Source organism: Neopelma chrysocephalum, unplaced genomic scaffold (assembly GCF_003984885.1).
Source record: "Neopelma chrysocephalum unplaced genomic scaffold, ASM398488v2 Primary Assembly neopelma1_72, whole genome shotgun sequence".
In the NCBI taxonomy this organism is placed as follows: Eukaryota; Metazoa; Chordata; class Aves; order Passeriformes; family Pipridae; genus Neopelma; species Neopelma chrysocephalum.
The window spans coordinates 273,421-488,999 of record NW_020897732.1 but is presented as its reverse complement, the minus strand read 5'-3'; the positions used below and the strand labels follow the sequence as shown (position 1 = coordinate 488,999).

Sequence of the window (215,579 nt, the reverse complement as noted above, 5' to 3'; positions counted from 1 at the left end):
CCTTCGGCAAACATCGGCTGCGTCCGCCGAGCCCGACGCCCCTCAGTCCCTCCCTTCGGCAAACATCGGCTCCTTCCGTAACGCTCGTCCCTCCCTCCCCCGCCCGCCTCGGGCCCTCTCTCCCGAGCGCTACCTGTCTTCGGAAAACATCGGGTGTTTCCGGAGACGCGCTTCCGCGCGGCTGGTCAGGGCGGTGCCGCGCTCGGAAGCGCTCGGGTATTTCCGTGACCCCTCGCGGGCCGGCGCGGCCGTTGGCGGGCGCGCGGGGCCGGGCGGCCGCGAGGGACCGGGCCCGCGGCGGCAGAGCCGCCACCTCGGTGGGGAGGAATCGCGATCCTGCCAGGCAGGTGGGAGCAACAGTGGGGAGTTGCGGGGGGAGGTAGGCACGGGAAGGTCTCCTCTTACCTACCCCCTCCTCCTCTTCCGCCCGGGGGCTCGGTGCGCAGGCAGGAGCCATTTTGTGCGCGGCGCGTGTTCGGTGGGGTCGCGCTGGGCAGCGAGGAGGGTGTTAAGATGTCCCTGGGGCCGCGCAGGTCGGGCACCGAGGCTGAGGGTGTCCCTGGGGGCGGCGGGTGAAGGGCTCGCCCTGGCCCAGCATTCTGGGTCACCCTGGTGTGTTCGGGGGTCCCCGGGCCCTCTGTTGTGCCGGGGTGGTTCCCCGCTGTTGGCGGTGCTCGCAGAGCCCCTCCCGGGACGAGGTGGTGCCCGGCGACAGGACGAGGAGCGATGGCCATAAATTAAAACATAAGTTTCTTATCAATATGAGGAACTTCTTAACGTTGAGGGTGGCAAAGCACTGGGACAGGCTGACCACGGAAGGCATGGAGTGTCCCTCTCTGGTGACGTTCTAAACCCACCCGAACGTATTCCTGTGTCACCTGCTCCAGGTGACCCTACCTTGGCAGGGCGATTGGACTGGGTGATCTCCAGAGGTCCCTTATAACCCTAACAGTTCTGTGATTCTTGGTCATTTCTGACCACACCCTCGAAGTCTGTGGTACAAAGCATCATCTATTCAGAATCGTATTAAGATATTATAGGAGCCAAAAATTTTCAGTAAAGGTATAAGTGCAGATGCCAAATTTTGTCCTGTTCCCTTGTTGAAAAGGGAAGAGATGTGGCACATCTCAGAAGGAGCATGTTAACCTTAAACAGAGCATCTTGCCCCATGGCTCTGAGCAGTTGCAGCATTATTTATGGTAACACTCTGAGATATTTATTTTTTTTTCTGTTTTTGTTGTATTTTTCCTATTAGAGTGCAGAAGGCCGTTGCCGAGCAGGGACTTCAGGGAGCAGTGGCAGAGCTCAGGGAGGGAGTGCAGGATGACTCAGCAGGGAGCTGTTCTTCAGGGTTACAATAATGAACTAGTGAAATGCATTGAAGACTTATGTATGCAAAGAGAAGAGCTGAATAAACAAATCCAGCAAGCAGAAGAGGAAAGGAATAAACTCCAGCATGAAATTCAAGTCCTGAGTGAACAGCTGGAGCGTGTATGTGAAAACCTGGCCCAGAAGGTGGCTTCACGGAATGAGCTTGATAAAATTCTTGCTGAAACAGAAGCTGCTTACATGAAGATTTTGGATAGTTCTAGAACTTTACTTAATGTCCTGAAGAAGGAAGTGGGAAGCTTAAGGCATTCACCAGATCTGAAATCCAATGTAACGTGAAACAGTCAAATGTTTGGACTCTGCAGTGCTAAAATTCCACCGGGTGAGAAATGTGGTTAGCCACGGAACCTTACAGCAACAGTATAAGTGGAAAGGGATTTTCTTCCAACCTTTCTGTATGTTTTATTACTATTACTTTTAAATGCACTAGAAAATAGATTAAATAAAGTTGCTGTTTTGCTTTAAAAAATCTAGTTACTTAAACACTACAAAATTATATTTCAAAGAGGTAGTTGAGGCAGATGAGAGACTGTCAGTTTTGACATGGTAGTGCTTCAAGACTTCCGAAGACAGCAAAAAAAAAAAGTCATGTTTTATTAGTTGGCTTCAGATGGCTGCTGGTAGATTCCTGTTAGAAAACTAGTGGATGCAAGTAGATCAGATACTACTTCTTTTTACTTTACTAATGGTTAGGCTTTACTGTTGAACTAAGTAGAAATTAACTATTTAGCTTTCTCTAGGAGCTTGGAGTTCTGTCTGATGCATGCACAAAGACAGCCCCTGTTTACTGTCATCTCCTATCTGGAATAATGGAGGGACAAGGTGAGGAAACATGACTGATGCAGAGCATGGAGGCTTAAACTGTAAGACTGTATGTGATTCATGCATCTTCTGAAGCTGCTCTCAAAAACTTTGTTTAGGAAGTAGACGTGCTGTGGTGGAAGACAGGTTTGGTGCAAGTGCACGTGCCTCCAAATGCAGGGCACAGCAACAGAGGCAGCTACACCATAGAAACCTGGACCAATAACTCATGAGTAAGGAAAAGGTGACTGTTTCAATAGTGACTAGAAGTCCTGAAAAAGTTACCGGAGTTCAATTAAAAATACAGAGATAAATACAAGGCCAAAGAAGACAATCCTGGCTAAAAGCTAGTAATAGAATTTCTGGAAACCCTTTTAGTGCCTTTTAGCTCTATACTGATCTATTAAATAATTGTAATAAGGTTGTAAAGAATAGTGAACGTCCTGGAATGGTGAGAAATAAATACAAATGAAAGATGAAAATAAGAAGTGGTTTGCATCTTGTCAGGCATTCTTACAGATGACATTAAAGTAGAACTTGGTTTAGAGATCAGGGAGGACATCAAGGCAGAAATCTTGATTTAATCCTGTTTCCTATTTCTGGTGAACCTCTCTGTAGTTATGTGCTTGTACATACACATGCATTTTGTCCTGCACATTTTCTGTTATAGCAGTAACTTTTTAAGTTGTATTTTGTAGTCAAATCTTCATTCAGTACCAGTTAACTAAATTGAAAGAAGTGCAGTTGTGATCTCCTTGCTTGATAATAGTGTGTCTCTCAGATGCAAATATAGAAGACAGTGTAGGTGTGAATAGTTCAATAACTCTTCACAAATCACAGGAAACAAATTTTATGTTCTTCTGATTGCCATGCTACATCAGGGATTAGTGTACCAAGCTAATCACAGTTTACTTGTATGGCATTTCCACTGGCTTTCCTCGGGTAATGCTGAGGTGATAAAATTAGGTAATCTCAGGGCTACTGCTGCTGTTGTAGTACCACAGCATTCAAGATCCCCTTGTTTGTGTTACACAAAATTTTTGCTATGGTTAATAGCAAAAAAGTGATTCATTTGACTGGCTGTTTTATGACATTGTCTTCCCTTAGAATGGGAGTAGTAACTGATTTACAACAAAGTAGGACGACTCAGGAAAAAGTATTAACTAAAGAGCAGAAACTGTCAGTTGCATATGTAAAGTGCTGCTTCTTACTATTTGCACGGTAACTCAAAATTGTCTGTGAAAAAGAATTTTTGTCATGGAAAACTCATTTATAGAGAATAGCACAGCTAATTTCTTGTATTAGTCTCACACAATAATTTCAGGTTTCTTTGCCTTAGAATAATCACAAATAATGCCTCTTGTTCTACTGAGGCTGTTAAAACTAAAGTTTTTAGAGAAGCCTTTTAAATCTTTAAAGAAGTCTACTCACAGCCATTTTTACATGTAATTGTAGCTATTACAATGTCAAAACTAAAATACTGGAGATGCTTGAATTTTTTGTTACAAAGCAAGGGGAAAATGTAACTGCTGGCTAGTAATGTAACTGCTGGGGCCTCCCAACATTCAAATAAAATGTTGAAATATTGTTAGAATTCCATTCAGTGATCCCTATCTGTAAAATTTCATTTAAAATCAAACTTAAAAATGAGAAGAAATAACATATATCTCTAGGGCTTGCCAATTTGTAGAATAACTACAGTGTTATGTGACAGTCATTGCACACATGCAGAGCTGTTACTCAAAAATAGAACTTACCATTATATTCTGTATTGACCCAAATGAACTTACTGTATCCTTTTATTGAACTGGTAAACCTTTTTCACTGCTTTTTCAGGTAGTATAAGTCTTGACAGAAATAGCTTTTGTTAAACAGCTTCAATTTGTTCAGAACAGGAGACCCGTAAACTCAATTGGTACATAGTATTGCTAGAAGAGAAATGATAATGTGCAGCTTGCAGCAGCTCTGTAGGGCTGGCCTGCAACAGAAAGTTTACCTGAAATAAGGTAGGTTGTAAGCTTAAAAGCATCATACTTATTCCTGACTTAAGTTTTGTATTGAATTTATGTGACTCTCTGAGTTAGATTTGATGCTTTACTTGAGTGTTTACAGTCTAGGAGCCTTGATGACAAAAGCTGGCTTCCGAAATTGAAGTGCCTAATCTGAAGGGCTGTGTTGGGTGTCTTCTATCTTACAGGATATGTGAGGAGATGCAGTTTCTGAAGCTCCTGCCTGTGCTTCATTCAAAGATCTAGTGAAATGCACCTAGAGCACCGTTCTAAAGCCCTGCATTTATGTAGAGGCACCTCTGCCTGGTTTCCAAGTAACAACATAACTGGATGAGATATGGTGATTCCCAGCTTTTATACCAATGCTTCTTAAATATGTACCCAGCACTTAATGACTGTAGTGATCAACAGGTTTTTCAAAATATTTGACTGTTGCCTCCTTCCAAGTAAACTAAGTTTATCCTGTATGATAGAGTTTGGTTATCAAAGAAACTGCTTGTGGGTGGTATGTTGAAGTAATTTTGTGTGTGGAAGTGATTATAGGAGCCACTGGGTGAAATGCTCCAGCAGCCATTCAATAACTGTCCAATCCATAACTCTCTTTTTATTGGTGCTTGCCCTGCAGTTCAGGTACCTGCCCACATGCAGTTTCTGCTAATCACCTTACAGAAATGGAGGTGAATGGACTGGAGTTGGCCCTAATTTTTACGGAAGAGAAGAAAAAGAAAGTATGGATATGGAGTTGTGGTTTGGAAAGACTGGAGCATGAGGGGGTGTAATAAAAAGACAGGTGGAGTTTCTCTTAATTTCTGTCTGCTTTAAGTGTGTTTGTACTGAGCTACTGCCTACAGTTTTTGCTACCCAATGAATCAAACTTTAGAAATCATCTGAAGTTCATCTGAAATCCGGCCTTCCCCCCTTCCTTTTAGCCCACTGACAAGTCAGCAACAGAGGCAGCCTACGTTTTGCTTTCTCTTTCTACCTTTTACTTCTTTCTGGCCACACCAACTTGCATGCCTAGCTGCACAGTGGCCAGTTCCAGCAGGAAGCTGTGGAATCTGAGCCTCCCGTTTCTGGGTAAGTGTACTGCCAGGCTCACACAGGATACAGTGCTATTGTTTCCTGCCCTGGTTGCTCTGCTATGAGCAGTCATCATTGAGCTACTTGGGTTTTGTAAAGAACCCTAAGTCCTGTCTGTATTAGATGTACTCTATGTGTGTGTGAGATTGATCTTAGAGAATTTTGTTACAGGGATGGCAGTTTTTTGGCTCTTAACTTACTGAATGCAAGAGATTAATTTCCTTGGACTGTGAATTCTTCAGACTAGGAAGACTAGGCATCTTTGAATACCCAAAGTTGTCTATTCAAACAATGAATCTTTACTCAGATGACTGGGTGTTGGTTTGCTGTTTCAGAACGGAGTATCTCAATTCCATCTAGCTTGTGTGGTGTGTGTCCCACTCCAAATGGATTAAGTGGATTAAGCTGTATTGGAGCAAGATACTTGTAATTCTGGAACAGGAACATTCAGAAGATTGTTAGCAAAAGCATGAAATGTGTACAGTTAGCTCATATAGATGAGTCTTATGCAGAAGACCAATATCTGTTACTCCTTTGATTTTGCTTGTTAGGAGAAATTTGAATGAGAAGGTGTAGCTTGTGTCAGTTGCCTTAAATCTGAGTAGATCCCAGGCTCCTGCTTTTTATGCAAGTAGACAAAACAGTTCATTTATTTATTTTCCTTCTATTCACTAGTGAGTGAAGTATCAATAGATGCTTTAATATTGACTTGTTTGTGTGTGTATTGGTGGGGGGTTTTGATGTGTGGATAAGCAAGTTTTTCTAAAATCAGAGTGCTTTTTTAGCTTTATTTTTAATGTATGTGTGTGTTTTTAAATACAGATGTGAATATTTTCTTTTTTTCTCTTGGGGGAAGGACAGATTAGCCTTTGGTTTAGTTTGTGCACCAATTGCTTTGTCCGTGTCTGTTATATTAGTGGCGGGGAGTCAGGTAGCGTGGCTGCTTCTTGGGTGTCTGTTCCATGTCTTTTTTTAAACTGGGAGTGGTTTTTTTTCGTTCTTTGTCCCTTAACTGCTTGTAAATCTCTCTTTAATTTGTTGCCCTGGAGTAGTCCTTGATTGTTGTCTGCCTCAGTTGGCTTGCAGATGAAGTTTTGTTCACTGTTCAGCTGTAAAACCCATCTACTTGCATGTTTCTAATAAAACATGGAGAGATTCAGGCTTGTAGAAAAGGGAGCTATATCTTATTTGGTCATTCATGGCTTTAGCCTGTGGGATTTATGTGAAAAGTGGTTCAGTGCTGTAGTTTGATTATACAAAAGTATGGTGTTAGTAGAAGTGAGACTAGAAGAACACTTCTATTTTGTAATGATTTCAAAAGTAGTTTCACGAGATCTTGTGGGGTGGAACAATCTGTTTGGTTTTTCTGTCTATTAATGCAGGCCTATGGATATGCTGCAGTAACTACTACAGAAAATTAGTAAATTTTATTACAAACTTGGATATCTTAGCAGCAGCATTGAAAATAATGGTGTAAAATCTTAGCATTTTGATTGTAGGAAGCCTGTTTGCTACATGATTCGAAGCTGGTAATATTTGTAAGTATGCTTAATTTGAACATCATAAATGGGAAAATCTAACTTTTGGAATAGGATTCATCTGAATTAGATAACACCTGTAGACAGAGATCATGTTCAAGAAAAGGCATTTGAAAAAAGTCCTGTCAGTCTTCCCTTCACGGTGAGATTGATCATGATTCCCCTGATTGTGATGGGAGCTTCAGGTTCTCTCACACCTCACTTCAGGGCCTGTGAAGTTCCATGGAATGGCTTCTCCTCTCTGCTCACCACCACTCGTGTGTAGAGTACATGTTCTTGGCCCTGAAGGACTTAGAACAGGGTTGAGTGTTCTCGTTTATTATCTTTTATGACATGGACACACAGCTTCCTGGCCAGCCCAAATAAAGACCACAGGACTGTTAGGTAGAGACTATAAAACAAAGTAAGAAAGAGGGTGAACAAGATTTAACACTTGGAAAAATGTTTAAGATTATGATACCTAATAGACTGGTCACAGAGCATTTTAAAGTTAAATCTTCATAGGTGTTATTTTTTTGAGTTTCAAAGGCATAGGTTCTCTTGCTTCGGTGAGAGCTCCTGTAATGCACTTGAGGTTTTCCATTGATTTCTAGTATATGGGAACACTTCTAGAAAATTATTTACATCATAGTCCATGACAGATCCGTAACTTAAATTTTTTTTAAAACCACTTCATATAGTTGATTTAGTTGAACTTAGTAAAAAAAAACATATTTCTTTCCTAAAGGCTTTCAAAACTCCCTACCTTCATTCAGAAATAGATCAAAGTATTATCTGTAGTATTCTTTTTTGTTGTTATGGTTATTAACAAGTCGATACAACTTGGAAACCCATTCTGATTGGGCATGTCTGTCAGTTGCAGACACAAAATCCTTTTCATATTCTGCAAGCTTAAATATTTTTAAAGCCTCTTTTTCCGTATACAGTAAGAACACTTTGAGTTGAAATCAGCATGATTTCAACTGCATCGTCATGCAGTTAATGGTTTTTTAATATAGTTAGTATTCAGGGCTGAATTATACTCTGTCAGGTGTTTGAAAACAAAAAAAACTAACAGTAATTCTTCATATGCTTATGCAACTGTTCAGTAACAAATCCTGTTAGACATTTGTGTTGCTCGTTGCCTGATAGTAAATGGAATTAATTGCTGTAACTGATGAACCCAGGGTACTTTTTATTAAATAGTGGTCCTTCTTCAAGTATTGTTGCTAGCATGAAGGCAATGGATACTTCCTCCCAGGGGGGTGTGGGGCAAAAGAGGAGCTGCCTTTTTAGTAGAGGCCACCCATCTGTGGAAAGAGAGGAGCATCTTTGTTAGCCTGGTTCGTGGTCAAGTGATGTGAGACGATTCAAACAAACTGCTTAGAAAGGTCATAGTTTACTGTTGCAAGGTGCACTGAAGCAAGCTGGAAGAAAGAAAAGCCAGTCCATGCTGTCAGTCACAAGGAATGAGATACCTGATCACAACCAGGTTATCTTTAAATGCAGGAGCTCAGGAACAGCTGGAAGCAGTGTAGCTGCTGCAGTCCTGGGCTCAGCGAGGGATGTTTTGCCCTGCCCAAAAGCAGTTGACCATGTGGGACACACAAAATCTGTGTGTACACTCCGGAGTCACTGGACTTGTTAGAAAAGTGTAACCTCTTCCTGTTATTGAACTCAGGGAATTCTGTGTTTTAGTGACATGCAATATGAGATGTGACTCCATGAGAAGGATATTTATTTAAAATCCTGTTCCCTTTAGTGGTTTTTCTCCAAAGCCAAAAGTGTTGCTTTAGATTCAAGTTGTTCAAATACCTATGACCAAAAATACAGATGCCCAAGTTCCACTGAATCCCACAAACCTGTAAATGGTTCGTATTCACCATGTAGTACACCAAGATGCTGGTCAAATGCAGTCTAATCCTTCAGTCAAGTTGCAAATTTGGTGGCTCCCCTTAGTAGTTGAAGTGATTTGCAAGAAGTGTTGCTTGCTCAGTTTGGAATGTACTTTCGGTTTTTTGTTTGTTTGTTTTTTAATGAAGTATTCCATTGAGGCCTCCCCTGACACTCTACCATACACATTCATGTTGTGCATGTGAATATGTTTTCTTTGGGAATGTCAGAAGGAAACTACCTGTACAGCAGCAATTTAACTGAAATGGGATTTGGTTTTATGCCATTATTTTGTTTCTAACAATGTTTTAAAATGATGCGTATATAAATATATATATTGGATATAAACAAATGCTTCCCATGAACAGATCACAGAGTACCCTACAGAGAATGTTAATATCTTTATCCCCCTTGATAGACAGTGACAAGCAGTAGTAATCTGCCCCAAATCAGGGACAGATCTGGGAATGGAGGCTTTGCTTTTTCAGCCTCAGCTGAATGCTCTGACTTGGACTGCTTCCCAGGGATTCATGTCCTGATTGGTGTTTTGTCATAAACCAATGGGATTATGCATTCCCAACCTGTGTGTTGGGGGAAGAGATGGCTATAACTGATTAGATGAATACTTTTTTGCTACTACTCACTCCACATTGCATGCAGCATCATGATACTGTTTAGAAGTGTTACTCCTTTCTCCATGGGTGCACCCTGCATGACAGAGTATCCCAGCTCCAGAGTGGCCATCTCACTTTCCAGATCTGCTCTCTCCAAGCCCCTTCTCAGAGGTGTTTGGGACCTGAGTGTAGGAGGTGGGTCAGAAGAACAGAAAGAACTTTTAATGATAGTTGTTAATTAATTACATTTCACCAGCCTAACTTTTTTCAGATAGCCTGTCTTTATAGACCCTTCTGTTTTATTAGGCTTCTTATTACCTTATGTAAGACCACCAGGTTTTCTAAGACGTGGAGACTCCTTAGTGTCTAAATATAGTGGGATGTCTGAATTCTAGTCCATCTATAACAGCAACAGGGTGTCAGGCAACCATATACCACCACAGCTGGTTTTGGGTTAATGGAATTGAAGTAGCATGGCAAGTGAGGAACTCCAGTTATCTGGATGGATGGGGCTCTCCTATAGTGAAAAGAAGCTGGCTGTATGAATTCAGATTAAAAACTACTTTAATCTGGGAGAGGTGACACCTGACAGCAGTATTTTATTTCACGTATCACAATAAAACATATTTAGATTAAAATGAGTACATAAATATACTAAGCATTTTAGTAAGTATAGAGAGTTCTTGGTAAAAAGCTGCCTAATATTTCAGTACTGCCTGCCATTAGAAAAGAGAATTTAAATAGGCTGGACATTACCAATTTGCATAAGATTGTGTACCCTCTGCTTTCAGTAGCCTCCACAGTCTTGCAACTACATAAGTCATCATTTGTAGCCCCATCCTCATCTTCCTCCTGCAACTATTTGCCTCTGTTTCCTAGCCCCTTACTTACTATGGTTTTAGTTATCCCAACCTGCTGACCAGAAACACAGTGCTCTTCCGACATGTGGTACGTCAGAAACACTTTCAGGATCTTCATATTGTCCAGACATGTTCTGCCACACTTGGGGAAGTTGTTTGCAAAGATAAAACAGCTTTCATTCAGCTTGAAAGTGCCCCAAAAGTTATGTTTGGACTGTGTGAGAAGACTATATTGTAGAGAAACAACAGACACCTGATCTGAGGCGAGTTTCATCCTATGAAAAACCCATCCGAAAAAGACTTGTACGTTGAAACTAAAGAAGAGAGGTTTATTTTGTTTGTCAATGAGAATATTTTTGTTCCAGGGAACGCAGACTTTGCTTATAGTCTTATGCAGATAAGGAAGGTCTATATGGGATACTGTTCAGAGTGACGTGAGTTTGTTCCAGAAATGTTCCCTCTGTATTTCAGAGGAGATTATAATTTGAAACTAAAAAGTGGAAAAGGAATATGGTGCTGGACATTGCAGATAATGATCTCATTGAGAAAGCCATTATAGGTCAGCTATGTCATCTTCAAAGCTCTGAGTTTGACCTATATTGCAAAATAATAAACATGTGCTGAGACAGTAGAGTGTGCTCACAGTAAGGCTGCTTTTAAAGTTATGTCAAGACATCGTATGGATTCAGCAATGTACTCCGCAATCCTGCTCTATTTTATGAACCAAGGTGCTCTAGAGATAAACATTGCAGATGCCTTCAAGTGCAGAGATGAAGGAGAGGCAATTAAAAGTCTGCATGCTGTGAAATCTCTGGGTACCAACAGTGTCTGCACAGACCTTTGAAACGTTTTAAGGAACAATTGGTTTTCCTACTGTCTGAGATGACTGAATGCAAACGGTTTTTGAAAGAGGACAGTAGCTCAGTTATTTTCACGCTGGCTAAAGTCCTGCTGGTTTGCATAAAGGTTTCTGTTTTTATTTTCTGATAGCAAAGTCTTGGTGACAAACTGGCTCCTCCATATCAGACAAATTCTGTTTTCTTTTATTAGAGTGCATTGTTTCGTCTCTGATAAAGACCAGACTTCTGATAATGTAGTCAAACAATCCTGAGCAGGCAGTACTGGCCTCCATCAAAGAGGAGGAAAAGCACAAAAGGACAAAATTGCTGGCAGTGGTCTGAATCGAGTGGGGTTGCTTGCAAGAGTAGCAAGTGGAAAGGGGTTTGTTTTTTTTTTTTTGAGTCATTCCCTCCTACATCATTACTGGGCTGAGTAGGAAGAGAATTTTCCTCCTATTTAAAGGTATGAAGAATAATAAATGGGATAATTTGTGCAAGAAAAGCCAATTCTGCATGGGTGCTTATTTTTTCCTCCAGAAAAGTTTTCATAATGCAAATTCTAAAAGCTAGGAGCCATTGAAGGGAAAGGAGAAACAACAAAATACTGTGTTTGCTTGTTGTTGCAGACCAGTCTTTCAGTAACTTCACTCCTATGTGCAGTTTCTTGGTTGGAAGTACTGCTTGTCAAAAACATGGATTTTTAGTCTCAGATCTGTTAGTCCAAAATTCTTTCTTTTTTTTTTTTAATTTTAGATAGGCTTAGTAAAGTAGTACAAATTGTTGCTTATATAGGTATGAAATTTGTCTATAACTGTTAGTTAAAAGACCTTTTCACTGGCTTGGTTTGCCATGTATTATTACACTACCTGTTATCCCACTGGTGTAGCTAGAGTGAAGCTTGGTTCTCAGACATTAAGATGACCTTTTAACTTAGATTAACTGATATGTATTTTATAGTTTCAGGTGTTGGCAAAGTCAGAAGCAATCAAACACAGAGAAGTGTCACTTTTGTGGACTTAAACTTCCCATATTGCCTTACATGAACATTTTTCTTTTAAATAACTTCTGCATTTGGTTCTTTGGTGGGACAGCACAGCCAAATGTTTTAAAGAGGTAGCAAAAACCATAGAATCATTTAGGTTGGAAAGAACCTCCAAGATTATTGTGCCCAACCATTAACCTAGCACTGCCAAGTCCACCCCTAAACCATGTCCCCAGGAGCCACATCTACACATCTTTTAAATACCTGTAGGGTTGGTGACGTAACCACTTCCCTGGGCAGGCCATTCTAATGCCTGACCACCCTTTGAGTGAAGAAATTTTTTGTAATACCTAACCTAAACTTCTTCTGGCACAACTTGAGGCTGTTGCTTCTTTCCCTGACATTTGTCACTTGGGAGAAAAGACTGACCCCCACCTTGCTACACCCTCCTGTAAGACTTTGTAGAGAGCAATTAGGTCTCTCCTGAGCCTCCTTTTCTCCAGGCTAAGTGCCCCCGTCTCTTTCAGCTGCTCCTCATCAGACTTGTGCTCCAGACCCTTCACCATCTTTGCTGCCCTTCTCTGTTCACACTCCAGCACCTCAATGTCTTTCTTGTAGAGAGGAGACAAGAACTGAACAGAGGATTCAAGGGCATTTGCCTTGGCTAACAGTACATTTCCTGAATAATCTCATCCAGGAGAGATTTTAAGTGTGGTACCGGTTTAGAGCCTGGATGCTCAGAGCACAGCCCAGCCTCCATTTCTCAAGCCCGTCATTCCCACGGAACAGTTGGTTTTGCAAGGACCATGGAACAAGGATGCATCTTGTGAGTGCTGGGAGATAGCAGGTGATGAAATAAATGAAGATAATGTCCACCATACCAAAATGCTCCAGGTAGGGTCATGTTGAAGCACTCAGGAGGATTGGGGTGACTCTTCTCTGTTTCTACTCTGTGTGAAACATAAATGAAGTAAATATACGTGTGTGGGTGGGTGTGCTGCTCGAGCAACTTGATGTTACACTGGGATTGTTCCATCAGGAAGTTATGATGTAATTTGTAGTTAAAATAATCTCATTAGCAAGAGCACAAAGTCCCTAAAACAAAGCACAGTAGTGCAGTATTACTGGTCTTTTAAGTGTAACCTTCAGCTGTGGCCTTTATGGGAGCAAAAAAAGTAACAAAACTAACTTTAAAATTCTGGAATGAGTTTTGAGATAATACTAAGAATTAGTAAGTGTCCATGGATTTTATACTACAAGGCTCACTGAAAGTTTGTGGGTCTTGTACTCTGCTTGCTGTTGCTCTGGATTTTAATATTCACAATTCTTGGTGCGTTTCTCAATAGCCTGGCTCCTGAAGTCAAGGCATTTTCTTTATCCTCCTTCCCCCTCCTTCCTTCTGTTTCTTGTAAGGAAAAGGCTGAAAGCACAAAAGCAAGTAAAAAGGCTCAGAAATGCAAATATAAATAATTCTAGATCTTTTTCATGACTTAACAACAGTCTCACACTTTGTGCCTGCCCTCACGTATGTCTTTTTCAATGCCAGAAGCTGGTCATACTGAAAATTTCACACCATGTTACACTTCAGTCAAGTCAGGTGCAATTATGATGGCTTTAAGAAAGGCACTTGTAATCCATGGCTGTAGATGCTGTAGGATAGAACTTGCTTTCTCTATGTGTATATTTAAATTCCTCTCTTGCTGTCTACCAGCTTCACCCAGCTTTCTGTAATCACCATGTGTTAGTCAGAACTGTCAGGGAAGCTCCTTCTAGTCCAGTGCCAGCATGATCTGCAGGGGTCATGGAGCAAGGTCTGGTTTGGAGACTGAGTTCTGGAGCTTCCAGCAGAAGCTAGAAGCCCCATGGGATGGCAGGGGAGGGAGGGCTGCCAGCTCCTGGGAGAGAGTGCATGCAGCAGCAGTACATGGCTTGTCTTTGCCAGGAGGAGTATCAGCCTGGCGTGATGCTTCCCAGAATCAGGAACAGTCGAGGAGCAAGCAGTTTCAGGGCTGAAAGAGGGTCTAGGGGATCTTCTAACATCACAATATATTTACCTCCCACAAATTAATACAGGAAAGGTGAATGGGAAGATGACTGAACCAGAAGGGTTTTGTAGTACTGGCAGAGCTTTGGAGTCTGAAGGACCAAAACTGTGATCACACCATCTAGCTGGAGACTGAAGATGGGATTTAGAAACAGAACAATTTATCAGACTGAAGCTAAAGATAGAAGTAAGTATGCTGTATAAAGGGCAGGGTGAAGACATTTTAGTAAAACTAAGGAGAGAGGATAAGCAGCTGACAACATCCAGAGGAATTTTCCTGAGAGGAAAATGTCACAACTGCCAGAATTGTCTTAATTTTTCAAATTTTTTCTGTTAAAACATACAGATTTAGTATCTAACATCGAAGAATAATTTATCACAATAGAAATAATTAAATTCTCAGCAAAATGAAGATGAATTTTGATGCCATTCCACAATTATTTTTGACAAACGCTTTTAATTTGGCCCAAACAATAGCAAGGAGGCTTTGTGGGTATCATAATATGCAATCTAGACTTGAATTATTTGTTTCAGTCATCACAGAGAGAGGACAATAAGAGGAAACATGACAGAAATATAGAAAACAATGGGTAGGGCTGCACATAATTTTGGCTGTCGTATTTTTATCATAAATCTCCTAGCAGTTTGTGGTTTGCTTAAAGCTTCAGCTCCCATATTCATGTAGTAAATAATCTCAGAGTTCATTACACAAAAACAAGTTTCTAATTTTTGCAGTTGCAACCCCAAAACTATACAAAGCAAGAAGAGGAACCAAAATACATCTTTTAAGAGACAAATTTGTAAAGTTTTAACTCAGAAAGTAAAATCTACCTTTAGGCTAAAACAAAAATCCGAAGGCATAAAGATTTGATGCTGCTGTTAAAGCTCAGGTCAGTATTTATAGTGCGTTGGCTGCTCAGATACACATTGCAAAGCGTGTATCCCATATCCTTAGCAGCATTCTCTCAGAGCCTGGAAAACAACATGCCTCTGCCCTGTTTTACTTGCTTTTTCTTTCAGCGGGTGCTGCGAGCCCAGCGTCTGATTTCAGTTCTGATCTGGAATAACTCCAGGGGCATGCACGAAGCCATCCCTCTTCTTCCCTCCTAAAGGGGTGGTGGCAGGGAGGAGAGTCAAGACTATTGTTCTCCCTCCCTGTGTCCCTCCCACAGCAGCAGCCAACATTGTTCCTTTTTATTTACTTCCCCCTCTCTGTAAACCAGCAGGGCTTGCAGCAGCGGGATGCAGCTCTCCTCATTAGAATAATTAGGCTGATTTATGAGAGAACAGCCCAGTGAAGGAGAGCTCTCCTAATACAGTGTTCCCCTCTGGAGGCTGGGCACCCACCCAGCTGCTGGCAGCACAGTGCTGGGCCTCCCTGCTGGCTCACGTGCTCCCCCGCAGCTACCAGGCAGGGTGGAGGGCCCCCAGCTCTTCAACCTTTCATACCGGTGAACATGAGCAGGAATATGCAATAAACACTTTCTCCCTTCATGTGGTATTCTTCACAAGTTGTATGTTCTGAGTTAATATTGAAAGTATATCTAAAGTAATAGAGGAAAGGGAAAAATCCCATGTTGGACCCTTCCTTAGTGTTAACTAAGTGAAAGTTTTGGTTTATAAAATGCTCCTCAAGCAGGTTTGCTGTGCCACTGAAACAGCGAGAGCTGGTACTGCTTTGTTCCTCTCCTGCTCTGTGGAAGTTTTGCATTACTTTTATGAAAGGCTTGTGTATGAGGAGTTATGAAATTTCCTTCTTCTGGGGAAAATGTTACGAATATCCTTTGTTTATCACATCTCCTTAGTATCTTCATGGCAAAATACATGCCATACGTACTTCCTGGGAAGGCCTTTCCTGCTGCAGTCTGGAAGACCCATTTAAAATGCATATAGACATATTGAAAAACACAGCTTTTAAAAATGTCTTATACAAGCAAACAAAAAAAATAAAATACCATTGATATTTCAGTTGTGTTTCTGCCAGGCACCAGAATCAAACACCAAACTTGCAGAAGTTGCCAGCAGCCTGCACTTCCCAGTGTGATGTTTGTGGTCACCTTTATGAAAAAAACGTAAAAAACAAAACCAACATTTGTCTTTGCTAAGAGGATGACATTTGTAGTTCCTGAAGGACAATTAAATCTTTTTGTAATTACCACTGAAATCTATAAGACTACTTTCTGTTTGGGAGCAGATTGATGCCAGAGTTTGAAGAGCAGTTACTCATGTTCAATAGCCCTTCACCTTGCAATGTCCGTGAAAATCCTCAATGAACCCAAGGAGCTGCCAGCAGAACCAAGCCAGAGACTTGAAAGCAATAAAAGAATGAAGTGTATGTTACCAACTGACATGGAAAACCTTACTGCAATTGTAATTGCCTGTAACAAAGTGCCTCATATCACCCATAGGAAAAAGCACATCGGCATCCAACATTTTTTGCCACCTTCAAAGTGTCTCAAATGCTCCTGATACACTCTCAGATGGACACATTTGCCTCTGTCTTTTGCATACACAGAAAAGCAGTGCCAGCCCCAGTTTCATCCATCCCATTCCCTCATGCAAAGCCTCAGTGTATTTTTGGCTTATCAGACTGGCAATTCTGACTGGCACAAAGTTGATCCATGTGGCAATATACCCTCCTTTTACAGACTTGCATTCCAGAAACTGAGCAAGAACATTCCTCTTCATTTTGTAAGGCAGGAGAGGCATGGAGAGGGCAACCCCTGAGACCTGGTGCTGCACTTTGGAGCCAGAAAAAAAGCTTTGGTGCTTATTGATAGCTTATTACTCTGTGTTCGCCAGGAAACAGAGTCTAAAAAGCTATCCAAACCACAGCTTTATTGTTCAGAGGACACTATTTTGATAGGTAAATAACCTAATTTTTTGTGCCACCAGACACAGTGATTTCTCTGATGGACCTGGGGCATTCCCATGAGAGGAGCTCAGTGTTGCTCTGTGCAAGGGCAATCCATGGGGAAGAGACACAACTATGGAGAAATGGTTAATACACTGTGCAGCGTGCCTCTCTCCTAAACAATCATACTGTACTTGCTTTACTTCTCAAAATTGCTGCCTTAGGGAGGTAAAGAATTACCATTGCCATAAACCGTAATCAAAATCAGATGCGCAAAGGGAAAGGCCTTGCTCAAATATCAAAGGGGTTTTAAACTGCCAAAACAGAGCAAGAGAGAAAAATCCTGAGGGAATCAGAGATGTAATTTATGACTGACCTTCATTTTAACTGGAAAATGTGTGCTCTTGAATGGCAATGCTCCTGTGAATGCATGTTTTGTTTTGTTTCAGCTTATTGGGAATCTTTGCTGCAGCAGTATTGATCTAAGCTCCTAAGCAATGAGCCAGGGACAAGGAATCAAATATGCATTCCAGAAACATTTTTCTGCACTGAACTTGTCTCAGCAGTGACAGTGCCCAGCTTTGTCATCCCCTCTTCCATGGCACTGCCTTCCGAGGCTCACTTCTTTGTGTTGCATCATTGCTTGCCCAAATGACTCCACATTTTCTGCATTCTTGTAACTCAGTTGTCCAGGGAAAAAAACAAAATAACAACTCTTCAAGGGGATTTTTTGCTGCCACAGGAGCAGTTGATGTCTGGATGAGCTCTAAAGTTGTTCAAAGTCCAAGCAGTACAAATAAAAACAGACATTTGCAGTCAAATATAAAACAACGGCACCGTGGTGCCTCAGCCTTCCATGTGCTGCTTCCCTTTTTGAATTTCACAGAGTAACATTTGGGGACCTGCTATGCTTCAAAAAAGGTAGGTTAAAATCTAGTTCCAAACTTATCTTTGTAATGAACCCAAACTACACACTGAACTTTGGGGAAATTCAGATCCACATTTCCAGCTGTATTTCATGGCTCAATTCCGGACATGGTTTAAAACAAAGATGCTTAGCTGCTGTCAGCTGAAGTACAATACTGGATTCCCTTGGCTTCCCATCAAATACTCTGTAATAAAGCAAATTCTCATTTTCATCATCTCAGATGATGAATTCTTTTTAAATTCCAGTTAAACACTTTGATGAAAAAGCTTATTTTCTAAATTCTGCCTTACATTGAACATGAACTAGGAGGAATGGGAGTGCTTAACAGGGACGATGAAAAGAACAGGCTGTGAGGAAAGCCTGGAGAGTTGTCCATTCTGAAGAAACCTCTCACCAAGGTGTTAGCTGTTTGTAAATTACACTTCTTGTCTGATAATCAGAAAAAGATAATCTGTCATAAATGTCGCAACTACTTCACAGTTTCCCCTCTCAGCTTCGTCTGTGAACAGCTGTCGATGTGTGTATGAAACTAACTTAAAACCTCCAGCAGATAGGCTTGATGGCTGATTTAAACAAAAAGTGATCTTTAAATGGAGCTTTTTCAGGTAAAACCCCCTTTGGAGTTAATTGGATGGGAGTTATTCGGGTTATTTTTCATCATTGCAACATGTTGTTCTGCCACACAAAATATGTCCATTTTCAGTAAATAAAGAGATATCTGCAACAAATTAACTTCAGAATTTTGGAAACACAGATGGTATTTCTTGCACTTTCCCAAAGGGCTACATTTGCTCTAGAAAAAGCAGAGATTTTAGCTATTCTGTTATTTTTAGGAGTTTGTTCATCCCCATAATTTCCACTTCACTAAGAAGAGATAAAATCTGATTTACCGTTTATCTGCTACCAAGCAGGGAGATTAAACAATTCATTTTGTCACTCGCGCTGTTTCTGCCGCCTCGGGCATTTCATTTTAAAACCCAGTACGTTTGTAAGAGGAGCCATGGAGATTCTGTGCTCGACAGGGAAGGCTCAGCCTTCGGTACATCTCGGGAAGGCAGGAACCCTCTCGGAGCTGTGCCGGGATAGCTCCGTCTCTGCCCCGGACCCAGACCTGCCGGCTCGCCCAAGCCGCCAGGAGGGGGCGGTCCTGGATTTGGGAAAATAAGCGTGAAGCATTTCATAGCAGCCTTTGCTGGAGTGTTTGTGAGTGCCTTTAATATTTTTGGAATATTCACCCCCGTCATGTTGCAAGACATTTAATTTAGGACACTCCCGGGAGGGCAGAGTTCCTGCGTCCTTTAAACAGAACGGGCAGCAGGGCCTGCATCCGTCCCACCTAATCACAGGCATCCAAGGGAGAGAGCTGACTTACAAGCCAGCTTGTCTTTGCTTCCCTCTAGAGTCGATGGATAGACCCGCACTTCCGAGGAGCCATTCAGGACACACAGCTGCCGAAAGCCCCACGCGGTTTATTGCCCCCCACTACCCTGGGAAAAAAAGAAGATTCAGACCTTGCAGGCAATTAAATGCAACATGCTTTCTGTATATCCTTAATTGTGATACTTAAGTCATTCAAAGCAACCACTGTGAAGTAAATCACTACTCTTTAACTTTTCATGTTAAAACACACACAAGATGGCTTAAAGATGTAACTTGCCAGTTACAGAGCACCTGTAACTGTGGGAAGTGAGAGAAACATTCTTGTGGCAGAACTGTCATTGATGGACTGGCAAAACCTGCAAATGAATCCAGGAATTCAGAAACCTCTTGAGTGACAAATTCTCGCTGAAAGTAGACCAAGTTCTTCTCTCCTGAGTTACACATTTGATTTAGCAATGTTTATAATAAGCAAATGGTGACTTTGAGGCAAATATGAGGGCAGAGCAGCAAACTGTTCCTTCTTGGCAGAGCAGCAGCACTCCCCTCTGCACCCTGCAGATTCCTTTGCTGTCTGGGATTCCTCTGGGCTTCCTGATTTGACACTTTCCTTGCTGTTTCTGGGATCAGAGAAAACACATTTTAAATGTTAATCTTTTACAACTCAGTACCTGTAGTACTGCCTATGGCTTTAGAATCACTCATGGCTGTAATCATAAAGGTGTTTGGCAGCTCAATGAAATTGGTCTCTACTGCACAGGAACATTTAAAGTCCTGATGGATGCCTATGTGCATGTGCAGGCACCTAAAATCCTTTCACAGTCTGGTCCTTGGTTCAGTCACTAGCTGATTCATTCCTTCAGCTGAATGATGACAGTGAAAAAGCAGGATTCAAATCAGGTTTTAGACCTGCAGACAGCCTGATTGCAGTATCTTGTGTGTATTGCTCAAAGGATGATTTTCTTCCACAGTTCCAGCATTTTTTTCATTTGACATTTTTCTAGCTATTATATTTTGTCTTTTTTGTTATTTCTCCATTGAACAAATAAAGAGAACATCTCAGCTAACTTAGAGTCATCTTCAGTGATGTGTTCTCTGGCTTCCTCGAGGAGCTGCGTGGCATCCCTCGGATCCTTATCAACAACAAGTCACGGGATGCAATGGAGTAATCTGCATCTATAGGAGAGACAACGGGCTGTCAGCAGAGCTGGTCCCATGAGCCAGCAGCATCTCCCACTTCCTCCCCTGATGTGGCAGCAGCTGAGAATGGCTGCAGGAACACAACCTGCTGCTTTCAGTCAGCAAGAATGGGCAGATCATCAGAAGGTAAACACAGCACTAGACAGGTTCAGAAATATTTTATTAGTAGAGCCTACACTGCAAATTTGGCTACAAGGACCATTGGGGGATCACAGCAGAGGAGAGGAACTTGTGGGCAAAGGGCCACTGCACAGACCCAGTCAGTCTGGACTCACATGCAAGTCCCAGCATGCCTAGAGTATGCCAGACTTGCTTTATCTGTCCTCGGCACAGCCTCTGGCTACCAGGATGGTGCGTTCAGCCACTTCCACGTGGTTGCTCTCAAAGCCTTGGGAGGGTTTGCACAGCAGCCTTCTTGCAGGTTTGGACTTTCTTCCTACTGGCAGCACAGCTGTAGGGGAAAGGGGGGATTCCAAAATGTTCTGGTGCAAGCCTTGATTCCTTAGTGACATGACTTGTTTCAAGTGATTGATGGTCATGCAAAACTGAGCACTGCTGTCCTTGGTGGAGATGTAAATTGCAAAACATTGTTCACTTGACAGAGAGCTCTTCCTTCATAATGCATGTTACCCACAGTAGCGCTTAAAAAAACGAACATTCTTCCCAAGGCAACTGGCAAGCAGTGCTATGTCCTAATCCTGTCGTCACAGACCTGTCCAGTTGTATCCCATGCTTGTGAAATACCCCTTTTACAGACGTTTGCAGTTAAGCCACAAACTTCCACCCCTGCTGTATCTCTCTTGCAAAGCTGGTAGATCTTCTGATGTGTTGATCAGCAGCATGTGGTGTATCAGGTAACAGAGCAGGAAGGGGCTGTGTACACTTTGACCCCCAGGTAGCTCACATACCTCCCAGCTGTACCATATGGATCCCCTGCCATGGGACCAAAGGCCTCATCTCTTGTGGCATCAGGTCTCATTGTGTCACACTGCAGAATAAACCTGAAGCACTGGTGGTATAGATGTAAGCCTTGAGGTGGGGCAGTTTCCTGTATGAGATTTATCTTGTGGTTAAGGTAAGTGTGTGTTTGCCACCAGAAGGATTCATGAGAAAAGGAAAGCAGCACTTGGGCAAAATGACAACAGGAATTCAAAGAGGAAGCAGTCAGTATTTGCTTGTAACATTTGCAGAGCTTATTTTCTCTTTGTTTCCTAAATCAGGAAAATCTATTACGGTAGTTAGGAAAGGGAAATATTTCTTTCTGTTTCTAAGCATGTGAATCAGACTCCCCGCTGGCAAAAGCTGCCCAGCACATTGTGTTCAGTGATGTGTAGAGCCTGCAACTGTACATTGCACCAGGAGCAAAATGCGTGGCAGTACAGGAACCTGGGAAAGGGCCTTTGTTAGCTGAGTCCCAGCTAGCTCCTGCTTTATGTATGCTTTCTTTTCTTAAAAGAAAAAAAGGTAAATTCCACCAGTATTTCATTTCCTTTTTTACCAGTGAGAAATTTGGTGTTTTGAGGATGTGGCCAACTTCTGATGAATGATGTTTTGATGATGAGTGCAACCATTAGGGAACTAACAGAGATAGACAGAAACAGGGAGATGTGTCTTCCAGTGGCAGGTATGGTGTCATGTCCTGAGCCTTGCCAGGGAAGCAGGCTGAACACTCATCAAAAATTGGCTTCAGTGACCTGCCAGGACTACATATCTTTTCTGGCTGATTAAGAAGGCTTTTGCAGCTCAGTGCATAGCCACACTGGAACAGCATTTGATGGAGCTCCAGCCTGTTCATTACGAATGAGCTCAAGACAAATGGCAGCTCGTGACAACTATGAGTCTTTAATTTACTTCTTAGCTTTGAAGTTAGTGGAAAAGACCTTCAAGGGATATTGGCAATTACTAAATTTATGTTAAAAGTGTTTTACTTCTACAGCAGCATCTCTAAAGAAGCACTAATTGAAAGGAAGAGGGTTTTGTTGTTTTTTTTTTCTCATCTCCTGGTCATTTCTGTGCAATGATAATGTTCTTTCTATTTCCATTGTTTCCACCTTATTTTTTCTTTTTTTGTCCTTGTGGGATGAATCTGTGACAGTAAGTATAGAACATATCTTGGGGAATCTGAGGACACAGGGAATGCCAAATGAATTTTGTATTTCACACTGAAGTCCTCCTTTAGGTCTTCCTTGCAAATGTTTAACAACTGTAAACCTGCTAGTCCCCACACCACAACAGTCTCATCATATACCCCTAAGAATACTTTTGCCTACTGACCATAAGATAAAACCTTCCTTGCATGAAGCTTGATATACATTGCCACAGGTCTAAAAAGGATAAGAAACTTCACAAATTCTTATTTGAAAATTCCTTTTCTTGCTTGTCTGCAAAGATCGAAGACACAAAGGCATGAGAGCCCAACCTCCAGCATTTAGAGGATCCAAGGAAGTTTTTGATACCAGAAATCCCATACCAAGCTGGAGCTACTACCTTTGCAATTACTTTCCATTCCCTTAAGGATACTTTCAGGTTTGTCCTTTCAGGAACAAAAAGCCTCTCTGGCTCCTTCTTCCTAGAGATTCTTCCAGGCAGAATGAATTTTTACATCTGTTGCTGAAAAGTCTTCAAATCTGGTGGTGGGAAATGTGGAAAGAGCTGCTACCAGCACCACTTTCATCAGGTGGTCACACCAGACCAGGCATCTGGCCTTGAGCTTTGGCATGCAGTAGAGGACACCAGAAGAAAGTTGTTACAGCTGAGGCCAGAACTACCCAGTTCTGTTTCTGGTGGCAGAGAGAACTGTCAGTCTCACTACTTGGTAGGCAGGACAACCTCAGTGGGAGAGGTCCAAGAAAAAGCTCTACATGCCTAAAGCAAACCATGTGAGAAATTGTGATGCCTCAGCCTGAGACCAATCACAAGAAGCCTGTTTATGTGCCTGAGTTTATGGGCACATGAGCATCATTTGTATCCGAATTTCTATTCCCAGCCTTGTCCAGAAATGCAGCCACCTTGCCGAACTGAGCAGCTCCATGCCTCCTTCCCACCTAAGAGAGCAGCAACCGTGGCCACTTTCACTTCAAAATGCACGGGGTTGAGTAACAGCCCAGAGGTTGGGGCTCTTGCTCTGGAAATAAGCCACCACTTTAATTCCCTTCTCAGCTGAAAAAAAAATTAAATCAACAGTTTCAATGAGCATAAGTCATTAGGCCACAAACGTAGGTGGGAAGGGAACAAAGTCCATCTCTCTTCTTGAATCTAGGTCAGTGCAAGTCCAAGAGTGACAAGGCTAGGAGGAGAAGAAATGTAATGGAGCCAGTCTGTAGTCCATAAGTTAGGCACTTAGATGGCAGTGTAATCTGAAGGCAAAAGAGGCATGGGAACTATTCCCATAAGAATAAACAAGGTCTTTGGTGACCAGAGTTCACAAACCCCTGACCTAAAAGTTCATTTTTCACCAACCGTGTCCCCCTCTTGTTCCTTGTGGGCTCTGCAGTTGCAGTGCTGCAGCACGTCAAGTCCTTGCAGCCCATTGTAACTCAGTTTCAGAACTGTGAATCGGAATTTTCAGGTTACTAAAAACAAAGGCTGACGCCAGATGTAAAATAAGCAAATAGATTTTTTAGGTCACACTGATCTTCATTTGCAACTCTCAAATCTTAAAAATAAAATGCCTGAGAATTTAACTCCAAAAAGGCTGCAATTATGGATGAGAAATCTAAATGGCTTGTTGTGGGAAAAATACTTAAAACCTTCATGCAGCACTGTTGTACCTCTATAATTTGAATGGCATATTTCTTGCAAAAAAAGATTTACTTTCTCAATGAGAAATCCTCTCCCAAACTGTACCTTCATGGCAGCAGCATTCTTGAGCCACTTCATTAGTTCTCAATCATGTGCTACTGATGAGTATGGAAAAGAGAAAAGGAGGGCACAACAGACTTTCATCTTTTTTAGTCCCTGCCTGACTTCATAAAACTATGAGCTCTGTCAGACCTTATCCTTCCTGGGAGCCTCAGGGCAATTCGGAAAGACTTTACAATCCTGTCTTTGAACGTCTGCAATCATCTATGCTTTGTTTTCTTTTAAAAACAGCAAGTGGGAAATGAGTTGTCCTGTTCTGGTTTCCTCCTGCCTGTTGTTTCTGAGGGAGGAGGCCCCTTTTCAGAGGGGTGCAGAGTGTGTGCTCCAAAATTCCCATTGCCTCTAATGGAGTAGAAGGACTGAGATCCAGGGGACCCTTTGAACACGCAGGATGCTCTCTGTGGGGGTATATAATGCAACATTCAGTACCTCTACTGCTCAGAACAGCAGGCCTGCTTTTTAAACAGAGGCTTCTGAAGTATGAGGTTTACAGGTAGTGCAGTAGTAACACTGCCTGCCTGTTTGCTCTGAAATTCTCAATTGCAGTTAGCATGTGTCTTGAAAAATTCATTCTAGCTGAGACTGGGATGTCAGATAAGGAGTCAGAGGCTCTTTTATTCTTTTTCTGTGGCAGAAGAAGCACATACAATGAAAGCTGTATCTATGACAGCTCCTGTATTGAAATGCCAGGTTTATTGTACTGCCTGTAAAGTCATAGGAAAGAAACTCTCCAGGTTTCTTTTTCTCTCTTTCTTTTTTTTAAAGTACAGACATGTTTGAACCAAGGCATTCCTGCTTCTCATAGCTGCCAGCTCCTGAGCTCAAGATTCAATGTTTTTCTTGTACTTGCTATGAAATGCTTAATCAAAGCCTTCCCTGCTCTGGTATAGCTGTTTCATTATTTATTATTGTAAAAGTATGAATTACTGAACTTCAGCCTTGGCAGATAAGTGAAATGGGAATGAACTTTCAGCTCTTTGGTTTTAGAAGGTGAGTAAATCTCTGGTGGAGTTTGCACACATGGTTGGAATAGTTCCCCTCGTTTACCCTGGCACAGCTCCACCGACTGCTGCTGCACTGCCCCGATTCACACGTCCAGCAGCAGGGAGTTAGAAACTCAGGGGCCTAAGACAGCTGTAACTTTTTCATATTACTTGTCCAGCTTACCTTTTAAAACAGAAAATTTAAAATCATATGTGAAGAAAATAGTTATTTTTCTCCCCTGGGTTATTAAGGGGGACTTAACCAGAGAGACAGAGGAAGAAGATGTAAGTGCTGAACTGAGGCTGACCCTAGAAGAAGAAATTAAATAAACAGTATAAATATCCTTTGCCTCTTGAACCAAGTCACACATAGCATTTCTCATCTCTTTTACATAATGCTCTGCAATAAGGAGTTCCTTTTAACCTGGTTTCCCTAGGAAATGTAATGTGTATGTTCACACTGTCTGCCTGTCACGTCTCCTCTCCAGCCTTCCTCCTGCCACCCACCATTTGTCACACTGGTGTGTGACAGAGCAAGTCCAAAAGTGAAACCTGGCAGCTGTGTCCAGGAGAGATGAACGCCTGGCCACCCCAGCAAATGGAATGGCACCTACTGGAGAGGGGCCTTCAGCCAGCACGGCTGCACCAGGTCCTCTGCTCTTCCAGAGAGGACCCCCAGGACCTGGGGATGCCGCAGGAAGGAGCGATGGCACCGGGATGCAGGAAGGAACTGGGAGGGTAAGCAGGACGTGGGAGCGAAATCCGTAGGAAACTGGCCTCTTTGAGCTTCGCTGCACACAGCAGTGCAGCCTGACACCAGACAGGCACTAAAGAAAACCCCTTAAATAAGCAGATGTGCTCTTTCCAAAGTATCCACTGGTAAAATAAATGAAGCCAGTTAAATTAAGCTCCCATGTTAACATCCAGCAGTACAGCTCACCCTGAACTACCAATCTGATTAACAGCAGTCAGCAGTGTAAAGCTAGCATTTTATAATTTAGGATGGTTGATTTTAGTGTCATTTGACTTACTGTACACTGATCTCCACTTTTAAAAACCAGGGAACACAAAGGTGTCTGCTCCCCTTTGGAAAAGGAAATAAATATTAACTTATCTGCACAATGTGTGAGCGGATCTAGCCCTGTTGCAGGAAACTCATTAATCTCACATGGAAAATAAATAAACCAGGAGAGAAAAGGATGGGTGGGATTTTAACTTCCTCCACTTCCGCAAATCGTTATTTTATATGAACAAGTGCACGCCAAAGGTTTTAAAGAGGAACATTACTGCGAAGGACAAATAAGTTCATTGACTCTTTTAAAAGCTTTTCAGTGGAGGGATATTTTAGAGTGGTGTTGGGAAAACCCACCTGTTAAATGCTGCCTGATAATTCCCACTATTAGAGCACATTTTCCATTGCTGATGCCACTGTCAGTCTTGAGCCACCAGGACTCACATTTTCCATGGCAGGTGTCTGCCTAAGGCTGGATACATGTGATGCATGTGTATTGTATCAAGAATTGTCTTAGACTGTGCATAAAAATTTCAGCCAAAGTGGTTTTGCTCTTCAACAAGTATAAGAAAAAATGTACTGTTTCCCTTACATTAAAAAGAATGGCAACCTCATGTTTAGGCAGTCTCAAAGGCTCCATACTTTGGAGTATGAAAAGCATGAAAAGCATGAAATCTGGCACAAGGAGTGCTTTAGCCACTCTGGAAATCCACCTCAGGCTGGCTAAATTATAAGCCTGAGCAACATCAGTTTGGTCTAGATAGAGCTTCATAGCTTGGTTTCAAAGATCCTGCCTTCAGTGATTCTGGGTTAGTCTGGGGCTGAGGCATTTTTCTTCACTTAGTTTCTCCTCTATTCCTTTGGACTCTGCTGCTGGTTTGGGGAAACCCAGAAGAAATAATCATCCAAGGAAGTAACAGGCTGGAGAGGGAGAGGTGTCTGGACAGAGACTGTGGGACAAGGGAAGAAGGTTGAGGTGAGAAGCCAAAGATGGTGCTATAGCACAGCTGGTGCACGACAAGAATGGAGCAAAAAAGGATGTTAGATGGGAGAAAGGGATGAGAGGATCTGCAGCCACTGTACCCAGAGTCAATGACCAACACGTGTCACAAGATAAGATAGAGGCAGTTTTGTTTGCTGACAGGGAAAATGTAGATGCTCACTGACAGAGCATTCAGAATTACACAGTTTTAAGAGTGGCAGAAAGCACAGCTCAAGCTCATTTTCAGTCACAGATAGGTTGGACTTTCAAGGTATAGCCATATTAAAAAAAAAAAAAGAAAAGAAAAAGAGAATTGGGAAATGGGTGATTGACCCTTTATTTCCATAAAAACATGATTCTGCACCTGAAAACAGCCACTTGGTCAGTGGTGTCCTTGCTCTTCACAGGTGGGAGATACTGTTGCTCAAAAATTGCCTTGAAAATTCAAATACTCACTGAGATGCCTTTATTTAGCTTTAAATTTGGGCCTTTCCCAAAGACAGACATCTATGATGAGGGTAGCCAGCACTTCCACAATCATCCATGTATTAGTCCTTTCCAGCATTCTATATCTGCTCTCACATCATTTGCAAAATTAGAAACTGAAGAAAAACAGAGTGCACACTGAGGGACTACCTGTTCTCTCTCTGAGCCCAGGTTTATTCTCTGATCACTAAAGCAGCTTAAAACTGAGTAATTTGTATGGTGTTCGCCTGCCAAATGCACCTCTTTCTTCGGATTAATCCATATTCTTTGATAATCTGTAATTGTTAATAGTAGCGATTTCTAACAGGAAATTATTGCTATAAATATTCTTCTTTCAGGTTTTATGAGATCCAGACCATTATGTGCTAAGGACCCCAAAAGCCACTCATCACAATCTGGGGTTATATTTCTATAAAGATGTAAAGCTTAGAAAAGCAAGTTTGGAATATTTGAGAAAGAGAGAACTTTTAATTTAAGCTACAAATTAAATTAATGAGAATGCAAATTTAAGGTTATAGGATGGGTGTGTCACTAATTCAGACAAATGTCTTCCTGATAAGAACACGGGCTGGAAAAGCAAATGAAAGCCAAGTGTGAAAGTGACACAGCAATCCTTAGGGGAGTGCAGGCACATCTGCAATCAAATTAAAATAGCAAATAGCATATGACCACAGGACAGCTTTTTACAGTACATATTTGGCAGAGCAGGCAGAGGGTAGTTGAGATGCTGGTTTGGATGGCAAATACACAAAATTCAAATCTGATTCCATCAACTTCCAGCATGTTAGTTGGGAGGCAGGAATGAAATTTCAGGGATGCAGTTTGGGGGACACTGGGACAGCACAAGACAGAAAGGAAAGGAGGGTACACGTCATATTTAATGGTTCATTCCTGCTTTTGTATTAGACAAAGAAATAGCAATGATGATACAACACACTCTACATCAAGGATCTCTACTGTGATTCCCCTATTTTCTATTCACACACAATTCTGATGGAACAGTTTATGATGGTTTGGGTGCTGACAGACATTGCTCACCTGAACAGACTCCCTGACATCTAATAAGAGCTGAGCTCTTGTAGTTTTTTGGTGTGAGGTCACCAATTTTGATTTCTTTCTTCTATCAGCTGCCTGCTTTCACAAAATTGAACCCACCTCTGAGTACACTCAAATATCTTCAGACCTGTGTCAAATCTGACTGAAACTTGGTAACAAATCCAATAATTATTGGAGACACACAGACATCTAAGCCTTGATTCGTTAGAAACTAAGCAAAAAGGGGAAAAAAATAGAAAAAAAAAAGGAAGAGGAGAGAAACTAGAAATTGGAAAAACTTCTGATATTTTGTATGTACTGAGAATCTGAATTGGGTAAACCCAAGCACATCAAAGGCTAAAAGTCATTAGGATACCTTCAGATGTCTCTGCAGAATCCTCCTCCTCTGCACAGCTATTTCAAAAGCTTCAGCACAGAGCAGGTTCTGCAGCTGTGGAGCGCAGTTATCACAAGGAGTCCTGTGCTCCGCATCCGTTACCCGCAGGCTGACGGGAGTGGAACTGCAAGAGGCAGTTTTGAAGGCTGAAGTAATGCAACCAGTGAATCATGGCTGCAATGGATCCTCTCTCTGAAAGCTCTATATCTCAGCAATTTGTAGCTGTTTCTGACACCGGTGGATCATTACTAACTTCTAGTACAATGAAAGCTGACCAACAGTTAGTCTAAGGTCACATGACTAAATTTTGCTAAACTTTGCAAAACGGACTCTTCTCCTTAATGCCTGAATATACAACATGAGCATGTAGTATTATCTGGACGTAGTTTAAATTAAGTGATATGGTTTTATTGTACCAACTATTTTGGGGCAGGGGCAGGGATAAAAAGTGTTACTTACCTAGGAGGTTGGATAAGACTACATTGGAATTAAGTTTTCTGTCTTTAATTTAGATGTTAAGAAATGAACTGAAATGAACTACACTCAAATTTTTGATCTCTATCTCGAGGATCTCTGTGAACAATACATGATAGATGTGCAGTGCTGAGACCCACAACAGAGGAACTGGAACTTTTACTCAGGGGTGCATAACTCTTTGATTCAGGCATAAATGTTTCCTTATTTATTAAAAGTTGGCCAGGGGAAATCAAGAATTCTTGAGAAGAAATTATACATGTTTCTGATCATCTTGAAATATGCCTGAAGAAGAAACTACTATTCCCCAAACAAAAATGGGTAATTAAAAGTTATGCTTTGTGACTCCAGAACTTGAAAAAAAAATCATATGGTGTCTAATTAATGTCTATATGACTACTTTCATGTCTTTTCTCGGGAGTAAGATATTTATAGCCACATACAAAAACAAGAAAAAAGCCTAAGGGAACAAAAACAAAATCCCACCACCCAGGACCTTAACTGCAGCATCTGCAAGCCAGCAGTCATGGAATACTTGATGAAGTGCTTAAGGCTAGGAAGGCTGATAATGAGATTTCTTTTAAGTTCACAGTGCTGCACATTAAAGAAACCTTGCAACATGAATCTGAAAGGAAAAAAACATTACATAGCAAACACAGGCTGGTTTTGTTTTTATAGATGAGTCTTTTTCATCAGCCTTTGCTGGTGTCAAGAAAGACAAACAGGTTTAGTAAGCAGCACACTTGGTCCACAAGTTTTCCCTCAATAATTTTGCGTTTTATTTGTGTACTTAGTATCACTTCAGTTCTGGTACCGTCTGGCAAGTGCCCCAGAGAGAAGAGTGGTTCTGAGCTCCCACTAGATCAGTGCAAAAAGCCGGAGCTCCCAAGGCAGCACCTGATGCAGAACGTGCTAAAGGCCCCCAGCACACAGTGACACTGACTGCACACAAAGTGCTGTCACATGTACAGCATAAGCAACCTGCAACCAGATAGTTCCACCTCTCTCTCGGGTCATTTCAGTGGTAGAAACTGCCACATTACTTGCTGCAAGATTGGATCTGGTATTTGCAGAGTTACACATGAATCATCAAGTTGAAGAAAAGTCTGATCACTTCCTTTGTCTACTTTTCAATCCTTTTTATAAAATGAAATAATAATTTCTGGTGCAGAATCCTTATATAGAATGACTGTAATGTTTCTGATAAAAAGTGTATGTGTAGTCCTATGCTTATCCCAACATAACTGTTTCCAGGAGTTTCTTTGTAAAAATGTCCTTTAACCCGTTCTGTTGGTCTTTCCTATTCTAAATGGAAGTGAAGTGGCAATGACAGCATGTTCCAGCTGCCTCCGTGGACTAGTCCAAATTAACTTTCCTGGTTTTCCTATCTCCTGTAATTTTTTCTCAACACCCCCTGTGACAAGAAAGAATGTGAGCTGACAAACAGGTAGAGCATATAAATGAACCTGTATTGAGAAAAAAAAATACATTCCAACAATTTTAATATTGCACAATCAATCACTAAAACTTGATAAAACTAGTTTTGTAATTCTAACTTCTAGCATAGTTTTTCCTTACAACACTGCATATTTGTTTTTCGGCCCTGGTGTGGGTATGAAATGGTTTCTGAACCAAAAGTATCTGTTGTCTGCCAGACCCTTGTTCCCATTGTTGCTGAAAATGGAAAATGAATAGTGAATGACATAGGTAACTGCATGAAGAAATAGGATTGCTTTACAATTAAGATAGCAGAACTCTGTTGTGGGGGGATTGGAGTCTGCTCTTCTTCTGCTAGAGTGTTCCAGCAAAGGAATTCTTATTTTGTTAGTCCTTAATTTCATAACCCTTGTTTTGGGTGCTGACTTAATAACCTAGATTTGATTTATAGATGCACTGAAGTTAGCTGTAGCTGAGGATGCAGAAACTGTGCTTTGAACATACAAAGTGATATAAAGCATTAGGTACTACCAGGAAAAAGATAACAAAAATCACAAACAGAAATTAGGGGATATGTTTAGTCTAGCTTAATATGCAGGTTTCACAATGTAATGCTGTAATTGCTACGGAAACTGGAAAAGAAATATTATCCCTGTCTGTCCATCTCAATACCTGTCTGATGCTACAGGGCTGGATGCCCACGATATGGCAAAAAGGTACTGAAGACAAAGGTGCCACTTAACAGCACTGCCCAGTGCTCTCCTGAGCTGCAGCTACCAATGCCTAGAGCCAGCTCTTCTGGCAAGACAGGCACCATCCCCGGCAGGCCCTGGTGAGGTCTCATGAGTGACAGTTTGTCAGGTTTCCTGTTGGAACAAAACAGCAACACCATCACAATCGCTATGTAAAAAGATCTGTCAAGAGAATGAGAGACATGTAGCTGACTTAGCTCAGAGTAACCCCTGGTACCATCTGACCAGGGTTAGATCCGTCCACAGATAAGCCTTCAGTCATCCCTCCTCAAAGAGTGTCAACTGAGGTGTTGTTACTCTTTGGTAAACATTTTTGCTGCTCTGTGAGCCACAAACCCACCCTTGGAGCTCCAGGAGAGTGATTCCCACAGTGATCTGTGCAAGCACCAACCTTATTAAACGTATTTGTTCATCACCTACACAACATCACACATAAGAGACTCTTAAATGCTGCTGGAACCCAGTTGATCCTAAGTGACAGTAGACTGGCTTAACCCAAATGGTGACATGTTGCTGCAGTGAGACATGAAGACCAGCATCAGGCATGGCAAAGGCTGTGTGCCTTAACAACCTTCTGCACACAGAAAACCTGGAGACGGTTGGAGTTTTTCATAAACACAATCCAAAGTAAGAGAATCAGCATACCTTGGGCATTCACAGTCATGGCCATATGCCTTGGTCAGAAGAGGAAGATCAGGAACTATTTCCAAGATAAATGCAAGGGTTTACTCAAGAAACCTGCACTAAGTATAATAATTATTATGTGCTACTCATTTAATGACTACTGTGGCCTGTGACACATTTCATCTGCAGCAGATTTCACCATTTTTATCTTGCCATTATTGGTAGATTAAAATCAATAAAAGCCATATTGTTACCCAAGATAGCCAAAACCTCTCCTCCTAATATCTGGCATCAGAATGCAGCCAACAGCCTGACCACCAAGTTGTGGCAAGTGGAGAGCAAGTAAAAATGGCACTAAAAGATCTTGAGGATCCGCCCTGGAAAAGATTCCAACGTAGCAGATGACTTCATTGACCTGCCATGCCTGCACCAATATCACTTCCAGGAAATCCCACAGTCAGCAAACCCTCCCACTGCAGGCTAGAGCCGGTCGAGCAAGGCACAGCAGGGTCCCCTCTGGCAGCAGCCAGTCCAGCATGTGAGTAGTGTGAGGGTGGATCCTGTGTTCAGGCAAGGCAGCTGCTCATGTCCTGGGCTCCCTCTTGTCTTCTCAGAGTGTACATTTACAGGTCTTTGACTATTTTTTGTTTTGTTGCAACTATCGTCTTATTTATTTTGTTCACCAACACTCATTTTAAAAAAACCCTTGTATTCAAACTCCAAGCCAAGCCAAGTCTCCATGTCTCCTTGCCTAGGTAATCTGAACTCATTCCTAACTCTTTGTCCTGGCTCTCTCCCACCTGGGACTGCTCACTCTGTCCACTTGCTAGTGCCACCCACATCCACTGGTTTCTAGGGCCAGTCTCTCTTCTGGTACTGCATTCTCAGAATGCCTCCCCTCATCATCCCAGCTTCTCTATCAGTTTCCTTTTCTTGTGCCTCAGTTTCTTGGGCAGTTTTTCCCCCCATCCTACATTCAGCTCTACCATCTCTTTATCTACAACTCTAATATCCTTTTTCTGGATGTTCAGTCTCTGCCAATTGTCATTTCCTTTGGTGGCCTCAAAACAGTATTCCTGTCCTGCCAATCCTGAGTATCTGCCTTCTCTGCAAGTCCCAGTTTTCACCCTACATGTTCCTACTTCCAATACAGCCTGCTGGTTCTCCACAGAAAGGCCTGAGATCTGGTTCTTGCTTTGTCTGCCTCTGAATCAGACAGCTTCTTCCTTCTCATTGCCTAGATGCCAGCAGAGAGGTCACTGAAAGTGCAGGAAAGTGTCCCTGCTCTCCAGTCCTTGCTTGGCTCCAGCTCAGCATGTGGCAGCTGGAAACAACCATTATTGGGAAATTCTGTCTCCATCGTGTACTCGTGGGCTGCACCATGTGTAGTGGCTTTGTGCAGAGAGTGCATGCCCAGGCTGGGAGCTGAGAGGGGCTGGGGAGCCTTATTTGAACTGTGGGAATGATGCACAAACAGGACTGTAACTATGAGAGACATAAGCTTGCTCTGGGACAGTCTTAACCCTTAAGGAGTAGCAAGTGTCTCCATAAACTGGGATTTAAAATATCTTAAAATTTGGGCGAATGAGAGTAGATTTTCTTTGGTGCAGGGAAAAGCATCTGACAAAGGCCTCCCTTGCTCAATTTCAAAGCAAACTTTCTCCATAAAAAGTTTGGGGTTTCCCTATTGAAAACCAATATACCCTTCCTACATTTAATTTCAGAAATTACTAAACCCTTTGGTTGATATTTTCTCCAGGCAAGAGAAACACACACGTGATGCAGCCAACCAGTATTGACTTTTCCACTCTGGATCAGTGTAGCTGAAAGCTGGGTCCTGCGTCGGAAATGTTAAGCCCTGCGTAACAGGCTGTATGGGCTCTTTAAAAACTCGGCAGAGCTGCTTACTCTACCTTGTGCATGTGTTGGGAATCAGCTGAAGGGCTGATTCCCATCAAGCAGATTTAAATAGGTTTCCAGCTTAGGGAGAGAAATGGCTGTTTGTCTCTTAGGGGAGCTGTTCCTTCCTCCAGCCCCTCCCTTATATGTGCACATACATGCACAACAAAATAATAAAAAAAAAGCAGAATGGGGATAAAAGTACTCTCCAGGCAGAAAAGACCATTCCCCTATAGAGGCAGAACAGCACTTTTGGCAGACCTGAACAGTACTGCAGTTTAAGTGAGTTGAAAATAAAAGACTGATAATGAGATTTTGCGCTAGATTGGCTGGCTTGTGCTGGCAGGCAACAAGCACAGCCAGCCTGCTTACCATTCACCCTAGATGAGATAGCCAAAAATAGAAACCAAAGAGCCACAATCTGTTATCCAATCTAGAGAGGTATAAATGTTGACTTAAAAAGACCACTACTCTCAGACAAAATGACAGATCTGAGTTGCAGTCACTTGCCTTTCTCTCAATCAGGCCCTAATCTTCCCTAATTGCAGAAACAGTAGAGGTCCCAATTCATCCCTCTCTGGAACAGTCAAAAAGGAGTCTGAGGATGGAGGAATATGGCATTCACCAGCTCTGGTCAGACTTATGGCCCCTATTTCTGCTGATTCTGAGCGGCTCATGGTTCTGTTGGGTCTAAATCGCCTTGCACAGGCAGGAACTGTGCCCAAGCACAGAGGAGGAGTTCTAGGAAGTCTGAGAAGCAACACCTGCTTCACCCTGGAAGGAAGAACAGGTTTGCCAGTGGATTATCCAGAAGACACCCGTGATCCACTTCTTCCTGCATGTGAGCTTTGCTGCAGCCTGAGCTCAAAGCATCTCTGTTTCTGCTTAGGAAGAGGTAAATCTCAGACCATCACACTATTGCCTGCAAGGCATTCGGGTGTGCTTGAGTCATCCAGAGACAATGAATGAGCACAGATCTAAGGCATCTGGCACTTATCAGGAAGCTCTAAAGCTTGTGCTGTTGAGGCCATTTGGTAAAGACTAAGAACAGCAGAGCTGGGTGCAATCCTAATAATAAGGGCAGGCTTGACCATACCTTGTTAGGTGTAAAAGGAAGGTGTAAATCTTGCTGGATCTTGGAGGAAAATTTACCTTAAATTCTGGTGTCTTTCCTAGTATCTGGAGGGAATACAATGCTCTCAGTTTTTGTCAGGCAACCATAGTAAAGAGTAGTTTAACAATCTGATAGAGAACAAGTATGCTTAATAAAGACTGGTAATAGCTGGGTTGTATTCAGCATCTCATCAGTAATAGGTGCTCATTTTTCAGTCTAGAAAATCCTCTCTATCACTCACTAAATGCATAAGTGTAGGTGGTACATCTCAGGCACTATGGCTGCTATTACTCTGTTTAATTAGGGAAACATCTATAGGGCTGGTAACTTTGGCCTGTACCATGTCCCCACTTTTGATATTCTCCAGTTTGCAGCCACATACATAACAACATTTGTGAACTGGGAGGGCAAGGTTAGCTCCAAAAGAACCCTCTTTCCTCTGGAATAGACTGTTTGCCAGAGGCACTCAGCATCAGTTACTCCATGAGAGAATTTTAAACTCAAAATATGCCACAAGTGTATGCCAATATGTGAAAAAATACATCTGGCTCCCTCTTCTTTATTATGTGATGTGCTTTTGTGAGATGGTAGTTGTATATTTCCTGTTAATCTTGGTGTACCTGTCTGTACCTGAGCAGTGGCCACTTTTCTAGAGGCATTTCCTAAAGGTTAAACTCAGTACTTCAGCTCTACATGATGATAACTTAGGATAATACTAAAGGGAGATCTGTTTTCTGTTCTATAGCCACGTGCTGCCCAAAGGGAATGAAGCAGTGGGTTGTGCTCCTTGCCTTAGATCTGTTTTGCACAGGTGTTCTGCACTCAGAGAGGATTAGACAGGGCTTAGTGGAGAAAATGTAGGGAAATGAGATCAGGCAATCAGATAGCAAATTAAAATGAAATGATAGGTGCTTATCCAACGAAATTCTAATTTTCTTCATACTTCTGCCTGCCATTCAAAACCACATGTGTAGCTGGTGGATCACACTCCCTAGCCTCTGACTTTGAGCATCAGAGTTCTTCTTAGTTTGTGAGTGAAAGATTAAAATGCACATGCAGGATCACACTCATGGAACAGCACATTCTTGGCTTGCAGCCATATCCAAATTCATTAATAATAGTAGTTTTCTGTACCTGCCAGGAAAGATAAAGAAAGCAATGATATTTTTGCTATCTCATGATGCAAACAGTTCACCCTCCCAGGAGTTCAGCAAAGTAAAGTGGAAGCCTAATTAGAGATGATACATCCTAAACTTTGCATTCATTATGTCTTTAATTCTTTCACAACTCCTCCACAAATCCTGAAGTTGTTTTGTAAGAAACTTTAACATCAGCATTTAACTCATAAATACACCTTTGTTTAGAACTATTGCAAACGCTTATTTTTTGTTCTGAGTTTCAACTGTGTTTTTCTCCTCTCCAAGTACTGTATGAAAATGTAATATGAATACTAAGAAGTATGAAGGGTTTGTCTGCTTTTAGTACAGTGCAATTTGGTGGCAGTAGGTGGCTTAGTTAAGCAAATCCAAACCATTAAACAATATTAAACAAGATGCCAGTAGGTGTGCCAGGGATCAGGAGGTGGCAGCAAAACTCTGAGGAGATGTTTGATTTCTGCATTACAGTAATGGAACTATTTTAGCTGCAAATCAGAACTGATAAATCATTAACATGTGAGATTCTCTTATGAAAAACAAGGGATGGCCAGACATTGATCAAGCAAGGAGGAATTGTATGAAAAACTGTTGAATTATATGAATTGAAAAACAGCCATCATTAAAACCTGAGAGAGCATTAATAATTAATGTAATAATGCAATAAATGTAACTTTTCAGAACAGGAAGACTCCAAGTCAAAGAAGACTCTGACAGAATTTCTCAAGCTGAATGGAGTAGCATCAGTGGATGTTTTGCAAAGCTCAGTAAATTGGATGGTAGCCTGATGACTGGACAAGTTTATAGATAGATACAGATATAGATGATATAGATATAGATCAGGAGCATGAAACTGGATGAAAGAGCATAAAAACTACAGAACAGCTTATCTGATATGGTTTGGAAGCAAGATCCTGAGGAAGACATCCAGGAAAGAATTCAAAGTAAAACAAAATTTGAAATGTCAGTCTAACAGATAAATTGTTGTGAGACAAATTGTTGTATTTATACTCAATCAACTTCATTTAGTTTTTATTTCATAAATGAGAATTTGGTGGTATGAATGGCAGAAGGGATATTAATGTGGTTTGCAGTAAGGAAAACTGTAAGACGGAGCAAGAAGAACAAGACATATCTAGAGAAGGGACAAAATTGAGCTTGGTTATTTATCAAAACTGTATGAATACACAAAATAGGTTATGCACAGCAAAAACATCCATGGCAAGCTCCCTGAGCATGTGGAAGAATAAAAAGGTCATGTCTGAAGATATGTGTATGTTTATGATAGCTGGATCCTGAGGAGAAATTATCATATATCAGAAATCGTAAAGGTGGTCTCACAGAAAAACACTGGGATCTGACTAAATACAGTGAAGGTTAGTACTAAGTTAGTACTGAGACTGTGGAAGAGCAAACTTCAGCTCACTCAGAGCTCAGCTGGGAGGGATTCCATGAGTAGTTTCCATGGAGGATAAAGGAGCTAGTGAGTGCTAGGAGTTTTTCAAGAATGCTGTCCTAGAAGCACAAAAACAGTTCATCCCCTCTAAAGGAAAGTGAAGTAGGTGCAATAAGAGACCCCCTTGGCTTAACTGAGAGCTTCTGCATTTGCTCAAAACCAAAAGAGATGCATACCAGAGATGGAAAAGTGAATGAATACCCACTGAGGACTACAAGAGCATTGCCAGGGTGTGCAGAGATGCAGTTAGAAAAGCAAAAGCTCAGCTCGAATTGAAATTGGCCAGAGATGCCAAAAAACACAGCAAAGGGTTCTTCAGGTATGTAAACAACAAGTAGAAACAGAAGGGAAATATTGGCGAGGAGAGGTGAATTAGACACCAACAATACTGAAAAGGCAGAGGTTCTCCATGTTCTCAGTGGTCTCAGTGCTCCGTCTTTACCAGCACTGTTGGGCCTCAGGCCTTGGGAACAAAACTCCAGGTTGATGAGAACACAGACCCACCACCAGTGAATGAAGAGCTGGTGTGTGAACTATTACCTTGACCCGTACAAATCAGTGGGCCCTGCCAATATCCACCCAAGGGTGTTAAGAGAGCTGGCTGATGTCATTGTGAGGCCACTCTCCATAAGCTTTGAGAAGTTGTGGAGTCTGGGGGCAGCCCAGAAGGCTGGAAGAAGGCTAGTGTCACACCCATCTGTTTGAAGAGCTTAAAGGAGGCTCCAGGAAATTATAGACCCATAAGTCTTACTTCAGTCCCTGAGAAAGTTATGGATGAATCCTTCTGGGTGCTATCAGATGAAGTCAGATGAAGCATGTGGTCGGGAAAAGCCAGCATGGGTTCACCAAGGGCAAATCGTGCTTGACAAACCTGATCACCTTCTACAACAAAGTAACCTGTTCAGATGCTTTTGCCAAGAAAGATTGGACCAGATGATCCTTGAGGTCCCTTCCAACCTGGTATTCTATGACTAAAGACAGGAAAATTTTACAAGGTGAAGGGAAAAAGTCATGTATTTTGAGATTTTTATAAATGTAACGAAAGAGGAAAGTTAAAATTACCTTAAGAGTAGCTAGAAAAAATTCCTAGCCTAAACAACCTAAACCAACAAAAAATAATGTTCAACATATTTAAATATTTATTCATATTAATGTGTTCAAGCTCCATGTGTCCTACACAAACATGACAGATTTCTACTGTATCAGTCAGAAATCTTGACTCTCTAGAGCACTCCTCTAGAGTGCTAGGACTAGGACTTTACTACAGGTTGCATCTGTAATAGGGAGACCAGGCAAATAATGTGTACACATGAATGTGCATGTTCTTTTGATAAAACAATTTGCATAATTCATTTACTATACCTAGATATACTTCAGAGTTTTGCTGAACAAAAAAATTCAGAAGGTTTTTCAATTATAATAGGAAAAAGTGAGAACAAAAATAAATATGCCTTTAATAAATGAATCCATTTTAACATATTTTCCAGTATCCTTGATTCGCAATGCCTGAAACATTATATTTTCCAGTATTCTCAGTTTGCAATGACTGAAACAGATATTTTGCTGGTTCCAGTTCCATTCAGCCAGTCCTTTGTGCTAACCGCAAGCTCATCTGCTGGAATACTCTGAAGATGAAAGAGTAACACAAAAAACCAAGCAAACATTTACAATGCAACAGAAAGAAAAAAAAAGGTGTCTAGGACTATTTATTTCACTTGCACCAAGAATACTGGAATTTGAGACAGAAAAAAAGAGTAATATTGATTATATTTGTATCAGACCAAAATGAAGGAAATAAACTTGGCTGGAGGCAGCTGTCATAAATATTTTTAGAGCCATTCAAATAGATGTGTTTGAAAAAAAACCAACCCTGTTCTCTTGAAAATTTTCTAAATAAGCAAGTCTGGTAAACTCTTCTGTAAATGTAATGGGACACAAACTGTGTGCCAAAATCCAGAGAACACAGCTTGAATGCTCTGAACAGAGTGGGAGACACCTGAGATGGCTCTTTTAAATTATGCAAGAATCTCAGCTATGCACAGCACTCCTGTCAGTGTCAGGAGGTGAAGAACACCAAAGCAGTTTCTAAACACACACAACTAAACATATTTAAAGCAGTAGTTGCCCCATAGGGCTGGACCATTTTGAAGAGAAACTGGCTCAATTTCACTTCCCATTAGTGATCATATAATAACTTTGTGCCAGATACAGCAATTGCCTGCATGGAAAAATAATTTTAGGAACATATTTAATATGTTTTTAACTGCCTTGTAACAACAACTTAGCAGCTGAAGAGAGAGATGCCAACACCTTGTGATGGGCTGGATCTTTAGAGACAACCAGGAAGATTCTGTGGGCGTAGAGTGATCTGCAGACATGGTACCACCTGAGATGTCTTTTTACTGCTGCACCCCCCTGAGAGAGATGTAGGATGCTGCTTTTGCAGATTTCCAACCATGTCAGCAAGACAGAAGAAAATATCCCAGCCATATCAATCATATCTGAAGTGTTTAGGGGACTCGTGTCACAACAACTTCTGAAGTATCTTATTTCTTTCTGCCATTTTCCACCAGAGAAACCTCTGAAAGGAAATGAAAGGAAGCGGGTCATCTAACCTGCCTAAATTTGCCTCCCTAGCCAATTTTTGCTAGTCTGGCTCTTAGACTTTCAGACTCAGACTGATTTAATGACTTTGGGATGCTTAGTTCTTAACCAAAGTCATGTTGAAGAATGTTCTCTGAAGGTGGTTTGGAAAAACCCTTGGGTTTGAAAAAAACACTGACCAGGGTAAAGCTCTTCATTCTCTCCTTAGGTTCATCTTGTTTGCTATTACTGAGTGTTCAGCTTACATGAGTTGCTTTGCTTTGGGCTTCTGGAGAATACACCCTTTTCCAAAACCAATGGAGGGCTCATCTCACTCTTGCCAAACCCTACATATAAAAGGAAAAGAAGGATAATACACAGATGGGTACAATGGCAATTCATCTTTCTGGCTGGAAGCCTTGTTTTGGAGTTTTGTTGCTTAGTGTCTGTCAGCACTTTCATCCTGGGGAATTTAAATTTCTCCTAAAACAGCCTGGCCTCAACTAAAAGTTTGCATATAAATTATCAGAACTCAAAACTGTGGCTTTTTAATTAATTAATTTTCCAAATGAGGTTAAGTCTTAAGACATGAAAAAGTACTTGGGTGGTACTCAGCATAACAAGAAGGAAATTACTAGCTTGGCATTTGTTTCATCTTGTGAAATATTTATTTAAACGGAACGTGAGATGAATATTTAAAATATGATCTCAAAGCCCACAAAAAGTATTCATCCAGAAACTGAGCTACATTTGAGGTGTCTAGCATTTCTAGGCACTGTAATTACTCTACTGGCTTTGAGAATAATGCATTCAAGAACTAACCACGTACGTTCAACCAGTTTCCTTTCAGGAATGCTTCAGCTGCTGATGGATCACAAAAGGAAAGATCATGTCCCATGTTTGAAGATATGGATAAGAAGGAAGTAATTGTTAATTATTTGCTCGTCTAAACAAAAAAATGATTGACAGCATAATGAAATCATGTAATCCTGTAGTGTGCCAAAAAAAGGTAATTTTAAACTGAACAGGAACAAATGTCATAGGGAGCTGAATGAGATTAGTCACATTATACACTACAGAGTTATATGTCTAGTAATAAAAGACATGCCCAAGAAATGAGAGGAAACTGTAAGAACTAATAGTCTGCTACTAGTTAAGCAGCATCTATTAGAAACTAAAAGGAATTGCTTATGTATCTCAATGAATTTTTGGCACAATTAAGCACTTCACTCGAAATGCTACTTGAAGAGAATGCCAAAAAGGCCCACTAAGTGCAGGAGAATTAAAACTGTCCAAAACCACCTGTAATGACACACTTCGAGGAGATTAGCCAAGAACTAGTATCAGTAAAGTGTGGTGTAGACCAGGGTTGCACTTCCCCAGGTTGACAGTCCAGTGCACTAAATGCTGGGTTTTGTGGACATTAGACACCACTGCTGTTACAAACATATATTTATAGTATCAGTGTATTACTTTGCTTGAAAAAGAGTAGAAGTATCCTTGGTGTATTTTATTATATGAAAAACAAACCCATTAAGAATAGATCCAGACACTGGAACAGCACCAGGAGGTCCCACACCTGGGCCAGGAGCACAGCAGAGCACAGGGACCCAGTCCCGGGAGGACTACATGTAATATAAACATTGAGGATTCAGAGTGAAACAAAATAGGATGATCAAATCTCCAGCAGTAGAAGCAAATCAAAATACTGTTTTCCCATTGTACCTTTTAAAGAAATTTTCAATAAACATTAGAGGAATGTTGTCCCATTACCACAAGACATTTGGATTGCAGTGAAACAACATGGTTCACTGGTGGCATGTGCATTGCACGGAAGGCATGGGGTTGAGAAATTAATTAATTAGATTTGCCAGTAGTGATTTCCAGGCTCGGACAAACAGCTGCTGCAGGTTACTGCTGTTCCCCTGTGCGCTGAGCTACCCACTGCTACAAAGGTCCAAACAAAAAGCGAGCTCATACATCCAGCAAACAATTTTTAACAAATTTCTAGAGAGGAGAGGGTGTGCATGCAAGGGTGCTCCAACTCAAAGACTTGAAATACGTTAGCATAATAAGTAAACAGAAGCAGGAGGAAGCCCAACGGCGCAAACGGTAATTGTGCCACGAGCTCTGCCTTCGCTTTCCTGCCAAACCCTAACACATTCGCAGAGGCTCAGCGGCGGACCCCGCGGAGATCCCCGCGGCCCGCCCGCGCCGCGCCGCCCTCACGCCCGACCCCCGCGCCCCGAGTGGGCTCCGCAGCCGCCGGACCCGGACCCGCCGTCACGCGCCCCCGCGGGGCGGGCCCCGCCTCCGCCGCGGGCCAATCACCGCCCCGCCCTTCGCGGCCCCTGCCGCCGCCAGCCAATGGGACGCGGCTCTGGAGTGCGGGGGGGCGGTGGCGCGCGGCCGTTGGGCTCCGGCGGCCCCGCCCCGGGGGGCGGCTCCCGGCGCGCCCGGCCCGGCCCAGGCGGCGGCGGCGGCGATGCGGAGCCGGAGCGAGCGGAGTCGCGGGTAGACGAGCTGAGCCGAGCCGAGTCCAGCCGATCCCGCCCGGGAGGCCCGGCTGCAGGTACGAGCCGCAGCCCCGCAGGGGTCCAGGGGCTGGCGGGGGTCGCGGCGGGGCGCTCCGAGCCGCCCGCGGGGCTGCGATGCGCCGTGCCGGGGGGACTCCTCGCGGGAGGGGTCGGCTGGCGGGCGAGGGGATGCGGCAGGTGCCGGGCTGAGGGCGCTCGGTGCCGGCGCTCCAGGGGGGCGCCGGTTCCAAGATGGCCCCCGCCCCCCGTCCCCGGGAGCCCCCCAGGAGCCGCGGGGGCCACACCCCCGCCCGTGGGGCTCCCCCTGCGGGGGCGGCTCCGTGCGGGGTGCGCTGGGTCCCGGAGCCCCCCCCCCGCCGGCGATCCCGGCCGGGCGTGAGCGGGCGGGGGAGCTCACGGTGGATCTAATCACGGCGAGTGCCTCGGCCGTGCCCGGCTTTTAAAACCTGCCGGGCTGCCGGGATTCGTTGCGCAGAGCTGGCTCTGGCGAGTAATGGATGTGGCTGAGCCATTAAGGGACACCGCGCTGCGCAGCCGGGCTCTGGAGACCTATCAACTGCGATTTATGGGGTATCGAGGCCGGGAGGCGTTTTTATGAATTGGTTGATAACAGCTTAATTCACCTGTGGAGCTAGCTCCTGTTAATGCCTACATTTAATCTGTGTGGAGCAGTAAACAAGTGTTATTAATCTGGCTTGTTGCGTGTGGATGATGATATTTGGTGTAGGAGCTGGGAAGAGCAGCAGGCACCTTTGAATGCTGCTTGTGTGCTTTCACCTCTGAATTCCTAGCTTCGTTTTATTCAATCTGTATTTATAACAAGCTGCCTTTCTGCATTTCCGGAGCTTTTTCATTGATTTGATTTCTTAAACAGCTCACCACATCTCTGCCTTTCCTTCCCTCTAAATAAACTGTAGATAAGTTGCAGGTACAGTAGCTTTCAGTGACCATAGAATCTTCAAGGTTGGAAGAGACCTTTACGATCATCAAGTCAAACCATCAACTCAGCACTACCACTGTAACCTTTAAATCACTAAACCATATCACCCAGCACCGGATTTCTTCCTTTTGAAGAAGACTGAACCATCTGGACAGTGGTGATCAGCATTTTTAGACCTCATGGCAATCTTCAGTAGCTGAATTCAGAATTTATTTTTTACAGTTAGGGTTTTTGTATGTGGTTCAGAGTTCTTATTTTAAGTTTACTTAGATCAAGAGCCCCATTTTAATGAGGCGTGTTGTTTTGTAGGTGTTCATTTTCAAATGCAGTAATTAGAATTTTGGTATGAGGTATTATCATCCTTCAGGTCTCTTTTATGAAGGGATGGTTACATCTTGGACATATTTATAGAAATATTTTACTTAATTTACAACTAGGTCATTCACTTACTAAAAGTATTGCTTGCTCTTAATTGATGTGGATGATCAAATCTATAATCTTACTTGGAATCAACATTGGCATTTTGCTAGATGTTACTGTTTGGATTGAGTAAATTTTTTTTGTATTCAGGGTGTGTGATTGCATGTAGCTTCTAAAAACTGTCTTAAAGCAATAGTTAATTTAGGGTTTGGGATTTAATCTTGTAGAGCTAGGAAATGAGTGAATGAGAATCATCAGTTTCAACTGTGCCTGCTTATTCATCAGTATGGAAAGGAGTAAAGCAGTAATCTAAATGGTGATAAGTTGATTTAAATTATTTCAGACATCAAATAGCTTTGAACTTTATTGTGTATGTGTTTATATTTACATGTGTACACTTAAAAGGAGCAGAGGAAGTCCCAGAGCTGCCAATTGCTGTCAACTGGCAAAGTACATCAAGGAAGGATTGTTTTATGTTTACTCTGTTCCTATTCTCTTCTTTAGCCATCCACTAGCAGTCTTTATTAGAAAGAGGATACTGTGTCAGATGGACCTTGAACCTGAGTTAGTATTGCATTTTTGTGTTTGTAATAAAATGTTTTCTGTGTAGTAACATGCCATTAGGAATTTAAATTGGGCAGGTGTCAGAGCTGTAAGTTTTTAAGAATACAATTTAAAAGTCAATACTAGGTGCGGGGAAAGCAGGCTAACTTATCTGTAATTTTGTTAACATTTTTAGACATCCCAAGTCCCGATAGGAAGTGGTCACATGTATGTTTTCTAAGTGGCAACTTCTAGTCCTTTCCCGAGTGCCCTGTGGGAGCACTGTGCTTCTCATGAAGATGATGTTGTTGAATCTGCTGCAACTCCCGTCTGTTGTTATGATGTTGCAATGTTGCCCTTCTCTGAAACTACAGCCTTAGTTCTGCTTTCCTGCACTGAATCTCCCCTTTTTGTGTTGCAAGCACCTGGGCCACCTGTGAGCCTTTCATTTATCTCTAGCATATGGAAGGGAGCACAGAAGGGACCTATAAAAACTTGTTCAGTCACATCTTCCCTCTAAACTGGTTCTTCTACATTAAGCTTTACTGTGGAACTTGTATGATAATAAGTAAAAGCAGGAAAAAAGTCCAGTCTTGCTGCTAGCAAAGTGTCTGTTAGTTGTCTTCCAGAGTGTCTTTTGGAAAGTTGTTGCAGTGAGTTAAGCACGTTTCATCATCTAGAACTACATGAATTATGTGTAGGAGTCTTGAAAGCTTTCCACGTAGTTGTGCTAATGCACTTTAATTCCAGCCTGTGGTGTATATACTCTTCCTGACCTCATCTCCTGAAAAGTTTTCATCCTGGTTGCTGCTGGGTTTTGTTTATTAAGGAAAAGATGCAGTATACTAAATTGTCCCTTCCTAATTTTTAGTCTTAGAAGTATAATAATATAGCTGAATTTATTTATACCTGCTTTTATTTATTGTGGGCATTTATATCACAAGTGATATTGCACTTATCTAATACAGTGCCTTGCCCTGGATTACAGAAATAGAGAGACATGGAGCAAACATTACTTAATACACTTCAAATAACTTTTACACTGCAGTATCCCTAACATCCCTTGACAGCTCAGATCATTAGCTCTATCCCATGTCATGTTGGCTGTATGGCAGGTCTGAGATCTGATGCCACATTTTTATATTGTACTGAACCGTTTTTGAGCGTTACCATGAAGTATTCTTTAAAATTCTTTGACAAGTGAGTTTCCAAAGACAGCAATAAATGATAGATACATTTACATGCTCTTTATTTTAGCTAGCAGTTTTGCATTTAGGGGAAAACCAGCAGAAAGCAAAAATAAGGCATGTCTGAATATGCACAAAACTTTACTTTGATGTTCTTGAATATCTCAGTTCATTATGCTTAGCTACCAAAGAAGACAACTTGGATTTTCCCCCCACTTTGGTAGGCTGACAGATTCCATGTGTTCTTAAGCAATGGCATTAAACAGACTGGCCTTTGGGACTCCAGGTTTTGTCCTGAAAATGTTTTATCAATCTGCATTATGAATCATGGCTGGAACCAACCTTACCTCCCAATTACAAGTTCTGGAGAAAAGATGAGCTGCTAATATATGAGGGTTTCCAGTATATTTAATCCTTTGCTGAGTGTTGGTGTGCACAGCTAGTAATGGTCTGGACGTTACTGCTGACTTTCAAAGCAGAGTGATTAGCTATCAAGAAGCAAAGAAATGAACATCTTTACTACAAGCATGAAGTCACAAGGTGTTTTTAATATGGACCCATTAAGTGCAGTGGTAGAAGGCTTATACCTAAAATTTTGTACCAGAACTTGCATATTGTTCACATATAAAATGGAATTATATGTCTGAAGTCTTACAGATGTTTGTATGTTAGATAAAACTTACTGGTACTCATTTTGAAATCATTATTTTGCTTAATTATTACTTTAAGAACAAGTTATCTGGGACAGGCCTGGAGGCAGAAGAGATATGAAACTTGAAATCCTCTTTCCCCACAGCTTAAATAAGTCTTTTGGCTTTTCTTCTTTCTGTAGAGCTTCGTAGAGAGGCAGTTGTTGGAAAGTTAGCTATTTTAAACTTATTCTCCCAACATGTAGAATTAAAAAAATGAAAATATGTAGTATTTCCAACACTGCCTAGAACTAATGCCATATTAATATTAGCCTTTCTTTTTTCTTTCAGGCTCCATAGATTCTCAGCTTCGTAATCTGGAAAATGCGTATCTTGAGCCCTTGTTTGAAGTGAAGACAGTCCATCCAGGTAAGATGGACTGGCTACCTTATGATGACTTTTGCTCATTGTTTTCTGATACTGGACTAGGCTGTTGCTTGTTTTCTGCAGTTCTGAACAGTGTGTGGATTTGTATTAAAGACCAAGAATAATTTTAATATCATGCTTATTATCAATAAAAAAGCTGTGAAACAGTGTTGTTCCATTATTTGGTCTAAGTATTGTGTGTTGTCTGATTGTGTTTCTTTATTGTCTTGTAAAGAAAGCCTCTTTTTTGAGTTAAGAATGACTAAATTTTCTTGTTATTTCATCATGTATGATAGTAGAAGTTTTGAAAAACTAGGGAAGTATTGCAAGTACAGCCAATGGTCAGTGACAACCTACTACAAAACATGTTGCATTATAAGTTGTGTGACAAGTTTAGATGTAGAGTACAACTGCTTCAGAGCTACTAATTGTGGCTCAGAACTTGGAAATGTACACATCCATTTATACGAAGAGCACAGAAAACCTTTATTGCATTCATAATGTATTGTTTGATGGATTGAGCTTGGCTTTAGCAAATGAAGCTGTTCCAAGAGGAACAATGTAGTTTCAGATATGAAATGCAGAGCTGCTGTTTCACAGACAATATGCCATGAATGCTATTTAAAGAAACAGACTTGACATTGCTAATTACACATAGGAGAGTGAAGTATATTTATTTCACACATTACATGTGGCCGAATCAGAAGCTTCAACTGGCAGATGGAGAGGGTTTTTTTGTGTTTTTAGAAAACACCTTGCAAGTTCAGCTGATGGAAAGCTTTACTTTTTAATCTCAGTTCAGAAGAGCTGTAAAACCAGAACTGATCTAAGGAAATAATCTTGAATTTCTTCTTAGAGGTTTGACAGATACAGTAATGAAGGCTTTCAGTGGTTTAACAGATACTGAGATAGAGGTTTTCAGTGAATAGCTGTTCATGAGCAGTTAATTATCTCGTAATCTGGGTCATTTGGTAAGCTGTGAACACAGTTAACTTTTGTGTTAGGATTGCATTGTGAGTGAAATGTGTGGAGGGGGGAACGCTGAAGCTGCTTCATCTTGAAACTAGCAAAGCTGGAGGTGATCAAAATCAACTTCTGAATGAGCAGCTTGCTGTCTTGTTAAGGAGAATGAAGGCTAAAGCCTAACGAGGCTATGAAATCTCTGCTCCAACTCATATCTAAAAATCCTTGCTCCTCCCCTAATGCTTTCCCGGCTACCAGCCCAAGGCAGTTACTGCTGCTCCCACCAGGACAAACAGCAGCCCTTTGTTAGCTGCCTTGCCTGGGGCACACCCTATCCTCGCTTTGCTGCTGCTCTCTTGCCATCTGGGGATCCGAGAGACCCTGAAAGGAGCCTTTTGCTGCCTAATCTCCGAGGTTAACTGATTACCTCCAGTACAGGTACAGCTGACCTGTAACTTCAGTCCCGCTTACTGAAGTTGTAACATTTAATTTCCTGTGGGGAAAGGAACATCCAGTCTGTACCACAGAGGTGTTGGAGGCTTCTTATTCTAAGACTGGTTACTTCTCCAAAGATGCAGATCTGTGGCTTTAACAATATCAAAATTATATGTGCTAGAAACTTTGTCTTGGTATTAAGAGGACACTACAAGTACCATAGCACAGCAAGTCTGACAGTGCCCTGGCTAAGCTGCTTCGAAAGCTTGTCAAGTGTTTGAAATATGATACAGACAGTGACTTGGAGCACCTTCCAGCTGCCTTGACCAGTCTGAGCAAGGGTATCGAAATGGCAAATAAACCTCAGAGGATAAAACTGTGAATGGCATGCTTTGAGCCAAGTGCTGAAGGGTGCCTTTGGTCCCTCATCTGACTGCCGTGAGAGTCATGTGTCTGGGTCGTGGGACCTGGAACAGGTCTGCCAGGACACCCTGGGTGCTTCCCAGGGAGGACCGTCCAGCTTCAAGAAATCTTGATAGTTAAAATGGAGAGCAAAAATCATGTGCAGCAGCTGAGTACTGAGGCAAGACAGAAGTCAGTCATCCGGCAAACACATTTTTGGATCAAGTGTAGAAAAGACAGATGTTTTCCTTTGTTTAGAACCATGGCTACAGCTAGCAAATGTTGTAGTTTCCCTCTGTTCATTTGTGCTGGAAGATACTGCTTCTAGTGGATGGTGGGCATGCTGGCGCCCAGATTGGAGGAGAAATTGTCACTGGAAATAGCAGATTTCTGGACTGCTACAGTGGAGGAGAATGTCTTCCTTGACAGTTAAATGTGCAAAGTTCTGCTGTGAGTGCCACAAAGGGAAGGATTCACAAGGCAGCTACTGGAAGACCATATTGACAACTGGGAAAAAGTTGAAAACTTTATTTTGCCAGCTGTAAAGACTTTTGTTTCCCAGAAGCTGCAGAAACTGTTCTCTAACACTATGTACTGTATTGAATATTATTTTACTTCCTGATTTCATGACATATGCATTTTTTGACATACTGACATATTATGCATTTCATGATATATGCAATAAAGATAATCAAGATTCCTTCTCATTAGGGCTTTTTATTGAACTTCTTCACATTGTTACGTGAAGACTGTTAAGTACCTTCATTTCAAAAGGAAGAAATCTTGGAATGGGAGTAGAAGGGTGTTAGAAACCAACACAGAAATTTGTCTAAAAAGAAGAATCTTTAACTGACATGGCTGTGGAGGAAGGGTTTAAATATTTTAGATATAGCTTTTCTTTCCCAATACATGATATAAAAAGTAATGTGCAGACATTAATATAACAAATATTTGAATTTTGGAAATAAACAGACCCACATGTTCCACATAGCACAAGAGTCTTAGCTGATACCTGTAAGGAAAGGTTTGCAAACTCAATAACCTCACCGTAGAACCTGGTTGATCTGCTAATTACATTTAATGAGTCATAGAATACCAAGGAAACTTAAGAAACTTTGCCAAATGCTATTTTTCTTTTCATATTTGGAGCTATGTCGGGTGCGAGTGGTCCAAATCATTACTGGTTGGTTTATCATCACCATAACTGACTGAAAAAAGTACAGAGAAACATAATAACCAACCTCGGTAATGGGAAGATGGGTAATCTCGACCCAGTAACTCTATACCAGTGGTTTGCTTCTGGCTCAACAAACCAAAGGTGGTGTTAGATTTTTCTTATGGTTCAGAATTAAAACATCCCCTAGGGAAGATAGATTTAGGAAAATACTCTCTTTAACTGCTCTATGAATAGAGGCAGACAGCAGTTGTAACACAATGTTTAATTCTGTAGCTTTGTTGTGTAGGTGGACATATGTAATCCATGATGGCTCTTGAATAAATGCCTCTTCATTAATGTTGAATTTCCATTTTGCTCTCCGGACTTTCACCTTTGTCACACTATTTAATGAGTTCTGGCTAGTGGTTTTGACTTGCTGTGGGTGATAGCAAATTTGAAAGAAAATGGCGTATTCTGGTTTCTTTGTTCAAGGACTGAGCGCAGCATTTTAAGTGCTGCTAACTTAAATCAGGGAATTAAATGTCCCACCTTATTAATTCACTTATTCTGTCTTCTCTAAAGCTTTCATCTAGCTTTGATATAGCATTAATATTTAAAATGCATGTATCAGTTCAATAGACACATACATTACTTATCAAGACACTGCAGCTTATTAAAACAAACCTGCTGTCATCACAGGTAAAAGTCTCTAGAATGACACATAGTGCCAGCAGGTGCATGGTACATTTTCACAGGCTGATCAGTGGGGATGATGGAAAAAACAGAAGGTTCTGGATGCCCCATCCCTGGCAGTGTTCAAGGCCAGGCTGGATGAGGCTTTAAACAACCTGGTCTAGTGGGAGGTGTCTGTGCCCATAGCAGTGGGGTTGGAAATAGGTGATCTTTAAAGTCCCTTCCCAAACCATTCTGTGATTCTAACTGTGAAAAAACACCGTCTTGATAATATGAATGGAGTATCTCCAAGTTCCTGAAAAGAAAACATGCATGCACATTAATATGGTCTAAGACTAACAGACCACAGTAACAGGGAAGTGTTAAGTAACTGGACCTTCTGTGGCTGTTTAATTTCCATAAACAGTTTCTAGTATGTCAGAGCAGCTACATGTTTTAATTGAGATTTCTTACATTTGCCGACATTGTGAAGTTCTAAATAATAAGTTTAGTTCAGTTGTCCGAAAGCAAATCTCATCTTATGTGTGATACATTAGATGTTAGACATTTGTTTAGCTGCTAGTTTGCAGCTCATAAGGTCACTCATCAGTGGAATAAAAATAAGAGTGTGTCCTTCTTCCAGTGCCTGCAGAGGAATGGTCGGAGCTGCTGTGGTGTCTGCAGGATTCCAGCACGTGTTGCTCCTGGCTCCCAGGCTACACTGACAGTGTCCTCACTACAGAGGCCAAAAGTCTTCATCCCTGTCTTTGCAGGGCTGCTTCTCACTCACTGGCTGTCCAAATTCAGATGCTGATTTCCCTTATATTTAGGTGTGCACTTGAGAGGACAGTGAGCAAAGAGCTAAACTTTCCCTTTGTGCCCTCTAATTTAGTATGGGCCTTATGACCTATGTGCTGGCCATCATACATAAATGAAAGGCATACTGTTCCCTTCTTCCTCTCTCAAGCAGGGTTTGGTTTTGATTCTGCCTTAACAAATGTTAATGGTTCTCTACTGTTGTTCCTTATATTATCTCCAGAATAATGGAAATTATGTGTATCTTCCTCTGTATATATTTTGCTGCCTTTAGAAAAAAACAGATTTCTCCATACTTCTTGGAATGTTTTCTAGAGACATTAAATGATATATTGTTCTGAATTAGTAAGTAATAATACGACCTTTTCTTCTCGAAAACTCATTCTTGAGTGGTATGCCAAGATGTTATCTCCCCACTTGAATGCTTGACTAGAGATATGAGATTTGATATGGGCGTGTGTGACAGGCACACATAGCCTGCCTCCCCAGCCGAGAAGTGAGAACATGCCACAGCCTGACTGAAGCCTCATGTCTAGTTGTCTTGTGCTGAATGTTGTGGTGTTTTTTACTATGTTACAATGGGAAAGGTAATCCAAAATCTAGTGTTTACATGTTGCAGATCCACTCACAAATCTAGAAACTAGAAGTTACAAACACATGGGAAGCTACAAATTTTCTTTTCTTTGTAGTTAGATTATTTTTTTTCTGGGGTTGGATGTTTTTATGCATGAACTCTTTCTCATATGCACATGTACTATACCTAAAAATTCTTTCATGGCGTATGTACTCAAGTACAAGGCAGCCCTCACTGCAAGGAGACTGAATGTGAGTAGGTGTGTGCATCTGCAGCTGTTACCAAGAGAAACATTTGACCTTGAGTTTCAGATAATTGTTGCAGCAAACCTCTCTCACTAATGAGTCTTCCCACCTCCCTTGGCAGCAAAACTTTTCTCAGGCCGAGGAAAAAAAGCAAAAAGAATGATAAGGTGAAGAAAGGAAGGTGTCAGATGCTTGCCATTCTTTTAGTAGAATCAGCACATTTCAGGAAAAATTCTTCCTGAACTTCTCTTGGAAGTGAACAGAGTAGTAGTATTGTACCCCTGGAAATAGTCATGGCTGGGCTTCGCGAACGAAGATTTGGGAAACGTCTCTACCCGCGTTTGTTGCAGACGCGTTGGTGGCTAAAAAGGCCAATACGAGATAGGCATGTCCGGTTGCAAAAGGCACAGCAGAAAGACTCCTTAGATGGTATATTCTGCAAGGCTCGATTCTTTCTGCGTTGTCTTTTCTCCTCAAGGATGATCCTGTGTGCTTTCTCAAAAGCATCAGCTGCGTTATAGATGGTGTGTCTCCAGGCCTCCCGATTGGAGGCCAGAGTAGACCAGTTATGGTGATCAATATGGCCAAGGCTGAGATGTTGTTTCAGGGAGTCCGTGTATCTTTTCTTTGGGGCTCCTCTCTTGCGGCAGCCAGTGGCAAGTTCACCATAAAGTATTGTACCCCTGGAAATAGTAAAACTACAGGAAAAGCTCATCTAATCCACTGGCTTCTACAGGAATCTTGTAACAAAAGAGGGATGATAAAACTTTGAATAAAAGCCTCTTTCTAAGGAGTCAAGGTATGAGCTATTTGGGTCACCAAGTAAGAAACTGGCTTCAGCCCTGTCATGAACTGATGTAAAGGTACCTCTGTCTTTGTCAGTGATTTCCCAGTCAGTTGCACTGTCACGGGGCACAGTGTTTGTTCTGTTTCCTTTTCTTTGTTAGACAAGACTGAAGAGAGAACAAACAGTATTGTCAGGCTGGCTTGGACTTCTTGTAATAGTTCCTTACGTGATGCTGAGACCTTTCTTCCATGGGGCTCAACCAAGCTGTGTTCTGGCAGTCACGCTGAGGCAGATTTCTTTCTCTGTTGCGAGTGTCTCATCAGAGGGTTCTTGGTCTGACTTTTTTTCATGGCAGTCTTTGGCTTGTGACTTGGCATGGGATTGTACCAGCTCCTAGAATGTCCTATGTAGTTGTATAAATTTGGAATTAAATATAAATGAAGAAAGAAAAACACCTTTGCTAATAAAAACTGCAAGTTTGTGTGACTTTATCAGCCTGAGACTTAGCATAAACAACTACACCTGAGATCCAGATTTTGGACACAAGAATTCCCCCAGTCATATTTCCAAGACAGTATTTCAGAAAGTATTGTTTGAAAATAATATACTTAAAAATGGTTGTGCTACTTGGGACACAGGATTCTTTTGCTGTCATTGCAGTGACATAGCAAAATCATTCAGGCTGGAAACCAACCAGGGGTGAGTGTAGGAGAGTAATCAGAATATCTGACAGGGAATTCTGTAAATTGTCTGTTAGTGCAGCTTGGAAGAAGCATAAGACACAAAGTGAGTGCATTTTGAGATGGGTGCAACTCTTAACAGCTGTGTGTTTTGTGAGTGCTTTAGGTTAGTTTTGTGTAGACACCTTTTCTTTTTGTATGCTTTGCAGTGCTTACAGTTTTTATGAAGAGTTCAATTTGTCTATTTTAATACTTAGCTAAGGTAAAGGCCTTTTGTGATACAAAATATTCTTGCTAACTTTATTCCAGTTTCAGGTAAGTTTGTGCAAAAATTAATTACATTTCAAGCAGTTTTTTGCTTTGTTTACAATTGTTTATGATTTTGTAATATTTAGAGGAATGAAAACCAGATCAAGTAGATTTCATCCTACAATTTATCTACTTTTGTGTCAGACTGCTAAGTATCAAACTTTAATTGTCAGAAGCCATGTATATTATTATATGGTTGTAGTTTTGTATTTTGCTGTCTAATTCTATGGCAAAATGATCAAAATGGTCTATATAAACAGTTAAGATAACTGAAATTTATCTATTAGTATCCAATATATCCCTTTCTGTATGTGATGGAGAGAAATGCAATTAAAGTTGACATGAGTATTCCCACTTTGTGGTATTAGCGAGATCAGCTCGTGGATTACGAGGAAGCTGTACATAGGCCAAGAAGCAGAAATCCATGTGTTACTCCCAGATGAAAAATGATCAAAGACTTGAGGTGGAGTTGCAACAAGGATTTGAAAGTGGTCATTTGAGCTTGGCTAAGGACCAGCTTGCTGAGATTAGTAGGGTAGGTCAAGTAAAACGTGTCCGCTTATTCTCAGCAGGACTAACGGGAAGTCTTTGGTGGTATCTTCTTTCAGCATACCTTTTTTAAACTTGTCTGAATTATGCAGTCATATGTCTGAAATATACTATAAATCAGATCTGCAGGCTCTCATAGAGAATAAAAGTGTATGTTTTTTTTGATGACAAGTTTAAAAAAGGACTGGTATTCTAGTGTAAGCAGATGAACTAAAATGGTAGGAAAATGCTGGGGTGTGATATAAACAAGCTGAAAATGGATTGTAATGCTTGTCTTGCAGCTACCATGCTCTGTGCTTCACTAAGAAAATAAAGCTAAGAAAATACAGATTGAGATTAATTTACATAAACTGTATGGCTCAAACACAAGTTTTATTCCCGTTCTGAAAAACTTTTCCATGGGCTTAACCACAATAGTTTTGCAAGGGATAGTGATAGGAGAAATCAACCAAAAATGGAAATACCTTTGAAATCTAAATTTAAAATGAAACTGTGTGTCGAATAAGGATAAATTATATACTTTAGATCTGCTGATAGGAATATAAGAGCTGTTATACTTTCTTCAGAAATGACCTAGACAGGATATATAGGAAAAGAGAATAACAAGTATCTGTAAAGCAGCCTTTGTTTTGGTGTAGCAGTTTAACTGTTAACAAGAATTGATGTCAAAACTTTTGTGACTGACAGGCTGTGTCTGGACCATTAGTTTTATAGCAGCCAAAGAACCTGTTCTAAGAGTGTGTTTTGCATACTATTTTAATAATTGGATTTTGGCTATTATGGCCTAATCAGGTATTGAATGGAAAAAAAAATATTTCCTGTAGTTTGCTCTTTTGTGCTGGCAGGCAATTTCCTTGAGTGTCCTGAGCTTGTGTGTGACTAGAAGTGAATGGTCCTGTTTGCTTTGCTTTTGATGTACAGCTCCTGATGAGCTCGTACTTTCCCCTCTTTTACGATTCACTCAGTTGTTGCATTTCAAGATGAGCCTTTAGAAGAGAACAACAGTATGTGTGAGAAGCAGATGGAGCCTATAGGCCAAAGACATTTTGCAGTTTGTCTTCAATTTCAGATATGTAGCAATAATAAAGGTGTAAAAATCCCCCCGTAGCCAGGCCTGTACCTGTTTGTGTAAAACAGCCTCCTAGCCTGAAAGACTTGTAGGGGCAGGTAATAGTCTTTATTTAGACCAACTTCTATACTTTGTTCTGTGTATCTTTACATATCAAGCAAGTTGAAAGTCTGGTGTGCCTGAAAGACTGTCTGCACTTTGAACTATAAAAGTTAGTCTAATAGAATGTGTTATTCCTGGGACTGTTTGTGTCTAACCAATTGTCTTAGGCCTTCATGGCTGCTGCAGTTTTTGTGGATAACGATATGAGGGCAGAAGTGGCCATTTGAACCTTTCAATAGCAAAACAGTTGACAGCCGGTATTGAATCCTCCTGCCTGAGATGAACATAGTAAGGATTGTAGCAAATAAAGAGGCTGTTGAGCACACTAGATGTGATATTGTTTTGGGTAAGATGATCTGCTGTGGGTGTGCAGAATGCTAGGGGTAATGAGGGTAGGACTGCCTGGTTGCATGGAGACCAAATAAGCTGATCTCTTTCAGATTTGGGAGCGAGTTCTGCATGAGAGGTGTGCTTTCTGCAGAGGGAGCATGGAATTATGAGAAGTGAGGTTATGGGTCTAAGACATCCTATGAAAAGATACTCTGTGAAGTTTATTCTTGGCAAAGTTTGTCCTGCTGTGGTATTAATATCTGGTTTTGCTATCTGTGGTGTAATTATTCTTGGGTATTGCTTGACAGATGGTTATATCTTAGAGTTGTATCAGAATGATGTTATTTGCTTGACAGTTATTGTTCTCTTAGGAACGTGGGACAGGAAAGGACCTGCCTATTCATCAAGTTTATTTTCATGCTCTTGTAGGCTTTTTGTCATACAGACTTAGACATATGGAGTGCTGTCTTAAAAGCAGCTGAGCCTTTTCTCCTCACTATTTTAATTAGAAGCCTGTTCAAATGCTAAATTGCCCTAAAAGTGAGGAAGCTTCTTACAGTGTTCAACCTAAATTTATTCATCATCGGTTGGTAATAACTTGTTCTTGTGCCAAGAATGTCCTTTTATTTTAAATAGATTTTTCTTATTGTTTTTAATTATCTCGGTGTGTTTATACATATCCCTTGCTTTTCTGCTCAGCTTTATTTTTGCTAGGCTAAGGCCAAGTCCTTGCAGCCTCCCTCAGCTTCTGTTGAAAGTAGAGCAAAATGAAGGTATAGGTAGTTGGAGTCTTTTCAGCTTTCACATAGCAGGTTTTTCCAGTTCACAGAGAAGGGTGTGTCTTATTCTTTGTACTATTGCTGATAAAAAAAAGTGAATAGTAGCTTCCTTGTTATTGCAGTGCACAACAGAAACACAAAGATAGAAAATTTTGTGTTTTAAACTCTGAAATTGTCTTCAAGTAGCAAGGTTGTTCAAACAGCAGAGACTCGTGGTATATTCTCTAATTTAGGAATGCAGGCAATCCTATGAAAGAGGTGTTGAAAAGTAGGCAGATGTTTGATTGCTTCAAGTGCCTGGGTTCTACTTTGTTTTTTTTGTTTTTTTCCTTAGGCTGCTAAATGTTCAGATGAGAATTCTGTGGCTGATCTATGCACAGACAAACTCTTTGTGCATTTCAATGAGTTACTGCTAAGATGTGTGATCAAAGATAAGTCAGACCTGTTACAAAGGAATCAAAACTGGTATTATGTTTAAATATTTTTCTGACTAATATTTATAGACACTTGCTACTTGTAAGACTCAATAAATCAATGTGCTCTTCAAAAACTTATATTCTTAAGATATTAAAGGAAGATGTAAAAGGTGGATACATTTTGCAGAATTTTAGAAAAATTTTAAGAAAATTTGAAGAAAAAATAATTTGAAAAGGCTTGAGTAGGAAGACCTGACCTACTTTCTTCCCATTTAAAATCCCAAAGGCTGTTGTGTTTGAAAAAATAAACCAAACACTGTTTAAAATGCAGTGGAAGGTTTTATGTCCCAGGTTTAAGAAAGAACATAAGCCCTCTAATGTTCATAAAGATTAGGCTCCTGGCTAAGAAAGTATGGAGGCAGGGATCTAAGGACCATGTGATGGCGAGATTCTGATTTCCTGATTGGAATTTGAAATCCGTAATGTGGAGTGCTGGTACAGTGAAGCTGGTTGGTAGGAAACCAGGGTATACCTTAGACATTAGTATAACCCTTATATTAATCAGAAAATAAATTCCATACTCATGTCTGCAGTTTTATCATAGGAAGATGCTTTTGGTACCTATCTTATGTGTACTAGACCAGCAGTTAATTAGCTGGTTAGTCCAAGAAGTAGGAGGGCTTGTTTCTGCGTCCTTCTCAGCCTGAGGGATCTCAAGCCCACATTTTTTTAGGTAAGTGATCTAACCACCAGATTGCAGGTTGAGACTTCTTGCCTACTGTCTCAAATCCATCAACATGCATTTCTGGCTGAATTATGGAATCATTGAATTGCTAAGGTTAGAAAAGATCTCTGTGATCATCGAGTCTGACCATTAACTCAACACCACCGTGTTCCCCACTAACCCATGTCCCCAGGAGCCATGGGCAGTTCCATCAGGAAGGAAGGAGCAGTCCTGGGCAAAGTATCCCTCAGGCTGATGCATCAGATAGTCTCTGGAAACAGGGGTTCAGTTCTTTCTTTTCCAGGAAAGCAAGTTTTGCTACTGGAGAGTAGTAGTAGAATCAACATCTAAACAATCTGTTTTTATTCCAATTTAATGTTGTTAGCAATTGAGTACTATTTTCTACTTAATGTTTGACCAGAAAATTTTTTAACAACTTGAGATACTGTAATAAGAAAATGGAACAGTAATGGCTGTCATTGATCATATCACTTCTGGGCATGAAATTTGTTTCCTTTTTTAAACTCATATTTTTGGGGTTTTTTTTCGAAGTCAGACATTGTGATTTTGAATCTCGATACAAATAACCCTCAAAAATTGGGCTTCTACTGGGGCAAAATTGTAATAGAATGAAATTTAGCCAACTTTGTCTCTTAGCTTGAGTTACTTAGCTTGAAAGTGAGAAAAACTGGGAAAAACTTTCCTCAACGAAAAAATGAAAATAATCATACCAACTGTTGTTTTTTAGCTCAAACCTGCTAGATCTGGGTTTCTCAGTGTGAGAGGATGGTTGCCTTCATGCATGAGTGACTTCTTTAAATATACAATTCCTGGGTGCTATAAAGTAGAATTAATGAAAAACAGGTTGAACACTGGTATGATAGCACACTTCTGGGTTTGGCTGTAAAGCAGAAGGAAAGATGTGTGCACACAAGGCCATTGTGGGATTGTTTTTTGTGTCCTGTATTGTCTGAAATGTGAAGAAAGGGCAGTCTGTACATCTGATCTGCAAGACATCTACCTTAAAGTGGTTTAGTTTTCATAGCTGGCACAGTTCACAGCAAGGAGCACATGTGCAGTGTCTGAGATACCTCAACATGGCAGCTTCTGCCAAATTTCACTCATGTTTCCAAATGTAATATTATGCTTATGTCCTATCCTGTCTCTGGCACTGAATTTAAACAGCACCTGTTAATATTAAGAATAAATGAAGTTACTGTAATGTTGAGGATAAAGAGATTTTGGTGAAAGAAAATTGGATATGAGATTTAGATTTCCTACCTAATTAAATATTTCCAGTGGAGGTGTTCTACTTCAGTTTTATTTAAAAGTCAGAAAGCAATACTACAATGTTAGCACAAACCTTTTTACTTAAGTCTTCTTTCATGAGCTGGTATTTACTGATATTCAATTCAAATGCTTTTAAGGAATAACCTGAAACAACCTGGAGCACCAGTTTTTTTTCCCTGGGAGATAAGTGGGTTTTTTTTGAGAAGCTTGTTATTCCTCTGCATGTTGGCTGATTCTCATTTGCGTTTCAATCAGCTTTAGCAGAGTTGTGTAGCTTATTGGTGTTCCTCTTCAGTCTGACAGCTGAAGAATAGCAGATGTGAGTATGAACATTAGGCTGAGGCTTGCATTACAGCCAACAATAATTTGTTCTGGTACTCTGGAGCAGAAGAGTAAAACACATATTTCTTGCTGCTTCAACCAGTGAACATTGCCAAGTTTGCTGGGTTCAGTTCTGCTTTTGGATAGCATTGGAACTACTAAAAGCAGTACTGTGGATGTTACTGCTACGGGCAAAGAAGGGTAATGTTATTGATGCATAACTGTTTTTCTAACACTGCAGCTGCCTTTTCAGAATATTGCTTCAAAATAATGTGTTTTCTCCAAGATTGAAGAATATCTTATGGGCAAAAAAAATCTGTTCTGGACTTTACAACTGAATTTCTCTGAAGAGTTTTAGATAAAGGACCATGATCATCTAAGCATTGTTCTATTCTGGTGGGAAGAAAGAAGTGGGGGGGTGAAGGAGATGATAGTATCTTTATTAGGATGTAGGCAAGGAGATGACTGGGGAAAAGAATACTCTCTATTGCTGCTCAGAATGTACTGTGTGCGGCTCCTTGGATGGGAAAGGAGGAGCAACTGGTTGTCAAGGACCAAGAGATCCCCAGGAATCTTAAAGAAGTTGGGCATTGTCTCCCTTGCACTGAGAAATGTAAATAATACGACAGATTTTCCAAAAGATTAATTGTGGAAGAAGTTATCTGTGGAGAAGTGAGATGAAGGGGGAGAGCTGGTTGTGTTCCTTGATATGACAATTCAATACTCTCATCTCTTAATATCCATAATGGAAAGCACTTGAAACTATCAGAAAAGGAGGAGGAGAACTAGTGATTTTAGTTGAAGAACATTGATTTAGAAGTTCTTGAGAATGTGCATTTCTTTTATTGGAATTAATGGAGTAGAGGAAACCTGTCTCCCAGATTTTATGTGATGTTTCCTGTCTTCATTGAAAACTAGGCTTCCTTTAGTTTGATATACTTCTGCCTGGGTGTGTCTTGTTCAAATGTCAGTCTTAACTTAGAAGCTACAGAGGCATCCTCCTCAATAAATCATTACTTGAAAGTAACACACCCTAGGATTTTTTTTTTAATTGGAGTGGATCTTTCTTGACAGATATTATTTTAGGAATATTTTGCTGGAAGGTCTTCCTATTTTTTCAGTTGCTCACTCACTGGTGACATTAGAAGATGAAAGTATTGCATTAGTAGGTAATGAATTGTAATTTAAATTGAGGGAAGTAAAAAATCTTGTTTTTTATAGACCATGTTGAACTCAATGAAAAGCTAAAAAAGAGTATTATTAATAATAATATTAAGAATTATTATTATATTTTTGTGCACAAACCTAAGTTAAATTTAGAAAGCCTGAATTATTTGTGCATTGTTTTCCTAAATCAACACTAGCACTTTCACCTTTTTATGTGTTTGGGATGCAGATTGCACAATAATCTGTTCAAGACTGTTTTTTTCTACGTTGCCACCTTCCTTAAGATTCATTATTCTTACATATAGTCACTAGCTAAAACTGATTGCATCAATTACAAAAATATAAATTAAATTTTTCATTGCTTTCAATATCTGAATATGTCCTCATGGCTGGGCTTCACGAACGAACATTTGGGAAGGACTCTACCGACACCTGCTACAAGCGCGCTGGTGGCTAAAGAGGCCAATGCGAGATAGACAAGTCTGGTTGCAAAAGGCACAATGGAAAGACTCCTTAGGTGGTATCGGCAAGACACGGTTCTTTCTACGTTATCTGAATATGTATTGTCAACTTTAAAGAAATAGCAGTGTTAGATTGCACTGGGAAGTATTTTATTAGTATTATTACTGGTTTTCAAGTAAATTATTGGAAACTCTTAACTTGTAATTTTAAAAAGCACATTGCTATCTTGAATAATACAATTCATTCCATAATGTCATTACCATTTCTAAAATTCCTCTTATGTCCTTTCATGATTTTCTGTGAATGATACCATTGTTCTGTCACTCGAGCTCATAAACAGGAAAATATTTTCCAAATTCAGCATCATGTCAAGGCTATATTTAAGTGTTAGTCATTTCAAATCCTGTAATAATATCTGTAGGATATGTTCTTTCTTGGGGATTTAAACACTGAAAACATTTCAGATTGCCTAATCTCTTTTGTCAGGTACCGCAGTATTTGTCTGCCTTGTAATACACAACATCTGGTCCTGCTTCTCTCGGAAACACAATTCTGCTGCAAAGAATTTACAAGGCTGTTGATTGTATCATGTAATAATTTTTTTTTATTCTGCAGGATCTCTCTTTCTTACTGAGTTCTGTACAGGGCACCAGACCTCCCTTTGAAGTCCTTCCCTTGTCTACTCCTGTCCTGCCTGTCATTAACTCACCAGCAATCTGCTGATACACAGGGGTCCACCTCCAACCAGCCCTTAATGACTGCCTTCAAATCTTCAAATCTCATACAAAGAGAGTATTTTAAACCAGAAGGCAAGATGGACTCCAGCTTAAGAGTGATCTTGTCTTCTGCAGTGGCGTGCTGAGAGAAAGATCTCTGTATCTGTTGTGTAGAGCAGCCCCACAATCACGTCATGTAGCTGGGTCATTGTTTTCTGACTGCTCAGAGCACACAGGTACTTTGGATTTCAAGTAACCCGTGCACTGTAATTTTTAGGGTACTTACCTTAATTTCCGAGTTGCAGTTAAAACTCTTCTAGCTTTTTAAAGGTGGGCGGTGCATAGTTTGTTAGCCTTGAATTAGATCTTAATCACAAGTAGAATTTTGAAGGATCTGCCTTGAAAGTGTTGACCGAATGCACAATGTGCCCAGCCCAAATCTTTCATAGTCATGGGATCTGAACTCACAAGCTGCAGTGTTGGCTACAGATGCTAAGGGCTTAAGTGCCTGAATGTTTTCTTACATGGAACATAATTACTTTAGCAATACAAACAATTTCCACATTTAAATTAAACTGCTTTTTTCAAATAGTCAATTTGATCAGGTATGGAGAAAATAAAGACATGATTGTACTAGAAACTATGATTATATAAGGCCCAAGAAACAAAATAAGAACCAAACCCAGGAATTTTATAATTTGTTTCTGAACAGTTATATAAAAAAACCCTGGTTCTTAATTCTTTTTAGTATGTATAAACTCCTACCAATTTATATAGGAATTGGTCATAAATTTAACATAGGTAAGTGTGTAAGACAGATGAAAGAAGATGCATCTAGAGAAAGGCAGAAATAGTCACGTTTCTGTGCCTCTGTAAATATATCGGCAAAGACGAGACGTTCCAGTTCAAAACAGAATAAAAATGGATAGAAGTGCATCTGCAGATTTCTTTTGCGTCATGATGTCTGTGTATTAATGGAATTCAGCGAAAAGAAGGCAAACTTAATTTTCTAATTTCAGTGAATAGCTGTATTCAGCTTCCTATTGAGTAATCGCAGAAGGCATTTTAATGAGCATTCTGAATTCTTTATATCTTGGTTTTATCTGTTTTCTATTAGAAATTTACTGTCTAAAATGTGTTTCTTAGCACTTTTGTCAATATTGTATTTATTTCTAGATCAATTGAGAAGTGGTTGTAATGTGCAACTTGTAATGACTGACTCAAGGAGGTGTTGAATTTGAAGGACTTTATTATGTGATGGAGAGTTGTGGTTTAATGTGTGAACTTACTAAAATCTTCTTTCCTAAAAGGGAAAAATCTACTTTGGCAGAAACATCTTAAAGAAAGTGTCAAATGGTAACTGTAGGGTTTTAAGTTAGATATTATGTGTGTCAGAACTTAGTTTGTTTCAAAATAACAATTTCCTTGTTATGCCATGAATAAAATGTACTCCGGAGAGACAGCTTTTTGTGATAAGTTATCTTGGATGTTGCATTTTAGATTGTTCACAAGTTGCAGGGGGGGAGCTTGCATTTTCTTTGCAATATTCAACAGACGTGTCAGGGAAAATGGACTTACACATCTGTGCTTAAACATAATACTAAAATACTAGGGGTTTTATATGTTTATTTCATATCTGATGACTGATTGTGACAACCTGTGTGTTGTTATTCATAGGACAGTTTTGCTGATTGTGCTTACTTTCATAATAAGTTTAGAGCTACTGTACTTGGCACTGTGATGCCATCTCTCATCCTGCTGTAAATGGTTTTGTTTCACTTTTATCTGGGATAAGCATAGAAAGATATTGAGTATATGCACATCTGAGGCTTTACAAACAATGTTTTCTTTTAACATATATTACTGTGAAAGCATATTTTTGTATTGCATTATGAAGAAAAGGCTTGTTTTTGAGGTTTGGGTGACAGGAAAATGCTTGGCTTAAAAAAACTTAAAAAGACCAGGATAACTGCAGTAGGGTGGTGAGGCTGTGGATTCATTCTTTTTTTCTAATCAGGAAAGACAAAAGAGATGCAGCATCTTGTAATCAGAAATGGAGCATGTGTCCCTGTTCCATCACCCGGTGCAAGTCTCATGATGAGATGGGTGTTGAATTCTGTGACCCAGTTATTGTGTATGGGCAGGTTGGGCCCTGATTCCTACATATGTGCTGAAATGCTGCGATGATCCTGAGCTTCTGTGGAGACAGAAAGGAAATGCAAAGATCTGCAGCCTGTTTCTAAAATCCTGGGCAAAATTATTTCCCCCCAGAATTTTGTGAGTGCTTGAAAATTTGCTTCTTTTTTAGGACTGATGTAATTCTGAATCTTCTGGGATATTTAGCCAGTGTATTGAAAAGAGAAAAATGGGGAACATCATGAAATGGCTTCCCCGTTAAAAAAGAAAAAGAAGTAAATAAACTTACTTTTGTTTGGAATAGAAGTGCTTGAAGGAAGACATGAAAGATAATTATAAATAGTGGGAGGAAACTAATTGGACATTGTTTATTCACTATTTCTGAGAATTTGGGGTACTGAACAGAATGCAAAAAAATGCATTATACTTGATACAAGTTATGGAACTTATTTTCACAACATATTTTGAAGAGTCAAAAAATGGGCTCAACAAGCAGCTTTATGAATCTGTCAGCATTAGTGGTGATGGTCCAGAGTCAGTCTGACCCAAGCAGATGCTGTGCTGCTGGTTGGTGGGGGAGGAAATAATTTTTATTTGTGTTATCTTCAGTGTGTATTAGATACTCTGTGCTGGCTCTCCTGAAGATGGGATTCTGTACTGTATGGAATCTAGCCACTATTTAGTGTGGCTAAGTGTTGAGTAGTTTGGGGTGTTTTCTTAGATACTGTTTTTATCCACTATGTGAAGTTGCCTGAAGAGCAGGAAGGTGGTGTCAAGCCTTTGCCAGCAGTGGAAGAATATGGATTGGTGGGCTTGGCTCATCAAACAGTTTTAGATTATCAATGACTTGCTTTCATGTTGAGGACACACAGCTGACTTTCCAGCTGTGTTCATGTTATTCATAAATGGATCAAAAAGCAGAAAAACAGAGAGAGTAGTGATGGCATTGCAGATGCATTCTGGATTAGTAGAAACCGAAAATAAGTGACTGAAAATAAGTGCTAAATATCTATAATTTTTTACTAAAATAGAAGTCAGTTGCTCTCCTGGGTGTTTTACTTTTCTTTGCTTCCTTTTCCATAAAGTATCAAATCAAAGTAGTCTAAGAAAGTTCAGATCAAACATTTCCACAATGAAATGGAAGAGTCTATTATCCCTGGGTTTCAGTTTGTCCTGGTAGGACCAAAGAGACATCTGTAGAGCATGCAAGCTGGTGACAGGATTTTGCTCAGCCTGCCTACTGTACACACCCTGTGCTGGGAATTAGGACAGGAGAGTTCCCAGGAAAGACCAGTAATCATTGTTTTAATTAGCTGCAGTTCAGACTTGATGGTGGCTAATGAGTGCTACCTAAACAGACTGTGGGTGTCTTACACTCACTAAAACAATATTTTAAGTATTGTTATAAGAAAATTTTCATTCCTACAGGCCAGTTATATCACTGATTTGTGACAAATGAACTTAACCTGAATGACAGCTGAGTCTCTTTGCACAACCAAATAAAACTACACAGATGAAAACATTTAGGAAGTGTGGAGAAGTCTGATGGGTTCATTGAGTGAGGTGTACCTTTTTAAGATCTCAACAGAACATTTTGTCGTGCTTCTATCAACTGCTAAAGCAAACCTGCTTGTATCATTACCAGAATTTCATGAAATACAGAAGATTGGGACAGCTTCTTCTAGGGTACTAAGCAAAATTATAGCCTTCAGAATACTGGAATATGCCTGTGTGTTAAAGGCAAATTGAGCCAAGGAGTATTTCAATGCCTGGTGTAGCAGTGAGAAGAAAGGTGAGACTCCTTTTAAATAATAAATATTTGAATCTATTTTACAAGGGTGATTGTTCAGCATGTAAAATGTGTATTTGTTTTTGAGTGTACTTGAGATTGTCCTACAATACAAACATTGTGTTGACAGAAAATCCAATTGTTCTTACTGAGTAGCCTGTCCTCAATGCAATGCTGGAGTCTCTTACTGCAACTGGATTCTGAACTTCTTGATTCTGCAGAAGGATTGTTGCCTTGGTGGGGAGACACTTGATTCATAATAAAATGACCATCAGTACTGGATTCAGTTCGGTTTGCATTCTGTTGTATCTTCAAAATGAAATAAAAATGCAGTGGAACATATGAATGTCATGGAATGTAGAAGCAAAAGACATACAGTGATTTTGTTCATATTGGATATTTCTGATAACTGGGAAGGGTTATCTTTCTTTTTTTTGGTAAAGTGGTAAGATATTTGTTCTTTTCTATGATGATTTTAGAGAATTATTTTAAACAGGACAAATGCAGTACATGATAATTATTTTAGAAATTGTTTATCTGTGGATTTGTAGACTTCTCTGAGCCATGTTTATATTAGTGGTCTGATCCTATCTTTAGGTTGTAAACTGATCTCTCTACTTATGAAACTGGAATGATGCCTTTTTATTTCTCCCACTGTCAAGTTTGAAAACATTTTCAGAAGGTGGTTGATTTCACTCTTCCCAGAGAGGCTGTGTATTTTTTTTTTACTTAACATCAGTGATTGACTGGAAAACAAAATACTTTCATATACATCTTTGAAGCGAGGAGTGAACAAGTATATTTCCTTCCTTCCACTGTCTGGTATTAAAATATGGAAATTACAGCTTGAATGGCAACTCAGAACAGGTCATGATTTTGTCTCTCTGTCACACTCTGATAATTAAAAAAATTAAAGTATTTCTTGTTTGGATCATGTGAATTTGCTCAACACAATAAGCCATTTTGGTCCTTAGAAGGTGCATGGTAGGGTATTCCAAAAGCGCTTATAACCGGGGGACTTCTTAGTTTTACTTCTTTGAAATTTCTGTTGTGAATGGCCATCCTGTGATGGGAATGGGGACCCCAATAGGGTTCCTCAGGAAGGCTTCGCTTCTCTGTTACATGGTTCCATCTGGTGAATTAAAGAGCTTTTGAAATAATAGCATAGTGCTCTGAAGTACATACGGTTTCTTAACATTTTCCTACATGGTATTTCCTTCTACGTGTAAATCCAGCGTTGCTCCCTCAGGTCATCATTAACTTGTTTGTGTATTTGGAATAACTAACTTGGCAGCCTCCCAGCACCTTCTGCAGATTAATAAGAGCAAGTTTCACCTTGTTTGTTTGGGGTTTTTTTGTCCTTTCGTAACTTTAAATGTGACATTCTTTCTGCTGATTGCCCATGACAATTTTTTTCTGAGTTGGTCTTTTAAAGAAGACATGCAGTTTCTTGAAAATGGGGAAAACATTGTGAGCTAACAAATAAGACAGCACGTTTATTGTGCCTAAACAAACCTGGATATAGATCTTCCTGCCCTTCTGATGTTAGGCTGATTTGTGTATTCTCACTTGGAAATGCGGGAAAAAAAATTTGCATTTTTTCCTTCAGTTTGGAAAGATTTCCTTTCAACTGCAGGAAGAGCTGCGGAGACCATGGGATTTACACCGAAGTTTTGGAATATCTATGTATTGTTTAGGAGTGGGACAGGGAAATTTTGTCTTTTTATGTTTCAGATTAGGAAGAAATTCTTTACAGAAAGGGTAATCAGGCATTGGAATGGTCTGCCCAGGGAAGTGGTGGATTCTCCATCCCTGGAGGTTTTTAAGATGAGACTGGATGTGGCACTTAGTGCCATGGTCTGGTAACCATGGCGATAGTGGATCAAGGGTTGGACTTGATGATCTCGGAGCTCCAATCCAGCTGATTCTATGATTCTATGCCATGTTTTGCACCTTCTGCTAAGCTGGTTTTGTATCCGTGGTCTGCCAAATATCAATGGGCTTAGAAGGCCTTAAGGATATATAGCAGAGCTGGTAATGCCGGTTTTTGTGGGGTCCAAGTGTAGTGCCCTCTTGCTGCTGTCTCTGTGGGTGGTGGCAAATGACTGCTGCTGGTTACTGTAAGCACCGGTGGCAAGGATTTGTACAGGGTTTCAGAAAGCTCCAGTTCATTCAGCTCATGAGTCCATGTGGGTGTTGATTGTTTGTCATGATAATATATATGTGGGCTTTGTATTAAGACTGTAGAAAACTGTTTCTTCACAACCAAATTTGAAAGAATATCACTAGAATAGTTGTCAGGTGCTCTAAAATTGAGCAGTTCTAAAGATTTGCACTTGAAGCTTAATTGAGTTCATTTTGTATAAATGTTTTGATGGTCCTACATGACACAACACGCTCTTGGAACAGATGTCTCAGATTCAGTTGTTATTGAAGTTGTAAGGCTGTGGCAAGGACGGGCTGTCACAGCTATTGCGGAAGGGAAAGGGAAGGTCAGCTGTGGTTGAGGCAGTGGAAACTGGAACAGAGAACTGCATCGTGTTCCTGCCTCTGCAACTGAGTTGTTCTAGTGAGTTTAATCACACCTTAATTAGTGTTTCTAAGTAATTAAAACTTTTTAAAGATACTGCTAAATAGACATACTTGAGTTTGAGTTCCCAGTGCCAGTCTTTGGAAGGTGGCTTCCAAACATTCTCTCTGTCTATTCCGCAGAGGCTTAAGTTCATCACAACTGTGCTGTTGCACATGTAGGTCTTCATAGGTCTTCATTGAAATGCCCTTAAATATTAGACCATCTCAAAACGGCAGTACAAATTAATCAGCACTCCTGACCTAAGCCCATCTGTGCCTTCTCTTTGAACTTGGGGTTAAGTACAGTGATGCTGCCTTGCAGGAATATTTTGGAAACGTATGAAAACTGTAATACTACAGAGAACTTATGTAAATCAAACTGTTTTGTAATAACCAGATTTTACAACAATTTATGTTAGCATTTACTTGAAAATAAATTTCCAGATTCTTATCTTATTTGTCCTGGAATGTTTTGTCTTTTTCTTAAAACATTAATTCCTTTTAATTAATACCACTTTTTTTTCCTCACAGAACTATACAGTGCACTTCCATACATTTTAATTTAAGCCCTTGGAGACCTTAACATGAATTATCTTATTTTTTTGTACTTTTACTGATAAGAATAAAGGGAAACTAGTGAATTTTTAATCTAATAATATTTTTGTTCCTAATTTCTGTGCAAGTAGCCAGTAAGTCACTGTTGAATTGAATATATAAAGAATGTAATAAATAATTTTATATATCAATTAAAATTCAGGTATGCATTCCTATGAGAACACTTATGAGTATATAAGCATATAGTTTCATTTAAAAAAGTGAAATACTAATCCTCATGATAGTTTAGAGGAATACATTGAATTTGCTATCTTTTGAGAAAGTAGAACTAGCAGATCTTGCTTACTTTTTTGTTTGTATACAGGAAAATGAAAACAACCATTCCTATGTTGAAATTTCTGCTGGGTCACTCGGATTTTAGGCTAGTTATTGAATTGAATTAGTTAAATAATTTGAAATGAAGAAAATATTCTCTACCTATGTAAAAGGGCTGTTAGTAATCCAGGGTCATACTTCAGAAAACTCTGTCCATTGGAGCCTATTTTAATTTATTCTGCTGTTAGACTTTGAAATTTAGACAATTATAGTGTATGAATATTTTTATAGATTCTTGCATTTTGTCAGTTTTGACTAGGTACTTAAAAATAACAGGTGTCTTTTTGAAATGCACTTATCTTCAGAATTTTTTTTACAGTGAGGATTAACTTCTGATGTTTCAATATCTTTTGGTATATTGAGCAAGTGGTGTGGAAATGCAGAAAAAGCAAAAAGTGATCCTGTCTTCAGAAATGCATTTGTTTGCAGCAAATAAGGCCAATGTGTAAGAGAGTAAAGACAGATGGAATAACCAGTGAGCATGGATTGTCCTATACAATGAGCGAGATGTGGTGTATTTTGGGGAGTGTGAATACAGGGAGAATGATTACTTATGACTGTAAAATATGGACTTAGGTAACTCAGTGCTAACAGAGAACAACATAGGTTGTTTCAAGGTGTACTTGCTAGATTTTTATCAGAGGAGCCACCTTCCACTTCCAAACCAGCTTTTGTGGTGAGGCTATTAGATATTGCACATCTTTAGCAAAGTTTGGAAGTAAACTTGATAGCAAATTCTCTGGTCATACTTGTTTGCACTTTCTTTTCAGGGATTCTTTCAGCTCTCAGTGAGTGCCAGGACAATTTTTTTCCTCATTAGCCTCATACTCTTCTCCCTTGCAAACATGAAGACTTAATTTTGCAGACTGACCTAAACCCACAGGCCAGGGTGGGTTTATTTGGGGTTGAAAGATAAGACAAAAACAATGAAACGTGTAACTGCTTATCACAGACAGTCCTGCTAAGCCTCTTCCGAGAAGTGGCTGGTCACGGATAGCAGGGTGCCTCCTTTCTGTTGTGTCAGCTACAAGAGAGAGGGATTGGACAGGTCACTGCTGGTGTCTGGGGTTGTCAAACTCCTTGGGTCTCAGAGAGCAAAGGGAGGAAAGTGGTGGCCAGGGTGTGCCTAGCTCAAACTCGACCTGTCTGCTTCTGTACCCAGTGTAGAACAGCACGTTTTGGTACTTTTCATGGTTATGAAGAACTTATTGAGTGCCTAGTTGGAGTATTTTATTCCTTTATTCAGAGTTAAATTGACAACTAGAGGCTTTTTTATTTCTACAGGCACTTTCTCCCCCCTACCTCTTTTTTTTAAGTTCCCCCTCATGCAGCAGCAATATGTTTTTCAAATACTTGTGCATTTGCACATCGGTCACTATTGCACAAGCACCTGTGACATTACTAATAACTGATCTTTGACATACCGTAGATTTTATGGCTTTTGTATTAAAAGCGATAGTGTTATCACAGGCTGTTTAGTGAGTTAGATATTCTGCAAACCCTGTTGTTCTCATTGCCTGTTACTGTGGGGAGGTTAAAGGCTGGGCATGCCCAGTGTGGTTATTCTATATTTTTTTGAGCATAGTAGTACAAAAGAGATTCTTTTTAAATCATCTATCACTACTGTGATTTCTATCACTATTGTGATTTTTGCACTGCTTTCTAACCTAGAACTCATAGTTCTGATTATTTTTTCAGTATGTTTGTAGTTCACGAGGGCCTGAAGAGGTTTTGCATGTGGCCAGAAGAGGAGGGAGTTGAACAACTCTTGTTCATCCTCTTTTGTGACAATATGTAAGATACATATTCATCACAGAAGCACACTCTACTGATCTTCAAAAATGCACTATTTGATTATTTACATGTACTTACTCGTACATTTTAGGTGTGACTAAGCCCTCGGAGGGGGAGTTGTTTGTTTGTTTTGAATTTGGTTATTATCATTTATCTGTTTGGTTTTGTGTAGACTCCCTGCTTGAAGTAGTATGATGTGGGACTTAGAAAAAGAAGCTATTTGGTAAGCTGGGTTTGTATCTAAAAGCTGTGAAGTTATGAGTCTCTCTTATTCCTACTTGTTTTCACACTAGAAAACAGTGTGAAAAGAGTTCTCTTTCTTCTTCTCTCTGTCCCCTTGCTTTCCCAGCTAGGTAGGGGCAGGGCAGAGGCAAGAGTTGTAGAAGAGACTTTGATGACCAGAGGACCTGACCTTGGAGAAGCACAGCCTTGGGCCTCAAGAATGTCTTGACCATCAACATCTTCAAAACAGAGTTTCAAAAGAAAATACTTTTTTTTTGTAAAAAACCCCTATACTTGACATTTAAATGAAAAGGAGTTTCCTTTTGAAAAATTAATTTGAATCTCTAACATTTTGGTCAAATGTCAAGCAGTAAAAACCCTACATCTCTTTTATCTGACCAGTGCTAATCAAACAGTGCTTTGCGTAACAGCAAAGACCACTGGCCACGTGTTGTTGTTCTCTATGTTCAGTTGCTTTTTCCATTGGGCTGTTGGATGCAAGAATTTAGGGCACACTGAAAAACTCTTCCAGAGAGCTTATGAGCTTCTGTACTTCCATTTCTTTTGCACTCCCTGGCTGCTGCTGGCTATATTGCATTCAGTTGAGAGGTGGTATTTTGTTTTGTTTCAAACTGGTGGGCTACATAATGATGAAATATCTTCTGGTATTCACTTAATAACTTCTAGGGAATTAACTTCTAGGTCCTAATGTTTGTTTAAGCTAGTTTATAATGTTATGAGTAACAATTACAATATTTGTGAAAATAAAGTTACATGTCAAAGCCCCCTTAGTATTCTTTAATCATACTGCCATACCTGAAATGAGCTATGACAGTGATACTTTGGCAAATAATATACCATGAAAAATAGAGTTATACTCTAATATTTTCCACAAATCTGAAGCCTACCGATGAGTGAGAGAAGAGTAGTTATGAAACTGCATGAAATTTATACTACATAATTATATTGCTATACTGTAAAAGCTGACAGTGATGTGAAATTTGGCAGCAAATATTACTGCCGCTTTTGCACTGCTTTTGATCTTTATGACTTTTCTTCCTCTCCTCCTTCACCACCCTAGTTGAAGGTCATAGAAGATGCAGTGGGAAAATTCTGAGCAACATTTTTATTATGAGGCCAAATTTCCAGATTTTGTAGAAAATACTATTGCAGTTAGACTGACTTTGTCATTGATGAGTAGATTCTCTGTAAGTCAATTCTGTTTTCAAGCACAGCGCATTAGTTCAAGAATATTCAGGTCGTCAAATTAGGAGTTACTTAGACCAGATGGCTAATTGGTTGCTGGAATATGATGATGCTAGGTTTTATATTTCTGATTAAGCTGAGAGTTGTGTGGGAAATGCTAATACAGTCATCAGTAAGGAGCGGAAGAAATTTCCTTCATTTCCTCTGAAAAGAAACACAGAATGTTGTCTCTTTTACCATATGGAATATGAAACCATATATCAAGGTTGATATATATCAAAGCATTGGTCAGGAAACCTGGAAGGATGAGAATTTTGATCAAAATAGAAGAAAGGGATGTGATTTGGGAAACGAGAGCTTACCTGGAACTCAAACTATAGCAAGAGGGAAATACGTGATTTCCTATATACACCACAAATTGTGTCTTACATTTTAGACATTTTTCCTCTTCAAACTAGCATGTGCTTTCTGGTGAATTTTCACAGATTGGCTTCTTTCAATAGGTATAAATTTGTTGGACATTCTTTACAAGACCATTACCAATAAAGGTAAGGGCTGGCTCAGTCTTGGGGCATTTTAACTGAAAGAGAAGCACAAGTTTTGTCCAGTGTTAAGGTGTGTTAGTTCAACACCAGGAACTCAGGCATTTCACTATGTACATGTAGCTTGAAGAGAAGTGACTTAAAAATTCACCATAGTGAGATGTTTTAAATATCTTATCGATTTTATTCCATGAATTTTCCCTCAACCTAGGAAATGTAACTGGTGTCACAGTGATGAATCTGGTACAATGAATGTGTTCTGATGGAGCACACTATGAAAACTTGTGTTTTGTCCCCTCTGACTTTTTTTGAGTAAATACTGCCTCTATAGTAAGAAACCAGACCACAAAATCTATGAAATACTTGTCATTTATCCTGATTAGAAAAGGAGAAAAATAAGTGCCTTATTAATACTATTCTGGATTGAAATGTTTTAAAAAACACCACTTTTTATAAAAAGATGAATTGACAAAATCCAATTGCAGCAACATTCTACAGTAATAAATTGCAAATATTTGTTTTAGTTGGCACTTCTCCAGTTTCCTAACTTTCTTAAAATTATCAAAATCCAGGTTCTCGTTTCTTGTAATTCTAGACAAGATATGTGTTCAACTTACTTAACTTAAAGATAGGAAGAACACCCCTTGGCTGTTAGGAAATTCAGTGGGTTTTCATACCTAATGTGTTACTGTTTATAGATCACGTAATTTCACTTATTAAACGGTTTGCAGACAATTATTTCAGTAATGTTGTTTATGTAAGGTGAAAATGATAATTTTTACAAGGAGGGGAAATAAAACTAATTTTAACAATTTTTTTAATCAATATCAGTCACATATAAATAGAGCATTATATATTTTAAAGTTCCATGTTGGATTCTTCTGTATATTTGCTCTTTATGCAACCATATATGGACCTGTGTGTGGTGTGAGATGAGAAGAGCTTGTTTTGTTATTACCAAAGACAAGATGAAATCTATGTTGACTTACAAAAAGTGCAGGAGCTCCCTCTCCTGGCTTAGAGTGCTGTAAGTTGGAAGTTTTTGGGGACGTTTTCATTTCATCAAATTAAAAAATCTCTTACTTTGAATGCTTGTAGAAATGCTTGTCTGGTGTCTTTCAAGTCAGGGTAAAATTTGGTTGAGCCCAGAATTTGGTTTTGATGCTCATTTGGATTCTGCTCTGAGTGCAGTATCCATGTTTCTGCTGCCTGGCTCTGTACCTCCACAGGCAGCAGATGTCCTGTCTGTCAGTGTGGTAGTGCTGGAATGGTCACCACAGCGATGGTTGATGTACTGTAAGCTCCAATTCCAGTGTGGTCTTTTCATTTAAGTCCCACCTGTCACACCTGTTAAGAGTAATGTGTGTCCTTGATGGTCACTTAGCACAAAGCCCTATAAATCATCATAAGTTTAGAAAGGAGAAGTTTGAGAGAATTAAAGAAGCTTTACAGTTGATGTATGTATTGTGACTCCTTTCCTCCCCTTCCCACCCATCCATCTGGGGAGTGGTAGGAGAGAGGAGGTTTTCTTGATGTTTGTCGTTATTCAACCTTTCTCCTTTCATAGCTTCATTAATCTTGCAAATCCTCAGAGAAAATGGATGGAGCTGTAGATACTTAAATATGGTAGGGTAGCACCTGAGTGTTTCCAGCTACATCATTCTCAAGGGTAGGAACCTGACTGGGAAAGGTGGCACTGGAGACAGGTTTCTTACCCTAGCTGTTAAAAAAACCCAAACCAACAACCAAAAAACCCAGTGAATTTCTGAATTCTGAGAATGCAAGATGATTAAAAAAGAAGTACTTAACTCACCTCTGTCAGTGTTGTACCTTTAAGTCATCTATCAAAATAGGAGCCAAGAGTGCCATAGCCACTCTTCAGTTCTGTATCTTACCATCTCAAGGATACTAATGTAAGGAGCACACATCATTACGTACTTGAAAAGACCATAACTTTGCAGTGACTACAATTTTTGTGCAATATATCTGTCTCCTGAAGTAGCTCCATTTAGCTGACCTCAGTTACCTTCCATCCATCTATTTTTTTGGACTTCCTAGATATTGTAGCTTTTCAGTTCAGAGGGATACACCCTCTTATAGGAGCGTAAAAGAGTATATGACATGTGTGGGAACAGTGCACATTCCTGTATTAACTTTTCCAGTGCTATTAGGGAATTTTCAGTTACAGCATCTCAAAGAAACATTTTACTGTAGTTTAGTTTTGCACTGCATCATCAAAACTTCTGTATTCACAATATTTTATTTTTCAAAGCATTAGATTTTTAAAAAATGTTTATACACTTTTATTTAGTTACACTTGTTGGCACAGCTAACTGTTTTGTATAGCACCTTTGTCATTTCCTAATAAACTTAAAGATGTGTAAGTTGGAGAGGACCAATGAATAAGAAAAAATGTCAAAGGTTCACTATCAAATTGCTTAGCTCTGATTTATACAGTTTCAGACAAGAAAAAAAGAAAAATACTTTGGTATTTCTAGCAAATGCCAAAATAGAATCAATGCAGTATTGTTCACCTAGTTAAAATTCCAAAATCCAGGAAATGCAAACATTAAGTTTCCAACAGCAACATTAACTTGGACTCTTTGCATATCCTGTGTTTTCCTGGTATACATTAAGACTTAAAGCAATGTATTAAGCTGTGAGTTGAACAAGAAAAACAGAAAAAAATTCTTTATGTACTGCCAAGTTAAGTTCTGTTACCATTTGTGTTTATTGACCTTTTATAATTTTAGATTTTTTTCTTCATAAAGATTGACTATGATTTCTTTGGCCAAATAAAGTGAAACCTGAGAGTTTGTCTTCACTGCAGTGTGAACTTGACATACAGTTTACCCCTTGCCTTAAATCTGACTCTTCTTCATCCATCAGTATCTCAGATTCGAATTAAGTGGCTTTTAAACTTGAAAATATGACTTGAACCTCAGAGGCAGTCTGATTGCTGTGGGAATATAACTTAGGCTACATAGGCTGACCAGACAGAACTTAGAATTAATTCCAATTGGTATCTGTTTTGCTAATTAAATTTGTGCATAACTAAAATGTTCAGAGTGGCTGTACTCAGAGTAAATCAAGTTTAAAGATGGGCTGTGTCTCTTTTGAATGCTAATGGATAATTTTGGAAATGGTATATATGCTTGGTTCCAAAATATTTAGAGAGTATTCCAGATGTTACTGAGTGTTGATTATAAGTAACTCAGAACACAAGAAAGTTCTGCTCTGAGGGTGGTTCCAACCTGGAGATGGTACAGAGCTGCAGGCAGACAAATCTCCCCTTCTGATCTGTTCCTATCTGTGACTGCTTGCACATGCCATACACTTAAGGCTTCTTGCCTGTGTGAGCTCAGCTAATCCATGTCCTAGAAGAAAGGAAAGAGCCTTAAAGGAGATATTTGAAGAGTGGTAAAGCGAGGATTTGCTGGTCAGAAATAGACTTGGAGACTGACTCTAGTTTGGAAAGCAGTGGTGTGAAAAATAGAGAGGGTCATTAGGGCTGGAGCAGTTGTGGGATGGGAGTGGAAATGGAGACAAGAAAGTTAAAGCTGTAAGGGAAGTAAAAGTGAAGTGTTAGGAGATGGGAATATTTGTAAAGAGAGGGGGTAAAAGCAAGGTTGATTAGTGGAGGTTCATGAATTTGTGACAAGAATAGTGAGTACATAGCAGTGTCATCCAGGGGAAAGATAAAATGGTCATAGATATGAAGCAAGAAACTGCAAGGTGGAATTGGGACAGTGGGGTCTGAGAAGGGGAAGCTTCACTCCTGGAAAGAGGGAAATGGAGAAAATGAAGATAATGAAAATAGAAATGGAACGAAGTGTGTGCTGGGTGACAAGTCATACAGTGGCTTTGATGCATTGGTGCTGCCAGAGCTTGCCAGGTAGGAAGAGGAGGAGGGGAGGGTGTGCAGCAGGAAGAGAGCTTTTCGGTGGCATTTGGGAGTTAGTTGGAATTGGAGAGTTCGAGAGTGAAGAATAGGCATGGGGAGCTTTCAGAGAGGAACGGAAGACAGCACAAAGTGTCTGGTATGCTTGATGTACCAGCAGTGCAGAGACACTGGAACGTGTTACTGCCTGGCTATTCACCTTCACCTTTGTTTTCTTCTACAAACTTAGTATCACAAAGAAATTTGTCTTGCAAAGCTTGTAAACTTCTGAAAGTCAGGCACAGACTTCTCTGATTAGTTCTCTGCCCATGTGCGATATTTGGTTTTTGCTGTGCACGTGTACACACAGGGAAGTTTTTTTTTTACTTATGCTCAAGATGCAACTAATAAAGTACCACTTAATAAATCAAAACTTTTTTTCAAAACTGAGCTAAGACATACTTTTTAAAGTGCTCATATTGAATTTTAAAACTTCACATTAAAGAAAGCAGTCCGAAACTTATTAAAATGAAAATTATTGTAGTGAGGGTTTTTTGATAAAAACATATGCTAAGAAAGTAGGGTTTATTTGTTTGTTCTTCTTTTGCTTTCAGAAAAAATACTTGCTTAATTATTCATTCATCTCTTTCCTTCACCCATCTTCTCCTCCACCAAAAAAATAAATCATCACATTTTGACAGAAGTGTATTATGGAAAATTATTCTAAACAAAGGAGAAGTGTTCAGAAGATTAGTTAATCTGAAAGAGGAGGAGCGATCAAAATTTCTGTAATAAAATATGGAAGCATTGTAAACTATCTCTGCCTTATTTCGCTGTAGACGTGTTCAAAATTTTGAATTTGAAAAATAACATTCTGGAATTGGAGGGGATGTTTCTGAGTTTGAAATGATAGTTTGAACATTTATGTCATTCTGAGGATGAGTTTTGGATATGACTGTTTAACAGAGCTGAGAATTGGTGCATACATGTTTTGTTGAGCCACAAGACAATGAAGTAAATAATGCTGTTGACACTAATACATGGCTAAAATATTTAAATCAATTAAATATTTGCTAGTTTATTAAGCATCACCTTAATCCTGGTTCTATTTCTATCACAGATTTTCCATCAACTTTTGTAAATGTGGGATCAAACTGCATTATAATATTATTAAAATATGAAGTATATTTCTAAAATTGGAGTTGCAGAGCCCTTTGGTGCAAAACATTTGTATTTGTCTGTTAGGGAAGGTTGAGGTTATTGGATGAGTCATTGCAGCAGGTTTTTCTGAACTCTCATTTATAGGAAAATTGGCCATTTTTTCAGTATTTTAGGGGTCAGTAAGGTTTATAATTTACTGTAGTTACTTACACTTTTCAAACAGACTATCAGGAAACCATGCCAGAACAAAACTATTTTTGCAGGTAATTAATGGAGAGGCTGAGGTACCTGCTGACAGCTATTTTCCAAGAAAAGGAATGGTTTGCAGCTAGGGGAAAAGTGTTAAAAGTGTGCCCAAACCAGTAACTCAAACTGAAAGAGCAACCTTTGATCTGAGACATAGTTTAGGTCACACTTTAATGAATAGCTTTATTAAACTAGTATATTAAACTAATATTATTCTGTCAGTTGGTACATTTTATTTGCAGAAAATTGGATCTGTCTAAGGGTATCTGACATCGACAACAGTGATGCTGTTTTAAATTAAACTGGTAGCTTTAGTGTATTTATTTAAAGGAATGTTTTCATGCATTTAAAGGAATTCCAACTCTGACATTTAAAATCTGAGTCTGGACAGAGCTCATGTAGGGGGTTTTGTGTTAAAGACAGGAAAGGTGCAGGTTGCAAAAAGTCTTGCCTACAAAAAGTTTTGTAATATTGCTACTTATTGAAAATATTTCACTTGTAGCATGGGGGTGTTTTCAGGCTGCAAAGAACTGTCTAAAATTTTTAAATTGCAAACTATCATATAAATTAATAACTATATTACTATTTTATATCTTTATATATTCTATATTTTATTTTTATTTTTTCTATGTTAGATTGACTCATTGAAAGAATGTACTTCACAATTGTATTTAAAGAAGGTTTAGATAAAGGTGGTGTCTAGATAAGCAGGTTTTATGCTATAGTCTCTCTCTGGGTGAAGGAATATTTATGGGGGAAAACAGTGATACCAGTTTCGGTGTTGTTATTGGAGTTGTTTAGGCAAGTGATATTTTTCCATTGACACAGGATTATGCACTTCAGGAGAAGAAACTTATTTATTGCTGAAGTTGTAAAGGAAGGAAATCATGTGCTGTGCTCTCTTTTCCCTCTCCTGCCTGTCTTCTAAACCCTTTGAACAAACTCAGTCAAACATGACAGTCAAACAAGTGTGGTCAGGTAGTGATTGGAGTTTTGTGTTTTCTGTTAATGATCCAGTGAGGGAAGTGTCTAGTGAGAGCTCATCCTTGAAGAGGAAGAGAATAAAATTATGAAGGTCCAAACATGTAGCCTTGACACCACAATCAGGATAGGCACTCACTGGAAATCAGCCTTACTTTGTTCTAGTGTTGATCAACTGCTGGAAATAACTACCACAGACTGTGATGGGGTATTCATTTCTGTCTTAATGTTTTTCAGCACATGACTTCTTAAATACTCTCTCTTTGTAGTAGTAATTATAGATTTTATCATTTAGATCATATGTTTTCCCCCCTATCTGTAAAAATTTTCCTGTAAGGAGAAATCAGAGATCTCTCTCTTCTGATGCATCAATGCTTCACAGTTAAATTTGAGACATGGAAATACAAGGCACACTACAAGATATAATGAGTTCACAGGTATTTTTTTTCCAAACTGCATATTTGTTAAAGATGTACCCACAAACGTATAAATGAAATGTCAAGCAGTTAATATGTTTTCAGTGTATGCTTAAGGGTGTCTAAATTCACATCTACTATTCTCAAAGCCTCAAAAACAAAGTGAAGTTTTTTCTAACATCCCTGTGGCATAAACTAAGCAAAATGGAGAACAATGATAGAACATTATACAGAAAATATTATGCAGAAGCCTTTAATTATTCTGATGGTTGAAGACTGATATGATGTCAAGACCACAAGAAGGTTAGTGAAGGCAGCTGTTGGCCTTTTCAGTTTTCAGTCCAGGTTTTCTGTGTTTTGGTATATTAGTTAATAACATCTGGTAGTTCCATAGATATTCCTTTTTTTTTCTTTTAATAATTGGACTCTATACACAGAATTTTTTGCCCCTTTTAATTTTTGTTATACACACAGCCGAGTGAGTCAAAAGTAGCTTCTTGCTTCTGCAGCATCTTTGAAGTCCCATCATATTTGTGCACCGTGTCCTCTTCGCAGTGATTCCAGTTCAAGATTTTTGGAAGGTTCCCGTTGCTAGCGTGCCTGTACTACTTGTAAGGGCAGCTGACCAACTTTGGAAGCCTGTCAGGAGCCACAAGCAGATTCCAGTACCCTGTCGGAGACCGTGTGATTGAGGAGGTGAAAACTTCCTCGGAAGAGTGTAAGGATTTGATAGATCCCATTACATTACAACTTCCAAAAGAGTAGAACACCGTTTTCAATTCAGATTTTGTCTACCAAAACAGTCTAGAAAGCCTCCCTTGGCAATTTCCTGTGCTGACTAGGTTTTGGAGACTTGTATACATGTCTGTAGTCATTCAATTACTTGAGGCTCCATAATGAACACAGGACTGAATGGCTGTCAAATTTCCTGTCTCCACATGAAATCTCTATCTTGTAGTTCAAATACCATTTGCAGGCATTCTGGTTTAGTTCTGGAAATCAAGGTTATGGTCATCATAATTGTAGCATCCTTTAGAAAAAAAGGCTGAATGTTTCTTGTATCAAACAACCTGGGTTTATGTGTCCCATCCCCACCCCCTCACTCCTTCCCCAATTTGTAGCATCACTAGGTTCATACTTTTAATGTTTTTATCTGTCATAAATCAGTCAAAAGTCTTCAGCCTGCTTTTCAAATGTGAAGAAAATCAATCCATATTGATTAAAGTGCCAAAAATATTGAGTAACTTGTAAAACACCCTTTCAGAAATAAATATTACAGAATTTATTGAGGTTTGGGTGGGGAGTCAAAGATAGAAGCAAGACTTCATGCAGTCTGTCTCCAAATGCATGGTGCTTGCCCTAAACACAAATTCGAATTAGCTTTCCTACCCCACCTTTTGTAGACAAATGAACTTGACTAAAAGAAAATGTATGCATGACTAATGGAGTCACTTTCATTCAAAAGCAGTAGAGAATGCTAGAAAGAAGCTCTTAAAGCTGCAATTATGTGGAAGGCCATTCATCTTGGCACTCTTCAGCTGCCTCTCACCTACTTGCTTTATCTGACAGCCTCTGTCTATCCTTGCCAGTCAACCAGACAACATGGATGATCGGGAACAAGATTTATCCCCTTATCCCTTGGTGGGCCTGTCTTACCTGTGGGTTATTCAGAAAAATGGTTCCCTCGGAGAGCTCTAATTCTGGAATTCAGCTGTTTTGGAAGGTGCTTCCAGGAGGTTTCTGTCCCGCTCCTGGCCATGTCTAACCAGGGGATGTGTTATGTCACCATAATGAACTCGGTGGTGGAGGTGGCTAGAATTGCGTCTGGCTTGGTGACTGTGCTTGTGTGGGTGTACGGGAGCTGTGAGAAGACGGGGGGGAAGCATTTCTGTACCTTTCACAAGCATCGAGGCTTTTTTTTTTTTTTTTAAATATCTTCCGTTCAACCCGAACGCCCTAGCAACAGAGATGCCTTTCGTTAGGCAAGTAAGCACAGGCAGAAATGATCAAAACCATGCGGTTTATCGTTTCATTTTAATCAGTTATTTACACTTCGGTTTAAACAATCGAGAGCAGAAGCAGGTAGGAAGCAGGAGGCAGAGGCGAGCGGGGCCCGCCGGGAAGCTCCTGCTCCCGGCGTGTGGGGAGGGCGCGCGCGGCGCCCCCCGCGGCCGCCAGGGGTCAGGCGGGAGCCGTGAGGGGCCGTGAGGGGCCGGGCGGGAGGAGCCGTTTCCAGGCGGCGGGTGCCAGCGGAACCCGATCCGGTGCGATCTATAGAAGCAAGGTACAACTGGAATAATGAAATTTCAAAAATAAGCCCTTTTTAAAGGCTGGTTGTAACAGTCCTGCTGGGTATTGTAAATGCCTCAGGTGCACTTGATACTGCTGTTGCGTTCCTGGCCCCGGCTCCTAATTTTTATGGAAAGATGGATTGAACTTCAATTTAGGAATATTCGGTAATCCCTCTCAGGACATACTGTAACAGCTGGTATTTCTGTGTTGCAGCAAATCGATTCCATACAGCAGTCAGCAATGCCTATGGCTGGGCTCCGGCAAAAACTTCCAAAGCATTTTAAATAAAGTGAGCCAAAGAAAATAGCATCATCACTGCAAAAATGTAGCTTAATTTGCACGTTAGGAAAAAAAAATCCCTGTCCCATTCCAGCAAAATATTAAGCATTTTACTGGTAAGGATTTCATCAGCTCATTTATTTTTCATTAATATATATTTAGGATCTGGGGGGAATAACTTTATGTTGTATATAAGTTTCTTAAATAATGAGGAGCTGGTGTTTTTTTTCTGAATGATTTACTGTGAAATAAAGAAAAACAAACTGATGGAGTTTAAATACATTGCATGTATGTAGATCAGCAAGATTTTCCACGTTTTGCAGTGAACTTTAAGGAAATTCTTCTTGAATTTTTGATTAATAGTAATGTGCTTATAATGAGAATGCCTTGTTTGGCGTTTTGGGATTTTTTTTTTAATAGATGAAAGTACTTTAAGCCGCATATAAATCAAAGATGTCCCATTAATAGTCAATAGTTTTGTTTTAATCTGTTTCTTACACATGCAAAAAGTGAAAACGCCTCCATCCTTCGTCCGGCTGCCGTGGTGTGCTCACACTGGGGACTGTCACTGAGCTTGGGGCAGGGCTCTCCTTTACACGTTAAACAGAAAACAAGCAGAATTAATCTAAAATGAATATGTTCCTTCTTAATTGGTACAACGTGTCCTTGGCTATGATGTCTTTTTTTTTTCTTTTAAACTTCACCCTGGCTAGCTTTGCATAAAGACGTCTTACAACTTTGTCGTCATAAGATGAGCTTTCACTCTGAAATACTTAAATTCCTTATCCCTGTTTTAAGTTTTAAGTTAATGGATTTTGTGCTGATTTGATGCATGTCAAAGTATTTTTTTGGAAGCTGATGCTTTTTTACTGAAAACTTACTTTTTTTTCTTCACCACGAACTTTTATAACCTAAAAAACCCCAAACTCTTAAACAGTGTTAGTAGACAGGTTTTCAAGTTCTTATTTGGTTCTTTTCATCATAGAAGAAGTTGGCCAGAGATGTAACTTGTGCTGTATTTGCCGTCTTAAAAAACCCACCCAGATTCACTGGGTAAACAGTTAGGGGACAAAAAAAATGAAACTTAAAAGTTGCCAGACTATTTAAACTATAGACTCATGCCTAGGGATGAGTTAACAACTAGCTTATATCTAATAATTGATTTAAAACTTACTGAACAAAATCTCGTGGATGGCCTTTAATATGTTGCAATACTTTTAGCTACATGGGACTTTTTTTGGCGAAAAACAGAATTTTGAACAGCATACAGTGTTTACAGCACCTGTATATTACTCTTCCACAAGACTGTTGCCAAGTACAAATGTGTCCAAAATATGCACTTTCAGAGCCAAGATGACTTCAAAAGTCATTCTGATTAATATGAATGTGCTTTAAAAAAACCCAACAAAAAACAAACCAGCAATAGCAGCAGCAAAATGCTCTATTTGTTTATTTTCTTTTGCTAAAGCAGAACTATGCTGCTTTCTTTCTTCAAGGATCCTTTTTTTTACTGAGATGTGGAGAAAACCCTTGTTTTTTGTTAGCTTCTACTTCCCCCTTTCCCCTTCTTTACCCTGCAAACACATCAGCCTCTGACCTGCTATTAGTAGACATTTCCAGTCTTAACTCTGACTTTCTTCTCACAAGTTTGTGTTCCAGTTTCATATTTTAACATACTTGAATTTAAATACATTCACTTATATTTAAGATTAGTTTTAACTTTTTTTACATTTGCTCTGAATTTTCTTCAAGAAGTGGTTAAAAGAAAGACCCCACATTTACTATCAGTAGGCCTGTGCAATTATTAAAAAAAAAGTGTTAAAAAAATACTGATTTTGTAGTAATGAATCACAGAAAAATTCCTTACCTGGTAATGAACTCTACAAATCAAACTGCAATTTACCTTAGAGAAGCATTTGCTTCTCTAGTCCTGCTTTTAACAACTCCAGTTAAAAGTCAGATTACATTTCCAGATTACAAATAAAAATTGCATGTCAGATTTTAAATGACCTGAAAACAGTTTAAAGGAGGTTAAATAGAAACACTGAATAAATTATCATGCTAGTAAGCAATTTTATTTTCTTAAGATAAGTAGTAGCAAAATGTGAGTGACTTCAATTATTCACTGTTTTAATAAAATATTCCTAGACTTTATTTCCAAAATGCCTGGCCTGCTGGAATTAAAGAGTATAATTTAAATGAGAGAAATGTGTTAAATTATTTTTAATGCAGAGTAGGATTATAGGCTAGACTGAAGAAAACAAAACTTGTTTTACCTGGGGAAACAAAAGTCTTAACAGTCATAAATAAGTGCAAAGCACTTTGTTTTGAGAGTCTTAAATAAAAGCTTATTTTGTGATAATGATTGGATTTGGTTAGCTGCAGTAATTTACGGTTTGACAATGTTCTTAATTGTAAAATTCTGTTTCTGTTCTTTCTAGGAGAAACTGGGAGATAGCATAAATCTTTGTAGACAACTTGGCTGCAAGCAGTTAAACTGAAATTAACTTCTGCCTTCTGGCTGCGGTGCTGGTTTGAGGTTCCTGCGTGACACTCTGCAGACTAAATCATGCCAGCGTTATCAACTGGATCTGGAAGTGACACAGGTACGCAAGCCAAGGAGGGCTGCACGCTTCCTCCAGAGCTTATTTGTTAAGTCTACAGCCTCTATGTCAAGAAATCGTCAAATAAGATAATTAATTATGTTCTCAACACATGCTTAATTTAAGACTTTAAACATAACCTTTTATCCCTGAAGTTAAGTTAGATCTGTGAAACACCACAGGCAAAGTAAATTAGTTTTAAAACGTCCCACCACCACCTTGTTCCCCTCCATACACAACCCCCAAAACAGAACAACTCCAAACGATATTATATATGGATCTGAAGAATTTGGATTCATCTCTAAGCATGGTTCTTACAATGTTAACTGGAAAAAGGAGGAGGAAAAAAAAAGATGATGATATCATGCATGCCTTAATATGCGCAGCAGTCTAGACTATCCCCTCTGTGAGTTAGAGTTATCAGTGGAGTTATTTCTGAACACAGACTATTCGGTTTTGACAACTCTTTAACAAATTAGGAGAAGAAAAATACTGTCTCAAGTTCTGTTCCTTCCCTTGCCTTCCATGTCAGAGCCCAGTTCCTGTCACTGACTGCAGGCAGTGGGAATGCAGCTATGTAGCTTTCCACAGTTTTCACCTTCTTTGCAATATTAGGTTATATTCAAAGATTAAATCTCATCTTCTTGTTATGCTGACGTTCTCTCTCTCTGACAGTATTTTTGACCCTTTTTTAGGGACAACTAAAGTTAATATTTTTGCTCGAGGGTGTTTGTTAAAAAAGGTGATGCAGCTGAGGTTACAACACAATACAAAGATCCCTGCATTCCACCCCCAGCTTTCCATCCCTGTGCCATGTAGTTTTAAGCCCAAGAAATAATAGCAGAATTTGGAAAATTAAGAGGGAGATTTCAAGTCAGGAATCCAAAAAGTGTTTATATAAGAACTGCATTTGATTCTTATTTTAAATAGACTGTACAGTGCAGTGATTTTTCTCCCCCATACCTCAGGTCCATGTAAAATTTATCTTAGATGAAAATATTAATCTTTAGAATTGATGTGTGTGTTTTTTGTTGCAATGGGTAGGGAGGGTTGTGTTTGTCTTTCTGTCTCCTTATTCCTGTGTTTAAGGGATTTGACTGTCACCTCACCAAATCCTACCTCTGCATACCTTTCTTTTCTCCCTCTTCCCCCATGGAGATAAGCGAGTTGCAGCTGTTCAGTTTGCTAAAGCTGCATTTTGGAAGATGTGTCAGTGTCTACTCTGTATCTTTGCTCTCTTTATCATGTAACCTTTTGTGTCCTTTCAAAACGTGCCTTAATTTTTTTAAAAATTATTATTTATTTGTTGTTTAAAGAATGTTAATATGTCCAAAAGTAATAGTTGTGGACATCATCTCTGAATTAAGAAAGGAAAGGGCTCCAAAAAGTGAAAAAAAAATCCTAATTTTAAAATTGTGTGTGTTAAAATGTCTCTACAAACATGTTTTACTGAGCTATTTAATCAATATGATGCTGCAAATACACCCTTAATAATTAAGATGTATGGTAAAGCTCGGGTATCTCCATCGTCCCGTGAAATCCATCATAAAATATGATGCACACCATTAATATCTTGCTGTTAAATAATACTTGTTAAAACCTTTTTTTTTCTGCTGCAAGTTGTAATTTGTTTCTCTAAATAAAAATTGGCATTTGGAGTGAAAAGAGAGTAATTTCTTTTTTATTCCACTTCCTTTACAATATTTCCTGATGGGGCTGATAGGCATTTAAGTATTTTTGAATGGTTACAGCAAACTGTGCTTTCTAGCCTGGTTATGGTGCAGGTGGTTTCTAATCGAAGCCCTGTTCTCCTGCTGTTCCTCTCACTCTTAGATTAAAAAAAGTGAAACATAAAGATTTCCCTACCTCTGTTGTTTCTTGGTGGATAAGCTGGTTTTCCTCTCTCCCTCCCTGCACAGACTGGTGTTGTGACATGTAATGAGTTGAAACTGCTTTAGTCCATGAGGGGTCTTTTTGGGGCACTGGAGGGTTGGCAAGTCACTTAGTGGGACCTTTAGGTTAGGGACACAACCTTGTTCAGTCTGTTTGCTGAGACTCTCTTATAAATGCGTTCAAATAAAATGCAGCCTAACCTATTTTTCTGTCTGATGGATCCTGAGTGAAATAAAAGTCAACCTAGATTTAAAAACAGATGAAAGAGTTCACTGAGGACTAGTAAATAGAAATGCATCATCTGTGAATATCGAAAGTTGCCCAGTCAGGGACCGTTGGACACTCAGTCACTGGTATGGGAGCATAAGTGATTTTCTTTTTTCTTTTTTTTAGTATAGTCTGAAGAATCAGACCACTGTCAAAAGCAGGAGAGTGTTCATGAGGGGCCATATTTGATCAGACTAAATGTTGACCTGCTTGTGTCAATTTTACATTGCCTTTACTTCATCAACAGCCTTTATTAGAAGTGTCCATGTACTTGCAGCTGCTTCCTTGTATACTTATACTTTCTTTTGTTATACCACGTTTTAAGCTGTATATTCTTCTGAGCACAAACCATGCCTCTTAAATCTGTTTTGAGAGGCATTTACCAGACTTTAAACTATGGTAAATCAAAATCATGGCTACACTATTTGCAATCTTTTGTTTAAAACATTGTTCTACTAGAAAGATTCACACAGAGACTTTTAAATTAATCTTATTCCTTACCACTAACTTTAGGACAGAGGAGAAAGGCTTATGTATAGCGCATGCTTCCTTCTCTTCCACTCTCCATTAGCCATATAAAAAACCTATTTTTATACTACAATAATTTAGAAGAGTTACTCATTGTTTATAACGTGTGTGATCCTCCCTTAAGGTTTATAGTCTTGTCAGTGTCAGGTCAAGATCATCTTAAAGCAACCATCGTGAATGAGGAGGCTGAACTCATGCCTGGGGCTACATCTGATGCTTTCAATAGTTTCTGTGTTGCAGAAGTCTGCTTGACTTCTGTGTGCAAGCCCATCAAATAGAGTTTGAAGGCTGAGCAAGAAGACCTGCATTTTTGCAGGTAAAGCAAGTCTGAGATCTGGCATTCACTTGTCTGGTATATTTAGGAAGATTTAAGATTGCAGTTCTGGCTTCACATTAGTAGATGGCAGCTTTGTTGCTGACTTTGGTGGAGCCAAGATGACATCATTATACTTTAAGTGTTGTTTTAATGTGAAAAACATCGTAAACTTGTTACAGATTTCTTTCCTCTCAACACTGTATCAAGCTTGCTTAACTGACGAATTTAAAAATGCATTTCTGTTTGTCCTCAAAAACTAGTGCACCAATGTGCAAAGCAGACTTTGTGCTTTTGATTCATGTATTGTCAGCAGGAAAACCATATTTATGGGCCAAGTTTAGCCTCCAAATAAAACTGTGTGAGATTGCTTATATACAGTGAAAGTCAGAAGCAGTTCTTGAATTTGATTATTGTAAATTCTAGAAAGAGAAAATGTGCAGGGCTTACATTTGTTTCTTCTTAAGAATGTATAGGAGCAAGCACTGTGCCAGATAGGGGAGTATTTTCAGTATTGCAAACCTATAAAACTAACATGTTAGTTTTTTAATTTAAAAAACCCAACACATTTGTTACTAACCGAATTGTAGTTCACATGGCCTTCCTATTCCAGTTTTTGGTGTTTTCTTCTCTGTTTTGTAATAATACTTAGTAGATGTGTGAGAGCTGTTCTAAATGCTAGGTATTTTTCCAAACTGCATTTTTAGTAGTGTATTCTGTGATTCTTTAAGAATTACCTTGACCTCTGAAGCTGAGTGCTGCTGATGTGGATGTATTGAATGCTGGTGGAAATATTTTGCTGGGATACTACATTGATGTGATAGCTCCATAGTCCATATGGGTTACCTCCCAGTGGCGCTGGACCACTGCAGGCAATGCGAAGTGCAAAGGCGATTTTGCAGTCATCGGAACATAAAAAGACGTTATCCTTGCTTTTATTGTTTTCATACAGTTGTCTTCCCTTTATTTACTACTATATTAATGCATTTTAATCAGCTTGCAAGTTTCAATGTGATCTTTTCTAAGCATGCTTCATAATGAAAAGGATAAAAAGGTGGAGAGAAAGAAAAGAAACACTAATAATATTAAGAAAAAGTTGAGTAGTTGGCTGAGCTGAGAGGGGGAACATCAGAAACATCTATAGGGAAAAAATCCCAAATTAATCTGAAGTGCTAAAATTTCTATTCTAGCCTTTTAAACCAGATTTCAGGATGAGGAGGGAGATAGAAATCAGGGAGTTCTATTTTTACAGCGTGTTTAAAAAATGTAGTAATGTAGAATGGTGGCCAGAGATCTGGGTTCATTATTATGAGATGAAGAGAAAGGTAATTTAGGAGAGCGATGAAGGAAAGATTTCTGGGAGTAGCTCTTCCGTTGGAGGCTGCCAGGGCAAAGGCTTGCAGGGTGATTGAATCCTGCTCCAAACTGCCTTTGCTGCTCCGCTGGTGTGCCGTGGTGGAAACAGAGCGCAGGGAAAGCCTTCGTTCGTCTGCTTCACACTCTTGCTCACGGCTTAGGCATAGGGGTGCTGCAGCAAGTGCAGGATGTAAATGATGCCTTCAGCTGCTTCACCATTTCAAGGCTACTAAAATTTCTCACCACGTTGAAATGCACAGATATGGCTAGATATTCATGAAAATGGATATGCTAGCTGAGACAAAATTTATACTGAATTAATAAATAGAGCCAATATTTTATCCGTACATTCTTGATTTCTCCCCATCTCCATCTGCCAGAGGCATTAAATGGCTTTTCAGCTAATGTTAATATGAAAGATTTGGGAAAGTATGAGGCTAGCTTTAATTGTGATCTGATTTAATTTTTTAAAATATAACTTGCTGGTGTTGGAAAAGGTATTTATTTTGGTATCAGCATATTTATGGTGATTGTTGGAAAACTTGGTCAAAGTGAAATGAAATTTCTCTAAACTGTTAAACTGCTCTGTTTTGTGTTAATATTTTATATTATGCTAGACTGATTCAGCGGTGCGGAATCAGAAAATGTGCGTAATTGTATTTACTGATGGTAAACTCTTTAAAACTGTTACAGTTCTTGGATGCAAATTTAATTCAAATGGTCTGGCAGGTGAAACAACTTTTACTGAGTTTTTTTTATTTTTTTTTGAGCGGTGTGTAGCTTTGTAGTGAATTTGAAAGTACAACAGCCTGTATTGTTTCTAACCAGAGGCTTAAATGTATGGCTCTATTGGTTGGACCAAAAGCTGTAATTACACAAATAGTTGGCAGTTCCAGTGATGCCAGGTGTCCTTTGCTGAGAGCACTCTGCCATGCTGTCCCGCTCCAGTGTAGCTGTGCCAGCATCCAGGTTAACTTGCAGGGCCTACGTGTTGTGTGCATCTAGTGTCAGATGGAAGGTTCTCTGGCTTCTCAGCCCAACATCACATCAAGTCTTGACTGACTTAATAAAACTAAACCTGTCAATCTGAAGGCACTTTAGTGCTACTAAGAGGTAGTGAGAAGCTTCCCAGCGAACTGTTAGTTGCCTGTTGTGGAATACACGGGTTTAAATACGATTTTTTTTTTTAATAACACATTGGTATAAAGAAAAAAAACCAACACAGAAAAGACACCTCAATACAACATATTAATTTTAAGGATAAACTATGAAATAATTATTTCAAATAGTTGAATTTCCTAAACTTACTTTCAAGATAAGATGTTGATGTAGAATCCTAGAATGGTTTGGGCTGGAAGGGACCTTAAAGATCATCTCGTTCCAACCCCCCTGCCACGGCCAGGGACACCTTCCGCTAGACCAGGTTGCTCAATACCCCACCCTACTCAGCCTTGAACACTGCCAAGGATGGGGCATCCACAACTTCTCTGAACAACCCATTCCAGTGCCTCACTACTCTCACAGTAAAGAATTTCTTCCCTATATCTAACTGAAATTTCCCCTCTTTCAGTTTGAACCCATTACTCCTTGTCCTGTCACTACAGTTCCTGATGAAGGATCCCTCTCAAGCTTCCTTGTAGGCCCCCTTCACATACTAGAAGGTTGCTAAGAGGTCTCCAGGCAACCTTCTCTCCAGGAGAACTTTCTCAGCTTGTCAGTGTACTTGACTCTAACTTTTTGTATGTTCCTATGTTCCTTATGAACGTGTATATCAGATGTATTTGTCTGTACATATATGACTGATTGATGTAATGGCATAACTTGTTTTGAGTGTTAAACCTTAAACTCAGTCATACAGTGAATCGCAACACTGAAATAATTTACTAACTTGGTTATGGATGTCAGTACTGCCTGGGATTGTAGGACTTTTTCTTCTACTCTCAAGACACGTACGCAGTATGATATATGTGATTAGCATGTGCCTCAACCACAAAAGGTTGAGATACATGGTAATCAAGTGGTGTTTCCACTAGTTTTAGGCCCAACTGAGTTGAAAATAGTCTTGATTTCCATTGTTATTCAGTCTCTTAATGAGATATTGTGTCTTCCTTTTGCAGATGTAAAATGCCATGTTTAGCGTTCCTTGTTGCCCCTCCCCAGTGCCAAATCTCTTATAACCTTGCAAATTGTGACTAAAGAGTTAAATACAGTGAGTGTGCCCAGTGCCTTCCTAGTGCTGGAATGAGTTCTTTCCTGACTGCCTGCCAGGTGCTTGCTATGGCCTCCTCTAGTGTTGATGAAGATCTAGATAGAAGTACTAAAGACTTGCCAAGCTGATGTCTGTAGAAAGGAGCAGTCAATTAGTCAAGGTTATTCAAGGTGTCATAGTATGCTGGCTTCATTGGAGAAGTCAGGAATTTTTTAAAAAAAAAGAATATGAAAACTTTGTATGAGTTTTCCACAAGCTGCTTGTTAATTTGTGCCTGATGGGTCACTTTAAATCAATTTTATATATGTGTTATTCTTGCAGATAATAGGTGAGTTTTTGAAAACTCATGGAAGTATATTTTATGAACTTTGAAAGTATCCGTGTTGACGCAGTGTCCAGTAACTACAGTTTTGAGGGGTTTCAATTTTGAAGCAGTCTGATGAGCCATACAAGCAAGAACTTTGCAGCAACAGTCTTGCCCCGTATGGATGCAAAGAGGGATCAACTGTTTAACTCACATCAGAATGTTAACAGTATGTGGTGTGTTAAATCTGAAATGCACATGTTGAGACAAATCCTAAAAGACCAATAACTGTTTCAAACAACTGCGGATTCTTTAGCTCCGGGAGCCAAGTTCCAAAACTAAAGACTTTTCCATTTTGAAGGAAATAATATTTTTAAAAGTAGTGAGCTTAAATGACTGCTCATTTTCAACATTTTCTGTCATAACATTGTTTTAAGGTGGGCTAACAACTTTACTGTAGCTTGGAGGAATTAAAAACTAGGTACAACTTTTCATATTACCTTTAGTGAATATGTAATCTTGTTCTTTGAGGACACTTATAGCAAAATTCTTGTTTTCATTAGAAAAAATATACAACACTAATATTTCTATTGCTATGCCATCTGTAAGGATTTCAGCATTTTCATCTTTTTTTGGGGGGAAATAGCAAATAAATCAAAACATATGTTTTTCCCAAGATGCCAATCAGTTGCATGTCATTATTATCTTGTTACTCAGTGTTCTGGAACTTTGAAAATTGTAATTTTTTTTTTTATAAACACTAAACTGCAAAATTAAAAAAATGTACATGCTGAAATGAATTAATCACTCTGCAAAGAAAAATTGTTAGTCTTTAACTTTTTGCAGTGTCAGGAAGCCCATATATTCAGTGAAATTACTTAAGAGAACATAAAAAAAGAACTTTTTATAGCACATAAATTTGAGCACATAGTGGTCTCTTTATAACTGGAGTCTGATAGGACAGTGCAGTGTGTCTATCCAATATGTATGTGTACTGCATATGTTTTTATTTGAACCTATGCATAAATACTGATCTCAAATTTCAGAATTAAATAATTTTTAATATTTGGTGTTAATGACTTATTTTATTGTGTAACAACGAGGATGTCAGAATAAATGTTTCTACTGTGATGCTGTTTTCTTGTGTGTAAGGCAAGTGTTGCCTGAACCTTTGTAGAACTATAAAGCATAGTTCAAATGTGAAAAATGTCAGCTTGTTATAAATGGCAGCAAATCGTGCTGATTATTTTACCTTTGACAAAGTGGAAAATTTAAAGGTTGGTGTGTCACATTTTATTAATACAATAAATTTTTACGGTGTTGTTCTGGGCTTAGATATATGTTCTTTAGTGTTTATTATCCCTCAGTTGCTGTAAAAATTTTTGATTCGAAGTCTGGCATCATTGTTCAAAATGCTAATTCAGGAAATTAATTAGCATATGAAAGCAAATGCACATCCATTTATCTCCATTTCTTTCCTTAAGCTAACCAAAACAAAGTTGGTGTTTTCGTGTAATATGCAGGAGTGATGGAACGCAGAGACCATATTTTTTATCATTTAGCACTAGTTTATAGCTTCCACAGACTTGTCCTAATAATGAAGCTATGAAGGATATGACAAGAATGGTGATATTAAATTTCTCTAGACTAACAGTAAATTTTTCCATTCTGATGTCAAGAATGTAGAGCATCTGGAATCTGCAGTGTGAGTGGTTCAGTACGGGAACAGTTTCATCAATTGCTTAGCCATTTATTCTCCTCCTAGGAACAAGCCGTCTTCTGTAGAATATAACACTACAAAGGAAGCAATTTTCTAAAACTGGAAAAATCCTTTATGTCCCATTGTTTCTGATTTGAAAGTTTTCCACTGCTGCTTACTCTTAAATCCAGTTGCATGTGCAAATCTAGCGTACACATTTTTAAATTGGAATTGCCATTATTCTACATTTTAGTCTTCAGATTGAATAAAACTAAATTGTATTAGTCAAGCTTAGAAAAAGCTCAAGATACTCTGAAGACAGGAAGTGCTTAAGTGTGTTAAAAGAACGAATTGAAATTTATCTTTTGCCTTTTAAGCAGGGACAGTGCTGAGTTTTCAAACATAGCTGGATTTTCAAAATTACTTTAGTTGTAGCTGGCTGAATGCTGCAAACCTTATTCTGCAGCTACTATTTTATCTTACTTGCTGCTGCAACAAGTCCAAAAGCTTTAGAGTAGTTTCTCTTTCCATGACAAACTGTTGTAAATTTTAGTTTTAGATTGTGTATGTGTATTTAGATTATCTACATGTGTGTAGTTTATGTGGACTATTTCTGTAGGCAAGTTATCTAGTCGATGGATTTTAATTCCCTGTGTCCCTGTTCTTAAATGAACTAAATTTTATGAAAAGTGTATTGTACCCCCACTGTTAATTTATTACTTTTAAATTTCTTTATTCTTGAATCAGGTAATCAGGTTTAATAGACTTTGTTAAGTACCTTCAAACAACCCCCTCCCCGTTCCACTCTTACAACAGTTTTATAGTATTCCCTTGTGCAGTGCTTGTCTACTTTTAGTAAGGTTCTCGTGCTATAGGCTTTTACTGAGTTCACAGCACTGTTAGCCACTGTACCTAATTTATGTAACATGAATATAAATAGCAGCATACCAGTATCTAAAACTAGGAGCTTCCTCATTTATCTGGAATTGACTCCTATTACTGCCACTCAATGATGTGACCTTGTTTAATCTGGCAAGGGCCCTTTTTCCTCTTCTGTTTCACTGATTTGGGAATGTCCAGGAATGATTACATTGTGATCTGGTTTGGGCTTTTTTCCCCCCTCCGAGCTGTAGGAATGACCAGACCTACTTCCCCTCTTATAATTGCATAATAGTCTTACATCTCCATGTTTAGACGCAATGTTAATTTTTTTTATGTATTCTCAGGTCTTCTGGGACCTTTGAATACATGATCTGCTTTTAAAAATTGAAGTAAATGAATTTTTCTTGTGTAAGTCATGTTTACTTTACTGAATTTTGACACCAGAAGTATTTTGATACTATTAAATCCCGGTGGATGCATGATTCCTTTTAAATATAGATGCTGGTTAAACATAGGCAAACTAGACTAAAAAAAATTTAAGAACCTAATAGAATAGCAATAGTGTATCATAAAAGCAATTTTTTTCCCCAAGACACAGTGCAGTGTTGCCAACATTAAAAACATTAGGATTTTTTTTGGTTTTCATGATTTTTTTTTTTAAACATCTAGATACTTTTTTAAAAAGCTCATTATTGTGTTTATTTGTGGGCATCTTTCAAAAAATGTGAGGTCCATGCAAGTCATATGACTCAAGGAGGTGGGACTTCAAGATAAACATCAAATTGAGAGGAAGAGCACAACCATGGCCTGGCAGGCAGTGGTAGCATTCAGCACAGAGGTGCTGATACATCTCATTCCATGGCTAATGCAATGAAGGTGTGCTTTTAATTCGCAAAGCAATACCTCTGAATATTAAAGGGTTTTATTATGACCTTTTTGAAAGTTGAATTTTGTTTTTAGAGGTGATCAAAAGTGTTCAATATGGCATCACTTCAGACTTCGTAATTGCTCCTACAATTGAAACAATTTAAAAAAACCTGGTTTTAACAGCCTGGCAGTACCAGCCTTCAGGTGTTGGAAAGATGGATGTGACAATTTATCAGATCTGGTAATTGAAATTAGGCCAGTGTGTAGCTGCCAATGTAGTGGTTTTAACTTCATTATGAGTTTACAGTAACTTGACAAATGATTTTGTCCCTGTCCATGTCAGAAAATACTTTCTTTTATATCCCATTTGCTGGTAAAGTCACATCCAGCCACAATTTTCACTGTTTCTTCACACTGCAAAAAACAACACACTTCGTGTAATTGAGATGCAAATGAAAATAACCTTTTACTTGGAGGTGTGTGTAGAAGAGCCACATACTGGTTTTCTTCATATGTAAAAATCCAAATGCCCATATGAAAAATTTTGATTCTGTGGTACTGTGCACCACAGAAGGAACAAGAAGGAAGAAGAAAAAAGTCAAACCTTCACAAGTGCTACCACCTTCTTCTGCCATTAGCTTTGGTTTGGAAGGAGGCTGTAGCTGAGTCAGCTGATCTGGAATTACACAAATTTAACTTCAGACATGTTCTAGATCTTTGCCTTCTGTTCTCCCCAGGTGAATCCTCTAAGTCATCCTTCTACCTGATTTTCATTTGGTTCCTTGATTGAGTTGTTTTTTTAACTCCTGGCTACGTAGCGCTCAGTTTCTCAAGGAGTCTGAAGAGCAAGAGCCTGGCATTCTCCAGCATTCTTCATTACACAGTCCTTGGGTTCCAGTGCTGCAGATAAAATCCATCAGCACCTGTCTATTGTCTGCCCTTCCCCAGGAGAGTTGCGTGGATCGGGTGCGTTGCTGTCGAGGCTGGAGTAGCACACTAAGGGACACGGACACCCATTTCCCCAGAAGGGTCAATTCAGGGCCGTATGAATAAGTGAAGCCCACAGAAACTTTTGAGCCGGATGTGGAAACCTTTATGTGTGTAAGCACCTGCAGGATTAGTCACTCCTGGAGAGCTGGCAGGAGGGGTTTTTCTCTGGGAGTTTTGTGTGTAAAACCTGAGCTCGTTATGGGCAGATTCAGTCTCTCCCTGTGTCACTAACAGTTAATCCGTCAGGAAACACGAACTTTTGTTTTATTTTTCACTAGGGATTTGATTATCAAAGCTTTAAGGAGCAACTTACAAGGATAGAATAGTTTTATAGTTGTGTATATGTGGAATTCAAGCAGATCTGACAGATGAAGGAAAAGAAAGCTTACTCTGTTATACATCTTTTATTTGAAGGGAGTGGCTGAAGTTACTGTTTTCTTTCTTCTGAATGGTAAACGTGAATTGTCCCTAAGCAGTTATGCCTTAATGCAAGCTTACATTTGACTTCCTCTTCCATTTTCTAACAACCTTCATGTTATTTTAAGGTAAATATATTTACAGTAACAAAAGTGAATGAATGTAAAGAAATTTTTTAATTTTCTAAATGACAGAAAAATAAGACTTTTTGTATTTTCTAAATGAAAATGTTTTTGAAGCATAAACTGTGTGATAAAAATAACCATTTTCTAAGTTCTGAAGTTCTAGTAGTCTGGGAAGTTGAAGCCACAAGTCCCATTCAAACCTCTCTTCTCTGGGTGTCAGCTCAATCTCTGACTGCATCTTCCTAGGCAGAGGTCAATGGTCTGTCTTTCTGTCTGCAAAATATTGTAGTGGTTTGAGTTGTATCCTCTTTTTGCAGTATTTCTGAAGAGGAAACAAGAACATATTTAAATAAAAGCAAGATTCTAAGAGAAATGAATGTGAACCACCAAGAAATGCTTGGACCACAGAAAGAATGTATCTGGAAAGAACTTTTTTTTCCAGAATATTTTACTGAGAGGCAGTAAAAAGATGAAAATGTAAATAATCAGATCCCAAAGGTGTTGTATGTAATGTTGAAAGGGATATGCAGTGTCTGAAAAGGTTGTGAAATTAGGTTTACTAATAAATATTCTGAATCATAAGTTTTGGGGAAATAATAAGCATAATAACAATAGGTGACCTGTAATTTACAACAGTGTTCTTTTACCAGTAGAATATGTTGTAAATCTGTTCTTGTGATGAACAGCAGCACTTACTCAGACTAAAAATAATAACAGGACCGTGTATCTTGGATCCCAGGAGACTATTGGTGTTTTTGTAGACAGCAGACAGAGAAAAAGGCATTTTGTCCTTTTTACCCCAAGTAATCCCACTGGAAAATTAAACATGTGCTATGAATTGATATCAACTCGTGCCAGGTTACCTCCCTAAAGAGGACTGCTGCAAACACTGCTGCTACATTTCTTGGACAGAGCTTTGATGGCCTGTGTGCACGATGGATATTTTATGCCGTACGCTACTGTGGAACAGTGTGCTACTGTCTGCCCCTCGGAGAGCGCTGGTGAGGTGTGCCACAAATAACTGAGAACAGCAACTGCTTTAACCCTACGGAGGATCTCTGATACCTGCAAATTAAAAATGTTACTGAAATATTTCTGTGTGCATGTGTGTCTGGGAAAACTGTGTTGGTTCTGTTTTTAAAGGTTTTATCCTGCAAAACAGAGAAGCTGCTCTTGTACTGCTGTGGATCCCTACTGAACATGGGATTGAAAAAAGTATTAAGCAATATATTAGCAAGAAATATTTAGAGAAACCATGAACCTTTTTTTAATGGACCACCCTATCCAGTTTCTGTTCTTTTAAGGAAGTTTTTCCTATTCATGACTCATTTCACTCTTTGGCTAACATCAAGGGAAATGGAATAACGATTAAGCAAAGGAATTTATGTTTTTTTCTGGGTTTGTCCTTTTTTCAAAACCTTTATGAATTTTCTGCATAACCTTGTGTAAATATATATGGATGTACTGTGACAAGGTAAAAAGTACACTGCTAATACTTGTTTCTTAGTAATTTTTTTTAAATGTTCCTTTTGGTTCTACAAGTCAATGTTATGGTGGATACTCCAGACACCCTATTCAGTTAAAATGACATGCTCCAGGCAGCCAATTACACAGAACTGTTAAGTGAAATTAATGAGATCACCCCTAGATTACACTTTGTGTTTTATTTTCATTTTATAGGTCTGTATGAGCTGCTGGCTGCATTGCCAGCCCAGCTGCAGCCACATGTGGACAGCCAGGAAGACCTGACCTTCCTCTGGGATATGTTTGGTGAAAAAAGCCTTCATTCACTGGTGAAGGTAAACCTCATTTAAGTCAGATTCTCTTTGAGAAGAGCATATGGAAAAATGTTTTGAGCGCCATCTAGTAAACCAGTGACCAAACTGTTGCTCAGTGAAAACAAAACAGCCTTGTTTTAACTCTGTTTCTGTCGGGGTGGAAGTTGTTAAACAAGATTCTACCAAAAATACATAGATGATTTCATTTAAGAGTGATGTTTTGGCAGTGTAATGCTAATGCAGCAAACATATGTTGTTTGCCCTTGTTTAGAAAAAAAAGAGTACGAAATAGTAGTAGGAAATCTGAGACTTCCTTATGGTCAACATTCAAGACCTGGAGTTTAGCTTAAATAAATAAATGTTCACAGCAAAAATTAGAAGGAATATATTTTCTGAGGTCAAGTATGGCAAGAGTTCAGTAGCCACATTAATTTAAAATAATTTCCTTTAACAAAGTCAACTGAAATTCTAGTAAGCTGTTTCTTTTATTGGCTTGCCTCCATTTTATATTGTTTTGCACATAAATATGCTGGCCTAAAGTACAACATAAAATAAGTTTGGGCAAATACTTGAGAAAGTATTGTGCTACAAAAATGATCAGCAACAAGAAATCAAGGCATGCCATGGGAGGACACAGAGCTACCCCAATAATGCTGAAATTGTTTATAGCAGAAAAATGGGACCAATCAGCTGGTTAGAAACATTCCACTCCTACAGAGGGGTAAGGATGTCTTCAGTCCCCAGTGCAGAGCTAATTCAAGCTGGAAGAAAATTCTGAGGTCTCAAATGAGTCAGTAGATGGTAGTAACCTGTGCCATGAATATATCCAGACTCACATATAATTGAGCAGAATTTGTTACCCTTGTCAATTACTGATCTAGAGGAAGCTTAAAATTGGGATTATTTCTAAGTAGGTTTGAAAGAATCACCTTTTTCCATTTCTTTCAGCTATTTTATTCTGGAAAAATATGTAATAATGTTGATACTTGGCCAAGTACTTGTTGATACTTTTCAAAATAGCTGAGAATTTACATATAAAAGTAAACACAAGTACTCTCTGGCAGTTGATACACAAAACCAACAAACAGTGGAACAGTGCTTGACCGTACTTTCTTGCCTAAAGAATTTCATCGAAGTTTCTGAAGTGCCGTGATTCCCAGCCTCCTTGCTGCTTTGCTGCAGCTGTCCATGCAGGTGCCTCAGAAGATCTTTGTAAGACCAGTTGTCTTTCTAATAAAGCTGACAGTGGTGTGCATCTAAGCAAAATGTTAGGTCAGTTACTAAATTAGTTCTGGATTGGGAATTAAAGAAGGCTGCTAGAAAATGAGTGTGGATCTGTGAAACATCGACACTTCAATATTTGCTCTAATTTTCTATTGAGGCAAAACCTAAACCTTTTCAAACTCCTTCACTTACCCCCTTTTGCCCTTTAGTCCAAAAGACAATGATAGAACAGCAGTAACTGGTTTGCTCACTTGGAGTAAGCTCTCAGTTTGGAGCAGTTGCCTGTCCTCCTGGTTGCATGCCCTAGTTACTATGTTGTTTGTTTTTGAAGGGTGGACTGGACTTTCTGACTTAAACAGAAAAGAAAAATGGGAAAGGGGATCAATGAATGGTCACTTTGTTGCAATTACAACAAGAAGACACTGAAATATTCCAACCATCTTTATTATTTATCTTGTACACTGTTAGATCCAAGTATTAAACATATATGTAACTCTGTGGATGGTTCTTTTAATGTCTTATTAAGCCTCACACTATCTTAAAATAGTGTGAAATCTTGAAACTGTCTTTAGTGTTCACTAGTTACCCTTTTTAAATACAGCATATTAATTTAATTTAAAAGACAAAGTTTTTTAATTACAAAAATTGAGACTATTAGGACGATCTGTTCTGACCCACGTGCATGTCACAGATTATGGAACCTCACATTCTCATTTTTGTGTAGTTCAGGTGTGTAAAGTAGGATATGAAGAGCTTTCAAAAGGTTATATAACTGCCTCAAGATGGTCTTAACTGTATGTGAAACTCGTGGTATTTGTTTGACCTTTAATGCATTTTTAGAAGATTTATTCAGTATCCTATCAGGTTTCAGAGATAGTCCATAGCCTTTTTGGAAGAGAGCTGTAAGAGCAGAAGAATGAACCCCATCTGCCATAGTTTTTCCCTATTGCAAGACTTCAGAAGTGCCAAATCTTTCTTTCTGGGTTCTGGTGTCTTATTTGAAAGAGTGTTTTTCCTAGCAGTAACTTCTTAAAGTCAACTGTACTTGCAAAGACAAATGTTTTTCAATTCCTCAGGCAGAGAATGATGACAGATATTTTGTAATTAAAAAAAAAAAAGAGGAAAAAAAAGGAAAAAAATATGCACTAGCTTTGAGCCAAGGATGTTGTGATCCTGGTATGGGTAATTTATGAAAAAATGAGTATGGGTATACTACTAATTAGAAATTAATATTTCTGTATTTTAACATACTGCTTAAGAAAAATTTCTACACTGACCTTCTTAACTTACTGTTTAATAATTTCAGTTATAAAATGGATAAAATGCTCCAAAGTGATTGAAAGGCTTAAGTATAAAATGAACTTTCTACTTTTTTTACAGATATACCAAGTTTTATGGGTCTTTAATTATTATAGTGTTTTCTGTATGGTTGTTTTCTATAGCACGTGGTTTGCTATTCTGGCTCTCTAATTATTAAAAAGATAGAAGAAAAAAAAAAAGCCCCAAACATTGCTTTGGAGTTCTCTTCATTCAGTATTGTTGGACAGAAATATCTTTGAGAACTTGGATCAGCCTGAGCTGTTCTAAGAAGTCAGAAATGGAAAAGTTGTATTAGATCATCCAGTCCATTCCCCTGCAAATACTGGATTGTTCCCTACAGTACATTCCTATTGTAGTAAGTAAAACCAGCAAACACTGATGCAACTGTTCTTGCTGTCCCTTTTCTCAACAAAGGAATCTGTTTATTAGATTTTAGCTTGCAAAGTACAGAGAAGAGGGAAATCACAACTGTTGTTGACAGTTTGGAGGAGAAAACTGGTTCTGAAAAGTGTTTAAAATTTGTCTCTGCTTCGCTCAAATTGTTACTTCCTTGTCTTATTACATGACTCTCTCAAGTCCTACCAAAAATCTTCAGCCATCTCATTACTTTTGATATAGCAGAGATCCCATTAATTCTGTAGAGATTTATGGAATAGAAACATGAAGAGAAAATCCTTCAGGGCAATTATGAGCACTGACATAGCTGGTACCTGAAATAGTGCACATGTGCTCAGCTTGGATGTTTTTTAGAAAGGATAAATAAAGATCTGTTCTAACTACTCTTTTAGATTATTTTTAGAGGAGCTGCAAGAATTTCCATGTGTGTTTGCTTGCTATTAGTGCACCAGACACATGTTTTACTGTTTGTCTGTTTAGTTCCAGGATGAAGCTTCTACTTGCCCTGCCGCCTTAAACATTTCTGGTTGTGGATGTAATGCTCAGGAATTGAGTAAGCTTTTCTGTTGGGCAGCTACTGAAATATTTCATAACCCACTGCAGTTTACTGATTGTTTTTGGCCAACTCAGTACTGTACTTTTCATTACGAAAAAGAAGCCACAGCAAGTGGTGTTGCACTTTCTCTTGATAGGGAAGAGCTTGTACATTCAAAAAGCTGTATGTGGCACTGAAAAAGAAAACTGTCGCCAAAGTAATGAATATTTGGTCAATCCAGTTTGATTTTATTACAACTGCATGGTATTTTGGTAGCTGGCCCTTCAAAACCTTAGTTTGTGCTAATTTTCTGTTAGTTTCACCTGGATGTGACTTGAAGTTCTAAGAAGGTATTTTCTATGCTAGTGTTTGACCATGTCAGTTGCTAAAAACTTATCAAAAAATAAACCAGTTAAGCTTATCCTGGTGAAATTTCTTTGGCATGTAAATTGAATCATATGATTACATAGCCCAAATTTTACAGTCATTGTAGTATAGAAGCAGTGGAAATTTTCGATGTGAATACTCAGATTTTTCAATATGCAAATGTAGATGCTTTCAGTGTACTGTGGTTCCCTTGTTGGCAATGAGAAGAATATAGTATTTATAAAAACTGAGTTATTAGGGCAAAGCAAAAGGGATTGGTTTAACATATTCTTAGTGATAAAATCGACCCCAAAAGGTGCCCGCAGATGATAAGATCATTATCCTTGGTGATTTCAACGCCAGAGTAGGTAAGAACTTTGAAGCCTGGAAAGGAGTATTAGGCAAGCATGGTGTTGGAAACTGCAACGATAATGGTCGACTTCTGCTAGAATTCTGTGCGGAGCAACAGCTCACCATCACTAATACTATCTTTCAGCAGAAAAATAGTCTGAAGACAACCTGGATGCACCCCAGGTCTAAGCATTGGCACCTCATTGATTATGTCTTGGTGCGACGGAGTGATGTCCGCGATGTCCTCCATACCCGCGTGATGCCCAGCGCAGAATGTCAAACAGACCATCGGCTTGTGCGCTGTAAACTCAACTTTTATCTCAAATTCAAACCCAAGAGGGGCAGTATCCCAAGGAGAAGACTCCAAGTTAACGATCTCCAATCAGCCACAGTAAGAGAAAGATTCCAGGCAAACCTTCAAACTAAGCTTGATAACCATTCCACAGATTCTGCAGATTCCTCTCCTGAAACAATTTGGCAGCATATTAAAAGTAGCATCCTGCAATCCTCTGAAGAATCCTTAGGGTTCTCCCTCAAGAAGAACAAGGACTGATTTGATGAAAATAATCAAGAAATCCAGGACTTGTTGAGGAAGAAGAGAACTGCCCACCAAGCACACCTTGCACTGCCATCCTGTCACGCAAGAAAAACAGCCTTTCGTCTTGCATGCAGCAAACTCCAGCAGAAACTCCGTGACATCCAGAACAAGTGGTGGACCGATCTAGCTGCAAAAACTCAACTATGTGCAGATACAGGGGATCACAAAGGATTCTATGAGGCCCTGAAAACAGCATACGGGCCTACATACCAAGTCCAAAGCCCTCTACTCAGTGCAGATGGTCAAACGCTTCTGACAGATAAAACATCCATCCTGAATAGATGGTCTGAACACTTTCAGACTCTCTTCAGTACCAACCGTGTAGTACAAGACTCAGGAATTCAGTCCATCACACAACAACCAGTGAAATACGAATTGGATACTGCCCCCACTTTAGGAGAAACCCTCAAGGCCATACAGCAGGTGAAAATTGGCAAGGCAGCTGGGGTTGATGGAATCCCACCCGAAGTCTGGAAACATGGGGGCCTTGCACTCCATGCTAAATTTCATGAGCTTGTGGTGCGCTGTTGGGAACTAGGTGAACTACCTTCAGACCTTCGTGATGCAGTCATCATCACCTTGTATAAGAAGAAAGGTACTAAATCAGACTGCTCAAATTACCGTGGTATTACTCTGCTCTCCATTGCTGGCAAAATCTTGGCAAGAATACTTCTGAACAGACTAATACCCGCTATAGCAGAAGAAACTCTACCTGAAAGTCAGTGTGGCTTCAGAGCCAACAGGAGCACCACAGACATGATATTTGTTCTCAGACAACTGCAAGAAAAGTGTAGGGAACAGAACAAAGGTCTCTATGTAACCTTTGTCGACCTCACCAAGGCTTTCGATACTGTGAGCAGAAAAGGTCTTTGGCAGATTTTGGAACGTTTAGGTTGTCCCCCCAAGTTCCTTAAAATGATCATCTTGCTTCATGAGGATCAGCACGGCCAAGTCAGATATGGCAACACACTTTCTGACCCCTTTCTAATAAAGAATGGTGTGAAACAAGGCTGTGTTCTCGCTCCTACCCTATTCACAGTCTTTTTCAGTATGATGCTCCAAAGGGCCACGGCAGACCTCGATGATCAGGACGGTATCTACATTCGATATCGTACTGATGGAAGCCTATTCAACCTAAGGCGACTGAAGGCCCATACTAAGACCCTAAACCATTTTGTCCGGGAGCTGCTCTATGCTGATGACGCTGCCCTTGTTGCCCACACAGAAGCAGCTCTGCAGCGTTTAACATCCTGCTTTGCAGATGCTGCTGAGCTCTTTGGGCTGGAAGTCAGCTTAAAGAAGACAGAAGTTCTCCATCAACCTGCACCTCAGGAAGTCTTCCATCATCCCCACATCACCATCGGCCAATCAGAACTCAATTCAGTCCAACAGTTTAATTACCTAGGCAGCCTCATCTCCTCAGATGGTAAGATTGATGGGGAGATAGACAATAGGTTAGCGAAGGCATATAGTGCTTTTGGAAAACTCCATAAACGAGTATGGCGTAATAAACACTTGAAGAAAAGTACCAAGATCAGTGTTTACAGAGCCATAGTGCTGTCTACTCTTTTATATGGTTCCGAATCATGGGTCATCTACCGCCACCACCTGTGTCTCCTAGAACGCTTCCATCAATGCTGCCTCCATACAATCCTTAACATCCACTGGTCAGACTATGTGACCAATACATCTGTTCTCGAACAGGCAGCAATTACGAGTATTGAGGCCATGCTACTGAGAACGCAACTGCGTTGGGCAGGGCACGTCTCCAGGATGAAGGACCACCGCCTCCCTAAGATCCTGCTCTATGGTGAACTTGCCTCTGGCTGCCGCAAGAGAGGAGCGCCGAAGAAAAGATACAAGGACTCCCTGAAGCAACAACTCAGCCTCGGGCATACTGATCACCATAACTGGTCCACTCTGGCCTCTAATCGGGAGGCCGGAGACAAACCATTTATAACGCTGCTGATGCTTTTGAGAAAGCACGCAGATTCACCCTTGAGGAGAAAAGACAACGCAGAAAGAATCGAGCCTTGCAGAATATACCATCTAAGGAGTCTTTCTGCTGTGTCTTTTGCAACCGGACTTGCCTTTCTCGTATTGACCTTTTTAGCCACCAACGCGCTTGCAAGAAAAGTGGGTAGAGCCCTTCCCAAATCTTCGTTCGCGAAGCCTAGCCATGAGTGATAAAATCAACTACCTGCAGATGATGTACTAAATCTTCAGTCTGCAGTAATATACAAGCCTAGTTCAAAGGCAAATTTGTATGTACTTACAGTTTTTACCCAGGGCTTTACACACAAACTCCATGAAAAAGCTGTTACTCTGTAGGATGAAGAGTTTTGCATCTACAATATGAATCAGAGAATCTCAGTAAGGTTTCATGGCTTGTTTTACGTTAGAGAATAGACAACTGATAACTGTCCAAACTTTCACCTGGGAAGAGCTCTGCAGGTTATTTTGGTGTTCCTGAGAGCTCGTATGGTGCAGCTTCCCCTACCCTGTGATGTTCTGTAACCAGCATCCAGGTGTGTGCTGCCCAGATCATGTGCATTCTCCTCCCGTGTCGTGCATCCAAACAGTGAATGCTCCTGCCTGGGCACAAGCTCAGGCATCCACACATTTGGATCTTCTTCCCGTAAGAATGTAGAGGAAATGGGCTTCAGATTATATGAGTTGAGTATGATAACTGATTTTTCTGAACTTATTGTTCTGTACTTTTAATGGGGATGACCCATAGATGGAAGGAATGATGTCTTTGAGTGTGTCAAACCTGGGAGGGTGACGGTGGCTAAGGAGAATGTATTAGGTAGTGTAAGACCTGAGCGTGACAATTGATAAAGAATGAAGGTTGGAGATTGTACTGAGGTGGAGCTGACTTTCAGCATGGAAGCCCAGTAATGTTAATGTTGACTGCTTCTGCTTTTCAAGTTTGAAGCTGATATTGAAATATTTTTTGCTGGACATACAAAAGTTATTTACTTTCTCCTTACTTTGTTTTTCACGTATGCTTTCTCTAGAAATAATATTTATACAATCTTCATTATTTATTATTCAGATTGTCTGTTTTATGCAGGTCTCAAGAACTCTTTTTCTGTTAATTGTTTTACTATGTAGAAGAGGAAGAGAGCAATGTGTGTTTTTGAGGGGATTTTGGTGGCTAATGTATTTACACCTGTTAAGAGAATGGTGAGAGTGGTTTCTGATTTTGGGTCAGACAAAACCAGCCACCTCAGAAGGAGCTTGGAGGAGCTGCGTTACCTAAGAGCAACAAGCCTGGAAAATGCACTAGAAGACAAAGTGGGACTGGGATTTAGTACCTAACCTCAGATCTAACAGATTGAGAGGGTTGTGGTTTTGGGGGAAAGCACTGGATAATTGGAGAGATATATAGACCACCTTGGAGTGGGTGGAATTATTGAAACTGATAACTCATTCACTAAAATGTTGCTTCGATACTTGAAGTCCTTAAGGTTCTGTACTGCTGAGTTCTCAACTGTATTTATTTTAGAAAGCCATGCCTCCCCAGTAGAAGGAAAAGGCTGCATGTCTGTAAATTCATGTGGAGGTCTGAAGTGCTGTTTGCTTTGGAGATAGGCAGAAATGAAGGAAAAGGTGGTGTGACCACCTGGACATCTGGAGGAGGAGGTGTGAGTGTGGTGGTTGGCAGCCACTAACAATTCACGGCCAATGAAAAATAATTGTTCTTCATGCTCTAAAGGAGAATCAAGCAAGGTTGCTTCTTACATTATAGTTTATATCTTTCAGTCAGAGAAAGCGTGCAAAGCCTCCTCATGGCAGAAGGAAAGTGATCACTCTTGTAGTGCAGACTGTCCAAACAGTGCCCAGATGTGGTCCGTTGGGGCTGGTTTGGAAATTTTTGCTATTTCTGGCAAGGGGAAAAGGAATTTACTATAGTTGAAATCATTAGTAATGATGAACTAGATAAAAGGTGGCAGTTATTTGTCACTCTTTAAATCCAGATCAGCAGAGATCAAGGAAAACTTAATTTTTGTAGGGATGTCCTTGTTCAGTGAATGTCTCTTGTTGAAACAGGTTTGGTCCAGTCTTGCCTAAATTCCTATTGGTAAAACACAATACTCGATTCTCAGCCCTACAGAACTACCTGGCAGTAGGTAGTGGACAGTATGTGGGCAGTATTAGGATCCTGAATCTGCAAAGAAATACTAAAGCTGCATGGAAGAAATTTAACACTTTTCATTTTCTCATTGTCTGGAGAGGAAGCTTGATCTCCAGTTCATTTGGGAAGCTTTCTGCTTGGGTTGTATGTACACAGTATATATGGAGGAGTGCTAGAATTTCAGTACTCCTCTCATCCAAACTATTTGTAGGTAATGGTCTAATTCATATACCGAAATATAAACTTGCCACATGCTTTCTGCTTACCTAAAGATGAAAATTATTGGAAAAATAATGTTCTGTAAGAAAGCCTTTTGATGACTGACAGTAGTTTGCATTTGTATTTGGAGTAATTACTGCTGAAGCAATGAGTCGTTTTGCTTCCATCAAAATTATTACATTCAAAAGAACTGTAATGCAAGGTGTTATTCCTTATGAAATGCCACATAAATTTAAAGTGTTACTTTTGAAGCCAAAGTGATTTTTTTGAGACTTGCTCAATTGCCAGCAACTGAAATCTGCAAGTAAAGAGATCACTCCTAGCTGGAGGCAGTCAGCTGCCTTTAAACTTAATTTCCATGGGAACAGTGATCAGATTAATCAAAATAAGGTAATTGAAGTTTTATAGAAAATAGTACAGGATCTTTACTTTATTCAGGCTGATATTATTTCCATGAAAACATTAGGAAAAAAGGTAACTAGCAGCCAGGCATTGAGCAAGTGATTGCTTCTCATGTTGAGATTTGGGGGGGGTTTCTCGTTGCTCTGTGTTTGTTGAACCCTTTGACTTGTTTCTGTTTTTATTGTATAAAAATGCAGTACATCAGGTAATAACTGGGAAAAAATAAGCAAAATAAAAATGGATTCCTGTTTGAAATCATAGCTAAATCCCCCCAACCTTCCACATATTATAACATGTGACAGGTTTACTGTTTCTTCTCTGAGCAAAGACAAAGATTTTTTGCCATATGTGTTCACTCATGCATACCTGTGCTTATTTTTGCCTTAATAAAGTGAAAAAATGCACTTTCAATTTATTTAGGCATAGCTTTGAATGGTGTAACCTTATTTGTAAGAAAATGCAAGTTAGGGCCAAATGGATGGAATAGTGCAGTGGTGAAATATGGTTCCTATGTGATGGTTCAACTAAAAATATTTGTTATAATTGTAGCTAGTAGATAGTTTACTAGGAAACAGACTGCTGGTGGACATAAATAATAATTTTGTCCTTCTCTTTGAAGATTTTTGAATGGATTCTCCTGTGGTAAATACTTTTTCATGTTTTTTTTTAATATGTTTTTATTTTGTACTTTTTGATAGAAGTTTTACTGAATATCTGGTGTTAACTTCTTTGTCAGGAGTTTAGACATTTGGTGTCTCTTGCATCTTGCAGCTTCTACATCAGAGCTGCTAATGTGTTTAGTAATATGCACTTGCAATGTTTCATCTAGATTTTTATGGGGAAGTCCTGTTCCTGTCATCAAGTCCTCCTTCAGACCACTTTGTTAAAAATAATAATAAAAACTCAATTCAAATATCAGTTCCCAAAGTATCAATTAAATTGCCTTGTTGACAGTTTAGTCTCATAAAAGCTGTAGAAGTTGGGTTGATATCAGAAGTCTCTCCAGGTGGGTGTACCAACAAACTTTTGAAATGAAAAATAAAGCAGATAAGCTTATTAAATCAGAGGTGTGAAGTGTTGGTCTGTGAGTATAACTTGGAACTTGTGAATAAATCAGTGCTTTGGAATGTGAAAAAAACTTCGGTTTAGGTTAAAGTCCAGACAGAGGCTTTTTTTTGGATCAGTCGTAATTGATTTAAAGTTTCTGCTGGGAAACCTCCAAAGAGTAGCAGAAATCCAGCCAAAATGTACTGGGCATAAAAGAAGTAAATCAATCCTTCTAAGACAAATAGTTTGTAATTTCATTGTTACCAAGGGGGCAATGTACCAACCTGGTGACCAGACTGGTACAGCAGTTCAAAGAGAAGTTTTAGAACCCAAATCTGTGCTCATTCCCAGATTTTTCTTGTCTTATGAAGCTTGTACAGTATTTATTTAACCAAAGTGATACATTTTTTGTCTATGATACTGAGACTAATCAAAGATCTCATAAGCTTCTCAGTAATAGTCTGATAAATCCAAGACATCCAAGGATAATGTAATTTTAAACTGTTTTTCTACAGTGTTCTTTTCCCTTGAACCAGAAGTTCTGTGGCAGAACATGTGAGGGAGTGTTTAAAACAATTTTTTTTGTTACTGTCTTGGACTATTTTCCTTTTAAGAACAGAAAGTCATAACTTCCCAAACCAGCCTCCGCAGTGCAAAAACATTGTAAGAGTTAAGAAGGATGGGATGTGATAGTTATAAAATCTTCCTGAAGCGTGGAAACTGATACAATAAGATTTAATAAAAATCTTATTTTTAACATTTGGCAAAAATGCCTGCATGTGTTTCCTACCAGCAGGTTTTGTTACTGTTTATGTTAACTTTCCTTCTTTTTTTGGAAATCTTGGTAGTATCCACTGTCCACCTAATCCTTGTGAAGGTCATTTGTAGTGTTCACTAATATGTGTTATATTACACACTCACTGTCTTTCCTCCTTTGTATGAAAAACAGGCGTACACACACAGGTTTTACTCATCTTTTCTTTTCCTCTTCCCCATTTTTTTTCTTTCTTCTGTGTCTCCCTAAGCACTTTAAAAAAAACCTTCAAGCCTTTTTTTCTGTTCTCTCTATTATAACTCTTTTTTTCCTTTTTAAAGCTTGGAAAGAAGAGATCACCATAGTATGCTACATGTGCACTATTCCTTTAGACTTCCACATGGCACTGTTTGTATTGCAGTGTTGTCTTAGCCACAGGTTGTTTTGTTTCTCTAATAACCATTTCTGTGTATCCTCGTAGAACCCACTGCTCACTGTGCAGGTGTGGTGATGTCAGTGAAGTTCACTTCAAACGTAAGTTACATTGAGAGCTGCAGCGTGTAAGGGCTTAACATACCAGTGCTCTCCACCTGGTGCACAGTCACTGCAGAATAACCAATAAGGTGCAGAGCAAATGAGATTTCAAAACAAGCAAAGAATAAGGCTTACTTGTCTGCGCAGATCAAGGATAGTAATTTATTATGGGCAGTTGCTGTAACTTGACTGTGCCTTCAATGCAATAGCAAAACCTAAATGTACAGATTCACTTTGATGTAGGATCTTCAGTATGGTGACATAGGCTGTTTTCATGCTGCAGAGAAAAGGGTTTCATGCTTTCTTGCTCCAGCTGAACCACTCTGAGGTATCTACGGTGTAAAAATTCTTTCCTGTTCCTGTAGTGACATTGAATGGTCTAAAGTTAGAGCTGTCTTGGATTTGTTTTCAAAAAACACTGGTGCCTTAGTGGGCCTGTACTTTGCAGCTGTCTTCCTCCCCACACTCCTGACCAGTTTTTCCCTCAGTGTGTCCTCCCATGTGTGTCTGCAGGGTTCTTCTATTTTTTTATCTAGTAAATAAGGATTGGATTAACTCCTTGCCTCTTAGGAAAATAAAGACAGTAAGTGTATAAAGGGGAAATATTTGTATGCCCTGTTAATGTGGCCATATAAATTCCTAGGGAAAACATTGCTTTCACCTGCTTTGCATGTATTTGCAAAGTTACACTATTTCATTACTTGCAAACTAGATGATATTCCACCAGTGCTGGAATTGAGGATGTTGCAAGATTTACCAAGCGTAGCAAATACCAGGACATGAGGACTCGTCTGTCTTGGCTGCAAAGGTGCAGTCTGGTGAGAGCTGGATGTGGCCACTGCTGAGCACCTGCACCACCAGGCAACTGGCCAGAAAGGCTGCCACAGGGAGAGCAGTGCTTTAGCTTGTGTAAGCACCAAAAAAAAAAAAAAGCAGAGAGCCTGGTCCTGTTTCTCCTCTCCAGCTGATCCAGGCACTGCTGAAAACACACACCTTTTTGCTCTCTACATTTCTAAGCAGATCCGTTTACAGATTCCTCAAATACCAGCATGGGTGTTAAGTCCAACTAAATAGCCATGCGTGAACTCCGGGCCCTTTACCCAGCCACTGGTTAAGACTATAAGTCCTTCCAGATATGGTTTTCCTCTTATTTGCTGGCTACTCCACCTTAAAGGATTCTAGCAAAACAAAAACATGACTGAATTCATTAGGGAAATACAAACACATTGTTTTCATCATTTTCTGGACTTGGATCTCACACACAGAGGCATGTACTCTTCAGTATTATTGATTAATAAAATAAAAATCCATTTTGACTTCTGAATTCCATTGCTTATTTTAATGTCATTATCTGTAATTCACATGCTGTACTAGATGCATCAGTTATACCCCTCTTGATGCTTTTGCTGGTCAGCATTTCAGGACTGTTTGTTTCAGAGAATGTTAATGCCAGATAGGCACTTTGTGCTCTCTCCTTCAATTTTAGATTGTTTTTCCTTTGATTTCTGTCCTGCTGCCTTTCTCCTTCACTCTGTCTCATAGAGCTCTAACAGGATATCATTGCTTCCCAGAGGAGGAGATTTTGAACCTTGGAGCCACTGACTCTTTTCTGCCCCAGTGGCTCAGGTACAGCATAAGCCCTCATGAAGAACATGATATGTACTGAGTGGTGAGCATGGTGGGGGGTAAACAGTCTTATTTTGTCCATTGGAAATAAAATCTGTATTGTCTCTCTATCTCTTTCTAAATTTTCTCATTGACTTTTGCTTGAAATCACAACCTGCACAACGTAATTCCAGTGATCTCAATTATTCACAATCATGACTGCCTCAATTATGATATTTAAGAGTTAAAAAACACTCCAATCCTGCCAGCTATAAATGCTAAAGATTTTGTAAGGGATAGCTTGAGTACTGCTTTACATTTACTATGGATATCATCTTCATAAAGTATTTTCAATTTTAATGTGCTTTACAGATTGGGTTTCATGGAAAAGAGCAGTTTTTGCTGAGATTTAGTGATTAAATAATCCAGTAATGACACTGCAGACATACACAGTTTTAATCAGGATCAAACCATAAATCAGGGTGCAGTTTTGAATTCTGAAGTTTCAAACATTCTAGGAAAAAAATAAACCATGATGTTTCATCATATTAATTGGCATCTGAAAACTAAGCTGATCATATTGAAATTGAGTATGTCATTAAAGGCTAACTACTAATCATACCATAGCACACGCCAAGGAATAAAATATTTGTAATTCTGTGCCTATGCTCTTTCATCTGGAAACATCCACTTTCTACCAATTTCTAACTAATTCTAACTAATAGTCTGACCAAGTTTTATTATTGTCATCTCCCAAAGGGGAAGCAATATTTTCCTTATGTGGTATATCAGGTAACTAGTGAGGAAGACCTATGTATAGTTTGATCAGGTCTTCTGTCCTGCTTCTGCTCTCTCTCTCTCTGTTTTCTGAGTATGTATATTGTTCTTTTAACTTATTAGGACTGGATTATTTTCTATTTATTTTTCTACTGCTAAATGATTTTTTAATGTATGAAAGAGCTTTAATTCCCTTTGTGTTATGTGTGTTTCTTCTCCTTTCATAACCATTCTGTCATGGCTTCTCTGTGGGAATTTCATCCCGGTTTTTGCTTATTTCAGCTTTTCCATTGAATTTCCAAACCTTTAATAATGAAGGCAAGAGTGACCTCTCATACACCTTTGGTCATCCAAAGATGGATACAGTTAGAGTACTTCAGTGTATTTCAGTTGAGCTGGAGGAGCTCAAGTGAGTTATTATTTGTTATTTCTTGTTCTGTCAAAGGTAAATTGACATTTTTGCACAATAGAAAAGGAAGTTTGTTGCTTTTTGGTTTTGTTAATGTTAATTAATGGCATAAAAATGAAAAAATATCCCTGATTAATGATACTTCTTCCTGATATTATTTAAATTTTTGCTGGTTTCATATTCAAATGCAGTGTAAACCAGGCTAGATCATGCTGGCTAATGTTATGATTGAATCCTACTTGAATAAGGGGCTGGAGCTGGGGGGCAGTTCTGGGTTGGAAACTGTCAGGAAATCTCTTGGCATCCCAGTAATTTTGTATTGCTGGTCTGTATTTATATGGATCCTTATATCTTGAATTATAAAATTACTAAACTTTTCTCTATATTCTTTTTTATAATGGTAGGAATGCCAGTGCAGCTCCCTTATCTTTGTTACTTATGTCTCCTCTGTCATTAGCCAATTTCTCCTGTTTTCTACCAGCTTTCCAAAATTTAAAGATATGGCATGGCTGTAATTTTGTACACCTGTGCAAATACATTTGTGATACCCCTTCCAATATAAAAATAAATTTATATGTTTGCTTTGATTTGAAGTTTCCTGTGAAATGGGTTTGCATGTTTAGATGATTTAGTGCAAAACCTGAAGTGCAGTGGTCTGAAAAGGTACAGGGAAATGGCAGTAAATCTCTCCTAAATTACTGCAATTTTCTTCCAATATTTTGTCATTTTTTTCATATTCCTCTTCATCCTACAACACACATTCCTTTCCGTGTCGGTGTTTCTCCGTCCTCTGCAGGGAAGGCACTGTTGTAATTTTTTGGTGGAACTCATTTGGGACATTTTACTCCTAACACATCTCTCTATCCTATTAAACAAAATTCAGATTCTGTCTTCATGTCTTTTTAATTTAAAAGTCTTGCTTAAATCTTGTTTGTTGGTATTGATTTATTAGAATCTCTTTGTTTTGATTTGCATGCAGTTTAAATTGTAGCCTGGCCCCTGGCTGCAGTGTGCAGGCCTCAGCAGCTTCTCTTGCATTTCTGTGCCTTCCGAAAATACTCAGTGCATGTCTTCCACTGCTGGGTTTTATTGAGCTTAATTTCCCCCCCCCATTTACTTATTTTCTCCACATTTCTCAATTTTTCTGAATTTTCAGCTACTTTTGCCATTATTCCCAGGAAAAAACTCCAAAGTGACTTTGTGTCTGTCTCTCATTGTCCAAGATTCCTCTGATATGTTGTGATCTGCTTGGAAAGCTGTGCCATCAATCACTCTTTTAGAAACAAGGCAAGACTTGAATGCAAAGCATGTCCTCGTAGGCATTCTGTGGTTTCATGGCCATGGTTTCATTAAGGAACATTCCAGCAAATGTTTAATTTCACAATGGCAACTTGTCCTAATACTCCTAAGCATATACTTAATTTTAGTGATTGTTTCCTGTTTTGTTTTGCTTTGGATTTTAACATGGACTGTGAGCAGACAGAGGAAGAAGGGAATGGTGGTGTTTTTAGCTCTCTTACCTGCTGGCAGAGGCTGGTAGAGATTTTGCCTGGTGCATTTAAGCATCTTCATGTGCTGCTGCTTTTAATTTGTCAGCCTTTCTTGCCTAAGGTTCCTGTATGGGGAAGTCCACCACTGGTGGCTTTTGCATTTGAAATTCTTCAGCATTGTTTATTTGCATGACTTCGGTCCCCAACAGTTTTTAATGCAGAAGTGACTAAGAATCAGTTTTTAGATTTCATATTTGAGAAATAAGCAAGTGAGGTTAGTCCTTAGTATCTGTTTGTAGTGTAGGTGACCTCTTTTAAATTAATCACTTTGAACATTTCAATAGTACAGTTACTTTATTAGTGGCTTGTGTTGGGATCCAGTGTTTGTGACACGTTTTAGCAAAAGTTGTGTTTAGAGCAGAATTCTGCTCTGATGATAGAGGCCATTGATAAAGGGGATTTTTTCATCACTTGGATGCTTCAGAGTAGCTTCTTTTAAAGAGTGACAGACTGGTCCTGAGGCGTGTGATAGGGAACAAAAGAGTAAAAATAGTAAATAGTAATTAAATTGTAATTGTGTTTTGCATGTGTATGAATGCATATAGGGTCATTTTTTTCTTCCTATCAATGAATTTTCATATTATGGACATAAAGCTTTCAGTGTTAGTACTTTTCTTAAAATGTAATTTATAGAAAAAAAATAATGTTATGAATTAAAACTAGAGAGGTTTGGGGTGACTTGTCTGGATTTGGTTTGGTTGTTTTTTTTTTTAACATCTGAATTTTATTACATACTAGACCTGTGCTGTATCATAACATGTTGCTTAGGGTGTAGAGAAAACCAGAACAGTGAGCTGCATATTTCTCATATTGCATAAAATGTACTGACCCCACTAGATGGTGCTAATTGATAAACGTATGCCTGTGTATATTTATATATATGTATTTAATTTTAACTGGAAGCGTAGATGTCCCTGTCTGTGATTTAAGTTTGGGTTTTGAATGGGTTCATTCTGTAACACTGAGCCGTACAGACGTGATCTCTTCAGTATTATTAGGAACTCAGGGTACCTGAACTGAGTTGGATCTTGGACTAACTTTGTCCAAGTTAGGATTGTAAGGATGATGTTTACTGTGCTAAGCAGGAATAAACCAAACTCATTGTGATTTGAAGTTATCAGTCTCTGCTTGAATGGCAAAACTGAAAGAGGATAATTCTATGCCAAAATTCTCAGCCTGTAAGCAGCAAGCTCTGGGTGTTTGTCTGTTTCCTTTAATTAATGTTTAACTGGCATTTCTGTAAAATCTTAGTTATGTGAAAAATGGAGCTTGCTGAAAAAAACAACTGTCTGACAATCAAACAGACAGTTTAGCCATCATTCATGTTAGAATTGTGTTAGGAAAGTTCTTTCCTTTGGATTTATATTGTTAACAGAACAGTGGAAATTTCTTGCTTGTGGAAAAAAAGTCTGGAAATTAGGTTCTTTATAGTGATACAAAAATAAAAACATTGGTTCAGATTTTTGATGAGTGTTTAAAAACAGTAGTATCAGAAGAAGTTGATAAAGCAAAATGTTTACAGGTAACACATACTTGTTGGCAAATTAGAATGTTTTGATGTTTATAAGTGCTTGTGTTTTCTCAAAGAACAGATGAGGCATTTATTGAAACAAGTATTAAATCTAGGCACATATTTGTTTTGTTTCTAGCATCTAAATGAAATCTTAAACTTACTTAATAGACTTTAAGGAAGTCTGTTAGCAGCGAATTGGAGGCTACCTGGTCTTACTGCACACTATTTCTATGCTTTCTCAGCAGATTTCCAAAGACAACTCTCATCTTTCAATTCTGTCTCACTTTAAAGCTGCTTCTTCAGCTGTATTTAATTGACAAGGCAGGACAATACAGTTGTTTATTTAAAGCATGTCCTGTTACCTTCTTATTTGAAAAAGTACTCTTTTAATTTAATTTAATTGGGGTTTTTTTACATGCTATCTGCATATTCTTAGCAAGTTACCTCTTCAGTTCTCTAATTTGGACTTTAGGAATAATTTAACATGAATGGGTATTAGTATTGGCACAGAAAGGATTGTAAATTTATTTTTGAATTCACTTTCCTTGCCGATCAACATAGCAGCATAAAGCAGTTGCAAGTAGTGGAATATTATTTGGGATTTTTTTTAATTGCTGAATCATATAATGAAATTTAATCACCAGTCAGGCAGTGTTCAGGATTGCCATTTCCATAGATGACCCTCAGCAATAAGATGACTGTTGTTGCTGGTGTGTTTTGTGCTCAGAAGAATTTCAGATAATGGTAGTTTCTGAAGTCAGTCAGCTGTTCACATGATCTTTGTTCTTCATGTTCCTTTTCCAGTTCATGTTTAGTAGCATAATTCTTTTATGTCTTTTAGATATTTCTTCTTTGAAATATTCAAATCTCATATTCAAGAGCAAAGAATAGTTATGTTTTTCTGTAGTACAGAAAGCCAATTTTTCTAAGGAAAAAATCCTCCTCTCAAGTTCATAAAGATCTTTAAATTTAAAGTACCAAACCCCAAAGGAAGAAATACTTTCGTTATATAAAGCAGTAACATTATACTTGCACTGTTTAAAAAAGGTTTGCCATAAAGCTAAAGAAACTTTTATATTTCTTAAAATCTGACCAATATTTTAGATCAATTCTTTCGATTATTTGTTAGAAATAGTGATTCAAATTAGTTAGACATACATTGTGCAAGTATTTGTTGCATTACTTAGGTGATACCTAAAAAGTAAGTATCAGCAGAGTAGTTAAGAGGAAAAAATGGAAGAAAGAAAGAAAAAAACCCCAAAGTTTATTGTTGGAATGTGGGATTGAAGTAAAAGAGACTGTATATATTTTTCCTGATCATTTTAAGTTCATTAGTGTCTTGAATTAACTGTTTTCCTCAAGTTTTGTATTTACAATCATTGTATAAACAAGAGCTGTTTGGTCATTGCAGTAAGGATTGTTTCCATCTCTGTTTCATTACAATTGTGCAATTTTACTGTGTATTCTTTTATAAAACTGCAGGGCTTCAGTGGGAGTTACAATTCCTTTCTTGCTTGCATTAAGTATTCTTTAAGTAAAAATATATTTTAGAAGTAACTTAGAAATAAAGATTTCCTTGTATAATTTGCTTATAAGCAAATATTGCAATTGGTTACAAGTTTCTCACTATCAGTAACTGGAATACCAAAAAAAAAAAGCTTACAATACTTTTTCTAATGAGATCTCATTTTAGTAGTGTTTGTTTGAAAATTAAATACATTTTGTGTCTATGATAAGTACTTATCTTCCTTTTAGTGATGAGGAAAATGGTGCTTAATTCCTGTTGGTAATGTGCTTTGAAATCTTTGGATAAAAAATGATGTCATAATCCTGAGTATTGTTGCCATTTTAATTTGCAGTCTTTATATGTGACTTTAACAGTTTTGTTGTGTGCATGTTCAGTTTGCTGGGTCTGCAGCGCTGCACAGAATTTCCTGAGAGTTGAGTCGGGATCTTTAATGAAAGATTGGTATCTTGTGTTGTGAATTATGAACCCTTATCATTGTCTAAAGGAGGAGAGAGAAATACACACTTCAGTGAGCCCACCTCAAATTCTGTCTTTCATTTAAATCTGAATGCTTCATTTTGAAAAGTGTGTTTATTAAAGTAATAGTACTGAGAAGGGGAGGGCAAAGTAGGACTGTATAAACAGAAGGTTTAAGAGCCATAAATTGGAAATAGCAGTTTGTGACCTGGAATCTTGAGTTCAGTATTGCTCTTACAAAATTTTCCCCTCAAACTTTTACCAAATTTAAGACGTGTTTACATAGGTAGTGTGTGTTTTTGGAGAAAAGATTTGCCATACTTTTATCAAATTCTGAGTAGTACTATTTAGATTGGTACATGGTGAGTTAACTGCTCAGATTTTATTTTACTTGAAAATATATTTATGTACATTAAAATTGTAGGGATCTTTCAGCCTCTCTGGACGGCAATTTGAAGACTGTTTATTTCAAAGAAAAAAAAGTGTTATGTTGTTCCATTCTTTCTGTTCAAGGACTTCATGTCCTTAGCTCACGCAAGAGAGTGGCTTTATTCAAATTTGGAATTGTTCTGATGCTCCTTCCTTTGGAAATGGGGTTAAAAGTACAGAAAAACAATTTTGAAAATACTGTATACAGTAGCCATGTAGACTGTTTGGCTCTAAAGTGTCAGGGAAATTTATTTTGGAGCAAGTGCAACTTGTTTGGCTTTGGTCTGAATTTCCTCTGTCTATCTAGGGACCCTCTTCCTAGAAACAAAGCCATCAAAACCTTTGCTTATTACTGACAAAAAAGGTCCATTTGAATGAAGTCTGTGAAATCTTGTATAATAGGACCTTTATTTTTTTGTATAAGGAACAATGAATTCAAAGTGAATTTTTTTTTACAGAAAAATAAACATTTTAAGAAACTCTGAATGAATAACTGGGTTTGTAGCCAGTATTTATTCTGTTTTGCTTAACATTGCAAAAATAGAATAGCTAATGCATTAGTCTTATTACCGTATTACCTCCGTTAGCAACAAAAGGAGAGAGGAGGAGAATCTCCATCCTTTATTGGTTGTGGGGGAAAACATAGTGACAAAGGATGAGGAAAAGGCTGAGGTACTTAATGCCTTCTTTACCTCAGTCTTAATAGTAAGACCAGTTGTTTGGATACTCAGCTCCGGAGCGGAGGGACAGGAAGCAGAATGAAGCCCCCATAATCCAGGGGGAAATGACCTCCTACACCACTTGGACATACACAAGTCTGTGGGGCCAGAGAGGATCCACCCAAGGGTGCTGAGTGAGCTGGGGGAAGTGCTCACAAAGCCCCTTTCCATCTTCTGCCAGCAGCTCTGGCTAAGTGGAGAGATCCCCATTGACTGGAGGTCATCAAATGTGACACCCATCTACAGGCGGGGTTGGAAGGAGGATCCAGGGAAGTACAGGCCTATGAGCCTGACCTCGGTGCCAAGGAAGGAAGGTCATAGAGCCAGTCGTCTTGAGTGCCATCACACAGCACTTACAGGACAATTATGGGATCAGGCCCAGCCAGCATGGGTTTGTGAAAGGAAGGTCCTGCTTGACCAACTTGGTCTCTTCTGTGACAAGGGGATCCACTTAGTGGATGAGGGAAAGGCTGTGGATGTGTCTGCCTGGACCTTAGTAAAGCCTTTGACACAGTTTCCCGCAGCATTCTCTTGGAGAAACTGGCTGCTCATGGCTTGGCCAAGGGTGCTCTTTGCTGGGTAGAAAGCTGTCTGGATGGGCGGGCCCAGAGAGTGTTTGTGAATGGAGTTACATCCAGCTGGCAGCCGGTCACCAGTGGTGTTCCCTGGGGCTCAGTTGGGGCCAGTTCTGTTTAATATCTTTATCAGTGATATGGACAAGGGGATCAAGGGCACCAAGGGCACCCTCAGTCAGTTTGCAGACACACCAGGTGAAACATGAGTGTTGATGTGCTGGAGGGCAGGAAGGCTCTGCAGAGGGATCTGGACAGGCTGGATCGATGGGCCAAGGCCAATGGTATGGGGTTCAACAAGGCAAAATGCCAGGTCCTGCACTTGGGTCACAACAACCCCAGGCAGCACTACAGGCTGGGGGAAGAGTAGCTGGAAAACTGCCTGGCAGAAAAGGACCTCAGGGTGCTGGTTGACAGTGGCTGAACATGAGCCAGATTGTGCCCAGGTGGCCAAGAAGGTCAGTGGCATCCTGGCCTGTATCAGCAATAGTGTGGCCAGCAGGACCAGGGCAGTGATCATCCCCCTGTACTCAGCTGCACCTCAAATCCTGTGTTCAGTTCTGGGCCCCTCACTTCAAGAAAGACATTGAGGTGCTGGAGTGAGTCCAGAGAAGGACAGCAGAGCTGGAGAAGGGTCTGGAGCACCAGTCTGATGAGGAGCAGCTGAAGGAGCTGGGGGTGTTTAGTCTGGAGAAAAGTAGGCTCAGGGTAGACCTTATTGCGCTCTAGAACAGCCTAACAGGGGGTTGTAGCAAGGTGGAGTCGGTGTCTTCTCACAAGTAACAAGTGATAGGACAAGGAGAAGTGACCTCAGGTTGCATCAGGGGAGGTTTAGATTGGATTTTAGGAAAAATTTCTTCACTGAAAGGGTTGTCAAGCATTGGAATAGGCTGTCCAGAAAAGCGGTAGAGTCACCATCCCTGGAGGTGTTTAAAAGACATGTAGATGTGGCACTTAGGGACATGGTTTAGTGGTGGACTTGGCAGTGCTTGGTTAATGGTTGAAATCAATTTTAATGGCTCTCTTTGCTTTTCAGCTAAAAAGAAGTCATGGTGTATGAGCATAATGGAGGCATTTACTAATTTTCTGTCATATGCTTTGGTGACACTAGCATGAAGACAGGAAATTCTGAAATTAGAAATATTTTAAGACATAAATTTGAGACACAGATCTGCAGGCATATGCCACTGTGCATGAAGGACGTGTTTGTTAACAGTGTCAGTAGTAGGTACTTAGATATGAAGGACATTTTCCAGTAAAAACAAATGTGATGGGGAGGTGCAGTGTAAGTACACAGAGGCAGTGTAAATCAGAGAGCAAGGACGGGATCATGTGGTTCATCAATTGCTCATTTAATGCCTGGCTTGGTTTTCTCGATACAGAAAGAGTGGAAGAGGTGCTTTTTCATTTTACAATAAAAACCAAAAGATGGGTCCTTACAGACCCGAGACTTTGATTATATCTCTCTAGGGCAAAATCACATGTGACAATGGCCTCATAACCTTGGTCAGATTAGTCTCAGAGCTGCTTCATATGTGAGACTACCTCAAATAAACTCCTGAGTGCAGGTGTTCTCCCTACCTCTTCCCGAAGCATTGCATTTTCTCTGTTATCACCGTCATCTTCCTCAGATGCCTCCCTGCTCATCAAGGTCAATCAAGGGTGAACGACAGACAAATGAGGTAATGAGGGACAGTGTTAAATGACTGAGGAGGGAACCCTGAAACCACAGATTAAAAAAAAAAAAAATTACACGGAGAATAGGATTTTACCATACAACTTACTGCAATATGCACAGGCATTTTTTCTATCTTGCAATTTCTGGCTATGCCATAGAAACTAATTATTTGACTGGAATGACTAATAATTCACATGACCAGCATTTTTAGCAAGGCTCATTTTTGTCTTTGATTTTACCAGTTGAGAAAAGTTGCCCTCTTCCTCCCCCCAGGATTCCTTTCCTTCATTTTTATCATGCTGTGCTTCTTTTATTTGCTTTAGCAATCTAATTCAGAATTATCTCATGATATATGCCATCACTGTTAATAGGCTCTTCTGCCATTACAACTCTGTCACACATATAAGTGCTCCATAATCAACTTCTTGCTGGATCAAATTTCAAGCAGCAAGTGCTTACTGAGAGTGGGAGTTGAAGCTGTGGCCTCGCTAAGCACTGCTGGTGATTTGCACTGATAGTACCTGATTTAAAATAATGCTGCTTCAATAACTTTGTACATCTGTTGATAACACACCATTGTATAATTTTTACAAAACATAACCTAACAAGGAAAATGCCCTTAAATATGATCTATTATCAAATTTTGTAACTTAGAAAATTACAGTAATTGTGCATGCGGTTCTGAAAATTTATTTCTGCAAATGCAATGTGATTAGAAATTTCTGGAGGAGTTCTGTTTTGAAGAGATGTCATTGTGATTGCTGGGTAAAGGACACTTTTTAAGTATTATCCAGCACATCCCGGACTCTTAGCAACCTTATCTTTAAGGGCTGAACAGTTGCTAGTGTAGATTTAGATCAAATATAAGGAAGAGATTTTTTTATGATGAGGGTGGAGGGACATTGAAACAGAGAAGTTGTGGATGCTCCATCCCTGTAAGTGTTCAGTGTCAATTTGGATGAGACTCTGAACAACCTGATCTAGTGAAAGATGCCCTGCCCATGTCAAAGGATGTAGACTAAATGATCTTTAAAGGTCAGACCATTCTACGATTCTATGCTTGGGGCTTGGTTTGCATTCTTTTAACACAAACTGCAGAGATTTTGATAACCTCAGAGCACTTTGGTCCTAATATGTATGTTCGTTTTTTGGCTTTTTACAAATAATAGATTTCAAGCACACATCTGACCCATAAAAACAGTGTTGGACGTTTCTTTTGTTTCAGGTGTTTTGCTGTAGCACAAAAATAAACTGATGTTTTTTGCAACTTTTGGACATTGGTAACAGACTTCTTTCCTATGATATCTGTAACGTTCCCTGCAGTGTTGACATGAGTGGGTTTAATCTTCAATGACTATAAAGTTTTAAGATGACAGAAATTAACAAAATCACATCAAGTCTAATCTTGGCCCTTGTTTCATTTCTTTGAATGAGTTGATTACTAAAAGGAGTGCTAAGTGAACTAGTTACCAAGTTCTATCAGGGCTAAAACCTCCTTCTTTTTCAAACTGTATCTCCAGTTATAACCCCCCTCCACTCCTCAGAAGGAAAACACCTTTAGCAGCAGATGAGGTAAGACTCAAGCTAAGGAGTCTGCATTTTGGGGTTTCTGTCAAATAATTCAGATGCCTTGTTGGTTATACCCTCTTCTAGGTGTTTGTGAGGGGTGGAAACAAGTGCTGCAAAAGGAGTCACCACCACTAGATGACTGATGCCCATCCAGTCCCCAAAAAATAGCTGCTTTGGGAAAACATGGCATTATATGGTGTGAAATATCCCTTTGGTCAGTTGGGGTCAGCTGTGCCAGCTGTGTCCCCTCCCAGACTCTTGGCCACCCCCAGTCTACTCCCTGCAGGGGTCAGAACAAGAGCAGAGATGGCCTTGATGCTGCACAAACACGGCTCAACAATAGCTAAACCCTGCTCTGTCATCAGCACGGTTTGGCCACAGATCTACAGCACAGCACCGTGCAGGCTGTGAAGAGAATGAACTCTGTCCCAGCCAAGCCCGTTACAACAGTTTGTACCAGACAGTCTGCAGACTTCCTGATTTTTTTTGTGATTTCATGCTATACTGGTAAACAAACTCATGATTCTTTATTATAGTGCAAGTTTTTAGTTCTTTTGTTAAAGTTATCCGACATTGTTCTAAATAATTTCTGAATACTGAGTTTTAACTATTTAGGTAAAAATATTTCCATGCCATTAGCTTGCTTTTGAATTGCTACGAACTTCGTGCTTCTGCTTTTTGGAACAAAGGCTTAAAAGAAAATTGCTCATCTGTTGTGCTGAAGCTTTGCTGTGGAAAATTGGGCCAGAATCGAGATCTCTGAATATCTGTTTTTATGCCTTCAGAGGCTTGCTTTGATACTTGTAACATTGTCTCAGAGGCCTTTCTGCACTGTGCAATCAATTTATATTTGAGGCAATTTAATGTTACTATGGGGATTGAAATGCTCGTTGCAAACTTTGAGTTGTTAGCTATGATTTATTAATTTCTATTTTGTTAGTCTTTTCTAAAATACATAATGCTAATTTCTTAGCAATATTCTGTGTCTCTAACTGCAGTTCAAGTCAATTGGTGTGAATAGAATGTGATTTAAAGACTGTGTATCAGTCTTTAAGGCATTGCATTAGGTATTTAAAATCAGTTGGCATTTGATTTGCTGCTCCATTTTCTTACATCTTGTGTTCCTCATGCCATAGTACTGTACCAAAGCTGCAGTGATAAGTACTATAGGAAAGTTTGGGAACAAATGAGTAGTTTTGCATTCAGTCTATTTCTATACAGTGTAAATGGGCTTAAAGACACCCACTGAGTGATGAAGATAAAGCAAAGAGTTGGCTAATTTTTCTATTCCTTTCATCTCATACCTTAAGGTTCTGGAAGGAGAAAAGGAGGGAATTAAACAATCTATTAATTAAAATTCTGCATCAAGCAAAATATGCATTCTCTTTCAGCAGAGATGATGGTATGCAGTTATTTTTCTGAATGTTAATGGTTATTTTCATTTGTTTTGTCGTAGCCCATAATTTCCTTTTCCTTATAAGTGATTTGTTTTACCTTGACTCAAAGTTTTGGTCAATTTTAGTGAACTCCCAGTCTAGATCCCACAGTTAAGGTCATACCATTAGTGACCAAATGAAAACCCTAATTCTCATCTTGAAATCTCACTGTGTAAATGTTGGGACTGTTCACAAATGTGTCTTTTACGGTCATGAGTGCCTTGGAATGATTTTTCTTGCTCCAGATATTACAGATGCAGAACACAAATCGCAGATTAAGCCAAAACCAGCACGCACTCCCTCAGCAGTTTCTCTTTTGCTTTCTTTTTTCATTCTCTTGATCTGTTGTGGCTTCTTAATATATACATGCTCCTCTTTGTAGTAGCACCACTTTGTAGTGGTGCCATCAGGGGAATGAAATACTTTTTTGCAAATGTACATGAACCTGAAACTTAGGACAATTAGCAGCTTCTCTGTCTATGAGAGTCTTCCATTATCCATCCATATAAGTGATTAAGCCAATAAATACAGAAGCAGCATGTCAGTGCTTTCATTTCAGACACTCTTGTTGACTTATTATGAAGAATATAATAAAGAGAGCAGAGATGTTCTGCTATCTGTTATGGACTTTCTACAGCTATATACTAAATGCCTGTCTTCTAGACATGTCTTGATACTTTGTGTATGTGTTTATATTGGCATTCTAGTTCAAATCACTAGTGCAGTTTTTAAAGCAATTTCCCATCTTCTCAACTTGTGCTGCTTTGGTTTACATCAGCAGTCCAGTATATGAGATGGATCCATTTCTGCTGAAATTAAACAAGCAGATTACCTGCTGATGGGTATTTAGCAAACAAAGACTAGGCTAATCCAGAATAAAACCCCAGAAATGTGTATGGTGTGGTGATTAGGTCCTCAGTGCCAGTTCTTCTGTCGCATTAAACAAACGTGATGTTGCATATTTTCATGCATGTGTGTAATTAGATGAATTTGCAGGTACCTTGTCTTTATACTGAGTGACATCACATCCCATAAAATAAAATCAAAGTAAGGGAATGTTTATGTAACTAATAAGAGGATATAAGCTTCTGATGTTTCCCAAAAGGTGATACACTCTGGTCCAGAATTATGCTCTGCCCTAGAATGATGGTCAGTGCAAATTTCTCACGGGACCCTATTCAGCGTGTACTGTCAGGAAGGTGTCATTGCCATAAAAAAACCTCTTATCTAGCGATGTTGACACATCTGAGTATCTGGTGACACCCCTGTGTGGTTGGCAGAATATTTTCACATATGTGTGTGGTGGTTCTTGTTTTTTACATGCTGGTATGGCTCACTGATGGGCCAGTGGTTTTGGGGTTACAAATGTTTGCATATTGTATTCCTACATACACTTATTCTTTACCTATGCCAACTGTTCTATTAAAAAGACTAAGTTTGTCTCCTGTTAACTTTTTGGCACGTTATTTCTCCCCTGCTCTTAACTGTTGTTAAAAACTTTGTTTTGATTTGGGTCCTTTCTGCCTTTTGCTACCTCTTGTTCTCTCCACCACCAGTGCCTTTCACGTTTGCTTTTCAAGCAAGGCCTATGTGTGGGCTCCACATCTTGCACTGGATCACTACAGCGTAATATGTCTTCACAGTGTTAATCATCAGCTTTACTTTCTTTGCTAACTCCCTGTAAAATTTAGATTGTTCAATCCATTTAACAAGTGAAATAATCTCAAGGGAAGAAGGGAAGCATTCTTTTAACCTATTCTGTATGTAAAACTTCAGGTTAAGTGCTTGCTCAAACAACTGAGAGGTGTGTCATCGAGTACATACCCACAGAGTACCCTATTCATAGTAATATAAGCCTGTGGGCAGCAAGGTAGTTCCAGGTAACTGAAATGTGTTGATTGTCAGTTTAGAAAGTAGAAAAAAGAAAGTGGAAACAAGGAAGCTGAAAAAATACTCTTGAGATGGAAAAGAGGAGTGGAAGAGAGAACAGAAAGACAAAACCGATGTGATGATAGAGAAGCAGTGTTAGGAATGGAGAATGTTGTAAAAATTGAAAGACAAAAGTCTGAGTGTTCTGTTTATGTCTCAAAATTATTTTTCATAAGTAGGCTTTGTCTCTGTTTTGGAAATTTATTTTACTTTGCTGTACAGAAGAGTTGAAACTCCAGTAATTATAACAGTTTTCTGCATCCTTACTGTAGCTCACTGGCATTGATGGGAAACGATTTTTTCACAACAGTTACAGGGAACTCTAATCTCAGTTTGCTGACACTTTCAGTATCTCCTTTAAAAACATTCTGTTCGTATGTATGAAACTGTAGGTACATCAAGCAGTTAAAGACTGTATTTCTTCAAGTTCAGGAAAAAGAGACAACATGACTGACACATTGCATTTCTTGGGTGGCATCATCTTATGATGAAAATAGTCTATTTTCGAGTTCCGTTGCAATTTTACAGGAACTTTATAGTTGTAGAACTTCCTAGAAGATTGATAATACCTGAAGCCAGGTGTGTAGTTTGCGAAGTGTGTAATATTGTTCTGTAGAGTCTTTCAGAAAGGTCCTGCTTACAAAACTCGACCAGAGCCTACTAAATACTAATAGAATTATACTTGTTTTGAAAGGATTCCTTCCCAGAAGGAGCTGGGGTATTGGAAACTGATGGTATTACTCTGGATAATGCTTATCCCACTCCCCTGTTTTATTTTCAGCCATATGATATTAGAACTGTACATGGAAATTAAGAAATCTGAAAGGAGAAATTAAGCTTATTTTGTAGGACTCTGCTTAAAATTTTTGTTTTTCTGACTTAGAAAGCTCCTTGTGGGTTTTGAAATAGTCCAGGCTGAGGACACTGCTCTGCTTTATTATAGAAAGCTTAATTCAGTCTCTCTGGGAAAATCCAGAAACAATATCTCTTGCTTATAAATGTGCCAAAAATTGTATAAATTTGCAAATGATTATTTTTCCCTCTTGGGGCATAATTTCAGAGGAGATTGTCAGTATTTGCAGAACCTCATAAATCTTCCAAAAGTACCCTACAGTGAAAAGAATAGGTAGTCATAAAAAAATAATCAAAAAAACAAAAGCCCAACAACTTGGTCATCTGTTCAGCAGAACAGCTTTTTATGTTTTATTTACAATTTATAATTCTTGCTTTAACAGACTTTGACTCATCTGTGAAGAGATTTTCAGCATTCAAGCTTTACATGTAAATGTCAGAAGAACTTAAAACAGATGTACTGTATTTCCTATTTTTAAGCATGATACAGTCCTATGTTTTCCATAAGTTCTATAAGTTTCTAGTAGAGAGAAGGCAGTAGTATTAAAGTTACTGGACATCTGGTATAGCTGCAGAATATAAGCTAAAGTTGCCTTTTGTATTAAATAGAATTCTTTAGAAGGAAGCTCAAACAAATGGTCGCAAATATGATATGTTTTATCCTGAGTGGGTGAATTCTCTATTTTACTGGCTTGAATTCACTCTCATATTTCTTTCAAAGTGTTCCAGGACAGTTTTAATTTCTGTTGCAGTTTAATTTCATTAAGTAAAGGGGCCACCTTGTCCTGTTTTGCTTTTCATTTCTGTTTGGTTATTTCACACTGTTCATTTTAATCAACCTAGTTACTTAATCTAGATATTTGAATTTCAAATTCTACTTACGTAAGAATTGAAATTTGGAAACACAGTGCTAGGTGTGCATGTATTAGCATGATTTACAAATTTCAGATTTGGGAATATGATTATCTGAAAGACTGTGGAGAGGTTGCCAAAGCACATGGCTGTGTGCACAGTAGTTTTTCTAAAGGTGGTCATCATAAATGCAGTCATTCATCACCCTGAAATCTGGGAAATTCAAAGGCCACAAGGTGAGCTCTCAAAGTGTGCTCTGTCTTCCTTGAAAGGCAACAGAGATGACCTAGTTCCCAGTGACAAGGGAAAGGCAAGTGCTGTACCCATCTTCAGAAATGGCTTAAAAATACAACATGAGGAACCAGAGGACAGTCAGCAGAACTGTGATCTGGGGGGAAGATTACAGAATATAACATCGTGATGTATCTTTTAGACACAAGGAGGGGAAGTTGCCTGAAAATGCATTTTTACCTCACTGAAACTTTTACTTTGTCAGAGGAGTTGCACCAAATCTCCTGTCTTACTGTGTTCAGGAAGCTATTAGACATAAATGCTGCATACGTTATGAATCCAGAAGTTAGAGGTGGGTGGTAACTGTAGAAGAGCAGTAGGAAGTAGCATTTTTATAATGCATATGATAATTTTATATTGATATAAAAGGTAATCCTTGTATTTTGCCTTGATTGCATCTTTGTGCACAGACCAGTGGTTTTTAATTTCCTTAGGTAAATGCTTTAAATTACAAATATGTGGAAGACAGATATTTTCATATAATGATCTGATATAAAAAATAGATTCAGCTGACAAATAAGGCAAAATTCTATCAAATAAAGTCAGATATTTGGGGGGAAAAACCCACTCTATTGCATCTCAAATGGAAGTGTGCTGAGGTTACAGTGTCTTTTGCTATAGACCATATAATATTTATCTCTAGAGTCACTCGTGCTAGTACAGTTAATCAAACTTCCAATCTGATGTAGCAGAAGCCAATATCTAGAACTGTCCAGTAACAGTTAAATTTTCCTACTTACTTCATTCGCTTCTGGGTTTTGCTCTAGATTTATTTAGGTGGCAGCTCCCTACAACTCTTCCATAATCAAATAAAATCTTAATGATTTCCCTTAAATGCTTAACTGGGTTCCAGTATCCACCCCTAGGAAAATAGAAATTTGTTTTCAGTCATTTGCTGTTTACAGACAGTACCAATAACTAGTTAAAGGTACACAGTGGCACCTCTTAAAACCCTGCTTGTGTTGCATAAGTTTACGATCATATAACATTTTTACAAAGATGGATTATGCCATGATGTCTCAGCATTTTTTTAGTTTGGTTCATTTTTTTCCTGTTTTAATTTCATTGGTAGAGATATGTACAGGTTGTCCAGGGTAAAACCAGCTTCATCGGCAGTGGCACTTCTGTTTCTTTGAGAAACTAGGAGGTAACGTAGGGAACTGCTGTTGACCTCAGAGCTGATGGAAGCTCAGTCTGGATAAAATCAAGATGTTGGCTGAAGCGATCAAAAAATGCTAGATTTGAGACTTTGATTTACTGTGCCTTTTTAGTAATTCAAGTTCACAGTCTAAGTAAATCACAAATTTCTGCTAAAGTCAGGGAGCTGCAACTCCTTGTTTTGTTTAGTTTCTGTGCTTTGTGAGCTAGAAATATGAAGTTCTCCACTCATTTATACTTTTGTGACATCTCGTATGGATTAGTCTGAGTAATTGCTAAGTAAACAATGTCTACTTAAGCTATTTAAAATTCAGACTCATGTTCTTGAAACAATAGGGCTTCATATATAGTTTCCAGATGAGAACAAATTATTTTTCAACTTAGCAATTAAGTGAATTCAGACATCACATTAAGTGATGTCTTCATGCTTCACTGTGATGTTTTAGAACTTCGGTGTCCTTTAACCAATGACATACTGAAATAATCCTATCAAGGTTGCAGAAATGGTGAAGGGGTCAATCAAGACTTAGATCTTGCTATGCCATGTTGTATTAACAGAGCCTGGCCTCACATGGTCTTTACTTCGAAGAAGATGTAGTCTAAATGAGGAAAAACACACGTGAACTTAGAAAGCGTTATGAAGCACAACAGAAGACAGGAAAAATGGCAAGCATAAGGGTCATTTTTGTGGTATTATCTTGTTATGGGTGTAGTTGTAGGAGTTTAGTTTAAATTGAAAAGAACAGGCTGGGGAGAAGGCTGAGGGAGTCGTGGGCAGTGAGAGAAGTGAGTGCTGCTGGGGGTAAAAGTAAACAGAAAAGTGAATGTGGAAGAGAGGGGAAGGCTGGAGGGAACAGAAAGGGATGCGATCTGGTCAACTGAATATTTTCAGTGCACAAAGAGTGGTTTGGTTGCTCTTTAAAACTGTCCTTACTGTCTTGCATCTGTCCTGCTCCTTCCCCAGCAGTGTACTGGGGAGGGCTAGGGTGTCACTGGGGATCCTGTTCCCCAAGGACATGACGGAGTCCCCATCTGAGTTCTGTGCCCCAAGGCCTCTGCCAGACCTTGTCTTCCCCTCCTTGCCAAGCACAGTCCCTGATTTAGCTCCTTCTGCAACTCCTCCAACCATCTGGAGTTCATGCATCCTTCAGAGCAGCAGAACTAAAGTAGAAATCTTAGAATGGGGTGTGTTTGTATCAGTTCAGACTACTGTTTTTTCATTTTTTAAAATTTTAATTAATATTTGTATATCTGTGTATCTTTTGGAAAATAATGTAAATAAAGTTGAATGTTTAATATAGTCCTTTATACCATTCTGAAATGGCTTTCATGAAACTTGTTAGAAGGTTCAAAATATTTTGGGTCTTTAAAGCATTCATACTGGAAAAAAATCTAAATTTTGAAATGCATAATTTGTGGAGGAGGGAACAGGCTGACTGTTTAAATGGTGGTGTATCCTTTCCACTTTTGAAAGAACCAAAACATAGTGCATTTTTAATGTTGATAACTCTCCATTAAAAACTTTAAATGCTCCTAAATGACTTTAACTCACTGAAGGACTGCCTCTTTCTTTCAGATGTGTTAGAATTCATATTAGCACTACATTGCCCTTGTTTCTGAATTATTTTAATGACGGCAGCCGCTCCACTGAGCTGTCTGTCAAGATGTGGGTGGCAGGCTATTATTTCACTTCATAAATCATAATTTACAGGGGTTTTTATATCCATCTTGGGGATAAACACTTTATGCTTTGTGTTTTCAGCAGCAATATAAAACGTAATTGATACTTGAAGCAATATGTTAGAAATATGGACAGAGAAAACCAGGAGAGAAAAATCACAAATGTTTAGTTTTTCTGTGGGTTGGTCTACATACTGAGCATTTTTTCCATCTGATTTCATATTCTTAGCACTTCAACAGAGGATGATGATGAATTGCATTTACATGATTGCTGCCTGTAGGTTACTCTAAGGATGTTTCTTTAGTTACAGACACTCAACAGATCCATTGGCTCAATGGGGTTATTTTGTACCATTTCTCATGCTGCTAAATAAACTTACTGCTTTGTGCTATTGTCTTCCAGATCCATGAAAAACTGCACTATTATGAAAAACAGAACCCAGTGCCCATACTCCATGGTGCAGCAGCCTTGGCAGATGATGTAAGTGTCCCCTGCTGAGATCACGGGTACCAAGTCTCCCAAAAAACTGTCTGCAAGCAGAACTCCTCATGGTGCAAACATATGAATGTAATCCGCTGAGCTGAAATCATAAGAAGCTGCAATGTTTCCAAAGGTTCTGTCATCACCAGGCTTGTTGCTGATACTACTTCGATTTTTATTGACTTGCATGTTATAAAAACATTGCATCGATAGCCTCTTGCTCTGCTCTAGTAACTATGTAATAAAAATTACAGGTTGGAACTCTCCTGGGAGGGGAAAAGTTGTCGACTATTAGTGTTTTGAGAAAGTCACAGTCAAGAGGAATGCTTTGGAAAAATAAAGCACTGAGATAGCAGCACTGCTGACAGAACACGAGAAACAACAGATAATATTAAAGAAATGAAGCATATGAAATGCCTAGGATGGAGGCTTGTTAAAAAAAATTCAAAACTATATAACAAAAAGTATAGTAGTGATTTATCGATATTGGAACTTTCCAAATTACCTTCATAACCAAAAAATAAATTATAAAAGTGGTCAGCATTGATGGAGTAGTTAATTTCCTGTTACTGTAATTTTTATTTTAAAGAAAAAAAATTCAACCTGCCATTTCTTGCTATTTGGTTAATTCTAGGATTCAGATGAATTGTGAACACACCTGTATAAACTATGACTGAACCTGAGGTAGGCCAGAATAGAGAAATGTTTAATAAACTGTGGTTTAGGTGAAATCCAGAAATCTTTGTTGCAATTGATGATGTCAGGCTGTTTTTTGGAAAAGGCAATATGTATTAGGATCCATTTCAAATGCAGCATGTTTGAAACTTCACATACTTTATAGATGTTTTTAAATCTTAACTATGTGTAATTAATAGCTTTTGATTCTAAAATTTTACAAATGGTTGAATGTTGTGAATTGAGAATGGTAACATTTTAATGGAAAACTGAATTAAACATATTTGAAAACTTTTGAGAAAAGGATATAAGGTAATTTAATCATGTTTCAGTAGGAGGAGAACTATATCCTGTAACATACCGACTATAATAATACATTAGCTTTGACATCAGGCATATATTAGTAATATTTTTTTAACCTTTGAACAGATTTGAATAATGTTGATAGTAATTTTGAAAATTAGAAAGCTGGTTGAAATTCTCTTCATTAAATTCTTGCTGACATATTAATAATCCTTGCTAATATTTGTGTTATAGATCTCTGTGCTAAAATTCTTAATAAGAATAATTTCTTATTTTTGGATGCAAAACTTAGTTCTTGATATTTTCAGAAATGCTGAGCAATCTCATTCTTTGTTCAGCCCCATTTAAATGGTATAGTTTTGGAAATCCCCACATTAAAATACTCTGTTGCTCCTCAGTTGAGAGAGGTCAGGTTTTTAACTCTGAATGTATTACTATGTATATATGGTAGTATTTTTAAAATGTACATATGTTTGGACATGATTGTTCCTAGAGATCTGCCTACTTTTAAAGCACAGCTTCTTTTTAAAGATACTCTTGCTGGTTCTTCCTTGCTTGTGTGTAGCTGAAGAGCTGATTTTATGGGCACTGTCCCATAGGGTGAGATGTCCTTTGGTGACTGAAGTCAGGCTACCACACTGCAGGAGTTTATGTGTTTCAGTAGTTATCAGCAAACTTTGAGGAACCAGATTTACATGTAGTGGGCTTTATAAGTCCAAAACTCATGAAGTTTAAGGATTAAAGTGCTATTCAGTTTTTGGCATGTTTGTCTGACTAGATGTCAGCTTCGGGGATTTAAGAGCACATTGGTGTTATAATACACAGTTTCATTCCAATAGCCTTTAAATTAATGTTTTGTCTTCCTAGTCATAGTAATTGTTCTAGAGTTAAAGAAGGAGATATTCACAAGTGGTTTGATTTAAAGCCCAAATTTGAGGTGCTGCGATCATAAATAAAACTGTTTAATGTATTGTGTTATGTTTTAATGCAATTTTAGAAGTAACAATTGTGGTGAGACTTTTCTAAACATTTTCATGTTCCTAGCTGCCATACTTTCTCTCCTCTCACCCTCAGGGACTTTTAGGCTGAATTTCCCAGCAGAGATTCTGTTTGCTTCTTATTTGGACTTAGGGCTCTTAATTCCATGCAGATGATCCAAACATCACTGGCAGTATAGGTATATATGGCAAATGAGGCCTCTAGGTTTTTAGAAAGACTGTTCTGGCCAAAGAAGTTTCAGAACTTTCTCCAGAAGCTTTAAGACGAGGCTTGGTGCTCCCCATGTCACCAGCCTCACTCCACATCTTCCCCTCTCTGTAGTGGCAGAAGAATGTGGTGAAATGTTATGGTTCCTTCAACAAAGAATCATAGAAGTGGTTCTCAAAGAGCTTTTCCTGCAGTGTTTGGCATAGGAGGTGATCAGCACAATTATGGTGTGCCCAAAGTATGCCATGGAGCTTCTACTGCTGCTGGTAGCTGTCACAAATCTCAGCAGTTCAACAACAAATAAAAATCCTCCCTAAAACTACTAGAAGCACAACAGGAAGCTCTGGTGATATCTGTTTGCTAATCTGGCAACATGACTTTGTCTTCCTCTTTCTTTATTAATCTTTGTCTTTCTCCTCTTCTATCACAAGGTGTTACATTTGCCTCAATTTTCCATTTTATGGAAATATTTGGCAAAAACAGATAAAGTATATGAGGGAAAACAAATTCGTAACCATTTTATCTCCGAAGAAATAATTTTCTAAATTATGAGACTAAAATGTGTATTAAAGCAGTAGCAAAATACTCTTTCTGTGTCTCACTGTTCTAAACCTTATGTGCCTGCATTTGCATTTACACCACCAAAGCCACTGCCAGTTCTGCTGGAGTTAATAGATGCTTGTGCACAATTCATCTGAGAGAAATGCTGAAACCATCATTCCTACTGAGTGGTTACCAGTCTTCACCAGAGAAACACAAATGAATAGATTTTATTCTCTAGTGATGAGTAGTACAAGGTAAAGAATGAAAAGAGACCCAAGGGTAACCTGTGTCATATACCTGCTGTTATTGCTATCACAGAATATTTCCAGCTTTGCAGAGCTTTTCCATAGAACATGCAGACTAGATTGCATTCAGATTACCTCAATAGTTGGCTTTATGTGTCTAAAATACTTCATTGTGACCTTTCCTACAGATATTGTTTTCTAATCTTTTGGTATTAAGACAAAAATACTGTTAATATTAGCACTGATGTACTTGGTGAGTACTTTAGCTATGAATTATACTTAAAAGGCTGTGGGACTGTAGGTGATGAATTTTTGTTTCAGTATATTACACCTGTATTAATTTGAAGGTTAGAAAAAAAAGTATTCATGTCTGATGTCTATAATTGCTTCTAGATTTGTCTATTAGATATATTTATGCAAAATATGTGTCTACCCATTTATCTTGAAAATTTATACAAAAGGAAAGTACAAATTTAAAATTAGGCTAGGCAAATAAAGTTACTTGCTGCAAATAGCCAATCTTTCCTTGAGACATTTTTATGATACTGATTTAATGCAAAGAAAATAAGTGATTATCTGAAATCACGTTTTGGATTATGAGCCATGTAGCTTCAGAATTTTAAACTGAAGTTCACAGTTGTGAAATGTATTTTAGCTTTTCTTTCTTCTGGAAAAATAGTTTGAGTCTGAAATCCTGCAGTATAATATGCCTCTTGAGTCCAAATTAGTTGAGAATGTCGTGATAAGAAAAACCCAAGACATGAGCCAAATAGCCATGGGATTAAATGTTAAACTGCTGCTCTATTGTTCACCAAGCCACAATTTTATAGTATAACCAAACATAAATTACTGATCTTGTTGTTAGAACATAGTTTGTGCATTTTAAGGGCTTGAATTGCTGATGACCTGTTATAAACTATATTATGATTAACCCGCTTCACATTTAACAAGCTCCTTCCAGTGTATGTGTAAACATAATAAAAGGTTCAGATTGCTTGCACTGTAGGGGCACTTTGCTTTCTTATCCCAGTCCTAAACAGCACAGCTACTGTGGGTTTTTGGAAGGAGTATGGATTTCACCACCTCATTCAAAACTGTTTTTTATAGACAGTGTCAAAGTTTGATCCAGTCATTTTTACAAGCAGTTCTTTGTCTGCACGCAAAGGACCGTTCACTTAAATGAAGTGCTGGGATTTGCCCCCATTGCTATAAATCAGAATGTGATCTGGCTGCACCCTTGCCAGAAATGATTACTTGTGTTAAACTGAGCCAAAAGGCCTGGCTTAAATCTGGTCCACTGAGGGCCAGAAACAGAAGCGCGGTGATTGATGGTGTTTTCCTTCATGCTGGCTTCTGTTTGAACACGCTGGAAAGCAATAACCTTGAACAAGATAGATTCAGGGTTGTCACTGATGCGCTGGGTAAAACAACGCTTTGCTAATGGTCTTTGTTTCGATTCCGTCTCTCACCCAGCTGGCTGAGGAGCTGCAGAGCAAACCACTGAGCAGCGAGATCAGAGAGCTGTTGAAACTCCTCGCAAAACCCAATCTCAAGGTGAGGATGTGTTGCACCTGCAAAGTGCTTTCTGCATCTACTTCCTCAGGCTGGTTGGGGGTTTGTCTGCTTTAATGAGTGAGTGTGTGTGCTCCTAAGAAGGTACGCAGTGTTAATCAGAAATACCTGTTATCAAGAAACACTTTTAATGTTGCCTGTTAAGTTATTATGCTGTTACTCATACTTACAAAAGAAATTAATTGTATGGTCATCGCTTATTTGCAAAGGATATTCCAAAGAGTAGATATTTGATGTTTTTTTTTCTTTGGCTAACTTATTTTGCATGTGGTTCCTAAAATTCGTTACAACTGTGCTTTTACTTGAAGGTTTTCAGTCATACCATTAATTTAATAGCAGCATGCGTAAGTAGTGCAACCTGGTACTTGGGACAAAATTCCTGATGGGTAATATTTTTTAAAAAATTTAATTCTCAAAAGTTTCTATAAAGTTCCTGGGGTTCTATGTGGTGCTTTCGAGGAACTTGATATTTTTTGTCTGACAGTAGACTATAGAGCCATTGAATTGCTGAGGTTGGAAGGAGGTTGTCTGGTTCAGTGTAGTGTTCAAAGCAGGGTCAACACTGAGTTCAGAGCAGGTTGCTCAGGGCTTTCTCCCATCAGGTCTTGGAAATGCCTGGGAACAGACATTCTACAAATGCTCTGTGCAGCCTCTTCCAATTCCTAATTATCCTCCTATTGAAAACTGTTTCCTTATATCCAGTCAGAACTTCCCCTGTGTATCGTTGATGCACAGTATCACATTATTTTTCAATTGTTCAGAGAAGGAAGACCTTAGTGCTCTAGATGAGTATTGCAATGGTAATTAAATGCAGTAGTTGATAAGTTTAGACAAAAACTGCAAAGTGGAAAAGGAGCCCTTTTTAGAACAGTTGTTTTTTTATATTACCTGTAAAACACTGATCTCAAAACCTGAGACACTATGAGATCTTCAAAGTGCTACAAAATCTTAAAGATCAATTATGCCTGCTTTTTAAAGATTTTTGCACTTTTGATTTTTCCATAATTTGTAAAGTGACAAGCTGTTTCTCTCTGAAGGGGTAAGCAACTCCAGTGGCCTATTGGGAGAGGATTTGTTGGTGCATCAAATTGCAGAGATCCTAAACTTTGCTCTAGGTGCTTCCTTAGTGACTGTCCATGTGTGCTTCATGCTTCTGGAGCTGTGGTGGGTTGAGTCTGAAGACAACTCATTTGCCACAACTGCATCTCTCCCTCTCCCTTTCTTGCTTTCTCTCACTCACTCTTCCTGTCTGTTCCTTGGTAGCGCTGCAATGCAATGTGATAATCTTAGTTGGATTTCAGGGAAACAAGGGCCTTCCCCTCAGCGCGGTTAATATGACTGAACAACTGCAGTGACTTAGCAAATGTCTTTCTTGGCTGCTGGGGGAGGTGGCCAGCTGCAGGCTTCCAAGCCCTTTGCATGGCCAGGCTGCCTAATCCTGCACAAGGCACAGATGTTTCCCTGCCCTGCATAGCTTGCAGGTGCTTGTGTGAGGTAAGGGAAAGAACTGACAGTAGGCAAGATATTTTTGCCTGTCCATTGTCTTCACCTGCCATCTCATGGCAAACATGCCTCAGAGAGAAGGTAAGTTATCACTGTTCCCTCCTGCATCATGGTGACCAAGCGAGTGTACTGCACTCCGTTAGAGGCTGTAGTTGAGATTCTTCTGTTGATTTCCCCTGTTCTCTCTTGGGCAGAGAAGGAAAAGAAGGAAGTTTCTGGGATTCAGTACTTCCAGTTCCTCCTCGAGATGCCCTCAGTCTGTTCCGTTGTATCTGAGATTATACCGTACATTACATAAGTTTTTCTAGCCCTTCATTATTAGGTTGATGGCTAGAGAGGGTTTCTTTGTTTGTTTTGTTCTAGATTCCTGGGATTCCTGTCTAGAACAGCTCTTTTTCACACATCTGAAATTACTTGGGATAACTGATCCATCTTTTCCAATTAGGTTCCATAGACTTTATCTAAAAACATATGGCTTAATTTGGGATTGACCTAAACTCACTATATGCTACTCTGTTGGGGAAACTTTCCTCTCCTGACCTGGTTTATAACTGCAGTGTTAGCTGGAGCCAGGAGAGCTTCCACTTTCCTACAGCTCTGCTCTCATGTTTATGGCATGGTGAAGGATGGTTAGGATTAGTTTACTGCACTACATCACTGCCTCCACAAGTCTGATGGTGTAAAGGGGCAAGTCTAGCAAGGTGATTAGAACTTTGCAGGTTTGGTTAACGTACCAAAAAAGGCTGGGAGAGGTTTCCAGCAACTGTCTGATTAGATAAATATTTCTGTATTTTAATTCTGTTATACAAAATTCCTTTATTGAATATATTACTGAGTGTTTGCATCTGATGAGTAAAGCTTTGACAAATTTGTGGCGCAGGTTTTCATCCATAGAGAAGTGTTTTAAAGAAGAAATTAATTTCTCTGGGGCAATTGTATTTATCAGACCTGAGATTTTCAAAATGTATTAAAAGTAATTCCAAGGTTTTGTCAGGTGCATTTTCTTTTGGAAAAAAAAATAATTGGGCATTTCTAGTCTTCTTAAAACTGTATTCAGTGTCCAGTTACACTGAGTGGGTTTTTTTCCTGTTCTCAAATGTGGCATCACTTACCGTAATTAAATGAACTAATAATGGTTGTGGTTTATCTTTTCTGATTAAAACAGGACTCTGGAAGTAGAACAGAGCACGTAGCTCTGGGAAATCAAGTGTATTTGTTTAACTGTGTGTTAGACATTTCATTTCTGTTCTAGATTTAAAATATAATTGCAAAGCCCCATGGACACAGGCCAGCCACACTCAGTATTTTTAATTTCCAGCACTGCATAAGGACTTAGAGTTTGCATTCTGTAATCTTGCTTTACCTTGTTAAAGGTATCAAGAAATAGAACAGTATTTCCATACCTTAGAACCCAAATCCAGCTGAATACAATATTTTATTTTTAAGCAGACCAGAAATCAGCTCTTTGTTACAGAATTATAGAATATTCTTAGTTGGAAGGGACCCACAAGGATCATCAAAGTCCAACTCCCAGCCCTGCATTAGGCTTTTTTATGAGTCTCTACTGCTGTTGACTGAAAGCACCATGCTTTTTTTTTTTAATAGCTACATTATCTTGAGACAAAATATTTTTCATTGTTATGGAGTTGTATAAATTGGAATATAAAATTGGAAGACTTAAGATTCAAGACGTTAACACAAAATACATCTAAAAGGGAGTTTAATTCTTGATATTTAATGGGCATATCACAACCAAGTTAGCAAAATGGCCTTACCTGTCAGTAGGGTTGGAAATGGGAAGAAGCAAAAAGGTCACTAGAGTTACTCTGTCAGTAACAGGGCAGAGCTCCAGGGAGGAACACTGTAAGAAAAGAGATGTACATATGACAGATGATCAAGCTAAGAATTAAAGACCTTAAAGGTTCCAAACTCTCCTCCACTTTTAATTAAAAATTGTCTTGAATAGTAGGTTTCAGTTCCTTTTCTAACAAGCTGGAAAAAGCTGTATTCTTTTTTGGACAGTGCCATAGCACAAGAGCATAATTGTTATTTATTTTTAAAATTAGTTGAGAAACTGAAACAAATAACAGTAGGAATTAACATTTTTGGCACTTATTTAATTGGTGTAGGTGTAAACAAAAAAGACTATAAAAGAATGAGCCATCTTTTAGTCCACTGAACAATGTTATCCCAATTATACTAACTTTGAAACAAGCTTGGAATATGTTACTCAGACCTAGTTCACTCTTAACTTTGTGCTTATAACAGCAGTTCTGATAATTACATATCGAACTAAGCAATTTACCATTTGAAGTTAATCTCTATTAGGGTAAATTTAGTGTGTTTTAAATTAATATAAAATATGTCCTTTTTGGCCATTGGTGTAATGGGTGGAACAATAATTATGTCAAAAGCTAATGCCACTGTGCTAAAACTATTCTGAAGGATGTTTATACCTTTTATGACCCAGAGGAAATTGAGCTTTTCCAATGGTGGTTCTGCCTGTTTCAATGGAGTTTATCTTCTGTTTATGTGTGCTGAAAGTTTTGCCAGCTGCTAGTCTGAAACATAAACAGGTACCTAAGCAAGGGCACCAGGCAGGACTGTGAATGAGTTCAGTGCCTCATGGTGCACCAGAATGTAAAGTATTTGGGTCACTTTGGGCACTGTACCTGCAAGAGGTGGACGTACAGTATTTTTCTTGTCTTCTCTTTCATTACCATAGAATGAACAGAATTTTGGAGGTAACTTTAAGATAACTTACTGAGTGAAGGAAAAACTGCTCTTGTGTGACTGAGAACATTGCTGTTCAGAGAAAATACGGATTCTTTGTTTTCAGTATGTTGGTTTTTTTAATTGCTTTCAAATGGCAAAGATGCATACACCAGAGAACTGTAAATAGGATTATGCTTTCTCTTTTCTTTGCTATTCATTTGAGGTACACTTGACTTTCAGTTTCACAAAATAATTTACATTTGTAAATATTTTCATCTAATTTCATCTCTTTGGCTTTCCTTCAGAATAGAACTGTGAGTTAAACAAAACCCAAACTGCAGATGATGAAGCCAGGGCACTTTGTTCTTCATGTAAATGCTTCCTATGTTTGATTAGGTTTCTTTAAACAAAGAAATAGTACTTCTTTGAGCTTAAAGCATACCTTTAACCATGTCCTGTCCTGTTCTGTTTTTCTTGTATTACTGGGAAGTTTGTAAATTTTAGCCTTTATTTCATAAACAGCTGCTGATGCCACCATCCCTGCCATCTGAGGCTAACTGGATTTGCACAGTGGCCTAATAGACTGTTCAAATCAAAGTGCTACTTGTTCTTTTAACAAAGCAAATATTTAAAGACTTTATCAGCAGAGCCTTCTAAAGCTGCCCTGCAGTCACTGGCAAAAATCAGCAGTATAAATTACTGTCCAGGAGACTGCAGGCTTTTTTCTACAAGAACTTTAACATCCAAAGCACTGAAAGAAAATATTACACTATAATAATATAAAACAAAATCCATTTTTGCTTTGAAAAGTTCACGAAGCATTCCATGTAGCATGTAATTAAAAAAAAATCTTAATCTAAACTTTATTTTCTTTCTAACATTTCCTTTGTATTTAGACCTGCTGAGGATTTTCCATCAGGGCTTTTTCACTGAACTAGGTGTTTTCTGCAAAGTCAACATTTTCCACTGGAAATTGTTGGGATTTGCCTACAACTGTTCAGGTTTTGCATCTGGGGAACTCAAATGCAGATTTCAGGTCAGCTAACATCTGAGCTACATTTAGGCTGCTACTGTATCCTAGGCACTTGGAGGACCTTTTAGCCCTGTCCTGTTAGAGGCCTGTTTTCCCAGATGCACCAATGTTTTCTACTTTTGCACGCGTCCTGAGACACTGTTCTCCTCCTCTTTAGAAAACATTCATGTTCACAAATGGTAACACAATTTACAGTATCTGTCCAGGAAGCAAGATTTACCATGATTTATAACTATTTACTCATCAGTTTATTGGTAGGACTGGTTTTAGGAATTGTGCTCTTACATGAAGAACTTTTACTAAACAAATTGCTTTAGCTTTATTAATATGGTGAGCTGGAGTACATTGTATTTCATATGTCAACTGAAAAGTTACCCACATAATCCTCACTTGCAAAATCAGATGCCATTAATTTGTAAACCTGCAAGAACCTGCTTGGTTTTTGATGGTATGCTGTGAAATATCAACAGGGAGAGAGAAATATTTATATTCCCCCCTAAGTAATAGATGCAAATTGCTGCAACAATCAGCAAGGACCACAGCGTTGATGGTTTGATAACGTTGGTTCATGGATAGCCCGTAGATGTTCTGAGCATACCAGCCATGAAGCTGGGGCAGAGGAGACTTTTGTTGGCAAATAACTGAGATCCTTGTGCCCAGTGTTTCCTGTCTTTAAACTATGCCACTTTGGGAAACTGACCATCACGCCTTTTGGAAGCCCAGTTAGAGGACAAGTAGATTTTCTTCTTAACTATTTTTAACTTTAGATCTTGACTTCCGATTTCCATTTCTGCTTGCACCCCTAATTCAAAACAGATTTTTCTAGAAAACCTTTTTGGGTGGGGAGTGCTGGCAGATTATGTTGCTGTCTTTATTTTTGGAATGTTCATGCTCCTGGGATGGAATAAGTAAAACAAAAATATAATAGCAAAATAGTCCTTTTAAAAACAGCAAGAAAAGCCTTGATTTGTCACATCTGTCAGGCAGAGAAGCAGTTGTGGCACACTTATTGTGGTAGGAACTGACAGAGCATACATATAACAATGTACAACATATCATAAGCATAGATATAAAATGGTATAGAGGAAATGGAAGGATACTGCATGAATATATTTAGTAACAACCATCATATTACTCTGGACGTGCTCTCGGGTCCATCTCGTGATAACTCAGCTGATGTCCAATGGAGAGCTTGTCTGTCGATCTTAGATGTATGGATATGAGAATGCTCACTAACAGCCAACATATAACAAACAAAGTGATAGATATCATAAACAAAAGTGAAGCCAGGCAAGTTGGCAGCATAAAATATAAAATTTGAAAAGTAAATCAAATAAATTCTTTGTTTTTATATATTTTTACACTCTGTGACTCTGTGACTTTCCCACACGAGGGAACTGACTCACACCCACCTAAGAATGTTGAATTGCAAAAGTATAACTGTAGCATTCAGATACAGCACATAGAAGTTGGCAACATTGCTAAAGCTGGTAATGTAGAAGAAGGAAAAAATCACTACAGATAAAGTCACATCCCTTTCAAGTAGCAGTTCCATTCAGGTACTGAAAATAGACTAGTGAAAATGGAGAAACTGCATAATATGAAGCAAGTAGTCTCTTTTTTGGATGTCATCTTTTTATGCTGCTTTTTCTTTCAATGGTGCTGTTCCTTTGCAATTGCTGGGCCCTATTGTATTTGAACTCTCCGTTCAAACAATCTCCTGTTTTCTACTTTGTTTTTAGTTAGGTTCCCATGTAGTAGGAGTACTTTGCGGCTGAATTTAAGACCTCCTTACCATAGATGAATATATGTTATTATTTTCTGGAGGAATTAAGTTTATTCAGATTCTTAACCTTATGGATTGATAAATTTCTTTTCTTTTAAAGACTTTAGACATCATGCTGATATCAAAGGCTGGATTGTTCCTAAAGACACTTTTTCAGAAAAGGCAACTGCAACCTCAGCTTTTAGTTTTCTTTAGTTTATATTTTGATATGATTTCTTTGGGGTGTCATCAGGTGGTTTTTAACCAAGAAAAGGTGCATACTACCACTGCAGACACTTAATATTGTTGTAAAGCTGCTGCTCCTTTAAAAAAAAGGAATTGATTAAGGATTGCCAAGATATTGAAAGAGCACTCCTGTCTCAGCATTTTCCACTATGAAAACCATCTATTTGTGCTCTTGGAAGTAACTTAAACAGGGTTTAAAGCTTCAAGGACACTTTAGCTACATGAATCACGTTGCAAATGTAAAGTGTAAAGTAGACTGTTCAAATTCTTTGCTATTGATTTAAAATCAGCGCTTTTTCTGCTGTTATCCACAACTGAGAAAAAAAACAGGGCTGTCATCTGGAAGAATATTAACACCTTTACCAGATGACACAGATGGACAGACTGCGTGTTTCTGTGAACACTGAGAACAGTTTGACTTTGGAAGCATCTCCAGGGGCTGTGAACATTGAGCCAGAGGAAGCGGGAGTCTGAAGATGCAGAAAGTTCATTTTTCTGTTGGCTGTTTCTGTCTGGCTACCAGCTGCAGGTAAACCCATCAGTTCAGACTGGTGAATCTGAAATCAAGAGACGGCATTTTCAGGCAAGGAAATTACCCTTTTGTGAGAGGAAGTTCATATAGTCATGAATAAAGTCCACTGCAGTAAAGAGGAAAAAGTAATATATACTGAATATTGATCCAACTGAAATGTTGCTGTGCTAAGAACATTAGTCTACACTACATATTAAGAACTCAAAACCACACATGTACAGTATGTATTTTAAATATTTTGAATCACCACTGTGACCCAGCTGCATCAATGTCAGAATGGAAGGGAAGGGGATTTAATTGCCAGCTGGACAAGCTTGAACTAGAGGGCAACTCTGGTTTAAGTACAGATGGGACAGTTGCAAGCATGGAATGTTATTTTCTCTTTTGTACATATGTAACTGCAGTCTTCTCATACAATGTATCGTCTCTGGGTATTTTATAAAGAATATATAGGAAAAATATATAATTTTAAGGATGAAAAGAAGCAAATTAACCCAGATTTTTTGCCTATTAATTATTACATCCATTGGTTTTCTGATCACGAACAGAAAATTGTGCTTAATTTAAAGGACCTTATTTCATTTTTCTTACCATCAATGCCAAAGGTTTTTTACTTATGTTTATCGAATAGTGTAAGTGATCCTCAGTAGCAAAAGCAAACTGATTTAACTGGCAGTTAACTGATTTCTTTGACATTGTGTACTCTGTATTTTTGTCTTGGGAATTTTGTGTAGAACGGAAAGTGATTAGATTAGCGCAGCATCAGAAGGAATCTCTGCTAGATACTGATTACTGTAGCTTGTATACTCCCTCACTGATTCTCCTGCCCCCCAAAAATATTCAGTTTGCTGTTAGTGCAGCCATCCTCTGGCCACTTCAACAGCACAACCGAGTTTCTACTGCCTGTAGTTTTATTGCTTGCTTCTGCTTCTAGATTATGCTTCATGCTTTAGCTAGGCTGAAGAATTCAACTAATGTGGTTGTTCTTATCTGTTAGTTAACTGAGATGCCTGTTCTCACCTGCCTTTCTCGTTGTCTTGTTTACCCATATTTTGCACCAGGATTAGGGTTGCACATACTCCCTTAGCAGGCAGCGTTGGTAGTTAAGAGACTGCCGTGTGCTGCTGATTTCTGAGGGCTGTTTTACCACCCATTTGCTGGGGAATAGAATTAGTGGGATGGAATTCATCAGTACATCCATGTAAAGTCATGTACTCAAAGTAGTAGGTTTAAAGAGTAATTCTCCTATAGAAGAAAGGTTGTTCTCCCATCCCTTATCTAACTTCTTATCTCCCTTTTTCCCTGTTAATTTTGTGCTGCTTACCAGTTGTTCTTAAATGTATAGCTTGATTCTGAAACCTTATATTTTTATCCCTTTCTTCTCTAAACTGTTCTCAAGTCAAATTGATTTTCTGTGCCTGGAGTCTGTATGCCATCACCATCATGCTTCAGCTTTCTGCTGGTTTATTCTCTTGCTTTCTAAATTCCTGCACGTTTGGCTTTTGTGACTCCTGTGCATCTCCTTCCATTCTGATGCTCTTGACAATCTTTCCTTCAGTGGATTCAGTCTCTTCCCAGCTCTTTCAGCTTTTCCTCTTTGATGCCTGTTGCTGGATAACTTGACTTTAATTCTATGCAACTTACTCATAAACTAAACTTTCCAATCTTGAATAATTTTCTTAACCAGCATTTTCATCTTGTCTTTTTTTATTTCATCTGTAACCTTATCACAAAGGAAAACATATTGTGGCTAGAACTCTCTGGAGGATGAGCTCTGCCAAGTGAGTTCAGGGCACATTGCTGTGGCTGCTGCTGAGATTACTTTTCTCCTCCAGTGAAACTTCTCTGTGCCAGCCTCAGTGGTAGTTACTGGCACCATGGCAAAGCAAAGAGGTGGGAAAATGCCTCTGTCTCACCTGATGGAGTTCAAGCTGAACTGCCAGAGGAGGTGGCTGGTGCTAATGATCCAAGCTGTGGACTGGGACAGCAAAGTCATGGGCCATTTTGTTCCATTCTGCTGACTGTGCTGCCAGGGCACTGATCTGCTCTGTAGGCACGATCGCCAGCTGCTGGGTTGGCAGTGTCACAGTCTGCTGCAGCTGTTGGCTTTCATGAAGGTTGGTTTGAGTCCCTACAAATTTTCTGTCGACGACTATTCACTGTTTAAATTTCTAATCTTGTTTTTTCCAAGTACTAGTAAGAAAGAGGCTGCTTTTGTTTCTTTGCCCATTCTGTCTTGCTTCCTTAACTTACTGTTTTCTGAAATGTTTTTTTAGACTACTCAATGCAAAATACCTATGAAAAGCAAAGCTCAAATGGAGATTTTTTTTAATAATCAGAATTAAAAAACATGTGCTGTGTTCATGAGTCAGGGGCTACTTGGCGTATTATTACTCTTACAGATCTCAAAACATAAACAGAAGCAAAAATAATGTAACATTTGTCATTGTTTTAGAGGAGCAAAAACATAGTCAGTGTAGGTAAGTAATACACATTTTTCAAAATGTTGAACTGTTTTCATTAATAACAGTCTCAATTTAAATAAACATTTAAAGTTTCAGAACAGTTTAAGAAGAAGAACTTAGAATGTTTCCAATGTCAGATTTTCTTTATGTAAGTTGATAGTGTAAAATTTCAATTTATAAACTGTGAAATGATCAGCGATAGTTTTAATATGAAAAATAAGCACTAGTTATTAGACATTTCAGAGGTTTGATGAAGGTATTCGTTTCCAGCTAGATCATGTCTAAGAATTTAGCTGAACATCAATATTTATATTTAGGTAGTGCAGGGGCTTGAATCATACCTTCTTTCAAGTCCTAAATATGGACCATGTTTACATTAGTGAATCATAAGTATAGAACTTAGAGCTGAAATAAAATCTTTTTCTCCAGAGGTGCTTAAATATACATGACCCAAATCTTGGATCCAGTGTGCATAGTTCTGAAGAGCTGTGTATTTGAAAACAAAACCAAAACATTAAAAAGAAATAAAAATTGATCTGCACTTCTGGCAGTCTCTTTTGACAGGTAAAAAATTAGTATCATGGAAATTAATAAGTTGATAATTTTTTATGTACAAAAAGAGAACATTGTTACCTTTGCATTGCCTTGTGCATTTACTGCAAAATTATTCTGGGTAAATCTTGATCATCTTAGGATCATCTTAGGATCTTGGCATTTGTAATTTGTTTGCTTTTTAAAAAGTCCCAGACTTTCCTATACAAGTCTAGTCTGATACATAGTTTTTTGGGGTAAGTGCACATTATATTAATGGAATGGTACAAAGACGCTACTGAAGAAATGTCGCTTTACTCTGTGAATACAGTTGTTTCTTTATGTGTTCAAAACATACAGAGGTGCTCTCTAGGACAGGCTCTGATAACTTCTAGTTGAATACATTAAATGAAATCAAAATGCATTTTTAAGTTTTGTTTCCAAATTAGTGCACAAAATCTGTGCTGATGACTGTTTCAAGAGCAACTACAGTGGACAGAGAATAGTGTGGCATAAGAAGCAGTGATGGAAGACAAGCATGTTCAGTGTGCAGCATAAACAAATTTGTGATGACAGAACCTCTTCTGAAAGTTTGAGACAAGGCACATTGTTTCTGGCATTCCTACTCTTATTTAAAATATGTATCTTTGCACTGAGATAAAGTAGTGCTGGAGTTTGGGGAAAAGATTTTACATTGCAAACTGCAGTACGTTGTGGTTTAATATGTTCTTTGGGAGAAGAAGGGGGTGGGTTGATAAGTTCCAGTCATTGTGAGTGAAGAAAAGCATCATAAATACCAGACATTGATTGGCATTGGTTTATAATGCTTGGGATGCATCCTTGTTCTGCGTGGGGTATCCAGGAGCCTGAACTGGCAGTGAGAGCAGGGAAGTATCTTATTAACCCTGGTGGCATAATTCAGTGGAGTAGTGGACAGAATCTGTTTCACAAATTTCATTGTTAAGGGTAGGTTCTTTTGAACATGTTTTAAGTGGCTGCCTTTTACTCTGAAAATGGTGCTTTAGATTATTTTCATCTGTTTTCTCTATCTGCATGATTGTTTTTAAACTGCAATATAGAACCTCATTAAATTGAACCAGTCCATGAATGTGCCCTAGCTTTATGTGGAAAAATGTAATTGCAGAGTTTTAGAAGTCTTAACTGTAAGTAGCCTGAAGTGAAAGCAAACAGTACTTTTGTTTTAGTATATCTTTGATATTTCACATACATCTTAAGATGACTGCATGTGATTGCATGGCTTTTACATGTGTAATACTTCACAATAAACATTTCCAGGAGGTTCCATAATTGCTAGCCTGAGGTTTTTAGCTCAAGTCTAAAGTAAAACTTGTCTTTGGTTGGAGGAAGATGGTAATTTCTGATGGTAATTAGTACAAATTCATAATTATGTATTGGGAAGAAGACAAGAAATAATTAGTGTGTTGAAGTATTTTTATTAAATTATGCAATATAAAAATTAGTAAAACAATAACAATTTATCATGAGGCAGGCATGATCTTCCTCTGTGTTTATTTTGTTGAAGCCCTAACTTGAAATTTAAACTTCAGAATTTCAAGATTACCATGTGCTCTCTTTGCTTTCAGCTTTTGACATGATAGCTTGTAGCATTGCCTGAACATTGTTTTCTGTTGTTACAGTCTCCTCCATTCATAAAAAATATCCTGCAGTAGCATAATGGAAGTGTCATGCTTTTTTAAAAGTTTGCATTATCCTTGAGAACATACAGTTTCTGATCATTCGTGTACTCCGTCAAATTTTGTGTGCCTATTATTAAGTAGCGAGTAAACTGGCATCAGAGAAATGTAACAATTTTCTGGTCTTTATTAAGGAGTTTTTTCATAAGCATTATTGTAATTGTTATAATTGATGAATTATTACAGTCATTGATGTGATGCCTTCTAGTGTCATTCATGCCAACAACACTGATGTGTTCTGCTTCATCCTAAACATTTCAACATTTTCAAAAATGCTTTATTTTATTGTTGTGAAGGTTATCAATTTGCAAATTACTTCTGCTGTTCAAACTACAACTTTTGTAATATTAACTCCTGGGAAAAATATCCAAGTATTTAGAGGCAACTATTTGAAAACAGAAGCAACTGAAAGCAGTAGATAGAATTACATGTTTGACTGTTGCTGTTATTTCTGATACAATGCACAGTTTTCTCTACAAAAGTAAAAGCATTATGTAACCATTTTTCACCAGTTTAAAAGGTATTACAAATAATGAAGTCTTTTCAAAATAGAAAAGACCTTTAAGAGTTCTGTATCTAGAAAAAGCTGTGAATTTTATATTATCACTGAGGGGTTTTTTGAGCATGTGGAGAATGAGCTTTCTATTTTCCATTGCCTTTCAAGACTTTTTATTTTCTGAAAGGTCATAAACACCTGCCTAAATCAAATCTTTTTCAGCAGAATATTCCTCAATCTCAGTAATAAATTCCATAATAAATTAAAAATTCCTAAGAAAATTTGAGGCTCGTAAGGAAGGGAGCTAGTATGAAAGGGATCCAGTAACCTGGGAAGCTTCCAGAGCTCCTGTGGAGGAAACAGTTGAGCAACATCCTCATGTCATGCATCTCATGCTTGAACAGAAGTCCTGGATAGGACTCCCTACTGTATCAAAGAAACTCTTTATTTAGGGCAAGTATAATTATTTTCTTACTTCTGGAGGCTTAGATTTCCTCCTGCTCATAGTTCTTGTCATTTCAAGCTAATGTGCAAAGCGTGGTATTTTTGTGTGTATGAAGACAATGTTCCCCCATCCACAATTTACTACTGCATACATTGTATATATGGAAGCATATATTTTATGGAGTTGTTTCATCAGTTTGAAATGTGTTAAAACTGTATAAAAGAATTATATTCAGTCTACATGCATCACAGTAGTAGAGTCAGGCTATAAATAATATCTTCTGCTTTGCCTTCCCTAAACTTTTCAGATGCCAAATAATATACTGACTATTAATGTTTCCAGGCTTTGCTCTCTGTACATGATACTGTTGCTCAGAAGAACTATGATCCTGTCTTGCCTCCCATGCCTGATGATATTGATGAAGAAGAAGATTCAGTTAAAATAATTAGGCTCGTCAAAAACCGGGAGCCCTTGGTAGGTAACCCTGTCTTTTGGTTTGGGGTTTTGTGTTTGTGTGCAGGGTGGGGAGTGCTCAGATTATGAATGTGAATGGGTTACTTTAACTTGAAATGTGGATAGACAGACATTAAAGGTGTTATTCATAACATTGAGTAATACACTTGTGACTTCCATTTGCAGTCATTATTAGTAAAGCATATGAAATGAATAATAAGATTTTGTTCATTCACGGTGTTTAAGCATTGTATATGTGAGCCAGTCTGCACATTTAGATCAATAACATATTTGTATTTTATCTTGAATTTGAATCATGAACTTATTTTAAAATGAGAGACAGAGAATGAATCCCCAAAGAAATCTTGACCTGTGTTGTGAACTGTGCCTGTTAGCATTCATGTAAAAAAATGTGACCTTTCAATACACTGAAAAGAAAGCATAAAAACATATTTTAAAATACTTGAATTGAAATCTGGGCAAATTTAAGATGTCTGTTGTTGTACTTTGCATTATGAATACTAGAAAGTTAATATCTTCATGGGGATATCTGGAAAAATGAAAGGACTAAACCTAGGTTGTATTACAAGAATATTAAAATGCTTTACTGATTTGGTTATTTTTATTTGCTGTAGAGTGGGAGTCATCTTGTATAAAATTTTGCTATATTCTTTTTCTGCTACAAACCAGTGAGAGCTTTGTTTTATGTTATACTGGATATTTGTTTTAATGGATAGCAATCTTGGGGAAATATCTGCAAAGTTACTTTGAGAAAGTCATGATTTTGTACTTGAGATGACGGTGGGAGAGCGATGCCTCTGTTACACATACAGGGGTAGCTTGTCCCTTACTGTCACCCTAATTCTTGAAGGATTTCTGGCATCAGAAGCAAGAAATGAATTTTCATATTGACAGACTGTAGGTGACTGTGGGCATAATTACAAGTTTGACCATATGGAGAGTTTTTACTGTTTTAACATACTAAATACTTTTTCCCTAAATATTTAAATCACAGCTTTAAGCTTTTTTTTTTAATCAAAGAGATTGTTTGAGGAAGAAAACAAACGTGCTTTCCTATTTAGTATCAGCAAGATTATTCATTCTGAAAGATGTGTGGAAATTTGAACATACAGTATGAAATGATGCCTAATTGAGCATCTCATTTTTAGTATTAATGAAAACACCCTTTTTTTTCTAATTTGTCAGAAAAAACTTAATAAAATCTTAATTTACATAGTTTCATATTACAGACATGATTCATTGCTAATACTTTTGAGTTGAATGGCATGTTAATAGTATTCCAAAATGGATTGGATAATTGTAACTTTTAAAACAAAATTGAGAGATTTTCTGAAAATGTGTATGAAATATATACTTTGTTTATTGGCTTTTGAGATTTTAAACTCTCTTAAAGGGATGCATAGAGTTGCCTAAGCTAAAGGTTATCCTTGTACTGTTGCTCCAGTTTCACTCTTGCCCATTCACTCCTGTGGGACACTGAGCTCTTCCAGGTACCCATGTGTCTGTTTAACCCCAGCCGGCAGCTCAGCCCCACTCAGCCGCTCACTCACTTTCCCCAGTGGTTTGGGAGAGAGAATCGGAAGGATGAACGTGAGAAAACTGGTGGGTTGAGATAAACAGTTTAATAGGTAAGGCATAAGCTTCATGTGCAAGCAAAGTGAAGGAAGGAATTCATTCACCACTTCCCATGGGCAGGCAGGTGTTCAGCCATCCCTAGGACAGCAGGGCTTCATCAGCTGTAACCGTTTCTTGGAAAGAAAAACAGCAACACTTTAAACATCCTCCCTTCCTCTTTCTTCCCCCAGTTTTATTGCTGAGCATGACAGCATATGGTGTAGGATATCTGTCTCCCTGATCAGGTGGGGTTGGCTGTCCCCCCAACTGCTTGTGCGCTGGGCACCCTCAACCTGCTCACTAGTGGGGTGGGGAGCAGGAAAGGCCTTGAGTGTTCAAGCACTACTCAGCATTAGCTAAATTGTCCCTGTGTTATCAACACTGTTTTATCACAAATCTAAACCACAGCACCATATGAACCATCATGAAGAAAATTAACCCTATCCCAACCAAAACCAGTACATTCCCTTAAAAGGTGCATCCACACTTAGCACAACTCTTATGCTAAGGAGGTAACAAGATAACAGAGAAGGTTTTTTAGATGTTTTACTAGACACTACAAGTACATATATTATGAACACTGTTACAGCTGCAAATAGTTTCCTAACCCTACAATAAACAATAAACAAACCCAGCAATAAAAAGTTCCAAACATTCATTTCTTCAGTTTAAGACTTCTTTGTTTATTTACCAAAGTGAAAACAGCCTTATAATGGAATCTGTCATAGACCTGTGTTACTAGGAGGAGGCAAAGGGCGTGAGCTAATTGCAGCCTACAACTACTTGAGAGGGGGGAGCTCCCGAGGACGGTAAAGGCAAACTCCTCAGCAGTGAAAGATGCTAAAACACTGGGCAATGGCCACAAGTTGCAGCCCTGGGAGGTTTAAATAAAGAATTAACATATGTATTTCATTAGGTGGGAAGTTCAGAACTGATGCAGACTAACAGACCTTGTGGAATCTCCAACCTATTCCATAAGGCAATGTCTGGGCTGGGCTGGCAGTAGTCCTGCCCTGAGCAGGAGATTGCCCTGAATGACTTCCAAAAACTATCCTTTATTCAGCATTTCTAAGGTTGTGCCTTATCTGTATGGGAAGGGTGTATTTGTGATCTTTCCAGATCCTCACCCTATCTTGATGTTTTGTTTTCACTGGAGAAGAGCTTATGGTGAGTTGTGTTACTTGCTCTCCAGGAAGAGTTCAAGGAAAAGTGTATAGTGTCCTCCTTCTCTTTACTAACTCACGTTTAATCCATTTGAACAATTATTTATGTTCATGTCAAACATTAATTTCATTGTGGTAGATTTCTAGTGACTTATTAAGACACCATCACCACAATACATAACAAACCTATTATTTGTGTCTTTGTCTTTCCTAGATTTTTTTCCCCTTAGGTGAGGGTGAGAAGAAACATGGATAGTAATTCAGATAAGGTCTTACCAAAATATAGCATGGCAGAATAAACAGACATGTTTAAACTATATTAGATCTACTGAATTTATGCTTCCCGAAGTTCTTTTACTAAAGAAAGGATATGCTATGGTCTGTGTTTTACTGAGCTAATTACAATTTCATTTTCTGTTTATTTCCATATCCTTTTAATGGCTTTTCCTTCAGAACTTGTTCTAAAGTCTTGGATATTCTTAGTACACATCAAAGAGTTTCTAGTTGTTTGGTTTATCCATTCACTATTCTCCGGTCAAAAAGTCTGACTTCCACTTGCATCATTATATCAGAATTCTACTACTAGAAGCAACTGAGCTTGAGATTGGAGGTACCATATGATATTTTTTACTGGCATAGAGACTGTCTGGTTTCTTGACTTGAAGATACTGAGCTCCTTGACCTTTTCCTTCACCTCAGACACAGTCTCATACTCTATTTGTACCTAAGCAGTAGAGGTTGTTTCCCTGCAAAGCCGTGAGCTTTATGTCAGTCGCACACCCTGGACATCCTGAATTGCATTTCCTTTGGATGACTTTCAACAGTACTCACTGTGAAGCAAATAAGTCACTTTCTTAACTTCTTTGGAATATATCTAGTGACCATTTTTATATAAAACTGCACCACATTTCCTCTTGTACTTGTTCGTGCTTTTCTCCGAGTTAAGCACCTCGCTGGTGTTCTGAGCCAGTGTTAATCATATATGAATGAAGCCTGAGTTCCCAGGAGTAATCATTTCAAAAGAGAGGGAAACACATGGTTTGTGGGAGGGCCTTCTGTTTGCCAGATTTCATCAGTTCAGAAGTCAGTGCTGAACTTTCCCCCAGTGTTTTGGAAGAGATGTTTTAAACTTGTTAATCCTTCCACGGTATTTGATTTGGTCTACTTGCAAATGCTGTTCTAGCAGTGTCTCCCTCAAGTGAAGTGAAATTGTGTTACGAGGTTTTATTCTAACAAAGAAATTTGGAACATCTCTGAACCTTTCATAAAAAGAAGTAGAAACATCTCTTTTCAGAGAAAATCCAAAATTCACCTGGCTATAATTATAGCTTTTTATCAGAAGTTTATGGCTTTTTATCTGGTAGCTTGGAGAGTTTTTACTTATGCCTAACTCTCCAAGGCATTTTCGGCCACAGCCCTGTTCCTGCTTAGCAGTTCTGATATCTGAGATGCTCAACCACGCTACCAGGAGTTCAGTTCCTGGTCTCTCACTACTTCCAGCTCCCAAATGATATTCCAGGTTTGTTACAGCTGTTATTCTGAATAGGATGCTTCTTCACATTAAGATGGTTGCTTCTTCATCACGCAGATTAATTTCACATAAATCTAGCCATTTGGAAACTTACCTCTATACCATTCCATGTCTTTAGTTAAGAGAAAAATAGGCAGCTCCAGAGAATGGACTATGCCATCTATTTGAGGTGCCTGACTTAATGAAAGGATGATTCATTCTCCAGAGCTGCCTATCAGTTTTCATTAAGTATAGGAGTAGCTTGGACACCCATCTTGGACCACATAACTGATTTCCGTAGCTGAACTTGGATGAAATGAATTGTGGTGATTTAAAAGACTCATTTATGTGTTCTGCCTCTGCAGGTTCTACAGCTTTCACTTGCCTTTCACTTAGTCCCTGTAGCTCAGTTCTCATTAGTGAACGAAACCAACTGTTTTTTAAGTGGGATTAATTTGGGTGTAGTGTCAGCTTTAGTGTACATAGCCTACATGTACGTGGGCATCAACTTTTAAATAACTCTGTAAGATAGGTAACTGATATTTGCACTTTCAATAGAGAATGAATTAAAATAAGGCTTATTGAAGTACTTACTTGCATTCAACATCTGCATGTGCTTTTGTTTAACAGGAAGGTATGCAATAATATTACTGATGTAATATTTTCAAATTTTCAAATATTTTCAAATTCTCTTATTAGTAATTTATTTTACAGGCTAATATTTCCTTCTTTAAAAATAGAGACTTAAAATGTTTATCTTCTGGAACCAGCAGATAAATGGGTGAACTAATAAAGCTCACATCTGTGAAACCCTGAGCAATGCTTACCAATCAGTGGTACTACACTAAAAATGAAAAAAAAAAAAAAGGCAACCAAAAAACAGTGAGAGAGCCTTGCTGAAGGAGCTTGTATTATTTTTAGTGCTTTTGCATGGCATACCTTTAAGCATTTTCTCAGTCTGATCACCATATGGCTCCCAAACTCCTTATTTTTCTCTTTAAAAGTATTTTAAACTGAGCTATGCTATTACATCTGTATATGTCTCATTTAGGGTAACTTACACTTTTGGCTCACAACACTGAAAATATTTTCCAGCTCTCAAGGTTCAGTCTAACCTTCTTCCATTTTTAAAGCTCTAAATGAGGAGCTGCACTGCACATGTAACTGAAAGTACTGGAGCTAAACATCTTATAAGGAGAATTTCTTGCCAGATTATATGTACCTCATAGTTTAAGCAGGGCTGGCAGCAGCACAAGAGAAGCTGCTTTTTCAGAAAATCAACTCTTCAGGTTTTCAAAAATCCATTTGTGTTTGATGATTTCTTTTTAAGAATGCTAAATTGGGAGGAAAGTGGAATTTTAGGAACCTCCTTTTTAATTTGGGTACTATAGGTGCAGTGAAATACATAAACTCAAACAGTGTTTTTCATGGACCTCCCCATTCACTTTGGGTTTGCCACAGAGGAGTTACTGATAGTGAGCAAACTCGGGTTAAATAATTTCCCTGTAATTTTGAACTTGATTTTGTCCTTTGTTCAAAAATTCCAATTTAGCTGTTATCTTCACTGGGCTATCTTTCAGATCAGTTAATCTGTGCTAGGAAAATTAATTTTGTGCCAGTACTGATAATCACATGGAGCATGAAGTGACTGTTCCACTTGGACAAGAGCGTTATTGTTGCTTCCAGATGCTGTCTGGGTCAATCCTGTGGGCTTCGATTGCACCCAGTTTTTTTTCCTAGGGTCTGTCTAAAAAGGCTGGTGAAGTGAAGAACCACTTTCCAGACATCAGCACCGGGCTGGGATATCGGGGTGATTACAGTGGAGGGTTGTCAGTCATCACATGCCTTTTGCATTTGGTGGCATTTATTGGTGTTACTTCTGGGTAAAAGGCATAAAGCCTTTCTGATCAAGGCTTTTCCCTGGTTAGTTTCCCTGTTTTATACAGACAATGTAATGGAAATGTCCTGTATTTATATTTACCTCTAACATCCTAATGCTACTTTTTTTTCTTTTTGATAGATATATTCAGGAAAAAAAAAACCTTTTACTTTTAAACGGATAGAACTTTTCAGATATTAGTAGTAAACTTCAAACCAGTAGCTGTTGCTGCAAGGTCAGAACTTAGTATTGAGCTATAAGCTAGAAGTGTTAATATGCAATTTATAAATTATAAAAATACATTTGTTTAATATATTCCTAATGATATGCAATTCTTCTTTAACAGAAGTCTGATCATGAGTTTTTGAAGTGAGATTAGCTGCAGCTGAATCTGTATTTTTGAAACTCTCAGACTAATTTGAAACTGTAGTGCAAACAAATGCTTACTGATATAATTACATAATAAACAATACATAAAATTAAGGCTGGCAATTTGCAAAATTACTTTGCTTATGGATAGAATTTTATACTAATAAATGTAAGATGTAAAATGAAATGCACAAATACAGCATGTCAGTTTTGCTGTGGAGTGCTGATTACTGTTAAAGTTTCAGCTGGAGTGAATATTGTATGGTGACTGTTTTAATTTTTCTCTATTGGCAATAAATGCAACTTGCATATAAAAAGTATAAATTGATTTCCCATTTTTTGTCTTAATGACTTGTGCTGTATTTCCATCTTTGATGGAGAGGGAAAGGGAAACAAGTTTATTTGCAGTCAGTAAAATTGTGAACTCTAGAGAAATCTCAACCCTGTTACTCATTTGTACATTTTTCAGCTTTATGTTCCTGAAAGACTTAAAAATTGAAGTAGTAATAAACTTGATATTCAAGTTTAATCTAAACAAATATAGAATAGTACCTACTTTAACTACACAATGTTCTTTTACCTCAATGCCTTGCACTCTGTTTGTGTAATGCATGAAAACAGTCATGACTAATTCAAGAAATGTTCCCCTCCTCTGCATTTCTGTCCTGTGAGTGTTCCAGGTGAGCCCCAACATACAGGGGCATTTCTCAAATTCATGTTCGTTATTGATAACATTGTAAAGCAAAATGATGATCAGTGGGTGCACGGACAGTTCTGAGCATATAAGTGCAACAATTATGAACACAGATACATTTTATGTACCATAGTTTGTAATGTGGCCTATTTTAATGTAGGAACAAAAATTTATCAATTTTCAGCAGTAGTTTAATACAATTTTAGCAGCAGACTCAAGTAAGGTATACTGCACTTAACATTAAGTTGAAAAGCAAACTTTTTCCATAATTTTTCCTTTTTTTTTTAAAGCTGTGTACTCACACAATGCATGAGTTAATTCTGAATGGAGAAGAAGACACATTTTAAAAGCATAGTTATAAAGCAACATATTTTGTATGTTCTTTTCATGAGCAAGTATCATTCCTGGCTTATTCACTTACTAATACAATGTCAACTTTTTGCAGTTATACATAGCAAATGGTTTTTAGTGTAGTATATGAAAATTTTGGTGAGATTAACCAACGAACCTTTTTTTTTTTTACCCAAGGGAGCTACTATTAAAAGGGATGAGCAAACTGGTGCAATTGTGGTGGCCAGGATAATGCGTGGAGGAGCTGCAGATAGAAGTGGTAAGGTGTTGCTGCTCATCTGAACAAGATGAGATAAAATGGCATATTTGGTAGAAATTAAATACATCAATTAAATACTATCAGAAACAGAAGTATTTCGGCTCTGGACACTTTTGTAAAATGATATTTCAATACTGGTGTTCATGCTGATTTTTTCCCCAGTTCAGTTGCAGTGAGGTGTCTTTGAGTTAGCAGATACAGTGGGATTCTTTAGATATATCATGGTTTGTTCCAGTTGAAGATGTCCACTTAGAGATCATAGAATATGCTGAGTTGGAAGGGACCCATCAGGGTCATCGAGTCCAACTCCTGTCACTGTGCCAGACACCCCAAGAATCACACTGTGATGGGATATGCCAAGGTTACAACCTGCTGATGGAGAAACTCAGGGTGCTGGCATTATTTTATATTAGGACAACCAATTGGAGTTTCAGCTGGTAGTTCTCAAAATAACAGCACATCCTTGACTTCCATTGTTTAGTTTGGGATGATCGGTGCCTGCAAGAAGTCCTGAACAATACACTAAAGTGCCTCTTTCCCCAAAGAGAATCTAGGACAGCTGTGTTTTATTCTTAAATGGGGTAATGGAGTAAATCTATATATATATAGATAGATAGATAGATAAATTAGCAAGCATTTGTGCCACAATTTAGCACTCACAGCCTAAGTGATCTTTGCAGTACTTGCAGCTGTGTAGCAGTAAGAAAGTAGAATGAGAAGAAAAAGAATTGGCACAGACATTTTTCAAACCTCTGCATAAAAGTCCAGAAAAGTGGTAAAAAAATGGTACTAATTTTTAGGAGAAAGACAGGGAGGTGAGTAAACCAACCATCTCCATCTTACCTGAGAGGACAGTAGCTGTTGTTGTGTTTACCATATATTCCTTCTTTTAAGTTAGAGCTTTAAGTGTATGAACAAGGGAGAAGCAAACCGAATGTTAATGGCAGGTTTTGTATAATACATAGCTACAGTTTCACAACTCCTCTTTTTCTTCTGTAGGTCTTATTCACGTTGGTGATGAACTGAGGGAAGTCAATGGTATTCCCGTAGATGATAAAAAACCCGAAGAAATAATACACATTTTGGTAAATACCAAACATTTTAAAATTAATTTAGGAGATTGAAGAAAAAGTAATTAGACTTATGATTTCTACTTTATTTCTTAGAAAAAAAATCATATTCTAATATAATGTCTTCCAGTGCCATCGTTTACAAACCTTCTCCCAAAGAGTGATTTCCTACTCATTACATATATATGCAATTATGGATTACTTGTGAAGAGTTAAATACAGTACTATGGCTTTAAATATGTTGCAGAATGTTGCAGACTTCAGTGTATAATCTACAATTTTTAAGGCCCACCATGATCTGTTGAATTCAAACTCCATGTGACAGTTAATTCCTAATACATATACTAGATAGACTATATAACTGGTTTATTGAGATTTTATCTGGCATTTATTTGCATTATATAGCTATATATTATTCTGTTTGCGCTCCTCTGAACTGCAGTCTCTAAAGCGGGGCTCATTACTGACTTAGGAAACACTATTGTAAATTAAGTAATTTAGACTTTTTCAGAAATATTTAATATTTTTACATAAAGAAACTAATGAAGGTCATGACAACTCTTTTATTCATGCTGTAGGCATTTCTGCATACATAAATAGCTTACTTTCCTGCTGAATGGAGTAAGTGTCTCACAGTTTCAGTTCAGTAAGCAAGATGATTCATTTCAAGTATTAACCTGCTGATGTTCATACTTATTATATGGTTTCATGTTCGCTACACAACCATATTTTCCTGCAAAAATTAATATTTAAGAATGTCTAGAAACACAATACCTCGAGAAAAGATGTGAACAATTTCCCCATTTACCTCTTCGAGGTACAGTAAAAAACATCAAAAGCTAGTTAGAGCTTGTTTCAAAAGTAACAAAATTATTGATTCCAGTCCTACGGCGGGTAAAATAAGAACTTGGCCGCTGCTTGTCAAACAGTGAGCTCTGGGAGCGCAGACATGCCGGCAGAAGTTATGTCTCGCTTGGTAGTGGACAGGCCTGTTTCCATTTTGCTTAAATCGTTGGCTGTCTGTTGCACTCGGCGAGTTTTATGAAACTTGTCGGCTGCATGCAATGGTAGCAGAGGCTCCAACTGATTAGCACTTCCTTCAATAGCAAAGTGTCACTGAGGCAGTGGGAATATATTGTGGTTAATAAGTAAAATGCAGCCAGACACACTTTAAGTGGGATATAGGAAAGATGAATGGATGAGGTGGTTGATGATGGCTAACTTGTTTTAAGATTTATAGTGGAGAGCTTTTTTTCCATTTAGTACACGTAATATATTCAAATATGTTTTTCTTTTCTAGTTTCTTAAAGTTGCCAAGCGAATAAATCCCCCCCAATAGCTCTCTATGATAAATATGGCACAAGCCTGTTTGAATTTTTCTATCTTTTTTTATTTTGAAAAATGAAATGTTAGTTCAATTTTTCCAGGGATGTCCAAACTATGCCAGGAGTCCAGCACTTACTTCTAATATGCATGCATTTTAGCTGTAGCATTTTCCCCTGCCTTCAGTGCAGAACTGGGACCTCTGAACCATGCAGGCCCCAGTTTTTAACAGTCCATCTCTGCCCACCAATGAAACAAATAAAGCCAAGCATTTCAAGAGGTAAAGTTTGGTTTAGTGAAGTTGTCAAACTCCATGGACCATGCTTGGGAGAGGATAGATTCATTATATTTGAATATTTTTAGATTCATTTGAATTTCTTTATCTTTTAAGTTTTCTTTTAAATTCTCAGTGCACTTTCTTTTCAAATGTTCACCAGGCTCAGTCTCAAGGAGCAATTACATTTAAAATTATACCCAGTGTGAAGGAAGAAATGCCAATGAAGGAAGGCAAGGTAAGCAAAACTATTTCAGTAACTGTTAGGCTGAGGATATGTATTGTTTGTTTGGATGACAGAAGCAAGAATATGATTTATGCCTCTGGACTCATTGTAATGTGACAATGTGTAGCACTGTACAATTCATTAGGCAAAAGCTGAATTTATGAGTGGGTGTAACATGGTTCTTCAGCCCAAGCTCTACAGCTGTGAAGTTGACATAGGTAATCCTCCATCTTCTGCGAGGACCTGGCTTGCTCCCAAGTACTCCTTTTCTTCCATCGTCTACTAGGCAGAAGACACCGGATAGCATCTTGGTTCCAAAGTACCTTTTCTTCTGTTCCTCACATGGGCACACTCTGCACCTGCAAAGTCCTGCTTGCCTTGAGTCATAGAGCCTTTACTCCATTGAGGCGGTTGCAGAAGCAATGAATTGAACGTTCTCCGTATGAACTTCTAATGTTAGACATCCATAAGGATGTTTTACAGCAGTAAATGTTTACATGGTTTTAGTTCTAATGGTTTTGAACAGTAGAAACAGAAAAGGGAGATATCTTTGGGTTCCATTTAATATTTTGATTCTAAAGATAAAACCTGGTTTGTTTCAGATGTTTATCAGAGCCCTATTTGACTATGATCCTAATGAGGATAAAGCAATTCCTTGTAAAGAAGCTGGACTTGCTTTCAGAAAAGGAGATATCCTTCAGATCATGAGCCAGGATGATGCAACCTGGTGGCAGGCCAAACATGAAGGTGATGCCAATCCCAGAGCAGGCTTGATCCCTTCAAAGCACTTCCAGGAGAGGTGAGCTACTGAGAATCATAATTTCATTACTTTTTTTGAGAAGGAACTAATTTGCTAGGTTGTTAGCTTAGCATAGCTGGCATGTGTAATGCTCATAGATTACATGGGTATGATAAACGTGCATTTGCAGCAAGACAACTGAACTTGGAAACATGCTGAAATACTTTGGATTTCCTTATTTCTCTGGCTAGAGTTAATAATGACAAAAACTGATAGGATAACACCGATCCAGATTGAAAGAAAAACCATATGGAAAATAGCACATCAGTATCTGTATTCAAACTGATGTGCTATGCAGGAATAAGAACTGCAGCAGGTTTTGGAGAGCTTACAAAAATTTGGAGCTGAAGATTTAATTTTTTTAGATTGTGAATAGATTGCATTGTTTTAAGTTAATTTCATATAAAATCTTCTGGATATTTTGCAGTAGTCTCATGATGTTAAGTGTTCATAAATCCCAAACTTACAGTAAAAACTGAGGAATTTGTGTCTTTCCCCCACCACCTCCCATTTTATAGGAGATTTGCACTAAGAAGACCAGAAGTGCAGATTCAGCCACTGAAAATTTCCAACAGAAAATCATGTAAGTCTGCGAACCTGGAATAGAAATAATAGTCCAGATATCTAACCTTAAAAAGTAGCAATTTGTTTCAGCCCTGTGACTACAGGATACATTTCTCCTGGGCACAATAGCTTCTTGGTCACATTGTATCAGTAGGAAAATAAATACAAATGCTGAAATTAAAATCTTTAAAAGCAGCTAACAACTTTTCCCCAACCCTCTGACTTGGTTTTGAAGCTCTGAGCCCAATTAATATTTTGATATATAGTATTTCAAAGGTTGAAGAGTGTTCCTTTCCTGTTGAAATAGTACATAATTGGCTCAACAGTTTATATGTTTTGGACTGCATCAATACAAAGGCATTTATATTGAGAGTAAGATAAAAGATCTGATAGTCTCTCCTTCTCTCCCCCATGTAGTTGCTGATTTTTTGTGTCTGTGAAGCAGCAGAATTTTTAAAAGTCAGGACATTCAGTTCATTGATACGCATTCACAGAATCAGTTCTTACTGGTTTTTAAGCAAATTAATTCTTAATAGTCTCTGCTTTTAGATACAGTAGTTGCACAATATAAGAAAAATAAACTCTAAGAAAGTGCATACATTGAAACAAATATTTTCTCTTGACTGGAATTTACATCAACATCTGTTTTAAGTATTATTGCATATTTTACTTGACCTGTTATTTCTTTCAGTTGTTCAGACTCATAACAAAGTGAGCAATGTAAGAAACTATCACGCTTCAGTAGGATCTAAATCTTAAATACAAACATTGAAACAAAAAGTATGGATACTAAGGCAAACAGTGGATGCTGGCACACTAAGTGCAAAACTAAATACTTTTAATTTTTAAACTCCTCAACAAGGTTTCTGTTGCGATTTTCCTAACTTCTTGCTATGGCTATTGTGTTCTGAAGCTTGACAATTACTGTTATTTTTCTAATAATCTGCATTTTCTATCTTTTATTCCATTTCACTGTGTGATTTTGTGCCCTAATGCTGCTGTTAACTCCAAAGGCCTTGATTAGCTTTGTAATTACAGTAACAGACTTTATAATTGCACTATAGCTTTTCTAATATACATAGACCTTAGAAACAAAGAGGAGCTCCTCCAGCTTGTAGTAAATCTGTTGTTTTTCTAGGTTCTAGGTCAAGTTGCTCTGCCCCAATTTTGGAAAAGTGTCTGATCCCAGGGTATAGCTATTTCTCTCTGCCCACTGTTCTTGAATCTGGATAATATCCTCAACAAGAGCCTTCAATTAAGGTGGCACTGGTGCTTTTGAAGAGGTAAATCAGCTGCTGCAGCAACACTGCATGAATTCTTTTGTAATGGACTGCATCTTTCTAGTGACCTTCAAGTGAAAGGTTTTACAAGATGCATCTCACCCCTCCAATAGGCAGCCTGAACTTGATTGGGAATTGCCAAAATTACAACCCAAAGAAGACCCACAGTACAATGTCTACTGTTGTCTGTGCTGTTTCCACTGACTTTGCTTTAACAAGCTTAAGTGGGGGAGAAGAGTTTGTCTCTTCCTCTGCCTTCCTTTAAAACATGACAGAACATTAGGGTCAAGCAGTATGCCTATTATTGCTCTCTTTTGGAATTTCTTTGAACAAAGCAAGTTCCAGCTAAATGCCATGTAGAAATCAGTGGTGCCTCTTAAAGGAGAAAAGACTGCAGAGTAATGTAGGTTTGTCATTCTTCCTCTTCCCATTTCTTAAGACAGTCTGCTGCTACATCTGCCAGATTTCCATGGGAAGAGAGGAAGTGCTGTTCTGAGGAAGCGCTGTTCTGAGTAGAGGTTCATCCCTTTGTTCAAAGTCTAAACATGTTTTTAGTGCTGGGAGGGAATTCAGATCCTTCATAGAGAAGGCATTTTAAAGATCAGAATTCAGCTCTAGAAAAGATTTTGTGACTTGGATGTTGCTCAAGTTGCTCTGAGGAAAACCTTCCACTTGCTTGGATTTTCAGGAAGATTGCACATAAGCTGGGAAACTCCAAGCCTTTGTGCTCTTTCTAAAGTTAGTCAGCTTTTTGATGTTACCAAGCGCAGCAGTGAAGCTGTGAGATGTGGAAGCCATGTCTGTACTTGTGCACAGCAGTCACCTTGCCAAAACTGGGAGATGCTGCAAAATTGTGCATTGCTCTGCTGAACAAACAGCATTCTGCCAGTATTGCAAACATGTAAGGAAGGTAACATTGGAAAGGCCTGCTGGGTCAGATTGGGTTTTTTAGCCCTTTTCTGTAACGTGCCGTATGGCCCAATGATTATTTCCCTGTATGCAAAGGTGGGAAATTGGTGATGTTTGATTTCATCAGATTCTTTTTTAATCCTGTACTGCAGGCCTTCAGCTTGTATAGGGTTCTCCAGGGTTTGGAAGGGTAATTGTGTAGGGAAATGTCTGTAGATCATCCTGAACCAGCTGTGTGTTGAGAGGCTGCTTGCTATTGCAGTTGATCCCATCCAATCAAGTGACCTGAATTTCCTTAGTAATTTGAAAGGAAAGGGCAATTCCCCAGCTGATGTTTTTATGGCTTCCAAAAACAATAAAAACTTGTTGACTTCCACAGAGCTGCTAATAGAAGTCCCTTTCCTGACAGGACTGAGAGTTGCACTTGGAAGCTTTCTTGAGACGTGATATTTAGCAGTGGATGTTGGCCTGCTCTGCTTAGTCAACTCATTACACAGTTCCCGTGTTTTGTAACAAGGTAGAAACATGGGCACATAGCTTTATTTTTAATAGGGAGAATCAAGATAAAATATTCTATTTTCTTGGATACCCAAAAAATGCGAGTCAGCTCTGGTTTCTTAGGTGGGCTTCCAGGGTAGTAGTGTCTTTATACTTGAAAATTAATCTAAAAATTAGTCAAAATCATATAACATATGAGAAGTGTCCTACAACTTCTTTTTATCCTCCCTTCTTAAGCCAGTTCTGGAACTGGAAAGGACTGTTGCATTTGTCTAGAGAAAGACCTCTCTGAAACATAGACAACAACTGTATTTAAAGTAACATTAATATCTATCAGGATTTGCTTTGATAATTAAATACGTTTCAAAACCTGTAAGAGTGGATTAATTTGGGAAGCCTTCTTTTTGTTTCCTGTTTTGAATTTTTTACTCTTTTCAGCATAGCAGTGCATGTTGTGTAGAGTTGCTAATCGGTACACATATTTGTGTATCATAAATTTGGAAGTAAAATAAAGGTGGGCTTTTTTGATGGGGCTCATATGCATCCACTTACTGAGGAAGGAGAGAATACTTTCCATAGAACTTTTACAGCAAGAGTTATTTGCACTGAAAAAAATCCATAAATATAACCTAGTTCTAAGTTATTAAAAGGATGAGTTTATAATGGAAATGCCAAATCTTATTTTCACTTTCATAGCTAGGTCAGCTGTGTCTATCTGTAAATACACATATCTCTCCCAGCATTTAGCCCTTTTCTCGAAAGATAAAACAGAATCGTTGTCACATTGTACCCATTAAAGTGAAAAACATTTAACATGTCGTGTACACTGGAGGAGGGGGCAGAACAGTGTACATTCCATATTGAAAGGTAAGTGAAATCACACTTTTTCATTTGCAAACGGGGAAGTTTGACACAGTTTGATGGTATCTGGGAGTAAGGATGAAGGAAACTGATAATATAGGTGGAGCCTGCCTTGACAAGAGATGGTTTTACACTGAGAGGAAGATGCAGAAAAAGTAGGAATAAGAAAAAACAAAGGAAAAAGGGATGAATTGTATTTGATAAGTTTTAAAAGCATGAGATAAGTGGCAATTAGATGTTCTGACCTGCTACTAAGATTCATATGTTAATTCCCAGGCTCGGGGTTAGTGCACAAGTGATGGAGGGATAACAAACCTCTGAAGCATTTTCAGCATTCTTTTCCAATACTTAACAGCAATGACATTTCAGCAAAAAGCAACACTGTGTATTAAAACTGTGAGGAAGATTATGCTGGGGGAAAAGTTATAAGAACAAGCAGCATAAAAGAGAAAATGGGAAAACGCAATGAAAGAAAAGGAACAGAGATGCATGGGATTGTGTGAGTAGGCCTGACCCTCCACATGCTGAGATAGTGGATGTGCAGTACACCTGACCAGGTGTGAGGGAGCTGTGGGACAGGAGGAGGTATGGTCTGTGTGTCTGCTGCATGCAATCAGCTTCTGTGTATCTGAGCTTGTGAGCCACTGCTGAATGCCAGCTCCACAGAAACCTGCTCACCTGGTAATCCTCAATAATACTTAACAGCATTCCTGGATTTAGGAGGTCACCTTAGCTTGGATGACACAACTTTGTAGCCAGAGTTGTTTCTGTGAGTTCTCCTGTCGCTGCATGATGGCTAAGTTGGAATGACAGGAGACTCAGTACAGGGAAAAATTCATTTGTTTAATAGCTCCCAGTTTGTTAATTGAATACAAAGACTACTCGTGCTCTGACTGTAACAGTCATTGCCAACAGGCTTGGTTATTCCTGCATGTGTAGCTTACTTTAATTTGTAGACAAAAGTGATCATCTGTTTTTTTGAGAAAAAAAATTCCTTTGAATAACAACCAAATAACGTACTATTCTGCAGTTGTCATAAACTACAATAATTGGCCAAGACATTATATTCCTTCAGCATAATTTTGCTTTCACAGCGGTTACTGTGTTTATTCTTCTGTTATGTATGTGTTGTCTCTGGTATGAAAATTACTGGTAACTTTATATTTTATACTAGTGTAGCCTGTAACTTCTTTTAACTTGTGCAGTGCATACATATGTGTATATGTATATCCATACTCTGTGTATATAGTTTAATATAAATATGCATATGTATGTAGCATATACGACAGAGCTGTTCAGAGATGTCTTTTCCATGAAAATACGTTTGTTTTATATATTTAAGGCTAAATGTAAATACTTACTGTGGCAAAGCCGTCATCGTATAGTTTTTCTAAGGCTTAAAACCCATTTTACTTTCAATTTTGATTTACCATATGTGATTGGCATTGTGTGAGCAAGAGGAAAGACTTAACTGCAGCCAAATGGTGTTCATTCAAACAAGATGTAACCCAGTTTATCCATAGTTGAGTGTCTTGTGAATTGAAGATTGTGTTCTGCCAACAAAAGAATTTAAACAGGCTAAAAGAATAAATGCTTTGTACCACTTGTATTTGAAGACCAAACATTTCGGATAAATGTATAGTAGGACTCTTTTGCTTTTTATAATTGCTGCACAATCTTAACTCTGCCTTTCTTCTCAGTATTTTTATGTGTTCACATTTGAAACTTGATTGCCCACCTGCAGGTAGTTACGAGTGAAAACAAAAAATAAACCAGACCTGAAGAGTTAAATTGGCACATTAGCTTTTTTGTGCAGAAAGTCTCCTGTCCTTACAAATATTGACTTCCTGCTATCACAGAGAAATTGAGGATACCTGAAGCTGGATGACATTTGAGTCAAGGTCACATGAGACAGAAGTGGAAATGGATCTCATAAACTCTTGCTCTGTCCTTCACTGCGAGACTATCCTTCTTCATTTTCGAAATTGTCTTCGTACAGATACTGTTATCTGATGGTTTTATGAAAGGATTAAATTAGATCATCTTAAATTTCCTATAGCATGAACACACATGTATTGTTCAATCTACAAATCTCTTTAAGATAAAAACCTGCAAAACAGTATAAATGTTGATTGCTATGTGGGGCTGTTCATCACTAAAGAATCATGAGTGTTTATTCACTGTAATGCAGATCATTCTACATCACAATTTTTTTGTTTACGAAAGTGAAGTATAATTTAAGGGATAATGTAACTTGTTTTTGATAAGAAACTAGAATAGAGCTGCTGGATCTAATTTTAGACTGAGAAACATTTAAGTAAAATTCTTTGATGGAAATTTTGTTGAAAGAAAGTCAACAAAAGCTAAAAATCTTAATCTGGTGCTGGACTGCTCCAAGGAGTTGAGAATGTTCCTGGAAGTGGCCCTGGTTTTGAGCTTCATAAGTAGTATAATTTAGGTGAGGCCCCCAAAACCAAATCTTGATTATATTTCAGTTATAATACATACCAAAACAAAAAAGTGTGTGTGATACTGGTTTTCATTGTTATAGTTTAGCATATTGGCTATGCTGAAACCTTTCTAAAATGAATAAAAACACCTACTTCCTAAGCTTCCATTGCACTTGTGTTTCCTATTTCTTTTTTCCCATTTATGTCTTGTTACAGCTTTCTTGTTGTTTCATAAACCTGTTCCATGACTATTTTCTTTGGAGGCTCCTCTCTCTTCTTACCACAATACATTTAATTGACTGTATTTCTTCTTTTCTCAGTGTTTTATTTGTTCCATGTTGCCTTATGTTTTGAGTTTTTTTCATTTTGTCATTGCTTTTGTTTTCCTACTTCCCATCAGATTTCCTCCTCTTTGGTCTTTGACCTCTTTTAGTCTCATATTTGTCTTTTCTAGACTTCTATTTCCTTTCTCACCCCACTTCAATTAAGTGAAACTGTATTGATCCCAATTTTTCATGTCTCTAACTTTGGACCTTTGGGCACACACTTGCTGCTTCAGGTGCACAGAACTGTATTAGTTTGTGGTGAATCACAACACAAAGTTTCCTGGCAAATAACCTCTGACTTTATTAGGGACATACAATAGCCCTGGTAAAGTTCCTTGTAAAAAGTTCAAGCTGGGAGATACATGCTGATGACTGTTCATAGCTGCGTTAAGCTATGAGAACCCACTGCTTTCCAACATCTTTTCATTACAGACTGTTATTGTCAACCTTAAGAGTAGTCCAAGAAAGCCAAGAGCAGCATTAAGAAGGAAGATTTTTAACAAAATACAAAAAGTTCAGAACTCCTTCACTTTATCTCAACATTAAACCTCAGCTTGTAGACATTTTGGCTTCTGCTCTCTGCGGTCAGCTGGCTCCCTTTGGAATCCTAACATTCCCTTATGGATAAGAGTATTCCCTTTCCCAGCAGGGGCCAGCTCAGGAGCCTGAGTTCCCTTCAGCTATTCTGAGCCCTGCTGCTGTAACTCCACCATCCATCACACCTGCAGGACTCCTCTGAGTCTGCAGTGGTCAGGGTTGAGTGAGTGTATACCTGTACAGACCTCTGTACATGTGTGTATCTGTACATATGGATCTGTTTTTCTTCTGGTCCAGTTTTTTGTGTTCAATTCAGGAGACTTTTAAAATCTGTTTATGTGAACTGGTTTTGACTATAAGCGACTTGTTTTCAGGAGATATATTGCAGTCTATTGAAAGTCATGGAAATGGAAATACAGAAAAACTTGTGCATATCAGGATACATAAGAGGTCTTTCAGCACAGAGAAGGAGAAGGGAGTAGTGCTAGAAAGTCAGCCTGCCACCCTAGATCCAGATTTAGGGCATTTGTCAAGAACGGGGAGCTTTAAAGTCAAGAGAGGAAAATGACTCCAACGCTTTCATTCTCAAGTCACAAAGCTGTTGTCACTCTTTTAATGCTCTAGATGTGGTCAACCAAGCAGTGTTCACCTCAGAGGACTTCCCAGCCTACTTAAATCATATGGTCACCTTGAGTGTAAAAATAAACTTTAAATAAGATTCAGCAAAGTCTTCCAAAATACTATTTTACAATGTAACTCCTCAAGAAAAAAGTTACCAAGAAATGATTCTACAAAACAGTGTTTTTCCCACGGCTGAAGAGACTCTTTTATCCATTTCATGACATGAAATGAGAAGACCTCTTCCATATCGTCATTCTGAGGAAAGACAAGCTTTATGGAAAGTCTTTGTGAGGCATATTTATCCAGATTCGAAAGGAAATTTGAATGAAATGTAGATTGTAAAATCTCTGTATAAATCTGGACCTTAGTATATACTATATTTGTGAACAAAAAATTCATTATATTTATCTTGCTTTTCTGTAAAAGCCCAAAGATGTACTACTACATCTACTCTCAATATCAGCAGATAAGTAAGCAGAAAGTCTTAAGTAGATCTATTATATTAGGATACTGTCAGAGAAAACATTACAAGAGTATGTAAATTCTTTCAGCATGTTTCCAGCTACAATTGTAGATTTTCAAAATAAAATAAAAAAATAAACCAAAACCAAAAAACCTCTCCGAAATCCATCTCCAAGGGCAGTACCAGCTGTCACTGCAAGTGCAGAAAAGTACTGAGATCACGTTCATGGTAGTGATTCTTAGAAATTCTAGGCTAAGACTGATTAATCGGAATTAACAAACTTTGCATTTAATACTAAGAGATCTACCAAGACAACTGGGTAAGGTCATTGCTACCAAATGAAAAGTGGAAGAATCTCATATACGAAATTTAAAGTGCACATAGTATTTCAATGCCTTTTTAGGTTCTTTTCTAACTGAGTGTAGTTAAACATGTAAGTTAAACTCAGTACTGGTATGTTGGTATATGCCTCAATATAATAGGTGCTGTCAAGAGGATTTGAGAGTAGCTTACATAGCTGAATTTTTTCCTATTTATGAAGTATTAAACAATAATACTTTGTTTTTTTGGCTGTTCTAAGATGAGGAAGCGGTTGAGTGTGGTAGGTGCATTTTTCTTCTTCGATTTAACTTTTCTTTCTTAAGTTATATTTTCACTCCATTTAATGATTTCCTTTCCTATTTTTCCTTTGTGCTTCTCAGAGGAAATTGAAGGTACATGTACAAAAGTTTCCCTGCATAGCCCAATAATTTTATTTAGAGAACATGTGTTTAGAATTAAATTGAATATAGTCCAATGTTTCTAAGAGATGTTATACACATAATGCTTTTATATTGCCACCAAGTACATTGAATCATCTTTTTAAGTAGATAAAAATATCAGAATATTCCTGGTTGCTTCATGTAATAATCAGTAATTTGAACTATTGTTTTAAACTGCTTTTTCTCTCTTGAACTTCTGCAAGATATGCATAGAAAAGTAGTATGATTAAATAATATTAGCAACACTTGGGTGGGCTGGGATGAAAAGAGATGGTTCTGACTTAATTACATGGCCATTGAGAGATCTCGCATTTCTAATTAATACTGACAAACTGTTTCTCTGAGATGGTAGAAAGTTCATCTATGTGGTATCATCGTTACTGTCTTCCCTATGAGTGTAGCTGGTTACTGTTGTGCTTGCAGCATATGTTAAAGTAATAGCAGCTGATCTCTTGTATTTTTTTTTTTTTTACTTAAGAGGCTTTTGTTTATAAAGGCATTAGAAATTGTAGCTCATATTTTTGATCAAAGGGCCTCTGGCATGTAAAAATATACATTATAGCTATTTTATATCAAATGAGAGGATGTGTTTTTGATCAAAAACCTTTCTGTCTAATCCAGTGAGCCAAAACTTAAAGCTAAAGTCTGATAATGTATAATTTACAAAAAAGCTTGATTTACATCAAATCGTTTTGCTTTCTTTCAAGTGGCATATTTTCTATTAACTGATAAAATGTGAATAATACAGTGTTAGAATCCTTTTTAGAATGTTTGTTGTCATCACAACTTTTGCTTGAGAAGGTAAAAAGATCAGTGTGCATGCTGCAAAATCCAAGAATATTTCCAGCTGAAATATAAAACAATAAATATTGTTTTATGTTTTTAAGAAAATGGCTTATTGAAGGCTTTTTAATGCTATGCTTCGTACAGTTGTCATTTTTAAAGTAATTTCTTCTGTATTTTTTGCTGGGCTTCTAACTATTCTGCTTTATTTCTTGGCTCTTATTCTGTATGCTTTTACCCTTCGTCCAGAAGATGCTGAATGTGCTGGTCACAACAGTGGATCCTATCTAGGTGAGCAGTTGGTTACCAAAGACAATTTTGTTCCTTTCTTTCAGCTTCTTTTCCCTGGAACTACTGTATCCACTTTGCTTTTGGGGGTAATCTGCATACAAATGTCCTTACTCTGCATGAAAAATGCATGAATATTAAGGTTTTAAACATGGCTCATTGGATTTGACATAAAGGGTTTATGTAGTGTATGCCTTTATCTGGTTAAACATAGGCTACTAAAATACTGGTTTGATTTTAAAGTCAAAATAAAATAAATATATAAATTTGGGGAAAATATTTACTCTTAAAGTACCTCAAGCAAGCAATGTGTTTAATAAAACAAAAAGGTTACTGTATCATGAAAAGTTTGAGTTATTCTTTAAAGACTCTTTCAAGGTTTTATTCAAGTTTTGCTTACACATTTTTTCTTTGTACATGTCTATCTAACCATTTTGGGAGGATTCAGTGAGAGTACAGAGCAAATTTGTGGGCATCAGTTCATTTTCCACATTACAAAATATAATGTCATAATAACTCAATAGCTTAAATTTAGTTTTAAAACTGAGCTCTATGTATCATTGTGGGGAGCAGGGAAGAGGAAGGGAACAAGTCCGTTGGCTTCAGCTTCAAGATTCCAAATTTCAAACAACAGTAACATTTAAAAAGGTGAATGTTCCATGATATGTTTCAGCTTTTTAATTTCTGCCATTTTAAAAGCTATGTAAAAATATTTTAGTTGAAACTGTCCAGAATTCCTGCCAGCTGAAGGCTGGCTGGAGCAGATTTTGTGGCAACCAGCCCTTTTCCCAAGACTTTCATCCTCCTACTACAAGAGGAGTGGGAAGAAACTTGTCAAAGTACTTTAGTACATCCAAGCCACTGGGCTCACTGAGACAGCCTAGACTAGAACTGTAAATTAGAGATGGTTTTCATATTGCACTTCAGTGGTTTTAAATGTGGTATACAAAAAACATCAGGCACACACAAACCATATCATTGGAAGAACTTTAACCTTTCTACAAAACCTGCGTGGTATAATTTCATCACATGTTTGTGGAACTCACGGTTATCTGATCAGGCTGAAAATAAACTTCTTACCTTTGCTAATTAATCAACTAAATTAATGTTGAATCGTAATTGTATTGAGATATTGGGTATGTTTGGAAAATGATACTTTGAATGTGATTGCAAATGAATTGCATTTTCCTTGTCAAATCATTTCTTTGAAACAAGAAAGACACCCCCTGCCTTTTCTTCCTGTATGCAAATACAGATTTCATTAATTCTTAGGATGACACTATACATGAGTTTGCAATCAGATCTTAGTGGGCTGCTGCTTTATTTGAGAATGAAGGTATCAAAACAGAATCCATCTTTTCATGGTGCTCTAGCCTTTTTCAGTGGAACATTTTGGTCTACTGTTACCAAAAAGACCTGGTCATCTAGGAAGGAGGTGTCTTGAGGAAGAAGCTACTATTGTCCTACATGCAAACAACAAAAAATCAAGATGGGGTGTAGTTCACTTAGGCAAAACTTTACAAAAAGTATTGGAGAATTGCTGTACAGTTCTGGCAATGATTCCTCTCTTGAGAGCTTTCATATGGTGATGTGCTGCCATCAGTCCAGAGATGGTACTTTCAGCCTTCTCATGCTGAGTATGTGCTGTTGGAAGTGAGATGTTGGAGAGTTAGAAGACACGAAAACTGATGTCATGACCAGTTTTGGGGTAAGGACACAAATATATTCATTGGTTGTGAAAAAGTAGTTATTTAGTTTAGAAATCAGAGGTTCCTTGGAGCTCTTCACTAAGAATTGTTCATTAAAAATTATTGTATCTTAAGATCAGGCAGGTAGGCTTTTGAGAGTTGATGTTACCATTCTTTTCCATATGGTAACAGGACACAGTGATTTGTAATTCAAACTGTCTCATGCACTCCATTGTCATCTTATTTCACGAATCATTAGGAGCCCAATTCTATCCAGACATATTTAGAGTTGCTTTTCTCTTGAATAATTTTTCAGTTGTATTTTCTTAAAGAACAAACTGCTGTGGAATAACTTTCTGGACTGGACAAATTCCACTGCTTAAAGTGTAATAATATGAAAAAACTTGCTGACCAACTGCAGAGAGGACATAGAACTCTTGCTTACATGCTGTGCAAGGTTTAAAACTTGGATAGTCTATAAGGTAAAGGCGTCCTAGGCAAAGACACTTTGTAAACTCTCTGTTAGGTGACAGGAGCCAATACCATATCTAACTGCTGCAGTCCATCTTCCTGCTTGGGATGGCCTCTTTCTTTTCCACTGATCTGAGAATATATTCCTTCAATCCCAAGGGTAGTGAAGGCCTTCAAAGATATATTTTTCCCCTGCCTGTTGCTTTTTGGGAGAGTGGAAAAACAAATACGATTCTTGAAAACAACTTATTGGAAATGTCCACCTGAATGTTTCTCAGTGTGTATGTTCTTGAAACATGGTAGGCACTTACAGCACTCCTGGATTACTAAGAAACTAACAATTTCTAGGCAAATCTCATCATTATTACAACATAAAGCCTTGATTAAACATCCTACACTGAAAACAAACCCTAAAACAGTGTCACTGAAGGGCTTGAATCAGAACCACAAGTTCAGGGTGTTTTAGTGACATCTGAGAAACTATTTGTTGTAACCAATTACAAGAGCAAGGCAGACTGAATCACTGCTGAGGGAGTTGACCTTGGACGGTTAGTGTGAGGTAAGATAAGTATGGTAAATCATTCATATCTCAAAATTCTAAAATCAGTTGCTTCCTAAAAGCCAGAATAACTGAGTCATGTTTCATGCTGCTCTTGATAGTATGTAATCAAATCAAGTGAACTACAATAATTCTAGTATCAATTAATGAATTTTCAGTTGATCTTATGGCTTGTTAGGGGTTCAGGGCTCTGTATATAGATATAGATATATAGCTATAGCTATAGATATAGATATAGATGATATAGATATGGATGGCTCTGGCATTTCAGTTTGTGAACCAGGTTATTCTGTGAAGATAGGACCTTCTCAGCAAGCATGTGTAGTTTAGGCACATACGAGGTGGTCATGAAGAGTAAAAGAAGAGACAGTGTTCAGAAAGCAAAATGTCTGTACCATTTGGAGTCCAGATCTGTTATGTCCAAGGTTATGCTGCTTTGAATTTGAACCCTCTCCTCTAAAGGGACTAGGATAAATTTAATGATTTTTCACCAAATTCTAATATTTAAGTCACAGTATAGTATCGTATGTTTCTGCTGTAATTTCCTGAGGAATTGCTGGGGAGAATGTTAGGAGTTTGTCTTTGCCAAGCTTAAATTCTAGTTACATTACTTGAACCTTTATGAACATACAGTAAATATAGATGAATATCATCTGTTTACTATTCTCAATTTCGCCTTAAAACTCCAGACATAATCTAAATTTTTATTAACCCTGTCTAAATGTGCAAGCTGGGAATCTGTCCAGAAGCAAACAGAGTAAGAAGTCTGCTCTGTGTTTGTGCAGTTCCTGTGTAACAATAGAAATACTCAGTATACGAGCCAATATAAAAAATCCCAATATTTGGGGGGAAAAAAAATCCGGAAATATCTAGTGAAAATATTGTGTTCATACAAACCTAGATAATGACCATGGTACCAAACTTACATTTCTAAGTAATATGAATACAAAAGGTGCTCATAAATGCATTTACAATTAAATAGCATTTGTTCACTCTAAATTATGTAAGATTAAATTCGGTGAAGAATAGATGTAATTTGAACATGTACTGAAGCACTTTAATGAATAAAAATTAACAAAAGCATGTGTGTTTTATAGCATTTTGGAGCTTTACTTGTGAATTTATGAACCATAGGTGAATTTATATTATATTATTTCCAGTTAGTGTAATTTCTCTGACTTTGAGAAATTACCTTTCTACTTTGATGAATATATTTGGATTTAAATTTGCACAACATAGTTGCAATCTACTTCTTCAGAATTATGTAATTAAATATAAATAACCACTGTGTTTTACATCAGCATTGTTTTAAAATACTGTAAGGGAAACAGGTTCACACATTGCCTGTTTTCAGTTTGGTTTTCCGTGTGAGGCCCAAGTGGATTTCTCCATGTAAGTGTAAGGATGTTGTTTTAAGATGACCAAATGTATGCTGCTAATGGTTAAAAGAATAACCACATTTTTCTGCTAGAGTTTTTTTATTTCATTCTTAGAGGTCTACATGGTTTCTCTTGAATTGTTGTTGGGCCTTAATTAAGTTTATTAGTAATGATTTTTGATTTTTATTTTATGTTGAGAAGTGTTACAAGTTTTGAAGAGTAGTTTGAGAACATTTGTTCTTAATATTTTCCTTCCAGAGGCTACTCTTATTTCACCAAATCTGTTACATTCCAGCAGTAGTTTAGGGCTTTGTATGTTCAGTAAGGTTTTAGTCATGTAGCTGTAACCAGTGAGCTGGTGTGAGCTTCTCAATGTTCAGAATACTCTGTCGCTTTAGTGACAGAATTTTCCCCTTTTATTTTATAGTCTGCATACTTGGCAGCTAAGGTTAATCTCTGCTGATATCCATATTCCTCAGACAGTGTAGCCTGCAGCTCCTTCCATATTCGTCAATGCCTATATTATCAAATGTTCTGGGCAAGCAATGCTTTTTCCTTTTGTTCTTTATAGAAATTTACTTTTAAGATAAATCATTTTATAGAAATGTTATTTTTTCTATTGCATATCAGTATTGGTGTTGGTTTCCTGTAGTAATTTTCACTATATTTTTAATGATGCTCTATTGTTCATTTAAATATATGAAGTTTGTTTTTCATCTTTTCTGAACTGTAAAATATGCTAACATTAGCAGAATATTTTTTACCTTTTCATAAATGCTTTTATTCTTGTAAATACAATATTGTTTCAGTTCAGCTTAATATTTTTGTGCCTTCATAGTTGCCCAACATAAAATGCAATTATAAATGCAAACATTCATTAGAAAATATTTATTAAGAGTTCTTTACAAAATAGCTTCTGAAGGTCACAGTAAAGTTAAGCCACATATGAGAGGACATATAATGGCAGCTGTGAGAGAGGAAGAATCTGTGTTGGATATATTTGAAACAGTCTCACCCTTTCTCTCCAAATTGTACATTTTCCTTGTTTTTGAATGCTCCTTGAAAGCAAGCTTTCTTGGGTTTCTGTATGGGGCTGTTTAGGTGGGCTTTGAGGAACTGTTAAAAACAACTTTCAAATTGGCAATAGTCATAAAGTGTTGAAACAATCAGCATACCACAGGTTTTTAATAGTCTGTAGTTTTACAGAGCATCTTCACCAGCACACTACAGAGAAGTCAGCCATACTGAACATCTGCTTCATTATCTCTGTCTCACGTTTGTTCTTTTTAATTAATATAATAGCTTTTCTGTAGTGTCTAAGTCCTAGTTGAACTTGTTGTTGAACCTTCTTAATATACAGGACAATATTACTATTTTCATTTGAACAATAAGTTCAGTCACTGAAATATCAAATGTTTTATTCAAGGAAGCCCATGTTAGCCACGGGAATGATGTCACCTGAGTCTTTGTGATGCTTTCTCTGCAGCCTGTAAAAGTGACAAGGGAAAAATCAGCCTGAAGACAGCACTGAAAGATTTTCTCCTTTCTGAAGGAATGAAAGGAATGAAAATTCTTAAATAACTCACCACCTGGCAGTTTCGTAATGAAATCTGAATAAATTGGATGGAGAAGAGAGGAACAAGTTACAAATGGCCTTACTAAAACCTAACAGCGGGGATTGAATTGATAGGAAAATTTTGCAGAAAAAATATTTTTCCTAAAGATTGCAAAGTTCAACATGTAAGCAGAGGTTGAGAAGCTCTTGGTAATGGCATTTGAGAAAGCTGCTCAGGGGCACAGAACTCTTGGTATTTGTAAGGCCGACACCAAACTCTAATGGAGACCATTGATTTATCTTCATTTGATCTTACTTTTTACCTTTTCCAGATATGCGGATTCTGGGTTTTGTGACAAAGCTCTTTATTTGTTAGCCATTTAGTAGTCAATGGTGAGGAGTTATTCTGTATTTTTCTCTTTTTTTTTTTTGTTTTTCCATAAAGTGATTATACAGAAAAAAAAAAAAGGAAGAAAACCACAACAAAAAACCCAGAATAATTTTTTCTTTTTAATCTGGAGCATTTTAGACGAGGCCTCGGGAAACTTATAACTCACTTCATGTGTCTGTATTGCTAAAGTTACTTCTAATCTTTCTTTATATGACTGTCTATGAAGTTAGGTATAGTAATGAGCAAGAGAACATCCTCGTGTTATGATGGACTTCACTCTAGGGCAGGCAAGATCTCCCAGGCCCTATTATGGGTGTGTAAGCTCTCCAACAGGGCATTTCTACTTCTGACTACAGTTACTTCAGTGTTTGTGTTCTTTGAACAATAAAGTAACATAACTCATTTTATTTCATTATGTTTTCATATCTTGTATTTTGATCCCTTTCCTACGCCAGCCCATCTCCTACTTAGTCTAGACCATACCGTACCTCTTGAAAATGCCATCAGCCCTTTCCATGGATGGAATTTTCATCAATTTGCATTTTACATATATATATTGTTGTATTTTGAATATTAATGGATTGACATCATGGTATTCTCAAAGAAATTTCTCTTCACTTTTTGTGTGTATGCATGTGTTGTAGATTCCCGTAGGTATAGGGGCTCACATGAGTTAAATAACTTGGTTAACATCCTCTGTGATCCCGGCTCTATGACAACTTATGCTGAGTGGAACTGTGTGAAGAATGATAAGCCTGTGACTAAGCCTTGTAGCATTTCTCTTCAGATCTGGTTCTAAATATTTGCAAAATTGAGTCTTTAACTTGCTAGATACTACCTTTGAAGAAGAAATCATAATACGATTACTTCTTAAACACCTAAACATAAGTGCTATTACAAGTTTGTGAAAACATGTTGCTGAAAATCTGGGGTCACCAAACACATGTTTACTGTCTATGAAATGTTCTGGTAAACAAAACAAACTTTCTCACTATTTAAAGTATAGTTTATGTTTTACTCCATTCCTGCCAGGTAGGGAAATCAGCTTTGCAGTCATTCCTCTAGTTCCTTCTAGAACAAAAATGGTGCCATAGAGATACTAGTAAAATGTAATGAAATGCAATGTAAAGGATTTATTTGAAAAATCTAAGGTAATCATTAACAGAAGAGTAAGTTAGTTTTTAACATATAGTGTAAAAGATGGTGATGCCTTGTAAATACAAATTTAATAGCAATATTAACTTTTAATTTCATAATATGGGTACTATATTGTCTAAGATGTTCCTACTGTTTTGGAATTTGACTAAGAGTGTTTGGGTTTACTTATAAACATATTTAGGAAAGGTTTTGTGTACTTTTTTATATACTATCAGCATGGAACTAAGGACAACAGAATTGTTCGAGGAGTTAATTCTCATTAACCCTTTCAACCACCAGATATGCTTCTATCATATATTTTATTTGATGTCTGTATGCCATGGTGATTTAATAGACCTGCATTATGTGTAGTATGAATCCAGATTGCATGAATTTCCTTGTGTATATATACTATTTTATAAGATACTCAAATCATCTAAATTATCTAAGTACGTTTACAAATTATTGCAATTATATTTTACAGTTATGCTTTTATTAGTAATTTTAATTTTACAGTTTAAATAGGTACCCGATATAGTTTAAAAACATGGGAAATGTTATTCTAATGACCTGGCATATTAAACATATTTTTTTTATTCCATGCTCCAGTCCTTGAATGTTTGGAAGAGACTGTTTTCAAATGTTTTGAGAAGACTTATTTTCTTACTTTGAAAAAACCCTGTTCTTGTTGCAGCTGGTTTTAGAAGAAGCTTTCGTCTTAGCAGAAAAGATAAAAAAACAAACAAGTCTATGTATGAGTGCAAGAAGAGTGATCAGTACGATACAGCAGATATCCCAACCTATGAAGAAGTTGCAAAATATAGACGACAACCTAATGACAAATACAGACTTGTTGTTTTGGTTGGTAAGTTGTTTTCTTTATTTTTGACCTGGTAAAACAGAGGACTGACAATTAGTGCAATACTTACCACAGAGTCATTTAGATTGGAAGAGATCTCAGGAGGTCACCTGGTCCAACCTCCCACTCAACAGGATTAACACTAAATTCAGAGCAATTAGCTGGTGGCAACAACTTTGGGAACCTGCCTTCCCATCATGTCTTCTCTTGTCTTCCCACCTCACACCTCAGTAAAGAGGTGGCCTCCATCTTTTCAGGGGGTATTCGAAAGGTGCTGATGGGTTCCCGTAAGACATCTTTTTTCCAAGCTAGACAAGCCCAATTCCCTCAGCCTCTCTCTCAGGTTATGTGCTTCAGTTCCTGACCATCTTGGAGGCCCTCTGATTTTTTTGATCCAATTTATCAACAAGGTTGTAGTGCAGGGCTCACTGTGGACAGAGTATTCCTCATGGGATCTAACAAATGCTGAGTAAAGGGGAAGAATCATTTCCCTCTATCTGCAGACTTGCCTCTTGCTGATACAGCCCAGTCTCCTGTTGGCCTTCATTGCCACCAGTGAGTGCTGTGGATCCATGCTTAGCTTGCTGCACACCTGGACCCTCAAGTCCTTGTCATCCAGCCAGTCAGTCCCCAGCCTGTACTGCAGGACTGTGTATTTGTCCTCATCAAATTTCACAAAGTTCTGCCAGCCCATGCCTGGCATTGGAAACTTGGTAAGGGCCCATTCTGTCCTTGGTACAGATATGAAACAGAGTATGTCTCAGGGTAGACACCCAAGGAACCCCTCTTGTAATGAGTAGTAGAGTACACATCAATAACCCCTTCCATTTGAACATGATCCACTTTTTCACTTGTCTAGTAGTCCACCTTTCTAGACAGGATGTCCCAACATGCACATAAGGATGCTTTGGGAGATTGTGCTACACCAAAGGGAGATGACATTAAAATACAGTTACCATGGTTACTATCTGAATGCACCAGTCAAGCTGTACTAAAACTCAAAAGAATTAGGTTGGTGTTATGCTCTTAGAGATAATCAATGTATCTATGGGGAAAAAAAGAACAAGATAAATACCTGAGGTCAGTGAAGACTGACAATAAAAATCGAAAGAAACATAACCACTTACTGTGTTAGAATAAGTAAATGGACCAGTAGTAAGAAAGGTGGATGCAAGGTAGACCTCTATAGGCCAAGAAGGAATGTAAGCATCGCTGCACGAGACTCAACATGTCATCCTTAGTCAGCTTTCCATTCTTCTGTAATCTGTCACTGCCATGTCTTCCTCACAGCATTTATTATCTAATCAAAATGCATTGCTTCAGCCTCCTAAAAAGAGAGAAAGTACATTATCTTAAGACTTTTCAAAGGTAACAGTCGGAGTACCAGTGAGTAATGTCTCATTGCTAATTGTTTCTTTGGGCAGTTGCACATAGGCTGATGCTTCATTAGTAAAGTTTCCTCCATTCTGAAAGCATCAGAGAAGAGAAATATGACCCTCTATTCAGGACTGCTAGGAACTGTTGAGCAGCTATGTTTTTATATTGCTCATAGCCAAGGGAACATTAAATTTAGTTTTTAATAAACAATTTTGTCACTCTCCAGCACTAAAAATCAGCCACCTACTAGTGTGATCACTGTGAGATTGTGGGCTATATACAACAAGTAATAACATGGTTGAGTTGATTTTACAGTTACATCAACAGAGTGTAGTGCAAAAGTGTGATAAGTAGACTTCTTATAACAAATTGCATATGTCTGATCTAAGGAATGCTTGGAGATTCCATTTGATTTTTATTGTAATAAATCAAATTAAGAAAGTGTGCTTTTTCAGTAACAAAAGCAATTCAGAAATTTATTGCAGACTTCAGTAATTCTAATGTTTTTCTCTGGATATTAAGAGCAGCTTTAGTCTGGCCAATACCATAAAAATGTCTTGGGCAAAATGTGGAAAAACTAGCAGAGCTAAGCAATACAGGTATAGTAAAAGCGAACCTATTTAAAAAGCTTTCTGTGTGCCAGTAGCAGCGTTCAATATAATCCATCAAATATAATTTGGATAGTAGTACCAGGAAACAAAGGGACAGATAATTAATTTATAGCTGTAATTGGTGGGGGCACTAAATGTCTGTTGTGTTATGCTAGGTCTGAATGTATAATTTACTGTTTAAAAGGGGGGTTTTAGATTTTGGTTTACCCTTTTTTAAGGGGAGCGATTTTGACAACTTTGAAACGAAAATTTTGCTTCATTTTGAATTTGTCTAGTCTAATTTAAAGAACATGAATTGCACACACAGTAATTTTTAGTGCCCTGTAGTGTGATATATGCTACACTCAGGTTCAGCTCAATGTACTAGTTTTGTCAAGATTTTACCTTGTCTGTTAATGTAAGTTCATGAATAAAGCCCTGCATATCCTTGGGGCTAAAATAATACCACCTGAAATAGTAATGATACAAACACTTCTGCTGTGCTTTTAGTTGTTATGAATGTGATGAGTCTGCTAAAACCAAAATTATTCAATATCATGCCACCCCTTGTCTTCTTGCAGAGTGGCTTGCAGAGTCATAATTGATTTACAGCAGTAGTGCAGGAAAATGGCCTACCACAGCCATGCTGCTTGCAGTGAACTAACTGGACAGTTCAGAAAGAGACCTAGAATTGCTATCTGCATTCAGCCTTCCTGGCTGAAGGCACAGGAAGGTCAGCAAGGCTCAGGAATGAATACATAGGATGTAAGCTACTGCCTAGCCTTGCCCACGAGAACGCCGGTATGAACTCACTGATCCTGCTTCAGAGAACAGCAGATCTCAAAGTACACTCCCACTGCTAGTTAGAATGTACTGAAGCAAAATAAGGAGGTTCTCCTTTCCTACCACATATCTCATTGAGCTGCAGTTGGACAAGCATGCACAGCCACTGCATTATAGTGTACTAGGATTGAGCCACAGAACCTCTCTCAAGGCGTATTTCCTACAGGGTTCTTATGATCCCAGCAGTGATATTGTCACTCCCAAAATCTTCTCTGAAAGACCACTTTCTTTTTCTTTTCTTTCAAACAGACTTCTAGGAGCTCATTATGTATCTATGGGTGAAGAATGGCTGGTTGGGTTAACCCTCCTGAGACCTAAACTTACATCAAACAGCTTTTTCAGTTTTCTTCAGACATGTCTGAGTGGTACAAAATCTAGTGCAAGTTTAATGATTAGTGGTTTAATTCTGGAAATGTCCCTCAATAAAGTGAGGTGGGCACTACAGTCCACTTGCAGGATTCGACCATTACTTAACTTTCATGACTCAACATGCAACAGCAAACAATATAAGCCTTCCTTTAAAAAAGTAAACAAAGTATCTCTAAATCTGTCACCAAAGCTGTAAATATTGCCGCCTGGAGTGATTTATAGTAAACCAAAACTACACTACAGTCATGGATCCTACATGCCTGACATTTGACTATAAGAATCTGGATTGTCCTTTTCAATCCTGCCACTTCATTCTCTTTTTGAGTTCAAATTGTGTTCAGATTCATAACTATGAGAAACTGCCATCTTTCTCTGCTACATCAAAATGAAAAGAATACTCAGAAGAGAACTGTATATTACACTTGGGAGATGTAGTGTAAAAATCCGCATAATGGATGTCTTTGCTAAGCAGAAATCAGCCTTCAGTATTATGAGAAATCTGTGAAGACAGCACTGAAAAAGAAGAATCTACACCTTTCAGTAATTCAATTTAAAGGTGATTTTTAAATGGTAATTTGGAGACAGAGCAGTAGTGAGCTTGTGGTCTGGAAACTGATTTAAGTTTCCAAAGCATGTGTTGCAGGAAGTTAAGCCTGGATTCTTTATATATAAATAGAACTAAAAGCATATTGTTGATTTGACAGAATGTCAACCGATGAAGTAATATTTGTGTAGATTAGATGGGAAAGATTTTTTGCTTGAAAGCAATACAGTAATATTTTTTTAAATTGAATTCCACTTGTTTTGTTCTACTTTGCTAGTATATATAAAGAGTTTTAATTACTTTTCCTATAAAAATCCGTATTTGCCTTAAATAGCTAAACTACTTAAAAAGGGAATTTTTTTATCAATAATAACAAAAGTAATGCTATTATCTCCATAACACATTGATGTCCTCTGCAGACATGCACCAGTAGAGGCTGCTGTACACCATATTAAGTAAATATTTATACATAATGATAGATTAATTTACAGGAAGGTCAGAAATGGAATTTGAAATGTAGTTGTGTGTTTAACTGATGTAAACACATAGAAATTTTAAATGCAGAAACCCTAAGATTTTACAGAGAGACAATAGTCTGCGGGTAGCAGCACAGTAGCAAGCACTAGCTTTTCATCATTATATGTTTCTAACTTCAGACAGGGTTAGATGCCATTTTTACAAATAGGCCATTTTTACAACGATGCCATTTTTACAAGTAGGCATCTGAAGGTACTGAAGCATCAGTCTGTTTTTGGATTCTGACCATTAATTAGCCAATACAACACTACTTCATTGAAATGTTTATTAGGTTTTGTATTTCCAGTGTCTAACGTCTTTGTTAAGAACCACTCCATGCATAAATGTGTCACTTTTACTAGGTGCACAAGAATTTTCTTGAAAACCACATGTAATATCCTTGCATTACTTGGGATGTGGTTCCAAGTGACTCCCCTCTGTGTTCTGCTGTTGACCTGGCTCTGTAGAAACAGAGCTGCTGCACTGTCAGAAACATAAAAGCATGCAGAGCTGAGCTCGCTTCACACAGAGCACCATGGCCCTGCCACGAAAGGGGACAGGCAGGCTGGAGGCCTGCATGAAGGGCCCCTGGGGCCCCACAGCAAGTGCCCATGGAGCCTTTGAGACCTCACAGGACAGAGTACCCTCACTGAGACATAGGTCACCACTGGCAAGGAGCTACTAGTTAGGGACAACATGAAAGCCAAAAGGAAAGTCTGCTCAGTAGCTTCTAGTACAGCACTACTCAAGTGGAGGTGGAGGAGACAGGTCAAAAAAATTCCATGCAGTCTTTGTTTTGTCCTGCCATCCTCTTTCCAGGAGTGGTCTCTCTTTGGCAGTTGCATGAAGAAGGAAACATTTGCTTTGGAACAGTTCAGACAGCAGGCAGGAGACAAGCACAGTTTAAAAGAAAATCAACAACAAAGAAAGTAACCCAAACATCCCAAACGGGTTGTGACCTGGCAAGTGCTCTCCTTCCTTCCTCTCCCTGTGCAATCCCACCTTCATACAGTCAAAAGGTGGATGGTGACAGCTACGGCCAGCCAGGAGTCAGGCGGTGTTCCTGCCTGCAGCAGGGTCTGAAAGGAGCAGTGCTTCCAGGGCGTGAGGAGAAGTTGGAAGCAATTGTCCCCAGGGGCATCTGGTGCAGGTAGGCAAGGGATGCAGCAGCTGGGGGGAGTGAGGCCATGCTGATGCACAGATTGCAAAGGCTTTGGGGGCACTTTGCACATGCCAGCCATGGTCCTCTAGTCTGCAAGTTGGGAATATTCTGGCAAAACAAACAGCCAAACCAGTTCTTGTTCTGGAAAGCTGCAGGTTAGTATGCAGGGGTCTGTAGTAGGGCTGAGGATGGAGATGGGTCCATACTGAGGGTAGTTTCTGTAGAAAAGAAAGTTAGCTTTCCTGGAAACTTTTTTTTCACTGATTTTTCTTCATTAATAAAGTCAGAGCAGAGTAACTGCCAACTACATCCCCTGAAATTTGTCAGCGCTGTATATTATAGGAGAGGCTAAAAAACCATGGGCGTTTCCAAATGGCTGATTAAAAGGCAGTATATGTCACAGCTATATGCTATGTAGTCTTACCTTGGAGAGTACTGAGGATGAGAGAGAACTGTCTGTTGGGAAACAGGACGATTATTTTTCTTCCAGGTCCTGTAGGGGTTGGACTGAATGAACTTAAACGGAAATTGCTGATCAGTGACACCCAGCACTATGGGGTAACAGTGCCACGTAAGTAAAAATGCACTTCTATTCTCCTAATGATATACTTGCATTATATTGCATTACCTTTAAGGCACTTTCAAATTTGGGTCCCTAAATGCATGCTTGGCATTCAAATTACTTTTCTAATTTTTAAAAGTGCTGCTGCAGTTCTGTATTAAATAGCATTAATTAAACTGATCAGATATTTTGGCTCAGAGGCATAGCAGTACACTTCCAGTACAAGTTTAATGTGATTGATGTCAGTAAGGTTTAGTAAATGAAACTCAGCTGAAGAACACCCTGGATTTGGCTGTAAAGCAGTGAAATACACTCTGTTACCAATGCTTGAATTCAGCAAAATGGCCTTTCTCCATTAGGCTGAAAAATGAAGACTGATGATAAACAGTTTAATCTATGCATAAATTAATTAAATCCCTTTGATTAACTTTAGTAAAGTTGATTTGGTGATTCTTTTTCCTCTTTCCCCCTATCTGACCACATAGTGTGATTTTTATAAAATTGAATAACATTGTGCTGTGTTAACTTTACAATACTTTATTGGGTTTTCTTTAAAATGGAGAACTCAGCAGTTCTGGACTTCCATTTCTTGGTTTGCTTCCTACTCGTACCTCCTATAGGGATCCTTCAAAAATATGAGTCCAAATTTGTAGATACTGTCACAGGTTTTTTGCAAGTGCAGGTATGCCGTAAAGTATATATATGAATGAATTTGTGAGGTAGAAAAACAAATGCATTTGGTTTGGCAAGTTATTTCATTTGTACATATTTGCTTCAGCTGGGTATTGAAAACAACAACAGCAAAAAAAGCCAGATGTTCCCAAAATATTTAACACATTGAAGCATATGCAATCATTTGCCCAAAAATATTTCTCTAAAAATTGCCAGTATTCATGAAGCTGCCTTCTCTCTTTTCTTTTCCAAATTTGTGGTTATGATTTAAAACAAACATGTAAAGAAATCCCTCTCCCTGAAATTCAGTAAGTTAGGACTTGGAGGGAGAACTGGGGTTCCTGCCTTGGAAATGTTCCTCATTGTGTCAGCCTGAGAAGAGTGTGCTATCAAATGGCATTTAAGACTGTGTTGCTGTAAGCAGGTTGTGTATATTCACATGTGATGGACAATACAAATGCTGTAACATACGGCTTGTATTAAATAGGACTTCTGAATGAGTTCATTAATCATAAGTGGCAACCCCCACAAGTGAGTTTCATTTATAAGCAAACCCCTTATACCTAGCACTTAGGGGAAAGTCAGGAGTGCAAATAGTACAAGGCTACTGAAAGAAAACAGAATTCAATTTTGATCACCAGAAAAAGAAAAGCACTAAAACATAAAGTTCACACCCCAGGTTTTTATTATTATGCTTCACATAGCAGAGCTACAAGTGTTGTTAATGAACATAACATTTTATAAATCAGGTTGGTGAGTTTTGTTTCCCTTTATGGTCTCATATGCTAATAAGTTTAACAAGAGGCAAGGCTGGGGTAATTGTTATGGACTGCTGCTCCTTTTATTATTCAGCTGTCCTCATTTTATTGGATTTTTCCAATAGTTAATAAAAAATGATAATCTGATACTTGTCCAGTAGTTTTTTTCCTGCTTTTCCTGCACACTTTTAAAACGCAATCCTGTCATGTGCTTGTGTGCCAACTACCAGCTCCAGAGCGGCCTTACGTCCTTCAGAAGTGAAGGAAGTGCAACACTTAGTATTGCACAAAGAGTTTGTGCTTTTCAGTGTTTTCTGAACTGGTTTGCATTATATTGTTTTGTGCATATTTTCCTTTTTTTTTTCATCTAATGAAACTGCAGACACTACCCGTCCAAGGAGAAGCCAAGAAAGTGATGGTGTCGAATACATTTTCATTTCCAAGCACTTGTTTGAGACAGACGTACAGAATAACAAGTATGTTGAAGAGATTTTTAACTAGAACTGCAGTTAAAACAATGGCTTTATTATAGAATGGGACTGGTTGTTATTTTAGATAATAAAGTGGATATAAGTTGCAGTGATTTGAAGATGTGTTAAAATTACATTTTGTTATATAAGCAGCTGGCAAAAAACACAGAGCAAAAAAAAGCAGCAAATACAACTGTTTCTAAGCTTCCAGCTAGTTTCAGTACCTCATCTCTTCAAGTCACTGAAATTGTAGGTTCTTAGGATCGGGGAGCACTCTTTTAATAGAGCATCTTCTGTGATAGCAATAAAGCATTGCAGCTCTAGGAGGGAGGGCCATGGAAGTGCTGCAGGCATGCCTGAGTCAATGTTTGCATAGTTCTGCTCTCTTTCAGGCCAGGCACTTCCTCTGCTTTTGAATTTAGAGATCTACAGTGAAGCCCCTGCCTGTACACCTTCTAGGAAGCAAACTAAAATTAAGACAATGGTAGCATCGTGCTCTCCAGCAGCCTGTAAAATGCTGCAGCTTGAAATTCTGCCCCAGTGTTTCAGAGGGCAAAAGTGTATTAGACACAAGGCTGTGGGTTTTATTGAAACTTCAAACTGTGCTTTGCTTTTCTGGCAAATAGCGCCTGTACTTTTATAGCAAATAACCAGCCGCCTTGGTTCCATTAGCACCATCGTCACTCCTCCTCCTCTTCTGAGACAGAGAATTTGGATATTCTGTAGTGTGCAATGAAATTTCAGTAGTTTCTATTGTTTAGCTTATCCACTGTTTTATTGCATTGCATTAGTTCAGAAAAAGAGGTGATGGAAAACATTAGTGGGCTGTTGGACTACAGTACTTTTTTCTCCTTAGCTGTAATACAAGCAGGTGTTACTGATTTGAAAGCGGTAAAGTAGAAGATTTCTTAAAATTGACATGCTGAAGTACTTGACAGCATTTCCTTTATAAAACATGGTAAAACCCTCATGTAAAGTACAATATTTTTGCTCCCGAATTAAATCTTATAAACCAAACTGGTAAGCTTTTTTCTGCACAAAATGGAAATGATTCCAGTTGTTTTCATCTTCTGCCACAGGTTTATCGAGTATGGCGAGTATAAGAACAACTACTATGGTACAAGTTTAGACTCTGTTCGATCAGTTCTAGCTAGAAACAAAGTTTGTTTGTTGGATGTGCAACCTCATGTAAGTAAGCATGTCATCAGAACTCTTGCACTTCCCCACATTGCATATTGGGATTCTAGGAAAAAAAATTATTTCTAAAAAGGTGTCCACACGGATTGACTGTTGAGTGGGCTTGCTGGGTACCTTTATCACAGCAAGGTTCTCTGAAAGGAGAGGAAGGAAACCTAAATACAAATTGGCAATTATACAGCTAGTAAATAAGTGAATTGAAAGCCTGCAGCATAATACCAAAGATTTAATTACAGAATGCTCCTATATTTCCATTCATCTCTCTGTTAGTTTGGGCTAAAGGTTCTCTCTGATACTTTAATTTTGGAACAGCTTTGAGGTATCACCCAGTCCAGCAATTTTCTCTCACATGTTTCACCAAACCGTTCATGACAAGGATTTCCATGCAGAGAGGACATGAGTCAAGGAATGCACTAAATATGATGTTGGCTGGATAATTGTTAAGAACATTCCTCTCTAAACCCTTTTTTCTTGCACTGACCTTGTCTTTTAACCCCACTGAACAACTCCACTGGGAATTTTTTTGTTCCTAATAACCACAGTTCTTCCAGGAGCTGGACTAGTTTGTTTAAACCCAGCTAGAACATTTCTTCTCCAAGGGTGGCCAGTGTATGACTTGTGCACAGTTCCTGGGGCAATTTTGGACGTGAGGCTGTGCCCGAGGAGCAGGGCAGGGCTGCACTGGCAGAGGAATGGGCAGGGAAGCCATACCCTGTGTCAGGGGAGGAGGGGAGCTGGGCAGGGGCTCCTGGTCTGTGTGACCATTGCTTGTCCCACTCAGCCCAGTTTTCTAACAAAGCACAAAATTCTCTTGGGGACCCAAGCTTGTGAACCATTCTGGCACCCCACTCTCCAACATGGGATTTTCCTGTGGACCCAGGCAGTGTGGAGAGGACAGAAAGCTTTTGGCTGCCCATACACTACCCTGAGCTGCTGGCCATCCCTACTTCACCCTGTGCTGCAATCCAAATCATAGATGTGTTTCTAACTCGACACATAGCATCACTCGGCTTGTGCAGAAAGAGTGAACATCAGGGGGTTGTGTGGTGGGCACAAAGTACTGAAAAGAAAAATCATTGACCTTTTGTGACCAAGTGTCACAGACACCTTTCTCTGCTATTTTTCATGGGCACGCAAAATGTTATTCCTGCTAAAATCCATTGAACTTCTGAACTTTTTCTCTTCTCCTGAATACCTGGTGTTCCCCTCCATCCTCATTCTGCCAATGGCACTGGTGTGCACAGCCCAGCCTTTCCTGGAGTGATGGGGTTTATCAGCAGCCATGTGGAAATCAAGAGTAATGATCACCCTTGGAGAAATGGTTTTCTTACCATTCACATGAAAATTCTCCTTACGTCAATCAGTGCTGGTCAGCAGAGCAGGATGGCACTAAATGAAAAATACCTGCCTAGAAGTGCTTTATGGGTTTATTTTAGTTAGTGGAGAGTTTCTGTTATTACAGTAAGTTCCACTGTGCAAAATAAACTAATTAATTAAAATCTTCCTTCTTCCCAGACAGTGAAACACTTACGGACATATGAGTTTAAACCATTTGTTATATTTATAAAGCCTCCATCACTTGACCGTTTGAGAGAGACCAGAAAAAATGCCAAGATTATTTCAAGTAAAGATGATAAGGGAACTGCAAAACCCTTTACAGTAAGTATAATTAGACATGGCAAAACATGAGAACCTGTCAAGAGTTTTGTTGTAGTGGTTTACCTTGAAAATAAAGGTGATCACTGGATCTCATTGACAGCACTTGTCAGGGCTTACACATAGCATCTTGCTGTTTCCCAGCTCTCTCATGTCACACAGTTACTGTGGTGTTCTCATTGTTTGATATGCTCATGGGTATTTATATTTTCCGTGGTCCTCTGATTGTATGTCATTGAAGAACCCCCACAGTGCAAGTATACTTTTATGAGAGACAATGTGGTGGATTTCCTTTAAAAAATTTGCATCTGGGCTTAGATGTTTCTATTCAAACATAAGGATCTCCTTGTTTTATCAACTGTATTACAGAGTCTAAATTTAGAAGAAAATTCAAATATAAAGATCCAATTAAAAGTCAAAGCTACTTTAATAAAAAGCACGTATTTGTGGATTAGAGAAACAGTGGTTTTTTGAATGTTATATTGAAATGAACACTGTAAGAAAGAAGAACAAAATCTAAGCGAGTAAAAAATGCTGCTTTTTGTCAGTAGTCAGAAAAAAATTTAGATTACCCAACAGTAACTTGCTCGCTTCCTTGTAATATAATGAAATATTTTAATTGAAGCTACAGCAAAGCTGATCATTGCTAGACTTTTTATCTGCATTTACAATGTGTATCATTTTCCCTCATTCAGATGTTATTTAGGATTTTTTAGGGTTTGTTTCAAACTGAGTCACAGATGTAACCAGACTGTGTCTGTGTAGATTGTGCATTTGAAATAGTTTGGAAATTACATGCTATAAGAAAATGTTGGTTTGCGATATATAAAAAGTAAGAGGAGCTCATTGTTAAGAGCAGCCTTCAGGACATTACTTAGTTAGGACAGGTTTAATCTCTCAAAATTATTTAAACAAATTGCTAAGATTTGTTCTCTTCCCAAACATGAAGAGAATCCACTAAGCCAGATCAAACCAGGCATACAATGACAGCTCCTACCAAGCTCTTAAAAGAAAAGAGGCTGCACTGTAATATGTCACACACTAATATCAAGCTGAGACTTAAGTAATGAAACTTTACACGTATCATCAAAGTAAACAGCTAGAAACATTTTCCAATGGTGCTGCTAACAGAAAATGTCTTTGTAATTACCATGCAGTGACTAATTGTGTTACTGTGAGGGGAGAGATGAAAGAATTGCCTGTTGAGCAGAGTCGACTCATGAGAAGACTCTCTGAGATCACTTGTTATTGTAATTTCTGTATTTTTTTAACTAAAAGTACAGTTTCCATCTTCTGATAAGATAAAAAATAAGCAAGTGGATTGTGTTTAGTACAGAGTGAGTTAGTGCAATGTTGCTATGGACTGACGGTGCACTGATCTTACTAGGAGGAAGATTTTCACGAAATGATTAAATCTGCCCACGTGATGGAGAGCCAGTATGGCCACCTCTTTGACAAGGTGATAGTCAACGATGACCTCGCTACAGCTTACAGTGAGCTTAAAACAACTTTTGACAGGTTGGAGACCGAGACCTTCTGGGTTCCCGTCAGCTGGCTCCATTCATAGTAACATTTTAAACAGCCAGGACATCTGCTGTATCAGCGCCTCAGTCTGGGGCATGATTCAGGCAGCACTCGATGGTCGTTTTCTTGGTAGGAGGGCTTTTAACTCTACTGAGCAGCAGGTATACTCTTTATGCACTTGGAATTGGTCTTGTTTTCCTGTGTCTTCAATTCTCCTGCCCACAATTTGGGGCAGAACAGTCAGATTAAACCGGAGCTTTACTATGCTCCATAAAGCGAGCTAATACTACTGTAACAAAACTGCCAAGCACCTCTTTATCATCATCTGTGTGTTTCCAAGGTGAGCTTTTTTAACAGAGAGTTTGCAGAAGATACGAGTCAATACTGGAGATCAGCACTTCAGTGGTTTTAAGCATAACTGCTCCCATAGAGAGCACATCAGCACTTGGAAGTTATTGCCCCTTAAATGCTTGAGAGAACTGAAACAGGCAAAAGTGACCAACATTTTTATGAGGAAAACATCATAGTTTTAATTACATATCAAGATAAGTGTTTTTACTTTTCTAGATGTGAACCTTGTCTTACATGTCCAGAGTGATGTTGGTATTCCTTTGCACTTACATAATCATGGAAAGAAAGATGTATTCAGTGGCTTAATTGTGAAATACTCAGCTGTGAGCATGCACACACTGAAAATATTTTCACGCATGCTCAGTGCCACAACAAAGAAAATTAATGGGAATAGTTATTTAAATAGGAAAAAACATGAGTTAGTATGTATACAACTTCAAAGTCTTTGGGATTAATCTTCTGTAAAATCAGCGGCAAAGTGATATGAATAGCAACAAAGTAAATAACTTTTTTTTCACCTTTAAATTGATTTAAAATATTTTTGGCATCCTTCAGAACAATTTTCTCATCAGGAGTTTTCAAACAGTGAGGAAACCTTGGATACTAGGAAGCAGTTGCAAGAGATTAATTCTTTCTATTGTTGAGTATGTTGTGATACTTTCTAGTAGTGTAACATGTATTTTGTCTCCACTCAAAAATAAATGAATGCTGTAGACTTCACTGTAAAAAATATCCTTGTCACTGGTCAGACACAGTTGGAAACCCCATTTTAAGATGTGATGTGGCAGTGTAAACAAATGTATATTAGAGGATGTATTTTTAATATAGATAATTTGATATTTTTCTTTATTTACTACCGATTTTCAGGAAGTGAGTACACATGTGAAGACCAAGTAACACCTGTGTGTTGTGTTGTGAATATGTCTTGTAAGTACAGAATGTGTATAGGAACTTGCTGACTTCAGATCATCCCATCTGTGACATTCAAACGGGAAACCATTATTTCATGTTAATCTGTAAAGAGAATATAGCTGTCTTGTTTAAAGAAAAAAGAATTTAGTGAAACTTTATATATTTATGAAAGGGTTGAAAAGGGATGTTAAGTTTTTAAATTTCTTGTCAATGTGATCATTTTTTAAAGAGATTACTAAGTCTGTAATTTGAAACAGTCTCTGTAAATGGAGCTCAACATTCCATGTAAATATTTTATTTCAGTTCTTATGCTGATAAAGCCATCAGATTTTGCAGTTTTATTCTAAATGTGTATTTAATGTGTGGGTCATTGCATTTGGCTTAGAGTCTTATAAAACAAATGAAATGCAAGAAACAACAGCAAAATCCCCAGGAGTCTGGAAATGTTTATGCAAGAGTTACAGATGTACTGAGTGTATGGATACACGCTCTGCTGGAACAGCTATAATGTAACTTTTGTCAAATTTCACCATTTTCCTAGTGGACTTAAACTTTTTTGTAACATAAATAGGAATTTGTTGATTAAATTGCATAGAGATTATCTGAGTTGAGAAAACATTTTCTATTTTTTTTTAATTACTGAAAATTAAACTATTTTTTCAGGGGATATGGAATTCAGCGGGTCAGTTTGCCTTTGCCTGCGAGACGTCGGGTGCTTTCACCATCTCTTGAAACTGAGAGGGCACTCGGCACCTCTCAGGATCTGGCCATTTCCAAAAAGAGGGGGTTTAGTCCTTCCTAAAACGCTGTTAACACTGCTTCTGACCTGGGCTGTCTCAGAACACTGGGCACTGTCACGCTCGCATAAGGGACCTGCTTTTCTCTTTATGAAATGGATGCTAGAATAATCTGCAAACTCCCTGGTAGAAACAGTTCTGGCTGTCCTGCAGGCTGTTTTTCCTGTCCTTTTGAAATGAAATTAATTTAATTCCCATTCCTGGTTCGGTGTGGTCTAAGAGGATCTTCTACACAGCTTTGCTGTCCTGGGCAGCGGTGAGCAGCATTTACAGAGAGACTGACCCTCTGATCCCCAGCACAGTCCTGGCAGGAGTCTCCCAGACGGATGGCTGCCTGCCCCGTCTCTGAGCCAGGAGCTAATTCCTGAATAGTAACACCTGCAAAAGAAAGGGAATCTCAAAAACATAAATCCAACCAACAGAGTAAGACATGCACAGAGTCTTTAAGGGGTGAGAAATGGTTTTAATTACATTACTAGATTACTCTTGAAAGATCAACATTATTGCAGTGTTAGCTTCAAAAGCTAAAAATCAAAGCCCTGGCCTCCACAAGGTAGACAGAAATGACAGCAGGTCAAGGCAGAAAAAATGTCTTAGCCCAAGAGTTTCAACAGGACAGGAGGCTGCTTATCATGATGGATGCTGAGCCTATGTGCTGAACTATTCTGGGATACCAAGGGGAGCAGGGGGGTGGATTGTTCTTTTGACTCCTAAGAATTTGGGAACGAAGACGACTAAACATGTTTCCAATATTCCACATATTCAAGTTGTGCTGTGTGGGTTTTTAGAGAACTGTATGTTTTGACAGTCAAGTCCAGATGTTTTTATTGTGTTTTAGCTGTTTGCTGTAGTCAGACAAAGGGTAGTATTTTTTAATATTGTACCAAGCTCTATACTTGAATTTGCCATCAGGTTCTTGGTTGATGTCTTACCTGAAATCTGATCTTACCTTCTTATGCAAAATAATAAATTATTGATATACCACGGAAAGTGTTTCTTTCTTTATTGTAAATTGCACCATAACATATCATAGACTCATAGAGTGGTTTGGGTTGGAAGGGATCTTAAATATCATCTCATTCCAACCTCCCTGCCATGGGCAGGAACACTTTCACCAGACCAGGTTACTTAGACCCCCATCCAACCCGGCCTTGAACACTTCCAGGGTTGGGGCATCCACAGTGTCTCTGGACAACCTGCTCCAGTGTCTCACCACCCTCACAGTAAAGAATTTCTTCCTAATACCTGATGTAAACCCACCCTCCTTCAGCTTAAAGCCATTACCCCTTGACCTATCACCACCTGCCCTTGTAAAAAGTCCCTCTCCAGCTTTCTTGTAGCCCCCTCTAGGTACTGGAAGGTGCTATAAGGTCTCCTTGAATCCTTCTTTTCTCCAGGATGAACAAAATGAGTTTAAAAGGTAAAATGCCTAAGTAGTAAATTATTTCATAGTTCTCTCTATTAACTGTAATGCTCCAATTATTTTAAGTGGAAAAATAAAGCATCCTAGAACAAGGACAACAATTCTTAATATTTCATTTTTGTTGCCAAATGCTCCTTCAAAATAGATGTTTACCTTTTCCTGTAGCCCACCTCGAAATAAACCATTTTCTTTCTGAGAGGAAAAGTTTATGTCAGTGGATCAAGCTGAAATATCAGTTCATCTGGGCTTGCAAAGTGTTGGAGTGTTATCCGAGTCGTTGACTCAGAGTGTTTCATCGGACACATATGCTTCTATGCCACTCACAAGTCCCAAAGGAGGTTGTGCTCATTTGTAGGACTCAAAGAAAGTACTGCTTAAACTGAGTTACTTTTTGCATTGTGTTATGTCTTTTCCAGAAAAAAAAAGCCTAACACGTACTAGGATTAGATTGAAGACTTTTAAGCCCCTCATGTTTTGTTTCAGTGCAGAATTCTGTATTTCCCACATGTACTTTGGTTCAGGTTTCTACTGTGCGTGGAGAATTTTTTCCCCAGTAAAGTTCATATTTAGCTTTTGTGAGATTGTTTCAAAGATTGAATAGTTTCTTCAGAGATTTGAAGTTAAAGTTATAATCTGAGTCTATTTTTACTACCATTCTATCTACAGTAATTTCCCCACAGGATTAAGAGATTTCTGTGTATCAGTTCTTAAAATCATTTGTACTTGCAATTTGCCCAAGAACCTTTTGCTCTCAGAGTCATTAAGTATTTATCATATATTATCATGATTAATGTATGATAGCAAGCATTCAACAGAAAAATGTCTGAATATAAAATTAAAGGAAGACAGTGGGTGTATTTGTTGTTTTAGAATTCTGGTGCTAGATAACAGTTAAAGGTTTCAGCAGAAACACACACAAAAACATTTGGAAACAGTTAAAGTCTGGTCTTAAATTTTGTCTTATGTTAAATGACAGTACAAATGAGAGAGTTTGGAGTTCTAGACAGCTGGAGACTTTCCCCTCTTGGTATCTGCATCTGAAAAGCAAGTTGGATATTTGGAAGACTGTATGGAATGATTTTACATCTCTATACTAAAATACTACGGTATTTTGTGTAGTTGACATCCAACATTTGAACAAAGAGGGTAAATCCATATCGAGACTTTGTTTTGCTTCTGTTTCAGTTGTACACACATGTCTGTTAAAACAAATTTTTAAGGATTCAGTGGCACAAAGCTGCCAGCTACAAATTTCAGTATATAAATGGAGAAAAATATTGTCAGGATTTCCAAAAGGGTTCAAATGGCACAAACAGTATCTGAAAACTTGTTGATAAGCAATAAAGAGAGAAGATTAGGTCACAATTTCTTTTGTAATTAGATCTATTTCTTTTCAGTAGCTGTATTAGTATTCACAACTTGAATATGCTAAAAAAACCCCAGAAGGCATCCTATAATTTTCAAGTGAAATTTAGATTTGTGTCTTAACAAAGATATTACAAGCTTTCTATAGGATTATACACAGACTCACAGAAACCTAGGGATTTGGTACATTTTAAAAGCAGAGGCTCTGAGGGTAGGGCAGAGGTGAACTGAGAACATTACAAATGCAAGTACCACCCTGAAAATGCATCTTCAGTTTTGTGAGTCACTGAACAGGAGATCAGAGATCTGGCTGCAACTGTGCTGCGGTTTCTGTTCCCTCCTTGGTAAATATAAATAAGCACCAGTAAATCTGCTTTTGTAAACAAAGCTAAGATTGTGGGAATTATGGAGCTGAAATATAGTACCCAGAAGGAGTACCACAGATCCTGCAGACCTGGCCAAGCTGTTGCTTTACTTTCTTCTAGCTTCGTTAACTTTTGCAGCAAGAGTACAGTCAATCACAGCTTCAACACAAAATTACCAAACTCTGTTTAATCATTGGCAATGTCATTCTTTGTTTTCCTCTTGGCCTTTGTACAGCTTCAGTTTAGTAATCTAGTAATACAAAGAGGGGAAAAGGGATGATTAACTCGTCTTGAAAAACAGTGAGACATAAAAAATTTGATACAAGGACATTTTTTTACCTCATTCCTTATAGACACTGGGGTGGTGTGTGTCTGAAACAGAGGTGAAAAGTTAGTGTTTGTTCCAGATGGAGAAGCATATGAATGTGTTTTGTCCCATGAAAACAGACTTGCTCTGAGAGGTCCCTGTGGCCTGTTTGATGCATGAGAGCAGCACATGGTAAAAAAGACCAGGAGCAATTTTAAATTTTATGCAGCCAGTGTTGGCTTCAGTTGTTTAAGGCAATGGCCACTGGGGGCAGTTCTGATTGTTTTCTGTGTGACCTCTGGACATTCCCTGGCGTGTCCCCTCCCTTTCCTAGACTTGCATTACTGGCTTATTTTTAAGCAGCTGTGGTTCCCTGAAATTGGTCTGGACCTCAAGTGGTAGGGGAAGTCACGTTTCACAATCAAGACACTCACTGATATGGGGCAATTGCCAGATGTGACCATGGGCTGAGACCACTCCAAGGAGCTTTGCACGCCCTGTATGGGTTATGCTTCCCCACTAAACCTACTTTGATGCAGCTTCTGGAGCCCTACTCCCAAATACAGACTGGCTTGTGTTAGGTACCATATGAACATGGAACAAAGACATAGTCCCAGATTCAAAGGAGTTCACTAAAAAAAGTCAGAGGGATGGCAGAGCAGTGCAGTGCAGCAAGAAAGGTGCAAAGAGATGCACTAAGCACAGCTGTTCTTACCAGCTGGCAGCAGAGGCAGTGCTGGCATAATGGGGCAGTCATATCTAGGATTCAGCATCTCACAGGAGGATCAGGTGGTTAGAGCTTCGTGTCAGGGCCTCAGCCCGTGCTCTGCAGTGCCCAGGCACAGCCGAGGGCTCACAAAAGCTTGGCCCAGGCAACCGTGTGTCCAGCTTGGCTGCACAAGGGAATTAGTTGCGTACACGTGAGCTGTGCTCTGCCTCTCTCCTGCAGAGCCAGAATGGCAGGTCTTGTCCTGTTTCCCTGCCTGGTGCCAATGGAGGCTGTCTGCTCCAACTCCCATTTGTAGTGCTGGCTACTATTGACTGTAAGGCACAAAAGGAGTTTTCTGGTTTGGTTGGGGTTTTTGTTGTTGTTGTTGAAAACTGGCTTGAAAGCTTTGTTAATATTGGTGCTATCTGGATAGTATGAAAGAGCAGCCTCAGTTATTGGCCCTGCTGGGGTATTATTCCAGATGTTTTTCTTTACACAGCTGTTAAGCAGGAAGTAGAACCAAAACCAAAGATTGATTTGAACCATTGTTTTGTCAAAAACCAGAACTGAACTTGAATTACTGTCTTCTTTTGACTTCATTGAATTCAGATCATCATTGGCCACAGCTGGATCCAACTCCAGTTCAAACCACACTGAAAAAAGCACAGAGCCTGACCATGCTCTTGAATAGGTGTGACTTTGAAGGCCAAGAGCCTGCATCTTGTCATGAGTGCAGCTGATGTCACCTTAATGCCAAGAGCAGCTTTAACTGAGCCTTATATACATGTGCACATGTATATATTGCTGTGTATTTATCGAGTGCTTTAGTGTACACCAATTTATTTTATTGAAAAAAAGCAGTCTTAAGTTTCTTAATTGGAAGATAAAAGGCAGACTAAAGAAAGAAGTCTCCTGATAAAATACCAAAGTTTTAGCAAATGGATACATAGTTTTACTCAGGCAGGACTCACACATCTCAGAAAGCTTAGAATTTTACATTGCAACTATACTGGTTTGGCCATATTTTCTGAAAGTCAAAAGAGCTTGATTGAATGCAGACTACAAACTTGTTCCCTACAAACCTAGTTAAACATGAAATCTTGTGGGATTAGCTTAATTGTTCCCTAAATGAAAAGGCTGCTTTGTACACAGACTACAATTTTATGCTTGCCAGATAAAGAAATGTGAACCTGTCCGGAGACACAGGAATTTGTCTGTGTAGGAGTATCACTGGGCCAACTGTCTTGCCTTTTATGTGATATTGTGGTGTAAAACATCACTCCACTGGTTTAGTTTTACGGAAAATAGTCTCTGTGGTAGTACTCTGTGGGAACTGAAGTATCAAGTTCTATTTTCCCTTCAAAAATCCAACTACATTCGTACCCTGCTTCTGACACTGCGCTCTCCATGACTGTCAGACAGCCGCGTGGGCTCGGGGGATGCTGCGGCACAGCAGGGGAGCTGCAGGGAACCTCTTCCAAGCAAAGCAGGAGGTGCCATTCTTTGCCACGGGAGAGGCTGCCATAGGTAACACCACAGTGTTTGAAATGAGGCTTGGTATCCCTGATAAGATTATACAGTAACTTAGTAAACGGGGAAAATATTTTATTATTCCATTTTTAATTTTCAGAGGATTATGTGATACTTCTGATTATTAGACACTATTACTCTGACAGCAAACTTTTATATTTTTCTTTTGGCTTCCCTACTGCCTGCTTGAACGTAAGGGTTGCTGTAATTAAAGACTTTATTTGTTATATAAATATAACCATAAAACATGTGGAGTTCCTATCTTCCAAAGCTACCAGACCAAGCAAATAAAGACAAAATTTCTGCAAGTGTTCTCAAGTGACCCATTCTGTTTAATCTCGTTTCCTTTCTTCCTAACCAATCTTCTCAAAAAGCCTCTCCATGTCAGGAGCCAATAGTTTAACAAGGACAATGTGAAGCAGAAAGGAGAGGCAGGCCAGGGACCACTGAAAGGGAGAAGCTGGGGCACTGCTGGGCTCTGAACACCAGCACGTCTGCAAGTCTGGCACAAAAGTGAGCAACCTATGGGTGAAAACAGCACAGAAAGATGTGAGCAGCAAGGTGTCCTTTACTCCCTCTTAACTATGAGAAGAAGCAGTCACCACCCCTGTGCCCTTCACTTACAAGAACTTAGCAGGGAGCATTTACGTTACCCTCCGTGCCAGCTGACACACTCCAATGTGCAGTCCTTGACTACACCATGGCAGACTCTGCATGTGGTTTCCCTTCACAGTGTCACAGTCTGAATGTAGCTCTTGACTTTGTGGTCTCCAGAAGTTATCCTCCAAAATGGTATTAAAACCTGCCTACTCTTAGAGTCTCTTCAAGTCCAACAAGTCCTAAGATGGGTGTGGTTGATGTGTCTGTATCACTGACAAGGTCATGGCACTTTTAATCCTGAGCCTCCTTCATGTTCACCTCCCTTGTACTAGAGGGATGGTGGTGGCTGTATTAACTCTGCTGCCAATAAATGTGACCCATTTATACAGTTGGTGTTTGTTATTGTCCTTGCAACCGCATTAAGTACCCCCTGTGAGACACCCATGCTCATGTTTTCTGCAGGAAGTCCCGGGTCGCTCCCAGCCACGCTAACTTATCTGTCACAAAATCTAAGTGGAAAACACAAGAGGCAAGATTCTCTCCAAATATGTGAGAGCTCTGCAGGGAGGCAGTGCTACTGCTCTGTTCCCCTCACAGCTCCACTTACAGCAGTGGTTACTTGGCTTGGGCCCACTAGCGTCATGTAAAATCCTTATGGATCCTCATGGTTCCAGTGCTCAGGATTGATGATTCCTCCTTCTCTTTTAGCATCTTGTGAATAACTTAGAATTTTTTCATGCTAATGCAACTCCCTCTCTTCCTGGTAAATTGCCTCATTTTGTGCTATTGGAAAGTGCTTAGCCTGGATTGCTTCACTGTGAGCACCTAATGGCTGCTGCTGCTTTCTGTATCATGTGTATGGGACAAGGGTGAAATATCAGCAGAGAGCTGACACCACTTCAAGCCCTAAATGAGCGATAGTAGGAACTCCTCCTATAGTTAGCCTCAAATGACTTTCCTCTGTACCACTTCAGCACTCAGGATTGTTCCTGTAGTTTCTGTGGCACAGATGAGATGGTAGCGGATAAACACGCAGTGCTAGTGAAGTTAGAAAAGTTTCGTTTTTATTTTAACAGTATCAGAGTTTTACCTCTTGTCTTTCTGTGCCTGGGAAATCAGGAATGCCTTTTCTCTGAAGACCTTGTAATCTAATGCCAGGTCTTGCTGTTCAACTTTTACTGTTGAACTTTAGTGCCTCGTTTCATGTGTGGTCTTGACTTCTGTAACACTCCTCACAATGGGGTTGGCAGCTCTTACCCTGGAACCAAGCTGATGACTTCTCTGAGCTCAGGGTCTGGCTTTAAGATAAGATGCAATCAGCAAAGATGATAAATATTTCGGCAAGTAATCAAACGTGTGAGAGCCATCTGGTTATTATCTTTGGATTAATATCTGAGATTAGTATCTGGGAGCGAATTTCAAGGCAAACGCCTCAAAGTCCTGTCAAACACATGGTAGTAAATATGTGTGGCTGATAAATCTATTGACTCTTTGTCTGAATTATTTAATGGAAATTGTAGGACGGCATTAGATGGCCCTGCCCTTTGCTGCTTAGCTGTCCTTCCAGGGCTTCATTTCTTTTACACCTACAATGTGTTCCCGGTAAATCTACTCACACACTTTTAAAGTAATTTCCCAAGTGCTCTCAAAATGGAGGCAGCAATTCATCGTTGTCACTTTAGGTAATTATTACTGAAATCTACAAAACAGTGTTTCAGAATAATTAACCTTCATTAACCTTAAGCCTTAAAAGATTTTCTAGTGTTGCTTAGCACGCCTGCAAGCTGCCAGTCACACGTTTGTAAACTCGGAGCTGTCGCGCAGTTCTCAAACCCTGTAGTGCGAGCTCTGTCTGCTTTACTGATCTCGGCTCACGCAAAGGCACAGCACTATATATTTCAACTTGTAAACGGTGTATCTTGGGGTTTTTTGTTACTATATTTCTGTGTAATACTTTCCAAACTCTACTTTATTGTATTCCGCAGTTTAAAAGCCACCTGGATATTCCTTTTCTATTCTTTTTTGGGTTTTTTTTTTTGAGACTATCTCTAAGCCTTCTTGCATGTTTTTGTAATGTCTAAGACAGACTCAGACAGAGGATTCAGAAGACTTGTGCAGCTGGTACCTTTTTGATGATTTCATTTCACAATTCTTTTAGAATAAATGTGGCTACTAACAAGAACAATGAGTAAAATGTCAGTTGTACTAAATATAAGTGATCTGTTCTAGAAAAATATTAACACTTTTGTCAGTTCAATTACACCTGTGCATCATTCTGCTTAAGCAGAGTAAAAAAAGTAGAGTCTAACAGATGTATGGTAAGGACATAAATGTTGTGAACCAAAGAAATACGATAAATCCTTTATACTGGAACTTTTGGTGAATGTTTTAGAGACTAGAGATGAGAATATGTCCAGGTGTCCTTTGAACCCTGCAAGGTGATTAAAGTGAACAGTATGAAGGTGAAGTGACAGTACTGAAATGCATGGAGATACATGCATGGGCTAGGGATTTACACAAGAGGAACCGCTAGTTCATGGGAATGGCGAGACCGCCATGCGTGGGAAACAGGGGAGATGAACATTTATAGCTTACTCCAAGTGGGAAAACTGGTTGGGGGGAATCTCTGTAAATATTTTTTTACATAGGAAGTAAATATCTTTTTACGTAGGAAGTAAAACTTTCACCACTCTGCTGGAAGATGAATAAGAGCCATGATGAGTTGGAAGAGTGTAGCCAGTTACAATCAGCATCTCTGGTCTCCAGGAAGAAGTCAAATACTGAGTCCTAGAAGGGGATAATCAGTTTTATGCATTTTTAAATTAATACGAAATGGTACTCTCCCACTTTTACTGTGAAGCTTGGGGTTTAGAATGTCAAGACAGTATTTGACATTTCCAAGAGACTGCAAGCACTAATACAAATCATTTTTATCCATTTTAACCACCACAGTGTGTGAATTGTTGGCTCTGTGCAATTAGTCTCTGTGCTTCTTGACAGTAGAACCACAGATTTTCACAAATTCTATGAATAATGCAAGGTGGAAGCTCTGTTCTCCAAGTCTGTTATTTTGCTTCTTGAAAAACATTTAATTTCTTATAAACCTGATACAAATAGGCCAGCTGACAAGTATCCCAAAAGAACAGAATATGCTCAGAATAGTGAGATTTGAACTGACATATTTTTGGCAAAAAAAAAATAAATTATACAGGCTGTGTTTGTCTGGAAGTTTAAAAATAGGAGCCTTTGTCATATGTGGCAGGAAAGGCCCGGTTGAGTCATGATTGATGTCACTTGAAAGAATATTTTAAGCTTAGAAAATGACATCAGAATCATCAGAATTTAGCGAGATTCAGAGTGGCTCCTGAAGCCAGGGTGCTGGGGATTCTGGAAGATACTTTGTGGATAATACATAGCACACTGCCAGACATCATCTGAAGAGAAGCCAGGAGTTACGGTACTTTCAGATTACATTTCTAAATGATGGGTATAATTTGCTTTAATAACATTAATTTTTCGTTAAATGCATGTTTCAAACTGGTTTTGGTTTTTTAGATTTGGTGCAACCCCCCATTTCAGGCTGGAAGAGCAGTCTGTCACTGTCTGACCTCTCCCCTTACTCACTTACATGACAAGTTTCCAAGAGCAGTCGGGAGCGCTCTCCTTATTACCACGAGTCTGCAAATACAGCAGGATCTCTTTCCATTTACTCTTCTCCAGTTTTAGTGCTCAATTCCTGCTGACTTTACTACTGAGCATTTATAAGTCAGACTGTAACAGTACATATGTATGTTAGAAGTATTTCTTTTAGCTCCCAGGCTAAAACTAAACTTTGTCTGTCTGTCTGCTACTGCAAGTGCTAAAATGGAAGTAACGAAACAGAAAAGGTGCTTGGATTTCGCTTTATTAAAGATGACCAATAAATCGTGCGGAGTCAGGTCACGGAGAGGCTGTGCAGAGCTTTTGCCGTGCAGAGTAACAAACCTCTTTGGAAAAGTTTCTTACATTTCTCCTTTGATTTGCCACATATAGCAAGTCTTTGCTCCCTAATATAATTTTAGTGTGAAAATTAGTATATTTAATCTAAGTACACAATGCTACTTTTGATCCAGCTAGATCTGTTTTGCTTTTAAATAGCTTTTAAATGTAAAGAGAAAGTAAACTGCAAATCATATTTCTAAGAAGTAGATTTGTACTTGCAGTTAGCAGCAGCATGTTTTGTTCCTAAAAATGACAGATATTAGTGAAAAAGCAAGTTGTACGGTTGCTTGGCTTCATGCCTGTAACAATATGCATAATCAGTTTTCATAACTCAAATGAGTTCATTCCAGGAAAATAAAAAGTTCATCAGGCAAGCAGCTCCACGGGTAAAGTGTGTGTGTTAGCTAAGAGCTGCTGTTATCTGCCATTTAGATTTGCACGTTGTGCTCGTTCCTGTTCTGTTTGAAGAGCCAAGTGGCAGATGAATTATTCTTGGTATTCCTGACTTTTACTTCAAGCCAATAAACACCTGTGTGCGACTGGTCTGCCAGAGCCATTCCATGAAACATCTGGGCACGCTCCAGCCCTGGGGCTACTGGCGTTCAAAACATTTTCCCCTGATCCTGCCGCTCGCTGCTGCTGCAGTCGGGCCTGATTAAGCGCAGGAATTGGATTAGGAATCCCATCACTCCCATGCACCCAACTCTCTTGGTGGTAGAAGAGGCAGACAAAAGGACAAGGACTCTGGTGGATTATGTGAGTGGTGAGGCAGAGGGAACTGCATGTAATTCCTTTGGGCAGAGAGAGTTTTCCGTGGCTCCTCTGTGTTATTTAGCGCACAGAAAGGACCTGCGCTGGAGGATGAATCACTGCATAATAAAACCTCTGTGCAATCTGTACTTTGTTGCAGCCGTTGTAAGGACCCAGCGAGTGAAGCAGACAACTGTAGAGAAGGAAACAATGTTTTCACGCTTAAGGCATGAGCACAGCCCTGGGGAACTGAATCGTATCCCTGCCTTTGCCACAGATTTCCTGTGTGATACCAGTCACTTTGCACATGTGGTTGTTAACTGTGTTTCTGGAGGTGCTCGGTATGGAGGAGTGTAATTTGTAGAAGTGTTGAGCAGTTGCCACTGCAAACTGTAGGCAGTGGGAGCTGTGCTGTGATGAACACTGAGAAACCAGGCACCCGGCATCCCAATGAGGCAGGCAAGCAAAGTGGAGGCAGGGATTACACAGATAAATCTTCGTGAGTTCAATTTATATGGCTGAAGAACAGCTTGAAGGGGCTTGTCCTTCTTAAACTTGTCCTTTCCTGTACCTAAAATAGGAACAGCAAAATTCTAGCTAAATACAAATGTAATATTTGTGAACAATTGCTGAGTTTAAGATAGGTCTGCTAAGCTGAGAAGTAGTAAAGTTGCTGTTTAGCATTTGTCTGTCCTTCATTTGTCTTGCTACTTTATCTTTTTAAATGGAGATATTATTGTATCATTGAGCAGTCACTGAAGAACTTCCTATTAAAGTAATATTGTGAGTACATGTTTTTACTGACTATATGCAAAATTAGACATTCAATAGCCTCTGTGTGTTTTCCCATAGTCTTAAGGTGGGAAATATAAGCTTAACAGTAGAGCAAAAAGATAACACTTTAAAAATACTACACTGTTCTGTTGGCAAAAGTTGAAAAAGACACGTAAGACACTTTAGGGGAAGATACTTCTTGAAGTGAAGAGTTAATCTTCTGCTTACTCACAAAATAAAACATGACTTTGTGTAATGTGTATCTTAAAAATCACAAATTTCATGAAAATATGTATAGCATTTTGTATGTAAGCTATCCTTATATCAAGATGGGCAAAGTCAAAAATAAGTCCCTTTCAAAGAGAAATGGAAAATGACAATAGAAAAGCAGATAACAGATTTCTATAATATAGTTTTGTCATCTTAAATACTGACACTCGTTGATGCTGTAATCCAGTGCCAGAGAGAATTACTATTTGGTTTTTTGAAAGTGCTATTTATTTTGCATGCTCACCATAATTAATAGAAAACTCTTCTATTCCCCCATTAGTTAATCACAGCTTTTAAAAACATCACATTTGGAAGTGTCTGTTTTATGTAACTAGAAGAGGTATGCTCCATTCCACCAGAGGTGTTAGTTACATAGGTGACTAGAAAAGTAGAGGAATGTTTTTAACTTTAGTAATCATAAACACATATTAAAACAGAAACCCATTTATTTTCTAAATTTTGCTTATTTGAGATGTAACCTATATTTTCTGTTAGGACACAGAGCCACACACTCAGGATGCACATATGGCACCAAAAGTAGAATTCAGGCAATCCAAATGCACAAAAGTAATTCATAAAACCTCTGCTTTACTGACTGTAAAATCTGAATTCACTTGGCTCCATTGTTTTGGTCCTGTCAGTCTGCTAAGTGCCAAAGCTGAGGTTTCCGTGAGTACATTGAACTCTCAGCTTCCAGCTACAGCTTCTTTTAACCCCACTAAAAGACAAGTCTGGACTCAGTTCCCTCAGGAGATCGCTTCAATCCAGGTGCCCAGAGCACACCTACCACTTACTGACATCACTGGCTGCTTCCAGGATGGATCTCACTCATGTCCTGGGCTCGTGGGTACTTGGCAGTTGCCCATGAACTTGGGAGTTGTCTAGTGGAGTGGTGAGTTACAGAGGACTCGGGTTCCTGCATGCTTCAAAGTCCCTACCTTACTGTTCAAAGCTTCGGCCTGTTTTATAGAAGGAAATCCCACTGAACATGGATTGTGGCTCCATGAGGTGCCCTGGGAGAGTGGCTCAGAGCCCTGCACCCGCATGGGCACCCCCAGGCTCCCAAGAGGAGTGGAGGAGTTCAGAAACCCCTCTGTGCTCGTCATTCCTGTTTGGTGGACTGAAGAGCTGAGCACAGCATGTCTGTGTGTGCAGTGCAGCAAGCTCACAGGATCAGAAGACTGTAAAATGTTTTGAGATTCACTTGAATATGGTTTGCTCTCAGTCTCAAATGCAGCATATATAATTATAACCAGAAGCAGAGATGAAAAAAGTCACCAGATCATCCTTTACTGTTATCAATATGGCAGAAAACACCAAGTATTTCTAATTACTGTATTCTACTTCTACATAGAAAAAAAATAGAGCTGAATTTAATTGTAACGTCTCAATACAGTGAGATTGCAAACCATTCCCCCCCCCCGAAGATTATACTCAATCCTTCCCCATGTGGAGTATTTAATCCTACTTTTGCTTACTTTAAACTGAACGGAATTTTTGTACCAAATTAGGACAACTAAATCCTTCCACGCAGAAAACTACTGAGCTCACTGGATATTTTTCTGTCATGGTGCCAAACCATACAGTAATCGTACTGAGGATATGGATGGAAGAAACACTGCTCTGCACAGTAATTCCATATAGGAATCACTATTGATTACAGCGAGGCTACTTTATGGGTAGTGGTAAATTACGAGGTTTCTCTTGTAAGTGAGAACATTGATTTACATGAGTAATGCAAAGGCTCACACGAAAACTGAACTCAAACTTTAACTGTCAGCTGTAACACATCTATTTATACCACAGATCTGTGCTTAGCTACTTACATTTAATTATAATCAGTTGTGGTGCCTGTCTGTGTTTACTCAGAGAATCACATTACTGAGGTCAAATGCAATGACAGTTATATTGTAGTTATTTGAAAACATGCTTAGTTGTACATTCTGCTTGTATCTGAGGACAGAATTTCTGTAGAAGAGAGGATGGGTATGATTCACCAGTCCTTCCTTACATGAATAAAATTTCACACACATCAATTTTAGTCAGGGCATGTCCGTGCTGCACAACACTGTGCTGCAGAGAGATAGCCAGAGCAGCTCCAAAGGAGCCAGCTTGGTAACTGGAAGCAGTTTAACCACATTGCTTAATGCTGCATACTAATTTACCCTGGTTTTTAGCAAAGTAAATTACCTTTGGCAAAGCAGTGCACAAACAGGCTACCCTGCTCCCAGTCCGTGGGCCAGCTTTGGCATCGATTTCCATACCGTACATACTGTGCACTATAGCAAAGGACTCTTTGCATAAAAATGTGCAGATTCAGATCCTCAAATTTTATTCTACACTTATTCACTTTAATGGCACAGAACATTTTTAATTCTAGAATGTCACTGCTTAAAATTTAGTGGTATTACTGAAACAAAGCATCAAAGACTACAATACCATTATAAACGAATCACTAAAGTATATCAGTTTGGGCTTACTGTGATCAAATATGCTTATATTTACTTGACAGCAGTAGCAAACTGCTAATTGGTAGTAGATTTTTTCAGACTCTTAAGCCTAATTGCTTCTGACCCATGGCATCCTTATTTCCAGCATGAATGGCTTTACCAAAATCTGAACAAATCACTAACCTTTCACATTGAAATCTTAGAAGAAAAATGTCATTAATATAACTAAACTATGGTTTAGAATGCCACAGGTCCTACATTTTTTTGAAAGAGTCTGGGAAAAATTAGGGTTTAACTGCCTGCTGTCTGACAGTATTGTTGATAGACCAAATTTTTCCTCCCATGAAATCAATGACAGAAATCCATCAATGACAAAGGGAGCAGATACTTGTTTGCCATGTGGTCTTGCCATGTACAATTTTCCACTAGGGACAGAATCCCCTTTCATCTCTGAGAAATTATTTCAAACTACTTAGTAAGAGAGTCTTTTGGCATCAAAATCAGCAACCTTTTCAATACCAAATCAATAGATGCTAACTTGATATTCCAGGAAACAATAACATTCAAACAATTCAGTGTTATTCTTCCCAAATCTAAACAGAGCACATAAGGATGCATTTTGAAAAAGTGGCCTGCTTCAGCCCCCAAATTTTACATTCAGAATTGAAGGCATGCTGAAAATCAACAGCTATTGTAATAAGCTGAAATATTAATTTATGCATAAATCAGGTGGAAAAATAATCGAGAATTTTTAAAAATAGATAGTTTTAATCTCTCCCTGCTTGAGCTAAAAAATAAAGATGTAGGAGCTACCTGCAACTCCTTCTACAGTAAAATAACTACCTAACTCTGGCAGAACTTCAGATCTTCTAGAACAACATTGATGATTCTAAATTTAAACTAAAATGCTTGAATGTATACAGCTATTACCAGAAAAAGAAGCGGAAAAAATTAGAGGAAAAATGTACCCATATGGAGGACTCTAATATCCATGGCACAGATCTTGAGAACAATACCAGAAAATTGGCTGAATTAACTGTATCAGAATGTACACTATGCAAGAAGACATGTATATGCAACACACATATCTGCTTCTCTCAATAAAAATAATTTTGATTAAAAGGCAACTTTCCCCCCCAGATTGAAGTTCTACCGTAAAAGGATTTGGAATGGAGCTATAATCCCTGTTCTTATCCACAAAGGACTTATTTTTCATCCAAGTTGAGTGAAGATGTCAGATTCATCAAATATATTCTATGGACTTAGAATTGGTTTTTATTTTGTTTTGTTTAATAGCTCGCACAGTACAATCACTATGAAGCACAAATGTAGATAAATACATTATTTTTTTACCAGGCACTGGATTAATGCTCAACCTTGCAACATCCAACTGTTGCTCCGTATTAATTTTACAGCCAATTGCTGCTCAAACCCTGTAGTGATTTGGCTGTATTCTGATCTCCACTCCTCTCACGATTTCACATTTTCCCATATAATATTACCGTACCACCATAAATGATAGAAGCAGCCTCTTCAAAACCAGTGATTGCTCCAAGGTGCTTGAATTTCTGCCTTGAAATGACCTACAAAGAAGAGAAAATGCCCTGATGTCAGTCTTGGCTTTCTTTCTGATTATATAACAGGGGAAAAACGATACAATTTTTTTAATACATTTTTATGTTAGTTTTGTAAAAACTAAGGAGGGAATTATCCAGAATTACTGCTGGTGATTACCTAAGGAGTGAAATGGGGCTACTACAGTAATAACTGGTAGCTGAATACCTGAGAAGTATTTTAATCTTCTCTCTAGCTATGTAGTGTCTTTTGCGTGTCTGTGTCAGCACCTCGTGCGAGAATCCGTTCGTCACGAAACAGTCAAACCCTCTCTCCTGACTAATATCACCACATTACAGTCCAAAATACTTTCCACCAATACCTCTCATTTTTCCTCTAGGAAAAGAAATCCATAACTGGAGACTACTTACGACATTCTAATTCTAATTTTAAAACAATCTCCTTTTCACACTCCCACCACAAAACAAACAGCCCAATCCTTTCTCCCTTTTCCCCTTGAAAAAGGAGGTAATTTTTAGAAACTACTAAGAAAGTAAAAGGCATTTGGGCACGTCAGTAGCATTCACTTGCAAAAGGTTTATGTTTGAAAGCTAAAAACACTGTCTTCAATACAGTGCAAGACACACTGTCTGCAGCATTGCTTTTAATATCGAGTTATTTCAAATAAGGCTAAACACATAATTAAGAAGTGCAGCTGGTAATTTTCTGCCTACATTTTAAAATAATTCTCCATTTTTTGTTTCATTGGCCACAAAGTCAAATTCTTTTCTAAATTGTAAGGTTGCAAAGTGTTTCTGGATATACCTAATTTAGAGTGAGGTGTTCTAATTTGCCGGGTTATGACTGTGTCCATTCCACTTGGCACACACTATTTTGAATAAATATTGTTGGGTTTATTTTGGTTTGGTTTGTTTATTTACGTGGAAGCCTTAAAAGGCTTCTATATCTTTCTGATTTCTTTACAGAAACTGTACTAACCTTGTAGTTATAATCCACTCATAAAAACAATTCAACTAACCAGTGTGCAAGTTTTAAAAGACACTATGGAGTTTCCATTAATACTGAATTGCTATACTATTAAAGTCAGAACAATTGACTAGTTCTAGAAAAAGCATTTTATATAAACATCAAAATGCATAGATATTCTCTCTCCCTAGAAAAATACAAGGAAAATATAAAATTTTTATGCAGGGAAGAATCAATTGGAAAGATAAAGAAAATTATCTCTCTGTGCAAAGAGTTGTATTGCTACATGAAGAAATTAAGGTGATTCATGGAGTCAATACTTTGGTGACTCCTCCCGTAAAAGTCAAGATTTTAAAACAATTCAAAAAAATTTTATATACTTAGATAACTCTACTTCAGAATACCTTTCTCAAAAGCTTTTTCTTTCAGGGTTATTATGCACACATATTTTCATTGCAGAAGTTTCAAGACAAAATATTACATGAAGAGGGAATTGAGGTTTAAGATGCAAAAAAGATAATATAGGAATTAAAAGGAAAAATCTTCAAATGTAATTATTCCCCACTAAAGTATTACAAACCCAGGAAAAACATCCTCTGAAGGGATATCTCACCATCTTAAGACCCCTGATAACCTGCCCTGTATCTTGTTCTGATGCTACAAAGAAAAAATTCAATGACTTTACTGAGTCTTTCAAAATCACAGTCTTGTAAACTAGTACTTCAAATATTATTGTGACATAGTTACAGTCCTCTGGTTATTACACCACACTGATTATTTCTTTCAAATTATACTCAAAAATATTCAAAAGTCCTAGGCAGTAGCAAACAGAAATGAACAAAAGGGAATAATTTGCCATCTACAAACAGAGGGAAGCACAGTCTCGCAACACAGTTCATATTCCGAAATATTATGTTCTTTACTGATAGAAACTTATTAAATCACATTCAATCTTGGACTGTAAAACATGAATCCCATCTGGAAGCTATTTCTAAAAAAGAGCAGCATATCTCTGTTATTGTCATTGTTCAGAAAATAACTGTGCAGATATTGTTAATTTATCCCTTACTAACCAAAATACTGTCCTGCTTTATTTTCCTTGAAGATTTTTGAAGTAACTGTCTCTTTGCCAGACATCCATGCGCCCTTGCATGCCTCTTTGCCCCTTGCATTGAGTCCCATTTGAAAAATGGTCTTTTCTGTTTTTTAATTTCTAGGGCCAAGACAGTGAACTGCACAATGTCCAATCCATAAAAATCCTAACTGCAGTTAGGTTGGCATTTTTTGAAGCACATAATTACTCAGAAAACAAGATGTAAGTAGAAGATCACAACACAGAAATCAGAGACTAGGTGAAAAAGAGAAGAAAGAAAAGATATCATCAGATTCATGTCCTCTCCCTCTTTTTACATTCTCATGTATGTCACCTTTTGAGCTGAAACCCTGCCTTTCCACAAAGTACTACGACCCAATTAAAAAAAAACAAACATCAATACAACAAATAACAATGGATTACAAAAATTTAAGATGCATAAAAATGCTTGTTAACAACTCCAGGCATCTAAATGGTGCATTTGTACTAATACAAAAGGAAATAAAAGCAGTACAAATGGATTTTTTTTTTAATTTCTCTTGCTAAGCCCTTTTCACCAAAACAGTAAGACTTTAGTTTGTTTTGTGAACAACAAAATATGTAAATTTTGCAACAAAAGAAAGCTAATGAACAATAAAAGGAAACTGAAAAATATTATATTGTTTTCTCCTGATTTTCAACTTGTCTGACAAACTGACCATGAAGCTGATCAGCTAAACTGTTAATTAACAGAAGGAATAGCTGGTAGTATTTGCCTTTTTTATTTTGTGTAAGCCTCTACAATTTTTTTACAATGCGTATTACTGTTCTGCTTTAGCAGTAATAATTTACTCCCTATTCTACAATAATGTGAGGAAAAATATACATGAAAAATTGCTTACACATTCTGGCTGCAACTTCGAGATTGTAAAAAAATTTCCAATTGCCTTACTCTCCATGCTAACAAATTCTTCATATTCCCCATTTCTTTGTGCCAGTAACAAATGATCTCATCTTTGACTATGCTCAGGCAAACATCTCACCTACTGTTTTATAAAATGTCTTTTACACTAAAAATGTAAAAATAACTTAGTACATTTTTGTAATAGTGACTTTCTGCTCTAATACTGGTTTATGGAGTTAGCCAAACATGGTGCATATGCCATCTCTGGGCAGACCCAGTTCCTGAGTAAGCTGCTTTTGAGAACACATTTTTTGCACGCTGATTTTGAGTTACCAAGAGAATACCTTCATATTTCTTTAAATGATTACTTAACACTTTAGCTTTCAGGCAAAATTTTTTTCTAACATATCCATTTACACTATTGTGCTAGGATGAATTAATAGCATTGATCAATCAAAAAAAGCAAGAAGTGGTATTAAATCTCCTTCAGTCTAGCTAAGTGAGGGAGTCCCTAAGTGTTTATTTTTTAGTGATAGCTGATGTAAGAAGGCAATATTCCCTGTCATCCAGCATGATATGCCTGAATGTAACCAAGGGAATCACCCAGAACTGAAACACCAATGCAATAACTGCAGTAATGACTTGCTACAGCTGATACATGCCTGAAAATGTGCAAAAAACTACAAAGCACAGACACAATAAGCAGGAACAGAACTTGTTCATATCACTTAATTATTTCCAAGATCAGAACCCCCCGTAAAATATGATTCAAATTTTCTATCAGATTCAAAACTTACTTTGGAAAGAGGAAGAGGATGGGAACCAAAAGATAGAGACTGCAGGCTATAAATATTTCTTTTCTTTAGAAATGGAACTTGATTTTATAAGGGCAGACGGCAATATTATATGCTGAAATTCTGTAGAAAGCTACAAACTCATCAGCTGAAAATAAAAGTGATGGATTAAAAGTTGGTTGTATTATTCAATTGCAAGGTGACAACAGTCCCAAATGTGAAAACCAAATGCAATCCTAGAATGTAGTAGTTGAGGAACTTCCAAAAGAGATGAAGACTATTAATGCCATTGTAATAGGTCCCAGTGAAATGATCTTAGAAATAGCATTGAATCTATTTAAGAAAAAAAAGCTCAGACTGGAACACAGGCAAATAAGGGATACTAATATGGTAAGAGACATGAAGAACTTGTAGGCTGTGTCTAGAGGAACTGAACTGGTTTAGCCTAGCAAAGTGAAGTTTGAGAGAAAATATTCTAACTCGGAAATTGGGTGTAAAATCTATGGAGGAAAGTAGGTGTTGAAAACAAGGGAAAGGACCAACATTCGTACAAGAACAAATACACATAAACTAGTTACACAAATTGAGGTTATAAATTAAATTAGGCAGTTTCTAGTCTTCAGAAGAGTTAGAGCAGTCTTCCTGGGAGTGCTGCTGTGCTATGAACTCTGCATTTGTCAGCTACAAAAAAAAAAAAAAAAAAAAAAAAAAAAAAGAGAAAAGCAGCTCTGACTCCAGAG

The 215,579-nt window shown here is 38.5% G+C and overlaps 2 protein-coding genes across 9 annotated transcripts; both read left to right on the top strand.

The window, feature by feature from the left end:
• The first annotated feature begins 224 nt into the window (after positions 1-224).
• On the top strand, positions 225-5,001 carry LOC113969380 (Sjoegren syndrome nuclear autoantigen 1-like). Of its 3 annotated transcripts, none has more exons than XM_027687011.1 (2): positions 225-347; positions 1,256-5,001. In XM_027687011.1, the coding sequence occupies exon 2, from the start codon at positions 1,324-1,326 to the stop codon at positions 1,666-1,668; it is 345 nt and encodes a 114-aa protein (XP_027542812.1). In that variant the 5' UTR covers positions 225-347; positions 1,256-1,323; the 3' UTR covers positions 1,669-5,001. The 3 variants fall into 3 exon arrangements, with proteins under 3 accessions (XP_027542812.1, XP_027542813.1, XP_027542814.1); XM_027687012.1 differs by having other exon boundaries at positions 268-343; XM_027687013.1 differs by lacking the exon at positions 225-347 and adding an exon at positions 363-379.
• A 38,099-nt stretch (positions 5,002-43,100) lies between these two features.
• MPP7 (membrane palmitoylated protein 7) lies at positions 43,101-195,994 on the top strand. 6 transcript variants are annotated; one of them, XM_027686857.1, is made up of 21 exons: positions 43,101-43,208; positions 47,244-47,321; positions 85,169-85,333; positions 98,861-98,979; positions 132,252-132,329; positions 136,775-136,855; positions 150,662-150,793; positions 158,551-158,632; positions 159,632-159,717; positions 161,463-161,537; positions 162,128-162,324; positions 162,843-162,907; positions 171,414-171,434; positions 171,535-171,546; positions 172,630-172,668; positions 180,540-180,710; positions 186,596-186,676; positions 188,480-188,573; positions 189,647-189,755; positions 191,280-191,423; positions 192,808-195,994. In XM_027686857.1, exons 3-21 carry the CDS (start codon positions 85,297-85,299, stop codon positions 192,985-192,987), a joined length of 1,803 nt encoding a protein of 600 aa, XP_027542658.1. In that variant the 5' UTR covers positions 43,101-43,208; positions 47,244-47,321; positions 85,169-85,296; the 3' UTR covers positions 192,988-195,994. The 6 variants fall into 6 exon arrangements, with proteins under 6 accessions (XP_027542658.1, XP_027542654.1, XP_027542659.1 ...); XM_027686853.1 differs by having other exon boundaries at positions 172,627-172,668; XM_027686854.1 differs by lacking the exons at positions 43,101-43,208; positions 47,244-47,321 and adding an exon at positions 82,350-82,440 and having other exon boundaries at positions 172,627-172,668.
• Positions 195,995-215,579: the final 19,585 nt, after the last annotated feature.

Coding starts and splice junctions, on each gene's coding strand:
- LOC113969380 (XM_027687011.1), top strand. CDS start 1,324: ATGACTCAGCAGGGAGCTGTTCTTCAGGGTTACAATAATGAACTAGTG.
- MPP7 (XM_027686853.1), top strand. CDS start 85,297: ATGCCAGCGTTATCAACTGGATCTGGAAGTGACACAG. Junction 98,980..132,251: donor GCCTTCATTCACTGGTGAAG/GTAAACCTCATT, acceptor ATTGTCTTCCAG/ATCCATGAAAAACTGCACTA. Junction 136,856..150,661: donor TCGCAAAACCCAATCTCAAG/GTGAGGATGTGT, acceptor TAATGTTTCCAG/GCTTTGCTCTCTGTACATGA.